The sequence below is a fragment of the Melopsittacus undulatus genome, chromosome 7 (assembly GCF_012275295.1).
Source record: "Melopsittacus undulatus isolate bMelUnd1 chromosome 7, bMelUnd1.mat.Z, whole genome shotgun sequence".
Classification (NCBI taxonomy): domain Eukaryota; kingdom Metazoa; phylum Chordata; class Aves; order Psittaciformes; family Psittaculidae; genus Melopsittacus; species Melopsittacus undulatus.
In genome coordinates this window covers 25336601-25624958 of record NC_047533.1, presented here as the reverse complement: position 1 = coordinate 25624958, position 288358 = coordinate 25336601, and the positions used below count along the sequence as shown (strand labels likewise).

The following is a 288358-nucleotide window of genomic DNA, read 5'->3' as shown; positions in this document are numbered from 1 at the left end:
TAAGCACAACAGAGGCATCTCCTTGTTTAGCATAGACCACTATGGCCACCATGTTCCATAAGGTCTAAACATTTGACTACACATTTTCTGAATACTTTAATATTTTATGACACTTTTTGAGAATAACAGCATAAAATAACATAAAAACTTTGGAGATCACTGCAATATTCAATATTTTTCTTGGGTTTATTCCATCACTGGTATCCAAATCACAAAGCTGCGCTCCTCTTATCCACCAGTGCTCAATAAAGGACAGTTAATTTCCATTTATGCTTGCTACTTTTCCACTAAGCAAAAGAAAATCTTCACCACTGACCCTGACATCTTCCAGTATCTGAAGGGGGCCTACAGGGATGCTGAGGAGGGACTATTCATTAGGGACTGTAGTGATAGGACAAGGCGTAACGGGTTGAAACTTAAACAGCAGAGGTTTAGATTGGATATAAGGAAGAAATTCTTTACTGTTAGGGTGGTGAGGTACTGGAATGGGTTGCCCAGGGAGGTTGTGAATGCTCCAATCCTGGCAGTGTTCAAGACCAGGTTGGATGAAGCCTTGGGTGATATGGTTTAGTGTGAGGTGTCCCTGCCTATGGCAGTGGGGTTGGAACTAGATGATCTTGAGGTCCTTTCCAATCCTAACTATTCTATGATTCTATGATTCTATGACATATCCCTAACACAGCCCTGTATGCTTTTCTGCTTGCTCATCTTTTCCCACGGTGAGCACAGCTGTCAGAGATTGGAAGCACGCTAGCTCCATCTGCTGAAATTGCTTCTGCGGAGCTTTACCCAGATACCAGTATAGATAAGGAATTTACTTGTAGCAGCCAGCTGATACCAAGATGAGTAGTGAAACCAGGTCAGATTGCAATAAAAGTCCTCTTGCCAAAGACGACTCAGTAGAAATACATTAACAATGTCATCTCAAGTTCTACTTACTTTTAATTCAGAAGATTGTGTCTTTTCTATATAAGATAGATTTTATGTCAAAATGAATAATTTTCTTGTTACTCAAAAAATTTGTAAATCAGCATTTTCACTTCTTATACTCATGAAATAAAATTATGTGAAGTACTGTTAGGATAAGAATTTTGGATATAAACCAGTGAAACCTGTACTTTACAGCTTCTTTCAAGAAAATCTGGCTGGTGGAGGGGGAACAAAGTAAATACAATCAATGAGAGAACCCCTTCTTAGGAGACCTCAGGTTGGTATGTAGCCATTAAGTCACCCAACACTGAACCCAGTTCAAGAGCTATTACACCAAAGACAAGGAAAGCATTTTTCTGGTCAAGGCCTGACAGTTTGCAGATCTGCTAAACAATGATTTATTTTTCCTTCATTGTTAAGATTTAAGAGACCAGACCAGTAGAAAAAAAAGGAAAAAAAAAAACATAAAAAAGAAAGATTAAATCCCAAAGTAAGGTTTCTAAAAGCTTCTAAATCATAGTATGAATGATTTAGAAGATACCTGAAAGATACTGGAAAATACCTTGGTCAGGAAAAAACAAGTAATCCTACTAATGTTTTTACATACAGTTGTCAATGAAACCAACTTTGTGCTAGTCTTTCTATGGAAGAAGACCCTAAGATCTGTTCCAGGTGTGGGAGAACTTGCAGTTGTCCAAACCAGGTTATTGAACAGCACAAATCAGTCCTAGTTCTTGCTGTGGGTGTCCTCTAACCAAGTCCTGTCTGGCTGCTGCCCCCAGAGGCAAAAAGAAAATCAAAAATGGCATAGATGTACAGGGAGGGGAAAAAAACAAAACAAATCCAACAACATGATGACCACAAAGGCAAAGAAAACAGCGTGCACACAGAAATTGAATAACAAAGCTTTGTGCTACTTCTGAGCAATACGGTCTTAACAATAATCTTTTGATGCAGGTTCCTAAAGCTTTACCCTTACTAAGGGTACATGAAGTGCTTTGTTCCAGTATCATCCACCAGTGCATCTGTGAATGCAAGGCAGCTATTAATATTTAACACACCTCACATGTAGCAGGTTGTCTTATTAGCTCCTGCTGTACTTACTCAGGCATCTAATTATCAACATCCTTGCTCAGTGTCTTCTGTTGCTGTGACGGCTGTGTCCCACAAGGGGTTGATGAGGAACTTTTTCCTGTGCTGCATCTCAACCAAATTAAGTATCAGTTTGCAAGACAAGAAAAACTTTTTTTTTTTTTTAAGCATTCTCTAGAGAGATATTTGCTATTTTACACTTAAACTTTTAAGGGATCCTGGCTTCACCATCTCTGGGACTACATGCATAATTCTCGCACCCCAGATGTTAATCTGGTGGAAAATCTAGGCATTCAATTACAGTTGCTTAGCATATTTTGCCTAGCCATTGTGCTAATTCTAATACCAAGGAAGCTGCATCTGAGGTTATGGTGAAGCTTCTCAGTAACCTCTGGGTGTTTCCTTTCATGAATATCTCCTATTTAAGATAGAATATGATTCCACACAGCAGGAGAGACAGGGCTGCAGTGGAAGGAATGGCACAGAAAGGAAAAGGAAATTAAAGAGGGGGGGAGGGGAATATCAACCAAGTATCAAAAAAGAACACAGTGTAGTAAGTGCTTTAAATATTACTCCAACAACTAGAGTTTTCTAGAGTTCACAGAGGAAAACCAAAGTCTGTCTCATCTTCCATGACTGCAAAGGTGAGAGCAGTCCCACAGCATTACCAAAGGGACTGATTTCACCCCAGGAATAGGTTCTAAGCTTTAAGGCATTGCAAAGGCACAATGAATTTACCCTGGTGTAGTACAGATTGCAGAGGCTGCATTTATCCCACACCACCACAGAGCAGCAGGACAACAAGCTGAGGGGTGAGAGAGTAGGTTTTTTTCCTGTATCACTTAAGGGAAGATACACATGGGTTTAGCAGCTCTCAGCAACACAGTCCTTCCCCCTAAGGATATGACCTTTGTTTGCTAGACTGTGAGCAGGTACCAAGCAAGTTGAATCAGCATTTAGGCTTGGTGGTACCTCAGCTGGGAAGTAACTGCAGCTGAATATATTTAATCTCAAAACCATTTTAAAATAAAAACCAAGGATACACATTCAAAAGAGAGAATAAAAATAAAATTAAAAAAAAGAGGGAAAACACTAGAGGATTAGGTAGGCTCTGTTAAGGCAAAGGAGTGATTTATTTTTGTTCAGCCTCTGCTTGTTTTCAAGCTATATGTAGGTTACCAGGCTGTAACTTGTTTGTTTGGTCTGCTTATTTAAGCAGAACAAGCTTTTAGTCAGGTAAAAATAAACCTTTCCAAGCAGTGCAGTCTAGCTGTTCATTTTGTGGTTTATGCTGAGCTTTTTTTTATGTTTCTCTATTGTGCATGTTTATATTCTAAGCCTTGCCAGGTATTTTTGTGGCATTTACATTCTTGAAGTTTTTGTACAATTGGTAGAATTGCTGCAGTAATGAGAGCTAAAGACACAGCTTTTTAAGAAAGGGCTCACTAAGTCTGCATTTCCAAACTGACTAAATTTATGACTGAGGGGAAAAAAAAGGGTGAGAGATCTACAGGAAACATGACAAACCTTTTCCTGGAGTATTGTTAAAGACCCATAAAAAATGGGTCTGCTTTAAGAACTTTATTTCCAAGACTGAGGAAAATCTTATTTAGAAGACTTGGGTCAAGACTTAAATCAAGGCAGCAGTTTGGATGGGGTGGGAAATCAGTGTCTTACAAATGCATATGGAGAGGGGAAAATAAAAATAGAATCAATACAGCTTATGAGAAATCAATTTGCTATGAATGAAAAACCAAAGCTAAAGATCTCAATGAAAAACATTGATCTCAATGCCAAAGAGAGCAAAAGGTTTGTAAAAAGCTTAAAATTGTGCTAAGAACAAAAAGAAAAAAAAAGTTAGAAACCTAAGACACAGTCCACACAGCCAGTCAGGCTGTGGGAAGTGCAAACATGTTCATAATTAATCTGGTATTGTTTCTTTAATGTTTCTTTTCTTTTTTTTCCTTGTGATAGCATTTTATGTTTCTACTCCAGGCATCATAAAGTGCCTTTGTCCATTAGCAATCAGCAGAAGTGTTAAAATATTTATTCATAGTGAATAGAATAGAGAAGTGAAATTATGGAATACTCTGTTCAGTTCTGTTCCCCTCACACCAAGAAAGACATTAAGGTGCTGTAGCAGATCCTTAAAAGGGCAACAAAGCTGATGAAGGGTCTGGAGCACAAGAAGAATGGCTGAGGGACCTGGGGTTGTTTAGTCTGGAGAAAAGAAGGCTCAGGGGAGACCTTATTGCTCTCTACAACTACCTGACAGGAGGCTGTAGTGAGGTGGTGTTCTTTTCTTCTCCCAAGTAATGAGCAATAGGACAAGAGGAAATGGCCCTCAGGCTGCACCTGGAAAGGTTTAGATTGGATGTTAGGAAAAATTTCTTCACACAGAAGATGATCAGGTATTGGAGCAGGCTGCCCAGGGAAGTGGTGGAGTCACAGTCCCTGGAGGTGTTCAGACACCAAGTAGATGAGGCCTGCAGTGATATGGTTTAGTGGTGGTCTTGACAGTCCTGGGGTAATGGTTGGACTTGATCATCTTATAGGCTTTTTCCAGCCTAGCTGATTCTATGATTCCTTGGGGACCACAGGGCCAACAACAAAAAAGCTGAATAGGTTAGCAGGGTGAGTGAACTAGATTAGTATTTGAGTGAACACTCAAATAAAATGTCTAAGCAAGGTTTTAATACTAGAAGCCAAGTGCAGGTTTCAAAAAGATAAAGAGCTTGGTATCATATTGCTAATATAAGCAGCTTCACATAAGCTTCCATCTGATGCAGCACTAAAAAGGACTGGCTGTCACGTGATACTTAAATTAGTAATAGGTATATGAGAAAATAAATTAATTTCTTTTTAACTATGCCATTATGACACTAATATTACAAAACTGTCTGCATAATGAAAAGCTAGCTTGGAAATCTCTAGATGAAAGTCACATAAACAATTTAAAGGCTGGAGAAATTTCTTTACAGTGAGATTCTGAGAGACCAATCTGTTTAGCCCAAGAACAGGGAACTAAGAGGTGACTTGGTTATTGCTTGCAAGTGCCTTCACAGCAATAAATCATGTATTAAGGGGATAATTAATTTAGTAGGGTCATAATAAGAACATATGGAGAGAAAGCAATGCCAGACATTTCTGGCATGACATTTTTCCAACAATGAAGATGAATAATCGCTATAGAGAAATCCAAAGGGAAATGGTTAATTTGTAATTGTTTCATGTCTTTGTTTCAAGATTAAACGTTTCTCCTGGAGATGCACATTTGTTAAATGCAACCTGTCTGGTGTTAACTAGGTGAAAGAAAATTATTCAAGATCCTGTAATGTTCATAAATCCTGCAGATCTATACACCAGTAACCATTTTATCTCTGAAGCTGTTAACCTACATGGAAGGATGTATATGGCTATACTCAATGATTCTTTGGGGATGTCTGAGAACACCTGATAATGCTAACAATTCACATACAGTACCAATGTCACATTTCATGTTAAAGTCCTCTTTTCTGCTTGTGAGCCTCCAACTCCCACTGCTTATCATAATAGAACAATTTTGTGAGTTAATATAAAACAAACTTTCAGTTTGGTGTTTTGGTAAGCTTAGAACTTCAACAGATGAAGGTAGATTATCATATTTGCTGGTTACATGAATTTTATGGAGAGTTAGTAACTTGCCATTATAACTTTCATTTTTATGTGTATGGACTTTCTGTTTGTGCATTTCTTCTGTTTCACAGTGGGGCCTGGTTCTAGGGTTGCCGCAAAGAACAGGAATTACTCTGCTCCCTCAACAACCTTGGATTCCACAGATGAAGTTTGGACTATTCATATACATTTTCAAGTCATCCAGAGCATCAGTGGAAACTCTTGTTGTTGACCATGTGTTGGTTACCAGTCTTCAAATGCTGATCTTCACATCTTGTACCATAGAATAAGGGTTATCAAATTCATTTCCAGTATGGATCCTATGGTAATAAACAACATTCTCCAAAACATCAGTCAATTGAGAAGTATCTTTGCAGTATCTTTGGCAATACACAAGGCTTACATAGGAAATACATGCTGATGGCTTGACTAAATATGATGGAGATCATACAAATGTGAACAACCACCTTCCCCCAAATCACGATTGGCAAGAAATTCAACCACACAACTTGTCTTAGGGAGAGGTAGAAGAAAACTAGGAAACTGTTTCTCTGACAATAAGAGGAATAATTTCAATCTTTTTCTGTCAGATTTGTTCTTCAATAGATGCAGTGTTCAACACATTTCTGTCCATGTGAAAGAGGTAGAGTACACAGACTAATTTGCATAGGGCAGAGCACCTCTGGTATCTTCCCTGAATTCTTTAAAGAATTGAAAGGATGTTGTATATGTGGAGTTGGCTGGAGAACAGCTGGTTTTGATAGATATAAGTGGAATAGGAGAATCCAGAGAAGAAGTGTAATCAGAATCACCTAGATGAGAGGTCTAAGCTCCTGAAAAGAGTAATTGTAGAGCTGTACAGCTAAAGAAACAGTGTGTTTTGGAAATTGCTTGCAGGAGGGGAAATGATAGTGTTGAGCCAGATATAAAGCTATGTCCTGCCCAGCAAAAGTGACAAAAAATCCTGAGTGTGTCATTCTGAAAGGAAAGCATTAAAGTGCACTGGAGATACAAGATACTGTGAATGTACAGAATAGCCCCTTTTTTAAGCCTTACTAGTATACAAATTGCTGGTGCTCCTGATCAGTTAACTGAAAACACAACTTTTTATTCTTTCTTGCATGTAAAAAAAAAAAGAAAGTAGCTGCTCCAGGGAAAACCAGTACATTCCTAGCTCTGCTTGCTGCAAGCAAAGCTTGGTTGGATAATTGGGATTCCAAGGATGCGAAAAACACCGGTGGGAAATTACACGATGACAATCACATTGCAGGAACACAGCCAGCCCTGCAACATCTGTCTTTTCCCAAATTTTGTCGAAGTCAATTAAATTCCCTCATAACCAGCTGGTTCCAATGTGACCACACTGACTCAGTCAGTGCAAGCTGAGCTTTCCACACTGGGACAATGCAGCTTTCATTGCCACCTCTCTTACACAGTTTGCTTATAGAAGCCTGAGTCTTGCTCCTATGGGCTTCCTTCACCAAAATGCCATTGCCTTCAGGATAAGGCCAAAGCCATCCTCAAAATGTTTTCAGTCTTCCCTTGCTTTTTACAATGTGACCCAGATCATCTAATGTACACAACCTAAAATATCTATTTTTTCCTGTGTTGCTATAATGATTGTCATATTGATATCAGTATCTCCCAGTAAATGCTAGGCTGACAATTCTTTCCTAGTGCTCAGAGACTGCAAAGCTTCATTTTTCAAAGCAGTGCCTTGCATATGAACTCTGCTACTCATGAGAGCAAGGGCTGGACTGACTGACCAACCCCAGCCAGTGCAGTGTGTTTTACTTCAGGTGCCTTTCTAAAACATCTTTGTAGATTTCTGCTGGTTAAGGTTGCTTTCCCTTTAGTTTATGTCTTTTCAAAGGCATGTAAGAACTGTTTGCAAAGGTTCTGCTATTGGTTTATTCCATGTTGTTGAGAGCAGAGGGCAAAATAATATGGTATCACATTTCTGTTGTCTTTCTGCTCCTGTATATCAATCAATTAAGATTACTCAGTAAAGAATGTTTTATATTATAGTAATTTTCATGAAAGTTGTAGTGATACACTGATGAAGCTGTTGACAGAAATATAAGTGAATAATCATCTGGCAAAGAATGAAACTATTAAAGGCAAAATGTCCTCCAAATCATCCCTAAGGATCAGCAGGTTTTGTACCTGACAGCTTTTCTTTATTTAATGGTGTTTCAGTGGGAATTACAGGAGCCCAATGTGCTTTACAGTACTTTTAATCTCACATTTGAAGTGCTGTGCTTGGTCAGTGTGGGGTTAGAAGGTGCAGGAAGGAAGGAAAAGGAACATGAGAAACAACATTGTTTTGAAATTAGGAACTGATACATCTTTTTTTGCCTGCATATAACCCAGCCTAAAACCTTCATATACCCCAAGCACATTAATTGCTACCAAAACATTTACTGGTATGAACTTATCATCATTGACAAATTAAAACTATATTAGCAGGATTTGATGTTACAGGAGAAAAATATAAATTACTGTATATTATAAATTACAAACTATAGAATATTTTTTATTCTAAACAAGCACATTTTATTTTGCATTTTTATCCACATTTCATAATATCATCAGTGATCAGTATATTTTCATATTTTATCTGTATGACAAGAATTGTATTTTTATTTACAGACAGCTCTACCTTGGTAATTTCCTACACGAACTCATCAACATTTTTATAATCTGCTGTCTCTTGGCAGACTGCAGAAATGCCCTGTAAAGATAATATTTTAGTTTGGTTCAGTTTCAGAGCCAAGTCTGGAGGGAAAATAATCTGTGTCTTACTAGATCATGAGCAGTCTTGTTTATTGAACTCTCAGTGATGCTGGAAGACCTCAGAAAAAGTATCAGACAATATAAAAATAATGTTATTGTAAATATTCTTGTTATTTGTTGCATTTTCTCCAACAAAAATGTTTCAGAGAAAGCATTAAGCATCCTAAAGGGCATGCACTCTAAATACAAGTTTGATGAATAGTTGATGATGCATATCAAAACATGAAAGGGAAGGCTTACAGGGACCCATATGGTTACTCATGGTGTAAACATTATTGTTTATATGTATATGTATATATAGAGAGGTTATATCAGTGGTACATATATATTATATGTATATATATATACACACACATACTTCTGTATCATTAACATGCCCATGACCTACTTAAAATATTCTGAGGCATGGTTTCAGTTTGGAAGGTATTATCTGCATAAACATATTTACAGTTGCCCAAAGAGTATGGATGCACTCCTATATTTTCGAACCTGCTTACATCATCCAATTACAAGCATTTTAAAAAATTGTTTTCATGTGTTTTTACTAGCTTAAATGCAGTTATATTTGCATGGGTCAGAAGAGGAAACATCAGAGCAACAATCTGTTTGTTCCTCTGGGCTGAAAAAGACTGACTTGCGGAAGAAGATTATTTCTTTGAAGAAGATTCTTTTAAGCTATGGTTTAGGCATATTAGAGCAAAATAAGTGGTACCCTTTTATGTTAGTAAATTATTTGTCCCTTTAATCTCATCCTGGGTTGCCTCTCTTTCTGTGTAACTGCCTGTGAATGCAGGTCCACAGCTTAGGCTGATGCTCCCCAGACATCTCCTTGTCCATCAGTAGTGTGGTCTGGGTTGTCTCTTGCAATCTATTTCCTATGAAAAAGAACAGCCCTTTTCCACTGGCAACTAATTATTCTTGTGACAGCATAAGCAGGAGGCTTTGTCCTTCGCTTTTAACCTTACCCTGTCCTCAAATTTCAGGAGCTGTAGTGACCCTATTTCTTATTCAAACAGAAATTTTCTCTCATATTACTGTGCCTTTTTCTTATGATTCATTTTTGATCAAAGAGACAGAAGCTTTCTGAGCAACAGAATAGGGAAACAGGGAATTGTGCTGCCAGCAGAGAAAGCAGCAGGCAAGTAAACAGATCTTTCTCTCATACATCGCTGTACACAGCATTAGCTGTGAGCCCTCAGGAAACAAGAGCAGCTCTGGGAAAAGCAGTGACACTTTTGCTATCATGATAAAAGAGAGCTTGAGGCTGAGGTTGCAGAGCTGCAGTGCCTGGGACAGAAACAACTGGGACCACTGAAAACACTCCTGAACAACCACCAAGTTCAGCTAGCTTCCTGGCATTTTCTTATTCCTGTGCATTTTTTTTATTACCAGAAAAGAGAACAACGCCATATTCTAACAGTGTGTGATGACATGTCTATGGTATCACTAGTTGTCTCAGTGTGACTACAAATTCTACCCAACATGTGAACAATACAGTCATTAAGGAGCTTCCCAACTGTTCTGAATTACTTCTGGTATCTTGTAAAACTGCTGACAACAAAATGCTTTCAGAACAATAGTTCACTGATAATATACAACATATCCCATATGGGATTCTACCTACTCTGCTGGTTTCTTATTTACAACCATATTAGCAAGAACATTGTCTTCTGATGTGCTCCGGATGCTGCTTGCATCGTTTTCATCAAAATTGTGATATCACACAAAAAAAATCTAGTCCAGTATGTGGTTGGCAATGTTTCTATTGATCCCTTCAGTTCATTGCCAATATTACAGTGTATGTCATACTTCCAGAAATGGCTGTCATTGGGATGTGAAAGTTAGAGCACAAACCACACATAGCAGGTTTTGACTGCAATTCCACCTACACATGACTGTGAACTTTCGCAGTGACAAATACTAAGCATGCAGCACTCAAAAGGAACAGTGCATTCTAAATGCCTCTAAAGGAGGCATTAGGCTCCAGCCTGCTACAGGCAGGTTCTTTCCTGTCTTTTGTCCACCTAAATCATGATTCAGTACAGCAGTAAGAAAGCAAAGGAAAGCACTTCAGCTCTCCTACAAAATCACTTTGGACCTCCTCTGAGTGGTGCTTCAAGAGGTCCGTCAAGAGCTGTTCAAGCTAAAGGCACTCAGCATCTCTGTCAACAGGCCTGGATTTGTCAAACAAGACGAAAGAAGTGAGAAGAAGATAGCAGCTTCAGCTTTGTGAATCTGAAGTTTCTTAGGGATTTTCTTTATTTATTTTTCACTTTGTTTAAGCCTGTTAACTTATGCAGAGTATTCCAAAATGAAATCTGAATCTACTTTTTGCCATGAGCAACCTGTCTCTTGTATAGCCCTACTAGTAAAATCCTATGTATTTTTTTCATTATTATTCCTCAATTCAAGACGAAGTAAAAAAGTGGACTTTACTTTGAAAACCTGGCTCTTTCACAATTTCCAAGTATTTAGCAATAGCCAAATTATTTATCTTCATTCCCCTATTGGTATCATCTTATCTCTGAGGATGGAAAACTAGACAAATTCCCAAAATATTCTAGAGCTTTCTTCTTGACTTCCAGGTCTATAATAAACGTGCCAAAGCTGACAAGGCACCTTCCAAACTGAGGCCAGAGTCAGCATTTTGGTTTTTGACAGTCAGCATTTTATTCACCTTCCACAAAGATCATGAGTTGCTGAGACAGTGGTTCCAACTTGTGTCATATTACAGAGGTTACATAGTTCCTTTGTGTCAAATTTCACATTGCCATACTGGGTAACATGATAGGCTCAGGCCTGTTGTCAACACAGGTACTACAGCCACATATGACATTAGGTATGAAATATCTAAGCAGAAAGTATTTTCTTCCAAGAAAAATACAGGATCAAGTGATGCTACGGAATATTTGTGCAGCTTTGACACCTGAGCTATCTCACTGGCTCACCAGGAACCCTCACAAAAAGGGATTTCTTCCACCACATTAAAATTCAGCCAACTCATCTAACTGATCTCTTGTGATATATGATATGCACTTAAGTCATGAGCTTAGAGCAGCTTAAATTAGAGCAAGTAAACCCCTGGAGTAAGAGAGGTACATTAACAACCAGCATCTATTTTTTAGCAGGAACTTAAAATCCAAAGGAAATCAATGTTTCTTCCAAAACAGGTTCTGCTGCCTGTTCACTCCTGCTCATCATAGTTCTCATTTACAAAAATCCCTATCTTATTTACATCATTCATATAGATATATCATTAAGCAAGGTTAAAGAGAAGCAATGACACCTTTTGGCTGATCTTGTTTCTCAAAGGTATCCCTACTTTCCCCAGAAATAAATAATACTTCTGCCCCTCTGTTACCGATTACTTTAGGATTGTTCTCAGAGTCAACATCCCTTTTGCTGTGCCACCACTTCTGTTGCATTCAATCATGAAGACATGTCCTCTTTGCATGATTACTACTGGCAGCCTGTCATTTTACAGCAATATTTTTCAGGTTTCTATGACCTTCCCCAATGAAGTAAAAATAGAACCATGAATGACTGCCTGCAGATCACATCTCTTTGAGCACATCCAGGCAACATTTCTGTCCAGACTCTGGCTTCTCTACAGCTACTACTGTGTACAAGTTTCAAATATTTTATTTTTTTAAAGAAATCAATGCTGCAAAATTCTATCCAAAAAATGCATTAACAAGTTCAACTGCTGTAGAGGATCTCCTTCAGAGTCTGCAGCAGAAGATACATTGCTAAAAATCCTAAACTTTATAGAATATCCACAAAAGGCCACATGGCATAAGTAAAACAAACTACAGTATTATGTGTCATTATTTTTTTCCCATTACAGGTCTCACAGTTTCACTGTTTACTCTGGCTTGCTTACACTACTACCTAGACTACTTCTGGGTTAGGGCTATTCTGCTCAGTCCTGCAGAAATGAGATTTATGCATAAATGATGTTATATTAAGAAGAAAGGACATGCCTTTTAGTGTAGCTATTATAAATTTCTTTGTGTTGGATGGTGATTTGCTCCAATATCACAGGACAGGGAAAAAAAAAAAAAAAGAATATAGTAATTTCACAGCAAGGATGTTCACAATTAATGCTAGAGTGCAAGTAATTTCATTGCATCTTACAGGCAACATGAGACCAGAGTGTCATCAGAGATCTATCTGACCCCTTTAGTGAAGTTATACATCAGCACTACTTAAATACAATTTTTGGGATTGTTCTTAGTTTCAATGTATGTTAAATATGACCATTGACTTTGGACTGAGACAGTAATTTCCATTTGTTGGAAGGCTCTTATAGATTTAATCAGATTAATTTTCACTGTTATTAAAAAAAAATCAATTAATTCTAAAGACAAGGAAAAAAATCCCCCTTCCTTGCACTAGAAGACTCTGATTCCAGTAATGCTGTGTACCAAAATAGCTTTTCACTATTCAGACCTTTAGGAATTTGCTATTACATAATATAACTTTAATACAAGACGCACAGATTCTGGTTTTTTTAATTATTTTAGCTGTATTATTGACACAGTAGAAATTAAAGGTGAATTAAGTAAACCTAAAAGGAACTGCTGAAGATGCCAAGGAATGATTTAACTTTGGTGCTGCACTTCAGAGGGTCAATGTTCAGAGTCAGAAGATAAGTGGCTGTTTTCCAGAACACAAAAATGTCCAGCAAAAGACAACTTAGATGTGATTTCAAACTTTCACGTAATTCCCTAAGGAGTAATGAGTCTGTATGATACTCTGCCCCAACTCAGACCAGAAAGATAGCTGTTTCTTTTTATTTGTTTTCAATAAAGAAACCCCAAATTTCTGTGAACAACTCAAGGTTCTGCGGTATAAAAGAAAGAAAATGAGTGAAGAATTTCCATAATAAAAAAAAAAAAAATCTGAGAAGTTAGAACACACAGCAAAATGCAGCAAGGAGCTTTCCAGGGTTGAAGAGAGGAAGACATGAGGTCTATGTAGGTTTTTATAGTCAATAACTGATATTACTTGTGGTAAACAGTACTTATATTTTTTCCATAATCTCCCTTCAAATGAAAGAGAACATTCTGAACAGAACGCACATATATCAAGCTATAGAACAAAAGTGCATGAGAGTAGGAAGCTAAAATGTAGTTAATAGTTTTAACTTGGTTGATTTAATTTAATAGCAAAACACATAAACTATTTCATCCATGAAGGGTGGCTGTTATCTTTCCTTCAATTAGGGGAAGCATCCACCTAATGCAAGTGTCATCATCATTAAGCATTTTCTCTTGCAATTAAGGCAATGGTGGTCACTCACAGATATGATGTTTTCCAGTATTTAGCCAATAGAAGCAGCACTTAATCTCTGTGTAGAGCTGTGTCTCTTTAGCTTGGAGAAGAGGAGACTGAGGGGTGACCTCATCAGTGTTGACAAATAGGTAAAGGGTGGGTGTCAGGATGATGGAGCTAGGCTTTTTTCAGTGATATCCAGTGATAGGACAAGGGGCAATGGGTGTAAACTGGAGCACAGGAGATTCCACGTTAACATCAGGAAGAACTTCTTTACTGTGAGAGTGACAGAGCACCAGAACAGGTTGCCCAGGGGGGTTGTGGAGTCTCCTACATTGGAGATATTCAAGGCCTGCCTGGACAAGTTCCTGTGTGATGTACTCTAGGTTACCCTGCTCTTGCAGGGGGGTTGGACTAGATGATCTTTGGAGGTCCCTTCCAACCCTTGGGATTCTGTGATTCTGTGAAATAACAAAATATTTGCTGCCAGCTTCAATTGCAGCTTACAGAAGAAAATATATCACTAAACAAAAAAGCTCAAAACTGAAGAAATGTTTCAAAAGCTTGTGACATCCTTTCTTGGTATGAAACATAAATCCTTGTTTCTGTAGACAAAATATGATCCTTTTGTGCTATCATGTAAAATGCACTCAGAATAAACAGTGATGACACAGTGAATCTGACAGTGTTAGGTAGCAGATTTCCAACAGAAAGCTCAAATTTTTTATTTACATTGCAACATATTTGATTTTTATACATGATAAGATTTAAAAAGGGAAAACAGTTATGTTACAGCTATTTTTAATTTAATTATTTCTAGTTATCTAATAGAATCAACTGAGAAAGGAAAGAAGGAAAGTCAGAAATTGCTAGGTTTTCAGATATAAAAAGAAACTTTATACTTTAAAAAAGGGAAATGCTTCAAATAATATTTTAGGGTGGGAAGACTTACTGTATTTCAGTTTCTTCCTGATAGCATCTGCATGAATCTGGACATCAACAGATTGGTTTTGTATGGAGCTTCAGATTAATTTTCTCTCCCTCAGTGTCTCTGAGGCAAGCAGGGATGTTAAAACAGGGATGTTAAATCTGATTTACCATTTATTACTGCTGTGCTGATCTTCAGTATTGTGAAATACTTCAAGCTTCACAGTCAGTAAGCCCTTTATCAATTTGCAATTATTACTATTACTATTGATATGAAAGGCCATGTTGGGGAATAAAAGTGCTTTGGGGAGTGAGTAAAACTCTTGAAAATAAAATAAAATTCATCAAGAAGTTAAGCCAAAAAAAAAAAGGAAAAGAAAAAAAAAGCTGTCTCTCTGCAGACTGACATTGGTTTAAGACAGCTGGTTACAGGATGAGAACAGACCCACTCAGGGTGGCTTTGCCAGAGGACAAACATTCACACAAACTGAACATTTAGGAGAGCAGGGTGGAATCAACTACATCTTTTAAGCAAAGTTAATAAACTCCTTGAGGCATAGATGAAATGAGTGAATCTGGGATCAAATTCTAAAACCAAGTTATGGTATAGCAAGATATTCTGGATCATAAGTTATAGTACAGTAAGTAAAGACAGGTAGTAGGAAATCTCCAAGAAAGGGAAGTAGGATTTCTGGCTGGACATTGGGGCTATACATATACCAAGTTGGCTGAAGGTAAGCATAACGTGCAGAATGATATATTTGGCATTACTGAGCATTAGATGTTCTGCAAGAAGTATAGGCTGCAATAGGAATGAGTTACTGGCATCATAGACCTGATAAAGGAGTGGAGAATAAATGTGGAAAAATATTATGGGTTTTTTAAACCATATTGCTCTTGAAGCATGTCCTGGAAGATTAGATATGATGGTTATAGAAAGAGGAGAGGATTTTATTGTCAAATTTTCTCTGATACAGGATGTGAACATTTGGTTGAGAATGTGAGAAAAGACTGATAAATTTCGGATTATTATTCCCCAAGCTGGTAAAAAAATGTGGGACATGGGAAAAGGCAGCACAGCACTAGTCATCTCAGTGTCCTGTGGCATTGCGGGGGATATCACAAGCATACAGCACCAAATATCAAAGATCCTGGCTGTGAACCCACATCCCATGGAAAGCACATTAATGGGTCTCTCTAAAACACTGAGGAAGAGTACAGATTAAACTTTCTGATAGGTTTTTGTTTGTCAGTCTTGCTTTAGTTATTCTTGCTTCTCAGCTGATGTGAAGGATAGTCTCTTTAAGTTAGAAGTACAGTTCTGCTGTTTGATAGTATTCTAGTAAATTTTATTCTGTGATTATGATAAAAAGGAAAACTTATCAGTATCGATTATTGCCATCAAGCTGTAATGAGAGGCTGCTTGATTTTCCTATAACACTAAAAGCGATCATTGCATTATCTCGAACATACAAGATTACTGTTTATTGTATTTGTGCTTATTTAACAAAAAAACTACAAGTTTTCACTGAGTCATTTAATTCTGCAGACCGAGGTATTGAACTTTTCTCTCTGCCTTATTAGATCTCTGAGGCAGTATAAAACACTCATTTTCAGCACAGTTATTTTAATACATAAAGTTTAACATAAATATATAATTCAACAGGTTTAGAGGCTTTTTGCTGGAGTACAATGTCTCTGTCATACTGTGTGCTATTCCCACCTGTCATATGATGGGAAAAAAGATCATATGCAAATGAAGTTTGGGGGTAAGACACAGTCTAGATGTTCTTCAAAGTCTCAGACACTGGCTCAAATCAGGGGCAGAATCCCAAACAGAAACACTATAAAATAGGTACCAGGGGTTAGCTCAGAAGATACTCAGATTTAGATGATTCTTCTTAGATTTATCATTCTCACTCATTTATAATTTACCTGACTTGACATCAGAGAGGAATTTCTCCCATATATGACAGGCAAAAATACATCCACCAGATTTAATACTTATAAAGTAAAATTGCCACTGTTAAGTGGCTATTTGATGAGCATTCACATTAAAATGATGACATTTGAAGATTTCCTATTGATCATTATTTGCCTATTTCGAACAAATTATGATCAATAATGAAAATAATAACTTGTAGACAACCCTTCTGACAGATTACGTAGCTCTTGCTTGTTTTATACAGTTACAAAAGGTTTTTTTCTTCAAATAAAAATATAACTCTCTGTCAGCCACCTGAAGGCAGTAACCTGCAGCATATTTCTTTTATAGGCTTTAAACTTTTAGGTCACTAAAGGGTAATAAATTTTGTCGAACTTAATATCTGATTGTTGGGAGGAGTATCTTTTAAGCAAACCTTGGTTTCATTAAGATGATCCTTCACTTAGTGGAAAAAAAAATGAGGCCTCATCATGTCTTATTGCCACAGGGTTTTTCTTGAATGGAAAAATTCTTGGATTTCATAAAGCTTTTAATTAATTTGAAACCGATTTTTCAAAGCAGAGTGTAGAAACTAGAAGCAGCTTAAGCTGCAAGTATTTTTAACAGCCATTTCCTTCTAATGCAATTATTTCCTGATTCATCACCCCTAAACAAATCATTGCAAGAGGAAAGAAAAATAAGATTAAGCATAAAGATTTATTTCTAATAATTTTTACTTTTCAAATTATCATTGGATTACAATGTCCTTTACTATCATCTCTAAATTGTTTAAAGCTAACCAACCTAAATTCTTTTCCTTACTTAATTATTTAGATCATAAATATATCCTGTTGAAAGTATTTGTGGTTAAATAATGTATCTCAGGCTAAGTGAATAAAATTAATTTTAATCCAATAATACAAAGGCATTAGCTAAAAGAAGTACCTGCAGTGTCTTCCATTATGTATTTACTCATAAAAATTGTAAAATTTAGCTCAGTAAAATTAATTTCTTATTTTCATTAATAAAACCCCAAAACCCTCAGGAATATTTTGTTCCTTTTTTCATGTGACACTGGAGTCAAAAGTAGGAAGTTTTCTTCCAATGCATGTTTCCTTACAGCATAATTTATTTCTCTTCTTTCAAGACATGTCGTGTTTGGGCAAAAGGATAATCATGGTAGTCCTGCAGAGAAGGACTTGGGGGTGTTAATCAATGAGAAAATGAACATGAGCCAGCAGTGTGCACTCACAGCCCAGAAAGCCAACCATATCCTGGGCTGCATCAAAAGGAGCGTGACCAGCATGTCAAAGGAGGTGATCCTGCCCCTCTACTCTGCTCTTGTGAGACCTCACTTGGAGTATTGTGTGCAGTTCTGGTGTCCTCAACATAAAAAGGACATGGAACTGTTGGAACAAGTCCAGAGGAGGGCCACGAGGATGATCAGGGGACTGGAGCACCTCCCATATGAAGACAGGCTGAGAAAGTTGGGTCTGTTCAGCCTGGAGAAGAGAAGGCTGCGTGGAGACCTCATAGCAGCCTTCCAGTATCTGAAGAGGGCCTACAGGGATGCTGGGGAGGGACTATTCATTAAGGACTGTAGTGATAGGACAAGGGGTAATGGGTTCAAACTTAGCAGAGGTTTAGACTGGATACAAGGAAGAAATTCTTTACTGTGAGGGTGGTGAGGTACTGGAATGGGTTGCCCAGGGAGGTAGTGAATGCTCCATCCCTGGCAGTGTTCAAGACCAGGTTGGATGAAGGCTTGGGTGATATGGTTTATTGTGAGTTGTCCCTGCCCATGGCAGTGGGGTTGGAACTAGATGATCTTGAGGTGCTTTCCAATCCTAACTATTCTATGATTCTATGATTCTATGCTCTATTCATTCATATTTACGAATTCCCAGGTGCTGCAAAATAGCTCAGGTGATTGAACACCTTGGAGAGCTTCAAGACACACTGCATTCTTTTTTTAAAAGGGCATTTAAACTATATGCTATATAGCATTAATTATGTAACTCTGTATTTCACAGCACGTCACTTACAAAGGGAAGATAGTCTAGACCAAATCAACCAAGAATTTAAAACATTAGAATGTTTCGCATTGATTTAAGAGGACTACGTCTGAGTTCAGCAAACTTTAGAATCAAGCACAGAGGTCAGTAAGCTGTATGCCTGATGTAACTTTTAGATATGAGCTGAAAGGCAACTAGTTTATGCAGCATTGCCTGCAAAAACTCTCATCATTCCAAATGAATATAAAATACTTTATTACAGTAGGCTGCTGGCAGGTAAGACAGTCGATCTCTTTTATGCACCTTTAGAAATAGTACTCCAAGGAAACAACCAGAGATTGAATGGAAATCAACTCCCAGGCACACTATTTTTTATTGAAAATGGCTGGATTTTTTCCACAGCAAATGACTGTCCACTAGTGTGTTAAAAAACTAAGCTACTCCATAACAGAGCAAACCCAGAAATGTTTATTAAATGGTGTCATATTAAATAGTGTAATATTAGATCAAATTCATAATCACTATGGTCTAAAACTGTGCAAGTGAGAAATAAATTACTCTGAAACACCCCAATATTATTGCCAAAACAATTAAGTGAGGAAGATGAACACTGCTTAAAGTGTTCCTCCCTATTTAGAGTGAGAAACTTGCTTACACTCTACTCTTATGAACAGTAAAATTTTCTGCAGAGTAGACCAGTCATATTCTCAGATTCCAGCCTGAGACTATGTGAAATGAAAGTACATGTAGGCTTGTCAACATGTGATCATCTGTTGAAATTGAGTATATTAGTTTCCTCAGTATGACATGGCTTTTTACTTGGAGAGTGCCACATGCATTAAAAACATTCATTCTTTTCTTAAAATTCATCAGATCAATATTAATAACAGGAAGTGAAGAAAAAAGATTTTAGGTCAAAACCTACAGAGGAAAACCTACTACTTCAGCTTTGGAGCCAAACTTCAGGAAAATAAATCTCAAAAGAAGAACTTAATCACCATCTGGTCACTAAAATTTCACATACACAACTTCTCAGAGTACTTGTTCATCTCAGATGGGTCTGAATTCACATGCATGAATGTGTGTAGATACTGAACAGGCACCTAACCTCTGCAGAGATCTTGGGCCAGGTATGAATTAGGTTGCTAGTCCCTATCACATCAGCATTTGATTTTGTTTTAGAAAATACCCATCTATATTTTCCTCTACCTCACAACAGGCAGTTGCTTCCTTCCCGAAAATCCACCAGAGAAAGTTATCCATATCCAGTCTAGTGTTTTCTGTCTAAATCTGTTTTCTTTCCCCCTCTGTTTTAAACACTCTTCTTATTTCTTTTTATTTCAAGTTTCTCCAGTTAGGTAAAGCTAGTTCAAAAGTTTTCTCCTTTCAGAATTGTGGTGAAGTCACCAGAGCATGTGTATTCTGCAGGTCATCATATACTGTAGCATCATATTTGTTTAGTCAGTCAGAGTGATATATACAATCCCCAGAGCAAGAGTCACAAAGTGTTTGTTGATTATACCTGAAGCAATTCCTTTATTTGTCAGCCAGTAGGAGCCTTTGCCATGGCAAGGCGTGCATGTAACCATGAAGATTCAAGTCCATAAGACCTCACATGCCCCTGATGTGGAAGCCAGTTCCCTGTATTTCAGTTTCTACTTTCCAGTTCTTTTACATGAAGGTAACCACTAGCTAGAGCCCACAAGAAAAAAAAGTGAAAAACTGAATTTATAGAAACATCAGAGAACAAGTTGCATTTTGCCAAGTCTTAGGACATGAATCTTGGTAAAGCAAAGTTATCTGATGGCTGTAGCATATGAGTATGGAAAATACATAGCCCACTGGAAAGCATGCTGCAAACTACAGGATTGGGAACTCAAGATCAAAAAGATTATTCTGCAAAGCCTACAGATTACCTTGCTCTCTGACAGATGCTGTAATATATGTTAATATGCAGAGCCAATGGCCAAAGAACATTTACTTGGATCCTTACTTCAGTGTAGTGGTAAGGGAAGAAACGAGAGGAGCAGAGCTTGATGAACTTAGAAAGTTTCCTATACAAAGATAAAGCTGAATTAATATTATTTATTTTATCAGAGGAGATTGCTGCTAACTCCTTGAAAACAAAGCTGCAGTACTTTTATAAATCAGACCTGAGCTGCATTCCTTTGGCCTTTCTCAGAATAACTTAAAAGTTGTATTGCTAGCTTCCTGATACACACCTTATACCAGGAACTGTCATATCCCTGAGCTGGTTTCTAGTTTTACCTTAGTAATGTTGTCATTCTGTCACCTTCAGTGCTTATAGAATAGAGCAAGCTGAGAAGCCAGACTCAAAACCCTACCAAAGGTGGTAAAATGTAATAAAAACATCTTCTTTAAAAAAAAAAAAAAAACTTATTTTGTTTTTGATGAAGGCTGTTACAAGGAAAATAGAGCTGGAGAGAAAAAGATGGTAGTTCAGTTGACGTCAGAGGAGAAAAGAACTTTTCCAGTATTGGAAATTTGTTATAGGTGTCTTGAGAAATATATAGTGCCTGAAGAATGCTCTATTTGAGAGCACTATGTTTCCTGTGTTTTATTTATCTTCTAGTCTCCTATAAAAAAAATGAAAAAAAGGTGTTTACTAAACATGACCCTTTGCTTTCATCATTTCTCCTTCTAAAAGGAAAACTAAAGAGGTTTTGCTGCATCTTTGCTTGAAGGAGTTAAGTGCCTCTCTTAGAAAAGTGGTGCCTTGAATAGGACTCTCTAGGTTTCTTTCATGGCCCCTGGAGACAAATTAGGAAATGAAGTTTCTATTTGTCTTAGTCTGAAAATAAGTCATCTTTTGATTGCCTGAGAGGTGGGAAAACCAGCTTCAAGCCCTTATTCCAGGTCAATGAAGAACATTTTCAATGAATTTGTGTAACATACTTTGAGAAGTTACAGAAGTTTGGACACATGGTTCTTAACTAGATGAAGGGTGATATGGGCTATCTCATCAAGCAAAATGTCTTGGAGTGAAGACTCTGGAATTGCAGTATCACAAAAAGACTGGCATTTTCTTCAACAGTAATTTCCCTCAAGGACAAATTTGCTTATGCCATCTTAAGTGCAGTATTCACTACTGTGAATGTGCTCACTCCCTAGACCCACAGCATGTTAACAACTGAAGTAAGTTTTTGTGCATCAGTTATGACAACATTCTACATATTGGTATTTTTATGTTCCATTCCATTCGTTATCATAGCAGTCTAGGCTGCAATATTAGCCAGAAATGGAGGCTACATGACAGTAATAGAAAAAGGGAACTGTATTTTCTTTCTTCTTATCCAGGCAGTAATAAGTTAAGCACATCTGTAGTTCAGAGTTTTATAGCTGGAGTGATGCTAAGCACTGTGGATGACATCTGCAGAAAACATAATCTCTCTTATTTTATCCAGACACTCCCTCTTAGCCTTACTGTAGAAGCTGTAGGAGCAGTAGAATCAAGCCTGCACATTCAGTATCTCATAGAATATACGTAACTCCCTTTAGACTGAAATGGTCAAAAAGATTAGTTAGTCCAGCTTGCCCAACTCTTCAGCATAGCTGCCACTTCTAGACATCGCAAGTGAGAGGAGGTGGAGGAAAGTTTGTTGTCTGCTGTTTCAGGTGAGGGAAATAAGGCATCAGGAAACACAAATGTTATCAGAAGGGGCTTTTTTTTTTTGTAAGCCATATGTTGTGCAGCTGTAGCTATCCTGTTTTATACCATAGCTATGCTGTGCCCAGTCACTGAAAGGAAAGCCGAGTTTCCCATCACAGACAAAGGAAGGTTGTATGGGGAAGTGAGAAGGAAAGTGGGATCCCCACCAGATTAAGCAGCATCTGGTAAAGCCAACTCCACCTACCTAACCCTAGTGAATACAGCTTTACAAAGAATGAACAAAAAGCAAAAAACTTTGCCTGGCTTGACATTTGCTAAAGCAGTTTGGGCAGGATAAAATGCCTACCATGGAAGCCTTTTCTAGCCAACACCAATTTCAACAACATGCTAAACCTATGTATTGCTTGTTCCAGTACAAACTGACTATAGGAACAGGAGGAAGATGTGCAACGTCTACATAAGCAGAAGATAGTGCTCCATTAAAGTACCCTATTAAAAAGTACTCTGTGGATGTGCATAAATGCTATTCCAAACTGAAATATCTTCAATGTGGAGAGTACACAGTGCAATGAGTCTATTTGCTGTCTCTTGTCCTCATAGGAAAACCCACCAAAAATGACAAAGGTGTGTATAGTGTTTGTATTGTCTAGGGATAGAGAAGTGGCCCTCCTGTAGGGAACAGAATCCCTAAAACACTCATGCCAGGCTAGCCAATCAAACCACAACAGTTACTAACCTGAAAAAACAGAAATCTTATCCTCAGTTGCTTTGAATGCAATTTATAAAGCTATTTGATATTCTCAGTTGATCACTGTAAGACCTACTGTAATATATAGGATCATAAATCTCTGAGATAGTACAACAGTTATCAACATCTACTATATTAATAATTTATGTAACTTTAACAACATTTATTTAGTACAAAACACAAAGCAGTACTGAAAGAGAAAACTGATTAATGGACATTCAAGAAATGTTTCTGTTCTCTTGCCAATTAAAATTCAGGCCAGAATTCAACCGTCTTGGGCTAGTTCACATTACAAAATCTGTATTCCTGCTGATCTTGAAAGCAGCAACTATTCAATTATCTGAAGCTTAAGTTTCATTTTGCTGTAACATTGAGGGCATGGTGCAGAAACATACACTCTTGCTGATGATAGCCTATAGAAAAATGGAAGACTCCATATCCAAAGGACGGCTCATACAATAACTTTTGAAGACTACAAATGTCTTTATAAAGGAAGTAGAAAAATATATTTCAGAGTTCATTATTGTCGTGGTTTAAACCAAGTCCGCACAGTTCGTTCACTCACTCCCCCCCCGTGCTCCCCCAACTCACGGAGAGTTAGGAAGGAGAATCCAAAGAATGTAGCCCCCACGGGTTGAGATAAGAACAGTTTAATAGCTAAGGTATAACATAAATCACTACTGCTACTACAGCTACAAATAATAATGATAAAGCCAATAACAAGTGAAGAGAATATGACACCTCACCAGCCACCAACCCATAACTCACCCCACGCTGCCCGACCGAGCACCAACTGATACCTCCTCCATCCCCACAGAGCTCTAGCTCTTCCAGGTCTCTCCCGGTTACCTCCTGGGTATGATGTGCTATGGTATGGAATACCTCTTTGGCTAGCCTGGGTCAGGTGTCCTGTCTCTCCTTTCTCCTGGCCTCCCCTCCTCCCTGGCAGAGCATGAGCTCAGAAAAGGCCTTGGACAAACCAAACATTTGAGCAGTAACTCAAAACATACTTGCTATCAGCAACCATTCTCAGCCCAAAAGTCAAAACACAGCACTGCGCCAGCTACCAAGAAGGAGAAAAATGACTGCTACTGCTCAAACCAGGTCAATTATATTGTTAGCAACCTAAGTTTAAAACAGCAGAAATGACCAAACAAGCAGAAGTATACTACAAATGGAGTTTTATTGACTGAACTGGATAAACAGATAAATTTTAAAAAATCATATTACAAACTGGTGCAGTGTCATAAAATCAGTTTGCACATGTGGAGGTGCCATTCTTAGCCTGCACAGCTCCTGCAGCGCTGTAGCCCATTTTCATTACAAGCAGTACACTTGAGGGCTTTGAATGAGTCCGTAAAGCAGTTCCGAAACACAGACATCTTGCTCCCATGGCACGCTGAGCACGGCAGGAAACCAAAGCCACCACAGGAGGTACACTCGTGAGGATGCTGAACTCTCTGTGCAAAGAAAAATGTGAAAAAGACAAAAATTTTACCTTATCAACTACCATAAGCTCTAGAAAATGAGGGCTTCAGAACAGATGGGAATTCCCATCTTGAGCAACATACACTGCCCTATTTCACAGTACACCACCATGGAAGACCATTATGTCTGCCTTTTCCTTTGATCAGATCCACATGCAGTGGTCAGAGAGGCTCACTGCAGGATCATCAGTCACATTATACCTTAGTAGCCTGTGTTTATACTTCCCAAAATAGCTAGCTAAAGGATAGCTTTTGTACATTACTCTGATATAGTTTAGGTCTAGAACAATTCTAAGAAGTATTGTAATTGACTGAATCTAAACTCTAGGTAGTTTATGTTGATGTTATATTTCCTATGTTGTACATTAAGATATTATGACTTCTAGCATTTGCATGCTTGTGCTGAACATATTGTTCCCATTACAAGGCTTGGGCTCCGTCAGTTGTCCAAATTCCTGAGTAAAACAATAATTTTACTCTATTTTGTATTGGATTAAAGGCATTGGGGAACACAAGAAGAGAATTCAGACATTTTTAAGTTTAACTTGCTGAAAATGGGGCTGGTTTGTTTAATGATAGCCTTAAAGTTCTCTATCAGAGAAATAAAAGGTACACCAAGTTGGGTACTTACTAAAGTGCAGATAAGTGGCTTTAGCATTACACTGTTGAGTAAAGATTTTATAGATATATTGACAAAAGAAGAAAAATTCAAACAATTCCATGCACCACTAAAAATCAGTCAAAAATTATTACCAATGTATACTAAAATATATACAGATAAGATAGTCCTTCTTGTAGCTTCATAGAGAAAACTAAGGAGTTTTCTGCAAAATCACTAATAATAGCATTCGCTTATTGACAACACGGATGAACACAAAAAAAGGTGGGTTTTGCTCAGTAGCTCATAAACTTGCTGTTGTTCTTCATCGTGCAAGCCACTTAATTAGCTACAGGTTAATTTAAAAGTTACTATTAACTTTTTAATAAGTATTTAATGTAAAATTATCATTCCTTTTATCTCAGAAGTACTCACATGTTTTATAATTGATGATGGCATTTTACTTCATTACTTCATTACTGAAAATAATCTTAAAATTTTAAGATAATAATATTTTAATCTCTACATTCATTATTGTTTGTTAGGTTTGTAAGTAACTACCTTTCCATTTAGCTAAAAGAACTAACAAAAAAAAAAAAAACAAATGAAAAATGGCTTTAGCAGTTTGTGTCATCATGTTCTGCATCTTCAGTAATGGAAAACCTGACTGACCCTTATAAGTGTAGCAAATCCATTTAAAAAAAACAACAAAAACCAAACAAATAAAATCCACTGAAGCAGTGAGTCAATAAGCAGTTATCAGTCTGTTGTAGTCTGGCATTGTAATTTCTGTCCCAGTATTAGGACACACATTGCACTAGGTAATAATGTTATGCAACCCCCCAAAAGCAGGATCTGAGGATCTTTAAGTCCAAAATAATGAAACATATTAAGGAGGTGTATCGACTAACCTTCGTATTCATCCATAAGAATGCTGCATGTTTTAATCATATCTTTACTTTTGCTTAATAGTTTCTGGTTAGCTATCCAATGTGGTTCAATAGGGCCAACAGGCTCTTTGCATTTTATACAGAAACACATAAAACGTCATGAGGCAAGGAGGGTTTTGTTAAGTTAAGGAACAGGCCACACAAATGCAGAAGGTACTGCCTGTACTGTTAGGGGATGAGGCAGATCATGATTAGCTGAACAGTGTTCAATCTATCTCCTGAATAAGACAAGGGTGAATAACCCTTGGGCTCAGCCTGACTGGAACTTCTGGAGGAGTTCAAGAAGGAGATTGTCTATAAGAAACCAACATGTCTAACAAAGTGATAAACTCAAAGATGTATGGTATACAAAGAGTTACTGAGAGCATGTTAGGAAAGCATATGCTGTAGTCTGGCTAAATGCAGGGCAAGTAAAGCTTTGGGGTTAAATTAACTAGACGTATGTTTGCTTTTTCATCAGTGTCTTTTACAAATACCATATCCTCATTATCTATTTTTAATGTTAATACTACATATTTGTGAAGTTTATGTGTTATCTTAATTTGATTAGGGGTGATCTCAAAATAATAAGATCATTAATAGCAATACATTCCTTTTCTAAGGACACAGCTATCTATAGATATTATGACACAGGTCTCCCCAAAATGTTCTTTGCTGCAGACTATCCAAAGGAAAACAGAAAATACCTTGAGCAGACAAGAGCACAAGACCAGCAGAAAACTGATGACTGGTAGAGCTCCTAGCTTACAACAGAGCTGTGGGAGCAGACCCACACTTCAAGAGTCTTCAGGGAGCATGCATCAGCTGACCATAATAAGAGGCAAACTTATCCCAGAGAACTTCAATGTGCATGGCAAGCTAGGAGCTGGAAAAAAGCATGGTAACTTGTAATTTGAAATCTGTGCAAATTGATGGATTTGGAAACTTCCAGCATTTGTCCAGATTTTGTAGATACCCAGCTTCAGTTCTGGTCAGAATGCAGACGTGTGGGTACCCAGCGTATTCACAGCAGTACACAGGGAAGGGGTTCAGCATCCACACAAGAGGCTTGCTTCCCCCAGGGCATAGTTAAGGTTAAATATTAAAAATGGTGTCAAAAGTTACGGGAAAATAAAAATTACTTGTCTTTCCTGCTGTGACAAAATCAAGAGAAAACAAAGATGGACATTTCAGTTTGATGCTCTTGTCATTCACATTTTCTCAAACTAATTGGGTTGTGATACTCTGATATTGTTCATTCAAAGAGAAAAAAAAAACAAAACAAAACATTTGGGATCATAAGTTAGTAACAGAAGAAAAGAAACTGTTAAAACAGGAAATTTACTCAATTGAAAATATCCAGTGCAATTTCTTATATTTATTTGAAGGAATACAATTACCTCAATTTTGGTTAAGAGATCCTGCAGTTCCCCAGATTCATTCATTAGCAGGATTTTCTCAGCACCCTATTTGAAGAAGAAAAAGGAAAAGGTCAGCTATTTTAACATGAGAAAAACAGAGATGATTAAAAGATTTGGGTTTAAAAATTTTAACAGGCTGAGGACAAATTTGACTCAAAATAAAGTATTTTGTCATTAGGTCAAACTTCGGAAAGCTAGAAGGAGAACAGAATTGCAGTTCTAACAGTAGTGCCTGAAGTTTGTTACCAGGTGGTGTATCACGTTATCTTTTGGGAATAGGTGACACAGCTTTGGAATTCTGATATGGTTCCCTTTATTTTACAAACATTCTCTTTCCTGACAGAATAAAAAAATATGTCCAGTTACCTTGTCCAAATTACAATTACAGAAATATACAACACATCAGAGAATGTAGCAAAATTAAAGGAAGAAATTGTATTTCAACTATTCTGGCAGTTGAGCATTGAATTAAGACATAAAATGCCTAATGTATAACACAAGGAGAGAAAGCGTAAAGAAAATACTGTAACAGCATTAAAGTCAGACACAGCAATGAATAATAATAATTTAGTGCAAGTGCATTACTCCTCTGAGGCGTTCTGTGACCTGAATGTGGGTTTTCTATTTTCCTCCTGAAAGTAAATGCTAAGAAATTACTGCAGACAAAATTAAAGTGTCAAAGATGACATAAAACTTTTTTCTTTTCTTTTAATTGGATGGCCACATTTGAATGCTTACACTTTACTTATGTAACCAAATTCACTGAATACTAGATACTACCACAGACACTTTCAATCAAGAGAAATCAATAAAAATTGAGGAAACTGAGGCTAGAAGTGAAGTACCTACTGCTAAGGGTGATTGGCCACATCTAAACCATGGTGGGTTCATGCCATCACTCTGCCCCAGTTTGCTGATCTCTGCAGGTGTAGGCTGTTAAATTTCATCTCCGAGTTTGCTTCTGGCATGAGCTGCGAGGTTTGGTTGGACGCTGGTACATATCTGCAGTGTGGTGGGATGCTGGTACACAGCTGAGGTGCGGTGGGATGCTGGTACATGGCTGGAATGTCCCATTACTTTGAGCTGCCCACAGTCAGCCAAACAGGGTCTCAGCCCCAGCTCCCCACTAGTACTGCTCTTCCTGTTACTGGAAGGTACAGGAAAGGCTGCTGCAGAGCACAATGAACACATTAGGATCACTAATGTACGTGTTAGTGTCCAACCATTCATAGTGCCTTGCTGGGGACTGCCAAGGCTGCAAGAGTGCAGGCCAAAAGCCAACTAAAAGCCACCAAAATATTGTGAAGGATTTTATATGACAACCTACTAAGGTTAGTTTATCTACAAAAAGTGGTTTTTTTCCAGCTTGCACTGTGTGTATATATATATATATATATAAAGAAGCACTTTTGATTCAGCTTTTTTTATTATATTCATTTCAGTTAAAAAGCAAAATAGCATTTTAGTCGATATGCATGCCAAAAAGCGGTATTTTTTAAAAAATCACTATCTACAAGGTTTTTAGTGTGATTAATTAGTCACAGAAGATGACAGAAGACAGATTGGGTAACCCTACTTGTGCTGATTCTTCTATTGAAATCTGTGACAGATCATGGGTACATAGTCTACCAACTTTGACATATGCATTAGGCTCTCTGTGTCCCCAGCAGAGCAGCTTTTAGCAGTCTATCAGCCCCTTTCACACTTGCTGTCTAATCTTTTTCTGCTTGCACACAGAACAGGCAATAGGAGTGATTGGCATTACAAAGCGAGGGTTTGCCAAGGCAGCCCACAGAGTATTTGCTCTGGGTCTCCGTACACTGCAGCAGCTTAAGAGAAAGCTTTCACTGCCCATCTAATGCAGAGACATTAAGGATTTGCAGCTTTATCGATGTAATTGCAGCACTGCAAATTCCCTACGCTAGACAAGCCCCGGTTTGCTGGTGTTTTGGAAAGGATCTCTGAGGCAGCAGTTGGCAAAAACATTCCTGTGACTCCTGCTCCATGTGACAGTGCTGCTGTATGACAACGCTGACTGGCTTTTACAGCAGTATAATTAAAACTCTGACAGGTTTGCCATTATAGATTCGTACTTTAAAGGATTTATATTTCAGATGACATTAACTTGGCCAGCTGTGTTACTTGCAAAGTGGAAAGCCTTGTTATTATGGTTTTAAAACTAAAAAAAAACAACATCCAAATGGCTATCAAAATTTTTAAGTGTTTCAGCATATCTTTTCAGATTAATGGCTGCCTCAATTAAAATTTGCATAAAAGATTCTTGCAGAGGTTACCCTTCCCTTTGGATCTGTGAATTTTAATACAGAGTCTATAATTAACAGAATAATTAAAGCAGCTGTTAAATAAGCCCATTAGCTGCTTTCTAACCACAAAATGCTGACTTTCTTTTTCTTCCTGCATTGTGCTCAGTCACTATTACCCACAAAGGGATGTGAAACATTAAGAGTCTCTCCCCACTAAGACACACATGGGGAGCATGAGGGACAGTGGCCATAAGGGTTAGAGAAGCAGCAGGGAGAACTGAGTTTTCAGTTTTGTTAACCACTTAAATTTCAAACTACCAGCCTGTGAATCTTTACTTCCTTCCTTCAATAGCTCCTTATCTTTGTGGAGGAGCCCAGGAGCTTTGGTCAGGTCTTCACCCTTCTTTTTGCAAGGAAACACCAAACCCCTCAATACATTTTTAGATCATTTTCATTCTTCAAAATATTTTCCCAGTTTTCTCTTGATAACATCCAGAAATTAACATAGTATTTTAGGTATTATCACACTAATTGCGGAACTAGGACAAATCCAAAGTCCACTACATTTCCTACTGTCCCAGCCCTGACCTGTCACTAAACCTGTCTGTTGTTCACCTGTCTTGGATGTAACATGACAATTTTCATGATGTAATTCTTCACCAAGGAATACACATAGATAGATATATGGCTCTGCATTTGACTATACTAGAACACAGAATACTTATTTTGGGAAGCAGTCTCTCTTCCACATCTTCTTTTTCTATACAGGTAAAAATTTGCATGTCACTGGGACATCTCTTGTGCACACACTTGCTCTGCGTCCCTTATTTCCTTAAAGTGAACTTTGGCTAAGTATACAGACAAGACTTCTTGTTAAGGCACCAGAATGTAATCACACATCTTACCAACACTGGAACTGCCATGTTTTTTCACTGTGGCTTACCAAGGAGACAGGTTGTATATCCCCTGCTGTCTGCCCAGAGCTCACACACTTGTCAACCTACACCACTACACCTCCCACAGTGAGGTGCACCTTGGTCACAAACACATGGGGCATGATTAAATGGAAGGCAGCCTGGAAGTCTGCCCATTAACTGAGAAAATTAACACTGCAGTGTAGTACCAGTACCAGAAATGTTGAATTTGATAGGGAAAAAAATTAAACAAAGAGCGAGCAAACGAATTGAACCCTGCTGCTCCTGAAATGTTAAACTGCAAAATGGAGAAAATACAGGGGAAAATGCTAGGTGACTCGTTGCAATAATTACATCATGGTTCTACTGACACAAAGCCGTTCATATAAACCCCACCAAGTGAACACCAGGAGAATGTGTTTACTCTGACAAAATCTGGAGGCAATTGAGAGCTACTAATTATGTATAGGCACTGGTGAGCAGCAAAAATAAACTTATAAATAATATATATAATAATTCTTGTATAACTAATAATATGTTACACAGGTATTTTCTAAAAGTCAGTCGCAAAAATAACTTCATCATTCTTGGGAAATGATCATATGCAATGAGTTAAAATAATTTTACTGTAAATCTCATGCTGTTGTGGATTTGTTACATCTGGGAAAACTAAATGGGAAACAGTTCCTTCAGGAAAAAAATGTTGAATTCACATACATGAAAACAATGTTGAATTCACATACATGAAAAAAATGTTGAATTCACATACATGAAAAAGATTCAAGTAGGTTTGTATAGCAAGTGAACACCATATTTCAATCATGTATTCAAAGTGAAAAATAAAATAAATGTATTTTAAATCCATTATGCAGTGAGCAAACATGTTTATTAAGGATTACTCTATTTGGCCTTTTTTATGTACATCCCTTTTCCACAGAATGCGTCTTTGCACAACATGAGCATCTAGCAATCCTGCCTTTGTAAAAGCATAAATAAAAGTTCCCTTTTTTTTTTTTTTTTCTCTCTGTGGCTATATTTTGGAAGTCACTTTTTATCCTGCTTTGGTGTCCCAGCAGATGGCATAATTCTATTTCAAATGGAAACAACTTCAGGTGAAAAGGAGGGATTAGATCAGCTGGTAAAGAGCATGCTGCAGAAAGAGCCTGCAATTTCCTGACAGACTGATATTTAGATAGTGTATATCAAGAAATACCATAAGTCAATTCTAAAAATATGAGATTAAAATACCTGCTGTACTTCATATATAGCTTCTGTCATGCTTTGCTTGATAGGATCTAAATATGATTTTTCTATTGCTTCTGCCCAAGTCATGGATTTGTTTCATTCCTCCTGTGCAGATAATGGTAAATTCCACAGTACTGTGAAGATTTATCCACACAGCCTGCAGTGCTCTAGCAACCTTGCCCATGCTTCTAATGGCTTGGATACTGTACACTCTATCAAATGCACATATGTTGTGTTATGGTTTTTTTGTTACATTTATCTCATTAAAAATAATCTTGTTCCCTTTCAAAACTGCTCCTATTTTAATTAGGGGTTGTGTGTGGCTTTGTGGGTTTTTTATTCCTTATGACTCATTGAAAGGTGCATGGATGGCTTAATATAGATTCCCTTTTGTATTGCTACAGGCATACTCCTTCAGGGAGGGATTTGCCAGGAAAAAAGTATTCAAAATTAAAGGAGAAGAGAGAAAAAAAATTGTTGCATTGTTAATTTGCCAACACACCAGGCTTCTGAACTTGTGTTGCATTTGCATATCAGAAGATAATTATCATAAAAAGCTTTATAGAAATGTCAACTGTTATCAATGAGACCAAATTCTGTAAATAGTTCTCAATTTCATTTTAATGAAACATAAGCTCAGCACAGGTTTCAACCAACTTGCTGTCTTTGGAGTCACTGATGCATTGTCTTCTTAAGGTGCCAAATACATCAGGCATTGACATACCTGGGAGATGAATAGTTAATTTACAGACCTTCCCAATAAGCAGAGTTCCCCCATTCTTATTTCTTTTCCTAAATGGATGAATGCCAGCCTCTCTTATGAAGGCAAAAATCTGCCATAAAATAATGGGGTTTGCTACATTTACCAGAGTGTGTGAACACAGGTCCTTTGCTCGTGCAACTGTTCAAAACAGGAAGTGTTCAAAACAACTTTAGATGAGTCCCTTAGCAACATGATTTAGTGATGGTCTTAGCAGTCCTAAAGTAATGGTTAGACTTGATGAGGTCTTTTCCAACCTAGTTGGTCCTATGATAGGTTCACTCTGGGGGTCTCCTTTCCCATCACCCTGACTGTGCTCCATTGGCAGCTCCCTGGGCTCACAATGAACTTGATTTTCCCATCCTCGTTCATCTTAACTAAAACACATTAGAAAGTGGTGCTATAGCAAGCAGCAGTGCTCCCCCAGTATGATGGTAGTTAGTGGAGAGCAGTCCAGGACAGACACCTTGTCTGCAAGCACAGGTCAGGGGCTCCCACACTTGTAAAGTTAAGGGCTGCTGCCATCCTGACTGGCATCTCCTGGACTTCTCCCTGCCCGCAATGCAGATTCTCCACAAAAATGGCACTTTTACATGGAGTAACTTTAATTCTCTCCTCGACTTAGCATCTGTTCCATTTAACTACAGTGTTCCTCATGGATTTAATAAAAAAGAGGTGGGGGGGGTTAGGGTTAGGGTTAGGGGGAAGGGGGAAGGACAAGGAAGAAGAAAGAAAACACTCCCCATGCCTGATTTTCTTCCATTATTTTTAGAAGATCAGTACCTTTTGTTTTCTTGTGTTATACAGTGTGAATGCCGTTGCCATGCTCTAGCAAATGTTTGTAGACCAGAACACAAAATTCTTTTTTCATTTGTTTTAACCTACAGGAGATAAAACCTCTTGACTACCTGGAAGCAGGTAGCTGGCCTACTAGATTTGTCTCTCCCACAGACAGCTACCTCCCTAACTCACTTGCTTTCTTTTTCTATACCTCTCCAAAGAATCTAATACAACACTGAGTTCTAATGAGAACGTGTTGCTTGTTACACTGTTGTTCCTCTGTTAAAAGACAAATTTCCCATGATTTCATGCTTTGACCTCATAGCAGCCTTCCAGTATCTGAAGGGGGCCTACAGGGATGCTGGGGAGGGACTCTTCATTAGGGACTGTAGTGATAGGACAAGGGGTAATGGGTTCAAACTTAAGCAGGGGAAGTTTAGGTTGGATATAAGGAAGAAATTCTTTACTTTTAGGGTGGTGAGGTACTGGAATGGGTTGCCCAGGGAGGTTGTGATTGCTCCATCCCTGGCAGTGTTCAAGGCCAGGCTGGACAGAGCTTTGAGTTATATGGTTTAGAAGGAGGTGTCCCTGCCCATGGCAGGGGGTCGGATCTAGATGATCTTAACGTCCCTTCCAACCCTAACTATTCTATGACTCTATTCTATGATTCTATGATGATTCTATGATCTTTGGGAAAATAAAAAAAAAAAAAAGGAGAAGCAGTGAATTAATGAGCCATCCATCATATCAAAATGACTGTAACCAGGTTTCCCCTACAGCTGAGCAAATAATTTATTCAATCCATTTCAGTATTTTAACTGAAATCTTTTGATAAATTGATCACTCACAGAGATTTTCTTAGTCGGTCATAATTCATGGCTCTTATTTTTAACATTATAATTAGGTGTGCGAATCTTAGTCTGAATCCTGCTGAATTTTAAGCTGCTTTTGAATAAAGCACCCCTGCTCCTCCTGGGGAACTCTCCAACTCAGGGGTTTGATAAAAGCATCTTATATCATGAAGTAAAATTTACTGTCTGATATTATTCTGCATATAGGTGATTTTACAGTTGCTCTAGCAGTCTGGTGAGCCCTGTTGCAGCAGATGTATTTGTTATGGTGCTCAGAAAACCTGCTTCATGCAGAGCACATAGACAGATAAGAAGGAGATGGGGAGGAAGGGGAGAAAGGGTATTCAAGTGTTTATACAGGCCCAATATCAATTAGGGCTGATCGTTGATTACATTTCATTTCATTACTTAACTCTTTTGTGAAAATGAAACTGCTAAGCAATGCAAACACAATACCCCCACTGTGTTTAAATATAGTTTGCCTTCACAAATCACAGTCTCACTGTTGGAGCTAATTGCTAGTTCTTTACCACTTAAGACAAATACCTTGTCTGAGTTCTCAAGCTGTTTTCTTTATGCCACTTTCCAGAATCTTTTTCTTCTAAACTCTGATCTCTTCAGTTTCCAAGAAATGCATTTCGAAAGTACAGGCTGGCCTTAATGGAAAGGTAATTTCAAATATCGACAGGCTTTTACACCCAGAGTACCAGAGACCAAACTTGGACTATAGTTATCCATTTGGATTTTATGTCTGGCAACAGGACAGAGTTGGGCTGGTTTTTTATCTCTTACTGTTAGTCTTTTCTAAAAGGAAGTAGTGATCAATTCTGTGTTGAAAACAGTGTTCGGTTGATTACAGATACTCATACAGACTACATCATAAAATTCAGTATGTGTTTCAGGTCTGACTCTTCAGCTGTTAGTTTCATATTCACAATAGGTATTACTAAAACACAGGCTTATGCTATACGCATTCATCTTCTTTCATCAATCTTACATACAAGTTCCCTTAAGGGGAAGAAAAAATAAAATCTATTTCTCTAGATTTTCAGTTTCAGCTACAAAGATAAGCTATTACTGAAGAAAGATGGGACAGCTTAGATTGTGTTACTGACTCTTATTCCCTTCCTGATAGCTTCTCTCAAGTTATCTTCAGGTCAAACTTATCAGTGTAGATCTGTACAGCACATACCCCAAAGGGATCTCAGTCTTTGATTGTACCCATCATTCCAGCATTGCAAGCAATTTTCTAAAAGCCCTGTTTCTAATTCATCAAGATTTTCATCTGTTCTTCCAAACTGCAAAACAAAACATAGGCTTATGCTTTACTTACCCCAAGATAATGGCCATCAATAAACACCACAGGGAGTGAGGGAACTTCACAGACCCTCCTACATCTTTCATCCAGTTCTTTTCCATAGTCGCTGTTCAGAGCAATGTTTTTTTCTTCAAATTTAACTCTGTGATTTTGAAAGATCTTTCTGACCAGTTCACATCTTTCAAAAGTGGTTCTCACCACACGAAGGCTGGTGGTATAAATCACTATGCGGCCAAACTCCGGCACTGTTGATACCTGCAAAAAAAAAAAGGTTCCCATTATCATCAAGATGTTAATAACTTCCAAGTGTTAAAAAAAATTCATTTCAATTATTATTTAAGAAAAGAAAATTGCATCTTGAAAACATAATCCAACATTCTACTTTTTCCAAATGTAAAGATGGAAGGGAAGGAATTAAGTTCTTGCAATGACCAATTTAAGGCAATTCAAGCCATTTCCCTAAGCAAGATGCAACTTCTGTTGGAAAGTTTTGGAGATGGTGAATCAAGTTAAACATTTTCAAAAAACAGATATATTTTAGATCCTGGCAGAATTCGAAATGTGAATAAATCATCACTGTTTTGTTGATGTCTGATTCTGTTATAACAATGACTCTTCTTTCCACAAACACAGTCTAGTAGTACCCAGATTGATCTTAAGGTCCTTTCCACTCCTAACTATTCTATGATTCTATGATTCTAAAACTTGCTAGCTCAGGTGCTATTGACAGCCTCCTTTAAGCAAGGGTGGGAGCCTAAGTCTAAGCCTCATCACATCCATAAGCCACTGTTAGAGCACTTTGGGTCTCTCCCCTCTAAACTAGATTACGACTGCAGAGGAGACAGTCATATCCCTAATTTTTAGGATAGTTCCACATCAAGTTACTCTAACATCCAACAAACAATAAAAAAATGTACGTTCTGTGAATATTCAGCATCTGATTCAAAGCCTGCTGCAGCTAGAGGAGACAGTTCCCTTGGCTATGAAAAGTTTCATAATACAGTCCAGTTCAGTTTTCACTTTTTAGCCACTTCTTTGCACATAAAAGTTTATGCCCCATCTTTCCTTTCTGGGATGAAAACAATTAGGAAATGTAAACATTGCAGGAATTATTTTTCCAAGAGAGGGGTACTTTTTCAGAGAGCCTGAGAATTATTGCCTTAAACAAAGATATTATGTTCAGAAAAATAGCTAAAACTCTAGCTTTTTAAAAAGGCCTTTTCAAGATTTTCAAATTATCCATTACATTCACCAACTGATATTTAATTATTTCAGCAGTATTTCAGGAGTAAAACCACCAGTTATAAAATAAAAAACAAAGGTTCCTGTACTGCCTGTAGCAACCTATGGAAAATGAACCTTGATGGATGAATAGATAATTTTTGAACTATGCCATCTAATGTGTAAAGACACAGTTGTAAAACTGGGCAGATGCCATTGCAGATTTTGCCTCATTACAAAGTCAGGATTTATCTTACTAAAAAAAAAAAAAAAAATCATTTCAAAAAACATATTCTGCTTAGAAAGGTGTTTACAAGGTTTGACATACAGTGAAGAGTTCTTAGGAAAAGCAGTTGTATTTCACAGCTCATTTATAGATCCCTGGAAGTGTAAATGCAAAAATATGTAATGTAATGACTTTCCCATTCTGGAAGGAAACATGTTGTGATAGGTTAGTACTTATTTCTCTTTGAATGGACACAAGTATCCAGATTAACAAATGGTATAAAAAATGGGGGGCTACTTTTTTCCTCTTTGGAGTGAAAATACGTTTTGAAGTACAAAATTATTCAACTGGATGGAAATTCTGTTTGTTCCCAGACACTAGAGGCTGGCAGTATAGATACAGACAGTCATTATCTAGTGAAGCATCAGGACTGTGGTGTCTCTGCAGCATGCTAATACGCAGCTGAAGAGATGGAAAAATGTAAAGTTGTAAGGTGATCTGGAAAGATATCAAGTGGAAGGTGTGTACACAGAGTCACTTTTATATTTATTCCTTTGGTTTTCCTCATGTGGCAGTGGAGAAATATCCTTGTTTCCCCTGTGAAGAAACATCAAGCACACAGACTAAATAATTTTTCAGGGAAATTTTAGTAAACACCTGTTTACCTACAAAGGCACAGAACTTGTCCTTGATAGGGCTTTATCATACCAGGAAAATACTTCCTGTCACCTGCCTGAAGCCACACTGGCAATTAGAAATAGGAGTCAAGACAGAGAGATTTACAAGGTTTTTATTAATAAGAATATATACTCATTTTTATTTCGCTACCCAACTCACTGGCTACAGCTTGTAATATTCAGTTACTGGAATACGCCTTTGAAGTAAATCATCAGAATAATGTTTGAACACTGTGCTCTTCCCAGGTTGTGCAATTCCTGTGACAAAAACGTAACAAATTACAAGCTACATAAACAAATTAATAGAAAGATACTGTAAAAAATTAGCTTAGGCAATTTTGCATAAAAAGCTTCAAATTAGAATAATCTCATATAACTCACAAATACACATAAAATTTTAGCTGAAGTTAAGCAGTTAGTGAGCATGAAAAATCTTTACTTAGGCAGTGGAACAAAAGATTGGAGCAACTGACCACTTTCTCACATTTCTTATAAGTGGGATTTTCATTGAAACCTGAAGTTTACAGATATCATTTGGCCTGATGTGACAACTCTTGTGTCAGATTCAGAAAACCCCACGCACATAGGCCTAGAATGTGCTTTAGAGAAAGCACCTATGCAGAAAGGCTGCAAAAGAAGGATTAAGGTTTCAGAGGGAACTAAAGTTGCTTTAGTAATAATCCTCTACAACATTCACGGGTCTTATTTTAACAGTGATACCATCTCCCCAAAGGTCCAAATGCAACATTTGTTTTACTGCATCAGCCTGCAGAGCTTGTATTTTGCTTGGGAGCATCAAAGCAGCCAGCAATAGCAGTAGCATGACTAGCACCACTTCATGGCACTCTGAATACTTAGGAACAGCAGCCCTTTTTTGATCAGTCCAGAGAGAAAAAGTAATTATTTTATCAGTCCAAAGCTGAACATGAGAATACATGAGAAAAGATATTTCTTATTTTGCACCTGACGTAGTCTTTTCCCAGACTTCTCTACCAGGTGGATCAGGGCTTCTGCAAATGAGGAGTTAGTTACACTTTGGTGCACAACTGGGGGAAATCTATCCCTCTGCCATCCCACTGGCATCCGTCTGACATGGTTGCAATTAATTGTAATCATTAACGAGTAAATATTCTGCAAAAAGCATGAAGGATGTCATGCTATGAGGCTAAATACCTGAGCTTAGTATCAAGAGACACCACAGGACAAAGGAAGAAATTGCTGGTGAAATAGAGAAAGCTTCATAGAGTGAGCAGGTAAGCAAGAAAATGGAGGGATGCAAGGGACTTGAAAAGGGTGAAAAATCCAGAAATAACAAAAAATATATAATAAAGCAAAATCTGATATGTCAGGATACTGGCAAATGAAGAGTAGTACAAAGCAGGTGTGTAAACAAACATTAGAAATCTAACAAAAAAAAAGAGACAGTAAAATGAAACAAGCTAATGGTAAAGCAGAGAATGTCACTGAAATACAACATCTTTTTTTAAAAGGAATCCTGGTAGTCAGTGTAAGTGTCCAACAACAAATATGTGAATCTCCAAGTGGTTTTAATATTTTGGAATATTCTTTAAGAAAGCTTTGTGTATTACTGGAGCTGCAGAAATATGAAATATTTGGGAATTTTACTCCTAAAATATGTGTCTGAGGTTTTACCTTTTCTGTATTAGCTGACATGACAATAACAACAGTCTTCTCGGCAGCTCTGAAAATATGGTGTAACAGTCAGGTGCTTCCATGGTGCTTCTGAAAACCAGCTGAATATATATGCCATTAAACTCTCATGGACGTCACTGGGTTCAGGCCTTCCCCATGGTATTCTATCCTTAGCTTCTGGATTCAGCTGCAACTGAGGTAGCAGCAACAAGATTTTGTGTTTCTCTGCTCCATAACTACTCTTGCTCTGTCCTGTCCCCCTAGCTTGAGAAGTTATCTCTCACACTTCTATTTCTGAAGTGAATTTATAAAATGAATTACTGAATAATAATAGTAGATAATTCCTTCAGCATATCTGACACAAATTGCTTTCCCAAGGCTATAAATTTTCTTTAATATTTTTCACGGCATTTTTATATTTGCCTTGTTGACTTTGAGTGGCTCTTTATTTTTGGACCAGAACTGATAACGTGGATATTTTTGCAGCACAGCTAAGAGCTGGCCAAATTCAGAGCAGAGGAAGTGGTCTAAGCCAGTGCTTTTCTACTCCTGGTGTAAAGACCATTGCTGGACCCTGAGGCATAAAGATTGCTCATGAAACAGCGGTAACATTTTGGTTTTCAAAACCTTTGTATACAACCATGTCTGCAAGCAAGTAGGCAGACAAGCCCAGCAGTAAGAATACTGGTGACTTTAGCCTCATTTTTCTTTTGTTGCAAATGAAAACTATGACAACAACACTGGAAAAATAACCATAGACTATTTATTTTTTAAATCTTCTCTCTAGGTAGAAGGTATAAACATGATTCTATGATTCTATGTTTTTTTACTTCATTGGTGTGAAAAGAATATCTATTTACCATCATATCCATGTATAGTTTATTTCAATGGTGGCATCGTAAATTTGCAGTCTGTTCTTTCAAAGTAAAAAGAAATTTAAAAAAAAAAAGAAAAATGCACCACCAAACCCACTCTATACGTTATATTCATTATATGAGCAACTGTATTCCTCCAAAAGCAGAATATTTTTCTGCTAAGATTAATGAGCTTGTATAGTACTTCCACAATGTTAACACTAACCTGTATCACATACGAGGTTAGTATAGGTTTTTACTATGTTCGTATATAACATTCAACTTAATGTTATTCACGTGGTAGCGAATTGTTTCTGTGACCTAAATTAATGGCTGATATGCCCTTCTCTGTCTCAGAATATCATCTTTCAACATCCCAGGCTGTTCTACTGAAATACTCACCCCTTGGCTCTGTAATTAGATACTATCGGACTGGAAGAAGTATCTGCTGTCCACTAAGTAGGCTGAGGCAGAAATCTAGAGCACATTACAATCCCTGTTCCAGAGATACTTCAGTGAGAAAATGTAGCATTCATGATCTAGAGGAAATATGAAAATGCTGAGCAAGAGAAAACAAGCATATATATGCTTATGTACGCATATATGTGCATACATATATGTGTTTATGTAGCCATGCATTTGTAGAAGCTTTGAATTAAGCTGCTGACTTTGTAATTGATATTTTATAGCTTATAGCTTGAATTAGTACCAATAACTGAGTGGCAAGAAGAATTATTGTCTAACACTAATTTTTTGACCACAGTCTGGTTTGGACTTTTCATTTTCCACTCAGAAAGAGAAGTGAAGAAAACAGCTATGGCTTTCTTGTTGAAGAACTTCTGCAGGGAGAAAAATAAAAAAATCAATTTAAACTTTTCATTTCTGCAAGGTTGAAAAGCTCTTACTAGCTTCTGAGTTTTATAAGGCTTTCAAATTGTATACTGAAAGTAATGAATATGTTCTGAAAGATAATTTTCAATAAAAAAGCTATCAGCAAAATGTATAATTTTTTTTTCTACATGACACTTTATCAGAACATACATTTTCCAAAATGTATAGCTTTTAATGAAACATATATTTTTCATCATGTCACTGTTTAGGTGAAAATGGGCAACATTCTTTGAAATAAATGGCTGGAGACTGAAGGTTTGTGTTCTAGTGAGAACTATGATATTTGCTATCACAACACCATCGTACAATGATAATGGAGTTGTGAACCAGTCCCTTCTGTCTGTCATTGCTGGTTGCCTGTTTCATATTAAAGGTTCACTGGCATTTTTCAGCAAGAATTGATCCCCTTGCCAGAAGACCTCTTCCAACAAACAGACTTTATCAACCAAAGTAAAATATTTTTCTTTGGCAGGTAAGATCTGTGTACACATACAGGAGGAATTGCAGTCCCCAGCCACAGTGTGCACTCAGTACAAAATCACATTCCCTTCTACTTAACTGTTTGCAGTTCCAGCTCTCCATGGGCTCTCACACAGCAAATCACAATGCACAGTTAAATTTAAGCACTTTCTTAAGTGCTTTATTACATTAGGTCCTGTTTGCACTGTGTTCAAGTGTCTGGCATTATATCAATATTTATGAATATTCAGAACTTGAACTATACTAAATTCAGAAAACTGCATATCAGCAAAGCTCAGTGGAATAAAGACTAATTTCTGCAACAGTGCAAGTTGTATACTCATGTACTCATGTCACCTTCTCTTAAATACATAACTTCAAAAACACTGCACTTTTTCTTATCCAGTTTTTGGCAGCTACAGGGACCATAACTGTAGGACTTGATGTCTACAATGGAATGATATCACCAGTTATGATCCTCATAACCATCAGCAAGCTGGGAATGTCTATCAATGACAATTTACAATCGAGAGCATCAAGAGCTGCACTCCTAAATAAGGCAGCCAAAGAGTCTGTGACACTCCCAAATAAAGATACTAGTTTTGTTTTCCCTAAGAAAGCAGTCAGGTCACATTTTTTTCAGCTTTTAAAACAGCACAAATACTCATGTGCCTGTATTCTGGCACTCACCTCACCCACAAAGAACATCCTAGGAAAATATCATTTTCCAAAAACTGTACAGGAGCTCAGGCTCCTCTGCTGGATCAAGGGTTTCAACTCAGGGAATGTGCCTTATCATCCAGTTTCATAGGGATAGATAACTGAGGAGCTGGTCACAGTTACACAGAAAAATGCAATCCTGGGAGAACCTGAATTCTTTGATCTTCTAACTCCTGAGCAACCCCTGTCTCTCTTACCCACACAATTGCCACACACTGCTGATTGTAAAAAAGCACAGTTTTACTTCAGGGTTGACATCCTCAAAATTTTTCATCAGCTGCAGCATAAAAAAATATAGGATGTCATTTTACCTAAGACATTTGTATTGTATATTTGTATATGTCTGTAATTAATTCATACTTTTCAGGCTGTATCAAGGGGGGGAGGGGAGAGGGTTAGATGAAAATAACAAAAATAGTAATAATATTGTGTGTGATATTTATATTGTTCCTTTAATTCTAAAATCACTTGACTGAAGAGTAAAAAAAAAAAAAGAAATCAGGAGAGCTTTCCATGCTCTGACACCACGTACATGTGTGCTATTAACCTTTCTGTTCCTCAGATAATACGGTGTAACATCATACCTTTTTTTCTGCCACTGCAGGCTTTCCCACGTATCTTCTGGCTCAGATCGCCATTCAGGGGGTGTCAAACTGTTTTCGTTTCAAAGCAGATAAAATACTTACAATACCAGAGCAAAGGAGTACAGGGCATGACCCTGCCTCTCCCTGTTCTTTGTAGTGTTTCAGCTATCAGCAGGTTCAGAAAGTACAAAGACTGCAGCTGAGCTTGTCTCCAATGTCCTTATTACTGTCCATCCAGCAGACACCAATACAACCATGCTACATCCTGCTCTCAGCTGACCAGAGCTCAGATAAGAGAACAGGTTATCTCCCTTTCGTTCATGGTCTCTGATAGACCCTGGTGCCTCTTCTTGCATAGACTTACTAAAGTCAAACTGCCTGCTACAGGTGTGGCACTGACTCTTGGCAAAATAGTAGTTCTTGTTCAACAAGGCACAGCTGTGGAATTCAGCCAGGGAAAAATTTATTATAGTATTCAAAGGAGTCAAAAGAAGATCCGTATCTTCCCGTGCCTAATTGGTTTTTACTTGCCAAGCAGTTGAAGAACTATCAGTATTTTCTTATTAGTTTGTTTATGCCATTCTGCATATGATAGCAATAAAAAAACTTTTGAAAATCAGGAGCAAAAGATCATCCTGTCACCAATCCTAAACTAGTCTGCAATTGTCCCAGGAAGAAACAACACTGTAATACATTGTTTGTTGCTCTCTTGCTTGCTCGCTCTTTAATTCTCTGTTCATATTTGCTCATCTCCAATAAATTCTTCCCAGATTGAAAAGATATAGTGTCTCTCGGAAGACCCTTGGAAATGACACATAGGTTTGTAAGAAAAGAGAAGTATTTATTTGTTGTGCAAGGAAACTGCCACAAAGAAGGGGAAGAAGAAAGAGCTACTGAAAATCATAGAATCATAGAATATTTTGGGTTGGAAGGGACCTTCAAAGGTCATCTAGTCCAGATGAGGAGGTTTTGTTCTTTGCAGTTTACATGAGGCACTTGAAGCTCTTTGAAAAAAGAAGTGTACAACATTCTTGTTTCACATCATGCTGACCTTGAACTGTTCCTGTATTCAACGGAAGAGGCCTGAAAATGGACAAGTTGTGTTTCTGTCTTCCATACCTTACAGTCTTTGTCAGATTAGTAGATCTCATCTTTCTTTTTCTTTCCAAAGGAAATACAGTGACTTAGAAGAAGTGGTAGTGTATTTTTGGTGCCTGAAGTATCTTATGTTACATAGTTAGCACACTAATGTATCTTATAGCTGATAAAAGGTAAACATTTAGAGAATCAAACCACATCTCAGTGAAGTGTTATCTTTCTTACACCTTTTTATGATGCAACCATCATAATCTCCATCTATTCATGAAGAGCAGTAGAAAAAAATATTACAGCAAAGAGTGATAACAGCCAAAAATACCATTCTGGAAACAACAGGTACCACAAAGTTGCCAAAATTTGGTCTCCCTTTTTCAACTTTCATGCAAAGCTTTCCAACACAGTCCTGGTGTGTTGTGAAAAGCCTTCAACTGGCACACTTCTCATCAAGTATGTATCTATTATGTATCTATTAATGTAACTGCCTACAATGTTGCTTGTAAGTGAAATACAGTTTACAGTGTTAATTTACAAAATACTGTTGCATTGTCCCTAAAACGCAGTTGAAAAATCTTTCTTAGGTAGTCCAATGATGAACCATGGATGTTCGTTACTTTATTGATTTTATTTCACTTTTTCATTATTTAAAAATAATGAGATCTCTGTGATGCACTTGGCTAGAATCCTTCTTCCCTCTCATCAGCCTTACAAAGACACCAAGAAAAATGCAATTTTAGGAAGCACAAAGCAAATAGCAATAAAATATTAGAGACAGACAAATGATCCCATAGGTAATCTTTTTACAGTTGGCCTGTATAAACTTTGGACTGCTAATACCTTTGAAACTGCCACCACCATTACAAAGAAAATTCTCATTACTCTGTCCATATCTGAAAAATCTGACACATAATTCATCACTTTTCTTAACAGTAATAGCCAGAGAAACCCATTTCAGAAAGTGTTCATACATCAGTGTGCAAAAATAATGTGCAATTACTTTTTAGGACAGGCAGATTCAGTTCTTACTTTGCCGTTTGCACAGGAAACTCCCAGTGCGATTTTAAGGCAGCAGGCAGGAAATATCTAAACTAAGTTTCAGCAAGGTATATAGCTTTCCCCTTCATTTGCAAAGTGTGCTGTAGGATCTTACACCAATATAGATAGTTGAAACCTGATATGCTATCTTTCAGTGTAATGATCCTGCCTACAAAATATGTCTCTGGAAACATATATTTCTTGGATTAAGTAGCTCTTAAAATCAGGATTTTGGTGTTGTCCCATTGCTTCAGAGGTTTTTTGAGCATATCAATCATTACAAGTCATGGATGATTATTTTGCATCAATTAATCTGTCTAATAATACAGATATATTTGGAGGATTTTAACTAGCTCAAATTAATAACCAAGATTCAGCTATGTAAAAGTAAATGTGATGAAGGGAATACTTTGCAATTGGTGAGGCACTCATTAAAGAGAGTGAATGAAACAGCAGGATTTCCTAGAATACACTATGGAGAGTGAAAATATTTGTTACTAAGAAGGTTGACAGGAAGTAAATTACAGTGATTTTCTGTGTCTTGGACCACAGTTCCTTGGGCACACATCAGTGACAATCCACCCGGCTAAAGTTGCATGGGAGTTCCTGTTTGTATGCATTTTACAAAATACAGTGTTTGCTTATCAGGTGAGCAAAGTGTCCTCAACCCACAAGGGAAGTGCACTTGCTTCTCCTGATACTGATCTTTGCCTTCACAGGCCACAACACAACCCAGGCTTGTTCTTTCATCTCTTAGCTCAGTAGCTGTAGTATCAGCTCTGAAATCAGCTAATAGGGAAAAGAAAGAGTAAACAAAGTTCAAAATTGCTCTGATGCTATTCATCAAATAGCTTGTTACCCTACTTTTCCCTTATCAATTCATTTCAGAGTAACAAGACTTCTTATACAAGAGGAAATGTGCTAGATTACTTATAAACACAGCATTTGCAAAATGGCTCTTTTGGGGCAATGACCAACACTGACCTATATGACATTTTCTCAGGCAGAGCAAGCTCAGGTTTTCAGGGGGAAATGCTGCTGTTTATAATAGTTTTCACTTTTTATAACTGTTTTAAAGTATATTTAATATGAAAACACTTCATAGCTACCTTCACCTATAGAGAACATACCATGCAAGCTTCAGCCAGCACCTGTTCTAACAATGAACTTTTTTTGGCAAAGGTTATTCCATATTTGCCCTCTGTGCCTACTCTCTGTTGAAAGACTGATTGGAGTGTGCTGTAACCTGGCATCCAGCCATGGAAACAATTGTTTTCTACAGGTGCAGCATTAGTAGAAGAGTTATAAGCTAATTTTGCTAATGTTTGATTATCTGCTATGTTTGATAAATGGCTTTCACTTGAACAATGTGAGTGACAACATAAAAAACTTCCCTTTGTTTGCTGTAAGTGCTGGACTAGGAAATTGAACACTGTACTTCTGAAAAATTGTGTTACAGTGTTACAGGATATATAATCACTCTGATTTGCTACTTGAGTCCTTGAATGCATAAAACAAATACTAATTAGAAATGTTTATTAAATTTTTGTATCACCTATTAAGAAATAGGCTGTGCCAGATGAGGAGCTTATTTCAGGAAAATTAAATGGTAAAAACTGCAGAAATTTTGCGAATCTACAAATTCCCTTGTGGTCAAGACTGAAGTTCTGATGGAAAATTATGCTACAGATTGTTTTTCTGGCTAAAAGAAAGTTAGGGAGGAAATTCTCCATAGATGTGGTTAACCTACAGGTATTTTTAAGTTGTAATCAAAAGAATGAACAAAAGGATTATTCTTAATTTTGGTCATCAACAGGTGTTGTTACTGTGCAGTGTAAAAAACAGGCTATGTCTTCCCATTCACCTGGCTTTGCCAAACCTTCTGACTTCAAGCTATAATTCAAACCTCATGTTTCCCTAGTCCTTTTTTCTTTCTCTTTACTTCAGAGAACTGATTGGATTGCAGACTAAGATTTCCTACCCCTCCAGCAAACCTGATTACTCTTCATCTCTCTTCCAGGTCAAAGTAATCTCTCAGGACTTTAACACTCAGTTTTCCGAGGGCCTCCAGGAGAGATTTGTACTTCTTCCAACACAGTCAGCATGCAGAAGCCTTTCTTCTGTCTCTCATTTTCTGCTTTATTCTCTCAAGACAGAGTTCTTCACTGCTACACTTGACATTTTTGGCAGCTATTGAGAAACTGATTTAAGTGCAGCCCTTATCCTTTCCTAAGATTTATGTAAGGTCAGAGTTAGAAACCTGTGCTGCCCAAGGGATACAAGAATAACTGGGAGACAGAGATGGCCATGGAGCCAGCACAAAAGTAGCCAGTGCATCCACCCTGTTTTTCCATAGAGCTGGGCATACAATGAATCAGCCAAAATGGGACAGAAGCCCACCAGAGAACCCACAACACTAATCAGATAGACATTCACAAATCAAACCTAGAGGCATTTGTACTGAACACAGATTCCAGGTTTCTGGACATGTCTTACTTGCTGGAAGTGTCACACATATGCTGTCATATGAAGATCACATGAATATTTTTGCATAAACCATGTGACCATTTGGAGGTGTTTTAGTTTAGGTCTAAATTTTGACCCCAACTTTCATTGCATATTAGACTAATTTTGGCTCCAGTAGTATGTCTGGTGTATGCAAAACTAAGGGGATATAGCCTTTTAATTAGCCCAGTGAGGGTTTATGATTGCGTTACATCAACAAGAAAAACAATGAAAGAAAAAAAGCTAAATTTCTACTTTGGCTGTCTGCAGCTGTTTGCCTTGAGATAGTTTTCTGAAGACTGATCACAGAACAGCAGCATAACAGCTTATGCAATGTGGCTTTGACATGAGAAAGGCGCAGGCATCTTTAAATGTCCAGAAAATCAGGAATTCAAATAGAATTTGAACATAAAAATAGTACATTCACAATTTATCATCCCTACCCATTTTCTGTGCCTGTTAAAAGACAGCATGAAGTTAGTCAGAGAACAGGCAAATCGGGAGGTCATCGTTATTTCTCCAACATACCTGGCAAACAGAAACTAATTAAGGTAAGGAAAGGAAAAAAAAAACAAGCCTACTATATGTCACCTAAAGAAATGCTGCTGTCAGTAAATTAATAATGTATGGCTTGAGCTGCATAGCATCTGCCTGCCTAAAGCTACGTCTGTAAATAGCGTAGAAGACCAGAGAACTGAAACAACAGATAGCAGATGGATCATGAAAAGAATGTTAGTATTAATTATACAATTCCAAACAATGTGCAAGCCCTGGAAAGCTGAGAATAGGTCTCTATTAGAAGATTTGTCCTCCATTTTATTTCCTATTAACAGTAGCGAATTACAACCTAGTGATAACAGTTAAATGTAGGATAATGAATAATAATTATTATTCAACATTTGATCAGTGTTTATTTTACTTCTATCTCTTTAGCAACAGGGAGAAATAGACTCAGTAAAATAAGAATCAAACTTGAATAAATTGGAACTTTAAAGTTTAAAAATGTTCATTTTTGCATTCATTTTTTCTGGGCCTTCCTGCTTTCTGGTTCTATTCAAAACAAGAGGTCTGGAAATAAAAGAGAGCATGTAGGTCAACTTGAAAGAGTTATGACTACCCAAAAGAATTGTTAAATATATCTAGACTTGCTATATTTTTGTGAAATAATTGGGTAAGTGACTAGTTATTTTTCTTGTGAAGTTATTTTTCTTACTATCAGCCCAAATTTCAAGTTACATTAGGGCTTGCTTTTCAGTAATACAAATAGGATTTTTCAAATATGTTTAATTGTCTTGAGAGGAAACATCCTGTTACTTACACAGACTTTGGTGGTAGTTTTACTATTTACTTATGTACCATTTCTCAGGATGTCACCCAGAATTATTAAAAAACAACAAAACCTCACACTACATTTGTCCCAAACAGCATCCTTAGCTGTGGGGACCAAATCCTATTTTCTCTTGTTATAAGCAGCTTTTTCTTTTGCTTATTTATCACACTGTTCAGATGTTTGAATCTTTAGTTGCCTGTTTGGGAAGGATCACTGAGGAGCTCATGTCCTCTTTGAGGTAAGGTACTTACATCCTTATAAGGATAGCTTTACCCAGAAGTGAACTAGAGGAGGACTTGCTGAGGGGAGCAGTTAAAGATAGAGGTGTTTGATAGATCAGGTGAATGCTGACCCCATCTGTCTGTAAAGACTGCTGCTTCACTCAACAAAACATTTCATACTGCAGAGAAACACTTGTGTTTATCAGCAGCAAATGGCTGTCATGAAAATTACTATGCCTGCCCTAGCCCATTTCTCTTTAACTTGGCAGCAGCTTTGGAAAACCCTGTTTAGTGTTCTATGGCAGGCAGATAAAGGTTGTTTAAAAAAAAAAAAAAAAAAAAAAAAACAAAGATTGATATCCCTTCTCTCTTTTTCTTTTCTCTTCTCTTTGATGAGACCCTCGTTTATGCTTTCTAAAATACTCCCTATGTATCCTTATACGGCTACAGACACTGACAGATGCTAATAGTAATAATAAAAAACCACATGGGTCTGACTCAGTCCTTTTACATTTAAACATAGCCAGGTGCAGTTTACTCATGCAGTGATCCCCTTTATAGTTTTCAAATGTCAGTTTCAGTTTGGTTAATTAAAAGGCATTAGTGGTCTATGAAAATGAATTCTAGGCTGTTGAGCTTATTCATCATATTTCCATCTGGTGAATAAAATGTTTAGCTGGTGAGTTCCTGCTTATGATTTTACATGGCTCTTTCTTCTTTGCGAGGCTATGCTTTGCATGGTGAATGGATCTGTTTTCCTGAGACTTACTTTCAGTATACCAGAATATCGCAGGAAAGAGCACAAGAGTCCAAGAAAGAATGACTTCTGACTTATTTGCACCTGTGCTGCAACTGGTGATTTTCTTAGTGTTAAAGATAATCAGCATATAAAAACTGGTGTTCAGGAAAGACCACGTCAGTTAGACTTAACTCAGTTGAAAATCTACTAAATTTCCATTGGCAGATATTTCAGCCTTTCATTATGGGTTAATTACATCTTAGAGTCAGTCTGACTTATACAACAGAACTACTTCTGCTCACTCAGAATACAACTAAAGAAGGTAATACATGAAATAAGGTGCCATTCTCAACTGCAATTGCAGAGAAAGTTCAAAATTACAATCCATTCTTCACAATTGATCTTCCTAGGAAATAAAATCAGAGGAAAGAGTTAAATGAAGTCTGTTTTTGATTTGGAACACCTGATTTTTTTTTTAAGTTTGGCAGATAAAAAGTTTTCTGTCAAAAGTTATTCTTTTACTCTGTTCCTGTGAATGGAAGCTAAAGTGAGATGCATTGAGATCCTGAAATTCCCAAGGACTGTTGAACACAACTAGGAAACCCTGCCCCTCCCGTTATGCTTCGTTTTCATTTCCAAACATCTGACAAATGTATTTTTTTCCTTCCTGACACTTCATACAACTAAAATTTTACCTAAAATGTTACTCATCTGGCCTGAGATAAAAACACGCTATTCTGTAAAAGGTGAAGTTGTCATTTGTACTGCACAGTTAAGGAAGACCATTGTGCAGATGGACACAGGGCATTCACTCACATAGGGTCACAAAGCACTCTGCAACCTGTCAAATTTTGCACAGGTCTTTGAATGAGGCAAAGTTAAACCATGCTTAGTGCAACAAAGTGCTGATAAAGTGCTGATTCAGTCTTTACTTCTCAGTGAAAGAGTCTTATCACTCAATATATAGGAGTGATGAAATGGAATCTCTTGTTATAGCACTATTTTGTTCTGTATTAGCACTGAGTGATGAAGGACCTTGTTTCCCTCCTATATTACTTAATCTAATTGGAACTACACTCTCAGCTATCTCATTACTTAATAATACCTAGTACTTTGGTACCTCCATTTCAAACCTTGAGTAGTTAATGACTAGTTATACACTCAATCTTCATTTCTTTAAACTAAAGATCCTTCTGCATTGCATACATACAGTGCTTCATTCCTTTTCTCATACAATAGATTCCAAAAGGAAAGATAAAGGGCTTGATTATTTTGGTACAGAAGTAGAGGATACAACTCCTAGCCAGCATACATAAACCAGCTCTGCCCTAGAATAGCCTATACTGTGGCTGCTACCCTTTTGGTGTACAAAAGAGTACAGATGTCTCATCCACCATTTCTGTGTGAGCAAAACAGAACACATCTCCATGGAGCAGAGTTACAAATATTGTTGCTGAAAAAAAACCCTAAGGTGTAACCTTTTTTTAATTAGTTTTTAACCAAACAGCTAAAATAAGAATGTACCATGTTGTATGCTTTACATTGGCTCCTAAACCTGTTAGTCAAAATAACTGCCAAGTTTATTATACCATGTATATCATATCTGTGACTGGGGTAATTTTTCAGCAAGGTCAGTGTGAACAGCTCTATGCTGTAGTCTGATTCAGAATTTGGTCCAAAGATGTCTATTTTTAAAATAAACCAAAAATTGATATTCATATAATCATGCTTTTCATATCATAATGTTCATATAATAGGATTAAAATCTATACCATGTCATAGAGTTAAATATGTTCTTGTCAAGGAGTATGACTACATATGCAGATACTGAGGTGATTAAACTGGCTGATTTTCTTTTGGAAAAATATTTGTGTCTCCTTTGCATAGATATCATTTAATCCCCTGCAGCAAGAAAAATCAATAATAACCTTTAGTCTAATATTATGTCACATCTTCAAACAATGCTGAAACTCCAAACTGATTACACTTCCGCCAGTGTTACCTTGTGACATGCCAAAATGAGAATTGAGACAGCATGAAAGACAAGTCAGAAAATTCACTAGACATCTCTCCTCTTTTGACAACTCTTGCCCTTATCTGTTGTGACTTCAAATGAGAGCTGCTGGAGCAGCGAAGGATAAAACAACCTGGTTGAAGAAATTACATGGTTCAAGGCTGCTCCTGATCAGTGGCAGCAGATTAAAAAAAAAACAACAAAAAACCAAAAAGATAGTATCAGTCACCTGTATCCAACTGCAAATACTGGCCTGTAAAAGTGCCCTTCTACTCCATGGTATCTCACATGAGGATCCGTGAGGACATCATGTACCAGGCAGATAGGTTTGTCTGTTTGCCTGACCACCCAGCAAATACAAAAACACTAGATGCAAAGGCAAAATTTTGCAGACAGATTTAAATGATCAGAATCTATTTACTGAACAAGTAATTTAAAAATGTCTGTCTCTTTTAAATCTTCATGACAGCTTAAGTTTGGGCTTGGAAGGACTATATCAGGTGGCTGTATTTTTGGCTCATGGTGGGATTTGGAAGAGCAACTAGACTTATCAGCTGCATGTTTGAGAATATGATTGAAAGCATCAGCCCACACCTGGAAAGGGAAGTTCTCAAGAGGCACATTAAGACCTGTGATACGTGGCAGAAACTCCAGCAATAATGTTTAAAGGTCTCATATTTTGCTGTGTCTATCACTTTGTCTCTTATGGCATTCTCCACTTGAACAGCAACAGAATGCTTCGAAGTTGCTGTGGAGCTAGGCGGCAGAGTCCTTTGCATTTAGTTTTATTAAACCAAGAGCAGGACATGAGAAGCTGGGCAAGAAAAGACCCCATTTTCTTTATAACACTGTAACTTCAGTTGCAGATTTAGAAACTGACTGCTTTCTGTCTTATAGAAGTTATATGGAGAAATAGTCTTTTCTTAAGTAATAGTGTATGACTGCTGTCAATTCTTAGTACTTTTAAAGCTTGTTAGATGATTATCAATCAGTAGCATTCCAAGCAAGGCTAGCAGGAGTCAATCCCAAAGAAAAATTTCTATGCCTTTGCACCAACATTGACTAATTTGTCAATGCAGAATATATAATGTGCAAGTATTGGCCAGTAAGATTTTCTATATTTCTTTGTAAGAACTGGAGAAAGAACAAGCCTGTGTGTGGTATTTCTGCATTACCGAAGACAATCTCCTCTGACATTATTGATGGATGGTGTCTCCAGATATAGTTCCAAAGCAAAATTGTACTACGGTTGTTAAAATGCTTTCCACAATGTGCACTAGCAATGAATGATGGCTTTCCTGTCTTCTTTCTGCCATGTGTGAAATGATTCTCTACTTCACTGAATCTAGCTGCTCATCTGTGACCATTTCTGTTGCTTTGCATGATGGAGTCTGTAAAGAGTTGCACTGTGGCAGCCTCTCCACAACATAACTCTCTGTCAAGCAAAACCACAATATTAGCTTGTTTGGATGGGGAGATGTATTTTTCCAGCTCCTTTTCAAAATCAACAGAATGGGGATGCTTTGCTACTATTTATCATCAGGTTTTAGAAAAATTCAGTGAGATCTGAGTTTCATGCTTTGTACTACCTAGTACTGGATGTTGCAGCAATGACGAAGATTTTAATGAATTAAAGCTGTACCCTTTTCTCACTAGCTGCAAATTCCATTCTGAAGCACATTTTACTGAACTTAAGCTATAAATTTATGATGCTTCCAAAAACAGGTTGAAGCTCCAGAAAACTTAAAAAAACCCCAATAAATAAATAAATAAATAAATAAATAAAAGAATTGTATTTCTTTGACTATTTCTTTATTTTAAGCTGTTAATCATGTACCTTGTGTTGGTGTAGCAAGTAATAAACTGTCAATACTGGGAGACAAATGTCAGAGGAGGCTGCTGACAGGCCAGAGAAGTCTCGCAAGTGTTATCTGCAAATAAATCATGGCATCATTTCTTCTCTCTTAGGGAAGGAAATAGTCTTCAATGACACCTATGTGCCAATTAAATTGGCAGCAGGTGACTCCTAAAATGTGGTTTTGGTCAACTGCTAAAACACACTTTCCCTGAGTCATTGTAACACAGTAACTATGGCATATGTACATGTATATTTGTCTAGTTTGTGTCAGATTTCTAGTGTAACTAATTGCAAATCCTAGTTCAGAACTCAGAGAGTTCTGAGATCTGTAAACTAGATGGAATTGTAATGTAGTTAACTTATTAAACAAACTTTGCTGATGCCTTCTAATGGCATGAAACCAATGCATTAGCTCATGCCTGGAGAATCATGCCACTAAGGTAAAACTTCCTCACTTTGTTGAACTTTTTTTTTTTTAATAATGGAGCTATGCTTCATCTTCCTTATTACCCTATTTCTGCAATTGCACAACTGCACAGCTGTGCGATCTTGTGACACATTGGCCCAATGTAGCCAAATATTTACTTCCATATTTGTAAATCTAACTAAAACACACCTAAGACACTGAGATGCAATGAGGACCCTTAAATATTTGCTTGCAGAGTCATTTGTTTGTACATAAAATAGGGGTCAATGACCAAAAATTATGTTAGCAATTAAGCATATAGAACAGCTCATATTAGTAGGCAATTTATTTCAGGTCTATGTGTTCCACAAAATTTGTATGTGCTGTGCCAAATGCATGAAGATATTCAGGAGCAAAGGAGCTAGCAGGTTGGGAATAGCCCCGGCTTTTCTTGACATTCCTAGTTTTAAGAATATTTCAAAAAATATTCTCCTAATTGTCCTGCTGAGTTACTGAGTTGAGCTCCACAGCTAGAAAAAGTGAAGGGTTATTGTTACTAATAATGATTAACAGTAATCAGTTCATTTTTTTTCATCTCTGTTGTAACAGGGAATTCAGAAAAAAAAAAAAAACTTGCTAGTATAAATAGAAGATATTCTGTACTGGTATCCTAAGATTTTTTTCATAGGCTATTTATATAGCATTACTCTTTTTCAAGTCCATTTGAAGTAAGATGAAGAATTTTCCATGTTAATTCAAAGATTGAGCACCTTATTGAGCAGTTCCACAAAGGCACATTATGCAAGAGTCCCAGAGCACTACATAGGCATGGACTTAGTGTTCATCTGGTATTCCAGGTTTTCTATCAGACAGATAATTAAAAGTAAGAGGATGACAAGCATATATGGTGTTTCCTTTTAATACTCTCTGATTTTTTTACTATTTTCAGCTCAGAGAATTTCCTGAGGCCAATATGATTCAGGAATCCCACTTAGTACAACTAGGAGGAATCCTTTTCCATTTGGCATTCACATCCATTGCCTGCAAGCAAGTACACTGCTTCTTTCTTTCAAAAAGAAAGCAAATTTATTTTTAGATTTAAAGAGAAAGGATGAAACAAGGGAAAACATGGTTATTCGCAGTCTCTCATGTCTTGACTATCTGGATTCAATCTCCTCTCTACCTCTTGTCCCTAGCAAACAAATCACAGCTTTTCTAGCTTTTTTCATAGAATATCTCCATGCTGACGCAATTCCATCACTATAATGCATAAGGGCGGGAAAGAAAGAAATGAAGTCAAGCATGATGCTGTATATTAGTAGTATTTGTTATGGCAAGTTGAGAATCAGCAAGCCTGTGTCCCACTCCTGCTCCAGTAACTTATTCATGCTGTCTTGTGACTGTCTAATTAAAAGTATAACTCCCACCACTGCCTCCTGTAGACACGATTTGTACAAAGCAGCGTCTGCTTATGTACAGTTTGTGTAGGATCTGATCCACTAGGAATGCATCGCGTCCTCTGCAGGTGAAACAGGCAAAGAAACGCCTGTTTTTGTGGTTCCATGGGACATGAGTGGGAGGTAGCTGTCATGTCCTGTTAATACTTGAGATACTGAGACACAAGGCCAAGGCAGATCATTAGTCAAATTTTCATCACTAAAAGGCTTTTGCTGCATTTGAGACAAGATGGCACCAAAGAGAGGTTTGGAGTATCACAGTTTTGGATCTTGATGTCTAAGACAGACGTCTGGGTTTTTTGAATCTGAAGACCTGAAGTCTTAGTTCACTCTAGCATTACATATTCTGTATATAGATATTCCCTGCAGTATCACCATACCTTCTTTGGTACAGTGCCTTTTGTATTGCAAAGGGTAAGGCCAGGGAATGAAGCTTATTAATAAATGACTCTGTTTGGGAAAGTAGACACATGGCGTAGGTTTTACAGAGGGAACAATTTAATTTTGTTCTCTTTCACAGCCAAGGCAGCAGCTCTGTATTGTCCCACAGGCTGCACAACCTGCTTAGACCACAGGCACTGAGACCCTGGCTGGGACAAGCCTGAGACAATACTACTCAGTACCAGTCAGTTGTTATAAGCTGTTTTCTAGCAACAGAAGAGAGAAGGTGCTAATGAAGTGCAAAATTATCTTTTCCTTACTGCTGCTTTGATCCCTGGAAATGTTCAAAAGCCGTGTGGATAAGGCTCTCTGTGATAACTGCTTAGTCTTGGTAGTCCTGCTGGTAATGGTTGGACTTGATGCTCTTAAAAGTCTTGTCCAACCTAGCTGATCTTGTGATTCTGTGAGACTCCAGTGTGTTTCACAGACCCTTACTAGGAAGTGTGTCAGTTCAGTCTCTGTCTCAGGGAAGACAGGTGTGCACAGATTCAGAATTGTATGGCTCATGCCACTAATGCTTGACATCTACTGCAAAATTTGTGAAAGTTAATTCTCAGTTGTCTTGCACTTTACATAGTCACTGCCTATGCTAAACAGATAAAGATATTGCAGGGAGTGGAAAAATATTAATTCAGTGTCATAACAATTTTCACTCACTTGTAAATATAGGTGTGATTCAAGAAGCAAATGAAGTACATGCTTTTTATATCTTCTGAAGCAGAAACATATGTGAATGCAGAACAGAAATATTTATTGTCTCAGGGCTTCCTTCTGCTTTGTCTCATACAGTGCACCTGAGTGTCTCAAGAACAGTGTCCTCCTTTATATATCTTCATTTAAGGATCAAGATGCATCACAGCAAAGATAACCTGGAGGCCATGTGGTGCTCTGGACACTTGTCCAGTGCATGCCTATCAGACCACCAGCACAGAAGTTTAACAACTTTTTTTTCCTTCAGTTATTGATTCACTCTTGAAGAAGAGGCAAATTTAACCATGGTTTTATTGCTAAGCTTCCTAGTGTTGAGTGTGCTGAAAAGTCGGGATATCCGTTATCTATTACTTACATTTTTAACTCAAAGTTTGTATATCACTTTCAGAGGTTTAAAGTCTATTTAATGATCATTTCAAGTTCATGTCAAATATATGTCAAGTCCAATAGCAGCAAGCCCTAAAATATCATGAACAGTCTAGTAATAGACTTGTCTGACTCAGTGTTTTACAGCTGATTTATAGGATTCTATGAGAACAATAAATGCCAATACAATATCCTAAGTACTGACTAACCCCAAGCTCCTTTTAAAATCTCACCAACCCAAACATCTTCCTTTTTAAATCAGCATGACTGTTCACCCACCAGCTCCAGAAACTGCCTGGTTTAACTGTGACTTAATCAGCTGAATTAGCTGAAACACTGTCCCATGCACTGTGATCACAGATCAAAGCACTTAGGAAAGCACAAAGGAAGTGGTGAAAGGACATGATGCCTGTTCCAGTGGTGATCCAGTTGTCTTTCCAACAGTTGTTCTGTAACAACAGAAACCTACTTTTCATAATCACTTGATGCCTTACAATTTTTCCTGTTCTTCAGTGGATTTCAGTGTGACACTGTTCAATAATTAGTTTTCTAGACTTGCTAGCACTAGAAGCATAGACTGGAACTTTATATCTCAGAGGAAGTACCTACATACCTACAGCTCCTGGGATTCATCTTCACCCATGTAAGTGGTACGACCACAGCAAATGCCTTGGCTTTAGGTTATTGTCAGGTTTACCTAACATTGCTATTAGTAGGTACAAGCATGTATTTTCATTTTACAAGCTATGCCTACTTGGGAGTCACAGATCAGTGTGTATGGGTGAAAACATGAAGGGAACATTCAGGAGACCTTTTACAGTCTTAGTCCAGTCCTATCAGAAGTCTGTGAGTTCACAGTTCAGTGATGCTGGAGTGACAGCTCTGATCATCTGCCAAAGAACTGAGGAGGACAACGTCATGGTTTCTCCACTGGAAGTGCAGACCTCTCCTCTCCCCAGAGTTTGGGGGATTGTAGTGATAGATACACCAAAGACTGGAGTGGTATACAATGCGCCACTCACCCTAGAACCTTTGCTTGTACTATTGAACCAGAAACTTTCCTTAACAGCACTTTTCTGCATCTGCCTTCTTTGGGAGACAGTTGTTTTTGCTGCTGACTTTAATTTTATTTTCTCTATGGTATCACCTAGCCCTGGTGATCTGTAAACTCTGCATGACCTGCTGTGTATTCACTTTCGCAGGTCACCTACAAGTAAAGAACTGTGAAGGTGAAACTAACCATCTCAGAAGCTCTCTTCTAAACAAGCTTCCACCCAATTCTTAAGTCTTTCCTATCTCTCTATCTAAGCATTAATAAGCTAATTCTTTATGAGGCTCAACACTGACTTGCACTTGGCAACCTTAGATGTTAGCTCTACCTGAGACACTGAGCTGGAAAATATGGTAAAGACAAGGTACATTATGTCTGACTTTTGACCTATATCCCCTCTGATGCAATGTTCACAAAGGCATTAATCACATTTGTTAACCAGGCCTGCCCTTTCATAATAGACGTCAGCAGGTGCTGCATGAGAGTGAGATCTGCAGCTAATTTAGCAGAAGGTGACCTTTCAGAGGAAGCTGGAAGGCCAGCAGTGTAAGTATGGAAACGGAGGAAAAGACCCATGCTGAAATAATGCAAACGAGGAGACACCTGTGTAAAACATTTGGCTGAGCTCCATTACATTGAAGGAAAGGCGGTCTGGCATGAAATGATTGCTGCACTACTTAGTGCAGGCAACCCAAGGATTTTTGCTTTGTGTCACCTGGAAGACTTCATAGGGTTTGCCTAGTCATAAAAATTGGTAATGAAGAGAATTACATTTATTTCAATGAAACAAGAACCATTTCTCTACTACTTTCTATAGGAAAATTTAGGAAATACTCATATCCATCTGCACTTTAACAGTATTTCAAGCATTAGAAAATAAAATTTTAGTAATGTTCTGAAATAAGACCACAGTTGCTTTGGATATGCAGAGAAGGGACTTATGCTTCTTATGCAATTAGCAGGTTACATCCCAGGTCAGTTCCAGAGCTGCTGATGCCATCAGTTTTAGTGTTTCAGCAGGAGATAATCTCACTTATACCAAGGAGGTGCATGAACAGGGAAACTGGGAGCTCCAGATCCTTTCTGTTATCCAGGTTTTTCAGTAGTGCACATTTTTTACAAATAAAATATTCTCAACTGTTTGATCACTGTATTGCCAGCCCTGTAGGAGGCCACTCCTCCAGTCCCAAGATAGGTGCACATGACAGGTGGACATATGTGACCATCCCTGCCCTCCACTGATGATCACTGACTGGCCTTCCACCTGCTCCACCAAGCAGGATCCACCCCAGGATGTGGTTGCCATGTCAACGCTCTCCTTATGGCATCCACCCCTGGGAGGGAAAGGCTGGAGAGATTGCCATGGAAACCATGATCCCTGTAAGCATCAATAAGGCTGGCCTCTCCTGCACCTTTCTGCCCACAGAATGTCCTGCCATGAATCTGAGAAAATCCCTGGACATGTCCTGCCCTATCCAACCCTGTCCCCAGGGCCATGCTGGTCCTAGTCACACACAGTTGCTCCTGTTGGGCTCACAGCAGCTTCAGCAGTGGTGCAGGACAGGACTTTTTCTGTCACAGAACTGGAGCAGCTCACATCCAGGGATGCAGTCATTGCAAGGGATCAGAATGCTGACACTGCAGAAAATCACCAAAAATTTAGTTTCAGGGTCACAGGATACACACATACTCAGTATCTGGCTTCCTGTATGCAGATTTTAGTTAATAAGTGATCCATTAAATAAGAATAAGAAGTGTTTGCATTCAAGAATTTATCAGTGCTCTGGATTTAGGACTGTCAAGAATTCATGTGCATACTCTGAGTTTATAAGTATCTGCTTTGACACTGATTCTGAGACATGTATAATGAGTTCATGTAATGAATCATCAAAGGGGCATAGATGGGCTCTCCTCAGGGACGAGGGACTTTGTACATGTTAACTGTTGTTATACACCTGATGTTGCTTATCTAAGAGAAAAATGAAACATGTAACTGCAGATGACCTTCCACAATCAAGGAGAGAACTTACAAAAATGCCCAGATCAGGAGATTTTGAGTTATATCTTCTAATAAAGACACATTTCTATTTTGTTATATATTTGAATAAAGAATTCTAGTGCTCTCTAAGTGGCATTACCGTGCAATTACTTATCTGGAATATACTTACAGAAAACTAGAAATCATCCTCTAAATTCATCCTGAAGGTCATTACTTCACTTGTAATTGGATGGATTTTGATCAGATTTCACATTGGGATCAGACAGTTCCAAATCAATCCCAAAGCGAGCCCTTGTGTTCTGCTCTCCTCTGCGTTCACGTGGCATAGAAAACTGGCTCACAGTATGACATAAAAGATATGCAAATTGTCATTCTGCTTCACTAGACTCTTATCTCTGGGTTAATAGGAACTTGTGTAGAAACCTCAAATCATTATGTTCTCTGTATTATTATGTCTTTGATCCAGTAGATGCTTTAAGTAAGAATATACAGGTACTTCTGGAAATCAGCCATCCAGACTTGCCGAAGCAGAAGCTGCTGAGTTTCCCATTTTTTTCCCTCATCTGCTTTCAAAACCTGCTCAGGACAAGAGGTAATGGCCTCAAGCTGTGCAGGGAAGGTTTAGATTGGATATTAGAAAAATTTTCTTCACAGAGAGGGTGGTCAGGCAGTGGAACAGGCTGCCCAGGGAAGTGGTGGAATCCCTGTCCCTGGAAGTGTTCAACAACTGTGTAGATGAGGGCCTCAGTGGTACGGTTTAGTGGTGGTCTTGGCAGTTCTGGGATAATGGTTTGGCTCAATGATCTTAAAGGTCTTTACAAACCTACTTGATTCTGTGATTCTATGATTCTATTATTTTGGCCTGTAACAGAGAATACTGAAATTTAATTACATACTCAATGAAAAACTGTTTTGTTTATTTTCACCTGACAATTTAATTCTTCCACTTTCTTCTGCTCTAAAATGTCAATACAAGATCCTCATCATCTTGTAAACCATTCAGTATTTTGCAGGTTTTAATTATGGACTGTGGTAAACCAACATAGAATTTCATGAAGTTACCAAATGGCTATGCCTTCTCTCAAGTATTACTTTCTTCCAGCAAAACACCTCATGGCAATAGTGCTGGTTCTAGCTGTAGCTCTGCTAGGAATAAAAGAAAGAACACTGAAATCAAAGTACATTGATTTCATGAACCTCGTCTGAAGAACTTCCAACCCAAAACCAGAGGTAGAAACAGCATGGTGACAGGGACACTAATAAAGTACATATGTCTTCAAATGGGCCCTTTTTTTAGCTGATTCAAATTTCTTATCTGGGTGTCACTGACGGAGCAGAAAAAAGCTTTTAGGAGGGAATGAGGCTACTGAGATGGAATGATGTACTCCATGTAGTGAAACAACATAGAAAAGTATTAGGAATCAAGTTTGGAGAGGAACCCAGACATGCTCCAGTTAATACTTCCTAACTCATACCTATTTAGAGAAAGTGAGTTTTTTACACATTTTATCAGAGTAGAGAACTCAAGGACAACTTCAGTGAGTGGCTTGAAAGAGAGCAAGCTACTTGAGTGCTAAGTGATGTAAAGAACAGAAATGAGCAGCTAATTCATCTTTGAAACATCCAATTTTCACAAGAACCTTGGTATTGACAGAAAGACTGTTATAAGTTATGTACAACATAGAGTATAAATTTATACTCAGAAGCAAGAAACTGTTACTCTATTGCCATTCCTAAATGAATTACAAAATTACTTAGTCTCAAAGTGCAAAATAACTTTAGAAGATTTCATTTGAATTCACAAAAATTCATTACTGATATCAAATTCCTCATGCTTTAAAACTGCATAAATGTTTTTTAAAACAATGCCTTGAAACCAATTACAGGTTAATTTAATTGACCTTCATAATTTTTTATTATAAAAACCTTTAGAAAGTGTTTGGTTTCATATTTGTTGCTCTTTCAATGGTATATTAATGATTTAAAGGCTTGAATAGTATATATAGATAAATTATATATATGAGCTAAATTTTTTAGAACTTTCATCTTGATTTTTCTGAGGCCTCTGTTTCTCTGTGTAAAGCATCAGTATGGCATATACTGTTTCAAATACAGATATTCTGTTCCTTCTACAAAATAAATGGAAAACAGGTATTAGTAAGAGACCACTGTCTACCATTTAATTCCTCATAAATTTTCATGTGGGAAAATCATCATTGCTGCCATCCTGCACCTAATTTGATCTACTCTGCAGTTTAAATACAATGAAATTTGCAAGTATACATATTTACATATGGGGGACAGCAGATAATATTGTAAACTCATTGGGATTAATATAATAGGAGTGGAAACAGGATCTGTCTGTGTACAGCGGATCTATAGAGATCTCCAATAAAGCCCCCAGTTAATTCCTAAGTTATGTTTCTTTCCTGGTCCATACGTGGAAAGTACAACTTACACATTTCAACTCAGCAAACCTTAGGTCAATTTTCAAAGAAAAGGTTCAGTCAATTTGGAGTGTGGAGCTGTTGTGCACCAGAAAGAGCAATGAGCCCCTTCTGCACAACAGCAGCAAGTGGATAGCAATGGGAATGAAGCATAATATTGAGAAATCAAAAATGAGAGAGGTTTGGACAAAGGGAAGAATAACACAGGGAGTTAAAAGGGACAGACAAAGGGCTTAAATCCAGCAGAACCACATCACCTACCTGAAATACTTTTGCCAAATTATCAAAGAGGGCTTGACCAGCACTGACTTTATGCTTGACTCCCCTGACTGTGCCATTTTTGCTGAGGATGTTGACTCGCTTTGTACCAAAACCTTTCTCTTTAGTGGCTCTGACTAAAATGAGCAAGTCATCCTGCTCATTCTCATTTTCGTCACACTCAGACCCTACATGTCCATTCTGCTGCCCATCCACTTCACTCAGCCGGCTGGTTTGGTCAGTCTCCGAGCTACTAGCATACTCAGAGTCCAGTGAGTCAGCAGCCTCCCCATCGGCGTACACCTCCTTCAGCACTCTCCCGCTGTGCGAGGATGCAACACGGAATCGAACCTTCCTTGATAGCCTCTCGCTGTCTCCCTTCACCTCACTTTTAAACATCGCCTCTTCCATTGATATGAGCAGTTTGCATTGTTCCAGTGTGGTGCCCATTGCATTTGCCAGTTTGTCACACTTAACAACAATATCAGCACTGTTTTCTGTTGACAGGGGTTCTCATATTATACTAAAGAGGGTTCCCAAGAAGATACACTGCCATTCTGCAATTAATAATGAATGTATCTGTGATATGGTTACCTTTAAACTAAAACCTGTAAAACGATCCCATTAATTAAATATTAAAAAGCCATTGTGTACTTTTTGGCACTAAGAAAGAAAGAAAGAGAGGAAGAAATTGTATTTATTGATTTAAATAAAAATTCAAAATCACACGTGATAAACCAAATAACAGAAACTACACAGGTTTATATAACACGGTTTTTGTTTGCTGAGAAAGACTAAGAGGAAGAGCTTTTCACAAGATCTGCAGGTCAAACCTGTTTTCTACATGGTTTAGTGATAGACTTGACAGTACTAGGGTAAAGGTTGGACTTGATGATCTTAAAGTTCTTTTCCAACCAATTGATTCTATGATTACAACTGAGGGGGAAATTGAAGACTTGAAGAGGAGTCAGAGATGGGCACGTTTCTTTCATCAAAACACTTCGTTCCTCTGCCAATAAGACCTCATTCACCAAAGTTTACCTTTTATATATGCTTGCAGAGATTTGGTGGGGAGTTCTGATTTGGTCTTTTGTAATGCTGGCCTTTTCACAGACTGGTAGAGTAGTGGAGAAGTGATTAATCACAATTCACTGCACAGAGTAACACAGTGTTATTAAATAAAACTGAGCCACAGCTAATACCACACATTAACCACAGCCCCCGTGTAATTTGTCAATTATTCAAGGGACTGGGCCAAGGAATCTGAACAAGGAAGAGAAGAAAGCTAATTAGTTGGGGCAACAGGGATAAACCAAAGAAAAGGTGTAATCAACCACAGGGGAAGCAAATTCCCCTATCCCAGCAAATCACAAGTAGAGATTGGTGTGGTGTAGATGTAAATATAATATCCCAGCTCTAGATGTAAATATAACAAAGCCACACTTAAGGCTTCTGGCCTATGTCAACTCAATATTATGTAATAGCACCTTAGACCCCCAAGCTGGTCCTGAGTTTGCATGATGATACCTACTTACAGTGCTATTCCTGCATTTTCTTCATTTAAAGCAAAATGCAAAGTATTCATTACAGCAGCATCAAGAACTCCACTTCCTTCTCACTTTCCTGGCAAGCATTCCCTACATACTCCCTGCAGCTTAATTTTTTTCTCTAGACTCATGAATACTGAATTGCTTCCTGAAACCTGTGACCCCCTGACAGGTATCAGCATGAAATGAGTCCCTAGATAGCCAGCCAAACCAGAACAGCAACGTCTGCAGTCATGAGCAGTTGCAGAGCTTCAAGCATCTGAAGAGGCTTTCTGGAAAAGGTTTTGGAAATGAAGGTTCAAATCTTTCTTCAATTAAGGTGGGGTTTATTGGAACTTTCTTTTGAACAAGAGGCATGAAAATACTGCTCTCCAGCTTAAGCAAAATCACAGTTCTTGTGACTAAACTCTAAAATCACTTATTTTCCATCTACAAAATGCAAAAACAAATTATTAGTGGCATCTCAGAGTTCTAGTGGTTGTCACACTTCTTTCAAAAATGAGATTATTCACTGTGTTATCAATTATTGATTTACACAGGAAAAAAGGTAAAAATAATGTTATGAGAGTTAAAATGCATTGCTACTCATCTTTCAGAGAAGATAAATAGCTTGAATCAATGTCTGTACTAATAATGAATACAGTTGAAAGACACCTTGTGAAATTCATTTGGGAGGGGTGGTTTGAATCACTGATTGTGATATAGCTGCTTTCCCACAGGTGCTTTAACAAATACAGATTATTATTACTAATAACTGAGAGCTAAGAACATTCTTAGTAGCAAAATTAATGTTTTGAAGTATCTTTTATTGAGTTATAAATGCAAGGCTGCAAGATACCTGAAGAAACCACTTTGCTTGGTGCTGAGCCCAAAGTTAACTATATCATAGTGTTTCCATGATTATCTGAGTGATCTCCTATTAGAAATCTGCAGTATTTTTTTATATTAATTTTAATTAAATAATAAAACTTGAGTCCTTTGCAATGAATTGCCACAGATACAGAATTCTGAGCTTTGATAACAGAAATATGTTGTACAATACTTTTATAATATTTTTACCCCTTCTAATTGATGCTATATACTTTAACATAGAAACCATTTTATTCTTGTTGCAAGCACTGGGAAAGCACTGGGAAAGTCTGTAGTGCAAAGAACTTGATGCTGAGTGATTAAAAAAGTTAAGGTAGCATTGAATAAATTCAGAATTAGTCAGCATCACGTTTTAAAAACACTTCAAATACTGTTAGCATCTTATTCTCTATTAGTAGGAAATTAGCTCATTGTTTAGTTTCATGTCAATTCCATTATTCACTGGAAAATATGACAAATGGTTATGGCAAGTGAGAAACTGAATGCACAGTTTTCTCTGCAGAAAAACAAACAGCTGACTGTGGAGTGTACCCCTGATAGAGGTATATACACATGCTTTCATTGGGATTTCATCTTGATGTTCCAGCTGTGGACCTTAGCTGAAGAAACATGTGACTTTCGGGGTAAGTGCACAGAGTCAGCAGGAAATAGATTACAAACTCGTGTGTACTCATGATTGTATTCATGATATTTGAGAGTTCAAAGACCTTAAATGAACATATTTGTACCATCTGCTGGGTGCATGTTCTCAACAAAGACAGAGAGGATGAACTGACAGCATCTCTGTCCCTCCTATACAATAAAATATGTTGAAAACGCTGACACTAACTCCACTTACCCATTTTGACACTGCACCCCGAAAGTTGTTATATTTGTGTGTATCATTTTCTAACTCCTTTAAACAATTTTTTTTTCATTCAAAGCATTATTTCATTTGATGAAAAGTAGGTTAGATATAAGGAAGGAATTCTTTATTGTGAGGGTGGTGAAGCAATGGCACAGGTTGAGCCAAGAAGTTGTGGCTGCCCCATCCCTGGCATTGTTCAAGGCCAGGCTAGATGGGGCTTTGAGCAACCTGGTCTAGTAGAAGGTGTCTCTGCCCATTGGAACAAGTTTGGAACAAGATGATCTAAATATCATTTTTAAGAGGTCCCTTCCAACCTAAACCATTCAGTGATTCTATGATTTTAGTCTCATTTGTAACCCTGACATTATTTCTTTAATATATAGGTGAGCTCTAGCTGTCAGAGTTCATCATATATATATATATACATACATACTTCAATTTCAGCAGCTTATACAGGTAAAGATTCTGTCCTAGACTCTCCATTACTACTAGCTTCACCTCAGGGAAGGACCACAGATCGATAACATTAAACTGCAGCAAAATTCTTGAGAGTATTTAGCCATGTGTTTTAAGCAGCAAAGATTGTTTGTGTTTTGCTGAAGAAACGTAAATACGTTATTTGAAACTACTGTAAAAATGGATCTCATGACATTCTCATTGATTAGACAATAAAAGATATAAAGAACTGCTGGAATTGGTAGTATTAAAATAGCAGTGAAATGAAAGGTGAATGGTGAAAATGAGAAGGAAACATATCCAAAAAAGAAAGAAATAAAATAGGTTGAAATAAACAAATACCTTCTTCATTTATGATTATGTGATCATTTTAATAGACCAGTTTACGCTATGACAAAGTGTTACACTCTCTGTTTTGATGCAATGTGTAAGTAGGGTCATTTTGCCGTATGTATTTGCAGATAACTAAGTATATATAGAAAATCTGTAGGCTGACTTGATACCATCCACACTGGTGTCATTCATCATTACACAGATGGCATGGAATCACAGTGACATGTCTTGTGATACTAATGTTTTTTTACTCTACAAAGTCTGTTTGCAACTGCCTCTGACTATATTACATGGGTAGTAATCAGAAGCATATTCTGTAATCACTAATTATTAACTCACACTTAGCAGATCATTCATCAGAACCCAGATATTTAAGAGCCCTACATTTCCCATCTATTGTTGGGAAGCAGGTATTTTGGTTTGTAAAAGCATGTGTGGAAAATTGAGTCTGTTTATTCTGTTACAAATATGTAAAGTTTGTGAACAACATGCTCTGTGCTTTAGATATTACAACAGCAGATGATTTGAAGAGTGAGCGTAAATATTGTTTCTAGCTGAGGCAAATATAGTGCATTTCCCACTTGTTCAGAGAAGGAATATTTCTATTTGCCAAGCTGGTAAAACATCTGTCTACTTTTCTGCTGATCCAGGATAACATTTTAATTGTAGTGAAGTTCAAGAGGACACAGAGCATTTTCAGATACCCATCAGGGAATTTCTGCATCTGGCAGTTCTTTGCTAGGCATAGCAGCTGCTAAACTGAAATACTACAGATGAAAACAGACTGACCATACTGTTGCTATTATAATGTCTAAGTATTCATATGACAAATGCTTTACACTGCCATTTCATTTTATTTGCAGATTTCACTTAACTTCTGTTAAACAACTGTTAGACATAATGGCAGGATTTCTGTCTCTCTGTTACCCTTTACATCAGTGAGTTGGGTGCATTGTTTTTTCAATTTATATAATGAAGGAGTTGAATGAGGAAATCAATACATGTATCTAGGCCATGCACACAAGCGCAAACGTAGGTAAGAGGATGTATGGGATCTTTCTGCTACCCCTTTTTGTCAGGGGTAGCAGAAAGCCTCCATTTCCAAACTCTTTAGGGAGAAAAGTTCTGCATTGTACCTGGAAAGGTAGTCAAAGACTAACTTGAAATTCACAGCCATTTGAGCATAGTTCTTTTATTTCTGCTTTATTCCACAGTAGGTTTAAATAGGAGCCAAGCTGCTGAGCTAAACGCAGAAGCAGCAGCTCATGAAAAGCTTCTGTCTTTATGCAGTAGTTCAGCTTCTGCTGAAAAGTGTTTTGTTTATTTACTCTAAACAAATTAGAAGATCAGCTCTTCAAAGTGTTAAATATATGTATTATATGAGGTACAGACCAGTTCTCCTTCAGGACAGTACATCATACTTCTAGCCTACTGACTACAGTAGTAAGAATAGTGGCTGGGAACTTTGATCCATGTAATATGGTTCATAACAAGCATAATTATTTATTTCTTCTCTAAACACAGCCAGTCTCAAAATTCGCTGTTGTAGCTCCACTTTTTCTAGTCACGTAAGTGGTCATCAAAGGCTGTGTTGAAGTGTTAACCCTCTCTCTGTAAGCTTTAATCAGTAGCTGGACATCAAAAACTTTGATGGTCAGAAATCTTAGAGTCCAGAATAAGACTGAATTTTTAAGCTGATCTCCATTAAGATCTTTGATATATTTTCTCCCGTGTTCTAGTTGAACAGGAAAAATAGTGACAGAAAAATATTTCCATTCTAGCAGGAATTTGTAGAGAAAAGAAATGTGCTATGAAAAATATTGTTATATATATACAGTGAATCAAGAAAAAAAAACAACTCCGCAGGGAACAAAAAAGTATGTCATAAGAGGTAATTGCTCAGCCAGACCGTTCCCTTATATAATGTACCTCTAGATATTAAGCAAGACATTAAATTCTGTCCACCCAAGTAACACCACGGTGAATTATGAACCTGCCTGTCTGTGGGGCCACATAGTCAGTCCAGACATTCAGTCCAGTCCTACTCACTGTAAGATGAACAGAATGTACACCTCCCAAATGAGCACAACAAGTGAGCCCTGGGGAAGGAGGTCTAGATGCCAAAATCTAGCACAGAACATATCTGAGTGTCACTGTCAACTAAAGGATTGCTGTGGAGCAACCATAAAAATAGATGAAAAAAATACTGTTTTCTGTCTGATGATTCCACAATAGCTCTGCTTGATCCAATCTCAAATCAGGTTTAGTGTCATTAATACAGGAAACTAAAGGTGAGGCTGTGTGGCAAAAGAAAAACTGGAGGTTAGAAGAGCAAAATATTTGTAAACATTTCTTGTAAGTTCTGCTTAAACTTCTTAGATGTGAAAATGTGTTCCCCTCCTTTTTGGTGTGGTTTATAACACCTTTGTTTGAAATCTGGCCTAAAATCTGAGTGCCCATCAAATGTCACAATACAAACACTACCACAGATTTGGAAGAAGAACCTGCTACAGGAAGCACTGATTCATTAGGAAGAACATCCTTTCCTGTGCCCATTCTTAATTTTTAATTGTTTCTATGACAAAGGAACAACAGGAACTTTTAAAAGATACTAATTCTCTGGTTGGAAAGAAAAATAATGCTCAGACTCATGGTATTTTTCCAGGCTAATTTTTGGGGATTGCTAACAGTCCCTCTTTATTGTGAACAAAAAAGAAAAAAATCGATATAAAAGCTCCTGAGAGTCATTTCCATTCTCAGAGCTCCACATGAAATGAAAGCAGAGATACTCAAACCCTGTCATAAGATTCTTCATACATCTATTTCTCTTAGCTCCCACTAGAGACACAGGCCATGTTTCTGTGTCAGGCCTATAACTCAAAAATTAAAATAATTCAGTTACATTGAAATAAAATGGGTGGAAAGAACTCTAGCAAAATACAGTTTACTACTGTTCTTTCTCATATGATTAATTACTGTTTGTTACTAGCTAACCATGATAACATTCCAAGCTATCCATGTTCATGGATAGCATCTCTGGGTAATATCAGCTAAATAAAATTTAAAACGAATTCTATCAAACTTCTGTCATCTTTTGACTCATAAACACATATGCATTCCAGGCACAAAATCTTTACAGGCCTTTTTGCAAGGTAGATACCTTAGGCCTACATGTTGCTTTCAATACTTTGAATAAATTCTCACTAAATCATTAAATCCTGCATTGTTAAATTTTATAGGTGGTGGTCTTCCACTCATGTTGTTATGTTCCGTTAAACAGCTGCTGCGTCCTACTGCTGAGCTCTCAACACTTCATTAGTGAGTGACCTTATTTAAACACATCTCTTAAATGCTCCTTGGAGACAAGAAAGATTTAATTATGTACTTTTAGTGAAGGACTCTGAAATTCTTATAAAGAAACAAAAAGTATTCATAAGTACTGTGAGTTGGCTTGTGGTCTTTGGATTTTATTCTTAGATTACAAAAATGTTTTTCAGGTCAGTTTATATCCAGCCTGGGTTTTTGGATAGGCAGTATTTATTTTAGGACTTTATTTCAGAGGGAATCAGTACTAAAAACATGTAAGCAGCCCTCTTTTGGTCATATTTGTTCTTCTGTGGGAGTACATACAAGCTACTGCTTGCAGACTGTATGGAAAATCTGCTGCTGAGCATGCAAATGTCAATCAAAACCCTAAATATGACACGAAGCAAGGATCTTGCATGCCTTTCTGAAACATTCCACCATGTAGTATTTTTGCATACATTTTTGAGTCAAAAATATGACTACTGGTGATTTAGAATTTTTTTGATTTCTTGCTTTCACAGAAGAAAATCACATTCAGAGTTTTCTTCCTATCATTTTATCCTCTTTAGAAAACTACATCATTATTGTGACTGTAAACAGTACTCTAAAGGTAGTAACCTATAATAATGCAGCTTAGCTCTTATTTCACATGTGGGAATAAGAGTGATGAAAAAAAGATAAAGGACTTTCATTTAGTTCTATTGTTACTAGTGAAGATTACCACTAGTATTGTTTCTGTGAATTTCTTTTATTCAAAACTTGATAAATTCTTATATATTGTTTATTCACCATGTCTTCAGATCATTTCTAAGAAAAGAATGACTCAGAAACCTTGTAAATTTGGTTTTTTTCAACTGCTGTTCATGTATATAAACAACAGACTGACCCCTGTTTGAGGAAGACAATCTGCATACACTGTTTTCCCATATGGCCAGTAACTGGTAAGAAAAGATGTCCAATCCCTGGATTGCTGTGCTATTTTTAATTGAAGATACAATTTTTGGTAAGGAGATATTTACATATATGCAAGTGTATTAAATATTAGTTGGAAAGGAAAGGTGATCACTTCATTCAGCCTTCATGATATCAGAAACATATCAGCTATGTCTTGTGTGCCCATGAGGAGAGTTTAATAGCCCTGACTTCAAAAAGGTAAGAGCCATCCATGGACACAGAAGAGGTGAGACTGCTTTGAGTTTTCCTCTTGACAGTAGCAGATAACTGAGTCCAGGGTAAACAGAAAAAGACTAGTGTCCTGGGTTCAGCAGTAGCAGTCATTTTTCTCCTTCTTAGTAGCTGGTGCAGTGCTGTGTTTTTGACTTTCAGCCTGGGAACAGCACTGATAACACTGATGTTTTTAGTTGCTGCTAAGTAATGTTTACTCTGACCAAGGACTTTCTGAATCTCATGTTCTGTCAGGGAGGAGGGGAAGCCGGGAGGAAGCAGAGACAGGACACCTGACCCAAACTAGTCAAAGAGGTATTCCATACCACAGTACGTCATGCCCAGTATATAAACTGGGGGCAGTTACCCAGAAGGGTTAGATCACTGCTCATGTCGGTCTGTATATCAGTCGGTGGGTGGTGAGCAGTTGTATTCTCTTCCCTTGTTATTTCCCTTTTCAATATTATTGGTGGTAGCAGCATTGATTTGTGTTATATCTTAGTTACTGGACTGTTTTTATCACAACCCATGGGAGTTACATTCCTTTGATTCTCCTCCCCATCCCTCTGGGACAGGGTGGGAGGAAGTGGGGGGAGTGGGAGAGTGGCTGCGTGGCTGGGCTTAAACCACAACAACTAAAGAGAGGGCAGGTGATTAGGGTATTGGTCTGTTTAATGACTGAGATAATTACAAGAGAGATTAATCATTAAGTCAATTAGACTGTGGATCTAAGCCACTGAATTGGGAATCACCTTAATTTGATTCCGTGATTCAGAAACCCTTACTATGTTCAGGGAAATAATGTCAGTAAATGCTTGTCTGGACTGACTGATGAAACCTTGCCAATGATCGTTGCCTTATAACAACAGAAATTCAGAGCTTAGTGCAAATGAAGGAGCATGGGCTGGTGATTCATGTGGGCTCAGGGATGTCAGGTGCTGTTGTAGCCAGTCACTGTGTGAGACTGGCACACAGCAGCCCCGTGCAGGGGCAGAGGGGGCTAGAGGGGCACCACCAACAGAGGACAGAACCTTTCCTTTTCTGTTTACTAACAGAAAAATTAGTGTTTTTTGATCTATAGAGGAAGGAAAAGCTTAGGAGGAGATTATGTTTTCTTCTTTTGGCACCAATTGCTTCAAAATCACTGGGAAAAAATGGTGCAGTGCTGTCCAGATTTTTCCTGCTGCTTCAGTGCACTGTTGCTACCATAAATCCAGTTATTTACAACTCTAATTTGCAGTCACTTCCCTGGGCCACTCACTTGCTATTAAAAAAGAAAAAGCAAAACCTTGCCAAACATTGTCCAAAAGGATATGCACATACCATAGAACTGGGGGAGAGGAACCACATATACAGTGCCCTTAATCTCTTTAGAACCAGGAAACATCAACTCATCAGTTGAGTACCCAGCACTCTGATATTTGAACACTGTTTAATAGGTTGATTTGTACATTATAATGAATTATACACCTTCAATCACTTATTCGTTTGCTATTACTGTTATTTTTTCAGCCTTACTGCATTCCTCAGGAAACCAAAGACATCAAAATAAGCATAACCTTCATACACTATACTAATCTTGTTTTCATTTCAGCTCAGGATTTTGAGCACTTAGACTGAGCTAATTCAATTTACAGGCTCATTAAACAGACTGCAAATGGAAGGGAAAGACAGTGTGTCTCCACAGGAATTCTCAATGTTAGAATAGTCCCTGGGTTTTAAAACTGCAGGAGCTCCTGCTGCAGCATGAGTCTGCTTTCTTATACCTGCAATCCAAAATAGAATCCAACAGGTGAAGAAAGTGTAAAAGAAACTGAAAATTGTAATGCTTTCTCCCCAGTAAATATTAAATTGCATGTTAATTTCTCTATAGTCTTCCTGGTCAAATCTTTACAAATAATGACTAACTTCCCAACAGGCTTTTGTGCTAAACCACATTTTTCTTCTGATTCATCTTAAAACTTTTTTTAAAATTAAAGAAACATTTCTTTCTCTCTCTGTATCTCTTTCTTTCTAGCTCTACCTCTGTTTGTCACAGCTGAGGAACAGTGACAGTATTCAACACCGTTCACAGCAAGCATGTCTGAGGGCTGTGTCATGAGCCTGCCTGTCAGACCTCTTCAGGGCACCCAACCCCATAATGTTATTACTGACCACATGATTGTTCCACCTTTTACTTACAAGATTCTTCTCATCAATGCAAGTTTCCTTAATTTATAAAATGTTTTTCTGGTCAGAATACATTTTGGAGGGACTTTTTGGTTTGTATTGATTTGCTTTGGTTTAATTAGCTTTACTGTAACTGTTTGCTTACCTTTTCTTATTTCTGTGCTCCCAGAGCTGAGAAGACTGCTGAATTACACCGGTTCTCACAGGATGCAGCCTTCAGCTAAGCACTGGTATATAAACGACTACTTGCTCCGTGGTGTGTATTCATCAGAGGCAAACTCAAATGCACACTCTCATTTTATTAGATTCTTACACTTGATATATGTATTCACGAAGGCAAGATTTCAAACTAAATCTTTGGTGAGGTTCAGTGGTAGCCATTACTCTAAGTAAGCTCAGCAGGAACTCAGACCTCCCCATCACCCCACAGCAGTGATGCTGAGCTCAAGATATTGATGAGCTGCAGCACATTTAATTTAAGAGTTTACCCTTTGTCTCCAGTTAATAACATAGATGCACTCTCTTCTTTCAAACAAACCCCTTTTACAAGCAAGGGACTTTATGCCTGGCAGCTAAATACCTGGTGACTAAATGTCACCTCCTTGAAATCAAAAGCTATTTCATTGTCCAGAACTGTTCCTGGAACACTGAGCAGCATAACAGTTCCTGATAAAATAGGCACTTGGGATGTCTGCTACTGCAGTGAATTTTCATAGACATGTAATGTCACTAAAATCACATTTTACTGTTTCTCCAAAGACTTCCATTTATTGGACTTAAAATCTCCCTTCCAATGGCACGTCAGTTCCAGGCCAAATAATTTGTGAGGTTTTCCTCACCAATTTTCCTGCAGATTACATTTTGTGGGGCAGATTCTCACTTTTCTGCAAGAGGTTTCATATATTTCCAGTAACAAAATCCCAGATAAAAGCTAAATCAGCTGGGCAGGTGAAGATTCTGTTCAAATAAGGAAGCATTTTGGTAGTTTAGCCATATAACAGATACCAGATTATTTAAGGATGTCCCAACAAGTGACCTGAATGGAGCTTTATCACCAATGATATGTCCTAAATGTTCAAAAAATCATGAGTCAGGTCCCCTAAAATCTTCAGACTGGGTAAATATTGTACAATTTTAAAACATGCATATTTCTTTTCTCTTTTATCTTGATCCTGTTATTGCACTCCTTTGATATTTTCAAACCTTTCCCTGTAAAAACATAGACAGTAACCATGTTTTTCATAGAAGCTGAGTTCTTATTGCAATCTTTTTACATTGGTAGTTATGCCTTTGCACCTGGCCATGTCCAATCATATTTTCAGTATCTCCACATTTTTCACTCTTTTGCTGAAGATCACCAGTTACTGTGATACAACAGAATTGTAAGGATTGCTGAATCTAGCATAGAGCACATTGCATTTCTCCCAAACATCCCCAGTACATTTATCATGTAAGGTGTAGGCTAGCAAAAGATTTAGTCATTAACACACAGTGTTAGAGTGAGAAGAGACCTCAAAACCTGACACCTGTTAACCCATCAGGCACCTACTTACATGGATTTCTACTTGCAGTTCTAACTGGGTTCCTGTTACCACCGAGTGTATGCACCTAACCTGTTTGTAGAACATGCTCACAATGAGGTGCAGAAGCATTCATCATTGTTTAACCTGAGAACAGCTGGGAAGCAAGTCATTATCCCTTTCTGTGAGATGACTTGTGATTTGGTGTCACCTCAGGGATGACCTTCTTTACAGAGTCCGGATACAGCACCGTCTATAGTTCACATTGCCTTAACTGTCTTACCTGGCATTTTTGTGATAGCATTTTAATATTTCATTATAGATCAAGTCAATACAGACCTTTCTCGGAAGGATGGCCATGTTGCCTGCTACAGGGGCAGATGAGACTTGTGAAGCTTGGTATAAACACAGTACAGACATCAGCAGCTAACAGCACAGCCACTCTGAAGTAACTATGTATGTTACGCCATTAGATAGACCATTCAGGCAGCTCACTGGAGGTTCTTAGCAGCTCAAAGACAGACTGCACAGCAAGTGCAGTAAGATGTACAGCACTGACCTGAACAGGCCCACTGTTAGCACTCAAATGGCTGTCACAGGCTTCTTGATAAAAATGAACTCTACACCACCTGCCAAATTTTATTTTTTTTGTTTCAGCCCTCCTTTCCTTTACAAATATCTGAAGCAAGCAGTAAGCCACAAGGTTAAACATACACCTAGACAAGAGAGGATCAAGTGGTAAAGTGGGGACTTTTTCTGCTGTCTCCCTCAGGTAGCTTGAGAGTTGACACCACAGCATGCAGCAGCACAACTGAGTTATCATTTACATGAGCAAATAGGACAAAATTCATGTCAGGAACACTAAAGACAGGGGAGCTGGTTTTTGAAACTCAGCTTTAACACTGTATTTGCTTAGAGGTAACATTAAAATATTGCTTTAAAAAAAATCCAAACATTAATTTGCCACATTTTGAGCAAAAAATGAATTATCGCAGAACTCCTTGTTTTTGAGTTCTGTATTACCATCATTTGTTCATGTAATACAGATTACTTTTCTGAGACCTAAGGATGCCAATTTCCATGTAAATGATACCCACAGTTATACAGAGAATACTTTAAGCAAACATTGCTGAAAAATTGGAAATTTATACACCTTTTATGACATATTTATGTTACTTAGGGAATTACTACATAATATTGCTTTTAGGTCTTAAAAATGTCCATTGTAGTACAAAAGTAGGCATTTAGTGTGATGATATAACTTACAAGAATACCATAATCACATTGCTGAAAATACAGATGTACTGTAAAATTACTGCTTTATCATAATAAATAGTTGATTAGAACAAACATGAAATATAAGTCCAAGTTTTGGTTGTCCATGACTATAGATGGAGTAGATATACACACATGCACATTCACCAGAATTAAGTATCTAAAAGTGTCTTGCTGTTTTCCCTTTTGGAAGAAAATTGTTTCCTCCCTGTTTTCCCTTTTGGAAGAAAATTGTTTCCTCCCTGCAGGTACATAGTTGTAGCCCTTATTTCATAAGACTGCATGCATAAGATGACCCATTTCCAGGGCTGGCAGGTTTCCTTAGTGTCATCAGCTGAAGTCATAAGAGTTTCAGTTTACCTCAGAGAAAATTAAAAATTCTGATGATTTAAAAAAAAAAAAAAAGCAAACCACGAACACCCTCCCAAAATACAAAAAACAAACAAAAAACCCCAACAAACAAAACGTGTATTGACGTATTTCATGTGTATATCAATTCCTTTGGCATATGCTGTTCAATTTCTCAAACTACTTGTATGCATGTTAGTGGTTTTGTTTCAGTGTCATATTTGCTGTACTTGCATCTCCCTATTTCTGTCCAGACTCCTCCCAACTTGAAACATTTTCCTCTAACTTTCAAGCACCATTAACTAGAAAATAACCTAGAGAGGTATATTAATTTGTACAATAATTGAGAAAGGTATTAATTTGTGTAATAGTTTCCTTCAGCTTCATATGTAATGAATTCATTAGGAGCAAATATTTTGTTACAATCAATTTTCTGAAACTCTTTTAATCAGACTGAAGGTTCCTGGCAAATAGAGCTGTCAGAGAAGAAATGTTTGCCTGTCAAGCAAAGCTTCCATGGTCCTGGTTTTGATTTCCTTTGCTTTGATCCCCTGCTTGGTCCGCTTCCCCCACCTCTCAGCCTTGCTGCTTTGCCTGCCTTCTATATCTGATCTCCTTGGAGGAGCTGAATCTCTACTTTTTACAGTAAAAAAAATGAAAAATAAAAAAATTATTTAGAATGTCTAGCTTGTAAACTTTCAGTAATATCTGTGTACAGTACAGTCCTGGTTTAAGAAATACATAGTTCCTCTAATTGGAACAAGACAGATTACAGCAAAGCAACTTTCCAACAGATTATCAAACTATGCAATCTGCTGTTTCATGATCCATAGACGGTGTAATGCAAGACATGATTTCATACCTCTCTGGTTCCTGCAGTTAAATGATTTTATTATACCAGAATTATATGCATTATCCTCAAACTGACTTTACAGTTGAATGTGTTGTCTCAGGAAACATACATATTCCTGAAGTGGACTGGCTGATGCTTTAACAGTGCTTTTTTTTTCAAATTTTTGATCTGAGAAAGCAATCTGTCTTCAGTGTTTCTAAAAAAAAAACAGTATTTTCAGGGAAGAAATGTAGTATTTCAGTTGATCTGGGGATTTCAATTTTTATTTCCTTTACTGGAATTGAGAAAGAACCCAAATTTATGCAGGAATAAGAAATGAAAATATCTTTTCAAATGGAGCTTGAACTGAGGCAATAATTGCAATTCTTATTGATTAAACTAATTGCTTTTTTAAATATTTGAACAGTCTGACAAGGCAGAAAGCCTTCTTCCTATCTACAGTTCAACACTACAAAATAAAATTTGATATTTACATCCTTGCTGGTTTAAGTATGTTCTGCTTTGGACATTGCTGCTTTATGGGTCTAACTCATACACTGTAACCTGCAGTCTTGAAATATTACTGATGTAAGAGACTCCAATGATTAAGCAATACACTACTAAGAGAGTAATTGTCTAAAAAATAATTAAACAACAAGCATATCGCTACTGCTGACTTAGTTATACCATTTTGCATAACTATTGCATACAATTACATATATGTTATTATCATATATGTGTGTTTTATGAAACACACATAACTACTATTGAATGACTGCTCCCACCTGGCTTCTTGTGCCCTCTTCACTGGGCACAGCCTCATGAGAGACTGAAAATCCTTGATCAGAGTAAGCACTACTTAGCAACAACTAAAACATTGGTGTGTTATCAGCATTGTTCTCAGACTAAAGCTAAAACAGCACTGTGCCAGCTACTAGGAAGTTAACTCTATTCCAGCTGAAACCAGGACAGCTGTACTCATGAAAACAATGCTCATTCCATAACAGGAATTACTGAAACCCCACAGAGGAGCAGAAAAACCCTGCAGCCCCACCAGTTTGGACCAGCTTAGAGATAGCTTATGAAGTTGTGTAGAAGTGAGATATCAATTATATAAACCCCAAAGACATGGAAAAGCCTAAGCAAGTTCTGTATAAGCAAGCTCTGAATTTGGAAAGGAAGCATTTGCTGTTCTGTTTTTCTTTCAGAGCTGTTTTCCTAGACCAACCACACTGTAAGTCTGTATTTAAACTCTGAATTGAGCACATACTAAATTAAAAGACTGTTTCTTAGGGCAGTGTGTTGGCAATCCTATGATACTGGTAGCAGAAGTAGGGCACTAGAATTTCTGGACTCTGGCATGGATCTCTATGATGCACTATCCCAAAGACTTTTCTTTGTGGACTCATATTTTATTGTATCCCCTGATAAGGTAAAGTTATACTTTGATAATTACTAAATGTGCAGCCCTTGAGTTCATCTATTTATTTGCCTCTCAGGCTGTATAATGGAAGATTTCACAACTTGAATCTTTGACCACTGAAAGAAAAGAAAGAGAAAATGGCCATGAGATCAGTCACAGATCTACAAGAAAGCCTTTTCCCTAAGACTGAGTGGCTTCAAACTTCACTGTCTTTAAGCTCTGCAATTTTGTTAAATCCCAATGATTGCATGTACACTGCTGTGTGGAGCATCGTATAGGTCAGATCTGAAGTCCAAATGCAGGATGTCCCCATATATTCCAACCCGAGCAATTCTATGATTATATGATTCTATGATCCACAAAGTGGTGAAATTTTAGGCTAAAGGAAAATCTTGAGCGTAGACAGTGCTTCACATGTCTCTTATAGCCTACTTGCCCTTTGAACAAGATCAAGCATCTTTCTATCCAGCATATCCTCAGGGCAGCCATGACAGGCAACAAGAAAATGGCTGGTATAATACAGACAAAGCATTTGTGGTCAAGATGTCCAGCAGCAGAGTTTTCTCACATTCTTGTTTGCAGTTCCTTCATTAGGATCTTCGCACAGATGGAAGAAAATTAAACAATCAAATCTGAAGAATGTAAATATGCTCAGGGCAAACAGAAACCTGTGGAGACATATAAAGGAAAATCACTACATTCTCAGCCTCCATTTTATCAATGTTTTGTTTACTATACAAACATAGGAGAGGCAGAGGTGATGGGGCATTTACTGAGGAATTATTCAGCACCATCTGGCACCTTGAGGTAATTAGTCTGCACTGTACCTCGTTTGGAAACCATAGCAACTCTACAATAACTTAATTGTGTTCTCTGATGATGGAGTAATAAATAATAAGTGCCACTGTTGTAACATACTAATTAATGTATTCATGACTGCCCAGCTGCTGTATACAAATGCACTGTCTATTATGGGTTTCTTAGTAACTGTTTGCAAAACAGAAAAATAAAGTTATTCAAAACCGGAATAATTTTGCATGACATCATTCCTGGATAAAATCAAGGAGAAGCTGGTACATTATTTATTGATGAAGAGTTGCAGGAACCTAATCAATGTCAGTCAACATGGGTTTATGGGAAATAGATCAGTTATGTCAGACAAATCTAATTGCATTATTTAAGAGCATAAGTTCTGTTGATTTAAAATAGCTAAGCAGATGTAAACCACACAGGTCTGCAAGGTATTTCATGTACTGCAACAAGACAAAATATGACTACAGATCGCTATTACACAGTATCAATAAAGTGAATGCTAAAAATGTTAAGAAACAGCTAACAAATAAGGGATGGGGGAAGCGCCAAAACTCAAAATCATAGTTCAATTCAGCAAAATGCAAGGTTTTTACATCTAGAAATAATGAATAAAAACTATGCAGCCAAAAAAAAAAATTAATCAGAAGAGTAATGAATCTAAAAAATACCTCTGAGTAAGATTAGATCCAGAAATTCATCTCAACTGTTGGAAAAAAAATACAAGTTAGTGGATCCGGTATTGCTAAACCTGGTGTTACAGTATGGTAATAAAGGTCAAGTGCATGCTTGCAGGCAGTGCAGGCAAGAGTGAAAGAAGTGATTCAAGACTGAAGAAAATACTCTAGCTCTAGAGCAGAGAAATGTAAACATGCTGCAGCACTGGCTAAGATATTTGTCAAGCTAGCAGTGGAAAGTGGTACAGCTGCAGCAGCACAATGCAAGCAAACTGAGCAGAGAGGCAAGGGCTGTTTGCTCCCTGTGCCATCCCCTCCTCAATTGCTTCCAGAATTTTTGCTAGACTTCAGCATAAAACTGCCCTACATTGTGAACACATGCCAGCTTGCTCAAAATTAGCCCAGGGTTCTTTAACCAGATACAGCATCATGTTATTTAGACACGACAATACTTAGTTCTAAGTTTGTATCCAGCTCCATTCAGACACCATGGAATATAAGAAACTGAAGCCAAATGCAAATTAATGTCATAAAATCAAGTTGGATACATTTAAGGAACACTCAAGGGACTCGGCTCCATCCAGGAATAGATAGAACCCACTCCTTAGTGACAACCATGTGCATTTTGTAAAACATCAGAACAAACCATCGTGCTTATACTTCTCTTATGCTCTCTCCAAGCCTGTCAGTCGTGTTAATTTCGACCCACCTTTTTTCCTATCACAGATACGACTGCGTTGTTTTTCCAGCTCCCTGTGAAGGAATGCATATTAAGAAATCCAGTGAGTAAATACACTTGTATTCAAAGTGGTGACTGAAATATTTTATAATCTTGTTATAGCTTAGGTCTAAACCGTGCCTCAATCCCTCTCAACAGATGTAGCATGCTTTTATGGCAGTATAAATGGTGAATTATGAACAGTTGTAGAACAAAGATGTTGAAGACACTACAGAAAAATGTTTTAAGTTCAGAAAAAAAATGTAATGACAGGTTAAAATGTATTGATATAGCACAAAAAGTCACCTAACATATACACAAAGCTTTCAGAAAGATCAAATGATTACAAGACAATCAAGAATTATGCTTCTATCCATCATGATTTATATTTGATTCATACGATAAGTGAAATTAATTTTAGTCGCAGGCATAAGTGAGAATACTTTTTCTTTTAGGAAGTAAGAGTTGTCTTGGCTTGTTCTTAGTACCATCTCAGATGACCATTCCCAAATATCTGGGGAAAAACGAAAATCCACAAGGCCTGATTCTGAGCTCATCTCATTCAAGCTCACAGAAAGAAAAAGTAAAATGATGAGCAGCTTCTTCCCCCTCTCTGGCAGTTGACCCTTCCTTTAGATATCTGTCATAACATCTACTTGTGCTGAATTTTCCCACAGTGATGGAAAAGGTCTTTCGAAGCTTTCCAAGCCTCCCCTTTTCCGTGTCAATGCAATACATGCAGGCTGCCACACGAGGGTATGCATCTCAGTAAATAAGCACATGGAAGTGATTACACCATCATTTACACCTTCTCCTGACCAGTATGAACTGGGTGGTATTACAAGCTTGGGGCATTTTCTGAGGGCAGCAATATCACACTCCCATCAGCCCTGTGCCAGTAGGAGACACAATAACATCACGGCAAGAACTTCAAGTAAAACCAAATTGTCATTGACAAGATGACACTAAGCTCTGTGGTGCAGCCAACATGCTGGAAGGAAGGGATTTCATCCAGAGGGACCTTGACAGGCTCAAGAGGCGGGCCAGTACAAACCTCATGAAGTCCAGCAAGGCCAAGTGCAAGGTCCTGCACCTGGGTCAGGGCAATCCCAAACACAAATACAGGCTGGGTGGAGACTGGATTCAAAGCTGCCCTGAGGAGAAGGACCTGGAGGTGTTTGTGGATGAGAAGCTCAACATGACCCAGCATGTGCAGTTACAGCCCAGAAACCAACTGTTTGCTGGGCTGCATCAAAATGAGCATGACCAGCAGGTTAAGGCAGTTGATTCAGCCCCTCTACTCTGCTCTTATGAGACCCCACCTGGAGCACTGTATTCATCTCTGGGGCCCCCGGAAAACAAGAGGGACATGGACTTGCTTGAGCAAGTCTAGAGGAGGGCCACAAAGATGATCAGGGGACTGGAGCACCTGTCCTATGAAGACAGGCTGAGAGAGTTGGGCTTGCTCAGCCCGGAGAAGTCTCTAGAAAGACCCTACAGCAGCGTTCCAGTACCTAAAGGGGGCTTACAAAAAAGCTGGAGAGGAACTTTTTACAAAGGCATGTAATTGCAGGACAAGGGGGAATCACTTTAACCTGAAAAAGGAGAGATTTAAATTAGACATTAGGAAAAAATTCTTTACTGGGAGTGTGGTGAGGCACTGAACAGGTTGCCCAGATAAGTTGTGGATTAGCGAAAATGAATATATGAGGCTATGGTTCCTCTGCAAATGTGACTGCAGCCATGCAGAAAATGTGAGGTTTGTCTTAAACAGGCCAGCTTCTGAGCATAAAATAAATAAATAGTACATAATACATAAGTACATAAGTACTATAATTTCTGATTTAAGTGTCTACTTTATTTTCTTCCTTTCAGCTTTGATACACTGTTTTACTTTTCAGAAAAAAATCGATGTTTACTGTTAGTGGAGGAGGGTGGAAGTTCGCATTATTTGCCTTTGTCAGCTAATTATTTCAACCTTTGTCATTCTCTCCTTGAAGGGGAGGTGTATTTTAATTATTGCATGAAAGATTTATGTTGATTAGAACAGAAGAGCGTCAGTGCCTTTTCCAGAGAGGGAATGGAGACTTTTACATTTGGCCTTGGCTCCTTGTCTTTCTGGCACATCTGTACAGATCACAGAATCACAAAATCCCAAGGGTTGGAAGGGACCTCAAAAGATCATCTAGTCCAACCCCCCTGCAAGAATAGGGTAACCTAGAGTACATCACACAGGAACTTGTCCAGGCGGGCCTTGAATATCTCCAATGTAGGAGACTTCACAACCCCCCTGGGCAACCTGTTCCAGTGCTCTGTCACTCTCACAGTAAAGAAGCTCTTCCTGATGTTAACGTGGAACCTCCTATGCTCCAGTTTACACCCATTGCCCCTTGTCCTATCACTGGATATCACTGAAAAAAGCCTAGCTCCATCATCCTGACACCCACCCTTTACATATTTGTAAACACTGATGAGGTCACCCCTCAGTCTCCTCCAAGCTAAAGAGACCCAGCTCCCTCAGCCTCTCTTCATAAGGGAGGTGTTCCAGTCCCTTAATCATCTTTGTGGCTCTGCGCTGGACTCTTTCAAGCAATTCTCTGTCCTTCTTGAACTGAGGGGCCCAGAACTGGATGCAATATTCCAGATGCAGCCTCACCAAGGCAGAGTAGAGGGGGAGGAGAACCTCTCTTGCCCTACTAACCACACCCTTTCTAATGCACCCTAGGATGCCATTTGCCTTCTTGTCCACAAGGGCACATTGCTGGGTCATGGTCATCCTCCTATCCACCAGGACCCCCAGGTCCCTTTCCCCTTCACAACTTTCCAGCAGGTCAACCCCCAACCTGTACTGGTACATGGGGTTGTTCTTCCCCAGATGCAAGACTCTACACTTGCCCTTGTTGAATTTCATCAAATTTCTCCCTGCCCAACTCTCCAGCCTGTCCAGGTCTCACTGAATGGCAACACAGCCTTCTGGTGTGTCAGCCACTCCTCCCAGTTTAGTGTCATCAGCGAACCTGCTGAGGGTACACTCAGTTCTCTCATCCAGGTCGTTGATGAAGATATTAAAGAGCACTGGTCCCAGCACCGACCCCTGAGGGACTCCACTAGTCACAGACCTCCAGCTAGATTCTGTGCCATTGACCACAACTCTCTGCCTTCTTCCTTTCAACCAGTTCTTGATCCACCTGACTACCTGATTGTCAAGCCCACACTTCCTTAGCTTATCTATAAGGGCTTAATAAGCTTATCTATAAGAGACAATATCAAATGCCTTACTGAAATAAAGAAAAACCACATCTACTGCTCTATCATCATCCCTCCACCTAGTTACTTCCTCATAGAAGGCTCTAAGGTTGGTCAAACATGACTTCCCCCTGGTAAAACCATGTTGGCTGTTCTTAATGATCCCCTCATCCTTGATATGTCTAGAGATGGTGTCAAGAATAAGTTGTTCCATCACCCTTCCAGGGACGGAGGTAAGGCTGACTGGTCTATAATTACCCGGGTCCTCCTTCTTGCCCTTCATATAGACTGGTGTGACATTTGCCATCCTCCAATCCTCAGGCACCTCTTCTGTTTCCCACGACTTACCAAAGATGATGAAGAGTGGTCTAGCAATGACCTCTGCCAGCTCCCTCAGCACACATGAGTGTATTCCATCCGGACCCATCAATTTGTAGATGTCCAGATTGCATAGCTGATCCCTAACCCAATCCTCATCTATCAAAGCAAACTCCTCCTTAGTCCTGACTCCTTCTGGAGCTATAGGAATCTGGGGCCCCCAGGGAGAGTCTGCAGTAGTAAAGACAGAGGCAAAGAAGGCATTCAGCACCCCTGCCTTCTTTATATCCTCTGTCTCCAGGGCACCCACCTCCTTCAACAGTAGGCCTATATTGTCTCTTGTGTTAGTTTTATTTGCTATGTTTTTGAAGAAGCCCTTTCTATTGTCCTTAACCTGACTAGCAAGATTAAGTTCCAAGGAGGCCTTAGCTGCCCTAATTGCCTCCCTACATCCTCTAACAACTGTCCTCTATTCCTCCCAAGTGGCCAGCCCCTCTTTCCATAATCCATAGATTCTCCTTTTCCACTTGAGTTTGCCCAGCAGCTCCTTGTTTAACCACGCTGGTCTCCTAGTTCCCTTACTTGATTTCCTACCCATTGGGATGCTCTGATCCTGAGCCTGGAAGAAGTGGTCTTTGAATGCTGACCAACTATCTTCAGCCCCTTTACCACCTAGTACCCTTTCCCATGAGATTTCCCTTAGCAGTTGATTGAACAGGCCAAAGCTGGCCCTTCGGAAATCCAGAACTGTGGCCTTGCTAGGTATTCTATTCCTCCCACACAGGATCCTAAACTCCACCATCTCATGGTCACTGCAGCCAAGGCTGCCATTGACCATCACCACTTCAACCAGACCCTCCTTGTTGGTGAGTACTAAATCCAGCAGCGCTCCTCTCCTAGTTTGTTTGTCCACCATTTGCATTAAGAAGCTATCGTCAATGCACTGGAGGAACCTCCTAGACTGTGAATGATTGGCTGTATGAGTCTTCCAGCAAATATCAGGGTAGTTAAAATCCCCCATGAGGACTAAGGCATGTAGTCACGAGGCTGCTTCCAGTTGCCTGTAGAAAGCCTCATCAACTCTTTCATCCTCATCAGGAGGTCCATAATAGACCCCCACAACTCTATCACCCATACCAGCCTGTCCCTTAATTCATACCCACAGACTTTCCATTTGCTCTTCATCTGCCCCTGGACAGAACTCAATACATTCTAGTCGCTCTCTCACATAAAGAGCAACTCCACCACCTTGCTTTGCTGAACTATCTTTCCTACAAAGGACATAGCCATCCATGACCGCATTCCAGACATGTGAGCTGTCCCACCATGTCTCTGTAATTGCCACCAGTTCATAACCTTTAGACTGCACACAGACTTCTTACTCCTCCTGTTTATTCCCCATGCTGTGTGCATTGGTGTACAGGCATTTCAGGGAGCGAGCAGAGCACGCTGATGGCACCCTCAGGAGGCAGGAGGCCTTCTGGTCTTCATTAATACTAGAACAATGTCCCACTAGTTCAAACCCAGCTACAACCCCCTTGCACTTTGAATCTAACCTGAAGCTCTGTGAGTGAGCTCTGCTAACTCTTGTCCTAGTACCCTATTTCACCTACGGGACAGGGTCTAAAAAACTATCCCACAAATGAAACAATAGATTGAGAGTCCTCCCTAGTATGCCGTCCTTCAAGCCCTAGCATGTTTCTCTTGGGCTTGTCCCTAACAGTCCCAGTTATATCCCCTTCCCTCTTCATATCTAGTTTAAAGCCCTGTCAATAAGCTCTGCTAACTCCTGCCCCAGAAACCTTTTCCCCCTCTGGGACTGGTGTACCCCACCTGCCACCAGCAAACCAGTTGTCTCATATAGCAGCCCATGATTGAAAAACCCAAAACCCTGCCTTTGGCACCAGTTACGTAGCCCCATCCCTGGAAGTGTTCAAGGCCATGTTGGACAGGGCTTTGGGCAACTTGTTCTAGAGGAACGTGTCCCTGCCTGTGGCAGGGAGGTTGGAACTAGACAATCTTTCCAACCCAAATCATTCTGTAATGCTATGATTCCTAGATGACCACAATTATTTGACAGGCTAGGATAAAAATCTATAGCTTTACTTCTATTCCTGTGAAAACAAGATGATAGTGCAATAGCTTCATGCAAGCAAGTCTTGATATTTCCAGTCAGCTCAGCTTTGGCCGGAGAGTAGACAATGGGAGTGCCCAGGCAGTTGAAAAAGGTCAACAAATAGAAATTTGTTAAAGTGATTCAAATACTGAAAAAGCTAAAGGACTACTATTGCCTTCTGTTAAATCAGTTTCAGTCCAGAGCTGAGGAACAGGCTTCCCCATAGGTACTATAGAACTATGTAATGGAAGCAGTATTTAATAATGTATGTATTTTTTTCTGATTCTATTGTATGAGCATACTTCCTTGTTCATCGTCAGCTATCCAGGGAATTAAGCATAAAAATAACAGTAACAGTGTCTATGTAATGTGTGGAGTAGGAGGAAAAGGAGGACTTGGAAACAATTTCAGAATTAATAATGGTGTGCTATTTTAAGCACTGCTATTTTATAATAACTTCACTGAAAACTTAAAAATTGTTTAAATGCTCTTTCTCAGATGAGCAATATTAACTGCACAAAGTAACTCATGTTCTTTGCAAAAGGAGGAAAGGGGATTGCTCCATTTCCTTTCCCCTCCTTTCCTAACCCTTTCCTTTTCTTCCTCTTTCCCCACATTTCTGTGACTTACATTTTCATGTTTCTTATTTTCACAGCCTCAGCAGCTCAAAGGTAATAGCCAGCAATCTAGCAGTCACCAGAGCAGTCAACTTGGGGTTTGCTCTTACTAGGTTTTTACAGGTGTGTGCAGAACACTGAAAGTTTGTCAGAGATGAAACTCAGCCTGAATCATTCAATTGATCTCACTACTACTGATAAGCCTAAGTGAGATACTTCATCAGCTTGACTTGACTGCCATCATCAATCACAATACAGAAGGCAGTTCAGATCATTTGCTGCTTAGACAGGTTGAGATCTTCCTCCATGATTCTAATTAATCCATGGCATCAGTTAGGCAAACTTAGTTTTATTTACAAGAATAGTTGGATAGATGCTAGTTGCCCTGGCTCAGATATCTTCCCAAGCAGCTTAAAAATAGATACAGAATATCTAAGTTCATAACTAAAAGTTAAGATTGGAAATCTCGCACCAAAGACACTGCTGCACAAAGACCATCAAGATAAAAAAAGGAGTTAGACCTTCTGTTTCATGGCAGAAATTCACTTTTGTAAGAAGACAACGCATTTCCACATTACTTTCGTTCTCTCTTTCTTTTTCTGGTCTAGATAAAACACTGGTTATCAAACTACTCCTGCTTGTTTCTTTCTCCTTTGACACGTCAGATAGCATAGCTAGCACCATTGGGAAATGCTATCTAAAAAATGCAAAAGAGGAATTCTGAAAGCTTTTTGTTGGTCACAAAGTAAATATAGGGAACTTCAGCTTATATTTGTTTTCTCCGTGCCATACATTGCTAATCACTGACCTCTCTTCAGGGGCTGCTGCCATGCTACAATGTACTTGATGAAGACAAAGGCAGCACATGGCAGAGAAAGCACTCATTTCCAGTGAGCTTAACTTTGTCCTACCATGTATCTGCTATTTCTTCTCATCTGAAATTGAAGTAACTCAACCCTAAAATAAATAAACTCTAAGGAAGAACACCTCAAAAAGGGAAAATGTTCAGGGATGATTAAGACAGCATCTCATCTGGATCTGCAAGGAAACCATGCAGCGCTGGGAATTTTAATGCTCCCATGCTGAGTGCTGAGTCCACAGAGCCTTGCTCTCCAGCTGCTCCAGAGAACCTGCTACCCTTGCTCTCCTCCACCTGCTTTTCACAAGTTAACATCTGTGATCTGCTAGCATTAGTTAACACCAGTTACCAACAGCTGACATTCTCTAGGGAAGCACTTTCACTTCTTGAAAGGTTTCAGCCCAGCGCCTCTGGGCACAGAGGCCTGCCTGCAGACAGAACTGCCACTCACCTGCTCTCTTGCTCCCCAGACTTCAGTCCTTCATCGTGTTTGTTGTGGTCCTGCCACAGCCCCCCTAGGAACATTCTGCATCTCTCAATGCCTACTTGGACAACGGCATCTCCTTACCCCATGCTCGTATGGAGAGGCTGGTCTGGGCCAGGCACTGGACTGTGCAGTCTGCTTGATTGCTTTGATGTAGAGGAATGACAAAACTCTGTCAGACCACATGTCAGGGTTTCTTTCTAATCTTTGTTTTTGCTAGACTGAAATCACAAGCAGTTTCTCTAATCCCATTAGGCAAAGTATTTCAGAACACACTGACAACCAACATTATGAGATTATTGTAAAAATGAGGTCTTTTATTGGGGAAGTCTATGAATAATTAATTCTAATTAAGTAGCTGATAAACACAGTAAATCATTCATCAGTGCTTGTTCTGCACATTACAGACTGTAATAATTTTTCCGTTAGTGTAAATGCTGAGCAAGAGAGTGTAATAAATGAAAACATTACTAAAGATTTGTGTCACTGCTAGGAAACAAATTGGAATATTTCTTCTCTGGTTTTATTTCCCTTACTTGCTTTTGCAGTATTTAGGCAGTAGTTGTCCTTGGCCAATGACTCATTCTTACTGCAAAATTACTTGCAAAATAGGAGTAAAGAAGTAGGTACAATAGTAGGAAGAATAAAGAAAGAAGAAAGATTGGGCTGTAGACATACTGTCATTGGCTTTCTCTATTAAGAAAAGCGATGAGGAAAACTTCTCCAGAAAGTGCTGAACCAAAGATAATAAACACAGAAAACGTATTGTGGAGAGCTTTACAGTCTGTGGACTGTCATCACACCTGCTGCATATTTTAAGGTGGCACATTATGCTTAATTCTGGGATCAGACATCCCCAGATTGTTCAGATTCTATTAGTAAATTCTGAAAAAAATGTAAGTATATTTGAAAAGTAATGGCAAAATCAGTGCAAAAATCTGGTTGTGATTATACATAGAATAAGAATACAAGAAACTGTAAATATTAATATAGGATTCATATTAACTCAAAGCCTGAATATATATCTATCTCCACTATCTATATCAAATGGACAAAGTTCTCCTTGCACTCAAGTGCTTGCATCCTGCATATGAGAGAGGGAGAGAGCACACGAAGAATTCTGGCAAGGTTACAGGTAACGAGATAACATATGGAGAGGCAGTGACTGGGCCACTATATCTGGTAAATGATAAGCCTTTAGACAGGTTGGCTTAAAATTTATGAGTTAAAATGCTGTTGAAATTCTTGTCTTTGACTTGTGAATTATGGTGCTTTCATAGCTCCAGTTTTACATTTTTTTTTCCAGAAAGAGAATAATAATCTAACTTCAGGAAGGAAAGCTTTATTGAGATTCTCCAAGCATCTTGAGACTATACATAAAGCCATGAAAGACAGCAAGTTTTGTTGTAGATTAGATGCTTAGAATCCAATTAACGATCTAGGTCTTAATGTGCTTCAGAAATGAGATAATAAATGCAAGCATTCACTGTTATATCCAATGTGAATAAAATGAAGAAAGTATGTCAGACTATATAATATACTTTTTAAGAGAAAAATCGTTATTACAAAAGGCAATAGCAGCAAATGTAAGAAGTAATTTTAAAAGAACACTTCAAGAACGTTAAGGTTGATTCAAAAGAATTTAAATTGCAAAGTCTGTGGAGAAAAAAACATGTAAAATAAATGGTCGTAAAGAAAAAAGTATATGAAAGTGATAATGCAACTATAGAAGTATTTCCTCAACAATTTTCTTATTTTTAGAAGTCTCAATTTTTTATGATAGTGATAATTAAAACTTCAGGAATCTGAATAGATGAGTAACAAGAAACCAGAACTTAAAAAACAGGAACACAAGTAAAATTAAAAGAAAGCCAACCTGTTAACAGAAGTTGCAGATTTTGATATTGGAAGAGACTCCACAACTCATTAAAGTTGTAAAGTAGGTATGCGTTTATTCAGCTGAAGGTGCAAGGGGGATTGCTCCTCCAAAGGCATGTGCACCACAGTGCACCTCGGTTTTCCCTCTACGTTTATCCTCTAAAATCATACATATGTATTTAGTTGCACAATATGCCTATACATATTTATGTTCTATCCCCTCTTCGTATTATAATGACTTCAAAGGTTCTCCACGCATGTGCAGTGCCTCCCGGTGGTCTTGGGTGGGGGTCTTCAGATGAAGTAAATAAGTCTTCCTCAGGCCTGAACTTTTTACCCCTGGTCCTCACACATGCTCTTTAGGAGTCTGTATGGGTCTGGTCTATGTCCAACTAATTTTGCTGAAACTTAAACTCCTAATAGGGATTTATGTCCTGCTACTGCCTGGTAAGGCATGATAGATATTTGCTGAGCAATATATCTGTTAAGCAAGCTGTGTAACTTAAGCAATACCCCGTTGTACAACCCCCCTGTACATTTTATCTAACGCCCTTGTACACAATAGTTCACCTCGATCTTAATTTCAATTTCAATTTTCTGACAATGTTACTCCAAGAGAAAATTTGCCCGTTTTTACTTTTACAAGCACTGCAGTAGCCGCTGCCATAGGAGACACTTAACACCCCCATAGATACGGTTTTTTTCAGTACTGCGAAATAAACGTATTGTCAAAAACACATATTTTTTTCTGGAGCAGAAAATAAAATCCTCAATAGTATGCAAGTGCCTACTTGTTCAGACCTGTAAGCACAACCATAATGTTGGTCATTATGGGGAGTGCCACTGACTTCAAGAAAGCAAATGACATTTGCACCTGTGTTTGAAGAATCAAAGCTGGAAGTTGCCATTGATGTAGAAGAAAAAAGATTTATATGGCAGCTGAAAGAGATGATAAATCACACAGGACACTTCTCTAGCATGAAATTGCAGCAAACACTGTACCCTTCTTTTCTTCCCTTTCACTGAGCATATACTTTGCAATCCCTAGTTATACACCAACACAAACTCAGACATAGTTTTGTCATTTTCAAGTGTGCTCACACAGCATTGAGCCTATCAGTTATCTGCAATACCTGGGCATAGCTCAAGGTGGAACTCTCTTATTTTCCTTCATCTTGACAAAGAAAAAAAAATAGAATTAGTGGCATGTTTTCAGTTGTACGAATAAACATACCAGTTCCATGCATTTCTCAATAATATTTTCTTAACTGAAAAACAACCTATTTCCCAAGAAGAAGAAATTAAGTCCAGGGAAAGCGGGTAAAGCAGTGTTTTAAGTCTTTTCTCTGATTTACTTGAGGAAAACAATTTTGCCTGTTTTGAGGCCAAGTGGAATGATCCAGCAAAAAGAGATAACAAAGCCCTGAGTCAGATCCACAGCAGTCAATGGAAAGCAACTCACTAATTCAATGAATACTACATTCAACATTCAATTAATACTGAATTCCATCATCTTCAATACAAGCCCAATTAGTCCTAGTTTAGCTCTCTTGACAACAGTTTGCTGGCTAAAATGTATCATTTTTCCCTTGAGAGATTACACTGTAGTATTTTTTCAAATATCTTCATTAAGAAAATGCAGAGTAATGTCAGTATGACAGTACTGCAGAGGCTGCATATGCCCTAGAGCTTTTCGGTCAAATCCTGCTCTTGTCACCTGGCCACGTAGAGTCCCCTACTGATGAAAGCCAAGTGAGCTTCAATCTACCCAGCTGTCTGCAAAGAGCCTTTTTCTCATCAGCAGGTGTTTTATAAGTGACGTAAAGGGAATATAAAAATCCCTTGCATACTCCAAAGTACACCAGGGTTTCCAGAGGATATGCTGAGTAGACCCATAAGAGTACAACTCTTATTGCTGAAGGAGACACAGAGGAAGGTTAGCAGACAAATTAATTAAAACTTCCACATATCTGCCACCACAAAAATATGTTTAAAGAATAAACTAATGAAGACGGGATCCGCCATAATGCTGAGCAGCAGGCCAGCCATGGCACAAAGCCTCCCTCTTCTTTTAGCCATAAGAAGGACCCCTGCTTCTTTCAAGTAAACTCCACAGACAAGGTGACTGTGAATCACACAGTCATTTCTAATATAAAACTTGCTGTTTGACAATGTTAATACGATAGCTGATGTTCCTCTGGTGGGGTTGGCAGACTTCAGAATGGAAATTTATGCACAGTGTCCGTCTCTGTTTCTATTATCAATACCCTTATATACCATAGGATTATAATGTTTTCTTCAATATTTATTCAGTTCTGTGAGTCACAAATTACTCTTTTCTGGGTTTAATTCATATTCTATATATTGAAACAGTCATCTAAATGTTATTTTGAAGTTAAAAATGTGCTTCTAAGTTGCAAATGCTAAACCTCATCCTCAGGTAAATAACAATTTTTAATTCCTGTTTACCACTTTCATATTTTCAGCCAGTCAGATTTATTAAAACTGCAGAAATAGTATATTTGTTGTAAATCCTACTACAGCCAATACATTAACACTGGAAAAAAAATAATATCACTTTTGCTTAACCAAGTTTTCCAGGACACGATGCATGTTTGCTTTACTTTAAACTTTTTACTTTAATTTCCAGAGATAAGAAGAATGTTCCAGGATTTTTGCAATAAGGAGAAAGAAAGCCAGTAGTAGCACACAAGAAAATATGTTTTGTTCCTTTTGCAACTGAATTTATAGGGTAATAATAAAGTAAGTCTTAAACACAGAAGTTTTAAAATTAATGTATTTCAGATGCACTGAAAATACAGGCTCTATTACCTTTATTGTATAAGAGCAAAAAACACTGTATAAAATGAATCCAGGTATTCTACATGAGAAGTTTATAACTCATTCTTCCTTTTCTCAGAGCACTACTGTACCTCCCAAGTATTTCTATATTGAAAGAATGGCTACTTCCTTGCAAAGTGAAATTGATTTAGTGTTCCATAAAGGAGAAAAATCCCAGGGTTTTTTTTTAACTGCTTTTTAAAAAAATATGTAAAGGCTGTATTAAGCCAGAGGACAAAAAGTCTTTCTAGCTTGATACTCAGGCTCAAGCAATAAACATTAATGGAGGCCTAGGGATGTTCTTCTTTGCTTTTGCAATTCCCAGAAAAAAATCAAAAGAAATAGAAAAAAATATTTATGAACTAAGAATGTATTTCACTGTGCATCTTTACCGTTATGACCAACTACATCTAGTTTTAAACTATAGTTGTACAACAGCTTGTAGAAATCATCCATTCTTTTACTGAGATTTTGTGCAAGTTAGTATAATTGTGAGTAAAGGTATCTAGACAGGCAGATAATCAATCACCTTAACTGAGCATGAAATTACACCCAGGTGTGAAATTGCACATGAAACCTGAAACTCTGGTACAAATATGGTCATGTCTTTGCATATATTCAGTGCAAATTTCAGATCTTCTTTCTGAAGAGGTAAAATATTATAAAACATGGAAGTTTTATATGATATGAACAAAATATGCTAAATACTCATTAATTATGTTATCAAAAATCATAAAATATGAAATATAGTTAGTGTAAAGAAATCTGAGTTATTCTCTCGCTACATTCCCTTGTTTCCCATTTATGGAAAAACACACAAACAATACAAAACAAAACAAAAATATAAAAGACCCAATATATGGGGTGTATATAGGATACTTGTGACTGACAGTAAAAAGTGCCCCGTGACAACCACTATTAAAACAGTTCACAGAAATTGCAGATGTCTATTTATGACACTTTTAACACAATGCAGACGCATGTTTCTCATATACGTTATAGGATTTCTCTATACGACTAACTTAAATCCATTTCTTGCATACCTCCAACTAGAATTTCATTACAAAACTGACACTTGACAGAAAGTTAATATCCTAAGTTGCCTAACAGGGCAGCAGCCAATCAGTCTCTTTCCAGAAAACTGACAAAAGTAATTTTGTTGTTTTGTTGTTTGGGGTTTTTTTTTATCAAAGCAGTGTTCTAAGTAAAATCCTTCAAAAAGTTCTTCAAAACAGACAAATCTGGCTACTCCTGAAAAAAAAAAAAAAAAAAGGATGAGGCTGTAAAAAAGAACAGCAGCCTGGAGAACCTGGCAATGATAACATTAAGACATCCTGTACTTCTTCCAGCTTAGTGTTTTTCCTGAGGTTGTTGAATTATCACAATAAGAATGAAAGCACAATAACAGTGGTTTGAACAAAGTAATGTTTTGTGCCAAGGTCATTTGGTCACATCCACATGTAACCATTGCTTGGTATATAATTCTAGTTTGCAAAGTATGTAAACAGAAACTCAATTGCAAAAAATACTTGCACAGCGACCTTGAACAGAACCTGAACTCTGATTTAATTTCAAAGCTGTGGTCCCTGGAGCATCTGGTTGCTTTCTTCTTACAGTGAGACCTGGGAGACTGAAATCACTGCATATGTCCCCCCTGATTAGGTGAAAACAGTAATATAAATCAGGTAAAGAGGTAAGTGATGGGGCCTGTTCAACTACAAGAAATTTGAAAGCAGCTGTTCACAGAGAAAGGGGATGTTCCACATAGAAGCTCAAAGCAAAAGACAGTTCTCCATCTGGATTACTTATACGATCAAAGCAAAATTATTTTAGCTTGTTCTGTTGTTACTGTCTGGGGAATGTTCTGGAGATAAATACAGAGTTCAAAAATAATGGTGGCAATGATCTTTCTGTCAAGCCCTTGATGTAAAGGTGGATATACAAAGCTTCTGCCTGCCACCAAATTAATGACAGTCTTTTATAATAATAAAGAAGGCAAGGATGATCCAAAGTCACAAATTTAGTTAAAAGATGACTTATCACAACATTGTTTCCTTTACCAACACAACAGCTTTATCATCTATTTCTCAACAAAAACCTGAATATTGCAGCAATTTGGTGTTATTCTTCTGAAAACTATGCAAGGACCAAAGGTCCGTCAGCCCTAATTGAGTAAACTCATTCCTCTTTCAAGCTTAAAAGCCATAATAGATCATTTTATGTACCAGGGTAGGTGTTCTGAAAATGACTGCTTCTTTCCTATTTTGGACAGTGATAGACCTTAATGTTGTGTGAAGATTAAGAGAATAACTTACTAAATATACAACAGGACAGACAGCTGTTAAATACAGACTTAAACTCACATCTGTGCTTGTTGTCTTTTCCTTTCACCACTTCATCAGCTCTTCTGTTCTTAGTTAAACAAATGTTAAGACGATGTTCTAATTAAATGAACCACTCCACTAGATCTCTTTCCATTTTCAGTTTTCACCTTACATTCATTCCACAGGGCATCTCTCAGTATTACAAGTCAGCTACTTTTTCTTCACTAAATTACCCATCTCACTAAAAGCTACTTCTCTTCCCCTCCTTTTATTAAAAAAATAAAATTTCACCACCATAAAACATCAACCTTGCTTCAGGTCAAATTAGCATTATGCATGTCTCTATCCCTACTTTCACTATTACTTTCCTCCTAAAGCACTTTGCTAAATACCTTGCTTCAGTGGTTTCCTGGCTGGTTCCTTGCAGCTTAGCATAGGGTCATCTAATTTCTCATTCTATTGGATCTCAAGGTTGAATTTTATGTTATCACTTACCTTTCTTTACTGTCTACAAAAGCAGTAAGAGAAAAATGTACAAATGTATCATTGCATGGGATATACAAGACATCAAAGAGCATCAGGAAAATGAAATTATAATTAAAAAAAAATTGGATATTCTACAAGAATGTGTTTTGAGTCTGAGTCTTTAAGTGAAAAATGCAACAGGTTTCTCTCATACGGTTTTCAGTTGCTCATCTTGATATCTTCACCTAGTAGGAGATTGCTTTAGAGTGAGAATTATAGCAATTTTCCAGATTATTTCATCTCCTGTTACATATTGTTTTGGTTGCTTCAGAGGCAGCAAATCTTCTGTCTTGATACATATGTAGATCCTTATCACCTCTTTCCTTACCACTAACTTTTTTTAGCCAGCTTTAACTACGCCATTTTATGATAATTATTCTTTACTTTCTTAGACCCCAGTGTTAGCAGATAGCATCTCAGGCCAACAGGAGATGAACTGTCCAATAGAAAAGACTGGTCAAGGGTGAAATGGGTCCAGGAAAGAGAAGAAGATCAAATAAGACTACACAAAATAAGAGTGGAAAGGAAGCAAACTAAAGAGAAAAAGATCCAGAGGAAGAAAAAGAAAAAAAAAAAAAGAGAAAAACAGAAAAACCAACACTGAAGTTAAAACAGATTAAGAGACATAACTGAATCCCCAAAAGCTCACACGCATACACATGGAAGTGGTGTGAGGAAAATATTTTACAATACAAAGATCTTAAGATGGCAGCCCACAGGGAGACAACAAGTCCCAGAAAATCAAGTGAGATAATCCCTCTTCATTTAGAGGAACAAAGCTTATGATTCACCACATGAAATGTAGAAGAAATGGGCCAGAGCTCAACATCAAATCTTATACCTACAAGCACTATGTGAACAAACACAAAAGCAGACCTGAGGGAAGAAGATAGAGAATGAATTATACATATGCATTTCTATAACATTACAGTATTAAAAAAAAAAAAGGAAATATAAGGATGAATATCACTTCTTTCTGTGTTGTAAAGTCTATTTAATAGCCTGGTGTGACTGAGACCTTACCTATTGCACCTCAGCATCCCTAGGGCACATGCAGAGGAGGCATGCTGCACCATGTAAGAGAAGATGTAATGATGAAACTGCTGGGAAATGTCCCTACAACGCTCTCCAACCCCTCTTCCCCGTAGCCAGTATGCTGGCAGAATATTCTTGAAATCTTCACAAGGCAGGATTCTGGAACATATATATATATAGCTCTGTATGTATTTATGTATGCATTTACATATATACACAGGAACATACAACATATACACAGTTTGCATATATTGCAAACTATCACCATTACTGAACAAACCATGGAGAACATAGCCATCCAGGTAGCAGAGATCTTGATAAATCTAAAGTCAATGGAAGGTCTGCACAAACAGTTCCTTACAGTTCAGAGATGTAAGAGGAACAGTTGTAGGAGCTATGTTTATCCAGAGAAGTATGTCATTTCATGTATTTAGGTTTAAAGTCAGAGGCTGCAACTTTAACATTTTTCCACTTAGAAAAAAAAAAAAAAAACAAACGAAAACTCCAAAAAAAAAACCCAAACAAACAAAAAAACCCCAACTATTTGCTTCAGTGCTCCCACCTAACACATACCTATAAAGTTTTAATTTAATGCATCATGTTTCACTTCAATGCGTCTTTCAGAAATTGCCAGGCTATATGTTCCTGGCAAAGAATGCAAAGTGTGTCACTTCTAGAAATGAGAACAGAAAACATGAAAGCTGCTATCACAGATATTTTTTAAAGAATTTATGTTCTGCAGATACATTGGCATTCAACAAGAAACACAGTATTTTTACTGGAAACTCTTCCTTCTCGTGTGAACATACCCTATTGACAGCAGCAGCCATGTTGGATTACATAAAACTACAATACAAAGGACAGAGAAAATTAGTATGTCCTGTGAAAATGATTAATATTTTCTGTTAGACTTTAATCTGTGCTATTTAAATTCATGGCTCACTTCTTATGTGTGAGATTTAAGGAACTACATTTAAATCAAAGACAGTGAAATTACAATATTTTGACAAAGCAAAATGGTTAACCATGTTCAAAATTTTCTACTTTAATACACCACAGATTTTTAATATGAACAAATTAGCCACCAAGTATTATTAGAAATTATTCAGTGGTTTTAATGGCCTGGTCTTGTCCACATTAAACAAAGAGAGAAATTTAAACATGAATTTACATCAAATAAGCAAATCTTTAAAACCCCTACTGTATGTTTCATTTCCATTAAACTTCTCCTCTAAAGTTTCAGCCTGCTGGCGATGAATACTGGCCTGAAGTAAGCCCTTCCCGGCATTCACCTGGCCATGCGTATACCTCCATAGTATTATGTCCCCCCTTTTCCCACCCTACCTCATAACTGGCCAGTATTTGTTCAACTAGACCACCCCAAATATTAACTATCTTAGGTGTTTATTCCTATGATTGTCTGGATATAGGCAGATCTGACTTATCATTTTTCTCCTCCTATGATGCCACCAAGCCAGAATTATGGTTTCAGTACCCATATTACCCCAGATGAGAGATATACATAACTCATAGCTTCTTTCTAGTATCTAAAATCCCATACATAGTCCACTTCCAAGTAGGACTGCAGGTAGATAATTTCCAAGATTGTTTACTCCCACAATCAACAGAAGTAGGGGTGATAGATACAGGTCAGTGAAGCAACTCTTCTGTGAGCAGGTTGAACCTTTTGGAATACTACCTTTTGGAGACCTCAAGTTTTCCATGGCAGAAAAAAACAATGGAACTTCCTTGCTGCATGCTCTTGTAGGAACCCAAGAGGCCACACTGTCTGTGAAAAAAAAGACTTCAGTAATAGCTGATATGACCATAAACACCTTTCCAGCAAGCATATCCACTGTTTAAGAAAAAAACTGCAGCCATTGGCTTGCACCCGTACCAGCTGACAGTGGATGGATGGGTTCTGTGGCAGTGTTGGCGTGAAGTCTAAGAAGCAGTGGTGTGCTGGGTGGGTTTTTTTCTCATCTATACAGCTTTGCAAAAGACCTCCAGATATGTAGTACAAAAGTGCTGTCTCTGGTTTTGACCCTACCTTCTACTGTGTGCTCAAAGGTGCTAGAAAATTGATAACTGATAATGCAGGTAGTGTGAAGTCAGAGATACGGTTGTTGGTACAGCAGAGAATGGAGCAGACTCAGAAGGACTGGAACTAGTAGCAGAGAGAGTAGATGAATCTATACCCAGATGTAGGAAATTGACTTGCTGAAGGAAGTAGCTTGAGAGAGGACGCCTGTAACACCGGAGCAGAGCCAGGGGAGATCAGCATCCAGGAGCCTCACCACAGAGAGACAAGAGCCACTGAGGAGTCCTCGACAGGACTTGCCCAAGAGCTCAGCTACCGCGAGGATGTGACTCACCGGGGGTGGAGACAGGAGGAGCGACACCAACTGTGAGTGGTTAAAAATCTACCCAGGGAGCGCGGCGACAAGGAGCACAGCGAACAGAGTGGGCAAACAGAGCAGGTCGAGGCAGTTTGCACGGCAGTTTGCGCGGGCAGGCGAGCTGGATGGTGAACACTCGCCATATGACCAGGGTCCAGTCTGGGAGCTCTGCCTTGGCTGCCCTGGTGGTGGCCAGCATAGGCACTCAGACAGAGCCGGTAAGTGGGGATGTGGTGCAGAGCTTGGAGTGTAGAGAGTGCCTGCACTGGTCTGGTGAGGGAAAGGTGCAGAATGGGCAGGGCTGCGCTCGCTGCTCCCTGATAGAGGTCTTCCTCCAGCAGGTGGCTGAGCTACGGGATGCTGTCAGTAAGCTGCAAGATGTCAGGGAAGCTGAGAGGAAGCAGGACAGCTTGCTACAGGCTCAAACAGCACACAGGCATCAAGATTCCCTTCTAACTCATGGAGGAGAGAAGGAGGCTGTTGATCAGGGAAGCTGGGAATTAGTAACAAAAAAAAAAACAACAAAAGGAGGAAGAGAGCAATTAAAAACAAGGGGCTTCCTCCTAAATCTGCTGTACCCACCCAGAACCGCTTTGCTGTCCTGCAGGGGGCTGATGAGGAAATGCACTTGCATCAAGAACAGTCGGCTGGTGCACTGGTACAGAAGATCTCTACTAGTGCTGCCAGGAAGAAGCAGCGGGTTGTAGTAGTAGTGCTCATCTGTCGCCCTGACCCAGGCACAAGGGAGGTGTGTTGCCAACCTGGGGCACGGATCAGGGATGCTGTGGAGAGGCTGTCTGCTCTAGTAAGTCCCACGGACTATTACCTGCTTCTAGTGATACATGTGGGTGCTAAGGATATAGATAGTAGTAGCCTGAGGAGTATAAAGAAGGACTACAGAGCTCTGGGAGAGGTGGTCAGGGGTTCTGGGGCTCAGATAGTCTTTTCATCAATTCTCCAAGACACAGGGGAGGACCTTCCAAAGGCAAGGAGGATTGGACAGGTTAATAAATGGTTAAAAGGGTGGTGTCATAGTCAAGGGTTTGGGTGTCTTGGATATGGGACCCACATTTGTAGGCCAGGCCTACTGGGGTCTGGTGGAGCTGCTCTGATAAAGAAAGAGAAGAGTGGCTTTGCTGGGAGGCTTGCCAGACTTGTCAAGGATGCTTTAAACTAGATGTGTTGGCGGAGGGGAGCATCATTCCATCCCAACACACCCAGTCAGTTGCCAGCACCAATAATAAATACTCTGAGCAATGTAGTAATATTCTAGCCGCTCCAGCCACTGAGTTGGCTTCATTTGGAGCTCGGATCAGATGCCTCTATACAAATGCCCGTAGTATGGGGAATAAACAAGAGGAATTAGAGATGTGGGCACATCTACGGGGCTACGATATAATAGGCATCACCAAAACATGGTAGGATGGCTCCTTTGACTGGAGTGTCGGAATGGAAGGTTACAGGCTTTTTAGAAAAGACAGGCCCGGCACGCAGGGAGGGGGAGTTTCTGTTTATGTCAGTGATAGGCTGGAGAGTATGGAACTCTCTCTGGGGACAAGTGATCAGTTAACAGAAAGTTTGTGGGTCAGGGCTAAGGGGAAATCGGTGATGGGACACATTAATGTGGGGATATGTTACAGACCACCTGATCAAGAGGAACCTGTGAATGAAGAACTCTACAGACAAATAGGAAAAGCCTCATGCTCACAGGCCCTTGTTCTCATGGGGGACTTCAACCACCCTGACATATGTTGGGGTGACGGTACGGCCTGGCACAAGCAATCCAGGAGGTTTCTCGTTTTTGTGGAAGACAACTACCTTCTGCAAGCAATAGAGGAACTGACGAGGAGAGGTTCCCTGCTTGACCTATTGCTCACCAACAGGGAACGGCTTGTTGGAAATGTGACTCTCCAGGGAAGTCTTGGATGCAGTGATCACAAGATGGTTAAATTTGAGGTTCTCAAGACAGTGAGAAGAGCGTGCAGTAAGCTCACTGCCCTGGACTTCAAGAGAGCAGACTTTAGCCTCTTCAGGAACCTGCTTAGCAAGGTTCCATGGGATATAGCCCTAGAGGGCAGGGGGGACCAAGACTCTTGGTTAATATTCAAGGATCACCTGCTACAAGTTCAGGAGTGTTGCATCCCAACTAGAAGGAAGTGCAGCAGGAGGGGCACGAGACCTCCTTGGATGGATATGGAGCTGCTGAGGAAAATTCACAGGAAAAAAGAGGCTTATAAAAGGTGGAAGCAAGAGCAGGCGGCCTGGGATGAATACAGGGATGTTGTCAGGGTAGTTAGGGACCAAGTTAGGAAAGCTAAGGCCCAATTGGAGCTAAACTTGGCAAGGGATGTTAAAGATAATAGGAAGGGATTTTGTAGTTATGTAGCAGCTAAAAAACAGTATAAGGACAACGTAGGGCCCCCTCCAGAAACTTTTGGGAGAACTGGCTACCCTGTATTTGGAGAAGGCTGAGGTTCTGAATGGCTTCTTTGCCTCAGTCTTCACTGGCAAAGGCTCTGACAGCAGCACCCGAATCTTGGAAGGCGGACGCAGACACTATGAAAACCTAGACCTTGGGCCCACTGTAGGAGAGGATCTGGTTCAAGACCATCTTAAGAACCTGAATGTACACAAGTCCATGGGACCTGATGAAATCCATCCGTGGGTCCTGAAGGAGCTGGTGAATGAAGTCGCAAAGCCACTGGCCATCATATTTGAAAAATCATGGCAGTCAGGTGAAGTTCCTGATGACTGGAAAAAGGGAAATATAACCCCCATTTTCAAGAAGGGGAAAATGAATGACCCAGGGAATTCCAGACCAGTCAGTCTCACCTCTGTGCCTGGCAAAATCTGTGAGCAGATTCTCTTGGAAGACATGCTAGAGCACATGAAAAACAACAAGGTGCTTGGTGACAGCCAACATGGCTTCACTAAGGGGAAAATCCTGCCTGACCAATTTGGTGGCCTTCTACAATGGGGCTACAAAAGTGATGGACAGGGGTGGAGCAGTTGACGCCATCTATCTGGACTTGTGCAAAGTGTTCAACACTGTCCCACATGACATCCTTGTCTCTAAATATGAGACACATCAATTTGACAGGTGGACCACTCGGTGGATAAAGAACTGGCTGGATGTTTTCACTCAAAGAGTTGTGGTCAACGGTTCAATGTCTGGCTGGAGACCAGTAATGAATGTTGTCCCTCAGGGATCGGTGTTGGGACCGGTCTTGTTTAATATCTTTATCGCTGACATGGACAATGGAATTGAGTGTGCCCTCAGCAAGTTTGCCAATGACACCAATCTGTGTGGTTCTGTTGATACGCTAGAGGGAAGGAATGCCATTCAGAGGGACCTTGACACACCTGTGAGGTGGGCTGATGCCAACCTCATGAAGTTTAACCATGCCAAGTGCAAGGTCCTACACCTGGGTCAGAGCAATCCCAGGCACAACTACAGGTTGAGCAAAAAGGAAATTCATGGTAGTCCTGTGGAAAAGGACTTGGTGGTGTTAGTCAATGAGAAAATGAACATGAGCCAGCTTCATTGTGCACTCACAGCCCAGAAAGCCAACCGTATCCTGGGCTGCATCAAAAGGAGCGTGACCAGCAGGTCGAAGGATGTGATCCTGCCCCTCTACTCTGCTCTCATGTGATCTCACTTGGAGTACTGTGTGCAGTTCTGGTGTCCTCAATATGGAAAGGACATGGTACTGTTAGAGCAAGTCCAGAGGAGGACCACGAGGATGATCAGGGGACTGAAGCACCTCCTATATGAAGACAGGCTGAGAAAGTTGGGGCTGTTCAGCCTGGAGAAGAGAAGGCTTCGTGGAGACTTCATAGCAGCCTTCCAGTATCTGAAGGGGGCCTACAGGGATGGTGGTGAGGGACTCTTCGTTAGGGACTGTAGTGATAGGACAAGGGGTAACGGGTTGAAACTTAAACAGCAGAGGTTTAGACTGGATATAAGGAAGAAATTCTTTACTGTTAGGGTGGTGAGGTACAGTGGCAGTGTTCAAGGCCAGGCTGGACAGAGCCTTGGGTGTCATGGTTTAGTGTGAGGTGACCCTGCCCATGGCAGGGGGGTTGGAACTAGATGATCTTGAGGTCCTTTCCAATCCTAACTATTCTATGATTCTATGAAATAGTTTTTTCTCAGCAGGCAGCCTGTAACAGTAGCTATGAGTAGCAAGCTGGATTGACAGCAGCTACAACAGTTATTTGTCAGGACCATTCAGTCTCATCCTGAGCCTTCCCTTACTCCTTGCCATTTACAATGAAAGCTAAATGACAGGATATCTGGGAGACCCTAGCAGACTCAGGGGCAGGTGGGGCTGGAATGACCTCTCTGGTTGGTCACACAGCTCTCAGACTCCTAGAAAGCGCCGAGCATGAGATTGGAAACTCCTCACAGGCAGGTGAGTGAGCACGATTCAGCTGAGCATCCAGTCAGTAGCTGAGCTTGGGAACTCAAGGAAGGTCCTCAAGGCACATTCCTATGGTCTTCTGCAAGGAACTGGGGTTAACAGAGGTTGTTGCATGTGTCTCTTCTTCTGATTATTGTACAGGGGAAAAGGATGCCCCATCATTTGGTTTGTATTTTTCCACCCTGACAGAAAAATAATATTCCTAAATATGTTTTCATCAAGGCATCATCATCTTTGCTGGTTGGCTCAACTGTGTTCTGCAGCAGGGCTGCTGGCTGGAGCCAGCTGTGTCCAGAATGGGACAGCCTGCAGTGTCTCCTCAGAGGCCACCTTGCAGCTCACCCACTACCAACATCTTTCCACCAACACCCAATAAACATGAGCTTGATCAGCTTATGGGATGGCACTGGACAGTTGGAGCTGCTTCATGTCAAGGAAAGTATTTGTCAAAATAATGTTTTCCATAAGACTTCAAAAAACCTAGCATTTGCAATATGAAAAAGGCACGGATTTTTAAATAATTCTCAGCTTTTCTGAAACATCTGACCGTGGAGTATGTGACAGGACATAATGCCTATTTAACACTCTAAGGAAAAAGGTGTTTTGCTTCCACAGCTGGTCTAGGTATGAATATTGAGAATAGCAGAAGAACCCAGAATGAGGAAACAAGTTCAGAGATCCCACAGCACAACATGAAAGAAGTCCACATAGTAGATCACAGAAGTGAGATTAATAGCATGTAATGATACCTCCAGAGGGATGTCTGCATCTAAGGACATACCTGAAATATTGTCTTCACTGGATATAGAAAGATGTGTTTCAGATCTCTTTCTTGTACTTTCAGTGTCTGCCTGGAGACATAACTTGTAGCTGGTTTTCTTGTGTCTTCAAATAACCCACCCAAATTTCTCTCAGGCAGGCAGAGAAGCCGTCATCATTTTGATCACAGAGGCTGGTATCTCAAGTTAAAATTGTACTGTAAAGCATTATTTCATAGTCTAGACTTACCACTTCTGCAATAATTCAAGGGAGGTTACATAAGTTACACAAAAGCTCTTCGTTATAAGAAGATAAACCTTACCAGAGTTTCATAATAAAGCCTAATAGCGTGCACTGATGGGGCGGGGGGCAGGGGAAACTAAAAATTAGTTTCCATAGCAATAGGAAAAATAAGAATAGGTTTCAAGTTCTTCTTTTCATTGTTACTGCTCGTTGTAAAATATCTGAAGGAGGAATAGCTAAGGTGCACCTAGAAGGAGATACAGGAATCTATCATTTAAATTACATCATCCATCAAGGGTTAGTTTTGAGGAGTCTGGGTTGCTGTGGTTTAGAAAATTACTTTAAGCAGTTCATAGGTATGACACATAACAAAAACAGGAAGGCAAATGCCAACCTTCCTCCAAGCAGCAGTTCTGAAACAATAATGTTTATTTCCAGTTAAATATTGGAAAGAGGCAGGGCATTCCAGAAAAAGTGAACACATACAGCTGCAAAAGGGCATCTCTCAGTCCCCACCAGTGAGGAAAGCCTTGCTCTTCTTCCCCATTAGGACTCCATCATCAGCCTAGCTGTTGCATGCAGCTGATAAGTATCTGAGGCTTCTGTTGCTATCTGGCCTCTCTGAGGAGGAGGAGGACAGCCAGCCTTACAACACTAGCAGAGGATGCTGGACTCCCAGATCATCTCTAGAAAGTCCCAATCATTTTGCAGGATGTTCTTGTGAACATGCAACCCACTGGAGGAACAGAGATAAGTCTGTGGAGGAGGTGGTAGAAAACAAGCCTAGCTGCATTTCTTATTGTTGTGGTGGTTGTTATTGTTATTGCTTTTAATTACATGTGGATTCTGTGATGGAACTGGCTTCCATCTCTCTCCACCACTGTCAAACAGGGAAGAGGAAAAGCACTCACTCTTGGATCAATGCACTGCTTAGTCATCTACTATTACTACTAGTGGCAGTACTCTTAGTCTACTTAGTCTAACCTGGCAAGGATTCAAATGGCTTGTGGGGGGCGGGACAGTAGTTCTGCTTCAGTCTCACATCAACAAAGAGGTATCAGTTTACTCACTTTTTTCCTATCAGGTACTGATGCAGCTAATTTTTTAAGTACATCATGCTGCATCTTGTAAGTACAAGCTAGTGCATATCCTGAGCTCTTTTTCATCTTGTAGAGAATTGACTGTTTTTCTCTGCTTTTTCCTTTTTTTCATTCAAGCATTTTACATTGCTCCTTTGGCTGCCCTTAAAATGGCACATACGGTCTGAGATGCAGCAGAATACTTGCTTGCTTACTGATGTGTGAGTTACACCTTTACTAGAGAGTAATATAAAATCCAAAAAAGTCATCTGGCTGATTGTTTAATAATGCTCATGCATTCATTATGCTACATTCTGCCACGGGTGTTGATAAAATGGAAAACATCTGAACAGCTGTAGACAACTCATGGAAAAACACTCGAGCCCCCTTGTTCAAGTCTTCCTTTCCTCCAAGCTTGCCCCACTGAGCACGGTGTGCACAGGAAGGCTGGATACATGCAGCAGTATACAGAGCTAGCAGCTATTGTTAGTCACCTGACAATTGCCATTGAAAGATCCTATTTTGGTTGTTTATATCTCTGCCTAACTATTTGGACTAAAATCTTCTATGCCAGGTTCTCTGCCTCAGGCTGAGCTTTATTGGAAGCATTGCAAGGAAAAAAAATACTCTGCAGAGTCAGAGAGCAGAGCTGATGGAGGAGGGGATCGCACTGCTTTTTTCACTTTGCTGAAACAATTCAATTAACCAAACAGGAATCCACTTGCCATTGTTTTTCACAGTCCTTGTGAGGTGCTGCAGCTGATCAAGTGGCTGGATCTGTGTGGCTATGGAAAAAAGCACCTGGCTGCTCAAAGCTGCAGTAGAGGTGTTCGAGTAAAGCAAGGTTCATATCTCCTTTTTGGTTTCAGGGAGACTACTACCAGCTAGATAGCGGCTGTGTCTAACCATTTTGTGAGAAATTGGTGTCTCAAAGAAGAGAAGGAGAGAGTGTTGGGGTGAGACAGATGGAATCTCCACTTAAGGAAGGGAGATGGCAAAGGGAAAGAGTACAGCCTTGGGCTTGCACCAGAAAGCACTATCTGCTTCAGACCCCATAAGATCACCAGAATCCCCACCCTTCCACTGCCAGCAGAAGCTCATTTTGTTCTCATCATATGGCTGCTCTGAGAACAGACTAACAAGTTATTTGACCTAGTGATAAAGTGAAGAGATTTGTGTGTTGGATCTAAAATGTTCAATGATGTTGATTGACCCTGCCATGTTATTATAGATTCTTCCATGGCAGCATTGGTTTCCTTAGTTTTTGAGGTCATGAACTCTAGGAAATACACAGGAAAAAACATACAGATAAGTTGCAAAGTCAGTGACATCAAAGTTACTGAAAAATAGATCAAAGTTTTACTCTATTTCCCACTAAATCTCATGTGGGATTGTTCCCTTTAATTTCTTACAGCATTTAGCTGCAGTTCTGTTTACAGGCTTGGAGCAAAAAGGAACATTAACTGACAGTTTTGAACAGAAACATGGTGGGATGGCTCCTTTGACTGGAGTGTTGGAATGGAAGGTTACAGGCTCTGTAGAAAAGACAGGCCCGGCAGGCAGGGAGGGGGAGTTTCTATTTATGTCAGTGATAGGCTGGAGAGTATGGAACTCTCTCTGGGGACAAGTGATCAGTTAACAGAAAGTTTGTGGGTCAGGGCTAAGGGGAAATCGGTGATGGGACACATTAATGTGGGGATATGTTACAGACCACCTGATCAAGAGGAACCTGTGAATGAAGAACTCTACAGACAAATAGGAAAAGCCTCATACTCGCAGGCTCTTGTTCTCATGGGGGACTTCAACCACCCTGACATATGTTGGGACGACAGTATGGCCTGGCACAAGCAATCCAGGAGGTTTCTCGTTTTTGTGGAAGACAACTACCTTCTGCAAGCAATAGAGGAACTGACGAGGAGAGGTTCCCTGCTTGACCTATTGCTCACCAACAGGGAACGGCTTGTTGGAAATGTGACTCTCCAGGGAAGTCTTGGATGCAGTGATCACAAGATGGTTAAATTTGAGGTTCTCAAGACAGTGAGAAGAGCGTGCAGTAAGCTCACTGCCCTGGACTTCAAGAGAGCAGACTTTAGCCTCTTCAGGAACCTGCTTAGCAAGGTTCCATGGGATATAGCCCTAGAGGGCAGGGGGGACCAAGACTCTTGGTTATTATTCAAGGATCACCTGCTACAAGCTCAGGAGTGTTGCATCCCAACTAGAAGGAAGTGCAGCAGGAGAGCCAGGAGACCTCCTTGGATGGATATGGAGCTGCTGAGGAAACTTAGAGGGAAAAACAAGGCTTATAAAAGGTGGAAGCAAGAGCAGGCTGCCTGGGAAGAATACAGGGATGTTGTCTGGGAAGCTAGGCCACAGGTTAGGAAAGCTACGGCCCAGTTAGAGTTAAACTTGGCTAGGGATGTGAAAGATAACAGGAAGGGATTCTATAATTACACTGCAAACAAAAGACAGACTAGGGACAACGTGGGCCCCCTCCGTAAGCTATCAGGAGAATTGGCTACCCTGTATTTGGAGAAGGCTGAGGTTCTGAATGGCTTCTTTGCCTCAGTCTTCACTGGCAAAGGCTCTGACCACACCACCCAAGTCTTGGAAGGTGGACACAGGGACTGTGAGAATGAAGACCTTAGGCCCACTGCAGGAGAGGATCTGGTTCGAGACCATCTTAAGAACCTGAATGTACACAAGTCAATGGGCCCTGATGATATCCATCCGCGGGTCCTGAAGGAGCTGGCAAATGAAGTCGCAAAGCCACTGGCCATCATATTTGAAAAATCATGGCAGTCAGGTGAAGTTCCTGATGACTGGAAAAAGGGAAATATAACCCCCATTTTCAAGAAGGGGAAAATGGATGACCCAGGGAATTACAGACCAGTCAGTCTCACCTCTGTGCCTGGCAAAATCTGTGAGCAGATTCTCTTGGAAGACATGCTAGAGCACATGAAAAACAACAAGGTGCTTGGTGACAGCCAGCATGGCTTCACTAAGGGGAAATCCTGCCTGACCAATTTGGTGGCCTTCTATGATGGGGCTATGGAACTGATGGACAGGGGTGGAGGAGCTGGTGTCATCTGCCTGGACTTGTTCAAAGAGCTCAACACTGTCTCACACAACATCCTTGTCTTTAAATTGGAGACACATCAATTTGATAGGTGGACCACTTGGTGGATAAAGAACTGGCTGGATGGATGCACGCAAAGTGTTGTGGTCAATGGCTCATTATCCAGCTGGAGACCAGTAGAGTGGTGTCCCTCAGGGATCGGTGTTGGGACCAGTCTTGTTTAGTATCTTTGTATGTGACATGGACAGTGGGATTGAGTGAGCCCTCAGCAAGTTTGTCGATGACACCAAGCTATGTGGTTCTGTTGATAACGCTGGAGGGAAGGATTGCCATTCAGAGGGACCTCAACGCGCCTGTGAGGTGGGATGATGCCAACCTCGTGAATTTTGACCATGACAAGTGTAAGGTCCTGCACCTGTGTCAAAGCAATCCCAGCTACAGGTTGGGCAGAGAAGAAATTCAGAGCAGCCCTGCAGAGAAGGACTTGGGGGTGTTAGTCAATGAGAAAATGAACAAGAGCTGGCTTCAGTGTGCGCTTGCAGCCCAGAAAGCCAACAGTATCCTGGGCTGCATCAAAAGGAGCGTGACCAGCAGGTCGAAGGAGGTGATCCTGCCCCTCTACTCTGCTCTCATGTGTCCTCACCTGGAGTATTGTGTGCAGTTCTGATGTCCTCAACATAAAAAGGACATGGAACTTTTGGAACAAGTCCAGAGGAGGGCCACGAGGATGATCAGGGGACTGGAGCACCTCCTGTATGAAGACATGCTGAGAAAGTTGGGGCTGTTCAGCCTGGAGAAGAGAAGGCTTCGTGGAGACTTCATAGCAGCCTTCCAGTATCTGAAGGGGGCCTACAGGGATGGTGGTGAGGGACTATTCATTAGGGACTGTAGTGATAGGACAAGGGGTAATGGGTTCAAACTTAAGCAGGGGAAGTTTAGGTTGGATATAAGGAAGAAATTCTTTACTGCGAGGGTTGTGAGGCACTGGAATGGGTTGCCCAAGGAAGTTGTGAATGCTCCATCCCTGGCAGTGTTCAAGGCCAGGCTGGACAGAGCCTTGGGTGTCATGGTTTAGTGTGAGGTGTCCCTGCCCATGGCAGGGGGGTTGGAACTAGATGATCTTAAGGTCCTTTCCAGCCCTAACTATTCTATGATTCTATGAACAGGCAGAAGGGCTGAGAGGGAAAGCCTGGGCAATTCTCAGCCCCTTCTGTTCTCACTGCCTCTCAAAACTAAGGGGGAATTGGTTTTGCATTTATAATTTAAAACCAAGCAGTTGGTTATCTTCCTGTTAAATGTACATGTATATGTAATTTAACATTCCTCTTAATCTTAAACCTCCATTTTAAGCTCTTTCAGTAGAGAACAAATTTCTTTGGATGATTATTTTTATTTCTTACCTTCAGACTTAATCAATGCAGCAGGAAGCAAAGAACTAGAGTAATCTCTTCTTCCTCCTCTCACATTGAGGATGTATTTACAAATTGTGCTTTACAGGAGGCTTCCACACTCTAAACACCCATAAGCAATGTAATGAATCACAAGCACAGACATACTGCTGCATACACAGGAAGTAACTTAAATCACTAAAGAAAGTAACTGAAAAAAATAAACATGTTCTGTGGTTGGGTTGGAAGCGATTGTGAGGCAGGAAATTGCTCATTTCTGAACCCGCTCATTCTGAGGTATTTGAGGCATTGTGAGGAAAACAGATAGCCATGCTACCTTCCACGTGTGACATCTTTCATCAAATAAAAGATGCCAGGCAGAGACTAACCACTTCATCAGGTGTCAGGCTCAATATCCTCTTACCCAGCTCTCAAGGAAATGTGCTTTGCAGTCACACTGACCAGGGAAAAAAAAATAAGAAAAAAGAAAGAAAAGAAAAAAGAAAAGAAAAAAGAAAAGAAAAAAAAAGGGAAAAGGGAAAAGGGAAAAGGGAAAAGGGAAAAGGGAAAAGGGAAAAGGGAAAAGGGAAAAGGGAAAAGGGAAAAGGGAAAAGGGAAAAGGGAAAAGGGAAAAGGGAAAAGGGAAAAGGGAAAAGGGAAAAGGGAAAAGTGAAAAGGGAAAAGGGAAAAGGGAAATGGTAAAAGGGAAAAAGGAAAAGAAAAGAAAAGAAAAGAAAAGAAAAGAAAAGAAAAGAAAAGAAAAGAAAAGAAAAGAAAAGAAAAGAAAAGAAAAGAAAAGAAAAGAAAAGAAAAGAAAAGAAAAGAAAAGAAAAGAAAAGAAAAGAAAAGAAAAGAAAAGAAAAGAAAAGAAAAGAAAAGAAAAACCCAAATGTTTTTAGTGGTATCCATTTGAATCATAGTCAAATTTCAGGCAATTCACAGGCCAGCATCCAACCCTTGCACAGGTGGGGACTCGATGTGTCTCCAAGGTGGCACAGTAGCCAGGCAAGAGGAAGGAGCCAGCTGGCCCCCCCACAGCCCGGCACTCAGGGAGCAGCCTCAGGAGATGGCTCTGCCACTGCTTTAGCTACCAAGGAGTAAGGTTGGGGGAGGGGGAAAGCACTTTCTAATCAGGGACCAGCCAGATAGCTCATATACAAAAGCCTGCTGTTCCCCTTCATTAGCTAGATAATCAGATTCAAAGTGAAAAGCAGTTGTCTTGGATATTTTTCTTCCATAGCCCATCACACATAGTAGATTTCCTGATAGCCTGAAGAGATAAATTCTAACAAATCAAAGAGGAAAGTCCATTTAGGAAGTATGACTTTCAGCTGTGTATGCATCTTTGCATGGGACCCACCTCTCTGGGGTCTGCTCTATGCACTCCTTCAGCTCCTCATGTGCAGCCAGATTTGCACTACGGAAGTGCACTGTCATTTGCTCAATGCACTCTGTGGGGTAACTCAGGTCTAATGTGCTTATCAAAGATTTAACAACAATATGAATACATTAAGAGGACACAGATTTCAATAATTACCTGAAGCAGTGTACAAGTCCTGACACAAATTATGTTCATGCACTTGAATGAGATTGAAAGCTAAAGATCAGTTAATGGCAAAATGGAAAAATACAAAAGAAAACCCATCTCTGCTGTGGGCATATTTTCCTTTAGTGAAGAAAAGAGCAGATCATTTCCAGAAGCTGCAGGAGGAAACAATTGTGAGAGTCTGCCAGACAATCTGCGACACAAAAGCCTGGAGAGGAATGATAACCAGAGAAATGCACTTTATTCCCTTACATGATATATTTGTTTTCCCATCAGAAACCACAGAGCCATGATAAGCTGCTGTTAGGATTCTGCAGATCATTCCTTATGCCAGACAGTTAAAGAATGGAATACAGCTATTTTAAAGACCTCTGCCTTACTTTATTATTTGGGGTGAAGTTTAGCATCCTTGTCCCTGTTCAAGGATGGGCTCTTCTTAAGTACACAGATAGCATCTCTTGGGTGCAAGACAGCACATGGTATACACATTCTTGCCGTAAACTAGTGATGGCAAGCAATTCTGGTAACTGAGAAAGCTTTCTGGAGCTCATTGCTATTCTGGGACTGCAGTTGTTTGATAGTTTTATAGGAAGATTTCTTCCTCCACTGCAATTTCCAGCAGATTCCCTGTAAACAGCTCATTTGCTTGAGCCATGGGTGAAAGAGATTTTGCTTTTAAATAGCAATATCTGACCTAAAAATATATCAGAAAGGAACAGGGAAGAGAACTGGGGAAGGTATTTTGTATAGAAAAGTGAAATGTTTCTCTCCGTGATGTGAATGAGTGTTTTCACAACACTAAAAACCCATGGAGAAAGACAATCCTCTCTGAAGCAATACACAGCAAGTGCAAAGTGCTGCTCTGAAGTGTGTTACTGCATGCTTAGTAGAAATGAAGAAGTGGTTTATCATGTAATGCAACACATAAAGCTCTCATTTGAATCATCCATGTAAGTGACAAGTATGGCTAGCAGCCCAAATGAACCCACTGAAATTTAAGTGTGCAGAATTAATGACTTAAACTGACAATGAACCTATTTATGTTAATCTTTCAAAAAGAGTCATTACATTTTTCCTAAGCACAGTCTAAGGTTTGTGCTGATTCACAGGCAAAGACAAAAGATTATTTTCTTAGTGAAGTTCCTTACCACAGAGATTTCCAAGCTGCAGGGAGCTGGTTAGTAAAATATTTCTTCCTTTTTCTTCTAGCTGTTAAGCATAAGGGGATACAACAGAGGAAAGGAGAGAAGGAAATTAAATAAGCATGTCTGTGCAGAAGTACACAGAGTAATCTTTTCTTTTCCAAAAACAAAAAAATGAAAAATCACATGCGTTCTTTTCTAATGTTATTACACCTAATTATAGCTTGTGGTTATCAAGGGGCTATTCTCAATTGCAAATAGGATGCAAAGAGTTCACTTGAGACTGGAAATAGAAAAGGTTGTGCAGTTTTAATGCAGTGCATGCTCTGAAAATGCAAAACTTCTTTCCATGTGGTGCATTGAATAATCGTCGCCGATACTGAGTTAGATATATCCATATTAATGTGGGGCCTACATCATATATTTTCTTTAAAAGTCGGTGTTCTGGGTTCAGCAGTAGCAGTCATTTTTTCTCCTTCTAAGTAGCTGATGTAATGCTGTGTTTTTGAATTTCAGCCTGGGAACACCAGTGATGACACCGATGTTTTTAGTTGCTGCTTAGCAATGTTTAGTCTGACCAAGGACTTTCTGAATCTCATGCTCTGCCAGGGAGGAGGAGAAGCTGGGAAGAAGCTTCTTCAGACACCTGACCCAAACTAGCCAAAGGAGTATTCCATACCACAGCACTTCATGCCCAGGATGTAAAACTGGGGGCAGTTACCCAGAAGGGCTAGATCACTGCTTGGTCAGGCTGGGTATCTGTCAGCTGGTGGTGAGCAGTTGTATTCTCTTCCCTTGTTATTTCCCTTATCATCATTATTATTGGTGGTAGCAGTAGTGGTTTGTGTTACATCTTAGTTACTGGACTGTTCTTATCTCAGCCCATGGGAGTTACATTCTTTCAATTCTCCTCCCCATCCCTCTGGGAGCTGGGGAGGAGGAAAGGCAGGGTTAGGGTTAGAGTGCGGGCTGCATGGCTGAGTTGCCGATGGGGCTTAAACCACAAAAGTACTTTTTGGTGCCCAACGTGGGGCACGAAGGGTTGAGATAACGACAGATCTGACCAGAGTGTGTCTAATCATATTTGTGATAAGCATTTATTGTTTTGAATTAATAGTCACTCATCACAATGCTGATTTATTGGCTCTCAAAGTTGTTGCTCTTGATCTCACAGTTTCAGCATGTCATACCTGACTTACAGCTGGTATTTGCTGCGTTAATGTTTATTGGCTGGGGGCATTGGGCTAAGGCTCTTGTTTCATTGTACTTTTATGGCAATGACTTGTAATACAATAGACTCATTGATCATGAAACTGACCTGGCTTGCGTTCTCTTATGGTCACCACCTCTATACTTTGGGAGGTATATAACAGAAGTGTATAGCAATTACACATCTTTTTCTCCTCCTCAGGTGGTCAGCCTATGAGGGAGATATTCCCACACACTTTAGTGACAAGTACAGAAGCTACTCAAACTCTGACTACAACAGATAGCACAGCTACTCCAGCTCCAAGCACAGCAGTTACACCAGTCCCAGTGACAAGTACAGCAGTGTCATTCGAGAGTTCTGAAGGTTTTGAATGGCCTTTGGGTACCCTTGAGACCTGCCTGCTGATTGCTGGCACACATACGGAGTGTGTTTTACCCACCACCATTTCATCTGATCTCGAAAGTTAAGCGGAGTTGTGTTTGGGCCTTGTCTAGGGTTAGACGACTATATAGGAGGATCAAGAGATTTTCCCAAGGCTGGAGAGTCATGAGTGGCAGGGTGTGTGGGACAGTATGGGTGAGTATCTAGGCCAGTGGATCCCTCCAGTGCTTTGGACGCGTCAGAGATGGAAGGCAGCTGTGTGGAGTCCCCAGCAACAAGCCACAGAAACTGCTGAATGGGAGGGTGGATTATTTTGAGCCTGGTGGGCCCATGACACTTCAGGCCATCGGAGCAGAGATGCAGCGTATAGATGGACTCATGATTGAGGGGTGGACTTAGCAATGAACACTATTGCCCAGGGTATGTATTCACAAGTGTGAAACGTGCTGCAATTAAGCAAGCCAAGTGGTTAAAGCCTCTTTGGTATGGAGGACAACGGCTGAAGTACAAATATAGGGAGGCCTGGCAGATTGACTACATCACACTCTCTCTCCTGCTCTGAAAGTCTGTTACGAGAGATTGAGGCCGACATCATGGACCAGATGGACTCAGCAGCCTTATAGGGATTGGTCCATGCACTAAGGAATGATCTCTCTCAATCTCTCTCTCTGTGGATGGATACATATATGTATATATATAAGATAAAATTGATGGTATATTGAAAATGTGGGATCTGAGCATGGCACGAATGGTATGGAATAAGGGGTGGATACTGTGCTGGGTTCAGCAGTAGCAGTCAGTTTGTGTTATACCTTAGTTACTCAACTGCTCTTACCTCAACCCATGGGAGTTACATTCTTTCAATTCTCCTCCCCATCCCTCTGGGAGCTGGGGATGGGGAAAGACAGGGGGAGTGAGAGAGCGGGCTGCGTGGCTGAGTTGCCAACTGGCCTTAAACCACGATAGTTGGTGACCAGAATTTTTCTATGCAACTACTGAAAATTAATAACATAATGAAGCATTTTGTTTTCCTCTCCACCTCCTTTTTTGGTATACACATATTTTAAAAGTTTAGAGGAAATAAAACCTCCTTCAACATTTACCCCATCTCCAAAGTAGTGCACACGAACATGAAGGCTCTGTTTGCCACCTTTGCTTACATTTGAGTAACATTACAACTGAATGCCCTCATCCTTGCCACTGCTTGGCATAAAGCTTTCACCAAATATACCACAGTACACTTCTATTTTATCCATTAGGAAGTTTAGAGCCCCCAGTGCTCAGGGATGCTGGTTTTGCACAATTCCCAGTGTACTCTTTTCCTTCTGAGCTGTGCTAGGATGCTTGTGCCTGAGGCTGAAGCCTGCTTCTTTAAGACGCAATCAGAGAAGTTGTGCTCATCACAACACTTTGAAAGTAAACTGCTCCCAATCACATGTAGAGTTTGTTTGAAAGTATGAATCAGAAAAAACAAAACAAAACACAACAAAACCAAAGTTTATGACTAGCCTCTTAAAAGGTGTAACTGAAAGCGAAGAGGTAAATCTTTCTCTAAGCTGTCTCAGTATATGTTTCTTATCACCAGCAAAGCAAAAGGAAACACCCTGGACAGCTTCTATTTTAAACAGTTATAGCTAGGAAGTGCAAAAGCTGAATCATGGAGAAGCAAACTCAGTTTACAGTAATGCAGCTGTTTAATCTGCTGTAGACAACAGAATATTTGACCATGATCAACTTTCCAGAGTACCCAGCAAACATAGGCATGTGCTTATTCTTTGGAAAGTCTTGGAAATGTTTACAATCTCAGAGTAGTTTTTGATTCCTTCTGTTGACCTAGTAAATGTAGGGAAAAAAGAAAAAGCATCATGATTTAAAGAAGTCAGCCTTCTGACACTGATTATTATGTTTCTATTTCTAAAGGAGTTTACACTTTGCAGTTATAAAATTTCCCAGACTCTGGTCTTTCTGTGGACCCCTGTAAGCACAGGTAGCCTCAGTGTGAGGTATGGAAATAAAATGATGCAAAAGTGGAATTCTAACTTATAAACTAAACAGTAGAGCAAACTCAGGATATAGCTGTTCAAAGGTCTAAAATCATTGTTTCACAGCCTGGGATGACCTTTAGTCTGAAACCAGAGACTTAACCTGGAAATACATATCTTATCAAAATAGAGTGCTGGATATTATTGCACGTTACCTTTGCAAGGTGGCACATTCCTTCGCATTGACACTTACTGACTGGTACAATTTCTTTGCACTTGCTGTTCAGGACTCCCTGTTTTCCTCTGGTAAAACCTAGCTGTAGCTTTTTGCTGCCAAACACAAATGAAAAATAGCTATCATAAACAGCTAAAATAGATAAATAGTCTAAATTAAGGAAAGCATTGCTCAGGTGTTCCTGCCAAGTTGCATGAAGAGCTGCACTTTACATCTGTGTCAGGGTAATGGTAGTGATTTTCCCTGCCCTTTGGCTGGATGGAAGCCTCTCCCTACAACACACCCACAGCCATAGCGCCACAATCAGCAATTATTTTCCCAAGGAAATAACAAGAGGAGAAACATAAGGGTATCCTAAAGTTTTATTTATTGTCACTTTGCTGACACACAGAGAGGGTAAAACAAGGTGAGGATTTAACAGCAATTGCTCTTGGAAAGTAGAAACATATTTACATGAAATGGTGAAGAAATACTCTAAGAAGGAAAAAATCATACCTAAGCAATAAAATGCAGTGTCATGGTGATGACAGTGTTATAATAAAAGGTTTTTCAGTCCCTGCAGTGATTCGAGGCTTGCTAGTTTCTGTCCCTCCTGTCAGCCTCGAGCACCACTTGTTGTAGGAAGCTTTGTTTCGTATTTGATTTTTTCTCACAGAATCACAGAATGGTTTGGGTTGGGAGGGACTTTAAAGATCATCTAGCTCCAACCCTTTCCATGGGCAGAGAATGGGGTGCCCTCACCTCCTACTCATCCACTTCATGTTGCAGTGGCTAGTGCCCTCCCCCAGGATTTTGGGGAAGCTCCTCCAGCTCCATTGCTGCCTGGTAGATTTGAGGACTGGCATGAAGGAAGAGGTCACTGGCTGCTCTGGGATTTTTCATTTTCCTGTTGGAACAAAACAAGGGAAATCAAAAAGGTCCCAAAGAGAGGAGCAAAACCCTCCCTTTGGAGTTTTGTACCATCCTGGGGATGTCTATAGCTGTGGATTTCATACTATGCACAAGGAAAGCAAGTACATTAAAACAAACAATATTAGGCCTAAAGTTGCATGCTGATGGTGGAAAATGAAAAAAGAGGTAGCTGGAATACTATAGACAGTAACACAAGGTTGACTATGGACCTGTATTAGTCTGTGTCTTTCTGCAGAGTGGAGTGCAGTCCTTGTGTCATGTTGGCCAGGGAGCTGACTGATGAAAAAAAACACTAACAGCCGTCATTGTCTCTCCCATCATCCTGTCTTCAATGACCATGCTTTCAATCCAGTAATCTGTGGTGGTGCATTACGTGAGATGGCACAGGACTGTTTCAAGTAATATGGATAATATCTGACATAGACAGAATAACTTAGATCAGTGCTTAAAATTTGATTTCCTAAGCATTTCAAGTTATTCAGCACTTAACATTGATTCAATATTTAAAAGTAAGTCTCTTCAGAGAAGGGGAAACAAAGGAAGTGTGAGTGTGATGCCAACAAAGAATGATTAGGTGGTTATTACGAAACAGTCTAGAAAATTAAAGCAACATAGAAGACTGAACTTCTAGTAACTGTGCTTATTGATTAAAGTGGAAAAATTACACAAATTACTGTCTTGAAACTTAACTGTGGAATTCAATGCAATAGACCTTATTGCTGGCTCAAAAGATAGAGTAAAATCACTATGAAGCCAAACCAACTCCATTTCTTAGTGACAGAGCTCCCAGCACAGCACAATCTCTGTTCTCATTAGAGTATGTAGCAAAAGCAAGACAAAAATGAAGGGAAAAGGCTCCTCAAAAAAATAAAAATGAGGGACACGAACCCAAAAATTCTTCCAGTTTTTCTAGTTATTATTGTTAAAGAGATTTATTATCCCTTCAAGAACCAATTGAAGCAGATTTGCCAACTTCCAGATGTAAAGAATGACTTAAATGAACAGAACTACTGAAATTGTTCTGAATGGAAAAAAAAAAAAAACAACAAATCCCTAACCATGCTGCTGAGTGTGAGACACTGCACAGAAAAGACCTAAATGAAGTGAGAAAATGAGAGTACAGACAAAATGGTTTCAACTGATTTTCCCCCTGTTCCCTATGCAGGGCCTATCAGAGAAACAGACTGCAAGAAAGAGAGGCTTGGGCTGCTACCCAGAGCTGGTAACATCAGTGGTAATTACTCCATAAGGAAGATGGACACAAAAGCCCAAATATAATTTCCTGTGTGGACAGTCCCACGTGTGCTGGTTTAACCCAAAAAAGTAAACTCATTCAAGTTATCTCCACAGCAGAGACACATCCAGTGCTGCATAGAGCCCAATATTTGAACACCAAAGCAAAATTTCACCACTCCCACAGAAAACAAAATAAGCCTTAAAGAATGAAGAAGGCTCAGTACTTCTGTAGCCAAGCACTAGTAATCTGCTGTTGTGAAACTGTTGGCAGTTGAGTGAAATATTTCTTTTCTAATCCTGGAGGAGCCTGTGCAAAGCACAATGTCCGCTCCTGCTTTCTTCCTGTGCTGCTGGGCATCAGCAATACCGACAAAACACCTTCTGTATCATACAAGCTTACTATTTATCTGTGAAAGTGGTGCTTTGTAGCAAGACCTTTCCTAATAAAAAAAAATAAAAATGGCCCCATATGTTTTCAAGGGTGGCATAAAAATGTAACTGCAATTCTTTGTCATATTGTCAGAAGACTTTACTGTATTTTTAGAAACTAGGCACCCAAAAAAAGAAAAGTAAGTCTAATATTACTGTCCTTTCATGACACATAAGCCATTACAAAACCACTTTAATCAGATTTTTAAAACTTATCTAAAGTGGTTTTTCTTATTTTACACAGCATATCTCCAGTTAAAATATAAATTGGAATATCTCTTGATAGAACAATGTACAATGGATTTTTAATTATATCCTATTCTCTTTCAAAATTCAAGACAGTGAAATGATCATCTGGTAGACACTTTAAAGAACATGACTGAAAAAGAATAACATTTTTTTAAAGAAGGGGAGGAGAAAATATTTTATTTTTATCATCTTTATCTATAATTGTTCATGGTAAGATGCTCAAAGGTTTTGAAATGAGAAAAGAAAAGCAAGAGGGGAAACCAGGGACAGGGAAGGGGGGAGCGGGAGAGGTGATGGGAAGTAGCAAACGTTCCAAACTGGCACTGCCAAATGAAGAGTTTGGACAGTTAATCTTGATGCAATCAGATTCCCAGGCCCTTCTGGCCAATTTTTTCTAGGGTGATTTAGTAGCTGGCTTAAAAGAAAAGGCTTAAAGTACAACTGAATTTCAGTGTTACGGCCACTACTACTATTATATTTGAGAGACAGATGCATGTTATCCCACTGTCTCAGCATCTCAGGTCATAAGAGAGCAGTGTTGGCAAAGCCAGGAGATAAGGCAAAATCAGCACTCTTGAAATTCAGGGGGATTCTGAATTTCTAGACTGAAGCTTTCATTTTTCACTTACTATTGTCTCTTAATGATTTTTTTTTCTCATTTGGTATAGTGTTTAACTGTATTTCAAGAAAAATAAAATGATAAAAAGTAAAAAACATTTTCAGAGCAAAGAAAAATTCTCATATAAGATAGGTCTAGAAAATGAGAAAAAAAAATGATACAACAGTATACAAACTTTAAATGTGTCCCCCAAAATAGAAGCAGAATCAGTATTCCAAGCAAAACAATTGAATCGGTTAAGCAGCTATTCTCTTGTGTACTAGGAGGAAGAAGAAAAACAGAAAAAAAACCTTCAAAAAAAATTTTAAAAAAAGAACTATAAGATAGAAGTTCATGTTGGAACACATGGCCTAGAATGACAAAGGAAGAAATCAGTGTATATTTCACTATTAAGTGAAAAATAAATGTCTTTACTGTCTTCTGGTTTGCAAAAAAAAGACTTATCTGGATGAATTATTATCCCTGCTAGCACTAATAATTTGAGAAGTATTCCATAAGGTGAGTTAATTAAACTTCAACACGAAACAACAGCAGATAAAAAGAGAAAACTTAGATAAATAAAAATATGGCAAGGTTAGCAAATGCATGATTAACATCATGTTAAAGATGTTAAATACAAGGGATGTATCCAATATCACTTGGGGAGGGGGGAGGTGGGGGGGTGGGAGAAAAAGACAAAGACATGTAACTGAGGCAATGCATTTCTGCAAAAAGCACACACTCAGCAAGATGTTGGTGTTCTGGTGGAGTAAAAATAATCAAGTAGGAAAAAAACTAAGAATATGTCAATCCTTCTCTAGAAAATAAAGTTTGACCTAAATTTCCTAAATTATAAGGTTGATGAAGCTGGAACCTGTGTGGTCTTGCATTCTCTAAAGTAGTTCTGATAATGTGTCACCTAACTGGTAACTCAGTTTTTTTCCAGCCAGGTCCAGCACTGATCACCAGCATGTTTCACAGTGGAGAAGTGGGAGTTACTAGGCTAAACAAAATAGAATAGTAAGAAAATATTAGGACTCTTATAGTTACTTTTTTCCCTAGTCTGTCTTACTTTGTGAAAATAACAAACACAGACAAGAAAAGTAATTAGGATGAAAATAACTCCATTGTCAAATAAACTTAATGTCGTCATAAAATCAAACTATGTAAGGAAGATTCAGATCAAGCGGAATTACAATGATGTAAAACCCAGGAGAAGAACTCAAAGCCTACTCATAAACTCAAGGGAAAAACTATCGCTGAATTAAAGCATCCATCATTCCCTTCCTCTTCTCCACAGAAATAAGAATTTCTAGAGAATAACATATAATTATAGCATTATAGCTGTATATACAGCTCAAAGAATGGTTACTTTGTAATACTTACAAATATATCTCTGGTAACTACTATATTTGAAGCTTCATTTCTTTTCTTTGGCTTCTAATGATTAACACATCCAGGACCTGGGCACCTGAAATCACCTGAAACTATTTCCTTCTTTGTTTTCATAAAGAAATACTAGCCCGTATCTCCCATGTGTCCCACACATGCACAAACGCATACACACAAAAGCCATTTTCTACCCTATTTTGAGGATTAAGACTTTACCCTTCTTCTGTCACTGAGACAGAAAAAGCTTTCAGGAAGGTGTGAATCTGGATATAGGGGTGAGCAGCCCTGGAAAGGCAGGGACTGGTCTGGTATATGCACAGCCCTCACTGGGGATGGCAGCTAAACTGCCTGTGCAGGTGCCCTGAGCACAAGGACCGTGATCGTCTTCTATTAATACAATAGTCTGATCACTAAAATAGATTCATGCACAAATCCTTGGTTTTCATTTATTTTATTTTCAGGTGGATTGTCAGTTCAGTACTGAATAGTCTTCCATGGTTAAATCTGTGGCAGAATCACCAAGCACTGCCCTCTTACACATGTTCTCTCATATATTTTCAGAATAATCTAGTCCATTACATCGTGATGCCATCAGAAAAATATTTTTGACAGAGACTCTTCCAGCCACCTCACCTGCCTGTCCCAGAGACAGGGTTTGTGTCAGATTGAACCATCCTTACATCTTTTTACACGAGGACAATGACAGATTAAGCACACACTGAGAACAGAGATGTTTCTAGGGTGGAGAAAAGGACAGCTTTTCTTCTAGAAGGCAAGGGCTTGGGAAAACTACTGGCTTTTTGTCAGCATGCTAACTACTAGCATGCAGCTGACAGATGTGTTTGCTTAGCACACTACAGGCAGTGCCATTGCAGTGCTGCAGTGAAACAGACCCAACACAGTCAAGTTGCCCTTTGGCTACTCAGCTGTCTGCTGCAGGGAGAGAGTAAAGGACTGCAAAATGAAAAATTGCATCAGGCAGTGCACATATCCCATTTCACTGTGTAATACAAACTTTTCACTGCATCCTTTTTGCTCCCACTGTAATCAAGGCATAATTTTAGTAAGAAAGGCACTCACCAGAGCACCACATGTCCACTTTAACCATATAAATAGTGTCTTTGAACCAATATACTAAGTATTTCATTGTGAAATAAGAACCAAAATGGGTGGGTCTATGAAATACATGGTCTGGTATAAAAGGAATGCCAAATGCATTGAGCTTTGAGGACAGCAGCCCTGAGACAGAGGTACAAGGTAGGAGTAACCTGTGCCATAAGGCACTTCATGGTACTCCAGCCAGCACTTTAAAATCAGCCAAACTTTATTCATCCAAATGAGTAATGAGATTTGTTCAGAACTTTGCCAGAGTGTTCATCAAATAGATTGGTTTTTATCAGCTCACAAACACATATCAGTTCAAACTTTACATCACTGTCAACATAAGACCCAGATTAAAAATAAAATTTAAAACCTAATGAATTGTTAGAAGGCATGAAAATAGTCCAGATAAGCTGTGTTTATTTGGTGCCTGACAGATATTGTTAGTATCTGAGACAAAACATCTACAATAGATTTGTAAAACATCAAACATTTTTAATCGATTCATTTCAGAAAACTTGTCAAGTAGAAGCACAGATGAGGGTGGTTCTTGTAAACTCCGTGATAAGAAGCAAAATACAGAAACTAAAACAATAATATTTGGTGTTCTAGAAAAACAGATTTGAAGCCTGTCAAACATCTAACTAAATTAATAAGTACCATAAATACTATAACATGTGCTCCTATAGCATGCAACATTTATCTCCCCAGACAGTATTAACTGAATAATTCATAAGTGCTGTGAAATGGGGAACGAATGAGTTTCCTGTACTAAGTCTTATAAAAGTGATTACCACCATCTCATGGGGTTCCCAGTACTCCCCTTTATGCTATGAATGAATGTCCTACATCTGTTTCGTAACTGACCACTCACTGCTTTTTTCCTTCTGTGCCATCATTATGCATAGAACATACAAAAGATGATTGTTGCAAGCAGTTCTTGCAGTTTATATTATTTTCAAAAATGGTGCAGCATTAAACCAGACATTTGTCTTCCATAGAAATAGGACTTTCATGCACAGGACTCAAATCAAACTCATTTTACAGGGAAAAAAAAATACAAAAAAACATTCTAAAGTTGCTGTTTGGGTCAGAGATTGTAAGGAGATGCTCACAACTGCTTCTTTTACTCTTAGTTGTATATACAAAGACAGGGACTTCAACTCATAATATGAATTTTATTAGCTGTCAAATGCAGTTTGTAACAGGTGCTTTTTCAGTGATAAAGCCCCATCCCTAAAATGATTCAATGACAAAGCCAAGTAAAGATAATGTTTTTGTGGAATCAATGAGAATCTAATTAGTGTATATGTCTCCTTGGGTTTATCTTCACTCTTTTGGCATTAAAAAGGGGATGTAGCTTTTACAGGTTCTGTCTCAGCCTTGTGCAAGCAAACATTCTTGAAGCAGTGGAGTTTTGCGCTGATCACAACACTTTTATCATGCAGTACATTAGCACAACTCTTCAGCTTCCCCTTTAGACTGGGCCTGCATCTGCCTTTGCTCTACATGGGTGCCCAAATATCAAATGTATTTTCCACCTTAACAAGGCAATTGCTGTAGAGGCTACAGTTTTCTTTCCAGGCAGCAACAGGCAGTTCCTATTAGAAAGAGGAAGGCTGTAAGAGCGAAAGCACTGGGAAGTGAAGCTATTGGTTACACTCACAGAACGGAGAGCAGGGGAGGGAGCCCATGGGAACCTGAGCAGGTTTGTGTTCCTCTCTGCTCCTTCTCTATGCTAGAAAGAAATCAGTTTCTTTTCATTGCCACATTTTCTTTGGGAAAGAAAAGCAAGGCAAAGATCATGTGCTGAATGCTGAGTCATTGCTTTGATTTGTGAGTCTGTTGCAGTTTGTGTTTGATCACTGCATGTTGAGTAATGATTCAACATTGCCAATCATTACAGTCAACTCATATCCACAGCTAAAATGGCTCTCCATAAATATACAGGAAATGCTTAGTATGACTAAAATAGTACACAATTTTATAGATTTTTATTTTTAAAACTTGTTTTAGTTGATTTTCTATATTTGCCCCTTTACTAGAGAAGAATGAAAAGTGAGCAACACTATTTATTTGTTCTAAACTAAGAATTTTATAAACGTTACCAAAAGCTATTATCAGCTACATTTTACCAGTAATGAGGCAATTGTGGAAATCACTGCAGGAAATTAGAGGCATTATCTGGAGCTAAATTCATGTCTGCTTTCTAGCTTAGTGAAGAAAACAAGTAAATAAAAAGGGATGCTGTCAGTAGTACGAATGCATGCTGCTCCTCAATGACAGAGGGTGAAGAACCTAACCAGAAAAGCACCCAGTTTAGCAAAAAAGAAATTTATTTCTTGTTTTTCCTCATATTTATCTCTGGTAAACTATACTTTCCCCTTAAATCAACTCTGCATAGAGTTCCATTTGGCTCAAGCCCACTCAGTTCTCTGGGTCCTAAGCACAATGCAGCTGTGCCTGGTATTCCTGAGATATAAATAGATTACCATCTCAGTGGGTTTTAAAGCCACAACTAAGCTTATTAAAACTGAGACATTGCACAAAGGGCATTCAGTTCTATTAATTCTGATCTTTATATTCAGTAGCACTGAATTCAGTTTATTCCAGAGCACTGCAGGGAAAAGTGACAAAAAGATTTTTCTGGACCCAAGTTTACAGCAAGCATTTCTTTGAGTAGGAATAGCCTTCTTTTCAGCAGGCTAACATTTTAAGAATTAAAAAAATGTTTAAAACATTTTTTTTGTCTTAGAGGAAGCTAATCTTTATATCCTGGCATGCATTAAACCAGCTTGGTAAAAGATACAAAATGAAAACTTGCACTGCTGAAGCTGACAGAACTTTGCCACTGACAATAGATGAACAAGTTAAACTTCATTCACAGTGAATACTGTCCTACATTTCAGAAGCTAAATAATCTTTAGCTTTAATTTCCAAACATCTGATGCAATAGTGATTTCACTTGGTAATCTATATTTTATGATCCTTCTCTCTCAGATGAACATTAGATTAGTTTTATGGTGTCTAAATAGATGTTGGTATCTATAGAGAACTAAAAGAGAAATGGAAATGGCACACTTAGAGAAAATAGTTTTCTCATTTCCCCTTCATTTTTTCTTTTTTGGGAAAATAGAGCTTTTTTACTTCTCTGAAATCTTACCAACCTTCTACAATATTTGCATGCTGTTACAGATTTACTTATATTTAGCATTTTTTCTGTGGCCAGCAGAATAGACTATGATGCTGTATTAGTGCTTTATTCATAGTAGGATTTCAGATGAGTCACAGATAGATCTCTGTAGCAGCTGTTGCAGACCTTGTAATGCCATTAGGCTCTGACTCAGAGAGAGATGCTGCACTGGTGTACTGTGGCTAAAGTCTTAATGATCTCTACAACACGAAAGCCATTCAATGTAGGTGATGGGAAGTATCAATAACATTTTGATGCAGAGCGTATCCTGAAGGCATAATGCATGCAATATACACTTCACAGGTTTTGTGACCTTTTCAGAACTTACATGGAAGTTCTACACTGCAGAAGATGAGGAAATTCTGAATGCTGAAGTTTGTGACTGCTGCTTGTCAAAAAAGATTCACTTCCTAGCTCATGATAAGAAAAAACCAAAAACAAACAAAAAAACAAACACCACTTCCTTGCTCATAGTAAAAAACCAAAACAAAACAAGGAAAGAAACACTTCCTTGCTGATGATTAAAACAAACACCACTTCCTTGCTCATGGTAAAAAACCTCTGCAGATTCACTAAGGACCACTATGTCCATGAGAACTTTTAGAGGTCCTGCTGAAAATCTATACATTCATAGTACAGAAGAAAACAGACCCATGTGATTTGGGTCTGGTTTTGTTTGGAAGTTTAGCTAGATCTCTGCAGAGGATTGGAAAGCATCTTACTTACTCCCAATGCTATCATAAAAGCTACAATTTCTGAGTTCTGAGGAAGAGCTATCATCAGCACAGACACAGATAATACTTGGCATTTTCAGCTTCAATAGCAAGAACTCTGCTAAGCTTCCTTCCTTGAGTGATGCCATCTGTACAGAAACATTAAGCCTGTCTTTACTTCCAAGGTCTTATGTGTTAAACTGACATACTCAGCTAAATTCAAATTTAGAGCAGATAACCTGCTATACCTGGGGATAGGTACATAAAGTACAGCCACTTGTTCTAAGTGCTCAGCAAGTAAGACCAGTGATCATCTTGTTTCTGTCAAGTCATCCAGTCAGATACTAGGCATTTGGATTAATGGAAGATAATTGTATATCTGGCTCCTTGTATACCTTTCTAACATTCCACTTGACAGCCAATGTTCATTTAATTTGATTTCATTCCACTGCCTTTATCTCAGTATATCTGAAACAAATTTGACCTATTAAGATATAAACAAAGTAATAGACAACATGCATACAGAGATTTAACAGAATAATAATGTAACAAGTTATGTTTCTGAAAACAGAAATAGAACCGTACATAGTTGTTATAGTGTGAAGATACATGAATAAAAAGGGAGGGGAGGACAATGAGTTAAATCATTTGTTAGACTGTTGATTACCAGACTGATATTTTCTGGCATGTCAAACATCTCAAAAATAAAACATGAATTCTCACCTCCCTAACACTGAAGAATGGGCATCTGTCATGTTACATTCCCTCCATCTATATATGAGCTTTTCAGAGACTCCTATCATGCTGCATGTTTTCATTTTGCAATGAACCCAGAACAAGGACATTATTTTGTTTAAAGGTCATGCAAAGCATCAGCTCAGAACACTGTAAGAAAACTATTTCATAAATGCACATGATTCGAATAAGGGCCCAACGTTGCAAGGTTTTGAGCACAGGAGCAATGACCTCATTCCCCAAATTCATCTGTATTTATCACCTACATAAAAGAATACATACTGTAAATGCTTACAAAAATATCGACACAACAGATAAATCTATCAAAGACAGAAATCAAAATATTGTTGTACTATAATGGTAAATATTACCTCTGGGTGACTATGTATACGCTAGATAAAGTGTGCAAACAAATGTGTAGTTAAACTGCAAGTGAGGTGTTTTAGTTCATTACATTGGCTGTTCAAAAGCTCCTGAAACAAAATACGTATGGATCTTCTTTATCAAATGTAGTATGGCTGACTAGCTGTCTAGGTAGTCATAGCTTTTTTCACTGTGATATTGCAGAGCTAAATGAATGCTGAAGATAGACTCTGCTGTATTAGAAAGTAAATTCCATGTCATGTACATCCAACATGATTACATTCTTCATTAGTAGTAACATTCTTTTAGAGTTTATATAAAATTGCCCTTCTGTCCTTCATCTTTTTTTAATTGTCCCACATTACCTTGCTCTAGAGAGGACAGAAAGAAACTGGACAATGCAACAGTAAGATCATTGTGGAATAATATTTATTATTATATTAATGATTTACAGCATAACATGTCACTGTTGGGTTTTTTTAGTCAGAAGCAGGTTTTTTGTTTGTCTTACTGACTAGATAGTAACATGATGGGTTCAAAACTACTGAAAAAGGTCTGGACAGTATTCTTGCACTCCTAGGGTCAATAGCAAAAAGGACTGTCATGTTCAGCATGTCCAGGATTTCTTTCTGAGCAGTTCTTTTTATTGATGGATGTGGAATATGTCAAAAGAAAGACTCCACAAAAGAAGTATGAAAGTGAAACTTCTTTAGGAACTTTAGAAAAATTATTTGTGATCAAAGTCTAAACTGGGCAGTGTTTCATGTGTGCGCTAAAGTCTGTCACAGCCAGAATGATGTGACTTCTAACTTGTGACAAACTGGCTTTGTAATCTTTCCTTTCTACGTTTTTAAGGGCATTCTAGAGCCAAAGATAAAAATTCCATCATGCAGGTTATTTTCACTTTCCATAAAACTATCAGATTTAAATCTAAACTATCTGATGCCTTTATTGTCAAAATTATTCTTTTACAGATGGACTAACATCCTCCTGGAATTGCTTGCTGAAATGCGCAGTAAACTTCAGGAGTACCCTGCCAGTCACAAGTCAAACCTTACCTGTTGCCAGAGCTATTACACATTTGATTATTACCCAAACAGCCCAAGAGTTAGACACTCCTAAACAAGGACTAGAAAAAGCCCCCAACTCCGTGTTGAACACCAGAACATTTGTTTATGAGTCTGTAGATAGCATGAGCTTCTTGATGTCCTAAGGGCGCTGTACTTTGGTAGCTAAAGGCACTTTATCCATTGTTTTAACTTCCAGGCCAGATCTCTCTTCCCTTGATTTACAGTGTTCCCTTACTCTCAACTTCTCTACCCATAACTATTTCTTGACTTCAGTTCTCAATGCTGTAATCACACTTCATTCTCCTTGGCACATGGTTGAATCCAGAAGTGACACTGAAAAGCACAGAAATTTGATTTTTTTTTTCTTGGTTTAATGTTAATCTAGTAATGGCCTTCCTGATACTGGGGAAGACACTGGGAAGAGCCATTATAGGAGGGAATCCTGTTCTGTCCCTGTTGTCCTGGAAAACCGTGTAACCTTCAGAGATTTGGCTGTCAAATGCTGACTGCGCTGAGAATGTGAAAGCTCAGATGTTCAGAGTCATGACTCGCTCAGTTTCGGTCGACTTTACTTTCACTTTTTTCTGAGCAATGTCATAAGGCATTCCTCTGATGATGAGGCAGATCCCCTGCATCTCTGCAAAGGCTCTGCAGTTCCTCAGCTAAATGATCAGTTAACACAGGAGTCCCCCACCACATACTATTTTCTCACTCTTACAAGGCTATCTGCTCATATTTGGGTGTAGTCATATCAGGGAGAGACCAGAAGGCATGGAGATCTGTTTTTAAGCTCACATCTCCTACACTGCAGGGCAACTGATAGTGTCCATTGCACTGCTACCAGATAGAGTGACACTTGCTCACTCTCTCCAAAACACAGAGCTGACTCATGCACTACATTTCTTTGTTTAACAGAAGCTATTCTGCTTTGGGTAGATTTCAGATTGATGATGCATTTTTGGTTTATGGTTTCCTTCTCTTTAGTAAAATTTGAATATTCCTACTACTGCAGCTCCTGGTGGTATCTATACGGGTAAATATTTAAATCTCTTCTAAGTCCTTTTTGTAACTGACTGCCTGGAAAACTGAAAGCATTTATTTTGAAAGAGGTTCTCCTATTCTCTTTCCTTATTCTCCCTGAAACATGTATCTGATTTGATACAAGTATTTTATCTGAAAAGTATCTGCAACTGTTTTAAATTTAAACTTTAGGGGCCTTGTTCACCATCCAGTTATTCCATGTTTACAGTGTCATAACATCTTTAAGAGTGTTAAAGCCAGCATAAAATGGAGGAAAGCAGAGACAAATTATACTGTTGCTATGAATAGAAAGCCATATAATCTAAATTTGCATCAATTTCTTAAAGTAATCACTGAACAGAGGAATGAAATGGTCATGCTGTATAATTAAGACCTGTGTACAGCATTTGTCATTGCCCTTTTAGCATTTTCTTAGACGGTTTGCCCTTACATAAGAAACCAATCTCATATAAACATCTGCATTTTGTTTCTCTTCTACGGTTTTAATCTAGTATTTGCATAAGTGTGTGATCAGCCACAAAAGAGACCATCTGGTTGGCCACGCTCTTCCTGATCCATCTTCTTCATGTGCCAACAATACTTGCTTCTGTGCCATGTTCCTTGTGTGATAAATCTGCTCACCACAATACTATACTGAAAGTATCAGCACAACTCTTTCAGTTTCTGTTTGCTGAGCAATGTGCTTGTGTGTTTGTCACAGCTTCACAAACATCGAGGGATTCCTGCAGAATGCTATAATAGCCTTGAATCTGCTATGAATGCAAAGTAATCTGCCAAGAGTGCAAATCTTTGCCTTGTTTTCTAGCAGAGTTTTTATGCCAGGCATAGTGTTCTTCCTTCTCATATTTTCTACAGCTGTGAGTGACTATCAAGAGAATCGCATATAGACCTAGACTTTCACATTCGCCTTTAGCTGTCTGCTTTTATATGACTGCTCTTCCTGTTTACCCCGTTGTAGCATATAATGTCCTGTGGGTACAACAGATAGGTATTGGCAATTCTGTAAGAAACCATCTCTACTGTGGACCTATATCCAGTATTTGAGACCATGGAAGCCCAAGATGGTAGTCATTTCAGCTCAGCCTTGCATGACATTGGACACTGCTGGTGAAAGGCTAAGTACTGTTGTCTGCACTGTTACTGAGGCCAGGACCCCACTGTAGTGGGGCTGGCACTAGTCAAATTAATATCAAGAAACTTTCCTGAAAACAGCTCAAATCATAAATAAATGGAATTAAAGCAGCCAGTAAGTGTTTATGTAAGGTCACACAACAGGGCTCAAGGCACACTCAGGAAAACAATATAGGTATCTCACTTTGTCACAGTCCTGTAAAGGTACAAACAAATATGCAATCCCCAAACATATAACCACTGCTATATCATAAAGTTACCCTAAAATCCATTCAAAATATAGAAGAAATCTTCCAAAGTTGAGAATTTGGAAGTCATGTGTGTCAATTCCTAAAAAAGTGTATGGCACAATCAAGACAGCAGAGATCCCCAAGTATCTCTTTTCACATAGCCTCTCTCTGTGTCTACATCCATTCTGCTATTCTTATGCGCAAACTGAGTTATGGGAAAGCCTATTTTGGGAAAAGATAAAAGAGTAACTTCCCTTCTCTCCACATGTAAAAAAAAATTAATTCTCGGAAAAGGATAGTGAGGTGGATTTGAAGAAATACTGATACATCCACTTTTGTGGATCAGAATGAATGTTCCTGATTGCACATTTAATACTATCTATACAACATTTTCAAGGCCAACCCACAAAACAGAACAAGAACTGACTGTAACTGCATTTCACTATTGTGAACATCTGTCGGTTAGCTGCTTCAGCTACCACAGTTCCTTTTAGCATGTGAGTTCATATCTTTCTAAGAACTAGCCTACCTGATGTGGGCTGTTGTAACAGAACACCTAGGTCTTGTAACACACAGTGTTACAGGATGCACATCAGAGAACTTGCCCTTGCAGATTTCCATTGCAAACAACTGCGAGTTTAGGTCTGTGCTACGGAACTATGTATCCCTAAGTCTTTTTTCTCCAGTGCCCTGAATGTGAATCTAACAGTGTATAAAGGAAATTTGAGTAAAGGACATTTAGGCTCAGGTGTAGAGCTGGGTCTACAAAGAAAAGGATATATGGATGTAGCATCTATTTGTTACACCCTGGACCTGCTTTGTTTCTCTGGGTTTTTTTTTTTTTTTTGCTTTCCTATGCTTTGCTTATGCACTCAGACACTGCTACAACTGAGTGAGAAACTAACAGGAACACATTCTAGAGTTTCTATAAGTCAGCCTAGAGGTTAAATTATCTGATGTGTTTTGTGGTATGTTCTATATGTCTAAATATCCACTTACGGGGTTTGAGGTTTCTTTTATTAATATGTCTTGCCTCAGGGAAGGAGAAGTTTTGTCTTTCATAAAGGACACACACAATATAAATTTACACTGGTTTGTGAAGATCAAACACATTCTATAATGAAAACTTCACTGCCTGTTTCCAGAGGTTATATACTTTTAAGCCCAAGGGATGGGGTACAGAACAGTTAAGAGCAAAGTACAATTACATAAACAATAGCAAGCAGAAGACAAATTAATTCTTCATATCTTGCAGTGAGATATTGGTAAGTTTATGAGAACACTGGATAGACTTCGCTTCCTTATAGAGTATAGGCTAGTTCATGTATCTGATGTCACGCTTGGGCAAACAAAAGATTCATTGGTTCCTGTTATACAGAAATTCACTGGGAGTAGTTGAAATACCAGCTAAGAAATGCCAAATAATTTAAATAAACTTAATTTAGAGATATATTTATCTGAGAAGATTAAACAAACATGAGGGATTTTGAAGTTCAGAAAAGATCAATGACTTAATGTATAATTTCTTAAATAAAACTTCTTGTCACCATTTTAATGGCTTCCGGTAGAATTTCAAAGCACTTTATCTGTTCTGCTCATAGTGTAGACAGAAGAAGCTTATGCTTAGATATAAACATAATGGATTTTAAAATCAGTACACAAAGCCTGCAAGTATTATTCTTTCAGAGGGTCAAAGAAGGTCAAGAAATCAAGAATGTACTCTTGCTCCTTTGAGCACATCACTGTTTTATTCTCCAGCAATACCATACATAGACTCCTAGCTGACAGGAAAATTAGACCCATGTGAGCTAAAATGGTTCCTTCCCTGTACCTTTTTAAATTTTAGATGTAGCTATTTATACAATTTCCTTAAGAACTTCCCATGCTACAGAAATATTTAATATATTCAAATACAAAGGTATAAGAATGAGAGTTTGAGATTAACTGCACAGACTCCAGTTGCTCCAGTATTTTATGAAGCAGAAAAAGACATAAGCAGAAATCCTTTCCAGACAACTCTGGAAAAGAAGCAACAGTATTAATTTTCACTTCCAATATTGCATGTGACCTGGCCACCTGTTTTTTGCCATATATCACAAAGAAAAATCCCACCACTTCATATACAGTAATAGCATTACAGGAAAAATATAGAGCAAATATTTATATATGTCAAATTTGTGAAAACTTCAACCCTGCAGAGGTCATTTTCCCTGTTTATACATGCATTCACATTAAAGAGAGTATTTCTTTCTCTGGGAGGCTACTACAGTGGATAGTTGGTATATCAGAAATAATGGAAACTTCTATCTTTACTGTTTCAATCAAATAAGTATTTATATCATTTGCAAGAACAGATTTCAGTTGGATTAGGTACTCTATACAACTGAAAGCCATTAGAGATTAAATGGGGAGATAATATGGCCTCATAATATGACCTGCCTTGGTCTAACCCGTAAAACAATGAAATAGTATGTGGGATATCTTTGACATATAAACAGGCTTGTAACCAAGGCCTTTAATAATTTTCTTCTACTAGCTCACCATTTCAACAAGTGATGATCCAGAACAAATATTGGATTTCCTAAATACAGAGCATACTCCCAAGTGTATAAACTGTGCATACTCTCAGCTAAGAAAAACTTCTGCCATTTCTGATCTGCTTATAGCAAAACAAGATTGGTGGTGTGCAGAAATGGAAACTGCTTGAGTGACACAGTCTGTATTTAGCACAGAAGTGAAGGGATGGAGCTCATACACTTCGTTACCAAAGAAAAGAAATAAATACAAAGGCTAGTTGGCTCTGCTGGCAGATCTTGTAGGGGGAAGGAGAAGACAGAGGCTACTGGGCTTCTGGCATAACACTGAAAATGAAGGGCATTGTTATGAAATATAGTAGTGGAGTTTCCAACATCTGGATGACAACTGGATTAACTCTTCGTTGTGCAACTAATGGTTAAACTTTTTAGCTTACCATTGAGGCTTTGTAGAATGAAAACCAGGAAACTGGAGATTTTCTTAAGTGATGGTAAGATTTAATAGAACCTTATTCCTTATTTCTTTTCAAACATTATTCAGACTATAAGTTAATAAATGTTTTTATTTTAAAAAGAAAATAATTGGGTATTAAGCATTCACAATAACTCAGAGTACACAAAAGTATACCACAAATAAAGCTACCAGTTTTGCTGCTGTGCTACTTTGTGATGCAAACAGTTTGTAAAGTAACTATTCACAATTTTAAATAGCACTTGGCAACATTGGTTTAGTATCTTCTGTACTTAAGTGGGTAAATTTCCAGTTGCCTAAAGGTACCAGCAATAACCACAACTTGCCAGGGATCTTAGAGCCAAAAAACCCCACACTTTAGACATGAAATGTGATTTAAAAGTGCATTTAAATGACAATCCTATTTGTCACCAGCATTGCAGTGATTCAGGGGAAAATGCATGTTGACTGGCATGTATATAAATTTGTAGAGTTTCACAGTCTGGCTGCAGCCTTTTAACAATAGTGTAGCTGCAATGAATTGCATAAAAAAAAAACAGACCTACACAAGATCCCTTTTCACGAAAGAGCCCTATTTATGCTGGGAGGGTTATATATATGCTGAGTCTCCAAAATGACTGCTTCAGTCAGGCTTCGATGGAATCTCGACAGAAAACTAAAAGTTGTTTCTTACAGAACATAATTTGCATTGGCCAAGCATCTGCCCACAGCCCCCTGACCTACACTGAGTGTTTATTAAAACTGGATGAGCAGTGCATGTTCTTTCCATGCATATTGTTTTTCCAGTAAAAAAAAAAAAAAAACAAACAAACAAAAAAACACAACATTAAGATAGTTGTTTCTACAATCTTTGTTTCTGGTTCAGAAAAAAAAACACAAACCCCAAAACCCAACACAAAGAACACAAACAACCCACACAGATTGCTACACAGGATGATGCAGAAGAGTATTCCCATTTGAAGAGGAGTATCCAGCAGGTTTTCTGACCCATGGCTTTAAAAAGAAACCCTGTATTTATTTCCCAATGCAGTCTTCTGTGAAGGGAAGTTTTCCTCTTTCCTGGTATCTGAGCTTGGCATTTAAGAAAAATATATTCTTGGTTCAGTTTTCTCCATTAATAAAGTGCTGCTTGATCAATTTACACAGATTAAATTTATGCAATTTTATCAAACAAAAAGACTGACTCTGCTGCTGTTAAGACTACATACATATTGTTTTCTCACAGTACGTATGTATGTAAAGAAACCAACAGCAATCTTACACCTGTAATCTCTGTACTTTCTGTGGGGGACAATAGTGGCCTTTAGTGAACGTCAGCCTCAAATTCTCTCAACATTCATAAGACAATAGTAGCTTTATTCTATTCCACAGCTTCTTTCGTCCTCTCGGCAGTCAGTATGCTTTATGCCTGACTGAAACGGATGCAAAACACAATTACTCCAAGACAACCTCTAAATACCTTTAAATCCTATCACCTTTATTTTCCTCCCATTTGTGCGGTGGCTGTTTTGATCGAGACATAGGGACAAGATTGCTCAGCCTGTTGCAGTCGCCCGAGTGTCACGCTTAACAGCCTGGAAACAGAATTGCCGCCCCTGCTTCAGCCCGAGGCGCCTGCAGCTGGGACCTCCTCTCTACCAGCCCACACAGGAGGAGAGCGGGGCTTTATTCTGACTCAGGCTGTCAAACTGCGGCACTCCGACTAAGGAGAGGTTAAAAATAAAAAGCTGGGCAACAGTTTGAAAGCTGCCTGTCAGACGTAGAGCGGCTCCGACCCCCTGACTGAGGGACTTAGATCAATGTTTCAGGTTGCCTCTCTGCACGAAGGCCTCCCGGCCCCCACCGCTCCCCTCCGCTTCATTTACACCTCGCTAAACTATGGAAGAGACCAAAGGACGGAGGAGTCCGCCCGCAGATTACAAGGCTGGGCAGCTCTGCACACTCCCCGGCCCGGCCTGCTGCCCGCCGCTTTCCTCCCTTCCCAGCCGCCCGAAGCCGGCCGCTGTCTGCCCCAGCCGCTCTTCCAAGCAGAGAGTCACCGCCCCCAAGAGCCCACCTCGCCCCGCCCGGCGCCCCACCGCTTCCCGCCCGGCCGAGGCCAAGCTCTGCCGGAGTCGGTAGCTTTGCCTTCTCGGAGCGCCCCGCGCCCTCCCCTAGCGCCGGGCAGTGGCTCTGTGCTCGGCGCGTTCCATTCCCCCCGCGTCACGGGGTGGGGGGCACATCAGATACCCCTTACTCGCTCTGGAGCGGGACAGAAACGCCTCGCAGTGCCGGTGCCCGGTTCGGCGCAACGGCCCCACAAGGCTGAGCCAGTGTGGACGAGCGATGGTGGCGGGACGCCGCGGGATGAGGAGGCGGTGGGGGGCGGAGTTGGTAGGTTCCGGAGGGGGCAGGCTGGCGCGCAGCGCTGGCGCCGCAGCTGTCACTGAGGAGCGGCGCCGCCAGCGGAGGGAGGCGCAGCTGGGGTGCGGATCTACCGCCTCTCGCTGCTGGAGGAGACGCCGCTGCCGAGACCTGCCGCCTTCGTCCCGGGCCTCGCCGCGGCGCGGGGCACGCTCCTGCGTGCGGCAGGTGCAGGGGGTGCGGGCGGGCGCGCCACAACCCGCGCTCGGCGGCGATGCCGGCGGTGCAGAAAACAGTGTCCGAGATCCGCTCCCGCGCAGAGGGTAAGTGCTGCCTGGTGCCTGCCGCTCCCCGCCAGCGGGGAGGCACGGAGGAGCCCGCCCGGCGCTCCGCTGCCCTCCGGCGCGGAGCAGCGGCGAGGTCTCTGCCGTCTGGCCGGGAGGGGATGGCGGGAAGGCGAGGCTGCGGAGCCAAGTGCTGCAACTCCGCCCGCCCCACACAGCGGCCTCCGGTCGTGCTATGACCCCTCCTGCGGGGCTAAGGTGGCGGGTGCTTGCCGCGGCCGGGCATCGACCCCACCGGTGGGGAGTGAGCGGTGGTGGTGCTGGTGGTTCTTCGGCGGTCGTGTGTGCATGGCTGCCGTTGTCTGCTGGGTGGCGAGTCTCTGGGCAGCGGTTTGCGCGTCAGCGGTGGCAGCATTAGGGCGCGAGCCGTTGTTTTCTTCCTACCGGTGTGTCTGGCTACACGGCCCGCCGGCCCCAAGCGGCGAGGCGGGAGGCGGCAGTGGCTCGTGACCGGGTGTATCTGTCCAGAGATATTCGTCCTAGGAATAAGCTGACACATCTCTTTTATATGTAATGTGTAAGTGCACGCCGATCATCAGAAATAAGCGTTTCTGGTACAGGGAGCGTGCCTGAAGGCGTCAGACCTTGCTGCTCTTTTATACTAACCTAAGGGTTTAGGATTGCTTAAGCGTTCTGCTAGCAGTGTGTCAAGGGTTGCCTAGTGAAAGAATCACGGCAGTGAAATGGTACTAAAATAAAATGCATTGCATGTGAAAGTAAAAGCTGAAGTCCGTGATAGCAGAGCAGTAGTCTGTTGGGGCAGGTTATGATTTTCAGGGGCTGTAGGCAGCAATGGCAGTGTCACTGTGGTGACGCATACTTCCTGAGGCAGGTAGGCAGGTTTTATCCCTTTTTCTGAAAGTTTTGGTACTTGAAACCATTACATCAGGTTGATTATTTTCTGGCTTTGTTTAGCTATACAGGGAGGTAGAAACTTTCTCCTTGTACCTTTCTTCCTTCTTCCAAACAAAGGACATTTATTTATTTATTTGTTCTAGGAAGAGCATGAAGAAACATAGGTTGGAAGTAGGCTGTTATCTTGAGGTTCTTTTCTGTAAGCCTTCGAAGGTTTGTAGGAGGTCTGGCTCTACCTAGGTAATGTTAGCTGGCCAAGAAATAGAAGAATGTATCTTTCTTAGAAGAGAAGATACATCCTTCTAGGAACACTTTTGCAATGCATTTACAACCAAAGCAGCTGTGCTGCTCCACCCACAGTGATGTATATACGTATGATGGAGCTAGTTAAATGTCCAGATTTTCAGAGCTTATTTTCAGTTCGTTTCCAGTAATTCTTATTCCAGACAGTTGGGTATCATTGCAAGCTTAGCACAAATAAATTGGGACCATTGATGCTCTCTTTAAAGTGGTCTAATTAAAAGAATCTTGATGATTATTAAATTAACAAATGTGATGTTTCCTAAAGGTAAGCATCTATCTGAGATCTGGAGATGCAGTAAAAGCTGGGGGGTGGGGAGAAGTCTGTCTTATTTGAATAGTGTTCAAGGCTGGATGTCGGTAAAACAGTTGAATACAGGGTTTAAGAGGCTTCTCAAAAATACTTTAAGACTGAAAGTAGATATGAAACATTTTAAGAAACTTAACTTTTGGAAAATGACATTATTATTTTTCATCATAGCAGTGGAGTTATTGACTCACACTATACTACTCAAAGAAAGATCATTTAGAAACTTACCATTTTCTTAATCTTAATGTTACACTAGTTGGTTTTATTCATATTCAGTTACATCTATTTATGCTCAATTCATTCACAGTGAAGCCAATGTTGATGAGCCTCTTCCTTTTTTCTTTTTGACGTAAATGGCTTCCAAGTCTAGTTAGTCCACACATTTGGACTGTATGGCTGGTGTTTCTAAACAGTTCTTTATAGTAAGTGTTGCTACTTTCTAAAAAAAGAGAGCTCCAGAGTTCTGCAGTGTGGGTCTCATCCCTAGCATCTAACAGTGACATAAAGGGACTCTTAAACCCTAGCTCTGCCCATCACACAAGTCTCTTTGATAAGCATGTAATAAGCACCGTGCAACATGATGATAAAGCTGCCTTCAGAGACCTCCACTGAAGCTGGACCTGCAGTGCAGAGTTGTTACTGGCATGGTCCCTCTATGTTCTTTGGAAGTTACTGGTAATACTGTAATCACAAACAGCAACTTCCATGAATGCTGTTACAGCATGGACCCATTCCTTTGATTACTTTAAGACTTGTGGGGATCTGATAGACAAGCTTAATATTACTTCCCTTAATCTAGAGTTTTTGTAATCTGTCTTTGGAATTAAAACCTCCTTTTTTTCTCTCCTGTCACTGTAGTATCTATTTTCTGCTTCATAGACCTTTTCCATGGATCATGAGGTACCTTATCAGGCTGGACTGTCTTGACATCATCTCTGAACTAAGCTCTCTGTGAAGAGGTAGTAATACTGTTATTAAAGAAGATCAGCTGTTGTGCTCAGATGAAATAAACCAAGTCAGAACTGTCAAAATTATGCACACATATAGCATTCCCAAGAATTGTTTGACAGTTGCACAGAATCGATGCTAAAGTTAGTAAATTTTTACAAAATAAAAATTGTATGTGTTTTAACATCTGTAAGGCAACATGTTCAGGTTCTTGTGCTCTTCATGGCAAATGAAAGATAACCAGAAACACTTACAACCTGTTTTTAATAGATCTTTTTGTGCCTACTACCCCTGTTGCAAAGAACACCCTGCAGTTCATCATAAGCTTTGGAAATGCCACAGTTCTGAAGTGGTATGTGTATCAATAAAGTCTGGCTCAAGGTGTGGAAGATGTGGCCCTCCTAAACAAAATTAGGATATTACTACATGCTTTTTAACAACCAGTAACTTTAATTTAGAACTATACCTGGGCTTCAGAAACTTAATGCTGTGGTACTTGGATTGGTGTCATGTATTCTGCAGTTACAAAACACATGGGGAATCTTTGAGTGGTGTAGCTGACATCTAGCTTTATTAAATACAGTAATTAACTATGGTTATTTTAGCTATATATAGCTGCACAGTTGATATATGCGTCTATTAAATAATATAAAGTAGAATTATTCAAAGCATTTAATTTCTTTTGAGAGAGCTTAGGAGAGTGGAATTGTGGTAGTTCTTACAGTGTTGTCTGAGGATTGAAGCATTAATGGTTTTCTTCCATGCGTTGATGGAGTTAACTCTATTAGCTCATCAAGAAAGGATAGAGATTTCAGGGTGCTCCGGTGCTGACTACCAACAAAAGTAGACAGTAACTTGTTCTTAATATTAGTGGTGGTAAATGCCTATATGAAGAGTAGGTGAAGCTGAACTTGTGCAAGATGAGATGACTTTCACATGAAGAGGGAGAGTTTTAAAATTCTGTAGCAGTCATCAAATAGTCTTTGGCAGATCATGTTTTTGTAATGCCTAATATATCCTTTGGTGTTTCTACTCATGGATTGTAGAATTATGTAGCATTTTACCAGATGTAATGCTCACAGTCATTTGTGACTGTTTTTATTCTGCCAAGTCTGTTTTGCAGACTTACAGTGGTTCACAATGGGAAAAACACGTGGTCTAGTTCTAGCGCAAGCTTGGCCATCTCAGCAGTACCAGCAAGTTCAAGCAGGTCATTCCAGTTCCCTTTTGTGCTCTGACTCCTCAGAACAGACTGATTGGTCAGGTTCCCAGTGCATGTTCTGTCATTGAAGGTCATTAACAGCATTGCAACAAATAACTCTAAAGGTACCTTCTTTTCATACTGATACCTTCTTCAAACTGTGCTGCATTCTTCAGGAATATGAGCTAGACGACTTACAAGTCTGGTTTTGGCTGGGATGGAGTTAATTTTCTTCCTAGTAGCTGGTGCAAGTCAGTGTTTTCGATTTAGGATGAGAATAATGTTGATAACACACCGATGCTTTAGTTGTTGCTGAGCGCTGCTGGAATGGAGTCAAGGACTTTTCCACTTCTCATACTGCTACGCCAGCAAGTAGGCTAGAGGTACACAAGAAGCTGAGCAACAAAACTGGGGGGAGTTGACTGGGGGGTGGCTGGGCATTGGTTAGTGGGTGGTGAGCAATTGTATTGTGCATCATTTGTTCTGTATAGTCTTTTATTTTGTTATTATTATTTTTCCTTCATTTTCCTGCCCTGCTAAACTGTCTTTATGTCAACCCACAAGTTCCACCTCTTATCCAATTCTCTCCCCCATCACACCTGGGGGCAGAGATGGGAAGTGAGCAAATGGTTGTGTGGTGGCTAGCTGCCCGTCAGGTTAAACCACAACACTTACTCATGTAAGAGGATGTTGGCTACAGCACCAACTTTTAAAGCTTTTGAATGCTGTGCTTTAAGAATTAAAAAAAAAATAATAATTATTAAGGGAAGTGAATCAAAATAATTCTGACTTGAGTGGTTTATTTCCTTCCGTTTCTTTCCAAATTGCAGTTTATCAGTATGTATCTTTATCCATTTTTTATCGTGAAAGTGAGACTGCTTTGAGGAAGCAGTCTCTTTTTTTTGGAGCTGTTAAACTACCCTACCTAAAGGAAAAGTTGGATATATGGAAAATATTTGGATAATTTTTACTCTTTAGAATTTATTGTTGTTACTTTTTAATCAAAACTGGTATAGGAACAGTCTCTGCAAATACTATGTGGTGGAACAAAGCTGCTTCTTGGAAATTTACTAGAAGGAAAATACAGTCTTTGGTGGGTTCTCTTGTTAACAAAGCTCAAGTTGATTACTTGGGAGCTTTGTTTGTTTCATTGGCTGCTTATTTATTCGGGCTTTGTTATTGTTGAAAGTTATTTTTACTGGCAAAACTGAAAATATGTATTCTGTGCAAAACACGTTTTTTCAGGTACAGTTTGTACCCTGGGAAGTAACTACCTAGTCTCCATATTCTCAGAATTGACAGCAATTCTGTTTTCAATATTTTCTTGACTTTTCCCACTCTTGTGTAAAATTTATTTAAATTCTTTAATTTTGAACAGATTGAAAGAAATCCTGAATCAAAATCTCAGTTATTGACTTTGAATGAAATTTGAGATGTTTTGTTCCTATCTTGTATCTTATGGATAAGAACAATGGATAAGATTCTGTATTCCATTAGCGAATAACTTGCAGAGTGCAGAACAAAATACTAGGTACAGTGATTTCTTGTTTATGGAACAGCTTTGCAAGTGAACTTTCTGATGAGAGTAATAATTGCATTCCTCTGATCCTGAAGCATATTTTCAGTTGGGTTTAGCCCTGTAGCAACAAAATTATAAAATAATCAAACTATATTATTAGAAAGTGGGATTCTGAATGTTAAGAGGAAATCAGGTTTGAAATTTGCCATTTCTGCATAATAAATTTTTAGTGTGATGTGTTAACATCTCTTATTATTCTATTTAAAGTGCTGACTTACGACTGTTTTCAAGTCAGATGCTTTTCCATCAGTGGGGGCATGTATGAATGTATGTCATAGAATCTGCTTGCTAATTCAGTTGTGGTTAAATATTAGCTCAGCTATGACTAAATATAGGCAGTGTTGCAAGCCACAGCTTCATATAATAGAATCATAGAATAGGTAGGGTTGGAAAAGACATTAAAATCATCTAGTTCCAACCCCCCTGCCATGGGCAGGGACACCTCACACTAAACCGTGTCGCTCAGGTCTCTGTCAAACCTGGCCTTGAACACCACCAGGGATGGAGCATTCACAGCTTCCCTAGCAACCCATTCCAGTGCCTCACCACCCTCACAGTAAAGAACTTCTTCCTTATATCCAATCTAAATTTCCCCTGTTGTAGTTTTAACCCATTACTCCTTGTCCTATCACTACAGCCCCTAATGAATAATCCCATCCCCAACATCCCTATAGCCCCTCTTCAGATACTGGAAGGCTGCTATGAGGTCTCCATGCAGCCTTCTCATCTCCAGGCTGAACAGCCCCAGCTTTCTCAGCCTGTCTTCATATGGGAGGTGCTCCAGTCTGGATGTCGTGGCCCTCCTCTGGACTGTTCCAACAATTCCATGTCCTTTTTATGTTGAGAACACCAGAACTGCACACAGTACTCCAAGTGAGTCTCACAAGATCACAAAATATACTTGTTCTTCATTCTGAATGGGAGGTCTTACTAATACAGCATCACAGTTCCTGTCTGAAATGTGGTAACTGCTGTTTGCTAGATGTGAGACTTCAAAATTATTATTAAGAGATGCTTAATAATTTTTTGTAACCTTAAACTGTGGCCTTTAGGCCAAGAAGAGTGATGCTGCTTTTAATTTTAAGCCCTGGAAAAATGCTTAGTGCAGTGAACGAACACAAAGCAGCTTAGGTGGACATCAGTTTAATACCTGTTACACAGCAATAACTACACTTAAAAAAAAAAAATAGAATGATGTCTCCATCTTATGTTCTTACTTTTATTCTTCACACTGACTTTCTCCTAACAAGCATTTTGTAACAGCTGATTCTTTGCTATCGTTTGTGCATGTGTTGAGGGATTTTTATTCTTCCTGTCTGGATTCTGTAATTCAGGTATATTTTTTTTCTTTGACAGCTTTCTGAATGTCTGAGTCAACATTCTTCTGCTATCTTGGAACCTTGTAATGCATTACAGAAGCAAACAACTCTTTTTAACTCTTGTTGTGTGTTAAATGCATCCTTTTCCAACACATCTTTATCCAAAATGTAGCTACTAGATCAAGAGATGATTTCCCTTCCATTCTTAAGCATGGGTATGCTTTTATTTGTTACTGTGGTTACTTGTAGATGAGATTCTTCCAGCAGACCAGCTTCTGCTTATTTCATTAGAAGGCTGAGTTCATACAAATTGGTTTGGTGCTAGTGGATCCTCACTTCCAGAGAAAGAAATATAGCAGTTTGTAGCTTCTTTTTTGCAAAGTGCTGAATTTTTGTGTAGACTTCTTGCACTGATGTGTGAGACCTTTTCTTGTTAGTCAGCAGTTAAGCTCTATCTTATAGTTTGGGGTTTTTAAAATTTCGTAGAAAGGTACCTCTTAAAGGTCAGGTTTGAGACAAAATGCATAAGTTTTTAGATATTTTTGTGTATGTGTATACACATATAGACAAACACACAAATGAAAGAAAAATTGTATCTCCTTGATACTGAACTTTGTGTATCAGCCAAGTCTGCGTACTCCAGTGAATGTATTCTAAAGTTTACACAGGGAGGTGATGTGTAACCTTTAAAGCTTTCAGAGTAGTAGTATAATGCTTCTAGAGCAGGAGAGCTGGTTTTACTGAAGCTGTGGAGTATAGAAGACTACGGAACTTAACTCATAAGATCAATGTTGTTTGGTGGTTTTTTGTTTGTTTAGTATTTTTGTTTGTGTTTTTGTTTCTTTGGGGGTTTTTGTTGGTTTTCTGTTTTGGGGGTTTTTTTGTGTGTAAATTAAGAGAATTCAGGGTAGTAAGAAGTGAGACAATGAACATTTATAAAGCTCCTCAGCACTTTTTTGCTGTCTTTTTCATTAGAGGAGAACAAATGAATGCTGGAATATTGATACATCGAAATAAGTATCTATAGTTTATCAGTCTAACAAACAGGTAATATATAGTGTTTAATGCCTGACATTTGCTTTAGCTCTATCACAGTATTCAAGTCTTATTCTGCCATAAGTTTTAATTTAGATGAATGCTTTAAACTAGTACATTCCACAGATGTGTAAAATAGGCTAGGTTGGTGTTTTGACACAATAATTTCCAACTTTTCTACCCGTGTGCTCTCACAAAAGCCATGTTTTGTTTTCACTTCTTTATTGAGCAACTGGACAGTAAATGTCCTTTACCTGGAATGAAGATGCATTTGCCATGTGATGGATTTGGGCTCAGTCAGGTATAAAGGTGTGACTGATTGTGCACCTGCAGCTTGACTGAAACCTAATCTTCTTAAAGATGTACCTTTATACAGTTCTGTTATAGGGATATATGTTTATGGAATTATGTGCTGGAGGTCATACATAGCTAGTTGTGTGATGATTGTATGGTGGTTGAGGTGGGCCCAGTCTGTTAAACTGGCTGCCCTTCCTCTGAAACTTCCAAACTCCTTGAAATACATACCGAAATTTAAATAAAAGGGTGTTGAATGTGTGCCTTACATTGGGGGATTTGGAAGGAAAGAAATAAGTGACATGGCAGTAGATGAATGTAGTAGAGGGATGTCCTGCATCATAATAGAATCTGTGAATTCTGAATGGCAAATGGCATGAAATCACAAATTTCTGCTGAGTCTTTCACAATGTGTGGAGACTTGACCTTGCAAGGTTGTGTCTAAAATGTATGTTTTGGGTATAATGGATAAGAGGCTATGTAGAAAGCCAGTGGTCTGGAGGATGACTTGGATTTTGCATAACCTCTTTGTAAGTATAAAAAATGCTAGAAATAAGCTTAAAGTTTTCATCTGCAGTTTTAGTTATCCTTGACATGTATATACATTCTCATGTATCCAATTGCATTTGGAGAAAACAATACATTGGTATCCCCTTTTACTGATGCAGATTAGTGCAAGGTTCCTTATAGTTTGTAGAATAATGTACACCAAGTGCAGGTTTCACTTGCTGGTGAAGGCAGGTGCTGAGAATATCTATAAGTCTAATAATACCATTTCAAGTTGAGTACACACAAAATGAAGAATATACTGATGTTGCTTCTCCAGGAATAATACAGCTAGTGTCATGCAGAAAATTTATAGCAGATGAAGGAAAGGTATCCCATTAACCAACAAATGATTAGTGGTCTTGGTTTCCAAGGATGTGTCCTTCCAACACAAGACTGGTCCATCACAATGAGGAGGAAATCAAGCCAAGGTGGCAATGGGACTGCACCAGTGAGCAGGGAGCCCCTGATGAAACTCAAGCGTAAAAGGGGAACATAAGAAAGTAAAAAGCAAGGATAGGTGGCTAGAGAAGAGTACAGAGGGATGGACTTGTCTGACAAAGCCAAAGCCTGCCTGGCATTTAATTTGGTGAGGGGCCTGTACAAGCCCTTCTTATTCTCCTTCAGATGTAATGGTAGGAAGAACGTAACTCTGGAACATGTGGACCTGCCTGCTGAGTAGAGCAGGCAACCTGGAGGCAAAGGCCACAGGAAAGGATGTGGTACATAGTGCCTTATCCACTTTAGTGTCTACTGATAAGATTAGCCTTCAGGAACCACAGGTTGCTTATACCAGTTTTAAACGATGAAGCAAGAAGGGTGTACCTTGGTGGAGGAAGATCAGGTTAGGGAACAATTAACCTGGGAGTACAGAAGTCCATGGGATCTGATCTGATCAGTGAATTTTACAAAGCGCCTTGACTATATAATTTTTGTTTGTTTTTTTTAATGGGTTATTAGTTGTGATAAATGCTAATGCATTGAGTTCACATTCACTATGGATGTCCTTTTTTGTCATGAAGTGCCTTGAGTCTTGTGTATGTGCATATACAAATCTATTTATGTGGAAAATCATGCTATGTTTTTACAGGCTATGAGAAGACAGATGATGTTTCAGAGAAAACTTCTCTGGCTGATCAAGAGGAACTGAGAACTATATTCATCAATCAGCCCCAGCTAACCAAATTCTGCAATAATCATGTCAGGTATTAACTAGTGGTTTTGTTAGTACATACTTCATTTCATAACATTGCACGTTGTGTAACAAAAATGAAGTCTTGGACTCTGGAAGGGGGAATGAAGTGAAATGAGAGCTGTGGAACTGTTGCATTTGCAAACCCGACCTTCCAAATTCTTAAGAACAGGGTGAAGAAGGTACGGATGCTTTACAGCTGCACTGTCAGCTTGTCCCTAGAGTATGGATTTCTCCTTCAGCTTTCAGCTGAGTTCATCTTTGAATGTATTTCTGGTAACTGGATGCCAATGCAGATGTACTTCACTTGAGCATGGCATGGTTTGTGCTTTGGAAACTCTTGTCTTTTTCAGTCAGCTAGTTACAATAAAACTGGGTTTGAATTTCAAGTTCAGGCTTTAGGACTCTGCTGATAGTTTATGTTGAGGTGGGGTGGTTTTTTTTTTTCTTTTGTTGAATTTTAAGTTGTGTACTGAATACTCATAAGTAACATGTTTAAATCTAGTAATGCCCTCAGTTCTGTTGTTGAAATTCAAATAAGTGGGAAGGATACCTCTGTCCTAAGTACATGTATTTTCTGGAGGTACCTTTGATAGTATGCAGAAATTTTATACACATTAAAAATAATGGGGCTTTTCCATGGACTTGAGAAACCTTATAATGCTTTTTGTTTGTGTGCAAAACTTTTTCACTTTTTTGCTTTGTTTCTTGACAGTTTTGAGCTTTTCGGCAGAATACATTCATGCCCCCCTTTAAATTGACTGTTCTATGCAAAGTCAAAGAAAATATTACTAACTTAAAAAGGGGTTAAAATATTCTTACAAGTCTTTTGCTTGTAAGTTTCTGGCATGATTATTTTCACTATTATTGGTTTAGGACCTTAGGTGGTAGTGGTCTGTTCTTAAACAAATGTAGGGCTGACAGAGAGCTGGGAACTCAAACATTTTGTGGTGATGGCTTAGCAGAGATTATTATGCTGGGATAAACTGTATTCTGTTCTTTCAAACTAGCAAAACTACACTTAATATCAAATATTTTGCAGTTTAAAAATTAAAAAAAAAGAACTTTCCATTCAGTGAAGGTTTTTATCTTTTAACAGATTTTTATAATTTTAATTATTTCTTAAACAATGTTTCAATTCAGTTGATCCTGGTGTTGGTTATTTTGCCTTGAGTCATGTAAACTCTTACCCAGCATGGAAGCTCCACAGCTCCTCAGACCTGATTTAGCACCCTCCTCATTATGCTTGTTATACCTTTTTCCTCATGAATTTTGTCTGAACTGGAGGCATTGTGCAGAGTTACCTGTCCAGTGTATTCCATGGCTTCCAGGGCAGGGTACTTGTCTGGGCTCAAGAGCCTGCCCTACCTGCTCCCTGGTGTTGGTGTAACTGCTTGCCCACTACTTTCTCTTTATTTTTTTCTTCTCCTCATTGCCTTTAACTGCATGGCAGCAGAGCTCAACTGCTTTCCACAGAGCAGGCAGAGGTGATGAGGGAACTTCTTACCTCAACGTGGAAGCTGTGGGTGGCAGGCAGTTCTCTGTGTTAGACATGTCATGGATGCCTGCAGGACCATCTCTGCAGAAGTCTTTCAGTTTTAGCCAAAATAAATCTGCTTGGTAGCACAGAAATCACAAGAGATAGATAGTTTTATTTGAAAGTTTGCCTAACTGAGAGGGAGAGCATAAACTTGGAGATTTTTTCATAGTGTAATAACAGAGTGGGTTTTTTCTCTTTCTTTTAGCACTGCAAAGTACAACATAATCACATTCCTGCCAAGGTTCCTTTATTCCCAGTTCAGAAGAGCTGCTAATGCATTTTTTCTTTTTATTGCATTGCTACAGGTAAGATAAACAATTAGATACTTATGTTTTAAACTTGTTAAGGGAGTATTTACACCATAGACAATGTTTTTGCAGAGATACTGAGGTTGGTGTACCGTTTTTTCTGAGCTAGTTAGCATCAGTATTCTGTGTTTTATGCTGTATTGTGCAGAAGTACCTTTAATGAATGTTTAGGTTTGTGGTGCTTTTTTGCTTCTTGGAGATAACAAAACACACACAGTTTTTTTTCCTGTAAAACAGGTTATGTATAGCTTAAATACTTTTAGGTGAAAAAGACTGTTGTGACAGGAAAATTCCATTTAATAATACCTTGCATACACAGAAAAAAAATGTTACCTCTGCTTGGCAGCTCTCATAAAAGAAGGTACCCCCTAAAAAACTGAACTTAATGAACTTTAATCCTTTAGTCTGTTTTGAGGGGCAGGAGTTGCAGCTAAGGAGAAGTGAATATTTATTCATAGAGTGAAGCTGATAAGGATTGAAGTTGAGCCTACATGAAGAAAACAGCAGTGGAATCCAGTACTATAGCAGCTACTTCCCATATGCCAGATCATTAGCTGTGCTCTTTAGGAAGAAAGCACACAGTCTTTTTCTGTACATTCATTGTAGCTAACATGTTTGTAAAAAAGGGCCATCCCTGATCCAGCTTACTGAAACCTTTTTGAAGTAGTACATAACTTTTGCAGATCTATCAGTTTTTCATTTTGCAGTAGTTGAGGTTGATAAAGCAGATTGGGGTGGGTTGTGCTATTCTGTGAATGCAGTAATTGATTGAACTGTGGGCAGATGCAGTGATAATTACCATTGGCTAGTTCTGTATTACAATCATATTTGATTAAAATACATTTTCTGCACAGTTTATAGTGCATTTTTAAGAATGTGCTGATCTTTCACTTGTGGAGATCCTTGTGTTAGGAATTGACATACCAAACAAAAATTACTAATACAATGGCATATGTACTGCCCTGTGTCCTTTTTCTTCCCTCACTTCAGATGTTTTAGTAAGTAAAAGTTGATTCCGCTGTACTTAGGTTTCTTCGTTCCTACTGTAAGTGCTCGGAGCAGTTGCTTGGGATATATCTGCACAGATAACATACTGTTTTCCACAGGAAAAAAAAATCTGAAGTTTGTAGTTTCACTAGGTTGTCTGCCTGCAAATCTGTGGCTTTTAAACATTCTTTTCACCACATGGGACATCTCAGGCTAATCCAGTGGTTCAGCAGTGTTTCTTGTGGTGGCACTGTGCACATCAAGCTCATGACTTGGAATGTCAGGTTTCAGAAGCTGTTTGAGGCTTGGCATGATTGGGTGAAAGGCTGGCAGGTAGGTACTTGGGGTGGAGGAAGTGGAATGTTAGGATTTACAAGCCCACCATCTGTCAGGTTATCAGTGAGACTGAACCAGAGTAAGGAACGATGCAATGGAACGAGGGTCCAAGCCAGATGCCCCTTTCACTTTCGTATTAGAAAATAATGTGTAATTGGAATGGGGGAATTCGGGCATACATGTAGAGGAATAAAAGGGTAGGAATAGCTGAAGAAGTGATATGTCCCTTTCCCTAGTAGGCAACACACAGACATTTGCCTAACAATAACTTTCTGCCTTTTTTCCATTTAATTTCTTGAAAAACGCAGTCTAGAGTAACCTGGAAAATAGAGATGTTTATGTACTCATAATATCCTCTTCTCTTTCAGAAGCATAGTGTGGTGGTAGCAAAAAAAATTTATATAAATCATAAATAACACTGGATGTTTTTCAGAACGTTTTATGAGGATGTCTTCTAACCACATTGAGGCACCACTTATTAGCATACTCTGCTTCCAAAGGTCTTACTGTAGTCAGATTGGATGCATTTCCTATTATAAATCTTTTAAGGCAGCAGTCCTCTCACCTAGCAATGTTGCCATTTAAGAACTCTAGTCAGTATAATTATGGATAAGCATCCATGTGTGTCACATAAGTAGCTGCATTTTCTCAGCATTTACATACACATTCACTTGCATCATCTATGCCAATACCTTCTTAGCAAAAATGGGTTTCTTACAACAATCTGACAGAAAGCAGCTCTTTGTCAATTAATAACTAGTATGATACAAAATATATTTTAGAGATTAAAACTGTAAGGAAGTAAAACTACCTCATACTTGTGTCCATTCTAACAAAAATCTAAACTGAAAACATTAATTTTGTTTTATAAATATATATTTTAATTTGATTTGAAATACAGAAGAGGAAGATGAATATTCTGCAACCACCAAAACCTCTGAAAGCAACTGCTGAATACTATGCTATTTAAAATGCGAATGTTGTTCTATTGTATCAGCGCTTTTGAATTGAAGACAATAACCCTCTCTTGGAAATAATCAGGACCATGTGTAAAAAGTGAATCCAGTTGCCTTGTCTGTATTTGCACATAAAGTACTGATTCTTGTGTTAGAAATACATTTTCAACCAGCAATGCAAACAAATTTTCTCTTTTTTGTTTTTTTTTTTTTAAATAGCAAATACCGGATGTGTCACCAACAGGCCGTTACACAACATTGGTCCCTCTCTTATTTATTTTAGCTGTAGCTGCAGTGAAGGAGATAATAGAGGATATTGTAAGTATTTAATTCCAATATTTTGAAAATAGCTTTCAGATTTTTCATAGATTACAAAAATTTTGTTGAATAATTTGATATTGAGCCATTCTTGCATTACAGATGCTTTTGCAAGCTTCTGAAGCTACTTGAGATGAAACCTTTAGAACATGGTATTACAATTTGAAAGTGTGTTAACTATATGTACATGTGACAATAACATGGCAAAACAGAGACTGTTATGTTTATTATATAGATTGTTTCTAGTCAACAATTCTCAGTAATGAATAATATTTTCAAAGTGTGAACTGGAAAGGCTCCACAGAACCCAGTCAAGACCAGACTATTGCCAGTTTTCTCAACAATGGCTCTGCTAAAAGAAGATTGGAAGCTACTGAATTCATCTTGGGTGGAGTCTTACATTAAAACCAAATAACCTTTAAATACTTTTTTTTTTTTGATCCCTGCACTGTTCTCTTGATTATTGTAAAGGGTTGTAAGTAGTAGAAGTCTTTCCCTGCTCCTGGGAGCATCATATTTATTGTGATTGAGCAGAATTACAATGTAGGTGCAGAAACATGAGTAAGAGAAGAGCAGTGAGCCCCAATAAGCTCTGAAATGGAGGGCCGCTGGTTACATGCTGCCTTCTTGCTGATACAGTGATATCAGTCTTCTCAGTTACCTCTGTGAATGTGTGGCAGGCAAGATACCTTGTCCCTGATGGTTGTGTGAACTCCTGGGCTGCAGAGTTGAGTGGTCCTGCAAGAGGAAACAGTGTTTCCAATAAATGTTTTTATTCTGTGTTGCATCTGTAGTATTTGCTGCCCAATAGCCAGCTTCTCCTTAAGTGCCTTTGTTGCTTTCTCTTTATGTAAACAGAATCACTTTTTAAAAAGATATAAAATCAATTCATGTTCTTTCAGATATTTTTAACCATTCTGCTGTTAATGCTTAGACTTGCACCATCTGTCAGTGTCTAGGCAAATATAAAACTGAGGCTGCTGCTAACTGCACAAAGTGTCCTTTTTAAAAATTACCTCATCCACTTTTCTGCCATTTGTTTCTACCATTTGCTCTTTGCAACTTGGAAGTGTGGAGTTTGGCGTGGGACGGAAGACAGGGAAGAGGTTTAGTGTTTTTTGCATGTGTCAGCTAAAACAATAAATTTCTCATTATCAAAGACTACTGAGATACCTAAAGTAATTTCAAATACTGTTTTACTTTCTGTTAAGTTTACATTGTTTCAGCATGTAGGTGATTCCTGCTGCACTTAATTGGGAAAGAAAGAGATGAAGGAGCTGACTGGGAGAATTTAGGTGCTAGTTTAAGGGCTCTGTGTGTGCACGTGTTTGTGTATATACATATATATATATATATATATATGTGATGTAACTTCACGAATTTATCACACAGCTGAGTTTTTCGGACTCTAGTCCAAATAAAAATTATTTGCTTTGGTTTTGTAGTTAAACAGGTATGAAATTTAATGTTGCCTGCTGGTTATATCATGCAGGAATATTTGACTGACACCTGCACTTCTTTTCCTGTGAAATCTGACCACTTGCATAGTAAAATATTGAGTGTGTTTTCCCTCAGCCTTTAATTTTGTTATGTCTTAGTTTCTTTACACAGAGGGATACCCAAGATTATCTTCTTATATTAAAGCAAGATTAACTGGCTTTTGGATGGGAACTTTACATGTTGATATCAATAAATATACTTAACAAAATAACATTTTTGGCTTAGGAACCAAATGCTTCTTTTTCTGGAACGAAATCCCAATATGCAGAAGACATTATTCATGAACAGAATGTGTTTTCCATATATGCTTCAGAAGTGCTAGCAAAATTTGTGACATGCAGTGCTAGATTATCAGCTGTTTCCAATTATTTTCATCCACCATAGCTCAGAAAGAAACCGACATTAAACATTAACCTGTTTTAACCTGGAGGAGACTCTCCTCATGGGCCAAGAAACATCTGCTTTGATCAAGTTATTGTGTCTTCCCATTGATCAGAGGTTATTTATATGTAAAATCAGCCATCTTTTTGCAAGATGAATCTGCTGATTATCTGTGAAAATCTTGTAAAAAGTAATACCTTAAGTTAGTCTTTACAAAGTCATAAGGTGGCCTTTTAAGAGCTGATAGCTCAGTCATACCAGCATTTTATTTGAAATAAGTCTGTTGAGTAGCTTGACTTACTTTTCTTCAATTTGCAAGGTTGCTTCTGATTTTTCTTTGTATTTCAAAGGCATGAATTATGCAGCTCTATTTAAAAAAGCTTACCTAAAACAGTTAATTCTAGTTAATTTTCCAAATCATGTTCTTGCTCAGAAAGAACTGAGTTCATTACCCTTAAATACTGTGTTTAAGCTAGTACTCTCCTAAGCATTTTGTAGCTTAGAGACACTAGTACTAAGAATGGTTCCACAATCTTTGCTCTGGTAGAATCATCTCCCAGGAAAGGGCAAAGTTATGGTACACAAGTACACTGCTTCTTTATATAAGAAGCTTGCTTAGATAGCAGTTGCCCACATGGGAGGACATTTAAATAAAATGCAATTAGCCTGGAACTTTGTGTGACTTTCCTAATGTTCATAATTATGCAAGTAATCCATAGTCATCTTTAAAATGTTTAAGTCAGTTTATTGATGAGTGAGAGGAGTATTGCATGTGATTTTTAAGTGTGAAAGCTTTATGATGTCAATAGAAGTCTTTAACCACTGTGCATTTTTAATTTAGAAAAGGCATAAAGCTGATAACGCAGTGAACAAGAAACAAACTCAAGGTAGGAAATTTTTTTAAGCCAGTTAATAATTGTGGGTGTTGTTTTTTGATTTTTTTGCAAATGACTGAACTGCTGACAGGTGATTGAGTGGGGAATTGCTTATGCAGATTACTTCAGAAGTTTAAATCTAAACAGTGGCAATAACAATTTGCAGTCACGTTAGCCCCACCGAATTTTTATGAGGTAACTAAGAAACTTACTTTACTCATTTAACATAGGTGATGCTGTAGCTGTTAAAAGGTCATAATCACCACTATATTTATTAGGCCTAGACTGTGATGAAAAATTTATGCATTGCTGAGTACACAAATCATATTGGGGTTTTTTGACCATCAGATCTTGAACAATTCAATTTTGCGAAACTCTGCAATTGGAAGGGTAAGTTATAAAATGGAACTATCTATGTTGCTTTGAAACTGTAGATAAAGATGAATACAGGGGGGTTGTTTGGTTTTTTTTTGTTGTTATTGTTGTTGTTGTTTTGGTTTTTAATATGAAATCAATATAGTGGTTTTATTAGGGATTATGAGATATTTAGGCAGTATACCTAACCCAAAACTTTGGAATGTGATTATTTTTTTTTCAAATGGAGAACAGCTATTAATTTAGAGGATTATTTTAGCTCAGAAAGTGAGAGAAGTATGTCCTAAATGTGTTTCTTGTGTAGGAAGTCCAAGCTTAAGTTCCTCCTTTGCTGCTTTTCAGATTTTTATGTTACTTGTTCTAAGGTAGCCATCTCTTGATAGAGCTGGTCCTGGCTTTATAAACAGGAGGAGGAATAACCATAATGTGAATTTTGATTGCAGCAGGTATGAAAAGTACCACAAAGAGGAGAATCTTACATGGAATCTTATTTAAATAAGAAAGAAACATAACCTCTATTTTTTTTAGGGAGGGATGCAGTCATTGACTACAATTAATCAGAAATGTTTAACACTGCTAACTACTGGAAATGTCTCTGATTTAAAAACATAAATTCTAAAGCCCACATAAATTGTACATAAGTTTTGAAGTTTACTGTAAAATTGATGGAAGATGGAGGGGGAAGATAACTTACGAAGCTACTGAGCATGTAGCTGAAAAAGGCAATGAGACAAATCTATTGACCAAAAGCACTGGGAATAGAAATCTCAAGAGAACAGGCCTGGAGAAATAGATAAGCTCTTATCTATACATAAGTGCCACTTGTCTCGGTCTCGAAGTGCTGGGTAATACTATAAACTGGCGCTTCGTTACGGGGGCAGAGCTAACATTCAAGATGTCCATCATGGCTGAAACTTCAATCTCGAAGTAGAGTCACAAACCCGAGGTCCTTTCTCTAACCCTAAATGGGATAGTGGGTGTTTGTCAGTCAGTTCAGGTGTTGCCCCCCTCCGGGGGGATTGCTGCAACTGCTCACAGCACACTGCGCGACAATGATCCCACCTGAAATCCCCCCAGGGGGAGTGCTTAATGAATGTCATGGTCATAGTCAGTCTCGTGAAGGGATAGCACTTCAACGATCACACTTGCTTTCATCATGATGTCATTCTCAAGCTCTGCGCAGAGCCAAATGCAAGTCCATGGAATTCGTTAAGGAAATTCATTGGAAGTCGTTAAGGAAACCTTAATTTAGACCTCTAAAATTCTTTCATCAAATGTTAATAGCTTTTGAGTTTCAACCAGTGGTTTTAGGTAGCAGTGAACCTCGGAGTGCCTTTTTTTTTCTATAGCTTGTTCAGAGTCTTATTTTAATGTCTTTCCTGCCTCTTCTCCTTGGTTGCTTCTCATTAGGCTCTTTGGTGACTGTTCACAAAATTCCGGAATGTTCATGCATGCAAAAGAGCATCTTGGAAGTTGAAATGTAATGAGGATGCATAAATGTTGCTAGCACTGAGAAACAATTTTCTTAAGCTAATGTGGGATTCATGTACCTACAGCATCAATCTTAGCATACTGTCAAAGCAATGTTTCAATGTGCTGTCAAATAGAGTCCATTGTCAAAGCAATAATTAAAAAGTTAATCAGTATGGTACTCCTTTTTCTTTTTTTGCCATGTATTCAGCAGTCCTATAACCCTGAAAAGTTACATTACATAAAATACGCTTAGTATATTAGATATCCAGCTCCACCTTCCATTGTCTTTTAAACGTATGAAATTGTTCATGAAATGACAGTTGCATGTATAGATTCTGTATATGGGTTTCCCTTCATCTGTCTATTCCTTAAAGACCATCTCTATCTCCATTAACCTTAAGTACTTAACTTTCTAAATTTCAGTTACTATAAAAACCTTTTGCAGAGGATTTTGATTTATTAGGCTGCATTAGGGATGATTTTTATTACCTCAGGCTGCATACATACACAGCAGGACACTGGCAGACAGTGTGATGTAATGAAATGTATATTTCTGCAGTGTGGTGAAGTTGTCTTGTGTAGGGCAGATGGAGCATGCTTTTGAAAGTTAGAGACAGCTAAAAATGGGAAATACCAATGTGAAAGCCAGGCTGCAGAAGACTTTATGGCACAAGTTCTCTAACTGTTATATAAAAGGAGTATAGCAACACCACTTCTTTTTTTGGTCTTATAAAAAGTGGATTTAATTGAATGTCAGTATATGTTAATTTTGCTTAGAAGTCACTGGATCAAGCTAGGGTTAGAACACTCTTGAGATTTCAGGTGTCTCCTATTTTCATGAGTCTGACTCATCTGTTTGTGAGCTGATTTTAACCACCTAAACCAGCAGGAAACAAATCCAGAATGAAAAGCTGACAGTTTCCTTCTATTTAGTAGGTTAAACTGACTCATCAAAGTGTCCAACACCAGAGGCAGCATGCATTAAGCAGTGGGGCATGCACTTTGCACGGGGTAGGGGCAGAACAGGACCTTCCCTTTGCAGTGGCAATGCTATGTTAGGACAGCTTGGCAGCATATGAATCAGCCTTAAGGTGTATTTTAGCAGTGCAAGTGCTTCTGCAGCCAGCACTTCATAAGAAGCCCTTGGCCATCTCTGGCAGCTTATAAATAAGATCTACATAACTCCACTGGCAGTTATGCTACTATAGCTCTTTGTGAGATTTAGTCATCTGGATTGCAGCAAGGTATATTTTTAATCCTCATCAGTTATTTTATCTGGTTGGTACCATGGCCCCACAAAGAATATTGCTGGCACAAACGAATGGAAGTAGGTGGTGGCACAGTTATCAGACCTCTTGGGTTCCTTAAGGACACTATTACAACCCATCCTCATTCCGGATCTGTCATTTTCCCAGTGAAGGTCAATTGTTTGTCAAAACAGATTTTGTGTAATGAACAGCTGTTTGGTGAGACAGTCATTAAAAGATCTTGCTTACTGTCTGAAAGGGAGACTGCTCTATTTACCATTCCCCTGAGCATATTGGCACTAAAAAATACAGGGGAAGGAAGGGTAAGAAATTTTATCTTACCCCAAAGAATTACTAAGCAGGTTAGATAATGACTCACCAAACTGTTGAGATACAGGAAGAAAGGTTCCGTCTGGACAGAATCTCAAGGAAGATGTAGATATAAACTCTATATGTATTCCCACATTTTGATGCACTTTTTTGAAATCAGCATGTGCTTGCATAAGAACTGGATCCTGATCAGGTACTTAAGATAAGCATCCTGACAGTTTATAAGCTGGGGGACACAGTGAAAGAGAATAACCTCTTGGATCTATGTGGGTATTGATTCATGGTGATACATTTTCATTTCAGTTTCTTTTTGCCTATGAATCTTAGCTTTGTAACTAGGGCTAATCATAAAAAGTCACCTTTAATATTCTCTGGAAAAGCAGTCTTGGCAATTAACTGGAAAACAAAGCATGGGTTTTGTATCATGGTAGTAATACTTAAAACTAGAGTAGTGGAGCATGCTTGCAATAAAAATTGCTAGTGCCAGGTAAAATCTATACTAAATCTTCAATGGCATGGGTTGATTTAGGGGATTCCCAGTGTGTTTATGGAGGAGATGGCTGCAATGATCCTGAACTCCTCTGACATGCCAGCAACAGTATAAATAGCTGAATGCTAAGAAGCTTGCTGGTGACTTTTTATGGATCGTTTTTGCATGAACATCATCAATATTTGAACTGTGAAAAAAAATTTAGTTGTTTTCTCCCCCACAATAACTTCATAACTTTTTCACTTTGCCACTTTTTATTCCAATTACTAATTTATTTTTCAGAACACCACATTATCATACAATCTATATCAGATTTAATTGATTCTTAAACCCTGTAAAATGTCGTCATTGACATTTAGTAAGATTCTATGGTACAAAAACTAATATACAGAACATGCTCTGTAAAATTGGAATGCTTGACCTGAATTCATAGAAACAAGGCATGCTGTAAAATGTGTAAATGAGCTGTGTTTGGTTTTCATATGGAGTTTAACACATACCTGTATACTGCAGTTAGAAAATTTTCTAGTTGTAGAGTCTTTTTTATTTCCTGTTTTTTTCAGTGCTACGAAATGGTGCATGGGAGATTGTCCACTGGGAAAAGGTATGTGTCTATATTGGTGACTGTTAGAGCATAATGCATATTTAATGTTTGCTTTATTTCTCCAAATGTTTGTCATCAGTAAGAATGAACTGGTATGATGGGAAAGGTGTAGTCTTCTGTAATTTATTTTTTGTTTGTTAATACTTCTCTCTTAAAATGTACTTTTAAGTCAAATCAGTTTTGATGATATGAGTAAGGCAAAACTGCTGTTCAGTGGTGGACTTTAAGTTCAGTGAAAAATAGCTTAAATAATACGATTAACTTGGCAAAATTATGCAGTCCCATAGTAGTATTTGGTGTGCCAAAGCAGGAACTTCTTTTCAATAAGAAATTACTTTGTGTATTCAATAAACTTCTTTGGCTTAAATCCTTAGAACTTTAAAAACTGTTACATAGTGGGCAAGAAGGAACTGTTAAAGGTAACTTTAGAGGACTAAATGCTATCATTCCTTCCTAGTCCCCTAGTTGCATTAGTTTCCATACCTGAAAACTTGAATAAAAATTGACCCACAGTATTTTGGAGTCAAGGTTCAGCTGAAATTGGTTTGTATCCTTGGAGATGTGATGCAACTGAGCTTAGGGGAGATTAGTTTCTTCTTTAACTCAGCTTCAGTGTTCCCATAAACAATTTTGCAATAACTAACAGAATTAAAGAACTGCATAGAGAAGGTCAGGTTTAAAACTGCTTAAAAAAACCTAACAGATCTCCAAAGAGTTTCAATGACCTCTGAGTCACTGGAGTACCTAAGACCTTTAGGCTTTTCTAAGTGTGTGTTTCTAACAGTCTTTCTAGCAAATTCAGCAGGTAAATATTTACTGTACTTAAAACAAAGGGATAGCATATTTTGTTTGAGACCATTAACCAATTCCCAGTTTTCTTTCAGGTAGATGTTGGAGATATAGTTATAATAAAAGGCAAAGAGTATATACCTGCTGACACTGTACTGCTCTCATCAAGGTAGAGATGCCCACTGATGCTTACAATGTAGAGGCTGGTTTCTCTACCCTGCATTTATTTATTTATTTGTTTGTTTGTGATTGCTCCAAGGAAATAAAGAATAAACAAAAATGCTGCTGTTCTGAAGTGTAGTCTTTTGTTCATTCTGGCACTTATTTAAGGCGGTGTTTCTTCAAACTGTGACAGTTACAGTTTTAAGATTACACTGGCATTCAGTTTACCCAGAAGAAAAACAATATATAGTTTTATTGTTGAATATAATACAAAAAAGGGGGATTCTTATTCTAAAAATTGGACTTCAACTGCCATATTTAAACTGGTTGGCTTTTTGGTGTGTGCCTAAAAAAATTTGTGCTATAGATAAATTAAAATGGATATATTACAGGGAACTGACGTGGTTTTTAATAGATATAGTCGCCATTTTGATAGTTGAATCAGGAAAGAAAGTGATTCTGAGATGTGTATGATCAAATTAGTGCTGTCTTTACGAACTGAATATTTGCTTAATTCTTATATACATATATAATATGAATAATTTCAGCACTGAAAGCAAGACTTGATTTATAGCATGAAATGCTTTGATAAAAAATTCTTCTTACATGGACAATCAGAGGTTGTTTATCATCATTTCCTTGGACAGCTTTATTTAAGAAACCACATCTTATGTGGCAGATGCACATTTTTCAACATCTATTTGATCAGGTCAATAGACAACATATTGTAAGGAATGTTTTAATGAAGATTATTTAAATATGATCAATAACATTCTGATTTATTACTCTATGTTTACAATGCAATTTCCATGTTTTTTCTGGCACAAATGGAAGCATTATTGTCAAGTGTATGATTCTGAATTAGGTATAAACCCACTATGATCCCACTGAACTTAATTAATCCAGTCATACATACAATTAAGGTTAGGATCTTACCTGTTTCTGTGACTAGACTGCAGCGTAGAATAGTACGTTGTTTATTACATCTTCCATCGCATCTCATTTTGCGGTTTCTAAAGCACTTCTATTATTATTATCAAGTGTAAAATAGTTGCCATATAATACAGTAAATTTTCCCTCCAGCCTGTCGTCAACGTTAATGTTTGTCATAACTTAGCTGGTTTTGTATAGAGTATCCTCAATAAACCTTTACTTCTGCAATTTCAGAAACATTTATAAATTTTATTGGTGCTTCTCCACCAAGATCTTCTTCTTCGGCAGTACACCATGCAGCAAGAACACTTGTTCTGTTGGCCTGATAATACCTTATGTCATGCTAATCCGAGTGTCTTCAGGCAGAAAAGGTTACATCCTCTCAGATCAGCTTCTTTGAAATCTGAGTAAACTCCTAAATTTGAGCCTTTGCCTTGATGTGTGCCCTTTTGGATTTGGAGGACACTTGCATCAGAGTGTTCTCCAGTTGTTTACACACAGAAAATTATCAGCTGCCTGCAAAACCATCACTCTGAGCCTTGTACCCCCTCTAGAGGAATCCTATGTCATAGAATCATAGAGTACTTAGGGTTGGAAAGGACCTTAAGATCATCTAGTTCCAACCCCCCTAAACACTCACCTCATACTAAACCATGTCACCCACGGCTCTGTCCAACCTGGCCTTCAACACCACAGGGATAGAGCATTCAGAACTTCCTTGGGCAACCCATGTGCCTCACCACCCTCACAGTAAGAACTTCTTCCTTATATCCAATCTAAACTTCCCCTGTTGTAGTTTTAACCCATTACTCCTTGTCCTATCACTACAGTCCCTAATGAATAGTCCCTCACCACCATCCCTGTAGGCCCCCTTCAGATACTGGAAGGCTGCTATGAGGTCTCCATGCAGCCTTCTCCAGGCTGAACAGCCCCAACTTTCTCAGCCTGTCTTCATAGGGGAGGTGCTCCAGTCCCCTGATCATTCTTGTGGCCCTCCTCTGGACTTGTTCCAACAGTTCCATGTCCTTTTTATGCTGAGGACACCAGAACTGCACACAATACTCCAAGTGAGGTCTCATGAGAGCAGAGTAGAGGGGCAGGATCACCTCCTTTGACCTGCTGGTCACACTCCTTTTGATGCAGCTCAGGATACAGTTGGCTTTCTGGGCTGCAAGGGCACACTGCCAACTCATGTTAAGTGTCTCATTGACCAACACCCCCAAGTGCTGATATATTGAAGTAAGAGTTGCTACTGGACTTGGCCAAGATCATTACCTCTTTGTTTAAGCTCTCTTTACTGCCGTTGTCAGAACACACCATCCCAGCTATGACTGTTACTCACCTTGAGTTTTCCTGTTAGGTTTTCTTCTAGGATCCAGTTTTCAAAGGAGACTCCTTGAATCATGATTGCTTTTCTGGGCCCAGTTCAGGCATTTCTTAGAGCTACAGCTTCCTTAGCTGTATTGCTAGGGTCCTGTTGCAGCCCTCCTTCCAGGAGAGAAGCCTGTGCTACTTACATTACCTCTAATGTGCTCTCTTTCTCATCTCCATGCGGCCATGCATTCTCCAGGAAGACAATCTTATCAATTTTTTGTCTTCCAGGTGTTTATTGGTCCCAAATTACAGTTTAGGTTTCAATAACAATGAAAGCTTGTGGGCTTGGTTTTAATTCAAACTAATGGTATTTGGTTCCTTTTACTAGCAATAGCAGTTTTTGGAGAATAAGAGGCTCTTAATTATTTTAGGAAATTATAATCTTTTACACCGGAAGGACACAGACCTCTGAGATTTGATTCTGTTTGGTTCTTGCTAATTCATTGTGCACAGAAATTTACAAAGCTGAAGCAAAACACAGTAATTTTCAGCATGTCTACATAGAAAAGGTTCTTAACATCTGACTTTCTAAAAAGTTGGTGGAAAATCTTTTGTTGTGGCTTTTATTTTTATAGATAATGTATGGAGTATCTAAAAACTTTGTCAGTTGAGAAATGAGCATAACAGCTTTTTATTTTTACTGTACAGTGTCAATGTGTTCTGCAGCTTAAAATCAGTGCCTTAGAATAAAACCATATAATTGAGTAAAAATTAAAATATTCTAGCTCTTTTCTTTCTGACCTGATTAGAATAGATTTTGAAAAAATTGTTATCAGACATTTTAATTAACATGTATTATTTAAATAACAATTTCAAACTCTGTCTTTTTGTCTTTGTCCATTTTTGTTTTGTTTTTTCCATGTCACTTATTTTTCTGTTCTAATCATTTTCAAACTGGGATGTGTAGGTGGCAGTAGGGGAAGTAGTGAAAGTGACCAATGGGGAACATCTCCCAGCTGATCTCATCAGTCTGTCATCAAGGTTAGAATTAATGAGTTTCACAGGAGACGTGTAAGTGGGTCCTCATATACCAAATATGAAGAACACTGCCATATTAATAACAGTTGCTTTGCTGTTCAGCTTTCTTCAACAAAACCCACACATTTATAAAATTAGAAGGGGTTGAGTTGATAGAAATGCAGATCATTGAAGTGTAAATACATAACACTCTTAAATCAAAATTTCAGTCCTCTTTGTTCTTGTACTACCGCCATGAAATTTTGTCAAACAAGTTGTCATTGCATAAACACACAGTAAGACACCAGTATAAACATATTTTTAATTCCTTAGAGCAAATTAAGAATATATATGTTTATACCAGCCCACTATTTTCAGCAAAGAATATAGTTTAATGTTGGTAGGACTGGTAGAGGACCCTCTGCACAAACTGGATGTTGCACAATTTCTGCTGCATGCAATGGCAAAAGCAGCACTGTTCTTGTGTGTTGTGACAAAATGCATGTTTCTCAGACGTGTCAGCTTTATGCTATTGTCTGCACTGTTACCGCACTTTGTTTTTCCCTAATAAATCAATGGGCCTGCCTTGATCTAATTGTAACTTACTTTGAAGGTCACTGCTATCTGCTACAGTAATTACAATTAAGCATGTGTCTCACTTGAATGGCTTTGCTGCCTTAGTCTGTTTTAAAAGTGCTTCACAAAAAATACTGGTTTTATATTAACCAATAAAAATGCTAGAATTATGTTTTATACAATTGATTCCATCGAAACAATCTAAATAGAGGTTATTTACATTTTAGAAAAGTTTGCCAGGAAACACTAGCCTGAAAGCAGTATATCATTTTTTAATACTTTTGCTTTACAAAAAATGTGTTAGAATAACCTACTTAATTTTATCCTGTGATCAGAAGGCACTGTTGCATTAAGAAAGGGATTTTTGCAGAACACTTGGTGCTTGAATTTTGTTCTACAAAGAAGGAAAATATTGGAAGCTTCAGAGTGGTGTAGAGAGTAATTCTTTTAAGCTGTAAGGGGGTTTTATGACTCATTTCATCCTTTACAGGATGAAAACATCTATCTGTTGTAAGTAGTAGGTGCTCTGTCTTCACACCCAGAAAATGGGAGCTGATGAGTACTTCAGAAATCATGACCTGTTAGATGTGTACTTGCTTACTGTCTCCTTGCAGAAAAGTCATGTCCTGCTGTATCTCTGTTTTCCTAGTGAAGAGATCTATAATGGTTGTATATGATTTAAAGTCTAAAAGTATTTTACAAAAGATAAAATTGCTGCCATGTTTCATATCAGAAAATTGTGTTGAAAAATTTTATTGAAAGAATAAGCCATTTAGCAGTAAGTATTAAATAGATTAACTATTCAAGTAATAATATTCTGCATAAACTTAAAACCTTTAATTTATAAAATAGCCTTTTAAACTTCTTTAAGGGCATATTTCAAAAACTGTAATATGTTAATCCATAAATAATACTTTTTTTATAGAAGAACCCTTTACACAAAAACTCCCATGTCTAAATTATTGCTGCCTACAGTAGTAGGTACTACAAATGCACTACACTTGTGTCTGTATCTTAATCTCATACAAAAACACAGAAAGCTTTTTCTGTATACGGCATTTTTAGCATTAAGTTTTTAGGAAAAACTTTTTTTTTCTTTTTTAAGGCAAACTTTTCTGAAAGTGTAAAGTACTGCCATTTTTTACAGATTTGCCTGTAAATTTGTTTTGAATATATGATAAAAGAAAAATCTGATTGCATAAATAGGCATTAAGAGACTACAGGAAGTTTGTGAATTTTGATAGTATCATTTAAAAATAAGGTTTTTCTTTTCTTAATAGTGAACCACAGGCTATGTGCTACATCGAAACATCTAACTTAGATGGTGAGACAAACTTAAAAATTCGACAGGTATGAATTTAATTTTTGAGTATACTGCTAATATTATTTTCATCTGTTGTTTATAAAAACATCTTTTACAGCATTAATGGCTGTTCTAGGAGGTTGGAATTACAGTGGTTTGAATAAAAGGCTGCAGGTTATTGGCATCATGAAAGTTTTTGCTGAATTAATCAAGTGGAAGGAATCAATGTACTCCTAAGTCATGCCTTGTAGTTTGTTTGGGGGCTTTTTCTTTGGAAAAATTGGTAGAAATATTAGTAGTTTGGGTATTAGTTTTGTTTTTAGAGAACAGGTGATAGAGAAACTGTGCAGAAAGAAGCTGGTAGTGCCAGTATTACCCATCAAAGGCAAGAAGGGAATATAATTTTTTGGCTGAGTGCATTGTCTGTATTCAAGGACATTCTCGCTGAGCTGTACGACTGGTTACAACCCTGTCTCATCATGATGCTGTAAGATACTAAGGTGACTTTTTCACTATCTTTAGCATCCAGTAGTGTGACAGCAAAGTGTTGCATTCCCATTTTGCTGTCATAGAGGTTCTGGTTTTCTAGTTTTACACCATCGAATATCTAATATATACATTTTTATATTGGAAAGTGATTATTACTGTCATGACAAACAAATTTTGTTTACAGGGTTTGCCACTAACATCAGACATAAAGGACATAGAAAGCTTGATGAGTCTTTCTGGCAGAATTGAATGTGAGAGCCCAAACCGACACCTCTACGATTTTGTTGGAAACATCAGACTGGATGGGCATGGGTATGTAGATCCAAGGAAGATGACCTCTTGGGAGATTCAGTCTATTAATATATGAATATATGTTACTAAACTACTCAGGTTAAAATATGAAAAGTCTGTTCTACTAAAACTAGAGAAGAAAACATCTTTTCTGATGTATTCTTTATTCTTTAAAAAAAATGAGGGATAAAAACTTCTAATGTCTAGAACTTGAATTTTTGTACTAGTTGACCTTCAGAAAGCAATAGCTATTAACAGTAGATGGGAGTGCTGTTAAATAGTCATAGAATGTGTATCTAGTAACTCAAGTATCTGATACTTCCTCTGTTAAGTTTCTATTATAGAAGCTGAGTAGAAGTAGCTTTTCATCTGTTTGGTTTTTTTTTTAATTGTTGTTTTCTTTTGTTTGTCTAAATATGGAGTGAAATGGATTCCATCACTGTATACCTCAAATTCTTCTAATTTGGTACCTGAAAGACATTTAATATCTTAGATCACTGAAAGTATGTTTCTGTAATAATAGACTGCCTTGGTGCAATTACAACATACATACTTGCAAAACTGCTTCAAAAATTCTTAAAATACTTAAGTGCTTAGTAAATATTGATATTTAGAGTCCTCTATGGGTTTGAACTGAATGTGGTACATTAGGAGTATAAAGTTCATTGCATTCCAGAATTGTTGAGTTGTTCATTCCCAAAGATTTACAGGATTTCCTTTTTCTTTGGTAGGCATGTATTTTTCCATATACAATATTACTTGTCTTTGTGGCTTTAGAGTGATATGTATAGTGCTAATTATTAAATACTTTTTTTAACTCCTTCCCCTTAATATTCCTTGTTTTATTTACTGATTTCTTACAGATGCATTCCAGGAGTTTTCAGTCGCAAGAGTGTGGATCTATTATAATTCCACTGTAGTTGTCGTTAAGAAGCGAAAAACATTTACCTGTAATTCTTCTCTGAAGGTAATAGTTATAATAGATCCACACATTCATCCTTCCTCCCTGGCTAGAAGGAAAAACGTACTTTTCAATCTAATTATTTAATTTTAAGAATTAAATTTCTTTAAAAAGAAACATGGAATTTGCTGATGGCCATTGTGCCTGAAGAATGTGTAGGAACACGCCATCTGCTGGTCAAGCAGTTTTTCATTTGGGAAATTCAGTTTTGGAATATTTTGAACATAGTTCCTGTGTAGTAGAATAGTTCCAAAAGTGTGGCTCTAATATAATATTTACCTTCAGTGAAAAAGAATTGCAGGTAAGTAACTCTTTTTGGATCCTGATCTTATTCCCAGCTCGAAAAAATCAGAGATAAGTTCTCTTTCTGTCCACATTAGAGGTAGCACAGATTCATCTATCTGGTAAACATTCAGATCTTTAAGTCCTTCTTACCAGATTGTGTAGCTGCAGCTCTTGTAGTTTCCACTTTATCCACTGACATCTTAAAACTTTTGCAAAAGCAATAGAGAATACTTAAAATGCATCTCCCTCTTCTTCCTTCTTTTCCTTTAGATAACTCTTTGCAGTGCCAGAAATGTTGTATCTGGATGATCTTTTCAGTCTTTTTGCCTTCATGGGAGAGCAACTCAAAAAAACAAAGGTCCTTTTTTTTTTTTTTTCCTTTTGAATTCTTAATATTCAAGAAGGTAGAACCTCACTACACTTCTTTTGCCTTATGGCTAAATCTGTAGACAAAGGCCAAAAAGGTTTTCTTTCTATCGTCCTAAGTATACAGCTCTTTGTTACGCAGAGGCACCTCAGCTTGGTTTCAGTCAATGAAGACACTTAGCTATAAAAGGAAGAAAAGTTCTCTAACTTGGATAAGTGTGAAATTATAATTAGACAATGGCTCAGAGGGGAAGGGTGAGCAAGTTAAAAGCAAGGGCAGATATTTTTATACACACCTAAAGTAAATATTTTCCTGAAGGCATTCTTAAACAAATTTTGGGTAAAAATGAAGTATGAAGACATTTTGGTATGTTAGCCTTCAAATTTGTCTTAGGAATTATGAGTTCTTAATATACCCTTGACAGCTCTGGCAGGAAAATATGCTGAAAGGGTAATATTTGCTATTGAGAACATCCCTTACTGAATACAACCTAAATATGTTGCTGATGAGTCCTTAGTTATGTAGCATACAAGAAGAATCAGATGAGTTGGAGCAGTTTTGAGAAGGCAGAGACTGGGAAATAGTGACTTAATAGCTCCATCAAGTCATCACACCATCTCCTTATTAGAGAGTTACTGAGGATCATTAGCATGACACCAGGCAGATGTGGGCATTATATGCCCCTGGTTGTTTTGCCCTCTGTTTTTCTTCCCTTGGTCTGTGCACCAGTTCTGCTGGAGACAGGTCCTATTGGACCTGTTCTGCAGTCCCAGTTCACTTCTGATTGTCTTCCCAGTAACAGACCCTTAAGGATAAATTCCTGTCCCAAGGTGCAGAACTGGGACAGTTGGAGAATTTGAGAGACAGTGTCCTCATGGAAAAAAAGAACCAATGGGTCCTCCAATAGAAAAGACTTTCTTGCATATTGTTCATATTTCTTAAGAAAACAAAGAGGAAGATATGGGAAGAGTCAAAGAACTCCCCTGACTCTTCAAAGAATACAAAAACTAAGACTGGAAGGTTTTGACTTCTGCCTTCCTAGACCCTCTTGAATTAGTAGAAGCCCAGAAAATCTTTTGGCCTTCCAGAGAAGGTCCACAGTTGAAAAGGTTTCCAATCTGTCTGTGGGAGACTTGCATATAACCAAAGAAAGTTATTTTTCTTTCTCCTTCTGTGGTATTCATATTAGTGTTAATAGGCTAATAATACCTAATTATTCTTGGAATAACAGGTAATCCATTCCTTATCTGAAATGTTTGCCTGTTGTTGGATGGATGGTCCAAAAGACTTAGAATAATTCTGCAACAGGAGTCTCTCTTAATGATTCTTGGGTAATTCAAACACCAGCAGTTCCTTTCATACTTGAAAAGACATTTGTTCTCTTAATTTTGCCATGATATGAACAAATCTTAAGTGCAAGGGCAGCACAGGTCAGATTTAGAAAGCAAGTAAATCTCAGTATGTTTTCTGCTTCTGTTTTCTTTCCTGATGCCTTCTTTTGATTAAATGCCTGCAGCTGGAAATGTATTCTATAACAATATCATTCAGTTTCAGTTGCTGAAACATATTTAGCTGGTGGGGGGAATGATTCCTTAAACAGCCAGTTTGCTCCATGCTAGTTTCCTCAAAAGGTAACTAGGCTGTAGTGGGGTGGTATTTGTTAGTTGTTTTGGTTTTTATGGAAGAACACTCTTTTTTTTCTCTAGTTCCTGCAAGAGCTGATTCAAAAAAAACTTGTCTTGCCACTGTTAATTTTAGGGGAGGAAGAATGTGTTGTTTCCTCTTGCGCTCTTTGAATCTTAAAAGCTTGTGTGAGAGAGGAGGGAAAGGGGCATGAAGATCCAGAGGAAATTACTACTTGAAATTTACTTACTGAGACTGATTTCATGATCTTTGTGCTACCAAAAATGTTACCAAATATCATTACTTCCTCAGACTTTTTATATCTTATATATCAGATATAGTTGCAGTCAGTAAGCAGTTTATTTGTGATCTTCATAATGCGTTGGTTTCAAACAACTGTAGAGATCATAGTTTTAGATAAGAATGCCAAACAGTAGAACGCTGTTGAAAAGTCTGAACTGCTAGCTGGTGTTTATAGAAAGAAAAGTGCCAAAATAGGGTATTGTTTGTCCCAAGAAAAGAGTAATAATAATCTACATTTTTTCTATTTTAAGAAAAACCTGAGCTACAGTATATGAATTAAGTCAGCTGTCTGAATTTAATACATTTAAATGTTTGCACTGTCTTTTGAGGTTTCATAGCTTATTTACTCAGTGCAGTTCTGAAAGAGTAGCACAAGTAAATGTAGCTGGTTTTGCAATTTAAAGAAGGTGAAGAAAATATGTTGTGAATTTTAAATAATTATGTTCATAAAGGATGTTTATTTCACTGGAAGAATGGATAAAGTTAAGAGTTCAGAAAATTATTTAATTTGAAAATTGATTTGGAAGATTTTTGTAAGAGTAGACTTGGGGAAAAAAGCTTCATAATTATAAGTCACAGGAAAAATAGCCTTTTTTAGTTTCAGTATGCTAGTAGTACCATATCAAAATTAGTAGTCCATAGACAAAATGAAGTGGTAAGAAATATTTTTCATACTTAATTTTTTAGGCTTGCTTTTAACTGACAGGTTTTCTCTCTGTCAACACTCTCCAGAAGTTAACTATGAAAGTTAGGTTCCTAGCATATTAACTGTCTAAATTTTGAAAATTAGTTTTAACAACTGATGGTAATGTTATTCATTGACATTGTTTTAATGCTAAATATAAAACTCCTTCCTTCTAGTACTATTCCACTGGGAGCTGATCAGATTCTTCTACGAGGAGCTCAGTTGAGAAATACTCAGTGGGTTCATGGGATAGTTGTCTATACAGGACATGACACAAAACTTATGCAGGTTTGTCACTTAGATGTTCTCTAAATTACCTGTTTTGTTACCTTATCATGTCATCACACAGTATAGAAAATTGTATCAGAAAATATGGCTGAACTTAATGTAGTAGCTGAAATGTCAGGAATAGAGCATCTTTCTTATGAAGTAAACCCAATAAAAATAAAGTACTTGTTATTATTAGTCGTTTAGCTACTATTTTAGTAGTTTTTCCATTAGTAAGCATATTTGTTGATTCTGTTTTGTAACTTATGTTTTGAAAACTGTTAGATTAGCAAGCTGAATCATTATAGTTTGCCTGTTCATCATTTTTTAGTTTTGACTGCTCCTAAAACTGTCCTCTTGTGTAGCTTTCTTTCAAGTACAAAGGTAAGCAGTCTTGTCAGAAAACAAAGTGAATCTTTATTTGCAAAATGAGGTGGGAAGAGAACCGTTCTCAGACTATGAAATTACTTTTGCTAGTGCTGTTTGAAATATTGAAATTCCAACGCATTTGTTGACAAAAAATAATGCTTTCAAGTTGGTCATGCATGTCTCTTATTTATTGTTTTCCTGATTTGTAAAATAGTTACTTGAAAAAGCTTGTATTAGCAGTTGTCTTCTATAGCACTGGTAAGGTGTATGCATATTCATTTTAATATTGTTAACTGTTGCTGTTATGAGTGTTCTGTGTGATTGTTTAAACTGTAATACAAACTAAAGGTCTAATTCATAGATTTATAAGCTGCTTTTTTTTGAGGGGAAAATTATGGTATTTATTATAATGATGTATTTGGAAGAATATTTAGAAAAGAATGCGGTAATATGTATTTTGAAAGCAAAAGGTACATATACCTCTTCTAATATTTAATAGCCACTGTTGGTTTATATCTTTTACAGAATTCAACAAGTCCACCTCTTAAAATGTCTAATGTGGAACGAATTACGAATATTCAAATTTTGATTCTGTTCTGCATCCTCATTGCTATGTCTTTGATCTGCTCTATTGGTTCGGCTATATGGAATCAAAGGCATACTGGAAGAGACTGGTATCTTGATCTAAATTGTAAGATGTAAAATAATATATTAATATTTTAGTGTTTCACTTGTCTTTGTGTCAAAAACCACACTGTGGTTTTTATCAGTCTGTCTGTGTTGGTAATCAGGCTGGGTATATCACAGCAAGTATAAAATTACCTTACTGTGCCATATGAGCTCTTGCTAAATTCAAACCTACACATCTTTCAGTCTCTACATCACTGCAGCTTTGCAAGGTCTGTATCAACATTCCACTGGCATAAACAGTCAGCTTCCTAGACATGGCACTAAAACTATTTTAAGCTATTGCCAATAGATTACATTTAAAGCTGTAGTGTCTTTTCTGAATTTTTAAACTCCCTCATTTCAGGAAACTGTGTCGTGGCTTTAGAATATTTACTGTACAGGGATCTAACTAATTATTGGCTGCAAACATCATGTTTAGCAGACTACTCCTGAAGAAGATAGACCACAAATATCTAACATACTGGACGGCTGTACTCATGGTAGATGCAAAGCATATATGATGTTACTTGGGCCTTTATGCCAGCATGTGACATATTGATGTAATTTGACCCTCCACAAGGAAAATAGATTTAAAGGAAGTTTTCATAAATATACTTTATGGTCAGTTATTCATGTTTTCAGAACTTCTCATGATAGGCCTAGAGCCTTCTTTACTTTGGCAGTAGAAGCAGAATTAGGCTTTCTGATCCTGAAATAACAGTCTTGAATGCAAAACTGCTGAATATGTTCATCAAAGTAGGGATTGTTGAGTAGTTTGATCAGTTTTTAAAGAAATGTCTTAGAATTGTTTGAAGGCACTCTGCTAAAGTTTTTGTTGAACAAAAGTTGTCTGCATTTATGATTAACTCTTCTTTATTGAGAACCTTGCTTCTTTTTGATGCTGGCGAAGAGATCTATTTAAAGAAAGAAACTTAACTTTCATATTTCCATTGTGAGATGGAAAAAAGTGAATATTGACAGTTTCCAGTCATATAAAAGAATTGCATTAGACGTGCTTCATTTGTTATTTTTTCAGCTGGTTCTTTTTTTTCATTTTATTTTTTTTTCTTTTCTGGGAAACATAGAAGTTTTCAGAATATGGTGGTTAGCACAGTAGTGAAGTGGTTCAGAAGCTTTTGGTTTTATTTCTGAAAAAAAAGAAGCATGAAATAGTGGCCATTAATATTTTCTGTGTTCTTCAAGTGATTATCCTTGTCAGTCTATTGCCTGATATATGCCCCATGATTAAATGAATTGTGTTGGGATTTGTGGGCTACATTCAGCTCATAGTTATTCTTGTACCAGATACTTTTAATACGTAAGAAACAATTTATTCCCCTTCCATAGTTACTTAATTTTGATGTGGTAGTGAAACAGGTTCCTAACACTGCCACATCTTTCTGAATGCTGTTAGCATTTAGTTAAAACAATCTGTTGCCCATGGATGATAAGTAAAAAATTGTAACATTAACAATAAATATCTGAATATTGATTTATTTACAGGTAGCAATAGGTATCAAACTTCATCTGATCTTTGTAATCACTCAGATTGTCAGTGTCAAGGTGTATGTTAGCTCTCTGGTCTTTGACTTGTACTTCCTTTGGTGCTGATGAAAGTATCCCAAACCTGCTGTCTTGGATCTTAAGAGTAACAACCAGACCCAGATTCCATATAGAGCAGAAACCTGTCTGGTGCTGCTTTTCTTCAGCTGATCTTTGAAAACAGACAGGCAGGCTACATCTTTCACCCTTTCACTGTATTGGAGAGCAGACTGCTCTTTCTCATTCACAACCTCTCTGAAGTGCTACTACTAGAGTTATCTCAAGCTTTGAAAGGAAAAAGTGTTTTAAAACTGCATGTTAATATTCACATTGTCAGTTCTGTTAAAATTTGGTTAAACTGTAATTTCATCTCCTTCTTGTGTGGTGTGAATTTACCTTTTTCATCATATTTTGCTGGGTTGAGGAGGGGAGTAGGAAGGTGTGAGGGTGAGTGGAAAAACCCAACTCATTCTACTACACTACACATTTTCTCCCTTTAAAAATATGAAACTCTAAAATATAGAGTTTAGAATTTGGTTGCTGTATATAGATATTCCCAGATTATAATCTTTAAATGTAGCAGAAGAGGGAGTGGCTGGTAAGATTGCTTTTTAGAAATTGGAGATGGCAAAGATCTCTAAATTTGAACTCTGTTAAAGAGATCCTTAAATCTAATTAAGTCCACATTTCTAGGCAAGTGATACTATATTTAATTCTCAAGTTTCTTCTTAGGCACAGATACTTTAAAAATCAGGAGTTAGTGCAATACTCTGAATACACTGTATATATATACTTTTAAGTTTAATGTTTAATTTTTTTTTTTTTGCTTTGTCTTTTGGCAGATGGTGGAGCAAGCAACTTTGGATTGAATTTCTTGACTTTCATCATTCTCTTCAATAATCTTATTCCAATCAGTTTGTTGGTTACACTTGAAGTTGTTAAATTTATCCAGGCTTATTTCATAAATTGGGTAAATATCATTTTTACAATATGCATTAACTTCTAAAATCAAATGGTGTACGAGTGAAATGATTGCTTCTTAGAGTATATTTTTTTCAGACTTTTTCTCAATGTAAATATTGAAATATTTTGTTTATTAATACTGGAATCTGAAAAGGTAATAATAAATGGGTTTATTGAGTACTTTTATAATTGCAACAGTCCTTTTTGGAACCTGTTTTTTGTGCTTTGTGTTTTCTCATTACTAATATTCAGGTATCCATTTCACCCAGAATGATCAGAAGAAAGTGTTTTGCAGTCCAGTGAAGTTTTGTCTAGTTTCATTTCTTCTAAGTGTACTGCATGTTTTGTTGGGTCTTTTTCAGTATTTTGCTGATTTTTTGTTCCCACTGGTTTTTGTACAACCCACTGGTTTTAATACAAAGCCAGGGTCTTTAGTATTACCTCTTGAAAAATATATAAAGATCACTTTGGTTTGTTTTTTTTTATTATTTCCTTAATGAATTAGTGGCAGGTAAAGAAGGGTTTACTCCCTTTCGCTGTTTGGGATGGGGGTGAAGTGTTCTCCTTGAAGCCGTGTAAGTGCGTTTAATAGCATGCCTTCAATTTTTCCAGTTTTTCCCAAATGTAAATTATTCATATAATTCTGAACTCCTTAATCTGATTTCTTGATCAACTGATTTCTGTATGTAAGATATGTCATGCAGATACAGATAAAAATTTATGTGGAGTAGCAGGTGAAGTGTATGCTTGGTTTTAATAGTTCAGTCTTTTTGTGAGCCATCAGCTAGTTTTAGTTTCTTCGTTTCTTTTGTGCTATAGAACAAATTGTTGACAAATAAGACAATGTAATTAAAGTCTTCCTTCATGTTCTTTATTTTAAAATAAACATTCAACAAAGGCTCACCCATTTTGAATGTGTAAATTGGCAACTGCTTATACAAATCCAAAACATGGTTTTATCTTCTGTTCCCCCCACCATGTAACACCATGGTGGGATTAGTTGTCTTTATCTTAATCTGGGACTTGAGACATTATCTGAAACATTTTCTTTGTGTGTGTGCATGTTGATACAGAGAAGTTGGTCGTCTGCAGTCTGTTGCACCACATTGCCATACTTCACAATGATTTGATCTTTTGCTGTATTAAAAAATACACTCTGATTTATTTATTTTTTAACAAAAAAAAGAAAAAAAAACTCCAAAAAACCCAAAACCAAACACACCACTTATAATGTACCCTACATTTATTGTGTACTCTTAAATTTATCTTTGTGGTTTTATCTCAAGGCATGTTTATCTTACTGCTTAGAAATGACTGGTTGTGTATACAATATAAATAGATAAGACCTACTTCTACGTGTAACAATATAGTATTTTCGCTTGCCAAATCTGTTTTAGATACATGGGTACAACAGTTTTTGAATAATAAAGATCACTGGAAATAATCAGTAAAATCTCAAAGAATCATACAAATTTTTCGTTTTCAAGAGGAAATCTAATTTCTTCAGGGGACTCTAGGCAGTGATCTGATTGTATCTCTGGTTTCCCTTGTTGAAATAATCGTAAGTAGATAACTTGTATAATTTTTGGTCTGCTCTTCTACACTTAGGTTTTCTATTTATATGCTGAACTTTTTTGTAATAAGTTATGGAAGACTATTATTTAATTTTTTTTTTTTTATCTGCAGGATATAGACATGCACTATGAACCTACAGACACTGCTGCAATGGCTCGTACTTCCAATCTCAATGAAGAACTTGGACAGGTAGAAAAAAAATACTGGTTCTAACTCTGTGTGTTGAAATTACTCATAGAGTCATAGAATAGTTAGGGTTGGAAAAGACCTTATAATCATCTAGTTCCAACCTGCCTGTCATGAGCAGGGACACCTTGAACACCATGTCACCCAATTCTGTGAAGATTTATTTTGGAAAACTTACATTATTGCCTTAGTCTTTGTTTATTTCTGTTCTCTTCCTTCTGTCAGATATTTTTATAAACACTTTGCAATATGTGGGGAGTTAACAAAAAGAGCAAATCTCTTTTCTGAAGTACATGAGGGCTGCACATACTGAAGGAAGAATTTCCCCCAAGAGATCCTCAGGATTTAAGAAAGGCAACTTTGGTGTTGGGAAAACCAAAGCTGAGTTTTCTTAGCTGCAATTCCTGCTTTCCCATTGTGCCCACACAACAACAAAAATACAGATGAGGCATAAAACTGGCATGCAGGATTTCTTGTAACTGCTGATTTGACTAAGTCATAATCCCTCAGAAACAGAATCTTTAAGTAGGAAATGCAGAATAAATTTTGCTAATACATAGCCTTATTAGCTTCTTGCATAATGCAGTTAGTGCCTAATTAAGAATACTGTGATTTTTTTTAATGAGAAATAAATTTTAATTTAAATGTAATTTAAATTTAATTTAAATTAAAGTTGAGGTTTACTTTTGACTAATAGAACCTTTGCTTCAGCAGAAACCATTTCATTTCTATATATATTAACTTTCTTCTTAAGATTAGGTTCGAACAAAATTTAAATATATCACAGATAATTTTATTTCAGCTTCAGTTTTAAAATACTTTAACTACTAGTTTTCGGAGAGGAAGGGTTTATGATGTTAGGGAAATAGGAGAGTACGTAGGAAGGAAGATATTTCATCTATTCCTGCAACTTAGCATTTCTGAACTCTTGTTTTTTTCCTGATGTTTTGGCTTTAAGAAGATATTTCAGTGTCAAAAAAGAGGGGTTAGATATGCATGTAGACACTTCCCTTTTACTGTATTTCTTTCTGTCAGAAATTGAATATTTTATTAGCGTAGACATTGTTCTTCACTGGTTTCTTGGATTTCAATAAGTGATGGAGAGCTAAGTATACCACCATGTGCTGAAGCAAGCTTAAGCTTCCTGACATCTCAGTTGATTAATATGCTTGGAAACGGGTATCAAAACCATGCATCTGCCACATTCATGTATTGGTTGGTTACTGGTTGTTGGTTTTTTTTCTATAAACTGTGAAGAATGCAGAACTGGTAAAAATACTTAGTGTGTTGATAGTCATGAATTGCATTAAATATGTAAATAGCTGCTGAATGTTGATGTGTAACGACTTTTATCATTCATTAAGGTCAAATACATATTTTCTGACAAAACGGGTACTCTGACATGCAATGTCATGCAATTCAAGAAGTGTACTGTAGCAGGAGTTGCTTATGGGTATGTATTTTTATATACTTTCCATTATCTATGTGCCTTTCTTTGCCTCTCCATATGCACCCATCTGTTTAATGCAGTTAAAATAAACTACAGTTAAAATAAACTTAAACTTGGCAATATCTAAAACTATAATTCAGTTTGTGGCTGTGAAATGTTACTTACAAGAGGTATCATCACTTCAGTTATGACATCTCTTTTTGCAAAGAGGAATAAAACTAAAATTTAGAAATCGAAGGCTTGCTGCTGGAACACAACTTCCATCACCATGGAAGCAGGAACTACACTACTGTAACCACCATCCAGATGGCTTTTATGAATACTGTTCTAGTGGCATAACTCCAAATATCAATTCTTATAAAAAATCTCTCCAAATTAAGGCAAACAAAGCATTTTACTGTTTCTTTGTCAATAGATGCAGCCAACTCCTTCAACAAGAGTTCATAAAAGCTTCAAACTTTGAGGACTGTTTACTTGGAAAAAAAAAGAAAATACTAGAGTAATAAATAAAGCAGAAGTACCTATATTTTAAATGCCAGTGTGGCTTACCAGCATGTGAAATGCTGGACCTGGGCCAATCTTGGCGCATTCAGTAGCTGTTAATTAGACATTTCTAGTACTAGGTAGAGAGGAGGCTGTGGTCGTAAAGTGTTGGCTTGTACTAAAGGTGTGGTGGCTTTATGATTCGAATCCTTTTAAAAATCCTAATTTTCATGAGTCTAATCTAGACTTTTGGTTTTAAAAAATTTTATATCTTTAATGCATTAACTATACTGATGGGTTTTTTAGTTGTATTAAAATACAGATAAGTGTGTGTGGTTTTACATACACACACACACATATATATGGCTCAGTTTCAACCACTTGACCTAACTCTGTGACTTCAGAGAAACTGCTGTGAACTATTTTCAAGTTCGTTCTATAACAGTTTTTTCAAGATAAAAAATACATTAATGGTCATGGCACTTAAAATCAGTATTTGATAACATGGCTCAGAATTTCTTCATCTCAAGTTGGTATAGCACAAATTCTAGAAGTTCTCCATCATGAAACCTAGGTATGAATGTAGTTTTTAGGAAAAAAAAACCCACCAAATTTTCCTTACCAGTTTTCTGGTTAGCACTGGTGTTTAGAAAGCAGAGTTTCTCTTTACAGCAAATAGCCTTATGGCGTCTCTCATAGCTACTCTGAGAATAGAGTCACTCTGTTTTTCTGTATTAATGCAGATAAGAAGTTGGGAACACAGGAAAGGGTAGAAGTGACTGTTCCATCTCCTATGCTTCCTCTTTCTAAGTGTGCTACAAATTGTGGTATGTTTAAACCTGTGTCGTCACAGGGCAGAGTCCTTCATGTGCTATGACTGGCTGTAACAATGCATATATACTGAAATATAAAGCAATATTTGTAAATAGGGCAACTGTCTTTATATCTACTGGTATAAGTTATTAAGTAGATAAGCTTTCAATTGAAAAAAAAATATCATTTATAGTATATAAAACCTCAAGAGAAAAAATCATATTTTTGCAATATTTTATTGTTATCTAAGCACTAGCAAAATACTTTGTTGAAATACCTTTAAAACTTCTTTTTTTAGTAATTTGATTTCATTAACTAACTTCTTTCTATACATAATTGAATTTTTTAGCCTTTGTGATTCTTTTTCCTCTCCCTGTTTCTGTTCTTCCCTTACTTCTTGTGCAGCCATTGCCCTGAGCCTGAGGATTATAGTGTTTCTTCAGATGATTGGTAAGCTCTAAAAATGATTTAGTGTATGGTGTTTGTTGAAGATTCAAGCTTAAAAACAGTGAGCAAGATTTTTAGAAACAGAGCTATATGTGACATATTTTAATCAAAGTTTATTTTATCTTCAAATTGTTGCATATTGACAATCTCACAGAAATTTACGCCATCTATAACATATTCTGTGGCATTAGGTTGTGTACTCTGGAACAGAATTGCAAATAGGATCACTGAGATATAGTACAGTTATTTTCCTGACAATCCTGTGTAATTCTGAATTGCTTGTTGGAGAGAAAGTTTTAAAATCTATTAAGGTAGCTGGTATTAACTTCTTTCACACTTTTCTACTGTTACTTAACAATAGGTAGCTGGTATTAACTTTTAGCACACTTTTTTTACAGTTAACTTAGCAATAGGTTAGTAATAATCTCTAACATGTTGGAATGCAAAGTCCGTATTTGAAAGTGAAAAATGTGATAAGTTATTGTTAATGTTTTACTTCCTATAGATAGTTTTAGAATATTAGCACTATATAGTTCTTAACTGTGTATCAGACAAATACTCCTGGGGTCAACATTAATCTCTTAATGGGGACCTCAGGAAAGACTAAGTCCTGGCTTCCTTTCTGCTACCATTAGCATGATGCCTTGTACTACTTCATCATACTTTGTTAAACTACGTATTTTCAATGCTATTCATATAGATCAGGGAAAAAATGTCATTTACTTAAGATATCACTGTTGTATTTGTTGAAAGTTACAGCAAGATGTGTCACACAAAACTGTGCTGTGTTGTTGTCTTATGTTTAAAAAGTTTTGAGGTGAAAAAAATTGCATTGCTAGAGTAGAATTAGTAATTCTTTATTTAGATTATAAAAAAAAACAATACCTGAAAAATACCTCCCACATGCACATGAAAAGTGGCACATATGCACAACCCAAACTCTTAGCTGACCTGAATATCCTCATTTGATGTAGCAGCAAGGTATTTCTTTGAAAGATGAATAAGAGTGCTTAACTGCAAAAGTGTCGATTTCATTAAAATAATGCAATCCTTACATGAAATTAAGCATGCTTGCTTATAAAATATTTATGAAATAAGGCTGGTTTTGGCTTAATCCACATCAAAATCTTCATAAGCATATCTGAAATGTGTAAATTGAGACCTGAACAGTAGTTAAAAAAAGGCAATACTTCTATAAGCAATTAGCATCTTGTAAATACTTTTGGAATAAGATACTTAAGAATTTTTTGTGTGTAAATCTATTGCAATTAATAGTCTCGGCTTGACAGTAACATTTCTAGCCCTGAAATTGCTAAAGTTGTTAATTCCAAATATTTTCAATATTTTTTTTAATTAGAAAAAATGTGTTCCAGTTGGACAAAACATATACCTGCAAAAGTTTTTCCTTTTTTTAGCACTGAGAATCTGGAACATATTTTGAAGTCTCTCTGTCAGAAGGTTTGAAGCAAACAAAGTATAAACCTTAGACTCTAACCATATTTAACATATCTGAAGTTATTAATATTTGACACTTCAAGATCTGTTTGCTTTGCATTTAAAAAAAAAGGGGGAGGGGGGTTGGTGACTAAGGATGCTTCGAATTTCTCACTTTAATTACACATTTTTAGAAAAAGTAATTCTTGAGTGGCTGTATAGAAGCCATATTCCTCCATGGTAGTACAGGACTAAACCAGCTCAGTTTCGGGTTTTGTGAAGAACCGTTAGACTGCCTTTGATGTATATGGCTTATCCTTCAACTTAGATCACAGAATGTATTCACTGTCTTGCAAGATTATGTGATCCAAGGCAAGATCCAAAGTAAATTGATAAAGAATACTTTCCTCCAAATGTGTTTACTTTTCAGCACTGTTTTAGTTCACTGAGATTCAAACTCCACTAGCTTGTCTTAATATAAAGTCAGCTGCAGTAACAAGTCTTCCTAGAAGTACCTACAGTTTTGAGCTCTCAGCTTCAGCCAGAAGATTTATACAATTTGAGAGATGTTAGTGTATGACTTTGTTTCTCCAGAACCATCTCCATCTTGCATCTCTTCAGTCCCTGCTTCACCACTGTTGCTGTGTTCTTTGGCTGTTTACTAAGTGCCTTTTTGGTTGTGAGTAATAGAGAACAAACCATCTTCATACAGACTTCCCTGATGTCTGAACTCAGTTTGCTTACTTCTTTCAGATACCAGACTTTCTTTTCTGAAGCATTTGCAAACCTATTCCAAAACTGCTGATTTCTCAATGAAATGTGATTTCTTCAGACATATCTTTTTCTGACTCCCTATTGTAATTGCATGCTAGAGATCAAAAAGCAAGAAGCCACAGTCTTAACACTGTTGATATATTTTTACTTCATCCTGCATTAGTTGAAGTCACCAGAGAAACTTCCCTGGGTTTAAGTGTATTTCTATAAATTAAGGTTTCTTAAAATTAGATGAGCTTTGGAGATGTGAAACGAATACCTTTTCATTTCTCACAGTGTGTGATTGCAGCCTTTATTGTAACAGATAAAAAACAATTTATGCTTGACCTTAGCACAGTAACGTGGATGATTTGTGTATGAATTGTCAAGAATATGCTAATGATGATCTCTTTTCTACTGAATTATTTTTAGGCAGGGCTCACAAAATGGAGAAGAAAAACCGTTTAGTGACTCATCATTACTGGAGAATCTTCAGAGCAATCATGTAAGTTCTGTAGAAACAATTACCATTGTTTTGTGAAATCAAACCACTGCTTTCTGTAAGTCAAGATTATGTCCTTTAAAGGAAAATAAATAAATTATACCTTTACATAAAATAGGAATGGATACTTGACCTCATGAATACTTTTATAATTGTTTGTTGTCAATACGGATTAGATATGGCCCTTCTTTTTTTTCACATTTTCTTTTTTTGGAAATGGCATGATTCAGACGCTATGAATCTGAAATATAGTAGTCTTACATTCTTCATTCTGTGGGTGTTTTAACATTATTCTTGCTGACCATATGATGCTGTGACATCCATCAAAGCTTTCAGGATCAGTCAAGTTAACTTCTGTCCTGACATGACTTAGTATTTCTGTGCCCAGTCTTAAACAGGGATCAACCATATACATTGTTTTTGTGTACATGCTTCCATGAGGTTAGATCATCAGTTCAGATAATTAAATGAAATAAGCATTCTAAAGGCTGGTATTTACCCTAAAAAGACAATACATTTCACAGAAAGTCAATAGCTTAGTTTATGATTTGACAAAGCAACAGTACCATCATTCCACTTTCTGTCATTTGTACAAGGGATGTTTTTGCCTAGTCATAAGCAAGAGCACCTACCTTTAATAGTGCAACTATTCTCTTTTTGAAGAGAGTAAATAAATTACTCCTTCCTTTAATTTTTTTTCTTCTCAGGGTAACAATCAGATTGAAATATTTTATTAATAAAGCAGAGGGGGCTCTTATACTTACTGCACAGTCTATTTTTATCTTCAGTGCTAGCAACAGACTGCTTGGAAAAGGCATTGTCCTGTTACTACTGTTGTCTAGAGTGAGCACACTTGGTGTGCAAGTGGATGAATCTTGAAAGTTTTCTGGTAGATACGTGGTATTAAGGATATATAGTGTGAGCATACAAGCTAAAAAATGCATCTGTATACATCTTGAAGTTAAAAATTAGGGCACACATTCAAAGAGATTTCACCACTATATGTTAAATGTATTCTGAGATGCTTTGGAAAAGGATGTGTAATTCAGGCTTCTGAATAAATCTTAGAGGATCTGGAGGCCCTCAGTGGAAGAGGATAGGAGCCTGCTCCCAGTAGTGTTTCTGCACTATGGAATTAAGTTAGGTTTTCAAAGATTATTGTATTTTATAGAGTAATTGTGATGTCATCTTCATTTTTATGGAATCATAAAATCATACAGATTGAAAAAGAGCCTTAAAATCATTCAGTCCAACTGTTAACCTAGCACTGCTAAATCCACCACTAAACCATGCCCCTAAGCACCATGTCTACATGTCTTTTACATATGCCCAGGGATGATGACTCAACATCTTCCCTGGGCAGCTTGTGCCACTGTTTTTTTTGGTGAAGCAGTTTTTCCTAATATCCAGTCTAAACCTCTGCTGGTACAACTTGAGGCCATTTCCTCTTGTCCTATTACTTGTTATGTGAGAGAAGAGACTGACATCCACCTTGCTTTCTGGTAGTTGTAGGGAGTGACAATGTTTCCCCTGAGCCTTCTCTAGGCTAAATAACCCCAGTTCTCTCAGCTGCTTCTCATAAAACTTGTGCTCCAGGCCATTCACCAGCTTTGTTGCTCTTCTTTGGACACACTCCAGCACCTCAATGTCTTTCTTGTACTGAGGGACCCCAAACTGAACACAGTGTTCAAGGGGTGGCCTTACAATATAATAAATATGCTACAAAAAAACTTGATTGAGGTGGGCAGCTGCTTTAAGCTTATTTAAGGGGAATGCTGGCATTTCTCTTGAATATCCATTCAGGAGTCCATTCATTTTGCAAATCTCAGTTATACTCATGTTTTTAGCTGTATTTGTCAATAACAACTAGTTTTCTTGTACACACTCTTTTCCCCTCTTGGCTAAATCATTTGAAATTGTTTCAGCTTTGTAGACTCTGAAGTGCCTGAGATGTACATTTAAATGTCTTACTTTAAAAGCTGACTGCTTGACCTTGCATCGTTTTCCACATGATTTATGGGTTTGGTTGCTACATCTTTGTAAAGGTTCTTAAAAACTGTTGTCAAATACAGTATTAGACAAAAGTAATGTAAAAGGAAGTATTTGTAGTAAAAAAACAACTTCCAAAGAGACAACAGTGAATAAAGTAAAATTCTTTCAATACAGTATTCAGACTTACCTTCCCTATAAAATGCTATTGAAATATTCACTGTTATTAATAATAGGTTTCTGGTTATCTACTTTTGATTGTTATGATAGCAAATGACACTAAGTGGTATGTATATAGACAGTATTGAAGTACAGCAGTGAGAAGTCATTCTGCATGCTAAAAATTAGTGTACCGATAATGTCTGTTTTGTTTAGTTTCTGGTAGTTTTTAAAGAACAGGGAAAAAAAATCTTTCATTAGATTTTACACTACTATTGTTTGTCCATATCTGTTACTACATTTCAGTTAGTTATTGCTTAATCGCACTCTGACATTTTTTTTTAGCCAACTGCACCTATAATATGTGAGTTTTTGACAATGATGGCAGTGTGTCATACAGCAGTTCCAGAAAGAGAAGGTGATAAAATTATATATCAAGCAGCATCTCCAGGTGAGACTCAGATAACTGAATTAATGTGAAGTATTCCATTAACTCAAGAAGCAAATTTTATGCAACATTTGTTGGGTTATGTTGGGTTTTTTTTTAAATATCTTTCAAAGTTAACAAATGATATATCCCTAAAAAAAAGAAAAGGAATGGGTGTCAGCTAAAATCTGTTTTATCAAAAAAGGATTTAGACTTCTGTAATTTGCTTTAGAAAATACATATGAGTGTCCTGTGGATTATGTAAGGGCAAAGGGTGGTTAACCACACAGCCCTCCTAAGGCTGTGGAGCTCTGAAGGAACTGCTGAAATGCAAATAGAAATCAAAACAGGAGACAAATTGATGGCCTTGCTTGTGAACCTATTCTTTACTTGGTAAACATGATTTAGATCAGAGACTATGTTTTTAATCAAAAATGAAAACTATTTTTAATAAGCTAAAAGCTGTGATAAAGCTCTACTAGAGAGTAACAAAAGATTATGGTGCAAAAGGTGTGATTCAGGCCTACTGTGCTTCATAGGCAATTTTTGAATTCCGGAAGTGATGAAGCAAGGCAAAATGATTAAAATATGCTCAGATTTGCTGCACTGATGTATTATAACAAGTTATGATGGGAGAAATGGTATGAAATGCAGTCTCCAGCCATCAAGTTCCCTGTCTGCCCCAGTTCCTAGGTGTTTATTTCTTCAAATTCTGTCCTTCAACAATTGGAAGACAAGGGCAGAGGTAGGGCCACAGATAAAACTAACTAGGCCAAGCCAATGTTATATTGAGCATTGCAAGCAAAATCTGTTCCAACATCCTGAGCTTTTTGGAGACAGCTGATGCTTATGGGGGGCTGGGTTGCTGCTTGAAATGTTTCCTAAAACTAAGTATTGAAGTTACCTATTATTTATAGGCATGACTGATCACACTTCTAAAACAGAATTTACACAAAAAGAAATGTACCTTGTCAAGTGCCCAGCTGAGGAAGGTGCTAGCCTAGGTGCTTTGAAGGGGGTGCTATCATTACTGATCTGAGAGACATGTTCTTTCGAGGGCTTATTTCTTCTGAACTAGAAACTCATTTCATCAGTTTCACCAGGAGAAACAAAGAGTTCTTTCCAGCACCACATCTGATCTTAAAATCTATAAAGGAAAAAGGAAGTCAAACAGATAAAAGCTTGGACTGTGTCCATTAAATCATGGGGTAAACTAGCAATTTTCTGGCACATCTGTAAAATAACTATTTGACTTTGTTGCAGATGAAGGAGCATTGGTCAGAGCAGCCAGGCATCTTAGTTTTGTTTTCACTGGAAGGACACCTGACTCTGTAATCATAGAGTCTGTAAGTACATTGGAGTAACTTTATATTTGGCTGTATTTATTCCTGCTACGTTAAATAATTTTGCATAACTTCAACATGGTACATAATGTATTGAGTTGTTGGTTGGTTGGGTTGGTTTCTTGAGGTTTTTTTCATTAATTCTCCCTTTTTTATTACTCTTCAGTTGGGACAGGAAGAGAGATATGAACTGCTAAATGTCCTGGAATTTACAAGGTAAGCAGTATGTTGGGCACTTAGTGTCTTTTTGTGAAAATATGAATTTTTCTTACCGATAAAAATGTTTGCATTTTTAATTTATACAGGCAAAGTATGCAGGTTGTGTATATCTTATGCCTATAATATGTAATTATTATGAAATAATATCGTACTATAGGCACAGCAGTGTCCATGATTAAGATCATACTTCTTGTTTTATTGTAAAATAATTTCAGAGGCATGTATTTTTTCTTCTTGTCTCCTTTTTGGCTAATGTTTTTCACTTTTGCTTTTGTGCAAAGATCTTTGATTGCAAAGCTTAAAAAAATTATGTGAAAAAAGCTTATAAGTACTTGAACTTCAAAAGGTATTTCTGAAAGCCATGGCACCCTGTTATTTACTAAAAAATTGATATTTGGGGGCAGGAGAGAAAATTCAAGTAAGTGTTAAAACATAACTTGTGTTTGCTTTAACTGATAGAATGAAATTTTGCATTTGACCTTAAATACACTTGCATAATTATGACATGCTTAAATACTCTAGACTTAAATACACTAGACTGAAAGCCATTCTTTTTGAGCACTAGAACACTGGACAGATAATCTTCTTGGAATCTGAGTGTGTCACATGCTTTGCTTTCAGTAAAAATTTAATGTCAGACCTCCTGGAATTGTGAAGGTACCCATAAGAAATCTGGATGTAGTTTTGCTTGTTATATAAATCTGTTTAAAGTTTATCCATGTATGCTGTCTGTGTTCTGAGTGTTTCTGTAGGCCCATTGCTTACTTTGGCACAGGGTGGGGAAGGGATTTGTATGTAGAGGAAGTGCCTTTTTTTTTCTTTTTCCCAGAATGATTACTTGTGCCTGCGGAAAGTGATCATTGTTTTCCTTCCTGTCCTACTGTGTTTCCCTTGAGTTTAGCTAAAGAAACAAAAAAATATCATGAAATAAAAATCAAAGGCAATACTGGAGAGAGGCTGAACATGTAGAGGCTGGGTGAAAGAAGACAAGTACTTGCCTGTAGTTACAATAATAAGGATAATAATGTGGGGCATCAAGATCACCTCAGTCGGGGGGGGGGAGAAGCAACAGAAAGTAATTTTTATAGTTTTGAATGTCTTTTCATGACTGCTTGTAATTAATGTTGGGTTTGTATATTGCAGAGGAAGTAATTGAAATTTTTAAGCTTTATCCCAGGGTTTCATTTTTCTGTAGGAACTACTTTCACTCTCTATTCAGGAAAATTAGCAAGTGTGTAGCACAAAATGCATTTGTTGTTAGTTTGACATACGTGAAAGTTTATACTGCCTTCATGGGGTAGTAGTGAAGGATTCCTTTGTTTCTGGTTTTGATCTTTGTCTTGATTTCATAGATCTCTTCAAATTTCTGTGTCAGTCTAAAATTGTCTTTTAAGCAGTGGTACTTTATGAAGAAAGAAGAATTGCTTTTAAATCCTAACTTTTGGAGGGTTAAGTTCTTTGGTGGATACCAATTACCCAACTTTATTAAGTTTTCAGTTTTATAGCTGGTTTTGTTCTTACTCTTGGTATTTAACTTTGCTTGGAACTAACTTCTTAGAGGCACTAGAGGTCACCCTTGTTCCACAACAAGGGAAGTTTTTGTTTCAAAACATAGCGCCATGTGTATGGGTAGAAGTATGTACTTTCATAGAAGTAATCTGTAGCGATTAAACTATTGACTTGTTTCCAGGTGTTCCGAGTTTTTCCCAGACAAAAAAACGCAAACTGATTCCTTGCCACCTTTCAATACAAGCCACATAAGACTCTTCTGCAAGCAGAGTGCAGCATTGTCAACATTTGATAGGATAGTTTTTCAGAGAAGTATGTTACAGAAATGAAACTTGTAGGAATTCTTGGTAGAGTCGTCTTTTATGGTATTCTCTTTTACACTGATTATAGCTGTGCCTGTGGAAAGAGAAGTAGTAGACATGCAATATGCTAATTATACTTTTTTCATAGCAAGGAAGTAGCTCTCACTCTTAACTGGCAGGTCAGCATACTGAAAGCAACTGATAATCCTTAACCAGCTGAAAAATATTCCTAAATATAGTACTAATCTCTGTGGACCAAACTGTGTTTTAATAACTTGTGCTGATTTTAGGTTGCCTCCACCATATACTCTGCTCAAATACCACCACTGCTGTGGTACCATAAGCTCAAGGAATTGTTCAGAACCTTTGCTGTTCAGGGCTCCCCATACTTATGGGCCTACAGAAGTATACACAGAAAAACATCATTCACTCTAATTATTAGACAATAAAACTGTTTTTTCAGCCCAGTCACCTGAGAACGTAATTCATAATAGATAGCCCTTGCTTCTTTAAGATTGATATTCTTAGGTTAAATGTTGGTAAATATTTATATTTGTAAGCAACCTTATGGAGGGCATTTATTTCTCTTTCAGCACAAGGAAGAGAATGTCAGTGATTGTTCGCACACCATCGGGAAAGTTAAGACTTTACTGCAAAGGAGCTGTGAGTTTTACTCTGTTCTCCCTGTGTCAACACGTGCAACAAATAAAATATGAAAGCAAAAAGTTGTTCTGACTGCAGTTAAAATACTGAAAACATGGCAGAAGGAAGGTTGATGCCTTCAGTTTACACCATTTTACTATGTAGCTGTTTAATGTGATGGACTAGTTAATGTCTTTTTTACTGCCTACAAAAGTGTGAGACTTGTTCATCATATTCTTTGTTCTAAACTAATAACTTTATGCTTTCTATTAACTCTTTCCTTCTGTACTTCAAAGAAATGGATGACTGTATGGTTTAATCTATTAGTTACTTGCTGGAGTAGCTGAGCATGAATCAATAGGTAGAAATAGTAATCTCACATAAGGGACTAAATGGAATTTTTACCTACCAGTGACGGTAGGTTAGCAGAGGTAAATTTTCCTAAAAATGGGATTTATGGGAAGATATCTTAATCATAATGTGTTTGGGAATGGCAAAGTTGCTCATTAGTTCTTGTTCTGTATCTTAAGTCAATTTTGGAGGAGGGGAATGAAAATCCAGTTGCTAAATGATTTAAAAAAATTAAGTTGATGGAATATAAATGTCTATTCTGTATCTTCTCAAATGGAAAGAAGCTGCTGTTAATATTCTATATATCAAGCTAGCTGCAAAAAACTGAGAATGGCAGTTTTGAATCACTAATTTTACCTTGTGGGCTTAATATTACAAAGGAGGAAGACAGAATTTTAAGAGATCAAAAGAATTCACATGACAAGCTAAAGGAAGAAGCAGTGCTTTTCAAAATTAAGAGAAATAACAGCAAAAAATGTAGGATAGAAAAACTGTATCATAGCAGAATTTGTAAATTGAGAGCATCCTAAGGATATGGAATGTCTTTTTTATGTGTTCTGTAGGATACTGTAATTTATGACCGTCTTGCTGAAAGTTCAAAATACAAAGAAATCACCTTAAAACATCTAGAGCAGTTTGCTACTGAAGGTGGGTAATATTATTCAATATAAAACTAAACATGAAATTCAGTTACCCCTCTACTTTTCAATTTTGTCACTTTTATGTTGCTGTAATGTTTTATTCACATTAAGTTTGAAAATTATGTTTTAGTGATGCCTCCTAAAAAAATCTTACTGAGAAATTTCAGCAATAAGGTCATGCTTTAAAAAACCCAAAAATCGCCCACATAGTACAATGGAGTCTTTTAAACAAAATATATTTTTCCAGAGAGCAAACACATTGCAGATTGTTTGTTTCTGTGAAGATCTCATTTCCTACGATCACTTTCACGTCCCACAGCAAATGAATGCTGTAGGGAGGGCACACAGGAAAAAGTAGCCAAAGTGAAGATGCTTAAAAATTACTAGTGTGCTTTTAAGGTAGCTTTATGCTATATTACTTCTGTCACCAATCACTATAAAGGAAATTGCCAGCACTATCGTTCAGTTCAATGTGTGTTTTGGTGTCTCTGCTGTTTTAACAATCTCTCTTACAAAGCAGCTGCTGATGGTGGGGAACCTCTTTGTGAGGTTTCATGAAACAAAAATAGTAACAAAAATTTAAAAGACGGCAAAATGAAGATGATTGATGTAAGCAGCCAGTTAGTTTTTTAATCATACTGGATGAGTACATAATACAAGCATGAAGAGGAAAGCAGACTGTACAAATGTTTCTGTTTTCATGCAGGTACTTCTAGCACAGTTCCCAGATCTTCAATGCCATGCCCCTTTCTGGTGTTTTAGTAAAGTATTACAGAGTTATTTTGTGAAGTATCATCGTGCTTAATTTGTTCATGACTTTGGAGAGGGCAGTTGAAGCAGAATTATAACAGCTGTGAGATTCTGAACTGCAATATTTTACCTTTTTTTTTTTAAATAAACATACACTGGAAAGCAAACTTTATTAAAATCTTTTCTTTCTAAAATACAATCCTTTCCTTTTGATGACTGATGTTTGGCCAAATCTTCTTGTATCAGGAAAGATCCTTTTTCTCTCTGTTACAGATATGACTTCTCTTAATTTTTCTCTTTTGGTTTCTAATGTAATTTGACATTTTTATTAGTGTCATGGTCAGCACTTTAAGTCTCTTGATAGTGGCAAGGACAGCAGAAGCAAGCCATCTTTTGTTTCTTTTGTTAGTTTTCCATATCAAGATCTCTGCAGGGAACATTCGGTTAGCTTTAAATAATCTTGGTGTATCAAAGTTATAATAAATTATACAATGAAGTTTAAAGCAGAAATAAAACCAAACAAGATTGATGATAAAACATCAGATACACCCTTTGAGCTCCTGAATCTAGTTGTATGAGTTGATTGACCAGTTTGGGGGTTCATAAAGGTCAAATCAGGATCAGTCAAGGAAAAGTACTTGAATGTGAAGATAGCTTGGGCCATAAGATTATGTACTGGGTTACAGAAAAGGTAAAAATAGGTCAGTATCTGCTACCTGTGTGAATTATATGAAAATTTCAATCCAATTCTTAATTACTGTTCTCATTAAATCAGTGGTACAGCTGGTATCATTTCTTTTACTTAGCAGTCAGGTTGGTTCAAGTGAATCAACATAAAACATGAAAAATTCCACCCATCTTTAAAACCACTGTACATAAGTATTAGCGTTAATTTTGTTCGAGTACTTTTTGTATCCTTATTTTCAACAGATGAAAAGATTTTCTGTTCAGAGAGTGAATTTACAACCTTTCAAAAGCATAAAATTTAATCTGAAAACTTAAAAAAATCAGTATGTCTTTCTCTCTCCCTGGAATCGATTAAGGAAGTCAGTATTTATTTTTGCATGAGATTTAAATTGCAGCCGATGACGTTGCAAAGTTTCTCATGAGTATCCTTTCATGTGGCAGTACAGTATGTCCTTGGCATTTGCTGCATGCTCCTGGTGTGTTGTTCAAAAATTAAGTGGTTAGCATGGCTGGCATTAATTTTTAAGCATTTATTAAACTTGAGTGTTAATGCCTGCTTAGATAAATAGGAAAAGTGTGTAATTTTCCTATGTTGTTCCAGTCTGTTAAGAAGCGGACTTAATGATACTTTGTTTTCCACTTTTTATTTGGAAGATTCTTTTGAATCACAATGAAAAGAATCTTTTTTAAAATGAAAAATAAAAAAAATTTAGTCTCTGATTTTAAAAGAAAGAAATTACTTGAAAAGCTTGTTTGCTGATGTGTGGTACACACAGATTTCTTCATTTTATCATCTGCATAAGATATTTTGAAAGAACTGTGGAAATAATATTGCTATTAGTCAGGCATAAATTCCTTTCCACCCCTTCACCTTGTAGTCATTATTTTGGACCCTGGTAGTATATCCTTATTATACAGAGGGGAAAAAAAATAAAAATCAGGTTTGTCTGTCTTAAGTTTGTTCTCTAGGTATGGATGGCGAGAACCTGCGTTTCTAATACTGTTGAGCTGTCACGATATTAGGTTTGCACATGGGTTTCATGCTAAAGAGGCTAAATTACTGTCTTAATCTGAGACACATACGTATTACTTCATGCCCAGCCTTTCGATCACTTCAGAATTGCTGCTGGTGTTGAACTATACACAACAAAAAACTATGAACAAATAAAGATTGCATTTAGCCATCCTTGGTTATGGTGCTTGTTCATCTCCTGGAACAGAGTTGGCAAATGAACAAAGGCACTAAGTTCCGCTTCTCCCCCTCCTAAATCTACATGCCTGAAAATTGTGGCTTCATAAGACATCATTTGGCTAGAGCACTGCTCTTCTCTCTATATAAAGAGTTATAATAATTTCATGCTCTAGAAATCTAAGAATCTGTAATATGTGAAAATGAACTGTTAGAACACTCACACCTAGGTGCTTAAATTGAATGTAATTGTGTGTTGTCAAAAAATAGATCTCTTATAATTTTGCAGCCTCAGACTCTCACTGTAGTGCTTAATTCAGATTTCTGCTGAAGGAATAAAACCTGTTAAGTATAAGCAGCTCAAAGATAGTTAGGTAAAATCTACAAATGTTCCTGTACACAAAGATTTTATTTTAAGAATTTGGGAAACTGAAAGAATCTGTGAGATGGAAAATTAAATCTGAGCAGATTCAAGGTCAGCTTCTAGATGGTGAATTTTAAACTTCAACCTAGAATTTCCTGAGGACATTGAAGAGGGCTGGAAAAAGATAGTTGTAACATCATGCTGATATACTGCTTTCCAGTGTAGCAACATTTAAGTTTATAATTTCTTTTTGTCAGAAATATAATTTAAAGTTTCAATGTTCCTAAAAATCTAATGTATATATTTGTTCAGCAAGTGTCATTTGGGATTGCTTCATGTTTTGTTTACAATTTAAGATAAATCAAACTTGTGTGAAATTTCATTATTTTTTTTCCAGTGAAGTATAATACCTGTATTGCATTCAGGTAGCCTCAAACAGTTACTCCGTTGGATAAATTTCTATTTATGTCATGTTGGTTTACCTTAGATATATATATATATTTGAAAGTTCTTCAAGACACATAGCAGTAAGTTGAAAATCAGGCACAAGCATACACAAAATACAGAATAAATTCATCTTTTGGTAGTTACTCACTACAGGCATATCAGGGAAGGGACTAACAACTACTGAATCATACTTACTATCTGCTCTCTCTTTAGGCTTAAGAACTCTGTGTTTTGCTGTGGCTGAGATTTCAGAAAGTGATTATCAAGAGTGGTTAGATGTCTATCACCGTGCTTCTACAGCTTTACAAAACAGAGCACTTAAACTTGAGGAGAGCTACGAACTAATTGAAAAAGTATGTGTAGCTTTCTGGGGGTGTTAGTTGGCTTGGGTTGAGAGGGGGGGAAGAGGATGGGGCACATGAGGAGAGTGGGGTTTTTTAATTTATGTCCTTGCTTTCTACACCATGAAATCTGAATCATTATAGAGGAGTAATTCTGAGGCAGAAAAATGTCTAGCAGTATACTGAAGCTCTGTTGTGTAGTCCCTGCAGATTAAATGGTCAAAGTGAAGGAAAGATTAATTTGACAAAGTGCTTGCAACAAGTAGTTTTCTTCCCAGAAAGTGATGATTTTGAGTTGAGCTACTGGAAAGTTTTTCTCAGAGTTGCTCTATTGTATAAAAAAGTGTAATAAGGCAAAAAACATCTGCTTTATTTTACGATGAGTTTAGAGACATAGAGTAGTTAAGGTTGGAAGGAGTTAGGGAGGTCATGTAGACATAAATCCCTGGTCAAAGCAGGGCTAATTTTGTTTGTCCAGCACTTCAGTGAAGTTTTGAGGTTCTGCAAGGAGAGAGTTTTCGCAGCTGCAGTAAGCAGTTGTTTGTTTGGTTATTTTCATGCTCAACTCTCCTTTTTTCACTTTTTCTGAATTAGAATTTCTGTTACTGCAGAATGGGACTGTTGCCTCTTGCCCTTTCACCATGCACCTGTTAGACGAAGATGGCTTCTCTGCAAGCCCTCTTCAATTAGCAGAAGGCAGCCATGGAATTCTTCCCTTAGCTTTGTGTTAACCTTGTCCTACTTCTTCAGACACTCTCAAGAATTCTCCAGGTCCCAAGCTATTTTTGTGTCCCTCTGCTGACTTGCTTCACTTTGTCAACCACTCCTGTACTGAAGGCCCAGAAAGGGATGTAATATCCAGATGCAGCTTCACAAGAGCAGAGCCATAATCACTTCAGCTTGAGTTTCTGGCAGTGCTGCTGCTGGAGTAGCCAAGCATACATATTCACAAAAAACCATACAGATCTGCTGCATGAGAAGTTTAAAACAGCATAATCAAGATTATAGTTTTAAGATTAAGATGCATTCATAGGTGGGTTTTCCTTCACTTTGGGGGAAAAAAAATCACTACAAGTGGGAGAACACATAATAGCACTCCTGAAGTCTTCAAATCAGAGAGGTGCCTCTCAGGAAAAGGTAGCTGTCGCTGAACAAACACTGAGATTGTGAATAATGGGTGAAGTTTGGATGGTCTCACTGTACAGTTTGCAAAGCCACATAGTTATTTATCTTAAAGCTCATAGGAATAAACTGGAGGATCTTTATTAGCTGATACCAAATCTGATTAATGAATTTAGAGAGCATTAATCAAGTCATAAATATGGAAAGTTAAACAAAGGAAATTTAAAAATATTCAAACTGAATTTAAATCAAAAAAAACTGTGTATACTGAATATTTTATGTTTACAGAATCTTCAGCTGCTTGGAGCAACAGCGATTGAAGATAAACTGCAAGACAAAGTGCCTGAAACTATAGAGACTCTCATGAAAGCAGACATAAAAATTTGGATACTTACCGGGGACAAACAAGAGACTGCCATTAACATTGGTATCATGTTTGCATTTGTTTGATGGCTTTGTTATAGATTTACAAATTATAGAAGTTGCTAGAATAAAATTGCTTCAGAACAGAAATCTATTTTGTAAAAATAATATGGCATTCCAGAATTTAAATGTTAATTTAGTTCTCAGTCACTGGTAGGTGGATAAAAGGAACTGCTGGGTTCTTCCTCTGTTAAAATAGTAACAGCAATAAAAAGTCATTATCATAGAGAGTAGAAAAAATAGGCTTTTGTACTTTCTTTTATAGCATCTACAATGAATTGAATATATTGTTTGTGTTTTGACAGCAAGAATAATAAAAAGAAAATATAAATATTTTTATTTTCCATTCTGTATTTTTCCATCTATCCAAGAACGCTGGTAGAGACCATGATCTTAACTGAAGCAAAACAGTATAGATTGTACTTTAAAGTGCTATAAACTTTTTACCATCCATCAGACATTTCCTTTTTTTTTATTATAAAGGAGGGGAAAATACCCACAAAACCCTCACACATTAATTTCAGCAGCAATAAATCTGTATTTTTTAAATAGTAATACATGAAAGCTGCATTTAAGATTTATTATTCTTTGCATGTTGGCATATCAGCCCAACTGCAGTAACCTACATATGTGCCTAAAATAAAGTATTATTTCTTTTTATTATTATAATTAATCTTAAAGAACTTTTGTATGCACATGATACTTTTGATCTAAGGTTATTTTTATTAGTACCTCCAGGTCTGAGGCAATACATGTAATACCAGTATTTTCATTTTAATAAGGATGGTGATACATATTTATTTAGGCAGCCTGCATCATTAGCATACAGTGTACATTCTGTATAAAACATTAAAGAATATAAGAAAAGAATGGGAATGTGTATAGATGCAAATTCTCTATGAAATGCAAGTTGCATTCCAAAAATTTGCAAGGCTAAAGATGATCTGTTTGCTCTTTTCTGTAACTCTCTCTCAAGATGTTTCTTGTTCTTCTACTGAGCACCACTGAGTAAGGCACAACTCACAAGTTGCAGCAAGGAAGATTTGCTGTTCTGACTTACCTGTATGTCTATTTTTTATAGTATTAATGATACTTTTTTACCACTTTTTTACCAAAAATAGTTTTTTACCACTGATTTCAATTGGGGAAGTCTTATTTTTAATTCTGTCTGTAGTTCTCTTACAGGAAAAAATGCTTTGTTATATTATAATGGATTTTGTAGAGCAAAGTTTTGAAAACAAAAATATTTTTGACAGGTCACTCTTGTAAACTTTTGAGAAAGAACATGGGGCTGATTGTTATAAATGAAGGCTCTCTTGATGTAAGTAAAATCTCAGTTTTCAGTTAATTAAACCACTTAATGTTACCATTTAAAATATCCAGATACCATGGTGGAGGTGGCCTGAAAAATAACTTTGAAGAAACACAGAATATTTTGCTAAAACCACAGTTGGGTGAGATGTTTCTGTTTCTTTGGTTTGGGAGGTTGTTTTTTTGTTTGTTTTGAGAAAATTTGAGTTAATTTTATTATTGCATACTTCGAAGACTGTATGGTCTTCGTGACAAAATGTTACTTAATAAATAGAAACTTAACTACACCTTCCAAAACCACAGTGTAGCTACTACACAAATGAACTTCAGAATGGTAAGCAAACAATTCCACATAATGAAATGACTCCATCCATACAGGCACAAAGTCAGGAGCTTCATGTGCTTCTAGTAGTACCTAGTAGTACCCAAACAAGCTAACTGAAGTTCATTGCTAATGCTGTTTCTCATGGAATACTTACTATCTGACAGAAGTTAATTGTAGTTGTGTGGTTAAACATCTGAAATTATAATCAGATTAAATACAAGTAAGGGTTAAAACTACACACTGTCAAATATACTGCTTTGTAGAGAAGAGATTCTTTAGATAAGGTAGGAATGCAATATTAAGTGAAAAATCCCATGAGGGGAAAGAAAATCATTTTACCACACTGTGAGGGAGCCTTAATGAACTTAAAAGTGGAGGAAATTCCTCAGTGGGAAAACGTACTCTCCAGAAGTCTTCAGGAGGAAAACTTGAAATGAAGTTTACCTTTACTCTATATTGTGGTCAGGTTCCTCAAGACAGGACTTAAGGAGAGAAAGTGGAAAGAAAGTATGAGAAGAGTGCCTTAACTGAAGGATTCCATGGTAGCACATAAGAGTAGGCTACAAGAAGAATTAAAATACTTACTGTTTTCTATAGAATTTTTACAGTATTTCTTTACTACTATTTCTGATAGATATTTAGGTCTTTTACAGAGACTTCTGGATTTCAGAACTGCTGCAATACGTAATAGATCTGAAGTGACAAGGATTGATTATTTTGTATACTTCTTCATATGTAATGAAATAAAGTGAGGTAGTTTTATTGAACTACTAAAAGGAGTACAATAAAAAAACACATTAAACAAGTGTTGCACATTAACTACTTCTGGTATGATAATTAAAAGTTGAATAAATAGATATTAAACAATATTTTTTTTAATAAATGTGCTGTGCTCCTATGAGAGCTTCTGAACAGCCCAGTTCCCTCAGCAGAATAGTAACATTGTCATAAGATGTTACTGGTTTCCAAATTGAGTATTTTGTAAGCAGAAGCAGTTTTTTTCTATCTTCCTTTATTCTCTAAAATGCTTCTTTCTTCTGAGCTGAGTGAAGCAGGAAACAGTAGAAATGTTGTGGATCTATGAAGACCATTCAAAAAGAAGGAAATGCAACAAGCATTTTTTTTCTTCTTCATGGCACTCTGTGATAGAGCTGTAATTAGCTAGGTATTAGCGACATACCCAAATTCAACCTACAGTTGAATGTATTATCTACTGAATATAATCTGAAGTTCTCAGTTCTGCATCACAGACAATGACTTGTGTAGGTGCAATTCAGACTGTCCTTAGCAACTGAAAAATCAAAAATATGATCCCTTATATAAAATGTAGTTGATATGGGCTTATCATAAAATACAAATTCAATGTGATGTAATTATTAATTATAATACATGTACTTATATTATTATCTCTGTTTCTCTTCCTTTTTTCTAAACATTTAAGACCCCTTTATGTAAAAGTGAACACGAATTGTTTCATCTGATAACGTATAATATGTGAATCTTCCTTTGCATAGGTGTATGGGACACTTATTATTTAATATTTTTTAGCAAACATTTATGGAACTATTGTTGCCATTCAAAGAGCATGAAAAGTTCCACCATAATCTATACACGTGTTATTTTTTGGCAGTGTGAGAGTAGTCTTACACCCCATTTCTACTGTTGTTTCAAATAGTACAGCTGTTGCAAAGACTTTTTTCATTTAATACTGTCTATTTGATAGCCTAATCAAAAAGGAAATTCCTCAGAAAATGAAATGCCAGTGTTTCTGATCACACACACACAAAAAATAAGTTGGACTAAAGAACAGTAGGAATTAAAAATAATGGACACAACTCTTTTTGTGCAACAGGGAACAAGAGAGACACTTAGCCATCACTGCAGTACTCTTGGTGATACTTTAAGGAAGGAAAATGATTTTGCTCTCATCATTGATGGTAAATCTCTGAAGTATGCTCTGACATTTGGAGTCAGACAGTATTTCCTGGATTTGGCTTTGTCATGTAAAGCTGTTATTTGTTGCAGGTAAGGCTTACATTATTCTTTCTCTACAGTATTTTTATTGGCATATAAAAATTAAGAAACTTCTGTTTCAGAGAAGATACACATTCTCAATGTCGTACAACCATGAAATATTAAAAAACCCACAGACTTCAATAGCTGAAGTTATGAGATACAGTCATTCAAGCAAAATATTTCTGTAAAGCAGTCTGCAACAGAATGTACCTGTCAGAGTCATTTAGATTGCATATACCCAGAAAAATAATTTGTTATCTGGCAAGGGTAGTCTCAGTGAGACTGAGACTCTAATCTTATCCTTTAAATTGATACTACAGTTAACTGCAGGTTTTATCACATCTGGGTTTTTTGTAGAGCTTCCTCTGCAGGCAAGATTTTATATCTCCACTTTTCTGAAAGCCATGGATTACACTGCATAAGTGGACAAAAATGTTAAAGGTACTACTCCAGGTGGTTTTTATTTTCTGAAGCTGATTAAAACACCTTTTTTTTTTTTAATTCTTATTATTCCTGATTGTTTAGGGGTTCTTTTACACAATCAGACCTTTCATCCTTTCCTGTAAACATCAGCTATTAAAGCTGTAAGCTCCCTGTAACACAGGAACTTTGGCCAGATCAAAAAAAATTAAATATCTGCTTTTTTTTAAGTATACACAATATGAAAGCAATTTGGCATGCCTTTTAATATTTCTAGATTTATATTAAGGGAGAAATACATAAGACTACATAAGTGCTAGTTTATGTGTTTTAGGGCCTTCTGGTGTTTTTGTCTTTAAGCACAAAAATGGCAAATATCTCTTAAGCACCTTTTCAACATTTGAATGATTGAATGAAAAAGGAATTTGTGTGCTTCATAACTAGATACACAAGAAGTGCTTCTGTAAGTGTTTAAAATCTTGGTTTAGGCCAAGTGATCTATCAAAAAGCAGAAGCAAGCATCACTTCTTATTGAAATCTTCTTTCAATAAATTATATAAGCTTACTTCCTACTACCTCATTATTGCCTATCCTGTTATCTGCCTGAAAGTAGAGATATGGTCTGTACAAATGTGAAAACTATAGTAAATACACCTTAATAGATTATCTGCTTTTCAGTAATAAGATAAATAATTTCAGGGTTCTTGTGTTCAGGTAGAGGGTTTAATAATGTTCTTAATAAAGATAAAGCAGATTCATTTATGCTTCTTTTTCTTCTCTTTCCTTGATTTGAAAATGCATTTTATGCTGTTTAAAGAGACAATATTGCCATTTCTTTTGACCCATAGAACCATTGAAAGTTATTTTGTACATGTAGGTGTTAGTGGTAGTATTTTTATGGTGTAACAACAAAAAGTACAAAATGAAGTTTTCTGTTCTAGTAGTATTCTCTCTGATATTTCTGTGTGTCTGTACTATTCTTGGGTCAGCTGGTTTCAGTACATGTCTAGGTATATGCTCTGACATATTTTGTGGTTGTATGAAAATTGGCTGCAGGTTTGAAACTAAAATATTTGCTTGTAATGTTCACTGTTTTAGTGAGCTATTATTCTTGTCAAAAGTCAAAATTCTGTCAAAATAGTAATTTCTGTTAATGCTCCATCTTTAGTAACAAAAAACTTAATTTCCTTGTTTGTGAACATAAAAATAAAAAGTTTAAAAATGGCAATTTTTAATTGCGGTAAGTAATTTAAATATATATTGTCATGACTAAATGAAAATGTAGTCATTCTCTCCACCCATATAGAGGCAGTAAACATTTTAAGCACTTCTTGGTTTTAAAAGTACAAATTACATCACTTTCTTTGAAGTTTCTGTTACCAGTGGATTCTTCCTAAGACTAGCCATAACACAGATGAAGCTGACAAATATTCAGTAGATATTTCACTTCAAAAAAATCTTTATGTTGTTAATTCCAAGCAGATGTTTGGCTTAAAGACTTTGACGAGCTGAATCCCAACTCTGTATCGGCTTCAGAGCAATGTGTGTGAGAAAAATGTTAAATGGATTATTCTGTATTCTGTAAAAATGTACAGCTAAGAGTGAACAAAATGAACAAAAGATATTTTTTTTTATTTTCACTATGAAATTGATGCACCAGGTAATGAGAGGAAATGCACCTTCCTGCTGCCCCTATAAGCTTGTCTGAAAGCAAAATAAGCCATCATTCCTGTAAAGTTAAAAAGATGAAAAAGAAGTTCTCAGGTCAGGAGTCTTCTATAGAAGCTGTCTATAGCAAATCTTGATGCAACGCTCATCAGCAAAGTTCAAATAAAACATGTAACAAAAGATCATAGGACCACTTTTTTATATGCTTGGACCACAGAATTTTTCTGAAGGGCTGCTGCCCAGAAGCTTTCATCCCAGGTTCATCACAAGGCTGTACACATCCCAGGTACCTTTTTCAAAAGTCCAATAGCATGTGTTCTGTAGGCTGAATAAAGTAATTAGACAGCTTCCTTCAGTCCAAAGGCTGTATTATTTTTCACTCCTTTATTTCTTGCTTTTGAAAAATCATGCAGTTAAATTTTATGCAACCATTTTATCAGATTAATTGCATAAGAAATTTAACTTAATTGGCACAGAGTAGGACCTTGGCTTTCATTCTACTGGTGGAGCATCACCCAAAGGTGAACTGTGCAAAGGTGTTCTCTGACAAATGGAGAGGAGAATGGAAAGGGCTACAAGGATGTTACTGGAAGCCAATGGTAATTAAAGTATGTGAGCAAAGATGAGTGTAGATACCATGTACCTTGTTTCCCTTCACAACACTGTCTCAGTGTTAAGCACAATGGTCTAGGAAAGAGAGGCAACCCTCATTAGTGTCCCGCTTTGCTGGGAGCTCAGTCATCTGTCTAATGTTGAGGTTTAATCTAGTCATTGAAACTTTATAGGGCTGGTAAAATAAAAAATACTGACATTTGCTAGAGAAAAATGGAAACTATTTTTTCCCAATGAGCTATGAGACTTATACTATTCCTTCATATTTCTTCCGTGACACTGAAATTGAATCAAGTATCAGTCTGTTCCATAGTGAAAAGGATACCTTGGTGATACGGACTGAATTCATAAACTGATACCATTGAAAGTATGGTGTGTAATGAAGTTGTGTGATTATAATGCATCCATAAGATCTCATTCTAGAAGAAACAAGGGGGATTGTGGTTGAAACAAATAATATAGCAAATATGCTTCAAATGGGATATTAATGAATTTATGGAAAAGATACTGTGTTTTAATTTCAGAAGTAAAAATGCATAAAATTATACAAGAAGACAGATAATGATCACTCAATTTATTTGTTTGTTTTTTTTCTTAATCATTTCTGTTTAAAATTAGATTTAAACCAGCTCTCTAATATGCTTGTAAGTTGACTTCCTCCACCAGGAAATGTTTTGCATGCTCTCAGTATTTAAGCAGTCTGAGTTTCAGAAATGTTCTAACTAGTAAGAATTCTGATGGCTACTGTAATTTACTGGTTTAGGCAAAACTTAATTCTTCAAGAATGTTACAAGAATAAATGCATGTTTCCTAACTTAAAATGCATGTCTAAAAACCTTTGTTTTCTCCTACAGTTTTAAGCTATGTTTCAGAATAATCATCATAAACTTTAGCTGGCTAAAAACTTAAATAGCCTTTATTTTAGTGGGAAAGGGCTTTCTTGTAATAGGAAGTTAATGTAGCTTTGGTGAAATTTGTGTTTCTAAATGACATTTTCATCAAAATTTCTCAAAGACTGTTTCAAATTTTTCTAGCTTGGATTTGTTAATAAATGAAATGGATAATGCATAATATCATGAGTGTGATGTAAGACATTTTAGGATTCTTTCTGAACTTTTTCACCACTCTGCTGCATTTACTTTTTCAGTTAACACCATGAAATCAGTCATTAGCCTCAGCTGTCAATTCTAAAACAAGTTTGGTTTCCTTAAGTCTATAACTTGTCTGTCATGTGAACACTGGAATTTTTTTTATGCTATCTCTCTGTTTGGTTTTGGGGGCTTTTTTCTCTTTTGTTGTTGTTTTTAAAAAATTGTTTTCTAATTGTATTCTTATTCAAGCAGAATAGAAGGCTGGTGGCAATGCCATTAGCTGCAGCAGTTGTGTAATTGCTTGTTGGTTGTATGGTTGGGTTTACAAATAGCTAGAAAAAGCAATGGCCAAGCATTGCCATTAGTATCTGTGTGCTTAATGAAAAGAACATAATAGGTGTTTCAGTGTTCTTTAACTGTAAAAACTTACTGTTAAATGTGGGTAATGTAGTGTGTAATTCATTACTTTGAAAGAGATGGGTGGGTTGTTCTGTTTCTGTTTTTTTGGAAGAGGTTCAGGAAGAAGTGTGATGAGGGAACTTATACCACCAGTTGGAAAAGGAAACATTTCCTCTTAAATTGTGTTATAGATCAAAAGTTTGATCCAGATAGAAAGCAATATCCATTTTAACCCATAATGTCAGTCTGTCCAGTGTCAAGAAAGGCAAATCATTCAGGCTTGTCTTTAATGCCAGAGGTCACTGGGCAGAGAGTAGCCATAGAATCATATAGTTAGGGTTGGAAAGGACCTTAAGATTATCAAGTTCCAAACCCCCTGCCATGGGCAGGGACATTTCACACCATGTCACCTAAGGCTCTGTCCAGACTGGCCTTGAGCACTGGCAGGGATGGAGCATTTGTCACTTCTTTAGGCAACCCATTCCAGTGCCTCACCAACCTCACAGTAAAGAACTTCCTTCCTTTTTCCAATCTAAACTTCCCCTGTGTAAGTTTTAACCCATTACTCCTTGTCCTATCACTCCAGTCCCTAATGAAGGGACTCTCCCCACCATCCTTATAGGCCCCCTTCAGATACTGGAAGGCTGCTATGAGGTCTCCACACAGCCTTCTCTTCTCCAGGCTGAACAGCCCCAACTTTCTCAGCCTGTCTTCATATGGGAGGTGCTCCAGTCCCCTGATCATCCTCGTGGCCCTCCTCTGGACTTGTTCCAACAGTTCCATGTCCTTTTTATGTTGAGGACACCAGAACTGCACACAGTACTCCAAGTGAGGTCTCATGAGAGCAGAGTAGAGGGGCAGGATCACCTCCTTCGACCTGCTGGTCACACTCCTTTTGATGCAGCTCAGGATACGGTTGGCCTTTGTAACATTATACCATGTTCTGAAATATAATTTTACTAATATATATCATTGGAATGATTTTGTTTCTTCTGTAGGGGAATTGCTTTTATTATTGCCCTCATTAGCACTGGGTTTATAATCTTTCAATACATCAGTATAAAAGGGGGTTTTTTTGCTACATTCACTTACAAGATTTGATAGCATTTTTTGCCCTATAATTCTTTCAGACTATAAAAGGAGAGAATTTTCATGGGGATATTGTCCTGGGTTCAGCAGTGACAGTCATTTTTCTTGTTCTTAGTAGCTGGTGCAGTGTTGTGGTTTTGGTTTTCAGCCTTGGAACAACACTGATAACACTGATACTTTTAATTGTTGCTCAGTAGCGTTTACTCTGACCAAGGACTTTGGGACTCTCATGCTCTGCCAGGGAGGAGGGGAAGCTGGGAGGAAGCAGACAGGACACCTGACCCAAACTAGCCAAACGAGTATTCCATGTCACAGCACTTCATGCCCAGTATATAAACTGGGGCAGTTACGCGGAAAGACGAGATCACTGCTCTGGTCAGGCTGGGTATTTGTCAGTGGGCGGTAAGCAGTTCTTTTCTCTTCCCTTGTTACTTCCCCTATCATTATTATTATTGGTGTCATCAGTAGTGGTTTGTGTTATACCTTAGTTACTGGACTGCTCTTATCTCAACCCGTGGGAGTTACATTCTTTCAGTTCTCCTCCCCATCCTTCCAGGAGTGGGGGGTTGAAGGAGGGGACAGGGAGTGAGCAAGCAGCTGTGTGGTTCTGAGTTACCGGCTGGGCTTAAACCACGACAGACGTGTAGGGATACGACAAAGAGCTTTAAACTGAAAAAGGGTAGATTTAGACTAGACATTAGGATGAAGTTCTTTACCTGGACAGGTGTGAAACACTGGAACAGGCTGTCCAGAGAAGCTGTGGATTCCCCATCCCTGGTAGTGTTCAAGGGAAGGCTGGACAGGGCTTTGAGCAACATGATCTAGTTGAAGGTGTCCCTGCCCATGGCAGGAAGGTTAGAACTAGATGAATGGATTTAAGTTTGAACTTAGATCCATTTCAACCCAAACCACTCTATGACTCACCTATCAGGAACTCATTAATAACATAGTACCATTTTCTCAAATATCATGAGACCTTCCAGTATTCACATGCTTGTAAGAATAGTGCCTTTGGGACCTTCAGCTTGCAGGATCTTTTGTGAGGAATTTTAGGACTGCAAGATGCCATAATATAGCTGAATTTTTTGTGTCTGTTGGTAATGTTTCATTTTGTTATGGAGCTTGAGTGCCATACAGCAGTCATGGTTCATGTGAGAACTGTACTCATGAACTTTATAGGCTGTGTTACTTGCCAATATCCCAGTGAGTAGCAATATACAGAGCATGTTCAGGAAGGAACGTTACTTGGAAGTAGTTTTTCTTTTGTGCTTTTCCTTTGCAAATTTGTCCCCAAAAATTTGTATTCTTCATTTCTTGTATATTTCTGTTATTTTAATTTTTGACCTGGTTATGAACATAAGCTTTAACCTTGAAATTTTGTCACTGCAGGGAGAATCTTCCAGAGCCCAAATTGTGAAGTTCCAGCAGCTTATGGTACCAGTCAGGTCATTGCCATGAGCGTGCATATAGACTTGTAGGAAATTAATTAGAAATATATGTTTTTCCCCAGATCTTAGTGTCAGTTCTATCTAGTGGCAAGTTCTGCTTCCTACCACATCTAGTTTTTGCATGGAGGCATGCAGAATTAGTTGATCTGGAAAGCTCAAAGGTGGATAAGGAAAGGACAGTTCTCCAACTGCACATCACCAGCTCCAGAGCAGGAGTCATGCCTTGGTACCAGAATTGCTCCCTTTGTAGAAAGCAGTGAACAGCAGTGGTAGGGGAGACATACAGAGCTCTTTATATTTCTTCTTGTTTCTGTTTGTACCGTGAAATGAGGGGGAGGGTTTTAATGTTGCCTGCAGTGCCAGGAAGCACAAGCGTGGAATGCCACACTGCTTAGGGCTTGCTCCTTTGCATTGTTACCCTGTGAAAAACACCAGTCCTAGCACTTGATTTCTATATATTATTTGCAGTCACAATGTCTCAAATACTGCAAGGACTCAATCTCAGCATACAGAATAGAACAACATGAAATGAAAGGTACATATGTGACACACAATGGTAGATGGAGCCAAAACTGATACAGTTTCATCAGTAGATCTTCTGAGAGTCATTCCTGGAATTTGTCCCTTCAGCTGTGTACGGGGATTTTCTTAATGAAAGATAATTGAAATAGTCCTGAAAAGAATGAGGGAGAATTTACAAGCTGTTAGACGAAGTAGAGGATCAAAAGTCAATGTTCAAAGTTGCTTCTTGTAATTTAGTAGTGTAGGCTAAATTAACATAGTGCTGTCCACTCTGTTTGTTCCTGTTTGACATTTGTGTCTTAAATAACTTATTTATAGAATACATGTTTAAACACAGAGGAAAATAGAAAGCATAACAGTATAATATGCCAAAATCTGCAGTTGTAAGTTAATACTGGTAGTGGCAGTGTTTGGGATTCCTTCCATTACTCTTGTTTTAAGGGCCCATTGCTGTTTGACTTACGACTCTCCAGTCCTATTAACATCTTGCTTCAGCAAATCCAAATTTACTATGAATTTTGCTGAGAATGTGCTTTTAACATACAGCCTGAAGGGCAATAGCAATACCATGCTGCTGGTGAGGATGTTACTTGGCTTGTTTTTATTACCTTTTCACAGGTTAAGTAGTGTGTTTTTAAAGTACATTCATTTGAATGTTCTGTATTATTTTTTCTTTTTTGTTACACCTTAGGGTATCACCGCTTCAAAAATCTGAAGTTGTAGAAATGGTTAAAAAACAAGTTAAGGTAGTAACTCTAGCAATTGGTGATGGAGCAAATGATGTTAGTATGATACAAACAGCACATGTTGGTGTTGGTATTAGTGGGAATGAAGGTCTACAAGCTGCAAATTCTTCAGACTATTCAATTGCTCAGGTGAGTCATTACACTGTAAAATACTATAGTAACATAGCTTGATATCAGATTAATATTGGAGTATGCCTGTTTTCATTGTATGTTCATTTTTTATTTTTTGCAGTTCAAGTATTTGAAGAACTTGTTGTTGGTTCATGGAGCCTGGAATTATAACAGAGTAGCTAAATGCATCTTGTATTGTTTCTACAAGAATATAGTCCTTTATATTATCGAGGTAATTTTATGGTACAGTTAATGTTACTTCTTGAAAGTACAGACATTATTATTTTGAGCTTTTAGTTATTATATATGATTTCAAAGTAGCATTTGAACTGCCAATAAACGTACTGAATCTTGTTTTCTAAAAAGCTCATTAATATTAGTGATTCTTAACTGTCAAAGATCTAACTGTCTTACAAATATGTAGTAAATATTAGTACTCAAAGTTTGTGTTGCGTAATACTGCTAGGTTGTTGAAATTCTATATCTTTAATATCATTACAGTGTTTAAGGAACAGAGTTACAAATAGCCATAAATTTACCAGGAGATGCATGTGCTGGTGATTTACCAAGAAATAAACGTGACAACAGCTTTTGAGCTATAGTAGCTGTCCAGTTCACTATCTGAAGTTCTTTTTCAAGTCACAGTTGAGCTGCAGGGCTCTTGCTGTTCAGAACAGTACTTCGGGTTATTACATACATGTTTAGTTAGTTACACTATTGCATACCTTTGACTTGTTAATGAGGTAACCATGCCTGCTTAGGCTCTAGTTCATGAACAGGAATATTTATCTGAAAGTAATTGACCTAGTTTTCTTACTGGAGTCTTGTGAAAAATACAGTAGTATGAAAGACATGTGTTGAAATAAATGTACTTTATTGGTACATGGTTAAAACAGCATGCATAGCTATAGTTTTCATGACCTTTATGACTAGATGGTATCCTTAAATTTTTGAATGTATAATTCCCTCCACCTTTATTTGCTCTTTTTAATTTCAACAGCTGCTTGCTTTCTTATAACCAAATATGTATAGTAATTATGTTTAGAATTGAGTCAAAATTTATATTCACAATGATACTTTGTGTTAAAAATGTGGGAAAAAAAATTGTTGCAAAGCTTGATTACAAAATTTTTACTGGTCTGTCTCCTGTATATTTACATTAATGGTGTTTAGAGTTATTTTAAAAACTTTAATAGTTTTTTAGATATCTTTTCAAATTAATATCTTAAACTTGCACAGTATATATCCAGTTTTACTGAAAGAACATGGCTCATTTGTGTTATATCTGATGTAAACATTAGGTTAATATTTCTGATTCTGATATCTATGTTGCAATATTTGAAGATAATTCAAACACCTTTTTATAAACAAGTATTGTAGCCAAAAGGGCACATTTTTCTTACTATTTTTTACATGTTCTAAGTTTTCATGGTTTTCCTCTTTATTATGTTATTAACAAACAGATTTCAATCTAAGTAGCAACAATTTTGCAGCCCATTTAGAAAAATATAAAGTAGGAAGCTATAGAAAAAGCAAGTCCATTAAAGATCCTTTTTGCTTTAGAAGTGATGGAACACTTTAGATCCTGCATTTCAAAAATTCAATATTTGCTTTAATGATTAGACTTCCAGAACTACTGATTAACAGTAGCTCTTGAAGTATTTGGAAAAAACAATTAATGTATACTTTGTGTTTATGGAGAACTTGCAAAGCTGGGCTTTAGAACATACTACCTTTTTCTCAATTTTCTGTCAGTCACCTGCAAACACATTGTAAATTTACAACTTGGGTCTAAATATCCCACCATTTGTATTCTTTGAGAAAGAAAATTAAATGCAAGGTACAGAGATCATAGCCTAAAAAATACAAAAGACTGGAAGAGGTAGTCTCTGTCTCCTGAGCAGACAGAAGGGCAAAGAGGTCATTTTGTATGAGTTATGGCCCTTTATATGTAATCCATGCAAGCATTTTACCACATACACCTTCTCTGGAAGACAAGATGACTTCTACTTGAATTCCTGTATACCCAATGTTTGTCAGCTCAGAAAACTTTCACAGATGTTAATAGCTCATGTCAATACTGTGAATGAATGGACATAAATTCATCATTGAATGTCTCTAGAAAGGACAACTGCCAGTCTTGAATCTCTCTTTTCAGGTTTTTGTACGGATCAGGCGTGGGAGCAGGGAGCTCAATGAGTATTTGTAAGCTGCTGTTTAATATGCAGAAATGCTACATCAGGAAAATGCCTGTGAAGCTTTTGTAGCCACACCTCCTCTGTCTTGGAGTTTAGAAAATAATGCTATGAAAGGCATGTCTGGAAGTTGCTTTAAACAAGTTTCCCTTTATTAGCTGACAATAACTAAAAAAAAAAAATACCTGCCTTTACTTAATAGATGTATATTACATTTTTAAATCTCTGCACAATGCTAATCAAATAGGTAATAGATTCAATTTAACCTAAAATACAGCCTTTTTCCTAGGCATTAGTGGGGTGATGCAAAATAAGTGTCATTGGTTTCTTGTTTCAGAAAATGGTAAAGGTCTATAATAATTAGTGTTTCTCAACATTTAAACTCCTATTCATAAGGATTCTCTGTAATAACTTTTTCTAGTCTGTGTCTTGATTCAGTAGATATTTAAACATGGGTTTCCTCTTTTGACCAGGCCTAGTTCCAGTAACTTTAGAGATTATGTTTTGAAATATCATTCTAAATTGCAAGTGAAAACTTCAGATTTCCAATAGACAGCTAATGTGCATTATTATGCCTGTGCCTGTATGCAGCCTATGATAAGCCTATGCAGAGTCTCATCCTTATTTTGAGGGAGCTGTCATTACATTATAGTGATGTTTGGGATTGAGATTGATCTAGTGATTGAAAACTCCTTCATGGATTGGGTTGGGTTTTATAATTACCATTCCTATGTATACTCTGTCTTTAAACTATACATTTTTGAAGTTAAGCAAATTTCCCTTCAACATCAAAAGGACAACATTTTCTTATTCCTACTTTCTGTTCTGCTAGCTAGCAATAGCTAGTAATAACATTAAATAAACTCGCTTATATTAAAAAAGAAGGCTTACAATTTGAAAAAAAAAAGATTTAAAGATCTTCATAGGTTGTTCATGATTCATGTAGGGGAAAATTTAAATAAAAGAGCACACAAACAAAAAAAACACAGGCATGGAGTTCACATTTGCAGTTTAGTTACAGATCCTTGAACATGGTGTTTGTAACAATTTAAGTGATGCTATGTAAACAATTCAATTATACTAAGTAATTAGAGCTGCAGTGCCCTTTCTTTTGTTGTTGTTGCTTCATAAAGTTTGGACAATGGTTCTCTTCTCCTCTGTTGCCCCCACCCCAAACCCAGCACAGTCAGGTGGTGCTTATGTCCATAACTGAAGTTTACCATTTTGTTCCCGATTTCCTGTGCCTGACACACATCAGATGAGTGCCTGTGGTCATTTTGAGACCCAGATCATGCATAACCCCAAATGTGAGCAGGCTTTCTGTGTATATTCATACTGGTTCTAAGGGGTGGAGTTTAGGTGCTGTTGTTCAATGTCATGCTTTAGTTGATGTATGCAAACTGCACCAGCAGGAGAAAGTGATTATGCACATGCCCACTCTTTTGCATTATAAGGTTTGAAAACTTTGAAATACAAGGTTCTGCACATAGGCTTGATACAGGGGTAACCAATGTACAGGGGGGTAATACAGAGAAATTGTACAAGGGGGTTAAAGGAATTCTTTTGCTTAAACAAAAGTATTGTCTGTCCTAAGTACCTGCCATTGCTGTCTTGCCAAGGCATTGATTACTGCTGGACTGTCTCATCTTAGAAGGGCTGTGAACCTAAATCTTTAATTTTCCATGGAAATTATGTAGCTGTTAAACTATGAAATGGTCTGAATTTTTACTTCTCCCTCACTTATGTAATCTAAATTACTTCTTAAAGACACGTATCACCTACCTTGCTGCATAGGGATGCTGTATTAGTAATCTGAATTAGAGTAGGACTTGTCCTCTAAAGAGAGAAGTGGCTGAGTCGTGCTGCTAAATTAGTATCAGGTACAGCGTGACCTAAAAATGTATTTTGCAGGTACAGCTGCCTTCATTGTCCATCATAATCAGAATGACATATACTTTCCATGAATAAATTTCTCACTGTGAGTTTGTCACTGTAGCTATTAATAATGTAGTAAACTCCATAGTAGCTTTTTCATGTAAGAAAAGAGTCTAAAAAGAGTGGCTTATTTTCTTCCCCTCTTACAGTTTAAGATGAGGGCTGCATTTATTCTTCCTGCCTTTTTTTCTTCCCTCTACATCTGCCAGTTATTTTTGAGCCATTGATGTTCTTACTGTGAACATTCAAAATCTATTGTAAACAACAGAAAATCCATGTTTCTGTTTAGATACTAAAAGATGCTCTGTCTCTAGGTAGTATGTCTGGTGGTCCACTAAAAAGTAGTGTTTCTCCTACAGAGGGCACAGTGTTTTTAGCCACATTAGAAAGTTTCTCTTACCAACAAATTTTTGATAGATTCAACAAGAACTTTAGAATCCAGGCGTACTACCAAATTTTGTTTCTTGTTGGCTTGGATCTAGAGCTCTGACCAAGATAAGTTCCAGTCCCTTATTACACTAAACTGACCTAAAATGCTTGTACCTTGCATGCTTTCTTTAGAAGAAAGTAAATGCTAGTGTTTCAGGAAGTTAATATTATGCCTTAAAGCATTTCTTTACAGTTCTACACTAAAACTGTTTTCAGTTTAAACAGCTTGAAAATTTTTTAACTCTGAAGTTCTATGCAACCTAAAACTGAAAGTAGCATGCTTTTTAAGGAATAAAAGGCTTGGGAGTGATTTCATATATGCCATTCCATTGTAAATGAAATTTTATCTTAAATACTTTCATTTATTTATAAAAGTGACTCCAAAATATTTTCAAGTGTTGCTTAACATCACTTATCTTTAAGAGCAGTGAGTATATGGAATAAATCCAGTACATATATTTGTTCCTATTTTTTTTAAATGAGAGTTTTGCAACATACTGACTGCTAGTTAAATCACAACAGAAAGTTAATGTTGTTTTGTATACTCCTTGGTTATGAAGGATCAGTTATATGTCTACTTGTGGTGTGTCTTATTTTCCTCCTAGAGAGCAGTACTTCTGTTAAACTTTCTGAAATTACCAGTAATGAGGTGTACATATATTTATATCCAGCTACTGAATCACATAATCTCTATTGAAAATATCCTTTTCCACCACCCTAACTCTTTCAAAGTAAGAATTCGAAAATTTATTTCAGTATTTGATAAAAAAAAAAAAAGAAGAGGGAGGTAAATTGTAATAGTATCTATTTTTTCAATCCTTTCTCTAGAGCGGTCTTCCCAGCAATCTTCCTAGGTTGGGAGTAAAGTATAGTGAGAAGGTTGAAAAGACAGATGGCAGTTGAGGACCACAACTTGTATACAAGCAGTGGTGATGGATTAGGTGACCCTGGATTAGGTTCACATACTTAGTTTGGTTGTAAAGCAGCTAAAAAACTGTGCTGATGTTGAGTACATGATTATGTGTTCAGCAGTGAACAACTGATTATGCACTCATCTCGCTCCTTCATACTCAGCAACTGAGAAACTGCTGCTAATGAATGTCTGCTACATTCATCATGGTTAAATGATAACTACTGTTACAAAAGTCAAAAATCAAAACAGACAAGAGCTTATAAAAACCTGACTCTACTGGCATGAAGTAATTCCATTGTCTTTTCAGTGAATAGAATGAAAGGTCAGAAAATATTGGTTAACCAAAGTAAAGAAAATTAACATTATAAGATTGCAGAAAATTCAGTAAGTTCTGTATCTCTGTATCGTAGCCTCTAACATTCATAACCTTGTGTGCATTCTTGTTCCAATAATTGGCCACCAAAATGTATCTATTTAGTTTTCATTTACTGGTTGAACAAATAGCAGTTTTTTGGCTGGATTTTACTTCTCATTTTTTATGTAAATTGTTATAAATTTCAGGATTTTTTTCCATCTCAAAGTAGTTACAAACATGTTCAGACATGTTAAAAAAATCCGAGCTTCGCCATAGAATCTGGTCACCTGGAGTCCAGCCTGAGTACATACATACTGGTAAACATATATTATGATTGTAGCAATTCATGCTTCCATGGTAAAATCAAATGAAATATGAGCTGCAGAAAGTCTCTGCAAAGCAGCAACTAAGAATTCACTTGAAAAACATGAGTCTTAAATTGAGTAGAATGTTGTTCAGATGATCCTCACTTCTGTCAGCTTTCAGCTTATGTTTTGTCATAGGCAACATATAGTTTCAGTGTAACTTGTTAATAAAGATTAATCAGATATGCTGCTTCTGCACTTTGTCATTGAACTAAGAGACAAATGAAAAAATAGTAGAAAGTCATGCTACATGCTATTATGAAAGACCTAAGAAAATGTCTTATTGTGCCTTTCCAATTATTTTTTTTAACTTTCTAGCGAAAAGTGATAAAACTTAGGCAGTGAAAGAGATAAATATCCAATTGCCTGTCTAATGTACTCTGTAGTTGAGTTAGTGTTTTTTGAAGAAGTAGTTGTAGTTGATTTAGTGGTAAACCGTTATATTTTCATGAGTTTCATGTATGAGAAAGGAATATTGATACATTATTCAGTTTCAAACTGCAATTTACTCGTATGAATTCTATTAGGAGATTTGCTAATGATTAAATGCTGCTTATGTGTAGGATCATACACCATATTTCTCAGAATTTTCATTTCATCATGAATTAAGTACAGTATAAATGCAGTGAGCTTAAATCACTCTTAAATACTTAAAGAATATGGCATTTCTTCTAAAAGTAGCTACTTCCTTTAAATGTTTTCATATTTAGGTAGAATTGCTTGCATATTTGACTAGATTGACTAGATTGCCCATTATCTGGTATTGAACACAAATTGGTTGGTTTTGTGATTTTTTTTACATAGATTTAAACCAGAACACTTTCAGTCGTGTTGTAAATGTGTTTTAGAGATGCCTTTTTTTTTGTGAAGCTGAGGAAAAATGTATTTATAATACCTTGCAAGATATCTAAGTAATATGTGGCTCTCGTCTTTTTCAGGTCTGGTTTGCATTTGTAAATGGATTTTCTGGACAAATTCTTTTTGAAAGATGGTGTATAGGTCTTTACAATGTGGTAAGATGATTTGTGTGTTTTCAGTTATTTTCAACTAGTAACGTGAAAGTTTCTTGAGTAAGTAATCTTTAAGGAAGTCCTCTAAAGTTTTGCAATATGTTTTTGTTTGTTTGTTTGTTTTAATCCAACTATTAGATGTTCACAGCAATGCCTCCGCTAACTCTTGGTATATTTGAGAGATCCTGCCGAAAAGAAAACATGCTGAAATATCCTGAGTTATACAAGACTTCCCAAAATGCACTGGACTTCAATACTAAGGTATACTAAAAAAAAAAAATCAAATATAATTAAAGCAGAAATTAATAGAAATTCAGTATTGTTATTCTTTTTGTACTAAACTGCTCATATTTAAAAATGGAGGGCATTTTTATGACTACTCTTTCCAGTTGCCCATGTGTCTGTGCATGGTGCAAATCATATTTATTCATTTTTAGCAAGCATGGAAATGGACAGTAAGCATTTTTTTTCCTCAGCCCTTTTTACTTTTCTTCTGTTGGTAATAAAGCTGTCTTCTATAGGCAGAAGCGATTAGACCTCTCTGTTGCTGGGCTGTATGTGTTTGTACTGTTATATGGAAATGGATTACTGAAGCCTGTGGAGAAGTGTTGCAGAGAACAATAAGAACTGTCATTAGATTTGTAGAGGGAGTGACTTGGTACAATTCTTTGCCAATTTGGAGTTGTGATTTTATGGTTTAAGTTTGAGTTTTAGGAAAAAATACTTTGAGTCAGTTAAGAATGTGTCAGAGTAGATCAAAAGGAATCCAAGGCTACTTTTATGGGAAATGGGCAGCATTTTGGAGCTACTAGCACAAGGAGTAGTAAAAGAATGTAGAACACTTTAATATATAAAATATATAAGCGATTTCTACAGATGTACTCCATAAGTAATCTCTTAAAAAAATTGAACTTTTTTCTGAATCTACAGTTTCATGAATACTGTGGCATTCGTAAGAGTTTATATTTGATTTTTCTAAATATAATTTGGACATTTCAAGTAATATCATTGTATGTTGAACTTGAGTATTTTCAGTCTGTCGTTGAATTAACTATGCCTGGTGTGTAAGTAGACGTGTAAAGCTGATACAGCATGCTTAGCTCTTGTATCTGTGCCGCTTGTGCTGTAAAACTGGAATACCCTTATCTATATAGAATTACTTGTCTAAACTATATATGTTCACTGAAGCGTATGAGATTTTTCTACTTCTGCACTCCATTGCTTCACCTACAAAAACAAACCTGAAAGTTGTACGAAAACTACAGAAAATAGTTTCATGCGTCACAGTGAATGCTTTACAAATATCAGATTTTTTATAGTCCATTAATAGAGCCACTTTGTTGTGTTTTTAATAAATAATCTAAGTTATGAGTTACAATTGTGGGATTTTTCTTCTGCTTCTAAATAAGCCTTAATATTTTTATTATTGTACCGGTGTATTGTTAACTTAATTGGAAATTCTGTGGCTATTCACATACAACACTTCTATGAGTAAACATCTACAAACTTCCCAGCTACAAAATTCCCACCTATATAAGTTGTATAGTTGGTGTTAAAGATTTGGAAACATTACTGCCTTGAATGTTGATGCAGATGTTTGTTATGGTAAAAGGGATCAAAGGTTATAAGGTCATGACAGAGGTTAAAGGATTAGCATGTGACAATAACAGTTGGTCAGGAAAATGGAAGAGTAGAACTAATTTTTCTTGCACCCACCTGTGCTTTCTGTCAAATAAAAACTTCTGGTAATGACATAGCAAGAAAGAGAGACAAAGGTTAACGAGTAGCACAAGTTCAAATGTGCAAAGAATTGGAGTGTAAATTGGATCATACAACCTAGTGTAGTTGTATAATCAAACAAAAGACTTTGAGACATTGTGGAAAATGCAAGGCAGGCAACTTCATTTCAATTGTTTGAGCACCTTGACACTCATAATGCACATCAGTTAGTTACAACAAAGGCTGTTAATGAAAAACATGATTGCTATACCGCAGGAAATCAGTTACATAATTTATGTTTAAGTTTTTCTATGTTGTTATAAAATATATTATGGAAAACGTCAGTAGCTTGTTTATCCTTAATACTGTTCTCTGTAGAAAACATATTTTATAAATGAAAATAAAAGTAAAATACGAATTATGTAGCAAATACTTTAAAGGAAGTTTATTATGATGAAGCTATGTACTTCAAGAATGTAGCATCCAATGGAGGTATCCAGAAAGATCCTTCTATTTGTCCCTTTTTAATTCCTTTGTATGTGGAAGTATGTAGATGGTTATATGTAAAACTCAGGTTTTGATTGTTCTGCCATCAAAATTTCTTATTACACAAAACGTAAATTATAAAAGCTAGAGTCCTTTTTAAGTCTCTACCTAGAATGTAGCAATTGTTCCAAGTGTCTGGTTTAGTTTAATTTTTCTGATGATATTCCCATATGTGTACGTTTTAATTTCCCTTCTGATTTGAAATTAAAAGAAGGAGATAATACACACTTTTTTTTCAAAGCATAAAAATAAACAAATGACCCATGAAGAGCTAAGAGGCAGAAAGTGCCTGTCAGTTATATTACTCCACAGTGTTTGCCTGACAAAAACTCATTTTGTGACTCTAACATGCAAATAAAAAGAAAGGTCAGGGTTCACAGAGCTAGTTTATTGCAAATGGTTCTCATGGATTTTCTGTTTTCCCTTAGGTTTTCTGGTTTCATTGTTTAAATGGCCTCTTCCACTCATTCATTCTGTTTTGGTTTCCACTAAAAGCCCTCCAGCATGGTAAGTCTTATGAAAAATAAAAATAAAAGTGTTGAAAGGTATGAAATACGTTAATACCTTCTTTGTTCTTAGTAAAGCCTGATAAATGCTGACAGGTTTGTGTGATTAAATTACCAGATACCATTTCTAGAACTAGAGTAGGTGCAGTATATATAATATGGGGTTTTTTTAATCTGTTGAAAAGTAGAAGTAATATTATGTACTTATACATTAAACTATAGAATGGGTTTTAAGCAAACTGAAGCAAGATGGAGATAAAGAGATTGCTATTGAATTATGCTAGTTTTTGTATATAATACACTACCATGGTAAATACCTATAAGATCCTAAATTACTGCTGTTGCTTGCATTATCTCTTACGTTTTGTAAACTTTTTTATTATTATTTTATTTATGTTTTGTAAACTTTTATTGCTGACTTTTTCTCCCATTACTTAAAGGGCATCGTAACCCATTAGTTTACCTCTGTGTAAGTTGGCTTGTGACAAAGGAAACAGGGACATCTGGGACAGATCTGTCTCATCACTCTTCTAGTTCAACTGTTGTGTATGCACTTGAGCTACAGAAGGAAATGGCTGGGAGGAAAGCTGTGTTAATTAGACAGAACTTTAAAGCACTGCTTCCAGTTTGTGACAGTGTTGTACCGGCTGCATCTTTTCTGAAAAACTAATAGTTTTGCTCAGTTTCGAAACAACCTGGCAGTCTGATCCAGCATATAATATAAGATAGAAATACTCTTACAGACATTTTCTAACTGTTGATACTAGGTAATGATACTGTCACAGCTGCTTGTGCTCAAAAAGGTTAAGGGGAAGACTTGTTGTAGAGTATTTTATGTTCAGTGACTTTTGATGGGAATTAGGTGGCAGCCTGTTTTCCCTGAAAGGCCACTCACATTACACTGGATTTCAGTGAGCTCAGTGGCAGTGGTTTTCATTGGAGAAGTGTAGACAGACCAGGAGGAAAGATGTCCAAAAATGTCAATGCATACTCTAAAACCAAATCCAAGCCAAAATACCTGCTCAGAGCTGCTACAAGTCCATATGAAAGATTTATGCATTGCACATTTAGAGAGCAGATTTTGACCTCCTCAGGAGCCTGCTTGGTAAGGCTCCATGGGATATAGTCTTAGAGGGCAGGGGGGCCCAAGACTGTTGGCTGATATTCAAGGATCACCTGCTACAAGCTTAGGAGTGTTGCATCCCAACTAGAAGGAAGTGCAGCAGAAAGGCCAGGAGAACTCCTTGGATGGATATGGAGCTGCTGAGGAAACTTAGAGGGGAAAAAAGAGGCTTACAAAAGGTGGAAGCAAGAGCAGGCTGCCTGGGAAGAATACAGGGATGTTGTCTGGGAAGCTAGGGCCAGGGTTAGGAAAGTTAAGGCCCAGTAAGAGTTAAACTTGCCTAGGGACATGAAAGATAACAGGAAGGGATTCTATAGGTAATATCGCAAACAAAAGACAGACTAGGGGCAATGTGGGCTCTCGCTGGAACCTGTCAGGAGAACTGGCTGCCCTGGATTTGCAGAAGGCTGAGGTTCTGAATGACTTCTTTGCCTCAGTCTTCACTGGCAAATGCTCTGACCACACCACCCAAGTCTTAGAAGGCAGATGCAGGGACTGTGAGAATGAAGACCCTAGGCCCACTGCAGGAGAGAATCTGGTTTGAGACCATGTTAAGAACCTGAACGTACACAAGTCCATGGGACCTGATGAAATCCATCTACTGGTCCTGAAGGAATGGGCAAATGAAGTTGCTAAGCCACTGTCCACCATGTTTGAAAAATCATAGCAGTCAGGTGAAGTTCCCAACAACTGGAAAAAGGGAAATATAACCCTCATTTTCAAGAAGGGGAAAATGAATGACCCAGGGAACTACAGACCAGTCAGTCTCACCTCTGTGCCTGGCAAAATCTGTGAGCAGATTCTCCTGGAAGGCATGCTAAAGCACATGAAAAACAACAAGGTGCTTGGTGACAGCCAGCATGGATTCACTAAGGGGAAATCCTGCCTGACCAATTTGGTGGCCTTCTATGATGAGGCTACAAAAATGATGGACAGGGGTGGAGCAGCTGACGTCATCTATCTGGACTTGTGCAAAGCTTTGACACTGTCCCACATGACATCCTTGTCTCTAAATTGGAGAGACATCAATTTGACAGGTGGACCACTCGATGGATAAAGAACTGGCTGGATGGCCGCAATCAAAGAGTTGTGGTGAATGGCTCCATGTCCAGCTGGAGACCAGTAGCGAGTGGTGTCCCTCAGGGATCAGTGTTGGGACCGGTCTTGTTTACTATCTTTGTCGCTGTCATGGACAATGGAATTGAGTGTGCCCTCAGCAAGTTTGCTAATGACACCAAGCTGTGTGGTTCTGTTGATACGCTGGAGGGAAGGAATGCCATTCAGAGGGACCTTGACACACTTGTGAGGTGGGCTGATGCCAACCTCATGAAGTTTAACCATGCCAAGTGCAAGGTCCTACACCTGGGTCAGAGCAATCCCAGGCACAGCTACAGGTTGTGCAGAGAAGAGATTCAGAGCAGCCCTGAGGAGAAGGACTTGGGGGTGTTGGTCAATGAGAAAATGAACATGAGCCAGCAGTGTGCACTCACAGCCCAGAAAGCCAACCATATCCTGGGCTGCATCAAGAGGAGTGTGACCAGCAGGTCGAAGGAGGTGATCCTGCCCCTCTGCTCTGCTCTCATGAGACCTCACTTGGAGTATTGTGTGCAGTTCTGGTGTCCTCAACATAGAAAGGACATGGAACTGTTAGAACAAGTCCAGAGGAGGGCCACGAGGATGATCAGGGGACTGGAGCACCTCCCATATGAAGACAGGCTGAGAAAGTTGGGGCTGTTCAACCTGGAGAAGAGAAGGCTGCGTGGAGACCTCATAGCAGCCTTCCAGTATCTGAAGGGGGCCTACAGGGATGGTGGTGAGGGACTCTTCATTAGGGACTCTAGTGATAGGACAAGGAGTAATCGGTTAAAACTTAAACAGGGGAATTTAAGGTTGGATATAAGGAAGAAATTCTTTACTGTGAGGGTGGTGAGGCACTGGAATGGGTTATCCAAGAAAGTTGTGAATGCTCTATGCCTGGTGGTTTTGAAGGCCAGGTTGGACAGAGCCTTGGGTGATATGGTTTAGTGTGAGGTGTCTCTGCCCATGGCCGGGGGGTTGGAACTAGATGATCTTAAGGTCCTTTCCTGCCCTAACTATTCTATGATTCTACAGAATGGAAAAGTGTTTAATGAGTATATGTGATGATGCAGAATAGAGTTCATGTGTGAGTGGCAAAGCTGTGATAACTTACATGATCACTTGTGAGAGCAGTGTAGCACAGGCATCTTCAGCTCAAAGCCTCTGGGCTAGAACTGACCTGCTGGCAAGTGGCCTCTACATGTCTGAACAAATTGCCTTTTCTTCCTCTTTTATTCTTAGAGAAAGGCTAGGTGAGTAAGGGAGCAGTACTGAGACCTGGTAATTGGTGGGTGTATAACCAAAACCTGCTGTGGATCCAGCTGGTGCAAAGTTCTGCATGAAGGAGAGATGAGCACATGATGGGAGCTGCTGTTAATTAAATCTGATGTCTGTTCCTGTGAAGAGGGAAAGGAAATAATGCTATTAGTTTTCTAGGGATTGGCTGATGAGTGCCAGAGAGATGTACAAGGGAGAGGAACTTGTGAGAACAAGTCTCTATCTTGTCTTAGCAAAGAGGCACAAAGAGGATCCTGAGACATGAAAGGAGGAATGGGAATAATGGGGGATAGCTCAGCTTTGTGTATAAGAGTTCATAAGGGTGCTGAGTCTCAGCACATCTGATGGGAACAGACTTAACTGCCTGCCTGTTCCTCTGTTTTATCTTCATTATGCTTTTTACTGCTGGTTATATATTGTAAAGCAGTGGAGTGCAAGTTTGAGCAGATGTATATTAGAATACCTGCTCAATTTGATATTGATAATCAGATCTTGAAGATCATTAAAATGTCTGAGCTCTCATTCTGTGATTTTCTTTTGAGTATTTTCTCATGTTTACAATTTAGTCTCACTTAGTTACAACTTAGTCTCACCTCTTTCTTGTCTCTAAGTGGAAAGTTTTAAACATCATGGTTTGTGGTAGAGTGTACCAAGAAATATGCAATTAGAGAATAGGTATAGAGTAGTAGCAGTTGTTTGTCAGAGCTTGCTCCATGTTCTGGAACAACACTACACAAAACCAGAGTCTTTGTATCTTATGGACTGTCATGTGTATTTGAAAGGTGACAAGGGCATAAATTTTCACAAAGGCTTCTTCTGAAACAACTTTGTCAACATAACGGTAAATGGCAGAAGCAAAACTTGTATGTACAACTGCTCCTTCTTTTCTAACCTTTAAAATGAACCACAGTTTCAGCTGTCTTTTCAGGCTTCTAGAGCTCTTGTAGTCCTTTGTGGTGTGCTATTCTGTCCAGGAAGAAAGTTAAATCAGGGAAGTGCCAGGAATGCAACCAGTATCGCTAGAGCGAAAGAGGCAGCCATTGTGAGCACCTCATTGTGTAATGCAAGAGAGCTGGTTAAGAAGGACTATTTGTATGAACTTCCACCTGCTGTCTCTTCCAGAAGAGGCAATCATCAGTACATAGGTCTTTTTTGTGTGTGTGATGAACTGGCCTCACAGGTCCTGAAAACCTTTTTAGAAGGAACAGTCTTGATCCATGTCTAAATTTAATTTCATTGTAAAGGTGATATGAAGGCTGGAAAAAAACAACCACCTTTATTATTCTTTCCCCCAACACAGCTTTTGAAAAACAGCCTTTCCTATGCTCTTGCAGTATTAGCAGAGTTTCTTGTCCTTCTTTTATATTTCTTTTCTTTCCTTTTTTTTTTTTTGGTCTTGTACTTTTATCTTTCTCTAGTGCATGCACAGCACCTTGATATCTTTTTATATGATGGCAGTAAAAAGAGTTATCCCAGTGATTAGAACTGCTACAACAGAGTAAGTGTCCTGGTTTAGTTGCAGTATATGAACAGTCTTAAGTGCTAAAAGCATTTCTAAACTGAACATGTGAAAACTTAGCAAGCTCATTAGTTCTAATTGAGAATGAGAAATTCCCTCTGTGTAGTTTAGTTGTGTTGTCCCAAGTCTGCCAAGAACTTCCATAGAGCTGGGATCAGGAAAGCCTCTGCTCTAGCAGTAGTCATAAAATAAGTTTTCTCAAATGCATTGCTTCAGAATTCTGAACTTAAGAACCACAGTAGACATGAATTTTATGCAAACACATCTATTTAGGGCACTGACTCTTTGCATAAATGCTGTGTTTGTGTACCCATGTGTGCAAAATGGATATGTATTTATAAGAATCCACAGATTTCAGTTGGGTTTTTAAAGTTTTTAAAATATTACTCATAGCAAGCATCTCAAGATTTAAAATTGAGTATATTCTGTAGAAATATGGATAAGAGCAAAGATAAATTTCTGTACCAAAAATATCTGGAATCAGTGAAAATCTGATTCTCTAAGCTTTGTGTTTGCCTATATGCTACAAACAGTGTGCACTGCAGCGGTTATATTTCATATTATTCTGAAGGTATGATACTGTATCTCTGATTGCAAAAGTTACTCTAAATTATTGCCAAATAAAATATTACTCATTTTGTATATGATGTTACAAAAAGCTCCTATTTCTAGCATAATTCCTGAAGTCACTGAATGTTTTAAGAGACTCAAAATCATGAAACTCATAGCTCTCTACTGTTCAGTAGAGTTCAAGGTGGAAGCTTCTGTTAGTACCCTCTAGAGATGCTGCAATCTCTGTTTTACCAAAAAGATTTTATATACAGAGACTGTAATTGTGAGTGCTTAAATGTTTTTATCACTATTTCCTTCTCCAGGTACTGTATTCGGCAATGGCAAAACTTCAGATTACCTGCTGCTGGGAAACACTGTATACACTGTAAGTCTTCCTATAGTTATGTGGTGCTCTATTGTCTATCTATATTGGCCCTATCTTTAACTATTAAAGTGAGAGGTTCTCCTCACCCTCTACTCTGCCTTGGTGAGGCCACATTTGGAATATTGCGTCCAGTTCTGGGCCCCTCAGTTCAAGAAGGACAGGGAATTGCTTGAAAGAGTCCAGCGCAGAGCCACAAAGATGATTAAGGGAGTGGAGCATCTCCCTTATGAGGAGAGGCTAAGGGAGCTGGGTCTCTTGAGCTTGGAGGAGACTGAGGGGTGACCTCATCAGTGTTTACAAATATGTAAAGGGTGGGTGTCAGGATGATGGAGCTAGGTTTTTTTTCAGTGATATCCAGTGATAGGACAAGGGGTAATGGGTGTAAACTGGAGCATAGGAGGCTCCATGTGAACATCAGGAAGAGCTTCTTTACTGTGAGAGTGACAGAGCACTGGAACAGGTTGCCCAGGGGGGTTGTGGAGTCTCCTACGTTGGAGATATTCAAGGCCTGCCTGGACAAGTTCCTGTGTGATGTACTCTAGGTTACCCTGCTCTTGCGGGGGGGTTGGACTAGATGATCTTTTGAGGCCCCTTCCAACCCTTGGGATTCTGTGATTCTGTGATGTGGGTTTATTTTTATTTATCATTCTCTACATAGAAAACTTGATTCATTGTAGTGCCTGAAGAGTAGGAAATAGCTCTTGAATGACTCCTTGAGAAGCTTTGAAGTTCATTTTGTATTCCAATTCCAGTTTTTAAACAAAGCATATAAAATAATAAAGCAATAAAAATGCAGAAGATACACCTATCCTTTACTGGAACTGGTTTGTGGACTTGTGAAGATACAATTCTGTCCTCCCTCTCTTAATTTATCATGGGGCTTTGAAAGAGGAATTAGAGCCACATGGAACCAAGGTTTGTGGGATGTCTCTTCAGAGACAACCAAGCTGCCAGAATGACACCTACCTGACCCACACCTGACAGTAATCTTCTGTTATTCTCAGAAATATTAGTCATTATTGGTTTTTGTTCTTTTAATCTTTTATGTCCTAGAATAAATTAATGAAGCCGAAGATCTGTTTTTCAGTACAAATAAATCTTGTAAAAATCTTTGCTTAGGGAATAGGGAGATAACATAGATAAAAGGAAAATGTTCTAGACATAGTCCTCTGAGAATGTAACTACTGTCAACATCTACATATCAGAGAACATTTTGAATAGTGTTTTCTGGACAGCTAACCAGAAAGGTTGAAGAGCATAAAAGAACGAGTAAACACAGCCCCTTCCACATATTTCCTGCTTCTGTGCCAGTTAAAATAAAATGTTTCTTTCTGCCAGTCAGTACCTGGCCTTTAAACTGGTTCTTTTGGGCACACTTCGTTTGTTCACATGATCTCTTAAAAGTTTATTTTCTCTACACTTCCCTTTCCCCGTTCCAAAAGGCAAGCCTAGTGTGCTTTGTCAGCAGTAGTTGCATATGATCATGCAATCTATCATATGATGAGCTGATCTCCATTAGGGATGGATGTAATATTCTGGAAAAGTGTTTTCTGTGCAAGTCTTAATAAAATTAAGATGTAAGGTCACAGTCATTGTCATAGCTCAGTCCTGATAGAAGTATTTCAACTGACATGGGTCTATTTGTATTATGATCTCATAACACGGAGCAGTGTTTAGAAGTCAGCATTTATCTGAATGTCACAGCTTTCCCCAATATTGATAAGTACTTCATAAGAGTATCTACCAGACCCACCTGCTGCTGTAAGTAGAACAGGTTCTTCTTGAGAAGAGGTACTCTGAGTACCAGGTTTTCACCTTATTTTTCATCCTAATTTCACTGATCTCTGTACTTAGAAGTTGCAATGTTGCTCAATTCAGCAGAAGTTTATTTTATGAATTTTATGTATGTATACATGAGTTGCATAACTTTACCTATCCTAGCACCTAAGCCTGGTTTTATGATAGCATCTGCTTTCCTTGATTGCTCTAAAAGTATCCTTTGTATTGGTCATCATTTTGTAGAGTGAGTTAGCACTGTTCACTTGTTAAACCCAACTATTCAACATACTGCAATCAAACTGATGTTCTTTCCTGAAATAAACTCAGAACTTCATCTGACCAAGTCACTTTTCTCTGTACTTCTTTCCAAAAGCCAAGCTTGACACCAGGAGAAAACAAGTTACATATGCTGTGCTAGGGGTTTACTGAATTACACTAGGTAGGTCCTATGAAACTGAGCATTCGAAAAATGCTGTTGTTTAGATTGTAACCTATCAATGGATAAGTCTAGAGATCTTACAGTACTGCAGAAAATCTGAGTATCATCTGTGACAACAGTTGACTCACAAACATAAAAGCTTGCATTTTCACATTTGTAGCAACATTATATTTTCCACCACCTTCAGAAATTAATTTCTGATACTTTCAGTATAGTAACTTGGAGCTACTCATTACTCTTTGAAAAGTGATATCCATAAATGTTAAAATAAAAGTCAGTGTAATTGTTCTGTCACCTTCTGCAACTGGTTTTCAACTAGGAGAGCTGAAACTGCACCATTTCCAGGGCTAATTGCTTGCAATTAACCTGCAGAATGGCAAAGAATCCCCAAGAAAACATTTCACAATTTTAAGTCCAGACAACCTGCTTTTTCATTTGTTTTCCAGATTATCCACTTCAGATTGAAAATCTGGGGAGAGGTGGAGGTTACAGTTGATGTACTCCTCCTCTTGCACAGGAATTCAAGGAGGTCTAGAAAACACATGAAGATCTGAGAGACTTTCACAATTGGGGGAGCAGAAGGGAGAATTAAAGACTAAAAATATCCGTGCTTGTGCAGTGTATGTGCACTGACATTTGTCAGTCATTGTTTTAAAATATCAAAATCATAAGTCTGAGGTACTTCTCATTCTTCCCACAGCTTTTAATCTGGTTTTAGGAAGTCTACATTTATCAGTTGGGCAAAAATCAGTAGCAAAGGAATTCGGAAATAAATATAATTTCTTTGGGTCCACAGAGGAGGTCAGGAATGCGCATGGAATTCATATCATGTCCTGGAATTATTTCTTCAACCATAAATTTCAAATAGGAGTTCCATGAAAATATTTGTATGACTGTTCTTGAGAGGTCTTTTTAAAGTGCTTTATACAAAATACCAGTTTGATTTCTTATTTCCTGGGTAGGATTCAGTGAGCTACTGTTAGTTTGGATCAAGCTGGGGGAGAGGGAGCAATAAAAAACCCACATTCTTGAGGAAACTTCTGTGTATAGTTGGTAACTTCGTTAGGGGTGTTGGTTAAGATGCAGGAAGGGTATATATTCACACAGTGTCTATCTCCTTTTATAGAGACATGCAATGTTTGTTTTGTGTATGCACTTTGCCTATGCAATAAGAATTCCTGACATGATATTAAAGGATGTTTTCTTTCTTATGACCAACAGAACAGTAGCAACCAGGCATTACCAGATGAGTACTTTTTTGGCCATAATTAATTTTGTTCATCTAAATATAGTACCAGAAGTGGTTAGACTAAGTAAATTATAACTATCATGGCCCTTTTTCTTCTCATTAGATTTCACATATGTTTTATATAAGGGAGTTGTGGCACTGTGATTTTTTTGTGTGTGTTTTTTATTGCTTTCTTTCTTTTTTTGTTCTTAATAATTCAGCAATATTTGAAATAGGAGTTTCCAGAATTAAAAGTATAAACACAGAACTAGAGTGAAAGCTTTCTGGCAGGATTTGTATCTTTCTGTGCACCAGACATAGTGCACAGACATTGTCATTATATTTAACCAGTTATTTTCAGCTTCTGATTGAAGTAAATTTCTGAGTCTTCTTGAAGCTCAGCCACAGACAAATTCATGTACATCATTGCTGCCAACCTGGACAACAAACTAGAGTTTAAACTATAGCTGTAACCATTGGAGCTTGGTCTTTGTGACTAGAGTCTTTCAGCCTCATCTTCAGATTGTACATAAAGTAAAACTTGCAATACATATTTATATGTGATTTACAAAATTAAATAACAAGACTCTTGGTTAATATTCAAAGATCACCTGCTACAAGTTCAGGAGTGTTGCATCCCAACTAGAAGGAAGTGCAGCAGGAGGGGCACGAGACCTCCTTGGATGGATAAAGAGCTGCTGAGAAAACTTCACAAGAAAAAAGAGGCTTATAAAAGGTGGAAGCAAGGACAGGTGGCCTGGGATGAATACAGGGATGTTGTCAGGGTAGTTAGGGACCAAGTTAGGAAAGCTAAGGCCCAATTGGAGCTAAACTTGGCAAGGGATGTTAAAGATAATAGGAAGGGATTTTATAGGTATGTAGGCCCCCTCCGGAAACTTTCAGGAGAGCTGGCTACACAGGACTTGGAGAAGGCTGAGGTTCTGAATGGCTTCTTTGCCTCGGTCTTCACTGGCAAAGGCTCTGACCGCAGCACCCGAGTCTTGGAGGGCGGGTGCAGGGACTGTGAAAATGTTGACGTTGGGCCCACTGTACGAGAGGATCTGGTTTGAGACCACCTTAAGAACCTGAATGTACACAAGTCCATGGGACCTGATGAAATCCATCCATGGGTCCTGAAGGAGCTGACGAATGAAGTTGCAAAGCCACTGGCTTGATTTGAAAAATCATGGCAGACAGGTGAAGTTCCCAACAACTGGAAAAAGGGAAATATAACCCTCATTTTCAAGAAGGGGAAAATGGATGACCCAGGGAACTACAGACCAGTCAGTTTCACCTCTGTGCCTGGCAAAATCTGTGAGCAGATTCTCTTGGACGGCATGCTAGAGCACATGAAAAAGAGAAATGTGCTTGGTGACAGCCAACATGGCTTCACTAGGGGAAAATCCTGCCTGACCAATTTGGTGGCCTTCTATGATGAGGCTACAAAAATGATGGACAGGGGTGGAGCAGTTGACGCCATCTATCTGGACTTGTGCAAAGCGTTCGACACTGTCCCACATGACATCCTTGTCTCTATATTGAAGAGACATCAGTTTGATAGGTGGACCACTCGGTGGATAAAGAACTGGCTGGGTGGTCGCACTCAAAGAGTTGTGGTCAACGGTTCAATGTCCGGCTGGAGATCAGTAGCGAGTGGTGTCCCTCAGGGATCAGTGTTGGGACCGGTCTTGTTTACTATCTTTGTCGCTGTCATGGACAATGGAATTGAGTGTGCCCTCAGCAAGTTTGCTAATGACACCAAGCTGTGTGGTTCTGTTGATACGCTGGAGGGAAGGAATGCCATTCAGAGGGACCTTGACACACTTGTGAGGTGGGCTGATGCCAACCTCATGAAGTTTAACCATGCCAAGTGCAAGGTCCTACACCTGGGTCAGAGCAATCCCAGGCACAGCTACAGGTTGTGCAGAGAAGAGATTCAGAGCAGCCCTGAGGAGAAGGACTTGGGGGTGTTGGTCAATGAGAAAATGAACATGAGCCAGCAGTGTGCACTCACAGCCCAGAAAGCCAACCATATCCTGGGCTGCATCAAGAGGAGTGTGACCAGCAGGTCGAAGGAGGTGATCCTGCCCCTCTGCTCTGCTCTCATGAGACCTCACTTGGAGTATTGTGTGCAGTTCTGGTGTCCTCAACATAGAAAGGACATGGAACTGTTGGAACAAGTCCAGAGGAGGGCCACGAGGATGATCAGGGGACTGGAGCACCTCCCATATGAAGACAGGCTGAGATAGTTGGGGCTGTTCAACCTGGAGAAGAGAAGGCTGCGTGGAGACCTCATAGCAGCCTTCCAGTATCTGAAGGGGGCCTACAGGGATGGTGGTGAGGGACTCTTCATTAGGGACTGTAGTGATAGGACGAGGGGTAACGGGTTGAAACTTAAACAGCAGAGGTTTAGACTGGATATAAGGAAGAAATTCTTTACTGTGAGGGTGGTGAGGTACTGGAATGGGTTGCCCAGGGATGTTGTGAATGCTCCATCCCTGGCAGTGTTCAAGACCAGGTTGGATGATATGGTTTAGTGATATGGTTTATGGTGATACGGTTTATGGTTTATGCTTGGGTGATACGGTTTAGTGTGAGGTGTCCCTGCCCATGGCAGGGGGGTTGGAACTAGATGATCTTGAGGTCCTTTCCAATCCTAACTATTCTATGATTCCATGATTCTCTTTCTTTGCTAAGAATTCTTGTTCGTGTGAATTTCAAAGGAAGATTTTCCTGAATGAACTAGTCCTTGCTGTGAAATTATAAATTTTCTCCTACTGCTCATCTAAACTAAAATGGAGCATGTCCTACAGGACAAGAGCATGTTTTCAGAGACTGCTCCATAGAAGGAGCTAAGTGCATGGACACGCATAGTACTTTGTTGAATATTATTAAGGAAATCACATTTAAATTTAAGAGATTGATTATCTTTTCCCTTATTGTGTTTGTGCAAGTAAACATGAAGTATGAAAATCATTGAACTTTTTCTTCTCTTCCCCTGGAAGTTCAAATAAACTAATGAACTCCGTATGCTAAGATTCTCATCTTAATTCAGAATCCTCTCTCTCTCTTCAAGTTTGTGGTTCTGACTGTGTGTTTGAAGGCTGGATTAGAGACCTCATATTGGACATTGGTAAGCAAATGTCTATTCTATATTATTAAATGTTCTATAAAATGTGATGAAGAACTGTGTTCTTTTTTTCTCATTTATTGTATTACACCCTTACAGTTTGCCAGCCCTCTCCACAGTATCAAACTAAACTGTGGTTACTGCATGGAAAGAATATCCACATGCAAAAAATAATGCTTTATACTGAAAAGGACATTGGGATAAGACTTAAAAGTAATCTTTAAACTAGAAAAATCACATTACTCTGAACTGATTGCTTAAAATACAGTAATATTGCTGCTGAAAGTATTGTAGCAACAGGACAAGGGGGAAAGTGATTAAACTTTAACAGAGAAAGTTTAGGATAGATATAAGCAAGTTCTTTAAGGGTGGTGAGCCACTAGCACAGGTTGCCCAAGAATGTTGTGAATGCTCCATCCCTGTCAGTGTACAAGGCAAGGTTGGATGGAGTCTTGAGTGACATGGTGTAGTGTGTGGTGTCCCTGCCCATAGCAGGGGGGTTGGAACTAGATGATCTTAAGGTCCTTTCCAACCCTAACTATTCTATGATTCTATGATTTTTGTGTCAAGAAATAACTAACTGAAGTAATTGAAGTAGCAGAGTTAAATTAATACAAGTCATAGAAATTTCATCCAATACATCAGATTTGCATTGTAAATACTAAGTAGCAAAGATTTTTTTTGTGTCATAATGCACCTGTGGTGATTTTTCTGGTTTTGTTTGTTTGTTTGTTTGTTTGTTTTACAGTTCAGCCATATAGCTATCTGGGGCAGCATAGCACTTTGGGTAGTGTTTTTTGGAATCTACTCTTCTTTGTGGCCAGTCATTCCTATGGCACCCGACATGTCAGGAGAGGTAAAAGTATACTTTAACTACTATTGAAATGGTCACAAAAAATAATGTTTTAATCTTTAGTACTAATCACTATTGGATCCTTGTGTTAACCAAAGGTGCATAAGAAGGTTGCTTCTTTTATATGTTCACTGGGGTAACCATGTTTATTTAAAACATAATGAATTTTTACTCTTGTGAAAAAGGAGCTCAACTAAGAGGCTATCATTATAAGGTCTAGTGAAGAAGAGTAGATTGGTAAGCAGCTTTGCAGTTCTTTAGTAAGTTTTAATTTTCTAAAAATAAGTTTTCAAAATTCAGAGCTCGGAATTACAGTGCTTGTTTGGCTGGAAATTTTTTTCTATAATGAGGTAGCACAAGTAGTGCATTTCTTAAAGCAGTTTCTTGATCTTCAATATATGAATTTGCCAAGTATTTGAAACTGTAAAACACCTCAGAAAATTTGAGGTGCTGTAACATTGCATGAGCAGCTGTTTGACGTGCGCTCATTTATGTTTCTATTAACTTGCTGCTTTGAATGCATCCCTGTACTGTATCTTTAACCTTTTTACAGTAATTACCAGTTTCTGTTTCATTTATTATGCCCTTTGTGTAAACCTGCTCTAAGTATTGCAAATAGAACTGAATTAATACAAGATGCTTACTTGCTGCCTGTGCTGATCTAATTGGAACTTCCAAATTCTCAAAACCGTTGAGATCCAAAAACGGCTGAAGTTTAGTGTTAATTTCCCAGACTACTTATGTCTGCTTCTGGGCATGGCCTGTACCTGCTGAGCTGAGGAGTTCTGTGTGTATTCTCAGTGGGAATCAAAACTGAGAATACCTGCTTGTTTCAGAAAAATATTCTTCTAATGGTTGTCAAAACACACCATCTAAGTCAGGCCTTACACCCATACAAGTGTGAATGCCTTTAACTCCACCACTGTTACAGAATTCAGCAGCAATTTAAAAATTCATGTAGGATGCAGAAATTCAGGTGCATATCTGTCCTTCATTTGGAGGTGATTCAAACACACAAATGCCATGTCCTACATAAGGAGCAACATAAGTTTAAACAGAGAACACTACAAGATAATGCCTCAAGAGAAAAATAAAGTTGTAACAGAAGAAGAGTCTGTTTATGCTGCAAAAACAATCATATGTTATAGAGCTGAAGCTAGCAGCCCAAAGTTAAATCCCAAGAATTTCTGGTTTGTGTTCATCTTCTAGTATCATAGCATCACCCAGTAATTTATTAAACAAAGAAACAAGTATCTTACATAATTTTGCAAGTTTTCCCTGCTTTTTAAACTGATTTTGTTTCCATCATCTTGTGTATCATTCCAACTGTAGAAAAGATAAAGTTAGCTTTTACATGTGTTGCTGTGTGTTAGTAATACAGAAGGAAAGACTGTAGAGTGCTGTGCTCTAAAAGAAAATACAGTGAAATGAAAAATTATGACTTTCTGACAGAGTGCCAGCAGTTTTTGTCATCGTCTAGGCCACTGTTAGAGACTGATAACAGACATCTGGGTTACAGTAGCGGAAAAATGTTTCCTTTGTAAAATTCTAACAGAACCTTAGAATCAACATTCAAACAAGAAACCAGTTACATTTTGTCAGCCTTGAAACAGTTTCTATTCCAGTTTAATTAAAAAAGTTCCTAGTTTTCTAGTTCCTAGAAAACTTCCATTAATGCTGCCATCCTTGCAGTTCCAAAGGCTACTTTTCTCTTTAATGTCACTTCAAAAAAGCAGATTGATTTTTTTAAAATATAATTTCTAGTTCCTAGAAAACTTCATTTATTTTACCTGATTTATGGTGTTCAGATGAAAACTGACAGTTTACCATTGTCTTTCTGCAGACCGTCTAGAAGGAAAAATGGGTGAAAAGTGTGGGAGAAGCAATGGGATTTATGAAGCATAACAAAATGGAAAAATGGGCTGTAAAATTGAAGGATATATGGTAAAAATGGGGTGGTAACCTAAGTAGTTAATTATATAGGATCCATGGCTAGTTCAGGTACTGTAACAGATCAGGTTTAAGTTATGAGTCTTTTAGTAGTCTAACACAAGTCTTTTTACCATTAATAAAGCTAAAGTTATTATTTACCTTCGTATTATTTTTTTTGTACTTCAGACTTACTCATGTAAAAATTCTGTTCTTAACTTTGTTCTCAGAATTAGGGAACATATTCTTCTGTTCCTAGATACGGATCCTAATATATTAGGAATTAGAGTTTTATCTTCTTATAGCAAACTGTTAAAATACCTTTTCTGCTAGGACAATTTTGGCAGTAGTGGCAAAACGTAATTTCTGTTGAAGGGAACTTCATACACAGCATATGAGAGAGAAACATGGAAAACATTTCAAAAGTTTTCAGTGATTTTGTAACAATTGTGCAGTATCTGTAACATAGTCTTTATTAACATAGTCTTTATTACAGCAACAGTGTTAATCTTTAGTAATGTCTCTTCACATCTGAACAACTAGCTTTAAAGATTATTTTGTTAATGTTTTAGCTGTAAAAAAAAATGTTTCTAAGTATAGATATACAAGAAAGGAAGGGGGAAAATAAACAAGCAAAAAAAAAGAAAACCAAGAAAAAAAAACCACAACCTTCTTTGTTAGATTTAACACCATTTTGGGGAAGTGGATCATAGTGCAGTTTTGACCCATTACATAAAATAATCTCCATTGGCTTTCAAAAAAGGTACCACTGCAGATTAGAATGTTTTCATTGCAGACTTGAGTAAATCAGCTGCCTAAATCTCTTTCTCTACTACACTGATATAACTGAAGTTGATACTTTCCTTTATGTGGAACTTTCACAGAGTAAGTTAAGTATTCCTTCAGTATTTTTTAAGCAAATTACAATGTTTTCTAAGTTTAAACAACATGTAGCTTGTATAAATTTCTAAAAGTAAATGCCAGGCGTCTTCATATTTTATGAGATATTTGTTGTGTAGATGTAATTTTTCTTTCTTTGAAATTCCAGTACAGAGAAGGCTGTTTTGTGATGCTGAACAAAATTAATTTTAAATCTGTGATTAAAACTAGAAGTTTCTCATTGCCCATGTTTTGTCATATTGTGCATTGTAAGCACTTGAAAGAAGTGATGCTGTGATTAAATTGCTGTGTGGCTTTATATCCGTGCAGTCCTTTTGCAATAATTGCATTAACTTACGAAGTTTCTGTAACTTGCATCACCTACTAAGAGTCATTATCATTCATGTCAGTAAGTTATAAAGCTGCTAGAATCTTCCATTAGTGCTGCCATCCTTGCAATTCCAAAAGCTACTTTTCTCTTTAATGTCACTTTAAAAAAGCAGATTGATTTTTTTGTATTATAAAATAGGTACATTTCTAAACTGATATGGTTATCTCTTGGGCAAGTGTGGTTGTGCTATGAGATGAAAACCTGTAATTGAGGAAGAGAAAAAACAACCTGTTGTATATTTCACGCTAATGCAACTTCCAATTCTTTTGGATTTATTACCGTTACATGCTTTGAGTTGTTAGGCCTCTTTTTATACACCTATGTGACTAATAACTTAAAATTATAACACTTAGTGGAATAAGAAATATGACATTGAGATTAAAAGCAAAAGTTCAGTATCTTCAGAGGTTTTTAATTTATTGTGGTACTGTATATAATGCAATGTAAAGTCCTCCAGAGCACCATCTGTTTCTGCTCTGTCTGACCCAGGGGATCTATAAAACTACTGATGGAAACTGAAGTTAAGGAACAAGCCTGTATTTTACAGAACTTTGGATCATTTGGTTGAGGTTTGCAGAATCTTTGCAAAAAACCAGTAATATTCCTTGTAGGATGATTTACCTGCACCATGTAGGAAAGATGTATGAGAATATACTGTATTAACAGTATTAGTTCCTTAAATATTTCTCCAGCCTTTTGAGGTTCCTCTAGTGCATCAGCCACTCCTCCCAGTTTTGTGTCATCAGCAAAATTCCTGAGGGTACACTCTGCCCCATCATCCAGATCTTTAATGAAGATGTTAAACAGGACTGGACCACAGTATTGCCACCTGGGATATGCTGTTAGTTAGTGGCCTCCCCTTAGACTGTGCCACCACCCTCTGGAACCAGCCATTCAGCCAGTTTTCAGTCTACCTCACTGGCTTTTCATCCAGCCTGATCATCAACAGCTTCTCTATGAGGATCTTGCAGTTTATTCCCTGCTGTGTTGTCCCTCCAGCTGTAAAAAGTGCTATTAATGGATACTTGTCTCTTGGATTTTTAAAACCAGATGAGTGTTATTTTAATAATTTTTGCAGGATGCAGCAGAATAAATAAATTTAAATGGTTGTATATTTAAGAAAATTACTGTGTTACTTTTCCTCAGTGTTAGCTGGGGAGTTATAAATAATGCCTCTAAAATTTGAAAAGTAATGATTCTAAGTCCCTCAATGAAACAAAGAAAGTACTGTGCCATGCTTTTAAGGAAACCTGTAAGATAACTCAGTTGACAATCTTTACTTCTTGAGCTCTATATGGTAAACAAATACCCAAGTCTCTCAATTCTTCATTATCACAAAACTTGTGGAAAGTAGCCATTCTTCAGTGGCTAATTTCTGAAGTAGTTATGCTGAGTTAGTCAGCTTGTTGGTTTTGTTTGGGGTTTTTTCCCCCTTGCTTCACTGCTTATTACTGATCTGGATTGAAATATTATCCAAAATTCTGGTTCTTCATTTTGGGGGAAGTAATTGGGTTTACTGAATTTTCAGCAAAGGACTGTTACTTATTTAGAGAGCATGTCGGTACTACAGTTTTCAAGAACATTAAAATCAAACAACAAAAGCTCAGGGGGTCTTTCGTATCAAAAAATATTTTCAAGCCCGTTCTCAGCAGAAGGCCCTTATAGGCATTTTCCCCATTTTTAGCACATTTTCACCCCCTTCCCAAGTTTTCCCAACTTGCTTTTACAGACCTGTGAGTCTTTACAAAACAATAATCAGTAATATTTTTCTGTCTTCCCCTCTATACATATGTGAACCTCTTCTTTAAAGAAATACAAATTTTTAATGTATGTTTGTGGAGAATATTACTTTGAAAAATCTCAGTGATTTATTGAAGATTTTTTTAAAGTGAATCAGAATTCATCCTATAACACATATCCATTTTATTCATCTATCCTCAGCTGAGAGCCTAAAATTATGTTACCATACTGGTACTAACATATTTTACCTTATCTAGTTCTTTAAATATGAAGTTTGCTTTTAGTCTTTCACTTCAGGAATCCAAAGTATTTTCATAAGGGGTTTTTCTTTTCCCATTACGTAGTTTTCATTTTGAGTTCTCAGGTCTTCACAGTTTAATTGTACTTAGTCTAGTACTAGATACCTGTTAGCCAAAATATGCTATTTCCAAATATACTTCAAAGATCCTTTCCCATATTCAGTAGTTACATTCTCATTCTTCTTTGACTGCACAGGAACAAACAGAAACCACAGAGCTGATCCTTGAACTACCATATTTACCTTTTCTGCTTATGATGGTTTGTCTTGGTAATACTACCATTCTGATATTCTTTTTTATTGGTTACTTTTCCTGATATTGGCATTTAACTGAATGTTTTTCTTCAGCGTGTTATTGTAATCTCCTTTTTAATCAAAAGCTATGGGGGTTTTTTTTCTGTTTATAATGTTACTGATCAAATTCAGTACACATTCCCATTGTAGTTATGAATACAGCTACACTTAAGATTGATCATATTCAGATGCCTTCATTCTCCATAGTAACTTCATCTTTGGATGTGCAGTAGTGGGGAATAACTTCAGTTCTTTACAAATTCTGCTGAAACTCAGTGTTTCCTGTACTCCTTCCGGTTACACCTGTTGCAATGCAGATAGCCCCTATCCTGGTAACAAACTCTGTAGAACCGCAAGAACCCATCTGTTCTTCATGGCTTTACATTTCTTTTGCCAGATACTGTTTCTTACATCATCTTTGATTCAGCTCGGGTTTCCCTGTGCATCTTTGATTCTGAGGCAAAGGAGGACAATCTAGCCTTCTCTTGCAGAACAACTAACATTTTCTGATTACAAGCACAATTAGAAGTAGTGTGATGTATGTTGTCTTGCTAGCTTATCGGATTCCACATCCAAGTGGCTAATTCTCTTTAATTTTCTAAAGGTTGTTTTTCAGGTATGTTAGTTCAAGATGTAGCACAACCTTGTTAGCCAGACTTTTGCTGAAAGAACCTCTCTCTTCCTAATTCTCAGGGAAGCTTTTTTTGTTTGTGTATCATTCTCTTCTCCAGCTTTGTGAGGAAATTTCCAGATATTAATATTTATTATGAAGCTTTTTTTCTTTACTCTTTCCTTGCTTTTTATCTTTGAAAACACTGTCTGAAGTCAACAAAGATAGCAACTGATAATTTCTTTTCCTAATTGCTATTTCTGGCACCATGATTTATTACTGGCTTGTTTGGGCTTTTTTTTCCAAATGTAAAATATCTATTGAGGTTATGTAAGCTTTCATAAAATGCAAGGAAGGAATTAAATGTCTATAAACTTAATTCACATAGTTAAAATGAGCAGCCACTCTAAGCTAGTACAAGAATATGTAATAAGGTGCAGTCTTGCATTTCATCCCTTTCTGGGGAAGACAGTAAGGCTTCAGTTTGTATTTGCAGAAAAGGGATGGTCTCCCTGTTTAATATACTTAATAAGCAGAGTTCCTGTGTAGTTCTTAATAACTGTTGGATGTTTTTTTAAACTCTAAATAATAAAGAAAGATAAGAGCCATTACAAGAACTCACTTGTAGGAACTTCACTGCACTAAGAGTTACCGCAGATCTATTTTAATACAACAGTAAGACTTCAGCATATAGGAAGGCAAACACACGCAGGTAACTAAAACTAGTGGTGTTGTGTCTGTAGGTTGTTGAGAAGAGAAGCTCTTGCCTGTTTGATAGTGTTGAGGAGGTATTATTTGAATGATTCTGTAGTTTGTACCTAGATATCTGAAATAAATAATCCAAAGTGAAATAAATAAACCAAAAGTGTTATGATAGTGTTTTCGTAAGCTTTTCTGCAGCAAGAGTTTTAGTGTTCTTTTCATCTATCTCTCTTCTAGAAGGCTTTTTAAAATCTGAGGTGGCTGTTCTGGCAGATCATTTCATAGTGAAAAAGGGAATATTCTCTGTTCATTTTGGCATGTAATTTCCTAACAGTATGTCTTCGTCAGTGCATTAAAAATGTTTTACAGCCAATATTTCTAATCTGCCACTAAGCGATGAAAGGGAGTATTTCTCAGAATTTATTTCATTTTAATAAGAACTTATACAAAAATCTGTGCATTGCACTGAATAAACTATGTTAATTCATTTTAGAAAGTCCTAATAGTAAGCATGAGCTACACATACAACGAATTACTTATCCTCCCTGCAGGACTTGTAAGTCCTACAATAAACTAAGCTTCCCAGCTCTCATTTTGGATTACTTCTGAATTCCCCTGGGAGCCACTTTTGTGGCAGATTCCATTTGGTTTCACAAGGCCTAAAGGGGGAAAACTTGGCATAGACCACAAATCTCTCACATTAGGAACAATTTGTAAACCACGAACAGAGGCAGCCAGAGTCCGTCCCCAGAACAGGCTGCTCCTGTTAGTGCCATTGTCTGAAAAGGATTGGTTTGCCATTTCCCAGATGACCTGCCTATGTGTAGAGAGATGTGAAAAGTTAGAGACAAAAATGTTTTCTACAGAGTGAGGGGGAGCTTTCTTGTACAGAAAGGAAGGAAATACCTCTGTGGGATTTTACTTTTTCCCTTCTTCGTCCAAAAAATACAAAGAGGCCCTCTGTCTTTAATGCGAATGTCAGCTTTAAATCTTTTAGGTTTGGATTAACTCTGTAAAGGAAAAAAAAATCTGACAGGCTTTCAAATATGACGCAGAAAAACTTCTTTTATTTTTTTTTCTCAATTCATGTTGTTCATTTGTAAAGCCAAAGGCTGGATGGACTGAATAGTAGGCGCCAGTTGTTCCTCCATTCATAGTTAGCATTACAATAGTCAGAATTAACATCCTAAGACCTACATTATCACTTTTGCTGTTTCACCAGAAAACATTTAATATAGGGTGGCTAAGGCAAGGACGGCTCTTTAAAAAAATGTTGTTAATAATAGGAAGTTAAAGTCATAATTACTTCAAGTTGTATTTTGTGCTTGTTTATAGGAAACTTGGTCTCTCTGATTGCTATGTAATTATAAAATGTCTTGCAAAATGTAGTTGTGATAGACATTAACTATTAGTTGCTAAAACTAAACTATTTAAGGAAATTGCTATTTCATCAAATGTGTCAAGTCATGTTTTGCTTACAAAGTGACTGTGCTAATGCATTTTCTCCACTTACTGATACAAAATTTCCTTTTTTTTTTCCTCTGTTGAAAATATGAATTGTTTTATTTTGAACCTGTCGTGGTTCAGTGTTTACACCTTTGCTGACAGCTGTTGGCAGAAATAATTACCAGAATTTCAGGCAATATCTTTGTCCTTTTAATGTAGTTATGTAAAGTTTCTTGAATTTTCAGCTGAAATACATTCTTATACTTTCCAAAGAATCAGTGCCAGTAGGAATTTGGATACAAAAATAAGAACATTTTATGTGATTTATAAGAGAATGAGATTTTTTTTTCCTGAAAATAGTTCACTTTTGTTTTTATGCATCGACATAGCACATATAATTCTAAAATGTTCATGTATGTGCATTCAGAAATTAGATGCTGCAAGCTACCTGCAGTTTTCTTCTAATTAATGTTGGGAAAATGTCAGCTTATTTATTTTAGTTACATACTGAGGTTTAACCTTTGAAAGGAATTAGTCTCCAAGTAATGAAGCAAAGGATTTGAAAGAGTATTGTTGTGTAGCAATGTTATATTCAGCCTCTGTGCAATCTAATTACATTATAAAGTTATTTTTAATACTGACTGCAAAACTATCTTCAGTAATATACTTCATTATGTATTTATCATACTCCTTGCATCCATAATACTGTTGTTGTAGATACTTGGGCATGAATTACAAGGGTAGATTAAAGGTGGTTTTGTTGGGTTTTTTTTCCTATGATGTCAGTACATTATGTTTGTTTTGACTTTTTACTGTGTTTTAGTTTTTAGTATGTTTACAGACCAAGTCATGAACAGCGGAAATATATATTCTATATATATTTATGTATTATCAAGTGGCGTATAAAATAGCCAACACACAGCTAAAAGCAGTGATCTGGTTTGCAAAATATTTCACCATGCATTAATGTGTTAAATCTTCATTTAGTAATATGTTGCATACTTCCATGATTTGTTGTTTTCTTAGTTCTCATCTTTAAGCAGTTTCTTTGAGTCTTTGGCAGTGTGGGAACTGCAGTACAATGAACGATCAGAATTATATTGCAAAATCATTGTAACAGTGTTTGATACCCGTATCAGGGGTTGTCAGAAATGTTAGGGTTGATTGCAAATAAGAAATTGTGCTCATAATGTATTGACAGAGATTGGGGACGGAGGGAATTTCAATAAATCTGATTTTAATGGAAATGTCTACAGTCAGCACAGTGGTGTAGAGCAGGGTTGTGGAGGGATAGATTCCCACACACACCCCCCCACCCCACAAAGACCTAAGCAGTGTGGTCTTTCTACCAGCTTCTTAACAGGAATTAGTACTTACTATCTACTGGATTTCTGTAGTGGCTCAAGATTTTAGAAAGGAGTTCAAGTTTCATTTCACATTGGAGAGTATAGAATGGTTCCTTTAAATTTGTTTTTTTGATACTCTCAACCAAGTAATTTAGATTTCTAGGGGTTTTTTCCCAGTTCTTGTAATGACATCATTACATTTTGTGCTTTATTCCCTCCAGGCAGCTATGATGTTCAGCTCTGGAGTTTTTTGGATGGGACTTCTATGTATTCCTATGACAGCCTTACTTCTTGATGTAGTGTACAAAGTGTGAGTACAGAAATGCTGAGGTTTATGGGATAAAGTACTGACTTTTAAATATTTGTTCTAATTACTAACATAAGAAAAACAAATTAAGATCAGCTCTGGTTATCATAAAAAATATTTTTCACCTTGTTTATTTTTGACAAATTTTTTTACAAGCATTAGTGGTATTTTAAATGTTTCAATAATTTAATGTCTTTTTAATAAATATTTATTACTTCTAATTTGCCTGAACAGCTGATAAAATACATTATTTAGGCCTATTTATATTTGTTCTTGTAAAGATTAATTTTAAGTCATCTGGGAAAAATGGATTTGTAAATTGAATGTTTATATAAGTATTAAAACAATCTGTTCTTTTACTTTCAAGAAGAGTAAATCTGGCAGTATTTTGTATTACTTACAGAGTAAAGAGAGCTACTTTTAAGACACTGGTAGATGAAGTTCAGGAGCTGGAAGCAAAGTCTGAGGATCCTGGGGCAGTTGTGCATGGCAAGAGGTACTGTAAAAATCTGTGGATCATTCTCTTCTTTTAAAAAAAAAATTAAATATTTTCAGCCTTATACATGTATCAAAGACAAAAGGCAAAAGGTTATTTTTCAAAATCCATACAAGCAAAAAGCATCTGTAAAGGTTTCAGGTGTGCTGAGCCTGTATGTTTTTTCATATGCTTAGTTATGTTTTTACCAAAGGCTTTCAGTGATGTGTTTCATTGTAGCTGACTGTTACATTTCTAGGTAAGTTGAGACAGATTTTAATTGTGTCACTTTAGACTGTGTTAACAAAGTCACAGTGAGTTTTAAACCTACATCATTCACTAGTATAGTTATAAATTTGGCCTAAGCACAATTAAAAATATATATATACACACACATTTAAGACCTGGTTGGTATATAATTGCAAACAGCAAAATCTGTCTAGGATTTGCTGAAATTTAATAGAACAAGCTGGCTTTTAATCTAATGCCAGTGCAGAGAAAACAAATTTGACTAATCTATATGAGGTAAGAAATAATTGTAACTGAAGATTCCACAAGAATTCCCTTATTACATCCTCTTCTATGGGTTAGGCAAGTAATCTGAAAAGGGAGAAGTAAATCTGAGCAGTTGGACATTCTTATATGTGCAAATTCAGCCTAAAGGTGTGCACTCACTAAAATACTTCAGATTTTTTAACCCCAACTGAATCTATAGCAAGCACTTGCTGGATGGGAGTATGAGATGACAAAGTCTCCCTTTCCGCCACTTCCAATTCATTCATGCCATTTGACTGAGATATGGCTTTCTTTCCTTGTCTTCATTTTCCTAATTTTTGTGAAGTCTAAAAAAAGCCAAAACTTAAAACTTGATTTTCCCGTTCTTTCTCCTTTGGATTACTGTTCTTTCAGTATCTTCATGGCAAATGGCTTAGCCAAGAAGGCTTTTTTCCTACCAAGCTATGTGTGAAAAGAGACCAGGAGGAAAAAAAAAAAAAAAAAAACCAAAACCACAAACAGCCACTTATTTTATTTTAGGTTAAATTTTCAGGAAGTGCCTTTTGTTCATAAAGGTACCTAAGTTTCCTTTCTCCTTCAGTCTTACTGAATCCCTCCTTCATCAGCTTACTAGGATTTGCCAGGCTGAAACCAAATTACGTTGGATACCACCATTTCTAATGGGTGGAATATCCAGCTTGTGTTTGCTCCTACTTTTTCTTTCTTTTCCTAGCACTTATTGTCACAAAAACATTTTGTCTGTGGTGGCATTCTAGTATCTTCCCTGGTACCACAGACAAGTATGAGAGGCAGTACTATGAGACCTGATAGTTCATCCCACCACTTATGGAATGCTTAGTCTAGTGTGGTGGTATACATATGTCCTGGGTTCAGCAATAGCAGTCATTTTTCTCCTTCTTAGTAGCTGGTGCACTGCTGTGCTTTTGACTTCCATTCTGGGAACAGCGCTGATAACACCGATGTTTTTAGTTGCTGCTCAGTAGTGTTTACTCTGACCAAGAACTTTGTGAGTCTCATGCTCTGCCAGGGGGGAGGGGAAGCCGGAAGGAACCAGAGACAGGACACCTGACCCAAACTAGCCAAAGAGGTATTCCATACCACAGTATGTCATGCCCACCATATAAACCGAGGGCAGTTACCCGGAAGGGCTACATCACTGCTTGGTTGGGCTGGGTATCGGTTGGCTGGTGGTGAGAGGTTATATTCTCTTCCCTTGTTATTTCCCTTATCATTGTTATGATTCATGGTAGCAGCAGTGGTTTGTGTTACACATTTTTTACTGGACTGTTCTTATATCAACCCGTGGGAGTTACATTCTTTTGATTCTCCTCCCCATCCCTCCAGGAGTGGGGGGAGTAAGGGGGGAAGTGAGTGAGCAGCTGTGTGCTTCTGGGTTGCCGTCTGGGCTTAAACCACAACAGCATAGGAACACTTAACTGTGTAGTGTCTCCTATGAGGCTGCGTATGCTATCTTTGTAGCAGCAGCTTCAGACTGCAGGTACTGCAAAATCCCCTAGTTGATGGCTGTTCCTGCACTGAGCATCCTTTTCCTTCACTGCTGCAAGACCCAACTAGTGCTTGCAAGAATAAGTTCTCTTACCTTTAAAGGTGATCTAAATTGATTGTTATGGATGCCTTTCTCCAGTGGTAGTGCTTATTCAGGCAGCTTCAGGGCAAGATCTTCCTCTAAATTAGCCAAGCTACATGTCGATGTGATGAGCTTTGAGCCAGAAGCAATATGTGCTGTTTGCTCTTTTACAAAAAGCAAAGTTATAAAAGAATGAATTCCAGAAAAGAAAGCAGACATTAGTACCAGACAGTGCTAAAAGGGGAACATCTTGTGGATGCAGAAGAAAGTAAGGAAACCTGCGGTTTTAGTGTTACATACTTGCATTCCTGAGACTGCTGTATTCCCAAATTCAGCTACTTTTACTTAAGTTGTCTAGGCAATATGCTCTTCATTCATCCTACAGAATGTCTTCAAAATCCCTTCTTATTTAGGCAAGATGAACTTGGGGGTTTCACTGCTAATTTTATAATTATCTTTTTATCCCACAATTAAGTAGTTAAGAGAGCTTCATGAAAGTTTAGGTACCTGACAGAATGTCTTTCTTAGGTGCATTCCTTCTCCATGGAGTTACTAGACTTGTATTCTTTGAGGTATACAAGCATCCATCTAGCATACAAATCAATGGATGTTAGACATCTTCATAGCTCTTAAGCATTTATTCCCTCTATTTTTTTTTTAATTACATCTTGAATTCAGGTAATGGAGCCAATACTTCACCCTTTATGGAGAAAGTATTCTTATTAAAGAAATACTATGATGAACTGACTTGCATCTTCAGAAAAATGATTGAACTATTATAAATATTTTTGAGTCTCATAAGTTGCAGAAAGGGATTTTGAAGGGTATTTGAAGTTGTTACAATTGAAGGCTCAGGAAAAGCATTCCTATTGTATCTTGCTATTACAGTGTGTGTAAGGATGTGCAATCAGATTTTTCCCCAAAAACCATCCAAAATATCAAGGTTATGTTGGACAGGGCTTTGAGCAACGTGGTCTAGTGGAAGGTGTTCCTTCCTGGGGTAGGGGCTGGAACTCGGTGATCATTAAGGTCCCTTCCAACCCAAACCATTCTGTGATTCTATGAAAATACTTTATTCTGTTATTCTATGGGCAACACATTGAAATTGGTTTTATCACATATATTTGTCAGTTAACTAGAAATACATCTTGATCAAGAAAGTGAAAATTTTGTATGGTCACTTTTCCAACAGAAAAATAAACTTTCATGTTGGAACACTATCGACTTGATAGTGCTTTGATAGCATAAACAGTAGTCATAGAACGGTTAGAGTTGGAAAGGACCTTAAGATCATCTAGCTCCAACTCCCCTGCCATGGGCAGGGACATCTCACACTAGACCATGTTGCCCAAGGCTCTGTCCAGCCTAGCCCTGTACACTGCCAGGGATGGAGCATTCACAGCTTCCTTAGGCAACCTGTTCCAGTGCCTCACCCACCCTCACAGTAAAAAACTTCTTCCTTGATTCTGCCCTCTCTGTGTCCACTCTGCTCTCATGAGACCTCACCTGGAGTATTGTGTGCAATTCTGGTGTCCTCAACATAAAAAGAACATGGAATTGTTGGAACAAGTCCAGAGGAGGGCCACAAGAATGATCAGGGGACTGGAGCACCTCCCAAATGAGGACAGGCTGAGAAAGTTGGGGCTGTTCAGCCTGGAGAAGAGAAGGCTGCGTGGAGACCTCATAGCAGCCTTCCAGTATCTGAAGGGGGCCTATAAGGATGCTGGGGAGCAACTCTTCATTAGGGACTCTAGTGATAGGACAAGGGGTAACTGGTTAAAACTGAAACAGGGGAAGTTTAGACTGGATATAAGGAAGAAATTCTTTCCTGTTAGGGTGGTGAGGCACTGGAATGGGTTGCCCAGGGATGTTGTGAATGCTCCATTCCTGGCATTGTTGAAGGGACAGTTGGACAGAGCCTTGGGTGATATGGTTTAGTGTGAGGTGTCCCTGCCCATGGCAGGGGGTTGGAACTAGATGATCTTAAAGTCCTTTCCAACCCTAACTATTTTATGATTCTGTGATTCTATATCTAAACTGAACTTCCCCTGTTTAAGTTTGAACGCATTAGTCTTGTCCTATCACTACAGTCGCTGATGAAGGGACACAGTGCTCCAAGTGGGGTCTCACAAGAGCAGAGTAGAAGAGCAGAATCACCTCCTTCAACCTGCTAGTCACACTTCTTTTGATGCAGCAATTAGAATAGCTTCAGTGGATTAAAAAATTTATTCCACAAAAAGTATTAATTCTGTCATTACAGCGTCTGTGATTGGAATGCCACAAGGCCATTTCTACTTAAAATTGGAATTACTAAGGTGAAAGGATACTTTTTGTATATAAATCACTGTTCAAAACCAGTTTTTCTGATACCATGCTTAAACTGGAATAACACTATTAATAGTACAAAAATATTTTTACTGAATTTAATGCTGCATAGACTAACAGTAACATCAATAACAGCCCAGACCTGTGGAAACATCTTTAGATATATATACTGCACATGCTGCTTCATATAATTACAGTTTTTCATTCAGTGCCCTTGGAATTTATTTTTAGACCATCTAAGTGGCTGGTCAAGAATATATAAAGTAGTTAAAAAGTTTTCTATAAATGCTGTTAAATACCTGTAAATGTATACATTTCATCTTCAAAAATATTTAATATTCTGCTTGTCCATATAGGTACACATAATAAGCATAGCCATTTAGTAAGGCATAAGCATAGGCATTATGATTTATCATTGATTAATTATGAAACCATGTTTTATTGGCTTTGCATTTGTTTTTTTAAATATGCTTTTGAATGGGAATAGGGTGATTCATAATAAAGAGTCTGCACTATTTCAAGTATAGAAATAGCGCAGAATTTAATACCTGAATAGCTGGAAGCATTTTTCTTTTCCCAAATGTATTTCCTTCTTTATTTGTATTTTCTGTACCAGCAATCAGGTCTGTGCAGTGGAAACTTCATTTCATTAAACATAAACTAAGAAACGTGCATACTTCGTGTTCTCGTAAAACTAAAGGCGCTTAAAGCAATCTGAACATTTCATTCTGGAATGCAAGCAAAGAATAATGGTGGTACCAAAAATTCTAGAATAAGCCTGCTATATTTTTAATAAAATGGGGCTTTGGTAGAAAGCACCTGTCAAAAACAAAAATTTCATAGAAATTAGCTGATGTCAACTCACAATAAGAAGGGCTTCTCACATGTATTGCAAAGCAGATATAGCTGTATCATAGGTATTCACATGTTCTTCCACCTCTTTCCCATCTTACATGAAGATATTTATTCACTCTCTGTATCCCTGTGGCTTAAACCTCAGTCTATATTTTTTTATTAATCTCGTCACTTTAATAGTTTGTAGTTCTGAACTAAAAGACAAGGCTTCTGTGCAGCTTAGAGGAGCAATTGGTGGGCAGGGAGGGTGGGCAAGATTAATCCCCAAAGAGCTAGCTTATGAAAACACTGAGACAAAGATCTGTTTCCCTACTCCAACCTCTCCATTCTTGGTTCAGTCAGCAGATGCCAACAGCTTTCCTGGAATTGGTGCCTAATATTTTTCTGGTGGCTTTTTTTTTTCTTTTTTTTTTGGGGGGGGGGGGGGGGGGGGGCAGGGGTGCAAGGGTTGTTGTTGTTGGGATTTTTTGATTTTGTTTTTTTTAACAAGGAAGTCTCATTCCATATTTTAATTCAAACCATGGCCACAGGAGCACTTTCCCTGCCTATCCCATTACTCTGTAGATTTTGCAGTTAGCATTCCTCTATGGGTGTGGGAATAGTAGGTTTATTTCTCTCTTCCAACTTTGAAGAGTCAAGCTTTCACCTTCTGGTATATGTTTTTACCACCAGACTGGAGGGAAACAGGAAGGGGAGATAGTGACTTGCTAGTCTCTGCAGTTTAACACAGTTGTTCAACTTCATACATATGAGGTATATACTCACTGAAGAAAGAATGAGCCTTTCTAATGTAATGGTTTGAATGCTAATCTAGTAAGGGAACCAATCTAGCCATTCTTTGCACCACTTTGTCTGGTCAGTAGCCTGGCAAGGAAGGTCTGTAGACCTAATTAACAATAATATTAAAAAGTCATTTGACTGTTCAAAACTTAGTAACATAGGTATGTGAAGTCCATTTTACCTGCTACGCCCTTACACAAGCAACAACTTTGGTAATCTAGCAAAATTAACAAAATCAAATCACTATATACTCAGAATAAACATGAGATACTTCTTTTTTTCCCAAGTGAAGTAATTTTTAGATCAGTTCACATGGGAAGGGGGTGGATTTTTCAGCTTTGGAAACGTTTAAGTAGTAGGTTGATATTTCTCTGAATAAGAAGCTCTAATTCACAGTGAATATCAAATCTAGAAGAAGAAATTAATGGGGTTATGTGAGTCATTTTTAATATGTTATCAAAATTGTCAGATTTTGAAGGCTTTCTGAGCTGCAGCTAGTCTGTTATTTATTTAGTCATGTAAATCCTATTTGAGAAAACTTTACATGTAAGAAAGGTGGATAGAAAGGAAACCTAGTAGCTTCCCTACTCCATTCACTATAGTTTCCAGCATTCAGCTGATGCTTGAGTCTTGGTTTAAAAACTGTTTAATAGTCCTGTTTTCTACTTGGGCTGAAATGGAAATTCATTTGGATCACATTACCGCACAGTAAATACGTAATACAGCAGACTCAGTATTGCTGAGAAGGAGGGAGATAGGCTGAAGTGGCCAACCTCTAGTAGTTATAGTAGTCTGTTACTTAAATATGACATCCAGAAAAACACCTTCTGAGGTTTCATGGGTAATACACCTTGCTAAAACACTTGTCATGGAACTAGTATGTTTCTGTATATATAGCTGATAGCCACAGATGTCACTTTACCTTCATCTCTTTTGCCCTCCCTTTAGGGTACTATAAAAGCATTTTCTTCTATAAGAAAAAGACTTATAATACAGCCTGGCACTAATCAGGCCATGCTATGTCAAGGAGCCCAGTGCCTTCCATTTATACTGCATGTTTCTAGAGGAGTCACACTGAAATGTTTACAATATTATTCATTAATTTGCATTGTCAGCACACAAATGCTTCAAACACATGTTTTGCCTGTACTGTGAAGAGCAAAAATTTCACCAGGAATCTGGACTTCAGAATCTGCCTTCACACACACTTTTAATAACATTTTTAATAATTAGTTCAGGCATAATTAAAAAGGGTAATGGACACTTTTAATAATTAATTCCCATTTAACAGACTCCACGACAGAGGGATACTGTAATTAATAAGTAGTTTTCATACCTTCACTTTCTTTCTAGCTTAAGTGAGAGAGCGCAACTACTGAAGAATGTTTTTAAGAAGAACCACGTGAACTTGTATCGCTCTGACTCTCTGCAGCAAAACTTGCTTCGTAAGTTAATTAATAAATTAAAATTTTAAATAAAACTTTAATAAGTAAATTAAAAATCAGATAGAAGTTAATGTCCTCATTAATACTATAGAAGTGAAACTCTATCTATCACATTTTTTATAGTAAAGATGAAGTATCCTAAACCCAATAGACCATGTTCTTTGCCTTTTTGTAGGTTTCTCATCATTCCTACAATACTGTATGCACAGTTCTTTCTGCTGTTCTATACATGAAAAAATATGTAAGAAATGTCATGGGTTTTCTAGCTACTAAGTGCTGAAAAGAGGTTTATTCTTCTCTTTTCTTGACCTTTGTTAAGAGCTTTTTATTAAAGCTTCAACAAAAACTCAGATCAGCACTTAATTGGTTCCTATTTTGTTTCATATCTGCAGATGGCTATGCCTTCTCTCAAGATGAAAATGGAATAGTTTCCCAGTCCGAAGTAATACGAGCTTACGATACAACAAAACAAAGGCCTGAGGAATGGTGAAGAAACACAGCTCAAGATTTGGGTCTTAGGAGTTACTTTTGTGAGACAGACTACTAGATCTTGGCTGGGAGCTGCAACCATGGCCCAGTTATCTGAGATCTAAAGATCTATGATGGTCTTGTTCCATAAAGATTGGATTTGTGTACTCAGTAGACATAAGCACTGTGCAACTATACTGTAACACACCATCTCTAAATTTTTTAACAAGTATTTGCTTAGCCTTTGTAAACAGATTGGAATTTATCTTGTATCTTGCCAGCTTGCTTATTTTACAATGAAGTTGAATCTGTACTGGTCATAGAAGGCAATGGTCGGAACGCTAAACATATTTTACATTGATAGACCATTAGCATCTGTGAAGGTTTTTAAGTGTTAATATATTTAAATACAGTTGATAAAAAGTCTTTGATTTCAACAAGTGCTGAAAAAAAGTATCTCAATGGTGTTAATTCACCTTCTTTAAGAAAGATTTTGGGTCAAGAGGTTTATAGATGTTTGTGTCAAGCTAATCTAAAAACGTTTGCCAAAGAAGTTCCATAAATTTTCTGTTGTTAGAAATAATTTGAAAGGAAATTAACTCCAGTCCTGATCTCAGAACTGCATGCTTGAGTCTCCACACTTGAGGAGAAAGATTTATACTACAGTGAGTCAAATTTGAGTGGCCTTTATGGCATTTGCTTTCAAAACTGCAAGTCTTTGCACCTTTGGCCTTACAGAAGCTTTCCCCTTACTTTCATTTAGTATTGCATATGTTGAAAATGGCTGCCACCTTGTAAAAGTGAGTACACATATTATTTTGCCCAATTTTTAAGAATTGCTCTGCCTTACTTCCCTTTAGCAAACTTTATTTTTGCAATGCTTAATTGTATCTGCTTATACTGTAGGTTCAAAAGAAAGTTTGTTTTAACTTATTTTTTAAAAAAAATTCAATTTTCAACATTTTTATACTAAGATTATTCGAAATGCATACATTGAAATAGAGAGCAAAGCATGCCCTTTGCTAGTCTGTGATAAGTACTGTTTTATTTGCACTAAAGCCACTTCCTATAAAGGTGTGAAATATATTGCAGCAGACTCTTTACAACTTACCGGTCATGCAGAATACCTATATGCTCTCACCTTTAATTAAAAATGAAGAGGAAATGGCTATAGAAAGAGTTGCACACTTGATTTTAGGAAAAAAAGCAAAAAAAAAAAAAAGAGGGAGGTGTTAAATGAGAACATTGTGGTAACTTTTTAAAGTAGTATTGGTATTTCTTAGCTTACTATCCAGCAACCATCAGGTTTCAAACAAAGAAAAGCTACTTTAACTTCAGAATTCAGTTAAATCTTGTAGCTTTTTAGTCCATGTTTAATTCTAAGTCTAAAAGCCACCATAATCACATTTAAAATAATTTTTCTATAGTAGCAGTTCGTTTTATTTTTAATTGCATTTCTGTGCACTGCACAGAGATTCTCTCTCTTTTCTTTGAGTGGAGATCAACTAGATGGAAAAACAGAACAATGGCATCCCCAATGATCTGTTAAATAAAGAATTTCCTCTTTCTCTCCAAATCATCCACTTTCAACTCAAAAGTAACAACTCATCCAATCCCATCTTTTCGCTGCCCTCCTTCATTAGTCATATACTTACTAAAGGTGACCCTACGTCCTTGCCTTTCATCAAACTGAACACATAACTTTATTGCACTATCAGATTTTCTTCTGCTCTAAAAGAAACTTACAAATACACATGGAAAGCCCAACAAAAAGCATGGTATGAAAGTACATATTTAGGAAGGCGTATCAATGGGAAGGCAGTCTGCATTTCATATGCATGTTATGCAATGTCTTCCTCTCAGTTTCCCGGAGTGATCTTTAAACAGAAGCTACAGGGACAAAAGGAACGTATCCCACTAGAAACAGTACTGCCAGTCAGTCATGCAGACAAGAACTGCTTTCAGAAAAGCCATTTCAGGCATAGATAAATAGATGGATCAATATGGGAGGGCCAGATCACTTGACCTAAGGCAAGAAAATATTTGGGGGCATGCCCCTTTCCTAAAATGGGGATTCCTATTTTCTGTCATCCAAGGGACAATGACCAACTTCAAAACATTTCTGAAATTAACCATGACAGTGTTGCTTCTTTATAATCTTTCAGTGTACTTAACTCATATAAAGTGACTCAATCCAAATTTATTTTTATTACTGTTTTTTTTATTCTAAATAGTTTACCAGCTGATTTTGCAGAAAAATGACTAAAATGCATTGTAAAATATTTACAATGAGAAATGTACATGGTCTCTTTTGAAATAAAATTATATCTCACTATTGTAATACAGTTTGTGGAGAATAGCACACAGTATATCCCCAGTTTAACTATCTTAAAAAGAAGGAAAGCAACTCAAACAGCTCTAAGATACTAAATTTAGACTGTAATTTAAGTTTTCTAGGATAATCATGGGATTTTCTCCTATCTCTCTACTTTTTCTGGTAATTAGTGGTTGGAAGATACCACTTGGAAATAGGAAAAAGACAATGTGGCAGTTCTGTTTTTGATTACTCATACAATTCCATTTTAAAATATAAGATAATTTTAGCTATGTGTGCCTATTTTTAAATCAGGTCAAGTATACAATATGCACTTTATTTTCATGTTGAATACACAGTAATATAATCTATTACCATCCTGTTAGTACATCCTATCTTTGTTAAAATAAGGGCATTGTGCAGGTGTTTGTTTAAAGAAAAAACAGTTTAGGCAAAAATGCTCATAACAATGCCTCTGTTCTTACTGCCTGAACATTCAGATGTGTATTAAATACAGAATTCACATGGACTTTTCCATCTCTTTCTTGTGCACTGCATAACGATTACAAGTTAGTATTAAAAACGTCCAGCAAAAGATTGAACCAGTGTCACTTAGAAATCGGGTATCTTACATAAATACTGTTGCTTGATTATTTTTAAATATATACCTATATATATAAAGGAGTCAAAAAAGTAAATAACAGGACACAAATTTTAAGAAACCTATTGGTAATTTGTATTTGGAATTTTTTCTTGCCATTTCCTAATTTTACACTTATTTTTGCAAAGCAGTTTCAACAGATTTATACTTAGTCATCATTCTATTTGTATCAAATGATAAATATTTTGAAACACTAAAAGATAGCTGAAGATTCCTGTATGTCCACATGCATCCATAAAATTCATAGAGTTACGAAGATGCGTGTTAAGTGTCTTAAGACTTCTTTTGTTACATTTAAACCCATCTTAAATGATGAGTCATTTCGAATATGTGTTAAATTTAAGGAGAGAAGTTTTTTTCCCCTTTTTTCTTATGTATTGTGTAAAAGTATTTGTAGTTCTGATGGATTTATCATTCTGTCTGCATGAGGCAATATTTCTAAGTAAGTGTTCTGAGGCAGTGCATGGTGGTTGCTGTTCCTTGTTTTGCAATGCCTTCATTAAAAGTCTGCTCATAATATATCAAGAAGCTAGCACTATGTAAGCAAATGAGTTTGTCAGTTCAACCTTCTTGGTAGTAGATGTTTTCACTGGTAACAAAACTCAACAAATGAGTTTCTCCTTCTCCCCCTCTGCCCTCACTCCCCCACTTTCCTCGCTGTTAACCAATAGATCTTTATTAAACAAAGGAATATTTTAGCATTCCAAACCTGGTTCCTGCTTATGCAAACCGTTACTCACATAGGCTTCAACTGGACTGTGAGTATAAGGACTACTCATCTAAGCAATGATGTGCCAAGTTGAGCACTTTGGAGGGTTGATACTTTAACTTATATGAAAGCATTTTCATATAGTGATTTGTTATTGCAAAGCTGTGACCAGAACAAGTTTTTTTTTTTTAAATCATATTATATGGTGTTTCTTTATTGTAGAATAGAAGCCATAAATGCATTAATATTGGGTTTTTTATTTCAGCATAACTTTTCATCAAGATTTTCGGTGTGTGGTATGTATAAACCGCTGCAGAAAGTGGTCAGCCTGTAATAGCAAAATTTGCATTCAAGGTAAAGTGAAGTTTTACAGCTCCACTAAGCCATTACTGCTGAAACTGTTGTGGAAATTATGAAGCTGCATGAATGAAGACTTTTTGACTCGGTGTTTATGGTAGCTTCTCAGGTTTAGTTTTAATTGGATGTTAAATGCACTGTGTTTTTTAAATAGTTCCTCTCTTTTAGTAACACGTTCAGGTCCATGCAGTGTTACATGTCATTTCGCATTTGGTGAATGTGCATGTTTTGAACTGCAAATTTTAAATGTTTCGTCTTTTAATTGTTAAAAAATGAATAAACTTTGCCATTAAATGAAGAAGTTTTGTTGAACTGATTTGTTGTAAATGGTAGCAATTACTTTCAAAGGAGAACATGTATGCCAGCACTCTTATTTTAGAATTCTTTAAAATGGGATATATTAAATATAGCATTTCACAAATGCCAATGAATTCTTATGGTAAGGTAAACTGAAAAAGAAAATGGTTTTAAGGTTTTGGTTGGGTTTTTTTCTAAACACCTATTTTGAGATGCCTTTTTCAGTTCTCATGTGAAGTCCAGAAAAAGTTAAAAAAAAAAAGGATTGGGGGAGAACAAGAGTCTGCCATTCAGTGATTTGCAGCAGATCCCTAACATAGTGTGGTGGCGATAGCGTATTTTAAAAGACAAGTATGCAGCACAACAATGATAGAGTGGAAATAAACTATCATTTCCTTTTCCAGATGGTTGTGATAAATATGCTATCCTTTGGCTATGATAATAGCAGGTGATTCTGTCCCGCAATGGTGCCCACCAAATGAATAAAAATTAATAAAGAATCATAGAATAGTTAGGGTTGGAAAGGACCTTAAGATCAACAAGTTCCAACCTCCTGCCATATACCCAAACCTAAGCTGAGTTTTGGTTGTAGGTAGGTGACTGATTCTTTATGTACACTCAACAATTAATTTATTTTCTAGATGTTGTATTCTGTCAAGGCAGGTTCAATAACAGATCCATCTTTAATGCGTTAGTTTCCTCATACCCAGTATTTAATGGTAACACTGCTTTACAGAGATTCCACCTCATGATATGTCACTGTGTATATTGCACTAGCATTTACGAGGCCAATGAAATTCCTCGGGTTATAATCCAGTTTATAATGATCCAGACTCCATTTCAAATCCTTTCCCTCTTTTCTTGATGGCAGATGTTATTTTTAGGCTAAATCCTTTCACTAACCTGATGTACACCACAGCCCCTAAGTATGCACAAGATGGAGAAAATTAAAAAAAAAAAAAAAAACAAAATAGAAAGGCATTTCTTCTTCTGCCTTTGCTAATGAATACAGCCTAACATGGAATTACAGACTCAATGTAATTGTGAATCAAACACTGTTTATGTGATTTTTGTGGCACAGTAGTGTGTGTGTGTGCGTCCCAAAAAACAGAAGCTCTGTTCAGAGTAGTTTAAGTCCAAACAGCACACCACAACACGCAGAAAAACAGCACTGAAAATTGATTCCATCTCCTTAATGTCATGGTCAAGCTGTAACTGAATAGTAGTGACAAAATACTTTGGACATTGTCACTTTTTTATTGTTATTCCAGTGGGTTTATTATTGCAAATAATCCATAAAATCATAGAATAATTAGGGTTAGAACGGACCTCAAGATCATCTAGCTCCAACCCCCCTGCCATGGGCAGGGACACCTCACACTAAACCATATCACCCAAGGCTTCATCCAACCTGGTCTTGAACACTGCCAGGGATGGAGCATTCACTACCCCGCTGGGCAACCCATTCCAGTACCTCACCACCCTAACAGTAAAGAACTTCTTCCTTATATCCAACCTTAAATTCCCCTGTTGTAGTTTGAACCCATTGCCCCTTGTCCTGTCACTACAGTCCTTAATGAATAGTCCCTCACCACCATCCCTGTAGGCCCCCTTCAGATACTGGAAGGCTGCTATGAGGTCTCCACGCAGCCTTCTCTTCTCCAGGTTGAACAGCCCCAACTTTCTCAGCCTGTCTTCATATGGGAGGTGCTCCAGTCCCCTGATCATCCTCGTGGCCCTCCTCTGGAATTGTTCTGACAGTTCCATGTCTTTTTATGTTGAGGACACCAGAACTGCACACAATACTCCAAGTGAGGTCTCACGAGAGCAGAGTAGAGGGGCAGGATCACCTCCTTCAACCTGCTGGTCACACTTCTTTTGTTGCAGCCCAGAATACAGTTGGTTTCTGGTCTGTGAGGGCACACTGAAGCCAAAGTTTCTCATTGACCAGCACCCCCAAGTCCTTCTCCTCAGGACTACAATGAATATCCCTTTTGCCCAACCTGTAGATGTGCCTGGGATTGCTCCGACCCAGGTGCAGGACCTTGCACTTGTCATGGTTAAACTTCATGAGGTTGGCATCAGCCCACCTCACAAGTGTGTCAAGGTCCCTCTGGATGGCATTCCTTCCCTCTAGCGTATCAACAGAACCACACAGCTTGGTGTCATTAGCAAACTTGCTGAGGGCACACTCAATCCCACTGTCCATGTCACCAACAAAGATGTTGAACAAGACCGATCCTGACACCGATCCCTGAGGGGCACCACTCATTACTGGTCTCCAGCCGGACATTGAACCATTCACCACAACTCTTTGAGTGTGGCCACCCAGCCAGTTCTTTATCCACCGAGTGGTCCACCTATCAAACTGATGTCTCTTCAATATAGAGACAAGGATGTCATGTGGGACAGTGTCAAACGCTTTGAACAAGTCCAGGTAGATGACATCAACTGCTCTACCCCTGTCCATCAGTTCCATATCCCCATCATGCATGGCCACCAGATTAGTCAGGCAAGATTTTCCCTTAGTGAAGCCATGCTGGCTGTCACCAAGCACCTTGTTGTTTTTCATGTGCCTTATCATGTCTTCCAGGAGAATCTGCTCCCAGATTTTGTCAGGCACAGAGGTGAGACTGACTGGTCTGTAATTCCCCCTGCTTTACATAGCCATGTACTGTACTGCTTACCAAATTACAAATAAAACCTGCAGGACATTCTTGCAAGTACATGTAATGTTTTTCCTGGCACTGAAGAGTTCTGATGCATTTTGAAGATGACACACTGATGAAGCCCACAGTGTAAAAACACAATCAGCTGATCTAATTCATGTCCCTATTACTTGTTGCTCACAGAAGGCTTGAGTTTCATACATGCCATTATCACCAAATCAAATCAAATGATTTTGTGCATAATGTGGGCAATTACAATAATCAGTTTCATGGGTGTGATTCTTTTTTTGTTTTAATTTGTTGTAGATTGGTGTCACTCTAGCAAAAAGAGCATAATCTAACTCCAGTACTATAACAGAAACACTTAAACCTACTTTGTTAAAAAATAAACATGTCAGTAAATCAAGTACTGTATAAATGTTACTTCTGATAACAAGCAACTGCTTTTAGTTCAGCACCCATCTAACCCTTCAAACTGCTTCATTAGTCATTAAAACTGGATCAGTGTTCTGTCTCAAGTTGCACAAAAATTACTATTTCCTATAAATCATAGAAGCACCTAGTATAAACAGGTCCTTTTCACTAAGAAAGAAGTTTAGCATTCTCAGCTGAACCCATCTGGGTTGGAAACTACTGGCACAGGCAACAAGTTTTTTTGTTCACGGACTTGTGGGCCACCTCCTTTCCTCTCCTTTCAGTCACAGAGGTCACTGCCACTGTAGCTACATGAATATGTACATCTACAATATAGATTCTTCTTAATTTACAGACTCTTCGATTTGCACATGGTGCAAAATCCTCACCCCACTTGCTTCACAGGTAAACCTATGCAGCTATTTTAACTATACCTGATCTTTCCCAGCCTCAGACCCCCATCTGCAGGATTTATTGCACTCTGGCTCTCAACCTGAAAAGTGCTTAGCACTCTGTAAACTTAAGAGGCTTACAGAAGTCTGGTTCAATGAAATTGTTCCTGTGTGTCAAGTTCTTCAAGCATTTTATGAGGTCAAGCCCATTATGCAGCATCAAGGCAGGAAAGGAAAGGAAGTAGCTCAGAGTGGTCTTTCCTGCTACGCTGAGTTTCACACTGCACAGCAAACTTCACAGCCCTGACTTAAGCTGAATGATCATTAAAATCTGTAAGACTGCACACAAGTGTAGCAAAAATCTGTCCCTGTGTTCAAACATGACTAAATCTGCTGTAGAGCCCACTGAGACCATGATGTGAGGCAGCCTGGCCTGTTCAGCACACACAGACAAATGTTAACTGGCAGTTACTGAGTCCAGCTCCTGACTTCACTGTGTACTTCTTTGAGGAGAATACAAACTTTCAGCTACCCACCACCTGTGTCAGTGCCTTGATCACTCATCGCTCTTTAATCAAAAAGTACATAAAATTACACCTTCTTAGCTAAAAACAATCAGCAGGTCTCATGGAATGCTTCCAAACAACAGCGCTGATATCTGTTGAAATATTAAATTATTTTTCCATAAGTTACTTGATGAACGTATTTCTTATCCATGCAAAATGTGCGGCGTCCGATGAAACATCACCAAAGGTGGGTAAACATTTACCCACCCCCTTCCTTGAAGATTGTTTCTCTAAAAAATTGCAAGAAAAAACACCTTTCAATTAATTTCCTGAGTAATTGAAATACACTTTTTTACCAATACTTGAAAATACCCAATACTTGAAATATACTTTTTTGAATACACTTTTCAGATTTTTATAAAACGTGTACACTACTGTGTATCATGATTTTACGCTGAAATTAACAATTACAGCATTCAAACTAAAGCCTATTGCTTAAAACTTTGCTGTATATACAACTTGTCTTTCTGCTCAGAAATCACATTTCCTGTAGTAGTATCTGTTGAATTGTAAAGTCAATTATGCAATATATTAAAAGGGTTATTTCAAAATTATTTTTTTTCAGGATGCTGAGATACTGATTGTTCCATATCTGTTCAGAAAAAAAACATCTATTTAACTCTTGAGGAAGATCCGATGAAGCTTTCTAAAACACAAAGATACTGTAATTCAGGGCAGAAGTACTGTAATTTTAATATGCACCAATACACTGGTACTTGTGAAACAGCTCAGCAATAATGTACTTCAACAGATCTGCCCGCAGGGAGTTTGGGGCTGATAAAATAGGAAAGTTCAGCCTGATACTGTAGATTCTGACACACAGAATGACTTTGTTTGCTCACAAAAATAAGTGTACAGAGAAGCCCTTTAATTACTACATTTTTTCTTGTGTACTTTCCATTTGCTGGCTGCATGTGTTTGGTTTAGATGCATTTCCATTTGGCTTGTTGGTTTACTTGGGTGAAGGAATGTAGAAGGGCAAACAAAATTTTTTCATAGGGCAGGATGTTTTAAATTAAAATACCCAACTAATCAGTGTAGGTTTTACCACATTTTTACTGCAGTTACATATAAGAGACATTAATTACTCTGTTAGTTTACTATACAGTCAGAATTTTATATATTAAATCTGCACAACAGGTGCAGTTAACAATGTAAATCATTTACAAAAGAAAAAATAACTATTTTTAACAGGAAAAAAAACAGTATAGTTATGACACCGAAGTGAAAATTTGCTCTTCAAGCACTGTACAGAGACATACAGATGACACAGCATTTCAATCACACAGTTTATTGATAATCTTGTGTGTGTGACTACCAAATAATTAGTGTCGTCAATGCTGTAAATACGTTTTAATTTACAAGTTTGTCTTTACATTTTATACATGGCTAATATTACATAGAACTTTATGATAAGTTTGTTCAACTTACACATGTTGCTGGGCAAAAAGCCAACAATAAATACTGCCTTCTGAGAAATGCTTTAAGATAACACCATTTTTAGGATTTTATGTGGAGAAGTTGTTAGTGATATCACTGAATACCTTCTGCTTCTCTCAAACAATTATTTGGCTACTTGGGACTGATTCATTTCCAACTAGCCTAATTAGTACTAGTTTTATCGATCATAGTTAAAGTTTACTAATACAAATATGCAGCATAAGTTCAAGTATATTATGCATATTTTCAAAATCCTAAGCATTTTGATAGCTGTAATACAATTCTTCCTCTTACATTCACTGCTCATAGAAGTGGGAAGAAGTCAGCTGTTTTCAGGATCCTTGGTAAATACAAGTTCTCTCTTACTTCTCAGGCATCTTGCTGCACTATAGAACTAGTCTGATTATTATCAGTGGAATGCAGCCACCGTTTCTTAACTAAGTTATTAGCATTCAGGGTTAAAATGTCATTTATACCACCATGAAATTAGTAACTTTACCCACCAAATGGTTTTTCTACTCGTTCTGCACAAATTAGACTGGACAATCAGTTTTTAGAGCAACTGTTTGGAATATTCTACATTTGTTAGCGTGATCCAAGTTTGCTTCTCAAACGAGATCTTGCACTTTTCAAGGGCAACTCACCCACAGGAACAGTTCTGAACTCCGCAGCCACTGATCATGTCAGTGTGACACCCAACAGCAGCAGTCCCTCCACATCCTTCCCACGGCTGCACTACTCCTTCACAACTCCTTTCAGCTCTGACTGAAATCAGAGCAGCTCTTCCCAGCCAGGGCAGGCTCTGGTTGAAGAGGATACCCAAAGTACGGTGGCGACACCACAAATCCCGACGGCTGGGTCAGGTGCACCGTGTGGGCTGTCTGGAAGCAGCCAGATGTGTACGGCGGAGGTGGCGATGCCACAAGGCACCCTGGCTCTGCCCGGGGAAAGGAGAACCGGCGCACCGATCCGCCAGTTGAACTGGAACTTGTTGCAGTACTGGACTGCCTCGATGGCGTCCTGAAGCTCGTCGAGGCCAGGATCATGGGAAGAGTCTCGGTCTGATAGCTCCTCAGAGAAAATCGTATCGGCTGCGATGGCTGTTTAGGTCTTAAACATGTGCAACAATAAACTGCTACCAGAGAGCCTACGATAATGAAGGCAATAAATATCGATCCAACAATGAGGAATGGAATGTAGATTGGTTCTGAGAGAAGAAAGAATAAGAAAAGCCGTGCATATTAGCATACGGAAGTAACAGGTCTGCTGCGCAGAAATAAAGTTCATAGTTTCACATATCTTTTCAGTCCCACTAACACCCTGAGAAGCTGCTCATTTTCAACTATTACCAGTAGAACAATATCAAAGTTTAAACCCTGTACATACCACTCAAAATTTCTTTCTGTTGACAGTTTTAACTGTAACCAGTGGTAAAAGCTGTCTACACCATGTCCTGTTTGCTGGTTCTAGTTCGGCTTCACACAAGAATCACAATCAATCTCTCCTCCCTCATCCCCCAAAACCACCGGGGCTGTCCAATGTTAACAGCTTGAATCTGCAAGCTAAACTCAAAACACTGCAGATGCTGTTAAGTCGCTCCCACTCATAACATGGAAAATAAGCACAGAATGTGCCACTTCGGAAAGTGGTCTAGGTGTGCGCTGCCGGATTTCTTTTCTTTGAAAAAACGATGGCCCCTTGCACATTGGGGTCGTGTCTGCAGAGCACCAGAGGAGCCCAGCCGCACCTCCGGGAAAAGACGAAGTTAAATAAGGGCGGTTGAGTTTCCCAGTGCTAACTTAAAACACAAAAGCGCCTTCAAGTTAGTATAGATCCAGCTGCTGGTGGCGCTTTTGGCCGCGAAGCCACCGCACCAGGAGCATCCCGGGGCGCTCGCACTGCTCCCAACCTCGCGCATCCGGCGCCTCCTCCCGGTGCGCACCTGGAGCCGCGCCCACCTCCTGCCCACCCGCCGCGCCAGGCCGAGCCGATCCGGGCCGGCTCCGGCAGCCCCGGGGACCGGCACTCACGGGCGGTGACTCCCGGGTCGGGGGGCTCCCGGTCGTTGGTGCAGCCGCCCTGCTCCAGGCGTGCCTCGGCGGCAGCGCAGCAGTACCGCAGCGCGCAGGAGCCGCAGCAGATGGTGGCGGCCGCCGTGTCGAAGCCCTCGGGGCACTGGAAGCCCTCGTGGTAGCCGCCCTGCGCGTCCACCCAGCCGTGGCAGTACTCGCCCCCGCCGGGCTGCCCGCCGCAGCTGCCGCCCAGCAGCCCCAGCAAGAGGCAGCGCAGCAGCAGCGCCCGCCGCCGCCCCGCCATCGCCCAGCCACCGCCGCCGCCGCCCGCCCGCCCCGGCGGGGCAGGCAGGGGGCGGCCCCGGGAGCGGTGCGGGGCCTCATGCGCCGCGTCCGGCGGTGAGGAGCAGCTCCCCCTCCGGCCCCCCGCTGCCGCGCCCCCGCGGGGCGGCCCCACCGCGTCCGCGCTCGCCTCACCTGCCGCCCCGTCTCACCGCTGTCCGCGCTCTTCCGCCACGGGAGCTCCCACTCGCCGGAGCCCAGCACGTCGCTGCCGCCCCTGGCCCGAGGATGGGCGGGTCGCGCTCCGTACCTGTCGGTGGGACGGGGCAGAGCCCGGCCGGAGCGGCGGCTGCGGCCGGATCAGCGGCTGCATTCCTGGGGCTGCTTCCCCTCGGCAGCTTGGGGGCTGCAAGTGGACGGAGCTGGTATGCGGGCACACCTGAATGTGCCCCTTGCCTTCCCGCTACTCTGAGCCCCGGAGCAGAAGGGTGTCTTGCCTCGTTAGTGTATGAAAACGGCCCTGCCCTTCTAAGAGTTAAAAACTCAAGCACAGCGTATGATTTATTACAACTACTCTTTGCTTTTTAACCTGTTTCCTTTCCTTGACACTTTTTATGTGCAAAGACATAGCAGCATATCCCCAGAAGATTTATAGCCTCTTTCAGTCGAACACCAGGCCCAGCGCCTTCATTTTCCAAAGAGAAAGGGCGAGTGTGGGACTGAGGAGGAGGAACACGTCTGTTCATATGACAGTTTGATCCTTTTTCTGCTGGAAGAATAATAGCAAGTAACTGAGCATCAGGAAAACCACAAAAGGAGCTGCTTATTCATTTATTCCAGAGGAAAAAAATATATATTTTTTTTAAAAAATTAACTGAGCAGATTTGGACTGCTGGTTCAAGCAAAGAAGCATTTTTTTAAATGATGTCTCCCCCGTGTGCTATCTAAGAGGCACTCCTGCCTCAACAGTGGAAGTGCTTACGAGACTAGTGTTGTATTAAAGTTGGGCTGAACAAAAGAATTCATTTTTACTGCATCTGAAGCTGCCTGTCATCATTTACCACTGGGGTATGAATATGTATATCGGAGTATGACCACTTGTCAAACATTTTGAATGCCCGTGTCACTAATTTCCAAAGTTGGCAGGTTTAGTGAAACAAAAGGAACAAAGTGTGCTGTGTACCAGCAATAAAACTGCACACCGAGAACCATCTATCAAGACCTTAGACTTCTGGCCAACCCCTAAATTCAGTCCACACGCACCATATTTGTGTTTGGTTTTATTTTAACTAATCTATTCTCTTTTTCTTTTTCCAGTCTGACCCTTTTTTTCTGTTTTGATTTCTTTCAGTGTAACCAACACTATCAGGTAGGGAGAGCAAATCAAAAAACTGTCATGAATGCAAATATTTTTCATGGCTATTTAACAGGTGTAGGTATAGAAATAACAAAACTGGATATGAAAGAAAAACAAGTAGATTGTTGAACGTGAAGATGTGATATTCTGCATTTTTCATTTTGAAATCATGATGTGAATTAAACTTGTACCAGCTGTCCTGACTCTGAGTTCCTAGTTTTACAGGCCAATGTTAAATATTAATATAGTTTTGCATTTACTTCACTGTGGTTTTAGAGCAAACATAGCCTCCATGGAATGTTTTAACATGTAAGGCTTTTAAAGGCCTAATCCAGCTTCCAGGAAGGTCAAAAGGAATCTCTTTGTTGACCAAGATGAGGCTTGGCACAAGAGCTTGATAAGGTCCTCGTGATACATTTAGCTGTCTGTCCTCAGGTGCAGAGGACAGACAGACAACAGAGCTGTCCTCTCAGACTTGCAGGAAAGCCACATTCGGTAGGACTTGCTGAGTAGATGTGTCACAGTTCATATGTTGGTCTTGCTAATTCAGCAGACTCCAAAAAAAAATCAAAGTTTGGAAAAATGTGTCTGAGATATATTTATATATTGATATATTTATATATTAAGCTAGTGCAGGAACTGCAGAGATATTGGGAGCTGGGGGGAGTATAAGGAGGGGAGCTTCCCATCCACAAACATCAGCAAGATTTTGACCTGGGTTTATTTCCCCCGTGTTGCATCTCTGGTGAGTAAAGTTTGTCTTTGTCAGTCCCCCTTAGGCAGAGGCTACTCTTTGCTCCCCTCTTGTGTAAGCTGATGGCAGCTGTACAGGGTCTCCATCAAACGGGCACAATCGCCCTTCTTTTATTTGAATCCCAAATCACCCCATCCTGCAGGAAAAATCCTGTAAGGGTTGAAATATTTGCTTGAAAGTCCATGTGTGGTGGTTTATTTTTGTGTGGATAAATGGCATTTCAGTCACTTGAGTGGATTTATCTGACTTGTGCCAAATAAAAATCAGAGGCAGACTTCAGTACTGCTTTTGCAAACACAGCCAACCTTGAAAGTCTGAAGATACATGAGCAGTTTTCCTATGAGCTGCTAAGGTCTTAACTGACCTTTTGGGGCTTATTTTTTGCTTGTTCTGTGAAGTGGTGATGTGACTACTGGAGGTGAACTGGGTCATTCTGACTCAGAGAGAAAAAAACTTTTGCTCTGCTCCCCTTTTGCAAAGGTTGCATCCTTTAAGAGTCTGACATGCTAGTCATTTGTGTCTATTTATGTTATTTACTTTAAACTAAACCCACAAATAATGAAGAATAGAGGAAAAAATATCATGCAGACTTGGGCAGCATCCTTCATCTGCAGTCTGAGGACACCAGATGGCTCTGAGTACCTCACTTTGAGACTGCTTTTTGTTAGGTAATGTTCCTGCAAAAGCCTGCTGGCTTTGCTTATTTCTTATTCTTAACTGAAGCATTCCAGCTTCCAGGTGATGTGTCATCATTAATTTTGAATGAAAAACACTGGTTTTAAAAGCTCATCTAGCTATTGCTCTGACTGCTGTTGTTTAAAAGCTTAACATTAATACTAATGAAGGTGAGATTAGTCATATAAGAAGCAGAGAAGATAATTTCATTCTCATTTAATGTATTACTATTCATCAGGCTTTTCTCACTGTCCCCACACCAAACCCATGGGGAAAGCACATTATAGTGCTCCTCATATGCTTCAGTGGAAGATCAAACAATTTTTCTTAAATGACTTCTGGAATTACTGCATCCATGCATGCAGTAATTATTTTACTTCTGCCAAATAGATTGATTATAAAAACAGATATTAAAATCTCCTTAAACAGATTCATAGTTCATACTAATAATTTTAATACACTTGTGGGTTTTTTCCTTTTCTTTTTTTCCCCTGTTTTCATTATGATAGTTTTGGGGTTCCTTTAGTGTATAAAAAAAGTCAGTGACCTGGGAAGCTCTAGCATGAGAGCCAATTGTGTTACCATTTTAGATGGGCATTACCAATGTCAGTAAAGCCCTGGGACACTGGCTCGGCTAATAGAATCTGAGAAGAGACCAGACCTTCCAAACACTCATAAATAATGCCACACTTAAATCTCAGCTTGTATTTTGCTTGATATCACCATCAGGATTGGTCATTTCATCCCAGCTCTTCATTAAAGATTGTCTTGAATTTCTAAGAACATAAAGGCTAAATTGAGTTACCAGCTTCTAAAAACAGCCTGGTGCAAGCAGGCTGCTTATTTAAAAATAAAACTATTCACCATCTAAATTGTAAACCCTTTAGCTACGTGAGTTGCTTCATTAAGCACATAAAGACTGCGCAGACTAAAACCTGATGCCACTCCCTAAAACTATATTCTTATCTGGTTGTTAATAAAGCCTTTCCTGCGACTGCCTGGCTGGGATGGCTACCTGCCAGGCCACATGCTGGGGAGGGACTCGCCATCAGGAGCAGATAGGACAAGGGGTAATAGGTTAAAACTTAGACAGGGGAAGTTTAGATTGGATATAAGAAGGAAATTCTTTACTGTTAGGATGCTGAGGCACTGGAATGGGTTGCCCAGGGAAGTTGTGAATGCTCCATCCCTAGCAGTGCTCAAGGTCAGGTTGGATGAAGCCTTGGGTGATATGGTTTAGTGTGAGGTGCCCCTGTCCATGGCAGGGGGGTTGGAACTAGATGATCTTAAGGTCCTTTCCAACCATAACTGTTCTATTATTTTATTATTCTATGCATCTCCCAGCCTGGGACAGTTGGTGGGAGCAATGGGTCATGCCTCTGCCCTGCACCTCGAGGGTAATGCCATGTCTCCACTCCTCCTCTGGCTGCAGAGCCTCATCCTGTTGCCCACATCAGCAAATTAAGAGGGACCTCGAAAAGCACAGAGTGTGTTTTTGTTGACTGAATAGAGTGTAAATGTGGTACTTTTCTTCTTTCTTTTGCTTTCTTTTTCAGTATCCTTTCACACCTGGGATGGAGGGATTGTTCTGGTCTGGTCTGTGTTGGGAGCTGTAGCTCTGATAGTCAACATGTTAGGATATATTTTTGAATAAATACTTCTGGGATGTGACCAGCATTGCCTTGTTTTTCACCCCAGTCAGGGATACCACCATGTTTTCTGAACTCTCTCAAGAATACCTGAGGGTAATGTTATGTGGGCAGTCTGTTAAAAGCAGTGCTACTTACACCTGCCCATAACGAACCCGTTGAGAAAGCTGGTTACAGGTTTTGGAGAAAAATGTACAAATCAGGCTATCTCAGCCTAATGATTGCCAAAATTAAGTGAGATTAGTCACACTGTAAGTGCCTCGGGGTTACTCAAGAAGTAGGATGCTGGGTTACTGGTATCTTGATGTGTATATACTCATATCGCAGTAATGTTCCATATCTGATATCTGTAGCACTGCTAGGTGGAGGAGTCAGGTTCAGACATCAGAAGTCATTATTCTCTTTCTAAGTCATGAAGAGCAGAAGAAATTTTCAAGCTAGCAATGCAGTCATCCCTGTTTGGGGAACATATTATCCTAGCCACCCCCCATCTATCCTTTTATGAGGTCACTCATGTCTACACTGGAGTTCTATATAGACCATGTCATGAAAGATCAAGAGACTCACATACAGTAACTTATATTCGCTGAATGTATCCTTTCTATACAACCATAGTGATGCACCTGGTGCATCCAGGTGTGCATAGAGCTATTTGCAAGTCAAAGAGCAAGGACAGATGTCTAGAAGAGATAGGAATTGGTGATCTTATGGAACATGCAGTTACACTTCCTTCATTCCAGCTGAGGCTAAAAATAGCCTGTCTTATGGCTACTGAGCAAGGGTTTTCTGAAGAGGTACTTAATTTGCTTTTAGTTTAATTAACAAATTCCTGAAGCAACAGTTCCAAATTCTGGTTTAGATAAAAGGAACAAAACCCAACAAACATAACTATACCAACCACTAGAGCTGCAGAAGCCAATAAAAAAAATTAAAAAATTAAGTGTATTTATTTTTGTTATTTTTTGGTTTTTTAGCTGTTTTATTTCTAACAGTTATTTTCAAAGCACTAAACATGTTTCGACAACAAAAGAAGATTGAAATGTGGCCACATTTTGAGCATGCATATACCTCTTTCTTGGTAACTTGCAGAAAAAGAATGAGTTATTGCTAGTAAACTATGTTTTCCAGCAACCTTCATAGCTGTAACCATTTTTAAACAGTACCAAGCCTAGCAGCTAGAATTGGAAAGCTTTGTGCTATTGACCTGCAATTGCCTACCCCCAAACAGAAGGTTTAGTGCTGTAGTCATATTAAGGAATAGTGCTACAGAAAGGTCAGAGGAGAGAGACAGCATCAGTCAGACCTGCTTTGCTCTGCAGCAGAGTGTGTGGTTCTTTTTCCTTGCAACAGAATTAATGACAAAAGGAAAAGTGAAAGGATGTAAGAGAACATGACATTTGAGTGTAGAAAGAAGATGTCCCTTACCAGGGAATGAAAACAGCTGTGGAGTTTTTTTCGCTTGCACTGAGAAAAAGAACATTTGAACATTCAAAAAGAAAAAGTGAATACATACCAATGCTTTTTTTTTTTTTTACAAAATAAATGCTGCTGAATATGAGGGCTCTGTTTCAATCCTTAATTAACAGAGTGCCTAATAAACATGTGCCTAAATTTGAAGGAATGCATTTATTATTATGGAAGTAAAGCATGAGAGTAAAGCATGAGAATAACTGGCAATCACTGTGTAAAATCTCCAGATGAACTGGTTATAGAATGCCTTAAGCCCTAAGTAAGATGTATCCTCTACAGAACTGTGGGAGAGCTAGTTCTTTAGGACATGTTAATAACCAACACTAGTATTTTTATAGCATATCAAAATTTTACACAAATAGCTCATCATCAGGGGATCCTCTGGATCTAAAAGAATAATTCCTTTGTAGCACTAACCCTGGTAAATTAAACCAACACTTTAGCCAGCAATGAATTAGATAATTTTATTAAACTATCAGGAATTTAAAATGTACTTGTATTACTGCTGTAACCAAATTATTCTGAGCATTAAATAGCTGCTATCCAATGCTAAAAATCAGGGTCAAATTCTGCATCTTTGAATTTGGGAGCATACCCTCTGTTCATCTGGTCCAGGCCCTTCACACCTGCTTCCTCAGACTATGTTTCACCCAGATGAGGAACACCCATTCAGGTTAGCATTTATATAATTGCACGTTCATAAAAGATGCTTAGGTTTTATATTTGTATTTGTCCTGTCTTTGGCATGACTCTTAACCTTTCCTGTGTACATCGGATTTCCCAAAGTACATAAGGCATATGGCAGGTCTCAAAAAAAATAGCATTTGATGACATAAATTAGATCTATATTTATGATAATCCAATCAGTGAAGGAAAGATTAGGTGAACTTAAAGAGTGAAACCCATATTCTTTGTTCTTGCTGGAGGTGAGTAGATGTAAAGAAGAGTTTTACCTTAGCCCCTTGCAGTCTAAGGCAAGTCAGGGACTGGGTTAAACTGGCACCATTTTGAGTAACTGCAGAGTTGCTGCAAGTTGCGCTCAACTGCTTGTTGCTCCTGACAGGCTGCATTTCTGGATACCTGACAAGATGAGTCCTGCCATTCACCTAATCCAAACTCATCTTTCTGGCCATCAATAACTGCTTCAGGGGATGTAAAAAAAGCCCCACAGAAACCCCACCTTCACCTCCCCTGCGCAGTGAGCAAGCTGCATTGCTGATCAGGGTACACACAGAGGAAATATTTGGAGATTCTGGTCTCAAGTGCACATTCCTGAAATTTACCCAGATGAGGTTTATGTGCAGGAAAGAGGTGTTATCTAGTGAGTCCAATGTAGAATAGTTTTAAACTTTGTATGAGTAATAACTGGGGACTGGCTTTAACTCAAGTCCTAGTGCAGGCACGCTAACACTCTTCTAGAGAGATTTTGCTGGCAATTTTTCTGAAGGCAGCTGAACACTGAGCAGATGTCTTCACTGAGCTGTCGTCTTTTTTCTGAAATAGTACAGTGAACTGAATGTCCTGTGAAGTGTCTAAATTGAAGTTTGAATGTGCCTCTCTAGAAAAGGTATTTGCAAATATCCCTATATTTGCAGGCACTGCATTTCATTTGCGTTTGGGTCGTCCACTCACCTGATTCACTCAGGTCTCGTCACAACTCTCTTCTAAACTTGGCTGTTCTGTTTGGCTGTCTTGTAAGACCTGTCAACCTCAAACTAGTTGGTAAGTTATAAACTGGCTCTTGCCATCACCACAAACCTGATTCAATAGTTGCAGGCACAGTGCACAGTCTGACTGGTTTTCCCTGGAGCAACCTCATCTCTCCAGCTAAGGTAAGGAAGATACACCAACTAAGCTGTTGCCTAACTTGATGCACCAACCGACTTGCCTTAGCTGGAGAGATGATACGACATACTCCCATCTTTGCTCCCCCTGCATCATCCTTCACACAAATAACTGCAATACATGAGCCTTTCCCCAGGTGGAGGATGCCTGCAAGATGGCACAAAAACCCTGGCACAAAGTGTGTGAGCAAATTCTCTGTCACTGTTGTTTAGTGAATAGTGATTTTCAAATGTTGTGGCTGCTCCTTGAGGGGCCTGCACCACTTTCACCTCCATCTTTTTTCATGCAAGTGCAATAACAGTGCATTCAGTGGGAAGTCAGTGTCACTAACTCAAGCCTGCTACTGCTTCCCAGGCCTCAGCTTGAGAGGAGTTGAGTTGGTTTGCAGTGGTTAATCTTCCAGGCAAGTTATCCACTGGAGAACTTTTAGCAGGCAGCTACTAGTGTGCTTTATAGCCATCTCACCTCTGCTTATGGCTCTGCTGGAGTGGAAAGCAAAAGCCTTGCTCAGCAACATTGAACCTAGAGGCTTGTTAGGGGCTCCGATGTCAGCCTACAAGTGCCTTCTGCTCAAGCCAGACAGATCCATGCACACTCTGTCCTTTCTCATCTTGCTCTCCACACCAATTTTCCTGCTTAAGAGAAGGAATAAAAGCTTTACTTCTTCCTTCATGCTTAGTTACTAATCATCAGATGACTGTCCTGAAGCCCAGCCTTAAGGAAGAAAAGTCAGCTCAAATCCTCCTGGCTGGCATCAACTGTACTTCATGACACAAACAGTGGGTCTGCACAAGCCAATTTCATCCTTTGCAGTTTAGAGCATTACCACTGCATAGGTGCAACACAGTTGTGACATCTGATTGTCACATAAGGAAAAAATTGAGTGGGAAAACATCTTTGAATGCAGAACCAGTACAGGCTATGTTCTGCCATGTAGGAAACATAAAAAGGACTTAATCTTAAAGAACTAAGAGTTAATTCATAAAATGTTTTGTGAGCACATTTGTTATTTTGGAGAGCAGTAATATTGATTTAAAATATTTAGCCTTTGAATGTATTCACATAGGCTGAATGTAGTCATGTGCTTGGGGAATTAATTACTTTTTATTTTTATATACAACAAGCCGAGGAAATTTTCTTTTGCTTATCTACATTTCAGTCTCTCTGCTCACATTTCTTCTGGGATATGACCTATAAAAACAACTGGATTTATGATACACTAAAGTTTACAGCAAACACTTAACAAATACTCCTATTTCAGATATGAAATTAATAGTGGTTAAATATAGTCTCAGATGCTATCAATTTTGCTGTTTATTGACTGAAGTAGTTTTCCAGCAAATGTCAAGGAAGCAGCTAGTAGGTAAATATGCTAATCAAAGTAACTGCACACCGCCATCTACGGTGCAGGATGGGGGTATTGCAGGAGCTGTTTGTCGCTGGGAGATAGAAGAGGCGGTATTCATCAGCAAAAACGTATGATGGCCTCTCCTCTTCTGGCAGCAGTTTCTGTTGGTGCAGAGCGTGTGCTGCAGAAAGGCCATTATGATACAGAATGTGCATTACTGTTGTGTGAGGAGTGAGACTTAACACAGAGTTTGGAGAGTATTTCTCTGGATGACGTTGTTTACAGTATCAAAGAGGGCAGAAGGAGCATACATCCCGTTTCTGGTGGGAAGGCTGCTGCAGGGGCATCAGGCTGCAAGCATCACAGCAGCTCCGTTTGCATGGGGTGTTGTGGACAGCACCACGTCGGGTTCCGGTTGCTGGTGGAAGTGGATATTTCATACACTAGAGGTCTCTCCCTCCCCACTCTTCCCCTGTCTCTGGGTATCTCCAGCTGCCTCTCAACTCACCTCGCTTCCCTGCCAGCAGCCACGACTGCCCACTGCTTGCATTTGCCCAGAGCAAGGTTGGGATGATCTACACTGATTGCACTTGGGCCAACCCCAAGTCCAAATCATCCATACAAGACTGTAAGCATCTCCTCAGGCATAGCCAGCAGCTCTGCAGGGATGAGTCACACGGTCCTGGGGAAGAGAAACAGGAGGGTGCTCAGTATGCCATGGTCATAGCTTATATAAATAGCATATGGGCAGCTTTTTACTATCCCTCCAGGGCTACCTTTTGCAAGTGAGAAAGCTCGGAAGAAAATACATCACTGCAGATTCCTCTTTCAGCTCCTCACCTATGTCTTCTAAGCTATGCACAACCATCCTCTTCAGGAAGTTTTTGAAGGACAGTAGATGGTTAAAAGAAACTGGGAACCATTTCATAGGGCAAAAGTAGTCACAGAGGAAGAACCAGTGATACATACAACTTCAGCCTTTGCTACCCACTTCTGAGTGCCTTGCAGACCACCAGCAGCCTATGGATTGCTCCTTGAAAATCTGCAGTGCCTAGCAGAGCATACCCTGCACATAACCTGGCTGCTGGGATCTTTGCTACTGGATAGCTATAAACTGAGCACATCTCACTTCTGTTTACATGGAACTGTTGGAACAAGCCCAGAGGAGGGCCACAAGGATGATCAGGGGGCTTGAGAACTTCCCATATGAAGACAGGCTGAGGAAGTTTGAGCTGTTCAGCCTGGAGAGGGCTGTGTGAAGACCTCATAGCAGCCTTCCAGTAACCAAAGGGGGCCTACAAGGGTGCTGGAGAGGGACTCTTCATCAGGGACTATAGCAATAGGACAAGGACTGATGGGTTTAAACTTAAACAGGGGAAGTTCAGGATAGATAAAATGAAGTTCTTTACTGTGAGGGTGGTGAGGCACTGGAACAGATTGCCCAAAGAAGTGGTAAATGCTTCATCCCTGACAACATTCAAGGCAAGGCTGGACAGAGCCTTAGGTGACACAGTTCAGTGTGAGGTGTACCTGCCCATGGCAGGGGAGTTGGAACTAAATGATCTTAAGGTCTTTTCCAACCCAACCTATTCTATGATTCCATGATTCCTGAAGCTGTTAGTACACTCCCTGTAGTAATAAACTGCTGGGTTTTAGACCAAGAGTGGAGGTGAAACAGGGGTTGGCAATATGTGCTGGAACACAGCCTGACACAACTGGGTTCAAGAGCTAGTTTTAGTAGTTAGATAGCATCTCAATATAAATCTTTGACAACATCAATAACAGTAGCCTCAGCCCTAAATTACTGCTTATCCAATTGTAAAAAATAGTCCTAAATTAGCTGAATCATGAGTCCCCATTAGCCTCCTTCTCAGAAGTTAATACTGTGCGTAGACCTCTGTGCATAGTCATACAGACTGCCTGTAGTCCCTTTATTATCCACATATAGCTTCCTCCAGTGAGCTTGTCTCATCTCAAATTGATGATGAATTATTATGAACTTACTTTAGACATCTTACTTTAGACTTTTGGCACATGTTCCCAGAAATTTCTTTGGTGCCAGATTGTTGACTTCATTCTTAATTAATGATCACTTGTTATCAGTTTAGTTCAAATGTTTGGTTTCTAACTTTTGGTTCTGTAGTCTAAACATTTCCAAAGTCCAGATAGACAGCTTTAACTTAAAATGTTATGATTTTGATATTGACTTGATGTCTTCCTGGCTGAATGTTAAGATTTTATTCTTCCATCAGTTTGATTAATAGACTTACCACAAATCATATACACTTTAGAGTACCAAGGAGTGAAACATCTAAACACCATGTAGATTAACCTCATTAAGAGTTAATCTTATATTTCTGTGAGAATATTTTTATTTGCTCAAAAGCTGCTTCACTCTTTAATACAATTTTTAAGTTATGGATTATTGTACTTCTCTGCAGTCACCCATTTGTCTTTTTCTTAGCCTAAACTTTCGTTCTGCAGCTCACATGCTATATGGTTAATTATTATTACTCTATTACACAAGCACCTAACGGTTCAATTGATATATCAGGAAAGTATTCTGCAACATTCTCTGCTAGCAAATTGCAAGGTCTTTACCCCCAAGAGTTCATACAGGATATAAGCTCACATCTTTGCACAAAACACTGGTATTTCTCCCTTCATTACCCAGTCATCAGCATTCTCAGCCGCAGATGCAACACCATTCACAGGTTTTATAAGGGCCCACACCCTCCATCAAATATCCCTTAGGTATACAGCAGTCTAACACAGTAAAAAAAAAAAACCAAAAAACAAAAAACAAAAAAACCCTCAGGTTCATTTTTACTAATGCAGCTCATTTTGTTATATTGGCTTGTAATCAAAGATGCACATTTTGCATACTCACTCTAATACCCTTTTACTAACCAACCAAACAGATTTTATCGATTGTTTCCTAAAACAAAACTTGGGTGACTCTATTAACGGAAGCCGTGTTTGAAATTGTAGTCACTTTTCATATTCTCAAGTTCATTGTACAAGCCGAGGCTTTTTATTTACTCAGAGAAATTACATTGAGACTGAGACACAAACACAGTTATTGGTCTTGAAAATCATGAAAAGTCACTTCATAGTTTTTGGTTTTGGTCATCTGAGATTCCTAAAACACTCATGAAATTTATTAATGCATCTTCTGAGATAGATACATGTGTATTCTCTGTCTTGCATTTACCAGCAGTCATAAAAGGGAATTAACATCCTGTCCTGGTGCTTTTTCAAGTTTATGCAAAGAATGCTGCAGAGTATTCCCATCACTTTGGTGTGAAAGATTAGGCATGTTCAGGATTTTTGTGAAGACTTCTTTGTGTCCCTTTAAAGAAATAGTGTAACAGGTAATCTCATTATCAGCTAGACCTAAAGAGCACTGCACTTAGAACTGTTGGAAGTGTGAGGAGTGAACACATCTGCTCAGCTCCTTGCACAGCCGTGTGGAGACTCAGCACAGACACATAAAGGATTAGACATCACCCTAATTCATGCAGCATCCGTGTGATTGAACTTGCACATCACACTGGTGAAATTATGGCACATGAGCAACAGGGAACTGGTGACACAGGAATCTTCACAGAAAATCTGTAGGTTCACAGAGCAGCAGCTTTCTTACCATGCTAGAGCCAAAACTTTTTTATTCTGGTGGCCTTTGTGACCACCTTCATTCATGAGGTGACTTAATCATACACATAACTTATTTGTTTTGTTCCAATCTCATCTCCAGTAAGTTTATACAGAAGTTTGATCTCTGCCTTGCTGTACAGGTCAGCAGCATCAAATAGTGCCTCCTTATGTGTGCAAAACTCATTACTATTCTCTGCTCATTAAGAGGGGAGCCTGCCTTACCATCAGTTTGTCCTGATTAATTCCATCAATAGAAGTAGGATGAACTGTTAAATGCTGCCTTTATTGGAGTGCTTAGACCTCTGTGCATAGGCAAATCATAAGTGGGGGATTATTTTGTAGCTTGGCTGCAAGTGTGATTGCTCTGGCAATCACAGTTGTATGAGTAAATGTTCTCAAAAGCAGATGTATAATGAAATTCTGGGCAGAAAGTTACAAATTCTGTCATTCAGCTAAAAGTGCAAAGTTACACCAAGGTAAATGTAGAGATCATTTTCTTTCTATACTTATTTATTTGTGAGGTAAGATGTCCACTGGTGAATTTATGATGAAATATTTCATTAGTTCTGATACTTAACTTGTGTTCTTTTTTTATTCATTCTGATGTTGGTTTGAATACCACAGCTCAGGAGGTCTCCTCTGAGGTAACTTCAGAGTCATACTGATCTTAATCAGATAATCTGTCTTGAAACAGCAGATAAACTTTAATGGGTATCAGATTATTTGTCTCCTGGATAGCTGTGCCCAATACTATAAAATTACCACTGGGGGTAGTTAGCAAATAGTCGTTGGTATTGATGTCTGAATATTTTGTATATTCCATTGACTAGCTCAGCAGCATAATGAAACGTTATATGATGTCTATGCAGTTTTTCTGACAAAGAGCTTTTTCTCTTCTACTGGGGTGTCTGTAGATAGAACAAGTTGTCTAAAATCTAAGAAGTGATTCACAAACTTTCTGATTTTTGCTGCAATTCTTCCTGAGAACTCAATGCTCATTTCTTAAATTACATTCTCTGTCTGATAAAATCTGGCATTTACTACTGTGCATTCAGTTTAATGCCTATAATAAAATGAAAATAATCAACATTTGCAAAAGATGGGAAGCTCTAACCACCTGTGTGTCTCCAGCCCTGCACTGCTGATGCCCCTGCCTATCTCTCTGAGCCCTGGGGAGCCTGGCCAAGTGTCTACAGGGCTTTCAGGACATTGTTACCAGACAACTGATGCTTGCTAATGTGCAACCAAAACATGACCAGTCCTGGGGGATGCAAATCTCCTTTGTCCAGTCATACACCTTATGCAAAATACATTCATGCTCCAGGTATGACAGAGTTAGTGTCTCAAGTTATTTCTGTATATTCAGTCACCTCAGATCTCCTTTGCTCCAACAATACAGCTTCCTCAGAATGGACCTTTTCTTTGCAAAGCAGACAAAGTCCTCCTCATGTGGTAGAATGCTCAGGAGGCAGTTCAGTGCAGACAGTCTGGTTGATCAAGCTTGACTGCTTTCATGAGCTTCGCTATAGTACATGTTCTTCTAAGGTGATTCTGAGTTTTGGGGAAGAATCCTATACTACAGAATCCATCATTAACACTGTTCTATGGACTATGTCATATCTATCTGGAGAAGACTTGGAGAAATTGAGGGGGATTTCTAAGTAATTTGCCTTAGATTCAATGCAGACAAAACTGGTGTCATTACAGGGAGTATCCTACTACCCTCAGGAGTGTATGTTCCCCATGCTCTTTAGTTAAATTTATAGCTTCTCTTAGACAAATAGCTGTAAATGAGATAGCTGCTTTCTGCCTAGATACAGATGGAAAAATATTGTGCTCAAAAAAAAAAAATAATTGCTACTATCCATCATCTGTTTGCCGTCTCAAGACAACTGCTGCAACTGTTCTCCTTGGGGTAGCCATGGGAAATACTATTTCAATCCTCCAGGACCTGATAACGGAAAAAAATATGAGACAACTTCGTGTTGTGTTGGATACCAACACTTTTGGCCAAGGGCTCTGCTTGAGTTTCTAGATAGAAGAAGGAAGTACTTTTTTTCTTTTTTCTTCCTACATCTCACTCTCCTTTTCCTCTCATTGAGCCCCAGCTCCTGAGACACTCTCATCCCACTCTTCAGCTGAGAGCTGTCCCAGATGAATGGAGCGGGGTCTCCAAGACTTTCCATATCCCCCACCCTTAACAAGCCCCTTAGGACCCACAGATCATTATCCCTCCTAAGTTCATGCTCATGGCAACTCTGGTCTCCTTCAGCACTTTGCTGGAGGGGAGAAGAAAGATGCTGGCCAGTTGAAGGGGAAACAGGATGCTCTAGGCATTAGCCCTGGAACATCATCCCTGCATAAGCAGGGCAGAAATACAGCATCACTGGGCAAAATGGTGCAAGGCAAGTTACTGGTCTAGGATAGTGAATCCCACATCCCCAAGGGATGTTGGTATCAAGCAGTTTCATGTGTACTTGAAACCACGGGGCTCCCAGAGCATCCATGCCCTGATCATCATTAACTTCTTTGTAAATGTGCTCAGAGGTGGTAATGTTTGGCTTGGCCAGGGAAGAGGGGCATGGCTGTGGTGCATTCTGGCTGCCTCTCCTCAGCCCTTCTCCAGGGATCACCAACAGCTTGGTGGTGTCCATGGGAAGCTTCCCACACATGTGAGTAGGCTTTGCATCAAGCACCCTGAGTAGATGTGGTTTGGAAAGATGCTCTCCCTGACAGACCACAGAATGTCTGTCTGTCTTCTGCACGGGCCTCCAGCAACAGCCAGGAAGATCTGCAAAGTGGGGAAGACTAGTTTATTTTACTATGTTTTGGCATTAGTATGTGTTTATGTAGGCAGCATAACAACTGTATCTGCTACTATTCTCTTGCCTGCTTTTACAAACATGGAGTCTTTTTTTTCATGGGATGGTAAGTACATTAACCTTTAGTTTAAAATCTAGCTTGCTTTTGAAATGAAAATCTTATATAAATTACCAAATTAAATCCAAAATACTCCTCAGGCAGTTCAATATTTGCTTATTTTAATTTTTTAATTACATTAGCTAGAGTCATACTTTTGGATTTGTAGGTGTTTGGAGAACTTAATTTAAGATAGAAAACCAGACTAGACTAGATAAGAGAAGCTTAGGTCAAATTATTCTGGTTGTGACATACGTGATACATAATGCTGTGTAATTAGATATTAAAGCGGTTGCTGTGCAGCAGGATGTTTTATGAAAACGGGACAAATGTTTTTTAAATGTATCACTGAAAACCAGACAGATGGTAACCTATATCCCCAAGGAGGACAGCTGAATTCCACCAAGTTTTTCATATGAATTTGAACTGTAGTGAACAGGAAAGGAGGAAATTTGTGATTATAGCTTAGCTTGCTATTAGTCAATGTTTGGCTGAATGTGCAGGGGATGCTTATATTGTGCTTAGTCTGGACAGTAATGTTTTCTGGGGATTTGTTCTTTCTTGAGCAACAGCAGAGCAGATGGTGACAAAGCAGATCTAGCAATAAATCATGGAGACAGGATACTTGAAGCAAGTAAGATGATCTAGAGGAACAAAATAGAAACTGGGGGATAACTGTGACACAAACGCAGAGTGAGTTTCCTCTAATTTTATTAGTGCTGTGGACAGTACTTAAAGGCTGAGCATTTTCACATAGCTTGGCTGTTAAAACCCCTATTAAAATTTGTAATGAACATCCTTTGGGAGCAGGAATTTTCAGGGCACATACAATTAAAAAAAATCACAGCTATGTACTGAAACTTGTGCTGACTGCACAAATAAGAAATGCCTGACAATCTTAAACAGCAATGTGCCTTTCAGGACTTACCAGTTTTGGAGCTCCATAGAATTCAGCTCTGAAAGCATGATAGACTTAAGCACTACTGGTGCACATTGTACTAACAGGAAAGACACATACAAATATTCTATGAAGCATACAATTATAAAGAGCAATCCCAGGAAACAACACGTCTATGGAGCAATTTTAGCATGATAGAGGTTGAATGATGGTATTCCCTCCCTCTCATCCCTGACAAAAACTGCTGCTCCTTTGCCAGCCAGGCTGTAGCCTTACCGTGGGAGTTTCCCCATGGTTCCCTGCTGTTTGCTATCCTGCCATCACACCTGCACCTACATCAGCATGACAGTCTCTCTCTCTGTTGGATGTCTAGTCCTGCTTATTAATTCATCTGGAGTGTTTATAGTTCTATTCCCTAAGTTGGAGGCTGCAGATACAGAGGAAGGTAATAGTGAAGGGTTCAAAGGCCTTTGGTGTCAAAGGGACCCTTTGTCCCCCATTATTGCATCAAAGCTAGGCAGAACCTGGCTTCCAAGCAACGCATCTGATGAGGAGATGGTAATTCTCCACTCACAAGGCACAAGCAAAGGATTACCAGTGCATTTTGTACACAACACTACAGCTCAGATAATCCAAAGGACAGAAGCTATCCATCAATTCAACAAATATTTTTCTCACAGATCACCATATCAGATCTTCCTTCACACCTTTCAGGATGTGCTATGGCACAAGGAGCATCATACAGCCTTGACATGCAGTCAAGCCACAATGATCTTATCATGTGGCGATTATCAAGTGGTTGGTAATCATGCATCCACTTGGATCATTTGTCATTTACTTAAAGTTAGCATTTCCTCTAATCTGCCTCATCTCAGCAACACTGTGAGACAGCCCTACTACAAATGCTTGCTACACTGAGGTATATTTGTGCAGTGCACAAAGAAGCGTTACACAAAGGAGTCTCTTATTAGCAATGAAGGACGAGGCAAACTAAAGGTAGGATTATTGAGCAGTAAGTATTGGCATTTCTGATGCAAAATGTATCATGAAAACATATTTCAACAACACTCAGAGAGAGTAATTTTCAATCAATAATTATAAAAATAGAGCTATTAAACTGAGATGAGCAATTCCCCCATATCATGATGCCTCCATTTACTTTTTCCAATGATGTTTTGGAATGAGTTGCTGTAATCTGAAAACAGGTAGAAAAGTGAGACAAGCCATTAATGGGAAGGGCTAAAAGCATAATATTTTTTCAGGTTTTCAGTAGCTTGTACCCAATTTGGAATAAAGAGAGAAACAAAACCTTATGTTACCTGCCTACACATACTCTTGTGTAGTATATCATTAAACTTTACACTGTAGACTTGCAAGAAGAAACAGCCATATTTCCCATGTATTCATATATATTAAGGTCTATATAATCAAGGCTAACATGCTGAGATCTACTTGGGATGTGATTAATGATTTATCCATTTCTGATTATCATCAGGACATTTGGGTATTAGTTACATACTGACAAAGAAGCATCCTTTACATACTAGAATATGTATAAGGAGACAGAATTTCAACTTAATGATTAAATTAAATTAGTTTGATTGTAAACTATGGAGTACACATATATAAATAACTAGAAAACACTGCATGCAAGAAGTAATGATGAGGCACTCAGAAAGACAGCAGGACAGCTGGAAAAGGAAAGAGCATGGTGCCAAGAGTGGGTAAACAATCTCCATTACAAGGATTAAGAACAGACTAAGTCTCTCCAGCATGAAACAGAAACAGCACAGGGAGGATACAGTCAAATTGTGAATAGCGTAAAAAAAGTAGAACAGTTGTTCTTTATATCTTCTAGTAATAGCAGGTGGTAGCTACAAAATTAGCAAGGTGCTAATCAAGCTTTGGGATGGGACATTTCGAATGCTAAAAGTATACACATGCAAAAAAAAAAACACAAACCAAACAACCACTAGACAATCTTGCAGAGAAAAAAACCCCACTGATAAAAAAGATAAAGCTACCACCTGATGTGAGAGGAAGCATAACTACAAGCAATACTATAAACAAATTAACCCTCTCTGGTAGAAGCTCTCCAAGCCCAGAGGGGGTGATTGCACTCAAGCTATGTCTCTATACCATGATTTTCCCTTGTGCTTGTGTTTGCTGCCTAGAGCCATGTGCTTGGGCACACTGCTGGGTTCATTCAGAAACATGTCCCTCTCAATGGAGCAGCAGCTGAGGCTGGGGACCAGGACAGTGCCTGCGGCACCCCTGGGACACATGGACACAAGGTTTCCTGGCCACTAGGTCTCTAAGCCAGGCTGACAGCTGGCGTGAGTGTCACTGCTGGTAAATGTGGTATAGGCATATGGAGTCAGAATAGCTGCCATGAGTGGTTACTGCACCTGCTTTTCCATGGCTGCACATTGGAGCTGGGATTAGTTGCACTTTGTCCCACTGTTTCTCCTTCCCATTGTGTATGCTACTTATTTGTCCACAGGAGAAAAATAAGAGATCCCAGCAGCAGCACACAAAACAGCTTCTTAATGCTTAGGGTTCATTTCTCTCTCTTCACTCCTGTCTTCTCTTTTGTCCTCTTTTTTGTACTCTCTGTCCTGTCCTACTTCCTGCCAAAGACAGGATGAAAAGAAAGTGTGAAACTGTCGAATTTACTTATTTCTTCTCAACTGCAGAATTTATAAGAAATGGGCTTAGAATAAAGAGTTCAATGAGTCACATCTCAAATGCTTTACTTAATATTTCCTTCCTTACAGCATTAAAAGATCATCAGAGTAAGGAGGCTGAAGTTCCTGTGTCTGAAATGTTGTAAATTCTTTTATCATTTAAAGTTGTACAAAGCCAGGGTCACATTAGTACCTTTGATCCTTTAGGGTCATTAATTCCATCAAAATCAATGCAGCCAGACCAATTTAATCTTAAAAATAGTAAAACAAAGAAAAACAAACAAAAAAATGGTTACTGAATTGGAAGGTAAATGTACATTGTGGCAAAACCTTTTCATTTGTGAAGAAAACTAGAGTTTGGGGGCAGAGATGTCCTTCACTCTTCCTAAATTTGAATTCTTCACCAAAGTCAGTGTAAGGAGAGGAACACAGTATCTGGACCCATATCCAGTATTACCTGCTAGAGGTAGCTCTTTTTGACAGGGTTAAAGCAAAGGAGGGAAGCTCTGGGACTCCAGGCCTGGAAGCCCACCAGCGGGGTCTCGTAACACCTGCTCTAGGGACAGAGGGATCATTCTCATGTCATTCAGGAATGAGACAACTCTCTCATTCCTTTTAATTATTTTACAGTGCTGTGAAGTGCAGCATTAAAATTTTAAAGAGAGAGGCCATATAATGAACAAATTAGAAAATAGTATTTTAATTTTAAAAATTTGATCTGTTAGAGACATAATGATGACAGAGGACAGCAAGAAGCTATTTGTCCATAAATCATTTTACTAAATAATTAAACTTATTTCATCTTACTTTTAGAAGCTGTAAGCATGATTGCTTCTCTTGCTTGAACTTAATATTAAGGTTTAATTTGAAAGGTGTGACTTCAGTGACTTAGTAGTACAATTACAAAATAAACTCAAATAACCCAGGAGAACTATCCTGATTCAGTGAGATGTTTGCTACTGGTATAAAATTTCCAAGACTGTCTTGTGCACAGATGATATTTTTAAGACTTTAAAAAAAACCCTTCTGGTGCTAAAGCTGTAGGAATAAGGCCCTTTTCATGTCAGGAGTGATGTATGAACTGATAGCTCATGAAAAAGTGAAGCTTTGACTAACTTATCAGATGTCTATCTTTTGAGTTATGACTGGATGAAGTAATTTGACCAATTACCTTTACTGATGTTCTGAGCAGTCTGTGAGCTTGGTTTTGTTACCAGTGACTATATGCTCCAATTTGATGCCCTTAGACCAACATAACTAAAATATCAGCTTTCCATTCCAAAGAAAATGTAACCAAAAGCAAGCTATGATTTATGTGCAACAAAGGCTGGCTGCAGCCCATGGGATCTGCAGCTCTTTCCTCTGGCCAAATTACTTTTTAAACCACACAGGAAAGCTATGAAGTGCAATGAATGAGTAGTACTTACTACCAAAAAATAAATCGCTAGAGCCTGTGTGGATACTGGCAAAAAGTATCTGCAGAAGTGCAGCTTTCTATGAAATGGTCAAATGCCTGGAGAGGTTAGTGCACTGGGTGACCAGCCATGCTCAGTAAGCGCAGCCAAAGGAGCAGCAGCACAGAACTTGCACAAACCTCCAGCTTGACTTTGCAGTGACGCCATATAGCATGCAATTAAAAACTCAAAACATGGTTGCCTAACTGAACATGTGTCTGTTGGCATTTCATATAGAAGCAGAAATCACTTTGCATTTTTCATACTCCAAATCTCTTTCCTTTTGCTGTTTTCCCATTTAAGGGAATTGGATTCCTTTAGGGCACAGAGTTGCCTTTATTACATAATAGGAACACATATATATTTTTAAAAATCACATAGGCAAAGCTCTAACTCTGAGTGACTTGCAGGGTGGTATTTCCACCGTTTAAGTTGAAATTATGCATTTGAAAAATCCCTTGTTGTTTTCTATCACAAATAATTCTTCTAAATACAAACATCTGGTTCAAACTCAAAATGGGATCTGAGATTCCAGCTGATTTCTTTCTCTTTGTACTTTCACCCCAGCTGTAAAGGCGTGTTGGTGAAATCAGGCCTTCGAAACTACTCTTCTGTAATTCTGTGTCTTACAATTCAGCCTTTTCCAATCATCTTTGTAACTCAACTGCCCTCTAAGGATTCACAGAGGAGTGAGTGACTGCATTGAGACAAGATGAATTATTCTGTTAATGGTGCCTAGGAGGCAATAAAATCCAGTTGAGTCCCTCAGATCTGGAAAGCCAACAAAGTCAGAAGAAGAAAATAGCAGTAAAAGCTGTATTTTGTCAAAAAGTCAGTGAGTATGTGACTGTGAATACCTACAAGGGGTAGACTCCAGAAAAGGAATACCATTTTTGCAACCACTTTTAAAAGCAGAAAAAACACTAGAAATAATAGATGATATCTCCATTATATAGGACTGTACATACTTTTTTTCTTTGTGACCAGAAGAATATTTATGTAGCAGCTTCCAGCCAGGGAGCTCAAGAAGCTTTAAAAACTCCAATTAGTTGCACCTTTGAGTTCAGGCAGTGCTATCTCTATTGTACAGATGGAACAACCATGACACAGGGAAGTTGTTTATCAAATGAGCACAACCAGCCTGTAGAGACAGTAAAGCATAAGCCCCCAAATGCCTGCCCCCTGTTCCTGCACTTTGACCATTCTTCTGTCAAAGAGTGTTAATGAGCTTTATGTATGTATAGAAATATCAATGCGTAACAATCTGCCTTAGCATTCTGAGGGAGGGATAATAAATGTAAGAATACGACATAAATCATTGATTGAAATGTCAGAAGTGATGAGAATAAAAGATTACTCCTGCCTTTGCTGAATTACATATGCAAATTTGCATACACTATAAAATTAACATCTTTAAATGAATGAATTAGAATCTCATGTAGGGATGGCTGAGCCTTATTTGCATACAACATTTATTAGGAGATGTGCTTATTTTTGGAATAAGCTGTGAGAGCAAATCCCTGGAATCTGCTGAAGCAGCCTGTGCCTGCAGCTCATCAGATCACACTGCCTGTCCTGCCAGTAGCTGCAAACAAGTATGAGTTATGCCCTGAAAAACTGTAACAGGCAGATTCAGGAAAACACTGACACACCCCAGACATTTACAGGAGCTTACCACATTGTTTGTAGTCTGAATAAATTAAAGCCACTGAAGTGCTTTATATACTTTTATATTCAGACAGACTAGTACTTTGGCAGACTTTGTATTCACCATTAGGACAGAAGCATTCACATTTATTTGAGGCAAAAGACAGGATAACTTTCCAGTAAGATCCATCCCAAGGTATTGATGCAATTAAGAAGCATCCTACCTATATCTCCATCGTGCAAAATTACTAGGTATAAAGAATTGTAAAAGAAAATCCTGTCTGAAATTTGTTATCTCATTTGTCATATTAATTCAAAAAAATGTGCTTTTCATAAGGTTTTATGAAATACTGAACCTTTTTCGTGGCTTTATTTCACCCTCCCACAGCTCCTTTGATTGGAAGTAAAGGTGAGGGCCCTCAGCATCTGCATTTTCAGCAATGCTTGAAACTCTTCAAAGCATAGGAAAGTCTTTTTAACTAGTTGTAGTTAAAGCACAAAGGAGAGCAGGAGGAAGCACGTTAAACCCACCTTGATTCCCACCACAGACATCCCACATGAGACCCTGAAAACATCTCCTTCTTCCTTAAAAAAAAAAAAAAAGTAAAAAAGAAAAGAGAAAAATATACGCCAACACTTTTCTGTGCACCTCACTGCCTTTTTCTGGAAAGTCTGATGCTTGTATCGGTAGCTTTCGTTAGCAAATATGGGCTGTGTTCAGCTAACGCGCGCACAAGATCAGTTAGTGCCTTATAACAGGCGCACCAGAAGTTGGCGTGTGCAGTGGCGAGGCAAGAGATGCTTGTCGCGGTCCAAAAGGAATCTGAGAGTGCCCTCTAGGGGTCCTGTCAAAAACACTGCCCTTTCCATACACACCCCCTTGATAGGGACCACTCTGGCGTTGTGACAGCGCGGGAAATCTAATAGTTTAAATGTAATTTAATCCAGCTCTTCATCACGCTTTGGGAGTGTTCCACCACATCCCCTGGACTAGCGTCCCCCGGCAGATGCTCACTTATTCATTCATCCAGAGCCTGAGCAGTCTATTCAATAGTCAAGACCTACACACTGTGGAATGGGATTGCTCATAACATTGGTAAGACCTGACAAAACCCACAGGCTGGTCACAGGTACATGGAGAAGAATGACCTAGAGCTGCTCCAAGGGTCATAATGTCACCCAGGAAAGGCCCTAAAGCCTTTAAGAAAGTGTGAAATATTTCCAGATAGCAATGCATGACCTCCAGGTAATGCTGTGAGCAGAAGGAAGTTAATGTTTGTAACTCTTCTTGCTACAACATGTCCACATTTAAATCATGATCACAAAAAGACAGTAACAGTAACCTGTCTAGTATGGATCTGATAAGCAAAGAGTTAGAATTCAACATCATCCCCAAAGGTGAGTTCTAATATAATCCAGACATAATCTATCACCATTTAACTTAGAAATAAATTTTAAAAGAAACGTGTACTTCGCTTGCCAAAGACATTTTCCTATGACATTCTCAATTCTCGGAGACATAATACAACACAGATTGCCTTGGTACAAATGGGTTTTTGACAGCTGGTTACATTATCAGTAGCGTTATCTACCACATACCTCTTCAGAAAAACTGTGCATGAAAAGGAAGGCTGTGGTACTGTGGTCATTTGTGACCTTCCCATTTCTCTGTCATTCTGAAGTGTCGGACACGTGACAGAATTTTGTGTAAAGGAGGGTCTCAAAACACCACCACACCTCAGCAGAGAAACTATCTGGCTTCACAACCTAGCTTCAGTTCACTCAAGAGTTTGCTTTTAAAAGGCGTGAAGATACATCCTCACACACTTAGCAGGCTTTCCCATCTTAGCAATTCTATCTTATGTTTGGCAAGCTTCAGTATGTCAGTCCTTTTCAGCTCGTAACTGTTATTTAGAGGAAATAATATTTAAAGAGAGCAAATCACAGGTTTGAGCAAGAAACAGGGCAATGCTTTTCATCACTGTACCACTTCAGTGGCTTGGTCATAACCTGGACCCCTCTGGGCAAGCCTCTATGCAAGCACAGAGCAACAGTGTGGCTCCTGCTCTCGCTCACTGACCTTACAGGGACAATTTAAAAGTACTGAAGTTCAGAAACCTTCAGTATTCACCTGTAAACAAGTATATTTGATTCCAAGTAAGAGGATTTCTTCCAGTTTTGATCTTAGCAGTGTCATCAATAGATCTATTGGCATTTTTAAATTGTTTCTCAAGTCAAGGTGCAGCCTGAAGTGATCTTCCCAATTTCTGTAATGACACCACATATTACTTTAGGTTTATTGAACATCTACAGACTTCATCTTCTCACTATAAACAAGGCTACTTCCTAGAACAGTCCCAAACAAAAATTCCCCCATCAAGAGGAACCCCCCTCAACTTACAAACCCATAAATTAATAAAAATAAAAAGTATATCCAACAAACTTATCTTTCAAAGACAATCAGATTCTTGAAAATGCAATGTCTGCTGCTGTGCATACATTTTTTGAGGAAACAATATGCGCTAGATATAATTTCTCAATTTTTAAATACAGTCTTGTTACATTGGAGAGATGCCAGTGAGCTTGCATTCCCTGCTCACCACAATGGACTGAACGTATCCCTGGAGTCATTCCTCTGAGGTTATACTCTGGATGGATATGTCCCTTTGTTTCCACTCATCAGGTTTCACCAGACAGCTGCTAACAGGATGGGGGAAGGAAATATTGGCAAATGTGTCAAAAAGTGGTCATAGCTATCTGACCATTCTGAGTCTAAATATAATAAGTATTGATATTTTTTCTCTTTCTTTTGTATTTGATACTGTTACTCTAGCATCTTGTTACCATAAAATTATTAGAAAGTAACTCAGAATCAATATAAATATTGCCGTTTAGTCCTTAATTATCTGTGTTATCTACAGACATTTGTGCACTGGCTTTGGATGTATGTGCTTTTGTTAAATATTCTCTGTTATCATTTAAAAAAAAAATGGAAAAAAATAAGCCAAGTCCAGTCCTATGATTACAGAAATTTCTGGTAAACTCAGTAGGGGAGGTACTAGGCATTTACAGTAAAAATCAGACTTTGCTTCAGGAGCTTTATTCTCTGTCTGGAAATCACAAACTGCTGTTTATTCTATGGATTCACGCAAGATCCAGATTGGTGGGATTCTGACCCAGCAGTCACCCAGGAGGTACTGAAAAATGAGTATTTCATAACAGAAGAAAATTTCTTTAAATACCTAGGTAGAAATAAGTGAAAATTTTTTCAGTTCTGTTGTCATGAGTGTCTGTTCATAAATCACAAAACCTTTAAAACAAGCCCCAACAGCAGCTACTGTGTTGTCACTGTCAGGTACAAGCACAGGATCTAGTTAGTGTTCAGGATACAGAAAACATGGACTGATCTCTCTCAGGGAGACATTATGGAAGCTATTAAAAACTCAAAAGTCACAAACGCTTTGCATTATCCAATTTTATACTTGCCTTGAAACACTGATGATCAAAAGAGAATTCTTTGAGGTCGTGGTTTTTCCAAGCCACTCCAATTTTGTTATTATGACAAAATATGGTCTTAAATAGCACAAGTCTGCTAAAGTCCATACAAACATACTCAGCATCCTAGTGAAATGCTAGCCTAGTGAAATGCAGCTCTTGCAGAAGCTCTGATGAACCCTCCAACACAGTATACAGGACACATCGACCTCCTCTGCAACCAGGAACTAGTCATTCTTTTCCAAACACCCCAAGAATCTCCTGCACACTAGGCTCTGAGCCTACCTAAACCACACCATAAGAATGCAAATCCCAGAGCAGTTGATGGTGGCATTTTTATACCATGGTCTGACACCCAGGATTTTGTACCCAACAGTGTCACAAGTAAATCCTGCACAGCTGGAGCTGTGGTGTCAAGCTGACTTGGGCTCTTGTCCCAGACCTCCTAATTCTCAGGTTGCCACTCCAGCTACGGATCATCGCTTAACAGCAAGCAGATCCTCTGACTACATCTCATGCTCTAGAAACAATGATCTCTGCTCCACCTTTTTGAAGAACTGGTGCATGTTCTTAGCAGAAGGAAAGACTCTGAGATGGAAGTACTAACCCTGAATGGAGGACCTGGTGGTCTGGAAGGAGTTGGCATAATTTTCTGAGTGACCATGAAATGGTTGATGGCATCATCCTGTTGGATAACACATCTATCACCAATCTTCTGTTTTTTCATTAAAATATACACTACCTTTTTTTTTTGCTGAACAGTTAGTGTCTGAATTTCCAACATCAACAACAATACTACCAAACCTAGCAAGTAATTAAAGAGTTTCCCAAAGCCCTGAAAACCTTGCCCCTCTGTCAGCAACAGCTGTTCCATTAGTTTAATAGCCTGCGCAGTGCCCTGAAGATACTCAAATTACTGCTTTATATTTCTGCCTTGGCAGCATTGATATATTTTGAGTGCTCCTTTGTCACCAAATCACTCTCCTCCTTCAAAAGAGAGATACACAAAAGCAGGGAAATCTCTTCTATGGTTAAAAGCAAATGGTACAAATGGTCCATGAGATGTGACACTTCCTGAGTAAGTTTCCAGCTCCCCTGTGCTTCTGGAGAGTATTTTTACAATATTGCCACCATAAGTTAATGAAAGCACTGTAACATCTGAGCATTGTATAAAATAAGGCTGGTAGCTTACAAGAGCAATTACTTTTCAGTGTGAAACTGTAGGAATGTACAAGCCATTTGAAAAATACTTTCTGGCTTTGCACTGTCCATTATTGCTAAATATTCTCAATCCCAGAAAGAGTTTCTTTTGCCTTTATTATTCTTTTTCTTTTGTTTTGAAATTATGAACATGCATTTCAAATACTTGAAAGGACATGTGAAACAAATACAGTGTGCTTAAAATTTTCTGTCAGAAAATGTTTCAATTAGAAGAATTCCATAACTCAATGTCTCAGAGGAAGATTTTCAATAACATTTTGTTTCAGTTATTAAAACATTTTCAAAAACTTATAACATCTGTTGTAACATATTTGGTCGAGAACAATTTGATTTCATCTTCAAGTTATTTAGTTCAGAAATTTTAAATTAAAAACAAAATTGCAAATGTAAGTGATGCTGAGCAGAACATTCGGCTATCTTGCTCCAAAGCAAATTTTTTTATTCTATATCCTCTACAGAACAGAAATTCCACTGGAATTTCCCATAGAAACAGGAACCTGTGCACAGCTCCCACTAAAGTCAAATGCCCTATAGTCAGCTTTGTGGGAATTTGTTGTCTCTAGTTCCTTAGCATCACTTCCTTCAGAAGCCGTATTAATGAAGATTTGGTATCTTGAAGGTTAACAATTTTGAACTTAAGGCACCATTTTGTCAAAAGATGTCAGAGATTCAGGACAGGGTTGGCTCCAAGGTGGGTTGGCTCCTACTCTGCACACAAAGAAATCTTGACAGGACAAGGGGTAATGGGTTAAAACTTCAACAGGGGAAGTTTAGATTGGATATAAGGAAGAAGTTCTTTACTGTTAGGGTGGTGAGGCACTGGAATGGGTTGTCCAGGGAAGTTGTGAATTCTCCATCCCTGATGGTGTTCAAAGCCAGGTTGGACAGAGTCTTGGGTGGCATGATTTAGTGTGAGGTGTCCTTGCTCATGGTAGGGGGTTGGAACTAGATGATCTTGAGGTCCTTTCCAATCCTAACTGTTCTATGATTCTATGTGTTTGAACTCCAGCACAGCTGAGCTCATCAGCCCAGCCAGACCCAGCACAGAGGCAGAGTGAGGGTAGCCAGCCCAGGGATCTTCCCCAGAACATATCACCAAGTGGAAACCCTCACTCTGTGAGTCGGATGTCATGCCTGCAAGCCACAAAGCCAGGAGGAAGGGGGTCAGGGAAATCAGCAGTCTTAGACACTAACAGGTTGCTTATCCAACAAAACAATGTTAAAGATCAAGCAAGATGGCAAGAGAAGTAAGGGGTCTCAGCAGGACTTCCCATGGCCCTTGCTTAGGGGAGGCCAGCAGCATCACTGCCTTCCTGTGAGGGTGTGCCAACACACTTTGCTCACCAGCTTGCAATAAACAATTGTCCACAGCCTTCAGGATGAGCTTGCCTTGACATATCCGGAGCCCTGCAATTTGATTATGCATAGAAACTGCACAGTTTCAAGCCATTGTTAAATCTGCGTATTTCTCTACTTATGCATGAACTAAAAGCTACCTATGTTTAGATTGTAAGTCTCCAAAAATAAGGTTCTGTATTTCTCTTGAGAATGCAGTATTTAGAAAGAAACAATAACAAAGGGCTGAAAATGAGGAACATATTCTACCACTGTACAATGGTACAAATCCATGCTATGCACAGATTTTGAAGACTGTGCAGT

The 288358-nt window shown here is 38.1% G+C and overlaps 3 protein-coding genes across 5 annotated transcripts; 1 reads left to right on the top strand and 2 right to left on the bottom strand.

Annotated features, from left to right (window-relative positions):
• Positions 1–24274: 24274 nt before the first annotated feature.
• Positions 24275–63178, bottom strand: GRXCR1 (glutaredoxin and cysteine rich domain containing 1). Its single transcript, XM_005149106.1, has 5 exons — positions 62783–63178; positions 60651–60653; positions 35577–35816; positions 27409–27474; positions 24275–24454 (listed from the first exon to the last, which is right to left on the bottom strand). Exons 1-5 carry the CDS (start codon positions 63176–63178, stop codon positions 24275–24277), a joined length of 885 nt encoding a protein of 294 aa, XP_005149163.1.
• A 74016-nt stretch (positions 63179–137194) lies between these two features.
• On the top strand, positions 137195–247532 carry ATP8A1 (ATPase phospholipid transporting 8A1). 3 transcript variants are annotated; one of them, XM_034064719.1, is made up of 37 exons: positions 137198–137246; positions 146745–146859; positions 148592–148691; positions 151193–151291; positions 154014–154059; positions 158526–158566; positions 162732–162805; positions 164638–164707; positions 165334–165461; positions 169841–169952; positions 170826–170991; positions 173354–173481; positions 175161–175238; positions 176600–176688; positions 178387–178431; positions 181048–181120; positions 183611–183716; positions 184956–185038; positions 185202–185251; positions 187659–187728; positions 188622–188706; positions 192350–192489; positions 193888–194026; positions 195279–195343; positions 197511–197683; positions 205615–205798; positions 205902–206012; positions 212911–212985; positions 213121–213243; positions 215676–215754; positions 221626–221687; positions 228210–228266; positions 229012–229119; positions 238973–239061; positions 239462–239554; positions 246951–247042; positions 247435–247532. In XM_034064719.1, exons 1-37 carry the CDS (start codon positions 137198–137200, stop codon positions 247530–247532), a joined length of 3495 nt encoding a protein of 1164 aa, XP_033920610.1. The 3 variants fall into 3 exon arrangements, with proteins under 3 accessions (XP_033920612.1, XP_033920610.1, XP_033920611.1); XM_034064720.1 differs by lacking the exon at positions 162732–162805 and adding an exon at positions 159451–159524; XM_034064721.1 differs by lacking the exons at positions 162732–162805; positions 178387–178431 and adding an exon at positions 159451–159524 and having other exon boundaries at positions 137195–137246.
• Positions 247533–258084: 10552 nt separating this feature from the next.
• On the bottom strand, positions 258085–259645 carry SHISA3 (shisa family member 3). The gene is made up of 2 exons (XM_034064805.1): positions 259360–259645; positions 258085–258536 (listed from the first exon to the last, which is right to left on the bottom strand). The coding sequence occupies exons 1-2, from the start codon at positions 259643–259645 to the stop codon at positions 258085–258087; spliced, it is 738 nt and encodes a 245-aa protein (XP_033920696.1).
• Positions 259646–288358: the final 28713 nt, after the last annotated feature.

Excerpts from the sequence above, each read along its gene's own strand:
- GRXCR1 (XM_005149106.1), bottom strand. The coding sequence starts at position 63,178 with ATGTTTAAAAGTGAGGTGAAGGGAGACAGCGAGAGGCTATCAAGGAAG. Across the intron at positions 27,475-35,576 it reads TTGATGGCCATTATCTTGGG|GGTGCTGAGAAAATCCTGCT; the intron begins GTAAGTAAAGCA and ends TTCTTCAAATAG. Across the intron at positions 24,455-27,408 it reads ATCTCTTAACCAAAATTGAG|AGAGTTCAGCATCCTCACGA; the intron begins GTAATTGTATTC and ends TTCTTTGCACAG.
- ATP8A1 (XM_034064719.1), top strand. The coding sequence starts at position 137,198 with ATGCCGGCGGTGCAGAAAACAGTGTCCGAGATCCGCTCCCGCGCAGAG. Across the intron at positions 181,121-183,610 it reads AGAATCTTCAGAGCAATCAT|CCAACTGCACCTATAATATG; the intron begins GTAAGTTCTGTA and ends ATTTTTTTTTAG. Across the intron at positions 228,267-229,011 it reads AGACCTCATATTGGACATTG|TTCAGCCATATAGCTATCTG; the intron begins GTAAGCAAATGT and ends TTTGTTTTACAG.
- SHISA3 (XM_034064805.1), bottom strand. The coding sequence starts at position 259,645 with ATGGCGGGGCGGCGGCGGGCGCTGCTGCTGCGCTGCCTCTTGCTGGGG. Across the intron at positions 258,537-259,359 it reads CGACCCGGGAGTCACCGCCC|AACCAATCTACATTCCATTC; the intron begins GTGAGTGCCGGT and ends TTCTTCTCTCAG.